Source organism: Ciconia boyciana, chromosome 7 (assembly GCF_034638445.1).
Source record: "Ciconia boyciana chromosome 7, ASM3463844v1, whole genome shotgun sequence".
NCBI classification, from domain to species: domain Eukaryota; kingdom Metazoa; phylum Chordata; class Aves; order Ciconiiformes; family Ciconiidae; genus Ciconia; species Ciconia boyciana.
Genome location: NC_132940.1, coordinates 47,461,219 through 47,749,576, shown reverse-complemented (window position 1 = coordinate 47,749,576; position 288,358 = coordinate 47,461,219). Strand labels below are relative to the sequence as shown.

At 41.3% G+C, this 288,358-nt stretch overlaps 3 protein-coding genes across 9 annotated transcripts; 2 read left to right on the top strand and 1 right to left on the bottom strand.

Moving 5' to 3' along the window:
- The first annotated feature begins 74,468 nt into the window (after nt 1-74,468).
- DOCK10 (dedicator of cytokinesis 10) lies at nt 74,469-239,478 on the top strand. Of its 7 annotated transcripts, none has more exons than XM_072866735.1 (56): nt 74,469-74,853; nt 136,727-136,846; nt 144,866-144,955; nt 153,813-153,895; nt 158,684-158,756; nt 159,080-159,214; nt 159,485-159,619; nt 164,418-164,601; nt 166,228-166,313; nt 168,491-168,574; nt 169,679-169,834; nt 171,299-171,520; nt 172,269-172,391; nt 173,012-173,094; nt 180,203-180,325; nt 181,634-181,713; nt 185,147-185,334; nt 185,969-186,034; nt 186,904-186,996; nt 188,910-189,033; nt 189,185-189,306; nt 189,989-190,075; nt 190,620-190,712; nt 192,821-192,939; nt 195,835-195,904; nt 199,223-199,336; nt 200,556-200,627; nt 201,267-201,413; nt 202,738-202,821; nt 205,648-205,744; nt 207,056-207,100; nt 207,594-207,769; nt 207,899-208,015; nt 209,007-209,118; nt 209,865-209,959; nt 210,045-210,159; nt 210,327-210,393; nt 211,155-211,202; nt 211,875-211,976; nt 214,246-214,370; nt 215,042-215,154; nt 215,891-216,028; nt 217,627-217,809; nt 218,390-218,500; nt 219,913-220,128; nt 220,843-220,900; nt 221,231-221,329; nt 223,058-223,164; nt 223,647-223,769; nt 224,720-224,833; nt 230,727-230,873; nt 231,387-231,597; nt 233,819-234,009; nt 234,685-234,785; nt 235,004-235,142; nt 238,814-239,478. In XM_072866735.1, exons 1-56 carry the CDS (start codon nt 74,542-74,544, stop codon nt 238,931-238,933), a joined length of 6,738 nt encoding a protein of 2,245 aa, XP_072722836.1. In that variant the 5' UTR covers nt 74,469-74,541; the 3' UTR covers nt 238,934-239,478. The 7 variants fall into 7 exon arrangements, with proteins under 7 accessions (XP_072722836.1, XP_072722834.1, XP_072722835.1 ...); XM_072866733.1 differs by having other exon boundaries at nt 74,470-74,853; nt 169,694-169,834; nt 209,838-209,959; XM_072866734.1 differs by having other exon boundaries at nt 74,470-74,853; nt 209,853-209,959.
- Nucleotides 239,479-256,988: 17,510 nt separating this feature from the next.
- Nucleotides 256,989-274,981, top strand: CCDC195 (coiled-coil domain containing 195). Its single transcript, XM_072868649.1, has 7 exons — nt 256,989-257,241; nt 258,643-258,904; nt 261,856-262,210; nt 265,600-266,068; nt 267,045-267,163; nt 273,726-273,838; nt 274,666-274,981. Exons 1-3 carry the CDS (start codon nt 256,989-256,991, stop codon nt 261,986-261,988), a joined length of 648 nt encoding a protein of 215 aa, XP_072724750.1. The 3' UTR covers nt 261,989-262,210; nt 265,600-266,068; nt 267,045-267,163; nt 273,726-273,838; nt 274,666-274,981.
- Nucleotides 266,441-286,064, bottom strand: LOC140654852 (guanylate cyclase soluble subunit beta-2-like). The gene is made up of 16 exons (XM_072868648.1): nt 285,996-286,064; nt 285,136-285,209; nt 284,190-284,284; nt 283,835-283,995; nt 283,339-283,438; nt 281,966-282,186; nt 281,773-281,878; nt 280,018-280,121; nt 278,192-278,408; nt 273,629-273,949; nt 272,721-272,869; nt 270,273-270,419; nt 269,832-269,986; nt 268,079-268,293; nt 267,868-267,990; nt 266,441-267,140 (listed from the first exon to the last, which is right to left on the bottom strand). Exons 1-16 carry the CDS (start codon nt 285,996-285,998, stop codon nt 266,989-266,991), a joined length of 2,343 nt encoding a protein of 780 aa, XP_072724749.1. The 5' UTR covers nt 285,999-286,064; the 3' UTR covers nt 266,441-266,988.
- Between the last annotated feature and the right edge of the window lie 2,294 nt (nt 286,065-288,358).

Below are 288,358 nucleotides of genomic sequence, written 5' to 3'. Positions count from 1 at the left end.
TTTGGATTAACAGTCCCCCACTACTCTGGGACAGAAATCAGACATGCAAGTCTCTTAATGTGGTGGTCGGAATTCTTTGTCTTAATAATGAGTAAATACAAACTATTTCTACATGCATATTCCACGTTTAACGTCCTTGTGATGGTCAGACTTAGCACATCTTCTTCTCAACTGCATCTTTTACTCAAGTGTCTCCTTCCTATAAAGTGTTGTTCCTGTGCCTATTAACTATAACTGAAGATTTCATGTCAGAGTTCTATTGCCCTTGTTTGGATTAGGCTGTTGAACATGCTTCCTACAGACACCTCTGTGGTCCTGGAGATCTCTAAATTTGTCCTTAGCAAGTGGTGGTGGGCTGTAAATTTCACTGGTGCTGTTTAACTTTTGCTACATCCTGAAAAACTGGGAGATCACTCAGATCTTTTGCTTTTAATACATAGATTATTTTCATGATCTGTGGTTAAATCAAATGGAAATTCTTTTCATGCTTTTATGCTGGCTTTCTGAATTTTTACATAAGCCATGATTAGTAGCATAATCTATTACTGGCAATGAGAACTTTTAAAGACCAAACTTTAAATTTATTTTCCCACAAATAATTCCTGTCACAAACTTAAGTATTACACACAGGATACAGTTCTGGAGCCATATGGCTCAGATGTTAACCTACCTAAATAAATAATTTATTTATTTTTAACTACGGAATCATTTAAAGTCATTTAAAAATAATAATGGTTAGATAAGCTCCCATGGCACATGTGAAAAGGATCACAGTCTGCTTTGGAAAAGGAATTAAATTCAGAAAATGAATGTTTCATCAGAAATATTTCTCTTCCATTTTTGGATAAGGTTGTGTAGATATATAGCTATATGATGTGTAAAATATGGTCAAATTATAATGACAGCTAAGAAAAACAGGATCCTAGAGGTTTTTGCTAGGTACTGAGCCACAAGTAGAATAAAATCATAGTGGATGAGCCTTCAAGTGAAAGCTGACATAGGAGGGAGGCAAGCACAGGAACTGCAGTAAGAAAACTGAATATTTCAATTCAGAAAATTTTCATTTGGAAATTTTTCAAATTTTCAAATATTTCAAATAGAGAATACTGCTGTCTGTGTAAGTTCCTGCAGCAGAGCCACAGGCCAGTAGCCAGAAAGATATGTATTATCTATAGAGAAATTTATTTAATAATTCTGCTAGTCAGACAACCTGACTTCTGTAGAGACTTCAGGAATCCTGGGTACAATTACCTTTCATTTTTAGTGGATGACACTCTTTCACGCTGGTCCTTGGAGCAGTCATTTCAGGCTGAGTCCTGCCAAACTTAACACACACAGTTGACCTTCCTGAAACAGAAGTGTACAGTCATGCATGTTTAAACTTCGCTGCTCAGAGCACCTTGCTGTGTGTGGTACAGGATGGGGGAAGGGCAATAAAGAACAGCAGACAATGGAGAAAACAGGCCTAAAAGTGCCTTTGACTACAGAAACTGCAGGAGAAAGGCTGGCATGTGAAAATACTTCCCCATTACTGCTTGCTGAAATAAATGAGAGCACTGGTGACAGAAACTGTATAGATTTGTGTTCTTTCCTCATTATCTGTTCCTATTTCTGACGAGAACATCCCCAAACTGCATAGTAGGCAAAACCCCTGTTGTGTGCCAGGCACTTGGAGCTGCTAATGAATGCTGATATAGGAGAAGTGCTCCAGTAATTTTTTCATGTAAATGGAATCAACAGTAGGTCAGAGACAAACATGAAAAGGAAGGCAGACATTTAAAGAGAATGATTTAGTGAGATAATTTGTGTGATATTTTATCTCTTTCATACACTAAAAGAAAAGCCTCTGAAAAATATAAACGAAAGAGGAGACTGCAACAGTCTGTGTCTGGGAAGCTACAAGATTCTGTATAGGAAGGTGACATTTGAATCAATTAGATAACCATCACATGAGATAGCTAGCCTTTCAGCTGAGTTTCAGTGGGCAAGAGCACTGCTTTTTCCCCCCCTTTCCTTCACCTGCCCTCCAATCTAATATATGAAAGAAAGAAAAATAAGGTTCAGGGCATGTCAGTCTCACTCAAGCCTGCCACAGTAAAGTGATATGAATTGCATACTATGAGCCCTGTCTTATGTCAATAACTAGTCAGATCCTCATCTGGTACAGATTACTTAACCCCACGGAGGTCATCATAACAGGACATCGACATGAATGGGCAGCTTTGTCCTGTATTATGTCCCCTGATGGGTAGAACAGATTTTTAACCTCTGATTTGTCATTCAGTAGATAGATGGTTTCTGAGATCACCTTCTGCACTGTAGCTATGTTCCCCAGTGTGCAGCAACTGCAGGTACTTGGTCTAAAGCAACCCAAAGGTGGACAACAGTACCAAAGGAAGGATGTAATTGGGTAAATCAGTTTAATGATTAAAGATATTTATAAAAGGCCACCTGAAAAGGGCTATGTTTAAAGCCAAGATTCTAATTTGCCTTCCTCTCTAATTAATACTATTTATGCTGAAAATGGGTGGCTCTTTATGAGAAATTGCTTCCTTAGCCTTATAGAGAAGGAAATGTCATTGCAATATTGCTTTAACATTTTACAAGATTTCCTGTTTGTATGTGTAATCAAACCATTTTTTCTAAACAAAACCTGTGCACTTTAAGCATTGTACCAAGCAGCTGAAGGTTAGTATTTCGTGCTTCAAAATATACAAGTCTCCTTGAAAATGGGAAGGTGACTAATTCTGTGATTATGTGTCTCTCTCATATGTGTAGCATAATACAAAATTCAGACTTATTCTGATTAGAATTTTTAATGATCAGAATAATTGCCTTTAGCTGCCTTATACTTAATGTCTATGTTCTGCATCAATATGCAGGTGAACTAAGTACATAACTCCCTCATGCTTTGAAATGATTGCAGCCCTTAATGTATAAGAGCCTGTTCCTGAGAGATACCAAGTGCCTTTGCTTTTGTTGCCTGCAGTGTGTGTTCAAAGAGCCTAGAGCTTCTCAAGAACTAACTCCGAATCTGACTGGATCAGGACCTGAAAACATTCAGAATAAGCCACAGAAGAAAGCCATCTTAGGACATGACCTGTGTGAGCCCTGCAGGGGTCAGTTTGTTACAGATTCTATTGAATGAAGTGCCTGCTTCAATGGACAGAAAGTTGAAATCAAATCAATCTGTGAACATTCGATTTCAAATTCCAGTGCCGCTAAGGAACACAGCATTTCCCTTAGGAGAAAGCTCTTTCCTCCCTTCTTCACAAACTTCCTATCTCAAAAAATGTTTCCTGATTTCAGTTCCTTTGTACCCTTATTCTGCCTCAGTTTCTAGGGAAACAGCTCTAAGGGACAGGTCAGTCCCTTGGGATCACAGAGACTGCACTCCAAACCTTTGTTCTGCTTGGTTTGCACTGACAGTTTGACCTTGGGTAGCCAGAGTCCAAGATGAGGGCTGTGTTCCCAAGGCTGTTTCAGCTCTCCTGTGGATGTCTTGTTGAGTTTCCTAGTGGGTACAAATGAGCATTCATTGAGGATAGAGCTCATCCTCAGTGTCCCATCTTCAACTGCATCTGGAGCTGTGCCCTCTCTTTCTCTGGGTTAATATTTATTTGTATAAAGTAGTAGAGTTCTGACAGAAGAGAGAAAAAAAAAACATGCAAGAGTAGTTAATAGGATGAGTGGATAATTACTGGGATATGCAAAACAGGTCTAGTTTCCCAGTCAGACCCAGCCAGAGCAATGTGGGTTAATTAGAAACTAGATGAAGCTCTAGTAGTCAGAGGTAATGGCTGTCCTGGACTTAATATCCCATCAGAGCTAAGGACCTATGTCCCCTAAAAATGTTATTAAAATCAATACTTCCATGAAATGTTTCCATTTCAACTCACCAGCTTTTTCTCATGCGAAAAAATGCTTTATCAGAATATTCACCATTAGTTCTGCTCAGCAAGCTGAATTTGTAAGCCTTGTTCAGGGTTTGGAGCTTGATGAAGGTGATGGCTAGGTTGCTTAGGTTTTCATGAGGCCAGCAGATCTTTTTCTCATACTGATGGCTCTGATGCTGAAACCATCAGGGTCCTGTAATAAATTAATGCTTTTTTTTCAGTCGGTACAACTCATGCTTCCTTTCGCCTTATCCAAATAAAAAACTTAGGTCTTTTTATAGATTCTGATATGTGACCAATTAAAGTGACATTCACAATGGAGTGTGAATCCCATTCTCTTCTCTTATGTGTATCAGTAAAAAACCTTCATTATGCTGGTATAAATGTGTGCAGACTGAATAGCTGCATTGCCCACAAAGCTGAAGGCTATGTCTGAGTCAGAAGGTCTGCTGAGTGTCAGAATGATTGAAAGTTGGGAGAACACTTCTGGTAAACATCCCATATATATTTGCTGTTTGTATCATGTTCACTTTTGGCCACTGCTAAAGAGAGGACTTTGACCTAGCTGAACTGATATGGGCAGTCTTATGTTCTTAGTCTGCAGGTGATCACATCAGTCAGTTCTTAGGAACAAAGTCAGGGAAGTTAGCTGTGGGATGGACATGTATTGAGATGCTGAAAACAGAAACTCATCACGTTTATGGAGACCTACCTATTGCAGACTCCCTTTGTAGCATGAGCAGAATTATCTAACCACATATTTCTTAGTTCCTCGGTGCATGTGCTGGAGAGGACCTAAAATCAGCTATCTTCATTACAGTATGTCACTTATCTTTTGAGCATCTTTAAAGACCCTGTGAGGCCAAAATGTCCCAGGTTATAAAAGGGCATGGCTTTGGCAATATCAAGAGATCTCTAGTGATTTATGTGAATTGCAGATCTGGTACTACCTTTAGAAAAAACTGTGGAAAAAAATTTCTCTATGGCAGGTAGCAGCTTGTTCTGTCCTCTAATGAATTACACAGGGTGCAAGACTGAGATGAATTGCCAACACTTAGATATTGTTGAAAAGACAATTGTTATAACTGATCAGGGTATGAGTACTAACAGAAGTCTAATCTTACCTAATCTTTTCAGAATCTTGGAGTGTAGATGAAGATATAAAGGAGAAGAAAAACAAAACTGAGACCACAAACATCTTTATATGTTTGCAGTTACCAAAAGTAACTTTTTCAAAGAGTATTAAAGTTCTTGAACACAAATCTAAAACTAATGTTCTTGAAATTGTTTTACAAAGATTTAGGTTTCAGGTTTTTTTAATAAGCTGAAGAGGCATGTGCAGAACTGAATAAGAAACTTCTCATAAATAACTGAGTTCTATCTGTTAATAATGAATGAGATCTGAAACTAGGCTGTATCTGTGTTATGCAGATGGGATGGTTTAGCCATTTTTATTAAAAGTCAAAATGTGTGAATTACAAAGATATGCAGAGCCAATCTTGCAAAGGATATTAAAAATCCTTGTGAATGTTTCTGGCATGAGAAAACTTTAAAAAAAAAAGCTTTAACCCTGAGCAATAATGACAGTTTAACTTTAAAGTAATGGATATCTGAGTGAATGATCTGGTATTGCATTCGGAGAAAGTGAATAGGAGAATAAGAGGTGAATAGGAGAGGGTGATTATTTACTATTTCTCACAGAAGTGAACAATGATATGATCAGGTATCAGATTTAACTACTAAAAGAAAGTGCTTTTTATGCACACCAGGTAATTAAATCTTGCAGCTCATCGCCATAGTAGAGGCAAGATATAATGAGTTAAAAAAAAAAAAAAAAATTAGCAGTTGGTAGCCTTCAGTCATCATGGTGCAGTGCAGAAATTTTCTTTCCAGTGGATGGCAGAACCTCCCTAGCAAGGGAAGGATCACACTTCGATTGCCCTGGTTCTTACACTCTTTCTGAAGTCTCCACAGCTGGCAGCTGTTGGAGGTAGGATGCTGAATTTGAAGGAGCTTCAGTCTTATAATCCATAAGCACTTGTTTACAGTATCCTGAGGACCTGGATATGACAGTAAATTTTTCAGTCTGTGTTTGAGAGTGGGACTCTATTTGCCTGTATGATGTGTATGGGGATACAGCATTCCCCTGAGTGAGTGCAGAGTCTGTAGAAAGGGAAAAAGGTATTTCAGTGCTTGCACCTCAACCTGTCACCGAGGGCACCTTGGCTGTGTCTCGACCTTGTGATGGGAGGAGAGCAAGTGGTATCGTGTTCTTCTGTGCGCCTGGATTTTCTTCTGCAGAAAACCTGGGTACGTGGGCAGAGAATTGGTGGTAGTGGTACCCTCATAGTTTACAGATAGGTTACTCAGAGGACAAGGATACCTTCTCTGCAGTCCGAGACACAGCTGGTTCACACATCCACGAACCAGGACTGTTAAGCTACTGTGAAGTGCTTCTTTTTTTAGTGTTGATTTAGTCTCACTATACATCAGTGGCAGCTTGGGCACTGTGGGAAGACAACAAAGACTGGCTCTGTGACTGCTACTGACTTGCTGAATGAATTCGAGCAACTCAGCTTGGCACTTCCATTTTTTTTGCCATGCTTTTCCTGCTTTGGCTATTCGGGGTAAGCAAGATTTGTCAATTCCCTGTCTAGAAGACACAAGCTTGCATTAAGAAGGCTTTTTTAACCTTCAACACAGTTCATTAGCTTAGGTTGGGTACAATGGCCAGTTTGAAGAGTGATGTGTGTTCACTAACATCCATCTTAAAAAGTACCACCAGTACATGCACTTACAGGAGGCTCTCTAGGACAGAGTCCCTTTTGCTCTACATTTTTGTACAGTGCCTCATACAATGGACCTTACCATGGTTGCAGCCTGCATGCATGACTACTTATATGTAGTAAATAATAAAAATTAAGAATAATTGATATTTTTTAAGAGAAAGCCATTGTCTCTTCATACTATCCATTTTTTTTATTTCCCAGCACAGGCAGCAGTTGAACTACAATACACTAGCTTCATTATCTTTTTTCTATTAGGCTTGTGAAAGCTTTACTAAATTTCCATTCCAAGAATTAGACTAAATGCAAATGTAGAGCTCTCCATGGAATTATAATATATTTAATCCTATAAGCTAATGCAAAAGATAGCAATGCCATTGATGCTATTTTTAGGGACACAGCCTAAAATTCTATAAATTTTTAGCGATGTTACCAAACTTCAGAGGAATTTTACAAGCGACACTAGCGAGTATGTTCATTTCCCAATATATTCGTGGGACTAATTCTGACAACTGCTCAAAGTATCTGGATTCAGCAGCCATTTAATTTTTCTCCTGTATCCCCCTGATTCTGTTGCTTTTGAGGATGGTTTCAGGGATTTCAGTCTCTCTGTATTATCTTTGCTAGTTCATAAACAGTGGGAGACTTCTCATTTTGCCTTCTCTACTGGTGCAAAATGCTTAGCTGAGATGTTTATGTCATGAGCTGGAGCCATGAGCAAAGCCCACTGCTCACTGTTGCTGTTGGCCATGTATTAAGGTTGTTGTGTGTAGGTGTACAGTAGAGGATCACCATCTTTCCTGACCCTGATTTCATGGCATAGTTTTAGAGTTATACATGTCCCTGATCTGTAGCAGAGCACAGTAGTCATGGATTTCTTTCCTTCTCCTCTTGCACATTTTTAGGGAATACAGCAATGACCTGCCCTACCTAGTGAATGTCTGCAGGTGAATTTAGACTCTGGTGATGCACTGTGGTGGCTCACAGATTAGGGAAGGAACCATGGTGCCTTGAGGGAGATTTTTTTTAACTAATTTTAGTGCTTAGTTGGTCTTTTGTGGGCCAGCAATAGTTCTGGCTTTTAAAATTGTGGAAGTTGAAGGTTTGGGGGGGTTTATTGTTGTTTGAACAGAACCCAGCTGCAAAACTGAATATGCAAATCACAGAATCACAGAATCGTATAGGTTGGAAAAGACCTTTAAGATTATCGAGTCCAACAGTAAACCTAACAAACACTACCAAGACCACCACTATACCATGTCCCTAAGCACCTCATCCAAATGTCTTTTAAATACCTCCAGGGATGGCGACTCAACCACTTCCCTGGGCACTCTGTTCCAATGCTTGATAACCCTCTCAGTGAAGTAAAATTTCCTAATATCCAGTCTAAACCTCCCCTGGCACAACTTGAGGCCATTTCCTCTCGTCCTATCACTTGTTACCTGGGAGAAGAGACCAACCCCCACCTCGCTACAACCTCCTTTCAGGTAGTTGTAGGGAGCAATAAGGTCTCCCCTCAGCCTCCTTTTCTCCAGGCTAAACAACCCCAGTTCCCTTAGCCGCTCCTCATCAGACTTGTGTTCCAGACCCTTCACCAGCTTCATTGTCCTTCTCTGGACACGCTCCAGCACCTCAATGTCTCTCTTGTAGTGAGGGGCCCAAAACTGAACACAGTATTCGAGGTGCGGCCTCACCAGTGCCGAGTACAGGGGCATGATCACTTCCCTACTCCTGCTGGCCACACTATTTCCGATACAAGCCAGGATGCCATTGACTTTCTTGGCCACCTGGGCACACTGCTGGCTCATATTCAGGCGGCTGTCAGCCAACACCCCCAGGTCCTTCTCTGCTGGGCAGCTTTCCAGCCACTCTTCCCCAAGCCTGTAGTATTGCATGGGGTTGCTGTGGCCCAAGTGCAGGACCTTGCACTTGGCCTTGTTAAACCTCATACAATTGACCTCGGCCCATCGATCCAGCCTGTCCAGGTGCCTCTGCAGAGCCTTCCTACCCTCAAGCAGATCAACACTCCCACACAACTTGGTGTCATCTGCAAATTTACTGAGGGTGCACTCGATCCCTTTGTCCAGATCATTGATAAAAATATTAAACAGAACTGGCCCCAACACAGAGCCCTGGGGAACACCGCTTGTGACCGGCCGCCAACTGCAGTAAACTCCATTCACCACCACTCTTTGGGCCCGGCCATCCAGCCAGTTCTTTACCCAGCGAAGAGTACACCCGTCCAAGCCATGAGCAGCCAGTTTCTCCAGGAGAATGCTGTGGGAAACCGTGTCAAAGGCTTTACTGAAGTCTAGATAGACAACATCCACAGCCTTTCCCTCATCCACTAGGCGGGTCACCTTGTCGTAGAAGGAGATCAGGTTGGTCAAGCAGGACCTTCCTTTCCTGAACCCATGCTGGCTGGGCTTGATCCCTTGGTTATCCTCTACATGCCGTGTGATGGCACTCAGGATGATCTGCTCCACCAGCTTTCCTGGTACTGAGGTCAGGCTGACAGGCCTATAGTTCCCTGGGTCCTCCTTCTGGCCCTTCTTGAAGATGGGTGTCACATTTGCTCATCTCCAGTCAGCAGGGACCTCCCCAGTTAGCCAGGACTGCTGGTAAATGATGGAAAGGGGCTTGGTGAGCACTTCTGCCAGTTCCTTCAGTACTCTCGGGTGGATCTCCTCAGGCCCCATAGACTTGTGAGTGTCTAAGTGGTGCAGCAGGTCACTAACCATTTCCCCCTGGATTATGGGGGCTCCATTCTGGTCCCCATCCCTATCTTCCAACTCTGGGGGCTGGGTACCCAGAAATGAAAACCTTGGATCTGCACAGCTTTGAAATTTTAATCTGAGGCTACAAATTTTCATTTTAGGTTGGTTTCTAATTTGCTGTTTCATTGGAGTGGCAGGATTTGTAGGGTTTTCCAAGGATTAGCAAGAAAAACATTTTTATGGTCTCTGCTTTGGTTTTGTAAGTGCAGTGATTTTCTTTAGAAGTAATGTCTTTACTGCATCTTAGCCATGCTCTGAGGGGGTCAGCCTGCAACCAGCAAGAGTATTTCATTCTCCTGACTAGTGCTGATCCCAGATTTATATATTTAAGATGCAAAAAGCTCTAGGCAACTTCAGAAATTACCCAAGTATTATTTTATGACGGGACAATGCCTGGATGTTTGTTTGGGTTAGAATGGGCTAACAGGAAGCAGCAACGAGATTTTTATTCTGAGTGTAAAAAGCAGATTTATAACTGAGATAAGTGATAAGCATCTTGAACACTGAGATAAGTGTTCAAAAAGGAGGTCAGAGAGAGATGTGAATGGAAACAGCAACAAAACCTTGTTGAAGACTCTGAGCCTAGATCTTGCATAGGACACACATTCTGGTACCACAGTGTTGCTGCTGCTGCTGGGCTGAAAGGCTTTTCCACTTGATCTTTGGTAAAGTCAGTAGAGTAGAGCCTAGAAAGGAAGGTCTATTGGCAGGAAATAAGGTGTTCCATGGAGTTATATGTTGCATGTCATTTATATTTTGGATCTCAATTATTCCCAGGTATGTGTACATCCATAAATGCTTCATACACATCCTAATTTGCGATAGGAAAGCTTGCATATTGCTAATACTTAGTGCTTATGGTAATTAAAGTTCTTATTGCCCAGTGTTAAAAGTATCCTATTAATCCTATATTCTTGGCTACATTTCAGTCTTGCCAATTACACTATCTATGCTTATGTAAAAAGTCCTATCTGGCATCACATCATCTGGTGTCTTACTCTCCTACTATTCCTGACAAACTACTCGTATAGTGTTAATATTAAGTACCTTGTAGGTAAATTGGTCATTTGCAGATGGTAGATAGCTACCCTGGAAGAGTTCACGATTATAAAGGAAGTGTGCACTCTGGAGGAAGAAGGGAGTTGCATAAAGAGTTGACTTCCTGAAGATTCTGAATTTAGATCAATGTTCAGATGTAAAGCTAAGCTTTTTATAAACCCTGCTATTACTGAGATCCATGTCTATTCTCATACAGGAAGTCAGATCTAGAATACCATTTCCATAAAAATCTAGATCATATTCTCAAAAATTACCTGCGCCTTTAAGGGTTTAATTTGCACAGAAGCAGTTTTGAAATTGTGTCCAGTGTTACCTTTAAAGCACTGAAACAATGTTCTTATCAATGCTATGCAAGCCAAGACCAAGATAGTTGTGGCTTGCATAGTGTGGTAACTTTGATAACAAAAATGGGTACAAAAATGAGCACTAACTTTCTCCAGGACAGAATTGGTTTTGATGCTTCTTCTGTATACAGATTTGTTATGATGGGCCATTAAGGATTAGAAAAAATGGGAGTGTCATTGTTACTGTTACGTTGTCATTGAAAACAATGAGGAGTATTGACGTCTTGCTTACTTTAATTTTTTTGATCTCAGTATCTTCAAATATAGTAACTTTTTCTTGTCTGAAAGTTGAATCTATAATTATCTTTACTAGTGAAATGTGACAAACTAACCAGAAGAGTTTATATTTTCAAAATGTGCAGCTGATATAGAATTTTCTTTGAAGAGCTGTTACATATACCACTAGGCTATGCATGGCTATGTATCTCTAAAACTGTTATCCTCTTTCCAGCTCCCTAAGACTAGGAAATTATTTTTGTGATGTGTAGTATTACATATGCTAATATTATGTCATGTTATCAGTGACTACGCATAGCTGCTGCCCACTGTCATTGCCAGTACAGTAAATTGGATCCACAGTGGACAATTTTGTATGCATGTATGAATGTGTATACACACATATATTCAGCTAGTTTGCATATGCGTGTGTATGTATACACACAGATAGAAACTGTGGTGTTTGTCAGGGTGGTTTGTCAGTGTGAAGCATTTTTTTACACATGAAAGCAAAGTGAAATTATTATTGCCATAAATCTGCAGTATCAATCTGTACTATTACTGTTTATTGCTATAAATTTGCATTGACTATGTTTTTATAATAAATTTTTTTGTGATTTTTTCCAAGTGTTTACATTGTGTATTTTAAGAGATAATAATATAATCTTCACACCATATTAAACTTTCCCTGGATATTTCTTCAGAAGAAGCTGTTATCAGGGACTTTTAAGTTTTTAATTCCTTTTCTGCTTCAAAAAAATCTGACACTTCAAAATAGCATTCAAGAACTTCAAACTACAATTCATGAGTCATGTTCAAATCCCATTAGTTCCCCTAATATGACTCTGATTTACCGATTGAAAATCACACTGTTTCTTGCATTCTCCATTTAATTGAGAATGGTATGAGATGCCAGAAATTTTTATTGTGAAGAAGCCAATAACTTCAAGCTACATTCGATGGAAAATATAGTCTACCCTGCTGCAAAATCCCATAGATCTGAATTCTGAATTTATCTCAGCTATGGCAAATGAAATGTGGGGAGTCTGTTTAGATAATTTTGAATATTAACAATTAGTAAATTTTGTAGAAATTGTTTTGAGGTGATAAGGATTTTCTTGAAGCCACTTTGGTAATAGTGAAAAGATAAAATTGAGATATTATTACAGAACATCTCTTCTGGACAGCTTAATACTTCTTTTTCTGTGTTGAATACTATAATGTCCTTCTACCCTTGTGTCATCATAATGAAACTTCTCTATTCTGAGGTGTCCTCTAGAGCGATAATACTGTAAGACTATAAAAGAAGTTCTCGCCCCATGCCCCAGTTTACTGCCATTTCACTGTCCTATTAGGGATCAGGACTTTAAGGTGGGTCACAGAATAAAAACAAAACAAGGAACACCTTCAAAAATGTTTGTTTAGCTTGTTTGTTGCAGGTTTGTGAGTGGGAATGAGCAGGTAGAAACAGGGAACTTCCCAAGGTGGCTTTTCAGCTCAGTAAAGACAATTTGGGACCACACCCATATGCCATTCTGATGGTCGCCAAACAAGTTGAGGTTGGTGCTGTAAACCCAGGGTTAACTTTCATGGCTACCTTCAAAGCGATGAGAAATACCTTTGTTGTGTTTTGCTTGAGAGTCTGATTTGACAAACTTTGGAGTCTGAACCTTTGTCCCTGGATCCATTTTTGTGCTTCTGAGCTGTTGTGGATCCATTTTTGTGCTTCTGAGCTGTTGTGGTTTAACGCCAGCCGGCAACTAAGCACCACACAGCCTCTTGCTCACTCCCTCCTGGCAGGACTGGGGAGAGAATGAGAAGAGTAAAAATGAAAACACTCGTGGATTGAGGTAAAGACAGTTTAATAAGTAAAGCAGAAGCCACCCACGCAAGCAAAGCAAAACAAGGAATCCATTTATTACTTCCCATCGTCAGGAAGGTGTTCAGCCATCTCCAGGAAAGTAGGGCTCCATCACGCGTAACTGTTACTTGGGAAGACAAACGCCATCACTCCGAACATCTCCCCCTTCCTCCTTCTTCCCCCAGCTTTATATGCTGAGCATGACGCCATATGGTACAGAATAGCCCTTTGGTCAGTTGGGGTCAGCTGTGTCTGGGGTTAAACCGGCTGTGTCCCCTCCCTGCTTCTTGTGCACCCCCAGCCTCCTCGCTGGTGGGGTGGGGTGAGGAGCAGAAAAGGCCTTGACTCTGTGCAAGCGCTGCTCAGCAGGAACTAAAACATCCCTGTGTTATCAACACTGTTTCCAGCACAAATCCAAAACATAGCCCCATACTAGCTACTGTGAAGAAAATCAACTCTATCCCAGCCAAAACCAGCACATTAGCAAAACGCAGTTTTGCACTAGAAAGCATTACTGATGTCAGTGGATTTGATCTCAGTTGTTTTAGCTACTGTATGGTAATAAAAATTCCTGCCATATGAGGTGACTGTAACATTATGTAAACTAGATATGTACAATGTCATAAATTTATGGTGACAACTCAAGGACACAAAACCCAAGGAATGGTGTGTACACTGTGTAAATGCAACACATGGAAAATGAAAATGCTAGTATTTTGAGAGTCATAATTGTTTTAGATCATCAGGATACCACCTCCATCCTTTTGGGCTTCAATATATTTGGACATACAGTGGTACATATTTTATGTTGCTGGATTTTGCACAGTCTTCCATTAGTATTTTTGCAACACTCCATCATTTTGATGAAATATGAACATGTGTGGATGTAACTTCATTCTATACTTTATTGTTTGCTGGTAGAAAATGTCAAATTGATTTATGATGTTTTAACAAAAAGAAATGTTATGGCTATTATGACTATCTTCTTTAAACTGCTGCATAATATATCTTGCCCCATTATCTAGCTTGTTATTGGTTTTGTAGGTGCAGCATGCCTTTTAGAAATACTTAAAGATCTCAAGTGATGGGAAATAACAGTGCATCCGTAGATAAGATATCCATAAGGTTAGCCTACCTCACTGTCATGCTTTGAAATGGCTTCTAATTTTTTTTGGCCTTGATAACTTTGTTAGGCCAGATGACAAACATGGCAGACTTTTTTTTTTTCCCGTTTTAAAACATCTTAAGTAAAACCAAGTTGGATTTAAAAAATTTCCAAATGTAAAGCAAGAAAAAATTAAAAGTAAAAAACTATTCAACAAGTGTTTGTTTAACCCTGGGAATTGTTTCAAATTACAGCAAAATGGAGAATTATTCTCCATGCTCAAATTTCCCATAATTTGTTTTCATTTCCTGATTCACTTGTATGGCAATATTCATGGTAGCTGTTAGTATCTAGTAACTCAGTAAAAATGAGATTTTCATGTTCCTCTGGTGACAACTGATTTGTGCTTGGGACCATAAAAATATCCCTTATGGGGTAGATAAGGGATCTTATCCATAGATAGATCAGGCATATGGCATTGGTAAAGAATGACAGCCAGGGTTGCAGATTGTTGTTTTTTTCCTATGTTACACAGAAAAAGCTACTTTCTTCAAACAATGGATGAAGAACCATATGAAATAAGGAAATGGGCAAATCTCTGTATTTTGTGTGTTCCTGCTTTGCAGCAGAGCTGCTGCCTAGAGTCTTTCCTAACCAATCTTAGCTTGCTCCCTGCTGCTGATTTACTAGAAGTTATATGCATTGTGTCTAAGATCCTGATCCCACTGAAGATGTTTCCATTTATTTAATGAAATTTTCATGGGTAGACCCAAAGAAGCTATCGTAATTAGTATTACAAAGTATATGCATGGCCAGAATCAGGGAATCTTAAGTCATGCTAGCTTACCAGAAGCAAACAATCATTCAATTCTGGTCAATGCAATTCATGCATGCATCGACTTTTTGTTCAAGCTCTGAATTGGTGCACTTGTGAGTCTGATGGCTGAATATAACTGTGGTTAAGCTCCTCAGTGGCGAAAGTCATCACCTCTAAAAGCTAGGGTCAGTTTTGCCAATCTATATCATCAAACAAGCATTTGGGGAAAGCAAAGAAAGCTATGGCTGCTTTGAAAAGTCTCAAAACAGAAAATGTCAAAACAGCATGGTTGAAGTGCACTTTAATGAATGCGAATAATACAAAACCCATTTCTGTAGACAGGCTTTTCAGCTGAATAGTCTCTTCAGTCTACTGCATTTCATTTTGTTAGCTTATCACTGACATTTTAACCAATCCTTCCCAGGGTCCATCTGGTGATCCATCTGTCTTCAGCATCTACAGTTCACTATGTGACAAATGACGTATAGACTATTAAAGAATAACAATTAGTTGCAACGTTAAACATAAAGGTTACATAAATCGCCTACTTCTGTTAACAAACAGTGTCACACTAAGGCAAGAAGAATTTGGCAAGTCAGACAGTAAAAGTGTATTTTTATATCATGGAGCAAAACATATTTAGGTCAGATGATTTACTGTGATTTTTTTTCTACCCCTCAGGTCTTTTGAATAGCAGATGTTGGCTGTACAGTGTTTTGGTTATGCAGAACCTTTTTAGTACAGTAGTGTTCATTGTAAAGCTCAGATTTACATGCAAAGGAAAATACTCAAATTATTCATCAACTAAATATTTGTCATTCACCATACATTACTTTAGGATAATCACCTTGAAGTAGGGAAATTATAGGACCCTTCTCATTTAAAACAGCATAGCATATTTCCTGTACAGCTGCAGTGTGAGCTTAACACTTGTTCCACCTCTTCTGGTTCAAAGTAATCTCTCCGCTGATATAGGGAGGTTGTGTATGGTCTGTGTCAAGTTGCCTGAGACCAAAAGAGGAAAGAGTTAACAACTGAACTTTTTTTGTTTGACTCCTGAATCTCTCCACAAAGTATAAGTGTATATCTATGCACAGGGAGAAGAAAACATGGAGGAAGGCCACAGCACTCCATGTATCAGACAAGTGGTGGAGAAATTGCCCAGGGTAGGCTATCAGCAAAAGGTAGTGCAAGAAGAATGGTGACATAAGGTTGAAAAAGATGAAAAAGAAAACCAGGGAAAGTGGTAGAAGGACAACCTTTTCATGGGACACTGTCTTTGCATCAGCATGGTTTAGGATCTCAGCAAGTCTCTTTCAGTTATTTCATGCAAAAAAAGTGGCATCCATCCAAATTCCTTGCATGCTATTGATACATTCTGCTAGGTGCAGCTTTCCCACCTGTTGGCTCCCTTTAAAAGAATAATGAATGCTTTATGAATACTTCTGACCTGGTAAAATATGACTGGACTTTGCAAGTACAGCCCCACTGTAATAGATCTTGGGAAGCAGATGGAGAGGACAAATCACATCCATACACTTGCAGACTTATTTTTTTTTCATATTTTTAAGAGCTCTTCTGGCACAGATTCTCTATTTTTTTTTAATTTTATCATTCAGGACCCCACAATGAATTGAAAAAGAGATGTTGTCTTGATAGATGAGACTGTCTTTTCTCTTCTGACTCTGTCATTCTGGACCCTTTCTCTTTTTGGAGAGACATAGGCTCAGCTAGTGCCCCGTTAATTTCTCTCTTCCCCTCTCCTGTAGCTCACCTCATCACCATCGTCTTTGTTAAACTTCCTCTTCTTGTTGCATGACCCGATGACATGTAGAGAGAAAGCATGGAGCTACTTATATTTAAGTACTCTGTTCTTAAAATTATTGTTCCTGATGGGAAAGAAGGGTGGTTACTGCCCTGAGTCCTAGGCAGAAAAAAGTTTTAACCTGAGCTTTCAGAGATTGAATTATTATTGTTATTATTGTTGTTGTTGTTAAGAAGAAATGTGTAAAAACCCTACTCTTCTCTGATTTATCCTGTGGGCAATAACAGGGACTTTTTCTGCTCTGCTAAATGCATGAAGTGAAAATAGTTGCAGAAACTAACTCATGTTTGTTAGTGGTCAGTGGGACTGACCACTGTACCAGTGTATCATAGAGGTTTTTGACCCTTTCAGGGCTTGGAAAACCACCCTGGAATATGTGGCTGTTGCTTAACCCAGACTGTTGTGGTGTATTAATATGCCCTAGGGGAAGCACAGATATGACTCTAAAGAGATATGGAGCACATACAAGGTCACAGTGATGTGTTGAGAAGCATAAAGGAGGAGTGACCTGAGAATACCAGGTCATATATATTAGGGGAAAGGCTACGAGGGACAGAACTAAGGAAGAATGTGGAGGAGGATTACAAGCAAATCACAAAATTGTCAAGTTCATTTCTCCTTTGGTGTCAGGAAGAAATGAAAAGCTGGGGAGAAGCCATATATGGTTTTTCTTTCTTATGAGGCAGGAGGGCATGAGATGGCCTGGAAGGCAGCAGAAGTAGTAGGCATAAGCACCTTCTTGGAATGGAGGTAGAGCCTCAGAGAGCAGGAGGCAGTGTGGCAGCTGCACCGGATGAAAGTCAGAGCTGTCTGGGTGACAGAGGAGAATGAGAGTTTCTGTCACACAGTTTTCACTGTTCTATTTTGAATTACTTCTGAGGGTTAACTCTCTCTCAGCCCCTAACAATGAGAACATCAGATTTGTAAGTAAGCTAGTAGCTCTCAGCACATGGAAGCAGCCCTCTAAAGGCCTCTGATTGTCCTGAAATAAATTTCCCTTACAATTTTTCATTATGATATATCACGCTAACACACTTGGTTCACCTGCAGCTAGGATGTTTCAGTTATCTGTTGGCTCTGTTTAAGACATTCACAGCATTGAGGATTATATGCCTCATCCTGTATTGTCAAAAAGGCTTGAAAATAGAAAGCAACATACTCCTTGCATGCTGATTGCTGAGGTCAGTTTTGGTGTAGAAGGACTTTACATTATGTCTATGTGCCTTGAATAACATAAGTATGTACTAGGCATGCTGCAAATATCACACTTCTAATTCAATCCTGAACTATTCTACTAAACCTTTGAGTTGTTGTAAGATGACAAAAGAGGAAAAGATTAATTTTGAAGGTGAAAACATGATTAAAAATTGCTTCCATAGCCACCCATGCAAACATTTAGGCCATGTCTGAGTGGTACCAGCCCCAGCTGTGTTGGAGGAAGTCAGCTTGGCTGTTGTTCATTTGTGGACCAGAGCTCTGGATAGGAGTCAAATAATGGAGGAGGCGAGAGGAGGAGGTCCTTGTCTCTGATGAGGAATAGCTGGTCAGCTTTCAAGAGTAGGAATTAGCTGCAGGGGTGAGCTATAATTTTCTGTGTGGAGTGACACTTGATGTTTTTATTGGTAATCAGGTAAAGAGGATGAGTGGAAAGGTGACAAAATTTTCTAATGATGCAAAATTAAGTTAATCCAGGGTAGGGACTGAGGGAATCTTAAAGAATGCCCATGGCTCTGGCAGAGTGATAGTGATTGAAAATCAGTACTGATGGACATGAAACTATGTGAATTATTGGCAAATTACACGCCCTTTTTCATGGTAGAAGTTTACCAAAACACCTTTCTATACTGCAAAACATCCAACAACAGTAATACCTGTTGTTCATGGGGTACAAGTGACAAGGAATATGTGCTCTGTAGTAAATGTTGATAAGACTTGCGCCAAGTGACAGATATCCCAGTAGTGAACTTCATTATGTTATAATTTTCCCATCCCCTTTCCTGTCCTGCAATATTGGAGGAAAGCAAAATTGACACTCTCCACTGTGGCCTCATCTCCAATGAGATGGCCTCATTCTACTGGTGTGTGAAATGATCTGTCTTAGTCCACTTTGTGCATTTGTAAAATGTGTAAGCGCTCTTGAATCCTTTAGGATGAAAGACATTCTTGAAAGGCAAGGTAAAGCAGTAATATAGTCTACCAGACTGTAGAAAAAATCATAATCATGCCTAAAAATTTTCAATAGTAATAATATTGCTGTCACTATTTTTAAATACCAAATGAAATATTAAAAGTGTGGATGTAGTTTTTAGGATTTACCAAGGCCACCTATTTCTATCCAAAACATGTAAAGTTGATTGCTGGTTCCAACAAAAACTATTGAAAGCCTTCATACTTTTAAGTACATAGTGAATTACATGGCTATGTAAGTACTGGTGAAATACTTTACTCATTTGTTCAGTTTCTACAGTCGATAGTTGACATAACATTTGTTTTCCCTTTGTTGATTTTTTTTTTTAACGACCTAATGCAGAGTGCCTAAATGTTGCACTTAATTTGTTTTTCTGCTTGAATGATGAATGCCAATTTGTCTTGAGGCAACAATTTCATTGTACTATCTGCTAGTATTCCTCTCTCAGCAACAAATGCAGAATATTTTTGAAAGCAAATATGCAGTAACATTAAGAAAAATTACCCCTCTTACAAGAAAAGTTTTAGAATAAAACTTGAGTGTCAAAATTGCTGTAATAGCTTCTATATCTATTTGAAAAAATGATGATCAGACCTTACGTTTTATGAATGAGATTTTTTTTTTAGATTATGTTCTTTGAGAATAGAGAGTGCACCCTCTAGCATTGTTCTCAGTCTTCAGTACTAAAGCAAAACAAATTAATACATAATATGTATACCCTGCAGTGATTCCTGTGCAGTCATGCTCAGTCTAGTTCAATTCAGTGGGGCTAGGTACCAGTGGCACTAAAGATCTGATTCCGGGAGGGGTTCAGGCAGTAAACTGTGCTGAGCAGGGTTGAATGTAATCTTCTCTTCTGCCCCTCGCAGACCTGTGCTTTGTACCCAGGATACCAGATTATCTCGTGTGCCCCCTCTGAAATGCACATTGCTGCCGCTGTGTTGCTGTTGGTAACGAAGCTAACTACTGCTTGCCTGCCTACACCCCCTGCAGTCATCCTGCTCAACTGCAGTACAGACATGGGTTAGCCTTGTTTGTTAGTCTAATGAACTTCTGTGTAGTTCAGCAAGTGCAAGAAACAAGCGTCACTGTGATTGGATGTCAACTCTATCAATTGCCAAACAAAATCCACATCAAGTCTGATTGCCTGTGTCTGTGCAAGGAATTCAAACGCTGTGTGGTTATGAAGACTGCACTGCATGATCTATGGACAGGGCTAGAGCAGAGCAGCTTCAGCCACCCCTGCCTAGCGCCACTGCTTTCAGGTACTGCTGGACTGTAAAAGGAGATGTTCATAATTTGCATCAGGATCTCCATAAGTCAAGCTCTAAGTTACCTGTGCCTGGTCCAAAAATAACCATTGCAGAGCTGCTAGACTTTTGTTCCACTTCATCAATGCCCTTGATAAGAAGGTTAGGCTGTATTGTTTTATTTTTTTTCTTTGTTGCCTGTAAAGGTGCCCAACTGATAGTCTTAGAGAATAAAATCCTCTTTGCAATCACAAAGCAGATAACTGCCTGTGAAATGGCAGTGTAGGTCTCAGTCTTGACCTGCAAAGAGATGAAGGAATACCAAAGACTATAATGTTTTCAGTTCATACTTACGCAGGCGAGACTGCCATCCGAGATACTAAGTGCATCTGGCAATGATGTCATATTACAGGCAACTTGCCCTCCCTGAGATAGACTCAAATTTCAACATATATTTTTGCAGCTGACAGAACATCTCTGGGATATTCTGAAAGTTTTAAATTTGCTCTTGTTTTTGATTCGAAACAAAAGGCTTTTTTTCCTATGGAAAGAATAAGAATGTTTGTTTCACAAAAATATGATTTTGGAGCAATGAAATACATTTCAAGTTATTAAAAAATATAGTATCTCTGTAAGGTTGAATGTTTCAAATTAATAATGTTAGAATATGAAATAGTAGAACTTTCAACAAAACTCTGTTTTCTGAGGAAGAAAATAGAAGCACTTCTTTTTGTTTGTGGGGGTTTTTTTGCCAGCACTGTTTACTTAGAAAACCCTTCAGCAGTTAGCAGTGTTCAGCAGGATCAGTATTTTGGCGGTGAGTAGAGAGAGAAGTCCGGACTGATATTAAAGCAGCAACTATTCCTGGCCATTGCTGATCTGAGGTAGATTCAAACTGACAAAATAAAGATGAAATGCTGTAGGCTGTCATATCACCTGGTATTGTCCACTGAATGACAGGCTGGGTAAGGGAGTACCAGTTTTCCCTGTGATTCCTAGTCACTCCTGTTCCAATGCTCTGCTCCGTCCTGATGACACCAGCTCCCCTAATTTAGGAAGACACTGATTTCCTTTAATGGTTTAAAACAGATTCTGTACTGGCTGGGTTAAACACAGTGTGCCCAGTATTTCCTTATATTGTACATGGCCTTATGGTTTGTATTTTTTAATAAACTCAAATGTTTGCTCCAGATTCAATACTCCATTTTCACAAAGCTTGTTGCCATAGAACCTCTTCTTTCAGGCAACTTTCATATGGTGTAATCAGGTAGAAATATTGACTGTCTCTGTGGTTGCAGCAAAGGCCTTGGGTAACATGCAGCAATGGAATATCAAATATAACTGATAATCCTATTTAAACAAAAACAGATCTCCCAGTGAAGGACTCTGTCTATAGTAGAGGTATTTGTACCAGTCTAGATACAAGTATTACTGTATAAAACAGTCCTGAAGACAGTTCATTTATTTTATTCCTAAATACTTCCAATCATTTGAAAGCTTTTTCCTTGATGTCAGTTGATCTTGCCACTTAGCCGATTTCAGGAGTGCTCGAGAGTTTTTTCCTGGATCAGCTTTGACAGCATGTCCAAGCAATTTTTTAAAGTAACAATACTAAATAAATGGCATAGGGTTTGATCATTCTTTCAGGCTCAGCCCTATCATCTGCATCTCCTTTCTAATCACATCAAAAGGCCTTCTAGGTGTCTTGCTTTATAACATTGCAAATAGTAAGCTTCAGATTCAAGAAGTGAATAGGAACCTCACACGAGGGATGTACACAGCATTGCATTTGGTAGAGCTGACTGACTGCAGTGCACAGTGATTCGTGAACAAAGCCGCCAGGTCACATTATTTGTTTCCTGTGAGTATTCAGCACTATCCTGATACTTGTGGAAGTGCTCAGAAATCCCTTACAACTCATAAGCAGGAGAGCCATCATCTTACTTCTTTGTCCTTGCTTTCTTTCTGTCTTTGACCTTACTACACAGTTGGTTTGCTCCTTTTCTTAGTAAAAACAGCTAGAGGATCTGACCTCAAATTCCCAGGATTCTGTGTTTGTCACAGGGAGCTACCATCAATATAAGAGGGAAAACCTGTTTCTCTGTTAGTTTGCTTCAAGCTCAGGAGTAAGGCTGCACTGCTACAAGGACCGGTCTTTTTGTTGTGTGTTTGTACACTGGGTAACAGTGGGGTCCCCATCAAGGGCTGGAGCTCTTAGATGTTATTGTAACAGAAATAATGTGAGAAATAATAGCCGTGCTGGCAGGGAACCAAACAGGAGCTCTGCAGGGAGTCTTTCCTCAGCCCAGGTCCCTTTTTAAAGTTGCGGGTAAGCTAGCTGTGCAAATTAGCTTGTCTAGCTTCTGGTACAGAGGGGACAAAATGGATTTATCTAGGTTTTGCCTACTGGTGTTAATCACCATGCGATGGGATGTTTCCTGTGTCCTCCACAAACACTGAGTAAGGTTGCTATGTGTGTGGTACAGTTGCATTTGGAAGTGAATTCAGAATAAAGTTACATTGCAAGGGCATTACAAATCTGTCCTGATGATATCAAGAGTGTTGCTGTATCAAGAATGCCCTTCTAGGTGAATTATTTGTTATTTTATGTAGAAAAGGTTGTGTAACTTAAAGGGGGGAAAAGGGATACTGCACATTTGAGAAAAAAGCAGGAGTGGAAAAATATTCTATTGAAAGACTAATACGCCAGCAGCGACCTCTGTTTAAAAGTAGGGCAAATAGATCCTGCAGACCTCATAGATGCTTTGAGATTTTCTGTCCTGGGTGCTTGAAGAACATGACTGTACTTACAGACTTCTCAACCAAATGGCCTGCTATTGCCTACTTTCTTGCTGAGTAGACAGCTAGAAGATCACCTTTTCATTTATGTGCTTATTTATATGGTGAAAGATCTTAAAGTGTTAAGATTTCCACATACAAAGAGAAAAACAAAACAAAATCTTTCTGCATTGGAGTGAAGCTTATTATTACTCAGTTTCCCAGAAACAAAAGTTCTCATCTAAGGGGAGCAGACTAGAAGTGTCTAAAAACAATTGATGGGCTTCACTTTGCAGCTCAGAGCTTTGGCCGTTTGCCTGGTGGGCTAATAAGAAGCTCAGAGTTCAAAAGATTTTGATGAGACTGATTCAGCCACAGCTTCTAAGGGCCTGGCACTTTTCAGCCTGTGAGAAGCTGAACTGGCAAGAAATCGAGGTTTGAAGAGTCAACAAAATTGACTCTGCGCCTCAAAACTTTTCTGTTTTGACAAACGTTCATTTTTGAAAAGAAAAATGTTCTGTCAGGAAATTCACAAGTATGCTTTGGGGAAGGGGCGGAGGGAGAAGAGGTTTACTTTTTTCCTTCTGCCTTCAAAAGCAACAGGCGGAAAGATGTTCTCGTTGTGGAAGCAAGGACTGAGTCATGGGAAATTGGATTAAGAAAATTATTTTAAAAGGGAGCAGTGAAGGTTGTCAGTGTGGTGTACTCTACAGATGTGATTTGTCTGTTACATGTTGGCTGCTTATTTCTGGGTTAAGATGGAAAGCTCTCTGGAGAAGAGGCTTCTTTTCTTCTGTGAATGTCCAGCCCCTAGTACAGAAGAGCCACGTGCTGATGGGAGGCTCTGGGCAGGCTCTGCTGGAGTGCACAGTACCCGCCTCGGTTCCTGGTGGCCAGGCTTTGCCAGCGCCCAGCGGAACCCCCACCGAAAGCCTGAAGGAGCCCTGTCCATAGGCCTAGTGGAAGTGGGTTTAGGACGCAAGCTCTGCCAGTCACAACCCTGGTAGTCGTCATAGCTTTATTTGCTGCATGCAAATTTGTGCATTACATCTGGGGCTAAGGATTTTTAAAAACTATTTAATTATATGGAAACAGTTTTCTTTAATGAATCGCCCGGTTAAGAGGCCCAGTGATTTAATAGTTACAATTATAACCCATACAAGGTAATACACAGGGCTCTAACTAAATTCAGCAAGTTACTGTTGCTGTTGACAAGTTGATACAAACAGAAGGGACCTGTTGACCATCATCTGGCCCACCTCCTGGATGAGAGCAGGCCAGTTCCAACCAAGTCAAAAAAAATCAGCAATTTCATAAAGCAACTTTCTAAATAAGGTACATATTCATAATTTTCAACACAAGGTGAGCCTCAAATTGAATGTGAAATTTTACCAAACTTTCATTTGTGTCCATAGAGTGAACATCCGTAATGCATACATTTAATTTTCCATAATATTAACCACAGAATTAAACACTTATAAATACAAAATTATCAATGAAATTGAAGCTAGTGATAAACAGTATGATGCTCAGGAAAATACTGCCACTACCAAATACTTACTTGAAGTGTTGGAAGCGGTTTGTGATACATAACACATGCTCTATCTCTTGCATGATTTTGCAAATCTCCCGGTTCAGTTTTCTTTTTTACTTTAGCTTAAATTTTCAGGAACTTTAGGTTGTTAAGCTGCATTGTAACAACGCAGATTATAAACTACGCACAGAATTAAACTTAATCTGTAAAAGCATATGGTTAATATGGGGTTCAGGCATAGTGGGTGTGAAAGAGAAATGAATTTCAGCCAGCATGTGTTTATCAAGCATTTTCATTGCCAGCTATTTGAAATTCATTTTTTGCCATTTGGAAATGTTAACATTGTAATTCTTATGTTTTTTTCCAACATGAAGAGCAAACAGATACTTTCAATGTGAATCAGATTTATTTGATTAAGAGAACAATAAACCAAACAAAAAAATGTCCCCTTGAAAGAATGCCCTGCTGTGGTTTTCTTCTGATAGTCTGCACAACGGTTTGCTCTGCTCCACAAATAAAGATTGTCTAGAAATGGGAAGGCACAGTGCGCGGGAAAATGAGTTTTCCCACTGCTGTTGCTGCCTGCCCCATCGTGCCCTGGAGACAACAGGCAAAACGCAGCGTGGGTGAATGTTGGTGGCAGTTTTCCCACTAGTTCAGCAGGGTAAGCCCAGGATGGGCTGCCTGCAGTCTGCCCGCCATGTGCAAATTCGTCCCCGGGAAGGGATTAGCAGGCAGGGAGAGCCACGGAGGGTGCCGTGGCGGTGGCACTGGGGGGTGACGTGCTGATCCGAGGGACTTGCAAACGCAGCCATGTTCGGGGAGCAGCAGAGCCGAGGCAGCGCTCCGAGAGGGCGCGGGGGCAAGCCTCGCAGCGGCGGGAGCCAGCAGGCCGAGCGCGGCCGGGCGGTGCCGGGGAGGCAGGTGTGTCTCGCACAGGCAACTGTATGCGCGTCTGGGAAACGTAAAGTGGGTTTTGTAGCATGTTGGCTTTGTAAGACAGACCCAGGTTTCTTTTACAAAAACAAAAGCTTTTAATATTATCTTCATATCTCATTTTTAAGATGACTTGCTGCAAAAAAAATACAAATGTGGTATAGCAGAAGTGGAGTTCTGCATATCTGCATAACAAAACGTCGTCAGTGTTCATATTTCAGCTGAAAAAATGTGATACATCTAATTTCCCATATCACACATCAAATTCATACTTTGTTTTTCTAAGTATTGTTTATATTGAAGCTTTCTCTGTAAAGAACATCATATCATTGTAATTATTATGCATAATTATTGACAAAAAATGCTGGAGTTTGTGCTTTGTTTTTAAATCCCAGTTCCCTAAACTTAAAAATGCAGCCACTAGGGTTCTTTTCTTTCTTGAAGATGAGTGATATGACGCGTTTCCCGGCGCCGGCGATATTTTCTGGGATATGGGTCAAAGCAAAGGTGGAGCCGAGTCAAACGGGAGAGGACAGCGGTGGGTGTCGCGGGGGGGCCGCCGTTGCCATGGGGACGGGAGCCCCTCGCAGGGCGCTCGGGGGAGGTGAACAAGTCTCGCATCTGATTAGGAAGGCGGATTTGAAGGAGCCACTCCTCAGACCGAGCCAGCTACGCTGGTATCATATATCTCTGGCCGAAAAATTAAGATCCGCTTACCTTCTTTTCCAACAAAAACGATGAAATTGTGCAGCGTCCGGCCGGCAATTTAGCCAAAAGCAGAAACACAAGGTGAATGGGAATGGCTGACCTCAGTGTGTCCTTTAGTGGGACTTGGAGTATTCCTCCTCCGTTTATCAAGTTTCCATTCACTTACACATGACTTTAAAAAAAAAAAAAAAGACTACTCAAAATAGAAATGGCACTGAAAGCAAAGAGGTCTATGGAAAAAGCTCCCTGACTTACGTCTGCTTGGATTTATTTTTAGATCTGTAAAGTATTTCTTGTCTTTCTGCCTTGTGTCAATGTCAGCAAACCTCCATGAGATGCCCCAGCTCTAGTTCCTGCTAGTTATTAGCATTGACATAGGAACATTAGGAAGAATTTGGGTTGTGATGGTGTGTTGTGCGATGCTGTCATTTGAGAAGTCTGAGGGAGTCAGAGATCCTGCAAATACATCTCCTATTAGTCTTACAAAGCTATTTTTATGTGCCAGGATGATTAATGCTAATACTTGTGCAATGAGAAAACTAAATCTCTGAGACCACACATTCAGCTTCTAAGGTGTCTGCAGGTTCTTATTACGTCTTAGCTTACTATGTCAACTCCAGTTGACACCTGGAGCATGCCCCCAGAATTGTCTTCGCACTAGACAGCACTATGTTGCTTATTGCATACATGTTCTATATTTACAGACATTTCCTAAGGTGGATTAGTAGTCACTGTGAGTAGATAGAAAAATATGGTAACTTCTCAGTTCTCACAAATATATGCCATGGGCTGACAGAATCTGCAACTCCTATACTATGGTGATAGGCTCTTTAGAAATCCAGAGAGACAGAGTGAGATCAAAGAGCATGCTTTGACTTAGCTCTAGTTCAAAAACCAAAATGGCACACCAAGCCTGCATCCTACAGCGGCAAAGTCTGTGATCTGATTAGCAGCCTCTACTTGACAAACGCATACCCTGAGAAACAAATCAAAGTCATGCTGTAGGCATAGGGGAAGACAGAAGGCAGAACCTCTTCCCCATGCTAGCAGAAGTGTGGGACATTGCCAGTGTAGCATGCAGGATGTCTTGGGTTTAAATAACGAATTGGTTTGAGTACCAAGGGCTTCACCAGGTCTGCACTGAAGTAATAAGAAAACTGGAGAAGATCCTGGAGGGGATGAAGTTCCACTCCCAGTCATTGCAAGGCTCCAGTCACTGCTTTCTAGGAACTCAGCAAGCTCTTAATACTGGAGAGTTTGGGTCTGCTGTGCCTATAGGGAGGCTGTTCCTCATAGAATGTCATTCCTCTGGTTAAAAACCTTCTGTTGACATCCACTTTTCTGTTTATTCAGGGAAAGCTCACACTGCTTTATTCTTGTTCCAGCATCTTCTATTTTCATGCAAAGAGATCTTTCCCCTTCCTGGCATTTATCCCTGTGATGTATTTATAGACACTAATAGGCTTCTATCCATTCTCAGCTTTCATTTGTTAGCAGAAGCAAGTCAAGCTTCACCAGCCCCTTCATTTGAGCAAAATTATAGGCAGTATTTTAGTCAAAGCTATTCAACGTCTTGTATTCTTCCCCCAAGCATTACCTGCATGCTTTTAACGAAGTAGACAATGATGTCTCTTTGTTACTTTCACAGGTGTCACTGTGGCAGCTTGTTGTCATCTTACATTCAGATTGTATACCCATATTCTTCTCAGTCACTTCTACCCTGATGAGCTCCTACTGTATATCCCGAGGTTGTTTTTTTTTTATTAGGCCATTATGACCTGATGTTTTATGGTACTGACTTTCATTCTGTTTCTGTTACTCTAATTCTTTCTGTCTAACCTTCCAATCTTCTTCTGTTGCTGATACAGCCTAAATTTGTGTCACTGGCAAATTTCATTAGTATGCTTTTTGTGGTAAGGTCATTGAAAATATTAAATAAAATTGGTCAGCATAGCTCAGTGTCATCTCCTATTTATCCGTTTCCCTTGCTCTCTTACAGTTCTTTTTTCAGCCCTCACCTTCTTCATCTCAGCTAATGAACTCCTGTGTGGTGCTCTACTGAACTCCAGATAGTCTAGATCTTTCTTTGGGTTAGAAAATCAGTTATCTTATCAAAGAAAGAAACCTACATGAAGCCAAACAAATCTGATATGGCCTGTCATTTCTTGTCTGATCCACTCAGAATTTGGGGCTGGAAATAACTCAATTCTGCCTGTTTCATTTTCTCAGTGTAATATGTTAATTTGAGTTTTATTTCCATACAACTCCTGGTCATTTCTATAGCCTAGTTCCTTAGCCAATCTGCTTTGACTCCTATATTCTTTTCCATTTGGGCCATGCTCTATTTTATTTTCTTTCTATACTGTGTGATATGTGTTTTTCGAATTAGCTAAATACCAAACTCTTCTTGTGGCAAATAGTTAGTGTGATAGAGTGTAGCTGACACATTGATTTATATAGTCCAGGATAATGGCTCTTCCTAGTCCTCATGGTGTGTGTTGTGGATAACAGCCAGAGCAGTATAAATTCCATGTCCCAGCCATATGTGAGCAGAAGACGATGATAGCAGGTCACCACAAAAGCAGTCATGCACCATCAAAGAGTACAGAGTTTTTAACTTTCAGATGAAGATTGGAGTCAAAGGTTCAGCCACAGTCAAATACCCTACTAGAAGGACGAAGACAATGCCATTTGCTGTGATTTATGGCACATAAGATGGCAGGCAGGGTAGCATCCAGCTGTCTTTCCCCCTTCAGCCTTGCTGACCATGGTCCTTTTACCTGTTATGGCTTTGGGTCCATAGTAGGAGGCTTCAGTTGCCAAACTCCTCAGCATAAACAGTGGACAGTCTCAGTGGACAGTCAGGGCAAGATTTGGAAGAAGAATAAAACCAGAAAAAAAAACCCCTGGAATTTCTTCCTCTTTCCCCTCAAAAAATAACAGTTGTAATAATAAAAAAGGTGGGGGGGATTATGGAAATGGCCCTAAATTTAGCTACTAACAGTGAGACTTCAGGGAGTTACAAAGGAGCTAGGACTTCAGCGTGTTAAAGGTAATAAACTAGTGGGTGCCTGCTCCCTTTTGAAAGTGTCTGCTAGAAGAGACGAACATCATCTCTAGTAGACCTGACTGATGAGCTCTGGAATGAGCCCTCAGTGCAGCAAGGAATACCCAGTCCTGGAGCACCTGTGCAATTCGGTTGTTTGCTACACCTTCCAGAATCATTCCTGAACGTGCCAACAGCTTTTTTGAGTCCATTTTCCTCACCTTTAATTTTTGCCTTTTTAGATGGAAGAAAGAGGGAAGGCACTCGGCACTGCAGTTGTGATGTGCGTCAAGACCCCCTGTAAAAAGCAGTGGAAAATAAAAAGAAAGGGATTTATATGGACTACATCACAGCCTTCAATTCATCATCATGTCCGGAGCAAGTTTTACAGCATTACTAAAGTAAGGAAGGATCTCACTGAGTCCCTCACAAACAGAAATTTGTATGGAATAACTTTATCACTACTGATTTTGGAGAAGTCTGTTTCATCTAGAATGAATTTTACCCAATGACTTTGAATCTGCAAAATATTAAATGCAAATTTCTCTCTATCTATTGAACTTTATCTAAAACATTTATTATAGACTGTCTTTGATACATTACTATTGGCTCAAAAAAGAATAGTTCAATAGTTGTTACAGAACAACCACTTATATTCTTACCCTAACAGCCATCACAGTTTTGGTTTAAAATTCCTGTTTTCATGGATTTATCATTCAGCTATAAAATGTTCCAGACTGAAGCTTGGCATAAGGACTTAGCTAGGGATTGCATTTATTCAATTACTCTGAGGATTTTTTTATTTCAGAACTGCTATATAATACAAAAAAACAAAAACAAAACAAAAAAAACCCCCAACAACTATTTTCAAGAAGCTTTTTTTGTCCCTAATATGAATTACTGCTACTGGATATTTAAAATGTCAGATCTATTTTCATTACTAACAGGTTTACTGCATGGTGCATTATTATATTTTCAGAACATATTACAGGCATTTCTGTCACAAAGCATGGTGTCGTGGTTAACCCCAGCCAGCAACTAAGCACCACCCAGCCTCTCGCTCACTACCCCCAGTGGGATGGGGGAGAGAATCAGAAGAGTAAAAGTGAGAAAACTCATGCATTGAGATAAAGGCAGTTTAATAGGGAAAGCAAAAGCCACGCATGCAAGCAAAGCAAAACAAGGAATTCATTCACCACTTCCCATGGGCAGGCAGGTGTTCAGCCATGTCCAGGAAAGCAGGGCTCCATCACGTGTAATGGTTACTTGGGAAGACAAACGCCATCACTCTGAACATCTCCCCCTTCCTCCTTCTTCCTCCAGCTTTACATGCTGAGCATGACGCCATATGGTACGGAATAGCCCTTTGGTCAGTTGGGGTCAGCTGTCCCAGCCATGTCCCCTCCCTGCTTCTTGTGCACCCCCAGCCTCCTCGCTGGTGGGGTGGGGTGAGGAGCAGAAAAGGCCTTGACTCTGTGCAAGCGCTGCTCAGCAGGAACTAAAACATCCCTGTGTTATCAACACTGTTTCCAGCACAAATCCAAAACATAGCCCCATACTAGCTACTGTGAAGAAAATCAACTCTATCCCAGTCAAAACCAGCACACATGGGACCAAAATATTCTGGGCCCACTTCTGTGTGACATTGAGGTAGCTTTGCTTGGTTTTTGTGATAAAAGCTGTTGTGAGGCTGACAGTCGTGGGAAGATGATTGTAGCTGCTCAGGAGTCTTCAGATGGCAGGGACATCAAGGAAGCTTGCACGCTAACTTCATAGCTTTAACGCTGTGGCTGGGATCAGGATTTGTGTTGCTAACCTCGCATTTCTGTAGGTATTTGCAGCCACAAGCCAGTGTCAGCCACTCAGTATAGCTGCTCCACTGCTGAGAACTGGCTTAAAACCTGTCAGTGTAACCTGTCAGGGTGCAAAAACAGATTAAAATTGTTCTTCATTTACCTTTTTTCTTCTTTTTTTCCCGTCTTCTCCAGGTTTCACTTCATGCTTTGTAACAGGAGCAGAAGACTGGAAACAATATCTGGAGTGCAGAAAATTGTTTGCAAATCCAAAGCACTGGGTCATAGACTTGTAAGTTTAGAAACAAAAAAAACCTTATTCCTGATGAAATAATTATTTCTTAGCACATACTTTATTCTAAGCATAATGTCAACAATGTATGCTTGTCATTGAAGGCCACAGTCAGGACCCCCAGCTCAGGGACTGACAGGATCTGCCGCAACAGTGTGTGCACAGGCTCTTGTCGCGTATGTGATGAGCAGCACTTGAGCCACTTAAGAACCGAACACAGCACAGGGACAGCAGCCTGTCTCCTTCGCTTTTTTGTCCTTGGGTTAGTGCAGTATTACAGGAAAGGAGATGTTGTTTTTGTCTGTATCTGTAGAGATAATGACAAATCTAAACGATATATGTTAATGTTTCACATATTTAAGTAGCTGTTTATGAATATGGATTAGCCCAGCCAGTGAATATTAACAATGACAAATATCTCATGTTTTTCAGCATCATTTATCAACAGGTATTCCAAAATTCATTGCAGTTTTAACCTTATGATTTATACAAACTCTGCGATGTGCACAGAAGTCACTCTGTAACAAATTGCAGGCAAAACAAAGCAGAAAATTAAGTGTAGCAATTAATGTATTCAAGCATAGTAACAAGGTCATCTGAAAGTAATAGACTTTAGGGAGAAGAGTTGCCCACATTAGAATTCAGCATCTCTGGACTTCTATCTTTTTGTAGCAAGTTAACAGTAATAATAATACTCCGAGGTTTTAATGGCTACAAACAGTCCGACAATGTTAGTTTCCAATCCCATAGAAGCATTGCTTTCCAACTACAGTAACATACACATGATGCTCAGGTATGAACTTGGCCTTGCCACTCTGCCAGATTTTGGTCCGCTTCGTATGGCTGGTGGTCTTTTGAGGATATGCCCTGTCTGCTGACCTGCATGACCAGATTTAACCTACTCAATGCAATTGAGGTGCAAGAGGTGTGCAACAGAGCATAGTGCATGCCTCTAAAAAGAGGGTCACCCATTGCTTTACCAGTATAATTTTCACTTGTACTTCTCTTAAAGGCCTGCCACTCAAGTACAGACCCACTTCTCTTATGAGATCTGACAAGATCACAGCTGGAGATAGTATGGCTGCAGGCATTATGCATTTTCATGCATTCTGACTACTGTTTCAGGATGAGAGAGACTGATTACAAATTTTGACATATTGAGGAAAAAATGAGGAAGTCAGATGGACTGCAATTTAAAAATACAGAATAATAAAAAATGAAGAAGTCACATGGACTGCAATTTAAAAATACAAAATCATAAAAAATAATAATAACAGTGAGATGTGAAATATTGTCTGGCCACCAAGACTTTGAGCCTTTGAAACTGTTTTATTAAATATAGTAATTTTGCTTCTGTGAGAAGTGTCACAATTATTCTGCATTTTTGCCAAGCTTCTTGATCTAAGAACTATCAAAAGTATCTTCTCAGATTGATTCATACATTCTAGAACAGGAGATACGTAGAGGTCAGGAGATAGACTGTGTTTGTTATAATAGTGATCAACTCTATCCTTAATATTTTTCATTAATACCTCACAAGTACAAATGCATGCTTACATGGAAATACAGGATATGTCAGGAGAAAGAAAAGCAAAGAGGTATAAAGCACAACAACAACAGAACAATTAAATGGAGCTGAAGAATGCATTACGTTGTTCCAGGGTCATGGTTGATTTGTATGGTTATGGGGTTGGCTAAGGGAGACCATGCTGACCGTGCTTGTGTTGATCTCAAAAACAGAAACAGAAGGAAACATGGGGCAAAGATATGTAAAGGGGCTGGATATAAGTCAGGCTGGGTTTGCATATCATTCATCATATTGCATAGACCTAATAAGGCATTCCAAGACATTCTGGACGGAAGTAAATAAATCCATTTGGCACTGGACTGCATAGATGCACTGGCTCTGGTCTCAGAATTTAGCTCTGGATTTTCTAAAGTACATTCTATTCCTTTAGTGTAGGCATGCCTTAAAATGATTTCTTGGCTAGCTCTTCCATCATCTGTGGGCAGCAAGGGATTGAAGGGAAGGAGACTTAGCCATGTTGTGTCACAGGGAGCATATAGTGGTTACTGTGGTATTACATGAAACATGGAGGTTTGGGAGGGTGAGGGTTACAACTAGGGAAGACCAAGTAGGTAATTTTGCTTTACATTCAGAACAAAGAAAAAAAATTCTTAAGGCATGTTGGTATTTTAAGGTTCAGATAGGAAGTGTGGTTACTGCACATTAAGTGTAATGTAATCTGTAGAGCTGGGACCAGGAGACTCTATAAAGTGGTATATTACAAGTCTCTGTGTAAGAACAAATGAGGTCATAAATTAGAAGCAACTGGCAGAATTCAGCTAATTAGAATTTATGATGGTATAGGAGATGCTTTGTGCTACTAAGAGGCATCAGACTACCTTGTATTAAATACAGACTGTGTATTTAATTGCAGTCCAGGATTTTGACCCAGTAGTTTCTCCTTGGTGCAGGGTTACAAGTCTGTGCTATTACAGATTTCTCTATATTCCTGTAACTTCAGCTGATGTTGTTCTTTTACTATCTCATGTTCTACTCAGTATGTTGATGGCTCAGTAATACTGTCACAGGGAGAGGCAAGCTTGCAAACATTTGCTCTCCAGTTCTGAGCACAACCTGTGATAATAACAGACAGACAGTCCATGCTTCTGTTTCTGGCAAATGTTTGTGTGGAGCTGCATAAAGGAGGAGATTCATTTCCTGAGAGATATTCAAAGCCTCTTGCCCTCTCTATTTCTTGTTAGGAAATACTGAAGGTGAAACTCATTCCTCCAGAGCAATGCTTTAAAAGATCCTACTATATAGGAAATGGAAGTTTGTGCCAAATTCCTAATGTTTCTGAACGCCTGTGTACTCCTGCCTCAGTCTGTTCCTTGGTGCCAGCTCCATGATTCAGTGCTGTTCTGAGCAATTCTTGCTCATTTTTTACGTTCCTTCCATCCAGATCATTTATGTTTGGGCTCCACTGGTTTTACAGGGAGATGCAGCCTTCTTTTCTGCAGTGTGGGGATTGTTGACCAGCATGCAAAGAATATAGCAATGGGGCTAGTGATTTTTTTTCAGAATTCTTGTTAATACTGTCACTACTGTCTCTATTTTGCCATTGCTCTGAGGATGACATAAAGAACCAGTGATGAAAACCCAAATACTGGAAAAACACTTGGAATGCTTTAGAGGAAAATCAAGGCCTTTCACCTGACATGAGAAATTTAGAAACTGTCTTCCAATTGTGGACATTAGAGAGCTGATGATAATTTTGTAAGAAGAGCCAAGTCAATATATCTGGAAAAGTAATCAGCTACAATAGTGTATGTGTCCTTTCCAGAAAAAACAAATGTATGCTAGTTGCAGCCAAGGACTGTAAGGTACCTTTGTGGAAAATTATTTTCTAAAGGCTTGGTTTTTTTCTCCCTTGTTACATCCCTGTAGCTCTCTATTGAAATTCTAGATAGAGCATGTGCTCTTGCAAGTGATTTTTCCTTGTATGTGTCCAAAGGCAAAAGAAAATCTTATCAGTGGTAGTCGAAATATTTGTATTATAAATGGAAGGTTACTTGTTACCTGTGACTCAGTAATGCCAGTAGGATCTTGTGCTCTGTATCTTGAGTAAAAGCTAAGTCAAATATTCACTGGCATGTTTGCAGGTCCAAGTCATTGCTAGTGCTTCTTCTTCCACTTGAATTTGTTTCTGATCCATTTGTGTGAGGTATATTGGTATGAATACTGGCTGGTCTTGTGTGAGCACTGTTCCTATACAGTCAGAACGTGCATCCACTACCAGTCCCCTGGTTGGTTAGTAACTGAATCAAGTCCGAACTGGCAGAAACACCAGCTTTGGTTTCATTTTGTCAAATTTTGTTGAGACTCCTCCAGATCCACTTTTTAAAATGTCTTTAAGGATTTCAATAATTGAGCCAACCTTGGTGAAAGAAATTTCCCCCAGAGTAATTCTCCTGTGAATGAATCTTGGAATTTTTGGTAAGGCAAGTGTTTTACCTGAGACCACTCTCATCAGCATAAACAAAGTATTGTCCGTCTGTCAAAGGTCACCAAAAATCTCAGATTGTGCAGGCTGAAGCCTTAGACTCTTTCTGAAAACTTTCCAGTGTCAAGCTTACTGGATTTGTGTGCTGAACTGGTAGAGGCACAAATTTTGATCCAGAAGTCACAACACTTCAGATCTGCCTCTTATCCAGCAAGGTTGGAGCATAAGCAAAGGAAGTTCAGGATTGTCTTTAAAGCCTGTGTGTATTATTTTGGAAAGGTTTTGGTACCAAAACTATGCTGAGTGGAAGCTGACTGGATCAGTTCCTTCTAAATGACTGAAGAAAAGATAGTGGATTTTTCAATTATTTTAAATATTAATTATTTTTTTATTTTTGGAAGGAAAGACTTTATTTTACCATTGCTGATACACACTGATACCTGAAGAGAAGGGGAAAGATGAGAAAAGGAAAACTGAGGTATGACTGAATTGGTGTTTGACCAGATAAAAACCCATCATGAATCTCAAAACTTACATTATATTTATCTTACCTCAGTCAAAGTTATTTTTTATTATTAAATTAAAAAAATTATTATCGCCATTACTGTCTTCCTAGAAATAAAGCACTGCAGTCTTTTGCTTTGGTGGTGGAAGCTAATTCTCCTGCAGTAAGTGAGTATAAAGAAACGGAAATCGTGAAATGTGGTTTTCAAGTAAACTGGATGCTTTCCAGGTTTCCTTAATACAGCTGAAGTGAAGACTGTGTAGGACACCACTGAGTCTCTCAACAAGAGAATTCTAATGGAGCCTGAGATTGTGAGCTTTCTGTTCAGGCAGAACAGAGCAACTTTTCAAAGGTTGTCAAGGATGAAACTCAGTTAGGTGCTGCAAGAGACCACGAAATAATCATTCAAACTGCCTGACATTTAACTCCTAGAAATATAAAGGTATTAAAGGTCAGATGTCATGCATATAATCATAGAGCACTAAGAAAACTTGTCTGAAGTCTAGACCAAGAAGAAAATCTAGATATCATAACATTTTCTGCCTATACGGTTCTAGAGATCTTGGATGTGAATGGCACTGCAGTAAGAGCCAGAAAAGTGAAACAAAAAAACTCAAATCCCCAAATGTCACAAGACAGCCAAAGACCATGTTGGGCACATGAAAACCAATGAGAACCTACTATGAGTTTTCAGAAAGCTAACATTTACACCATGGCAGTCAGCATCAGATAAACAAGTGAATAACATTGGTACTGCAAGAGGATTTAATGTACAGAAATATAGAACACTGCTACAATTTTTGCAGAAGCAGACAAGGTTTATCTCTTGTCATTATAAATATATGCAAGATTTTCCTACAAAGAAAAAAGAACTGAATGAAAAAAGCAAAAATACAGACCAATTTCCCAATATCGAATGGTGTTTTTCATCTGTGAAAAAATGCAACCACCAAATTCTTTTTCCTCACTTACTGCTCCAGCTGGTTTCCTCCCACACGTCATCAAATCCTTTTATAGATTTCATTAGCCCAGCGTCTCCTTCTTTAACAATGTCAGACTCCTTTTCTGTGCTAAATAAATACAAATGCATATTAATATAGTCTTCTTTTGTTTGACTCTTCTAACTTAGAGCTACGGCAGACGCAAATTTTGTTCACTGTGCTTGTAATCCCTTGGAAGGCAAGGGGCAACAGTTTTTTCATGGACTTTAATAACAGTAATTTAGAAACACAGATTAGGTAAGGTAGGTTTTTTGGTGTACATGTGGAACAGCTCTATGTCTGCAAGCAGAAGATGTTCCTAAACAAAAACTCTTTCCAAAATATGTACAAAATTGTGATTATTTTATACACCAAAAGTCAAATCTGCAATGAATCTTGTCGATACATGAGTGAATGGCATCCTAGTTCTTTTCCCATACAGGAAACGAAAAGAAAATCCTTAGATAACAGTATGTAATGCTATCCCTTAAGGTTTCCTTTTGTCATAGCAATATGCAAAATATTTCAATGCATCATAGGCATAATTTTGCCTTAGTTAAGGCAGAAAAAAATCCATCAAATAAAGGTCAATCACTCCCATCAAGAAAAGCATCTTACTCATTTATTTTCCATACAGTTTGATGCTGTGTTGTTCAGTAATTTTTGATTCATTTTATTTACAAGTGAAAGGACCTCCTTGTTCATCCGTGTAGCATTTTCGGTATCATATGATTTCAAACATGAAGACAGCTTATATTATTTGTCCTTTTGTAACAACAGAAGTGGAATAAAGTTGCTGTGCTCTGAGATATTTTTTTATCCAGCCTTCCCAGTGGATCTAAAGAACCTGAGTTAGTAAGTCACTTAAAGTGCTGAAGAGACAGGACACAGGAGAAAGGAGCATGTTGTAACTCAGTTGTGGAGAACAGGATTTGTTAAACTTGTGGCTCATTCTTTTTCATATTTTGATCAAAGGAGGAAAATACTGCTGGACTGAATTGCACTCTGCTTCTCCCCCCGGCCCCATCCTAGAGGACGTTTGCATGTTTTACTTCCATCTGGTTTGTGCCATGCCAGTTATCTGGTTTGTGCCATGCCAGTTTGGAGTCCTCTGCTTCTGCCCTGTCCTTTTCAGTTCTGCTAGAGAATCTTCTTTTCTGTCTAGCGTGACTAGATATTTCATTCGCATGCTTCAAACTTAATATGGCTGTTCACAATCTGATTTATTCTTAAAGCACCAGTTCATTCTTTAATGCTTGTCCACCCCAAAGTAATGTATCTGTAGAAAATTAACTCGATGGTGGGAAACTTCTGCCCACTGATGTAGAAAGCTTATGTTAGGATCAGTTCTCAATTATTAACAACGATGTAAATTTGGAAAGGTTATACTGGAGACTTTTCCACTTAGCGTGTTTTTAAGTATCACGTGGCATTTATCATAAATTTATGCCACAAGTTGGTAGTACACTTCATTTTGGTTTAAATGAATTTCATTTTGGTTAGGCTTAAATTAATTAGGGACAGCATTAAGCTGTAGATAGACATTAACTTAGTAAACAGCTCCAGCATTTCAAGATACTATTTCTTCTTATGTAGTGATGAACATTCAGTCCACAGCTCTACCAGCAGATCAGAACATGTGAGCACTTACTAATCCACTTCAGCATGAAGCGCAGAGGCTTAGCTCAGGATCTGCACAGGTCTACTACAGGTTCTTTTGGGGTTTTTTTTGTCTCGCATTACATATTTACTGAAGTTAGACTGAATGACAATTTATTCTGTCTTCACTAAGAATATGAAGATAGCTGAAAGAAGAATTTGATTCAATTCTTTTATTTGCTCTTGAATCCAGCCTGAAGGTCACACTACTGGCTCAAATTAAGAGCTTTTTTTAAAAAAAACCCACATTTATGGGCTCCACAGAGTGCATATTGAGTGGCATATTTGGCAGGTTTGAGATCAATCTTGTTCAGGAAAGCTGCATTATTTTACACTATTAGATTATTTTAAAAGCAATCCTGCCAGGAGAGTATATAGCAAGAAGATCATTCAGTTATCCTGATTAAAAACATTTGCAGATGTCATTTGAAACTTGTATACAAAAGCCATTTATTTTGTTACCATTTCTGTAGTTGGCATTTTCCTTCTCTTCTCCATATATGTGCATGTTCACAGAAAACTGAAGATCTACAACCACACCATGTTTTCGCAAGTGGGCTGGAGTCAGAGCAGAAACCTTGCTTCAGGTCAGCACCCTATTGTGGAGTGTAGGGTCAGATCAGCAGTCCGGGGGGTGTCTGATGGTGCCCCAGCAAGCTCAGTTACCCTTGGTCCTGAACCTGAATTGTTGAAGTTGCTGCTGCTGCCTGATCTCTCATGGGATGGATGTGACCACTAGCTTTTAGATGTCATGTCCCGTAACTTCCAGTGAAGTCAGAGCTGATTTCAAGAATATCTATGTGTAAATGATAGTAGCAGACCATCTGCTATAGCTGCTTCACCAAGAAAACCACAAGCAAACAAGCTATAAATATTTTTTGTTTAAAAGATGAAAATAACTCTTTCTACCAGGTAAAAAACCTGATACAATTCTTCATCCTTTCTAACAATACACATTAGGAATGGGATCACAGTGAAAACGAAGAACTAGGCCTACAGAACATGCTTTATTAAAAAAACTTGCCTTGAATCCAGGATACAGCAAACTGCACTCAAATATATAAGCCCTTCCTCTCCATTTAGAATGAGGTAGGCCCAGCCTTAGATATGGACCACGTATAACTTTTATTCTGCATTGATTTAGGATAACTAATGATTCCAGCACTCTATCTCTCATATTCTTCAATGCCTTTTCTTGTTTCTGCCCGCTCATTTGAAAGTGGCAAGTTCCACCATGAGAGGGTTAACAAAGATATATCACTGTGTTCCAGGGATGGATGAACTTTTCTCTCACATCATTTAAGATACAGTAAATCATTCATTTTGCTGAGAGAATTGATACTTGTTTCCTTTAGAGCTGGTTAAAGACCCAGATATGGGCAGAAATTTTAAGAACCCTAATGTAAATACTAATTAAGAATCTTGGTTATTCAGATATCAGGGTCTTGCCAGAGCTCTGGTTTGCAGCAGACAGGAATCCTGGTGTTAGAATTCACCTTCTAAAGATTTGAGAACGGTCAATGCTTCTCCAGCACACTTAACTTCTGGAAGTGTACAGCACTTTTAAATTCGTGAGCCTAAAATTAGCAACAGTAGATTTTAGTGAGATAGATAAATTACTGATACTGGGAGCTTTCCACCTGTTTCAAATTCTCTGAGTGTTCAAATATAGAATGAATAATCAACTTAGTCACCAGGTTTTGAAAACTTAAGTTGTGCTGTACATATTTTGTTATAATACTATTTTTTAATGCTTTGTACTTTTACTCCTTGGGGTTGTTAATTATACCATCAGGTTTAAAAAAAAAAAAATCTGCTTAGCATAAAGTAGCCATCTTTCTCCCTGAAATATCTCTGAGTGCACTTCTGTGGTGCATTTTAACTCTAAAATGAAATTGTTAAAAAGGGAAGAGAGCACTGGGTAGACACATTTCATTAAATGTCCAATTATAATCATTGCTAGAGCTGTAGTGATTCCTCCCTGACCTTTAATAGAGAAGTTGTTCTCCCAATAATTATAATTGCTTGTTAAACTAACCTAATAGTGCAGTACTAGCCTATAAAGAGCTGTTTAAACTCAAGATTCAGGTAGCTCTTTCTAATTCTAGGCACCTCTTTTGTTAAGGCTAATTGAATCATAGAGGTTATTCCACTGTCCTCTAAGAGTAAGCATTCTTGCTTTACCATTCACACAAAATCTTGCTAAACAGTTATGCAGCAACATCTCTAGCTGAACTGCCATTTTACTAATTTGTAACAAATTAACCACTAAATCTAAGGGCTGAAATCATGATAAATAACAGAAAACCCTTAAAATATGAGGCTTAGAATTGTTTAGGAATACTCCCTATTCTCTCTGTGAAAGTTTTTCAGACTATACTGTCATCCAGTTGCCTGAATGTGGAATACCTCATTTTCAGTGAGAGTGGGTTCAGATCATAAGGAAAAAGGAAGCAGTTCAATGGCAAGATTGCTACACTGGATAAAACAAGAGAGGAAAACTTAATGCCGGGGAGGAATGCAAACTAATATTAAGCTTGAAAATTTCAGAACAAAGTACTTCCTACTTTTTACTTAAACAACAGTAAAGAAGGCTGTGCAGAGCTGTCCTAAGTGATGAGCTTTCAGATGGCTGATTAAACTGGGAAAAAAAAATACGGATTAAATTAAAAAAAACCAAAACCAACCAAACAAAAACCCCTGAACTTTCAGTTGAATGTATTTGTTTGGGAAAGTGGGTTTTTTGGGTTTATGTATCATGTTGTTTCCTTTTGAAATGAAAACTCTCCCCATTTTATTTCCTAAATATTCTTAGTCCTCCCTCCCATGATTTTTTCAAAACAGCTCAACAAATTCAAATTTCCAATTACTTTCGCTGACCTGAATCTGTATCTTTCAGCAAATTCATCATTCTCTTAAAGAATTTCATCAACTCAAAGTGCAAGATGAAGCACTGATTCCTCTGTTGTAAGCTGAATGAAAACCTGCAGCCATACTTGTAACTAAACTGATAGTTAAGATTAAGTAAGTTCAAAAAGAACTTGTTCAAAAAAGGCTAAGAGGCTGCACTGAGTTAAATGAGGGGTAAACTTGGATAAGCTATTCAACAGTTCAAAGTTATTCAGCTGGAAAGCTCTACAAAGCCCTTGCTTCTGTGTATGACCACCTTGCATACCTGTAAAATAAAGGGAAAACAGGAATATGTTCAGAAGGTGGTGTTCCCACAGGGAGTGGTGAAATGAGCATCCTGTTTGAGGGAGGATGTGGTTTGCAGGTGGCAAAGAGGAACTGGAGATCTGCCAGTGTGAACACCAGTATGGCATTCAAGTTAACTCCATCAACCTCCCAGCCAACTCAGAGTAACACATGCTGCATGCTAATAAACATCATATGGCTTTTCAGTCTGTGGTGGGAAGGGCCAAAGCTGCAATTTTTCAGATAGATGAAGTACTGCTCTGGTATCAGAAGGATGATTTAATTAACAAGATTCATTGTAAAGACAGAGTATGGACAAAGGAAATTATTTCGGAATCACAGCAATGTCAGAAGTTAAAGTTTGAGGGGGGGAGAGGCAGAAGTGGCTGATAAGCTCTTGTCAAGAGGAGATTCAGTCTAATAGAAAGCTCAACAGAAGGACCCTGGAATGTCTAGATATGTCTTCTGCAATGTCTTCAGACAGTTGGCAACAGCGTAGTAGCAAAATGCAAGACAAAATATCTTGTCAGTAAGACACTGTCTGTATGAAAGCTTCTTGGTTGGGGTTATTTTATGTCATTTCTTATTTCAATACATAGCAGCCACCAGGCCACATGAAATTCATAAAATAAGATTATAAATTATGTAATTTTACTGTGCTATCATGTCTGTCAGCTTCACTTGGTGATGTCAGTAGAGGAGCCATAGAAGGAGATGCATGTCTGGAGGGTTTTGGTTCTGTTTGTCAATAAGTCTTTTCCTTTTTTGGATTTTAATGGTCTGATTATAATGGGTTGTCTAGTATAAATATTAGCTAGATACCTGGAAAGGTCTTAAATGTTTGCCAGAAGTGTTAACAGTGGGACCTAGTTATAGTAGAAAAGGTACAAAACAAGCATTCAAGATGTAATCATCACAAGTCTCCATTACCAATCTCTCTAATTACCAGGTTTTTAACCTCTATAACTGCAATTGCATATAATCCAGATGAATCAGGCAATGTATAGAAAATTAAAGTAGAATCTTATTGTTAGAGGGAATATGTCAATGTGGATTGTAAATGACAGATACAAAAACAAAGGGGACGGAACATATCAGTCCTTCTGCAGGACCTCATCTGATAGCTATTAATCAGAGAGGAAAACCTTGGGCTGGATTCTTAGGCAGCCTAAATTGAATTGTCTAGACTCGTGTGAACAGAAGGGATTTACACTAGCTGAGATCTTGTCCCACATGTTTGAAATTTCACGTTTCATTTTATAGCATGTCAGAAAGCCTTCATTCTTTTTTCTGAAATAAAGTTCTACTGGTTATATCTGCAGAAAATTAAGATTGTCTGAGGTCATCAGCTGCTTTTACTGCTTTTTAAAAAGAAAAGAGCTAACAGTTGACTGTATCTTTAGAGGTACACATTTAGGATGCGTTATGGTTATCTGGCATCCAGCCGTGGTCTGTAGCTGTGGAAATAATTAGCAGAATTCAAGAAAAAGGAGCATATGTGCTTTAGTTATATGAGGGAAATGTGAATCTTCCAGATCTGAAACCACAACGTGTATGGCACAGGAAGAGCACTCAAAATTCAGGCAAGTAGGACATAAGATGGTGATAGAAACTATAGGGTGATGTGATCATAAAGCAAGCTATGCTCAATACACAGCCAGATCATGGCTGCATCAGTCCAAGTTCGAACATCTTTGGGCAAGATGCTTAGGAATTATCCGCTATATATAATTGAATAAAACATACTTTCTTTCATGTAATAGCAATTCTTGTACCCAATTCTGTAGGCCTTTGTCTTCAATAATTATCCCAGAGGAAGAAGACTGTACAGAAGCTAGAGCTTTATACTGTTCCAGTTTGGAAGGGTTTAGTATTAAAGTCTTACAAACCTTATTTTCCACAGACTCTCCTAATGGCAGTAAAAGGAATCTAGCAGCTCCTGCAGAGTGGGACTGTTCCAGCACAAGTGCCTTATGTTTTTCTAGTAACTTTAATACACTGAGGCACATCGGTCCAGATAGAAAACTCAGCTTTCTGAAATAAGCTTATTTAGGTCAATGTGTCAAAGAAATTAAATTATTTTAAGTTGCAATTATTTTTGGTGAAGCCCTGTTAGCAGTGAAAAAACTTCAAATTGTTGGAGTTGAGTAGCATGTTTATTTGAATCTAAGGGTCTACTGTCATGGAATTTTTTTTTATTTAAAAAACAAAAACATGAATGCTGAAAAGTATTTTAATTCTACTCTTTGGTTGAGGATATAAATACAGCTGTATGGAAATTCAGTGTGGTAGTTCCCACAGCAACTGTAGTTCCACCATAGAACACACAACAATATTCTTGTATTTTCTTCTAAAACGGAAAATCTGCCATTGTCTGTAAAAAATCTGAGCGATTACACACGCATAGGGAGAGTTATATATTTTTGAAGGAACAGCATTATTGAATTTTGAGCTTCAAGAGTCTTTAATTTCTCATCTATAATTTCCCATTAACATAGGGGTTTGTACTACTGTATTTCTATAGAACATGATAATTCCTTTTACAGGCACTTATTTTTGTAGTATTTCAAATGTGAAGATCAAAGTGATTAATGGATTCCATTTCACTGCAGAAGTACTAAAGAGAATGCTTCCTTAGATGACTTCTGTAATCAGGTTTAATTAAAAGAATTTTTTGTACTTCACAAAATGAGATTCAGATATTTATTTGAATGTAACTATAGTCATTTAATTAAATCATTAGCAATCACAGAGATGCCATTATTAGTTCAAGCTCACTTAGCGTGTGTTTTAGCTTGAGGCAAAGCCGTGGGCTAAGTTCAAGACAGGCACCTAATTTTTTTCCATTGCATTAACATAAAATCTTGTGAATGTAGCGTATTATTATTGTAGTCTGAGTTATAGCAAGCTCTAGCGAATTTTATCCAAGACTGAAATCCAATGTGCTGGGCCTAAGAGCTGCTTGGAAGAGAGAGCTCCTGACAGGCACAATTTGCAGTTTAAGGAGGCAATACAAATAAAGAATATGAAGGAGAACAGGCAGATGCTGCTCCCAGACCTGCTGCTGGTCACAGCATGTCTCCAGATGAATAGGTAAGATGCAGTAGCCAATGTACCCTCCACCACCTCTACGGCAGTTGTGAACCCGACCTCTTAATTATAACAGCTTTATAGCCATTCATGGTTTCTCTGACTATATTTTGTTTAACTCAAAGATTTGTAATTACTACTAATGTGGAAAGCTCGAGAGTGAGCATCTGTTTGTGTAAATTTGTTGCTTTGTAATCTTCCTTTTATTCTGTGTCCTTATGCCACTGAAATGTTCATCTGATTCCCTTGTTATTTTTGGTGCAAAAGGACATAAAAATCTGGAGGTGAACTGGACACAAGTAGTACTTCTAATGAAGAGTAGAAACCTTATTTCCATTAGATAAGCATAAGAGGAAAGGAGAGAAAAATCTCTTAGTGAGAGACACTCTAGAGATACAGCTTAACAAAATTGTCTCCAGCATGGCTTTCCAGGACTGTATCATACCAGGAGTGTTGCCTCATGGTGTCTCAGTGCAGAGCCCCAACCCCAACAAAGGCTATGTGTTCCTGCTGTGCAGTCAAAATCTATGCATTTAAAACTGAACCAAACCAATGGTTATTAGGGTATAGAAGAGTTCCAAGAGGAGATGCAATTTTTGTATTGCCACAGTCCAGCCCTAATTAGTGTTATAAAATGTGTTGTCTTTGAGGTGGGCAAGCAGGCAAAGGCATTTGAGAGACGGGGATGGGAGCCAGAAGCCAAATTGCAAAGTATTAGTGTGCTAGTGTGGGAATGATAATAAGAGGGTTCTCCTAAAAGCTGGAAGGACCCACAGGGAGAAGTGGGATACTTGGCTGTGGAGGTCTTGGGCATGAGTGTAATATGCTGGCAGTTTATTCCAGTTCTCTCATTTACAATTTATGAATACATGAAAAGAGCAACTAAAACCAAAATAAAAGTGCAGTTGCCTTTTTCAGTCTTCATTAGCATTCTCCTCTTGAACAGATGGGGCTTCACTGGATATTCTTATGTTAAGTTTTGTTCTGTTCTGGGCAATATTATGTTATTAATTTTAATTCTTTAATAGACTTAAATTTGTAGACAGAGTATCTGAATTGTAATGAACAAAAAGCTCAGAGCTAGGAGAAAAACATCTTTTTCATGTCAACTTAAAATTCACCTGAAATTTACCTTGTTTCTGATCTTTCTTATCATCCTGAAATGAAGGCCATGTTTAGAAAAATATTCACTGTGGTTTACAGTGCACATCTGCTCTGAGACCATCACCCCTGTTAAGTTTTGTTACCTGTTTAAAATTCAGCTCATGTTTTTTAAAGTGGTTGCTGAGATTTACAGACGTAGAACGTGTCTGCAAACTCTGCACCAGCTTTACCGTCTTCAGGTGCATGTGCTGCCGCTCTTTATATTTTGCTGTTTGATTGATCTGTAGGCAGGAGGAAAACTCAAGGATTGAGATAGATCAGCAGTAAATTTTAACTCCTTTTTTCTTCCTGGTTTTTGTCTGGTCAGATTGCACTTATTTGCATTCACGTGGCATGATGTCACTGGGTGAAAAGTTGTTTGTGTTGTCATAACAGTTGTAACTTTTAAATAAATACTTATTCTCAAAAAAGCAGAAAAATTCTGGAAAACCAAAACTACATACATTTGTCAAATTTGGCAAATATTTTCTTTAAGAAAAGGAAGTGGGAATTCTAAAATGTTAGACTTAACGTTTCATTCTGGAGCTGACAAAACATTTGATTTTAACATTTGAGATGTCATTTGAATGTGTGATTTAAGTAATATCAGTAGGTTAATGAGGCTCTGAATTTATAAAGAAAATATATAATTTTGAGTCAAGTTAACTGTTTTAAATGTCTTCCTTTTATTGAGAGCATACGTTTAACGTTGAAACAAATTTCTTTCAGAGATATCTTTTTCTTTCAGCTATCAAACCAAAAAATCATTCTCTCTCAGAGAGCAGGTAGATGTGATAACCATAGACTCTTTGCTGTTGGGAAGGCAGAGTGAGAAAGAGGCAGAAAGAAAAATACATTTTCCTTCCTCATTTTTCGTGTTACGATTTGACCTTTGTGCTTGCTGCAGCACCGTTTTGTGGAGCAAATGTTCATCATCATGAGATCTGTTCTGTAAGTTACACCAAACATTGGCTTTCTTCAAAAAATCCTGATGTGACAGGCATCCATAATTCAAAATACATGATCAAAGAAAAAAAAAAACCTAGTACGATGCAAGAGGTTTACAAAGATACTTGACTGAAAGTTGCCAATGTAAATGAAGATGGTGTCCAGAAGGCAGGATTTGGGACAAGGTCATCATTAGTCACTGTTTTACTAATAGACATTTTCTGGAAAACATGAATCAGAATTTGGTTAGTCTCTAGAGGCAGAAGAGTAGGAAGGTAGTTTGGGAAGAATTAAAATTATTTCTGTCTTGGGGGAAGTGGTTAGAAGGCAAGTATCAGTCTCTTCAGACAGCACAGGGTCACTGATATGTGGAAACACATGCAGTGTAGATCTCAGTGTGCTCAGCAAACTACTCTTTCCATTGCCGATACCATTTTCTGATTTTAATTATAGAGGCTAGTTTTCTTGCTGTAATCAAGCAAGAACCTTCAAAGAGATGAGAAACATGTAAAGAATGTGTAGAGAAATGCTAGAGGTTAAAACATTTCAGACCTTGCTGGCTTCTGTGTGTCTTGGTCAAGGAGTGCAGGCAAAGCTGCCCGCCTCTAGGAACCTGGCTGTTGGAGGGCGAAAGGTGAGAGAGAAGAGCTGGCTCATCTCTTCTCTCATCTCCCTCTCTTCTTTTCATTCCTTCTGCTGCTTCTAAGTTAACTTCCCCCTGGTATTCCTTCAGCATCCTTTCCCCATATGACTCATTTCATCGTCTTACACTGTTGTTCACCTTTTTGAAACCAACCCAGCGTGGTCCCTCGCTCTGGTGCTCTCAAAGTATTTGCTTTTTTAAAATTTATGAGAATGGGAGAGGGAGGGAAGGTGAATAACCATAAAAACATAGAAGAAGACATCAAATGGGTAGTTAAAAACAAAAGTTGGAAAGTAGCAGACAGATCTTTAAGTCAGGAAAAGGCTTGGCTGAAATTAAGTACATGATCTTGCCAGTGTTTAGTAAAAATGAGCCCAAGAAAAGATACACGAGCCAAGTCCAAGTCTCACCTAGCCCAGAGTGCAGCTCAGGAGCTCCCTGAGGCAAAAGTGGTTTCTGTATCTTTAGTTAACCCTCAGTGGAGTTTTCTACTCTGAACTTGTACTGTCTCTCTTTAGATCCACACAGGCATTTAGCATCCATAGCATCCATTGCCTTTTGAACCAAATCAAGATCCTAATGCTTCTCTTTTGTTCCTCTTCCCTGCTCCACTCTTGATCTCTGCACTGTTTAAGGGCCTGTTTCCCAGCCAGTTGAGAGCCTGCAGCTCCTGCCAACTTCAATGGGAATTTGAGGAGCAGTCAGAAATCTCAGCAATTCAAAAGAAATTCTAATGAAAGAATAATTTGAGAGGTTAATAATTTCCTGTCTGCCATTGTGCACAGTTCTAGGATATTTTAAAAAAATGAAAAAAGCACAGCCCTTTCAAAAGCTTTTTGTAAAGAAACTTTGGGAAAACTCGTATCCTCTCTCTGCAAAGACTGAAATGAGAAGAGTCCCAGGTACTTGACATGGGGGCTGCCTCTGGATGATGGTTATTTTTATATATATATACATTTTTTAAAATATTGTTATATATATTATAACATATATATAATATCAACAAACTATCACAAGAGGTCACCATAAACAAAACAAACATAAGTTCTTTCAGCATCTTAGTTCGGAGACCTTAGGGCCCAAAACACACTTCTTATTTCATGCAGACTATTGCAAGGATAAAAAAGTGAAGCTAAAATTAACCCACTGGGCATAGAAGATCTTGTATAGGGTAGTCCCACCTCTACCCTCTCACAACTGCATTTTTGAGGACCAAAATAGGTAAGTTCTATTTCACCTAGGAGCACCTATAAAGATGCTCCCAAGAAGGGGAACCTATGATCCTAACATGTACGTGGGGTTGTTTTATTTCCTACAGAGTTTTGAAGTTGTTTTAATTTTGCTGCTGATTCTCCCATCTTCTTTATTCTGTCCTACTTCACCTTTTTACCATTAGCACTCTGGGTTGCAGGACCGATATCTGTCATAAGAATAGTGCAGACTGCTCTCTAAATGAGAAAGTAATATCTATGGATGTGATGCATTCCACTGCTGCATTTTTCAGTATGTTTTTTCCTTTCCCACTTTTCTCCTGGAATTTTCTTATTTTGAAATCCCTTTCTTTGTCAATCAGCCTGTCTACACACATTCCTGTAGCACACAGTGTAACAGCTCTCTAACAGTATGCACTTACCTCCCTACTGTTTTGAACAAGGTGTTGAAATGGAGTTAAACTCAGAGCGAATTTGGACCAATACGTTTCAAGTGTGACATATATTTTATCAATTATTTGAGCAAGATTTGTATGCCAGCTTCCAGTATATACCTAATATGCTTGTAACTATTAGAACAAGATCTGTGGCTTTCAGCTGCTACATGTCTAATTTTCTAGACTTACAACTGTAGATTGCAGATACTGCCTTATCTGGAACCTACAACAATCAGTAATAGGAAATATGACACCTTCTGTCTTATACAGTACCAAAGGGTTTAGTAATTTTCCTGCTGTTTCTGGAGAAATACATTTCTCCATAAAACTATTTTTTTGATGGAGGCTTTTTACTATGTATAGAACAGTATCTGACCTGTTAATTGTCCTAACAATAAACCTATGTATTGTTTATTTTGCATCTCTCTGAAGGTAGTCATTGCAGTGAGGACCTCCTTGGGAGAAACTTTGTACTAGTACATGGGTAAAAGCTATCTATGGCTGAAAGACTGTAGCATTTTCTTTTGGTTTGTTTTGCTTAGAGGCATTTGTGATTTATTTCAGTGTTCCACAGTCCAAAGAGTGTAATGTAATATTTAAATCCTTGTTCTGCTTCTCTTCAAGCTTGGTTTAAAGTATGTATTTGTATGGAGGCCTTAGGCTCACAAGTGGAAAAAACCAACAGGGAATCCAAGATGTCCTTTGGCCATCCAAGGACCAGTCTGTCGGATCTTTGAACCGTCTGGTTCTTGAGGGCGAACACCTTACCCCAGGGGAGCTCAGCACACAGTGGTTTAGATCACACTGATCCTGCATGGGGCAGGGAGTGGATTAGGTGCCAGACAAAGGAGCATCTGTCGACCTTTTTGAACCTGGAGATAGCCTCTTACGGTGCCTCTAGTTCAGTATTCTGTGATTGCACACAAAGGTGAATATAGATGCAGGGGGTGAAGCTTAACTCATTGCCAAATTTTTCTTCTTTCTGTACACGCAAAACAATTCCGCTCACAGAGCATGTAGGCAAAGGGAGGAGAGCCCTAGGTTCGTCTGGGAAAACTTGAACTCCAGCTGTAGTAACTTGCCCGATATGTAAGGCAAAGCATTTCTATGTCCCAGGCTGTACTTTCCCAGTTTTGAAAGTAACTACAGTGATATTAATGTGCACTGTAAAGCACTTGGCACATTTCAACAGTAGGTGTCCTAAGCTAGGTGTTGCTATTACTGGAAGCAAGCTGCCAGACTAAATGGAGTGAACTGCTATCACTCCAAATGATTACTGAAGCTAAGAGTAAAATGTGGTTCATTGGTTTTCATTCCCTTTTTTCTATCTGGTATTTTAATGGCAAATGTCTCGTTTATGTTTCTGAAGCCTCCTTTCTGACCTGCACTGTTCTGCATCTGACTCTCCTGTTTCATTTTCCAGTCTGCCAGCATGCAGGCTTTCTTCGTGAGCTACAGCTGTGTGTCTCTCCTGAGAGGCATGTGGCCAGCGTACGTCCCCAAACTTCCAAACTTCCATGTGGCCATCTTCCTTGTAACATTAGTTTAAAGTTATTAAACATCAATGAGCTCAAGTTTCTCAAGGGTCTGTGTGGGTACCAAGGAGTCTTTGAAGAATTACCATTGCCTCTATTGGCCACAAATATGTTCTCAGTATGAAGCTATGGGAGACTTGTTTTAATTCTGGATGGAAGGTCTTTTCTGCTGGAAATCTGGTATTGGCTGCCAACAAATAAGACAGAAATTAGGAATTCCCAGACTGTTCCTACCATATTACAAATCTGGCCTCTTCAGCTATATTCTTGGCATTCTTCCTTACCGTAAAAAGTGTGTGAACATCTTGTCATACTCACTAAACCAGGACTTTGAGAAACATACTGGAATATTCATCAAGGGAAACCATGTAACTTGAAAATATGCACATCTTGAATAAATCATTTATTTTTGAAAGAGATTGAATAAAGTTCTCCTTCATCTCTTGTCATTTTATTAATATTGTTATTTTTTGCCCTTCGTAATGAAAGGGAATGGTTTCTTAGCTTTACATTGTATTCAATTTACCCTGTAGATTGGGGACAATTTTATTCTTAGTTTGGAATGCAGTGTAGGGAACATTCACAATGAAATCATGTTAATAAGTAGAGCTTTATTAAAGTTGTGTATAAAATAAAAGTGAGGCTAACTGACCCTTCCCTGTCTACTTTAAATCCAGAAAAATAACACAGATACTGCTATGGTAACCAGAACTGAGTACTCTACCAAGAGTAAGTTCATACAGCTCCTCTTGTTTCTTTACCTTGTTTGTGGCTGTTGAATTTCAGGAATGTAAAGATTTCAGACGAGGGCCTTATGGCCAGGCTTACCTTTTGGTTTAAAAAAAGAAAAAAATAAATTTAAATGGTGTCATAAATTTGCACGGGAGTGAAACTTACTCCTTTAACATGTTTTTTTGAAAAGAGATTTCCTGCCTTGGTTTTCCTGTTCACCACTCTCTCTTTCTTTGTAGCCCTCTTTGGCTCAGTGAATATTTCATTATCTACCCAAAATGAAACAGTTCCAGAGGAGAGACAGACTCTATAAAGTCTACTGTTAATATTATAGCTTCCTTTTACAAAAATACATTGAACTTATAATTCTGGTATCAAAATGTGCTTGACCATGACTCACAAAGGTCTGATATTTCCTTCTTGAATGCCTGTTATCCATTTTCTGTCCCCTGCTAGTTTTCACCAGTTAAAATCCTTTTGCAGAAGAGAGTAGTTTTTACTCCTGTTTCTGTATGGAAATGGACCATTTAATCTGCCCTTGAACTTAATCACGTTATGCTGCTAAGTGCCATGTCACAGATATAAGTAAGAGACTCTATATGGTAAGGGAAATTGTGTCAATTCATGTTCAGAACACTGACCCAAACAGAAGGGGATCTGAACCTTCCTTTCCCATGTTCCTCTCCATCAGGCTATTACTTAAGGGGAAAATTCTAGTTTTGGAGAGCTTGCAAAACGTTCCATCAGAAACAGAAATTCCGTATTAGTTCTCTTAGCAGTTAGCATAGGAGGCCTAATAGAAGTATTTTCTGGGTTTAAAAGAGAGAGGGTAGATATTTCCCTCAAGATATATTTGCTTGGTAGGTTATCTACATGGGTGGAAGCTTTTCCTTACTGATGCTTTCCAGTCAACCACTGATCCAAGTCTCTTTGGACATGAGTATTCACCTTTTTGCTATAGAAGCTGATGAAACTTCCAGAGAAGTATGTTATTTTTTGGATTTTATATTCTCTACTCTGTCTGTCCAGGCTCTCTTCCAGCTCTTGTTATGCACAATTGGAATAACTCCAAGTGGAGGACAACAATACAACTCCTACCATCTAAATGTAGCTGCCTTATTTAAGGGGCTTGTTCCTCATGTTCCCCATGTTGCTTCAGCATTTAATAGGCCCAGAGTGTCTTGGTAGGCTCCTGGCCAGCATTGTCCTCTGCAAAATGCATTACTAACTAGCAAACAGAAGTGTATTAACTTAGGAATCCTAACTTCCTCACTCAAGAATCCAACTTCAGCAACTGAGGTTAGTCTGTGCAAATATCTCACAATTATGGCCCTCCTTGTTCCTCCACAAGACAGTCCACATTCAGCCCCAGAATGTACAGGAGGAAAATGCACTAGCCCCCTCACCATTTTGGTGGTCCTCCACAGAACTCACTTCATTTTATCAGTGTATTCAATTTGCTGTGACAGCACCCTAAACAACCAGGCAGCTGCAGATAACAAGTCTAGCTAACTGTGGTATGTCTACCCTCCATGCTACAATGTGAATGTGCCCTAATGTTGTCATATAGTCATTAGTAACAGATGTCTATCTCTGGCAGCTGCTCCCTCGAGTGGTTGCACGAAGGGCAGCCATGAGCTCTGCCTTCATTCCTTTAGTGTTCTAGACCAGACCTAGAGCTCTGGCCCCATGCTCTGTCAGGAACAGGCAATACTGGTAGTGGACAGGTATAATTCACCTGCTCCTTAGAGGAGCTTGTACCTTTCTGTGTTTGTCTTGCTTTCAGGCAGGTGTAACACTGCCTGAAAAGTGTAACACTGCTGTATAAGCTCTTGAATTAGCACGGTGCATGGCTGCTCTGGATACCATTTGTTTATTGGGACAGGGGATGTGCCAAGGTTCCTATAAAATGATGTTGGCCAGAGGCTCCATGTTTTGATAGTACAGAAGCATGAGCCACTAAGTCTTGACATTTTCCCTTGCGACTGGAATTTCTTCTGCCCACTGGCTTTATTGCTAGCACAGCAGCATGGAAATGGTGACTTTAGAGGAGGATATGATGCAGGCAGAGAAGAAATTGTGAAAAGGAAGATGCTGTTATCAGTACCAGCATGGTTACGTTTATTTTTTTTAGGTAGCCTGCTAGTTGGCTTAAACTAGAAAGACCAGTAAAACTTTTATCACCTGAAATTTCTTTGTATGGAGAAATATCTCCCTTTGACCAATTGCACGGGGTCATTTCTTCCAATGACATTGCTTTCAGTTTGCAAGAAATCTGTGCTCCCTGTTGAAGCATGATACTTTGGAAAGGGAGTAACTCGATACCTTTAGAGGAAGGGTAACATTCTCCTCAGCACTGAGTATTCCTGTTGTGGAATACAAATGAAGGTTTACAGCTGGTCATTCAGTAAAGCTTATTAGAGTGAGCTTCATTAGCTCTTTTGTATGATTTTGCTAAAGGCTAAGCAGTATTCTTTATGTCTTTGTTACTTTTTGCGCATGCTTGTATGCAATCTAAATATAGGAACCTATAGAGATGCAATTGGTTACAGAAGACACAGCTGTGGAGTTATTATTTACAATCAAATTAGAGAAAAAGAACAATCGAAGGGAACAGAGACCCCACTAATAACTGCTGGGAGCTTTGATTGAAATACTGTTTTTTCTTATATCTAAATGTATTATCAAGAGAGAAACAATTCTGTATGGTGGCTTTATTATTGGAGTACTAGATTATGTTGGTTTTTTCATTGCCAAAATTTACTTTTTATCTATGTTGTTCACCATTTTATACAACTACTGTCTCATATTAATCTATTGCTTTTATTTTTCTTATTTTCTTTCTTTCATAAATTGCTGCATTCCACTGTGGTACTCTAAGGAGAAAATCCAAACCCAGCATTCCCCTTCCTTAATCAAAACCAAACTGCAGAGCTGGTAGCACAGAAATGAAAGGAAACATCACTTTCCCAAATCAGTGATGTCATTCCATCATGTCACTGGCTGGCAAAGAGGCTCAAAGACTAACATTGGCATCCTAAGAAAAAACAAGCTCTGGGTATATGGTTATTTTAAGCCCACCTTCTTTTTGTTCAAGTCTGTGCAGTAAAATTCTCCCAGGTACCTCTATATCGCCATGTTGACTTCAAGCACGTTTTGTGACACCAGTATCCTGTGGTGCTCCTGTCCTTTAACACCCTCATTTCAGCTTGTATTTAACGCTCTGCTGCAACCTACTGATGCTCTGAGGAACTACATATTAGGCAACCCTTCATACTAAGCTTCTTTCCTCCTCAGCCCCACCCAAGTATAAGGTTTAAAATAATTTAAACACTCCATTTTCAGCACTTGTGGCATCATTGTTTGGAGGGGAATGCTCTTCTATTTTGGCATTTCTATATTTGAAAGTTTCCTATAATGCAAACTTAAAATGAGTTACAGGTTCTGAAAATGGCTGTCAAGTTTGATGGGCACAGCAGGATGAACAGATTGTAAAGTCACTAACATGACGAATTGTTTCCTTCACTGTTACATTCTTTTCAGAGCTTCAGTAAGTTGTCTGAATTTATGCAGAATGATTAATAAAATCAGCTTTGATAACAGTTAGTAAGCACTCACTGTTCAGGACCAACTTGCTCTATTAAGCTACTGAGAATGATAATGCGCGTAGAAGGTTGCAGAGTTTTTCTCTAATAAGATGCCTTAATACCAAGGTGCTGGGATTTTTACTTGTTCTAGCATGGCAATTGCTATGTGCCCCTGTTAGCAGTTTGTCTTCAAAAAGCTGCGCAAAGATAAACTGGAATTGTCAAAGGCACATAGCTACTAAGTCTTGTTAATTTTAGTAGAAATGGGGAACCCAATGCCGAGCTGGCCTGACAGACAAGAAGATAACTGTTATAGCTGAAATGATGGGTGCTTAAGAATATGACTGGTAAATGTGAGGATAAGACTAACAAGCACGATGTCTATAAAAGATCCACCGCAGACACCTGTACAAAGATGACAGGTAGATGGGGAAATATCCAAATTCAACTTTCAAAATTATACTATATGTGCTGATAGGTCCAGGTGATGATGGGAGCTTGAGTGTATGATTATAAGGAAAATGTGTAGAAGGATGACTAAATATGTGGAAAGGGAAACTATGGACTTGGCACTTTGGATCTATGCCCCCAGGTTGTACTTTATGGTGTGCTTTTGAATGACTAGACCAGCAGTCCCGTGAATCTTTCTTTACACACGCTGCACATGGCACCTGGCTGGAGTCCATCCCTGAATCAAGGCTCTCCCTAGTAGGGAGAGAAGCAGTTAATGAGAGACCAGACTCTGGAGAGGTTGTTGTTAGTTGGTCATGGGCTGTGGGTTATGGCCACACTTGGAAAGTCCTTGGGACCACGCTCACACAGCCCCGTGGGAGAGGCAGGGCCTGCGAGGAAGTAGTGACTCATGGCCAGTGTTTCTGCAAGTCTCATTAGATGCCAGCCTACAAGTCTCCAAGTTGGTCTTCATCTTCATTGCTAGTGGAGGGTAATCACACGTTCCCAGGATCTGACTAGAATGCCAGTTACTGTTCAAAATGAGATCAGTGTTAGTCAAAGGATCTGGGGAGGCTCACAGTCTCCCAGAAGCTGTCCTGGTGTACTTCTTCGGGATTTTTCTGCATTTAAAACAGTTCTCACATGACAGACTAAGAAACTGATTCCACAGGGTGTCATGCTTTCTAGTTCAGTATACTTGAGCAGGAGCTGAGGAAAAAACACTAGCGTAAAACACCTGGAAAGGTAAAGGAGTTGCTCTCACGTTAGTGTTCTGACTTTACCAGCCTACTGAGCCACCTCCAAGTTCAAGCCTCAAACCTCAAGAGGGAGCTCATAAGTACTCTACTGGCTTATTTATTATGTCCTTTACATTCAAAGTAAAAAAATTCCTCATTTTAGGGGCACACAGATCAGTAATTTGAACTGTAGGTCTTTGCCCCATGTCTAATTTTTACATGTTAAATCCACCATAGTGCTATTGAGTAACGCCTGCCTTTGTGTGAAGACCTTTGGAATAGCAGAGCCATATCTGGAGCTGATTTATGTTCCTACACACTCAGCATTAGTCAGAGAATGAGAACATGCTTCTGTATTTCTTATAACAGACATCAGAGAAGAAACACAGAAGAAGCAGGTTTTTGAGGTTTTTTGGTTTTTTTGAGGTTTAGCCTGAAAGGAGCATTCAGCAGTCTGCGTCCACACCAGAGACGGGACACAGGCACTTCCCTCCACTGATCCTCACCTGCACTAGGTTTCCCTGATCGTTGGGTCCATCGGAGATGAGGGTGCTCAGCATTTCACACAGGCCCAACTCACCATCTCAAGCCCTAGTGCTCACACGCTGTGACTCACCAGTCACCTCACACCGATCAGGCCTTGCTGCCAGTCTAGCAGTGATTTCCCAGTGACAGCCCGATGTGATAGGTTTACTATTAATTGGTGTTTGGCTCAGCCCACACGCTGACCCCACTCAAGGTACATCATATAACCTCACTCCTTTTCTGAAGACTGCTTTCAAGTAACTGAAGCCAGCAGCCTGTAGCTGTCTGAGAGGTTATATTAAGAAGTTTTCTGTCTGGCATTGTGTTAAGCGTGGCAAGCGGTAAGCTGCAAGGTAGTATAAAGGAAGTGGTTCAGGGGCTGTGTGCTCCAAGGGGAGACCTTGTGACTGTAGTTGCAGAATTGCTGTGGGTCTGGAAGGCAGCCAGGGGGTGGCAGGACATGCTTGAAGTGTCCTGTTCTTCTCACAGTACTTCCGTGCCCTACCTCCTGCTTCTGTGCCTGAGCCTGAGGTGTTGTCTGTTAGTTTTGGTACCAATAACCAAACCAGAGTAAACCAGTTATTTCCCTATTAGGACTTCTAAGAGTCTGTTCTGCACAGAATGGTCTAGAGGGTGAAAAGCTCCCAAAGGGGAATCATCTGGGAGAAGTTCATTAGGCTGTGGATGGCTTGGGTAAGGACAGCTAGGAGACAGGTATGAAATATTGTATTAGTCCTGGGGAGTGGGAATCTCTCCATGATATTCTCTAAAGGGAAGATGATGCTTTTATTTAACACTGGCAGTGGAAGATGGATTATCTGAATACTTGGAGGAAATTGTGTGAGGAGATGAGTTAAGAGCTATTAATCAACAAGGACTGCTAAATTGAAACAAATGCAATCCAACATACTTCAGACTGTCTTGGGCACCAGAACACTTACACGGATTGGGATCACAAGAAAATAATTTATGCTGGAGAAGTTTCAACCCAGAAGGAAATTATAAGCATATGTTTTGGGGCAGCTGTAACCTAGAGCATTGTGGAATATGAGTCTTACTAATTAATATTGCAAAAGCAAGGACACCAGCATCTGCAGTGCTACCTTTAGTATATTAGCAAATTACTCTTAGTAAGAGGAGTACTCCTAGATAACAGAGGACTTTGAGCCTGATGCTGGCAAATTAATTATTGGATCAGAGAGAGTGTCCTGCTGATTAGACAAAATGGCTGAACAGAAATAGGATAGACAATGTATTATATAGATGGAAAATATATTAGAAGAATGTAAAACATATGGAAAGCATTTTTAAGACTGTGAAGGGGGAGAATCACTGGATTAAACTTGTGGAATCTAAAGTAAGAAATGTACTCTGTGAAGCATGGAAGTTTTGAAGCTAAAGAGAGACCTTAAAATTCATGTTTTATGCCTTTGTTCTTTTCTTCCTTTCTTCATTTCCTTATAAAATAACTGTTCTTATGGGAACCCGCAGGTCACAACCAGGCACACAGCAGTGCCAGCCCACAGTTGCAGCAGTACCGAGTGTCATTCCCTTCCTACTTCTGAAGGCAGTAGGACTTCTCTTTCCCCCACTGTGGCAGCCCTGCACCCAGCCCAGCTTTCCCAACCAATGTGATCTGCGTATTTTGCTAGCAAAATTATATCTTACTTTGACTTCTACTGAAAAGCTGAGAGAAGGATAGAATTTGTTTGGAAATAGGTAGAAATTAAAGTCTGTGAAAGAAAAGAATACCTGCAAATGGTGCATGGGAGGCAAAGATGTCCTATAAATGCAAAGCTTGTGGGTAGACTGTTTGGTAATGGCTTACACATTCCTTAAGAATATGCAGCAAATCTGGTACAGAAGATGGATGATGTATGCATTTTTCTAGGCCACTGACTCTAGGTAAATATTCTAATCTTTGCCATTCTGAAAAAGCAGTTGTGATACTACAGACCATTGTTTCTTTCCCATCTTTTCTCTTGAAAACAGTGTGACAAATAGTTTAAAATCTCTGGCTGTTTGGGGGCTACTAAGAGTTAACAGGAGATGGCACCACTGTGGCTGTTAAAATCTAAGCCGGTGGGCTCTTTCCTGGAGGGGCCGCTAACCATGAGCTGTGTTTGAACACCGCCAGAATTTAAAGCTAGTTCCCAAAAAGGGATTTGCCACCCAGCATGCAACCAGGTGGAGCTCAAGTGATTTAAGTGCAAAGTTGTGATCCTGCAAACCCTGCCAAACTGCTGCCTAAGCGTCTAAGCCACACAGACAGCCCTGCTCAATTTGATAAAGCCCCATGTGCCTACCAGCATGCTTCTCAGAGCACGCATAGTGCATGTTGATAGGAGCAGGCTCAGTTGTGGCTAAGCGTTTGGTTTAAGACACGTTTCTTAAGCAAAAGGTGTGCAGGAATTCCTTGTCCTAAACTGTCCTCTTTAAACCACTTTGCCTTTTGGTATTTTGCATTTGGACTGATTGTGTGGAAAATAGTAGATTGGAACAGTTTTTCCCCTTCTTGAGAGATTTCAAACCCATGTTTCCCGTTCCTTTGGCTATCCTGTAAGCAGCAGGAACTCCTCTGTCTCAGTGAAGCCCTACCACTGTACAAAAATAATTCAGATCTCTGGAAACACAGAAAGAACACACACAAAAAAGAGTGAACATAACATTGTATTTTGGTATTCTGCAAGAATGCTGACGTATTCTATGTCAAGTAGTACAGCTATGTTTTTAACTGGATTTTTGATCTAGTCCAAATTCATTCACTAGAATTTCCAGTAAAAATCCATGCCAAGGCTGGAACCCCAAACCAAATTTCCTGCCTTCAAGTCTTCTCTTCATACCTGAAAGTATTGTATTCTGATATTGACCATTTGGGAAAGTAATTTCCTGCTTATATTTTCATATAAATCCATGTTAAGAGGAGATGCCCCACTGAAGAACAAGATGCACTTGTTTTTCACCTTGTTAATCTTCTTTTCTGACTTAAATATTGATGTTTCTGTTGCATGTGTGTGCATGTGGCATTTGTGTTTATGTGTATGTAGCTTCAGAACTTTAGAGAAAGTTTGAAAACATCCAAGGGAAAGCTGAGAAGGCAATTTGTTGTATCCATAGGGTGGACAACCAGTTTAAATACCACAATAAACAATATGGACGGTTAAATATAGACTAAAAGTAGTCAATTGTAATTGTAAGTAACCAAAGACTTGGAGGAAGTGGAGTACCATGACTAATATGTGGTATCTAGTATAAAACTAGACATGAAACATGTCACGTTCTCACCAGCAAGATGATATCAACAGGGCTAATTTACCCAATGATATGCTGAGTTTAATGTGAAATAAAGAATTGCAGAACATTCCAAATTCTAACCAGTCTGACTTTTTCCCTCTGATATTAAATGAAAGTGATGTAAAATTTTAAAGTGTATGACATTTCTATTTGAAAAGCTTTCACTAGGAAGAGCTCTTAAACTTTTATTTATTTCCAGCATATTGTATATTACTTTACTCTCTAGTGTTTGTGTTGCCTGCAGGACAACTCTTAAATGTTGCTGTCCTATATATACATAAAAACAATGTGTGTGGGAGGGGGGTATATTTTTTAGGCTCTGACTTAAAATCCTTGATCTTCCAAAAATCATGTACAGGAATAGCTAAATGTTACAGTACTGGAATATACTAGCTAAATGTTATAGTACTGTAACACATGTATAGACACTGATCTCTATCATGCCTCTACAAACTGGATGTAGTTCTCTGGCAGGGTAACTGTGCAGGTATACAAATCATATGGTGGAAAATCTTTGGGAAACCGACCACATTCTCTTGGTGGTGCAGTACAGGATCTCACCCCTGCATTTAAGCGTGCAAGAGTTCTGTATTTGGTATCTTTCCATCATAATTCTGAATTCTCCATTGTTAATAGAAGTTGGCTCACTCCAGTCCTTTTGTTGTCCTACTGCCCTCATCTCTCAACAGAACTCTTTTTTTTTATTATAGAAATCCTCAGTCGGCATATTAAATCCCACTGTTTTCCAGACACAGAAATATAGTGTCTGTAGGAACCTGAACGCCTGTTAACTTGAAGCATTGTTATGATCTATGCTTTAGCTCTTGGGTAGCTGGGCTGTACTAGATTCCTTTCAGCCCTTCTGTGCTTTTCCCACTCTTGGGCAAACCCAGTGCTAGATAGAAACTGTCTGGAAAAAAGAGTATGCAGTGGTCTTGATAGGACACATGCTCAATTTTCATTGTAAAATAGACAGACTTTGACCTTAACAAGAACATAACAAACTTGTATTGTTTGTTCCTTGATGCTATTCCTTAAAACAGTTCTACAGGAATTTTGTCTATTGTTGTATCTCCTTCATTAGCTACTTTGGATAGGTACAGCACTGATTAGATGTTTCTGCCCATTTTACTACTTTGAACCTGTGCCTAACTCTCTCCCCCCCTCCAGGCCTCTGCTTCCACTCTGAACCTTTACCCTGCATTGTGTTGGGAAGGATATGGATCTGACTGGCTTTTACTGTTATCTGAAATTCCTCACTCTGTTTCAAAATGCTGATTTATTGAAGTGTCTACTAAAAGCTGCTGTGTGCCCCTACCAAATGAGTCAAAGAAGGCACAGCATAAAAACCTCACTGACCAACTATGGGATTTAACACCATTTAAAGTTGAAGTACCTGGCTGCTACTTCCCTACAAAATTAAAATTCAGAAGACTTTGACTCTGCTAGCCTCCTGCTGCTGTCTAAACTTATACCGGTGCCCTAAGTCATCACATTTTGGCTTCTTGAGATGCCCCAGAGTATCTCATTCTAGGGAGTATTAAGTACCAGTGCACAAAAGCAATGCTTAAACCCTTTTAGGATCACAGATGCATCCTTCTGACTTACTCACCTGCAGAGCATGGTCTGATACTTTCCAAGTCTGCCTGACAGATTGGGACAGGGCTGTTGTGGAGAACATCCCTCAGCAGTGAAAGGAAATAGCACGCACACCTCATCCAGTAGCTCAGTGGTTAGGGCACTCATCTGAAATGCTGGAATTCTCAGATCAGCTTACTGTTTAGGTGAGTTCATCTGAATCCCTTTCTCCCAGGACATAGCCCTTAATCTCTGGCTATGGGGTTGAGGTACCCAGCCTACAGACTGGAGTGTCTGCAGCACACCAAGACATTGCAGCTAGTCTGTGGCACCCTTCCACTTTTCCTGAGGATTCTTCAGTCCCTTACTACTAATGTGACCATGTGTCTGTCACTTAGAAGCAGGGGGGTTCTGGAGCTGCACTTGGGCATGGGCAGTAAGGCTGGTCACAGGGCATGGGAAAGGCAGGAGCATATGACCTCAAGTCTCTCTATTTCACTGCTGCAATAGAAAGCTGGAATACTATTGCCTTTTTGGTGTGTGCAGCAATCAAATAAGGATAGAGACAGAGAGGGTATGAAAAACTAGAGGTACTAGCAATTACCCAGAAGATGAGAGGCATATAAATCTGTGGGGGGTTTTGCATCTTGTTTCTTCTCTGTGCACTGTCTAGCCCAGATTGCCTAAGCAATAGATTTGTCAAAACATTTGCATTCAGACAGTGAAATTTTCTTCTTTGACAGACCAACTGGCCTTCCAGAGCAGGGTTGTGCTATATCTGATATGAGTCATACTCATAACACATTCCCACATGACATTCTCATAAACAGACTAAGGCAGCATGGTCTAGATGAAACCATCATTAGCTGAGTACACAACCAGTTGAAAACTGTCCAAAGGTTTAGGTATCAATTGGTTTGCTAAAACAGGAGGAAATTTCAAGAGAGCGCTGTCCTCAGATTAACTGTGAGAGTAAGAACAGTGAACACTCTTTGAACTCAGTGAACACTAACTTTCTAAGAGTGGAACAAAGATTATCTATTAACATTTGTAGATGATGCTGTGCAGGGAAGGTTTGCAAGTGCTTTGATGCAGAAGATAACAATCTTCAGAAATGTAAGAAATGGTCTGAAATTCACCACTTGACATTCAGTCCAGGTCCAAAGTATTGCATTTTGGAGAAATCAGATGCACAAATATGAAATGGGAGAGTAACTAGCCAAGCAGCAGAAAGATGCAGGAGTGTCTGGCACCTAGATAGGAACACCAAGATGGTGATGTTACTGTAAAGGCAAATCTCTTAGTGATGAGAAAAACTAGAGTTTAGTCCAGGAAGAAAAGAAGGCAGAGGGTAGGTGGAGGGAAGGGACATAATACCAAGCCTTGGAGGTATCCTTGACCCTGCCTCTGCAAAGGAAGGTAAACTAGATGAACTCTTACGACCCCTATGACCATACATGTCTTTTCTACATAAAGACTTCCTTACCTAACCTGAGGCAAGCTGAGGAAAAAAGAGAGAATGTAAAATGGAATAAATAATGGCAAGTGAATTGGGTTTTTATTATTAATGGATTATTAATATACTTTCTGGTTTAATCATCTAATTGTAACTTAGCACTATAGGTGGGAAACCATTTACAGGGGCAGAGCTTATCTCCCACCTGTGACTAATCAGCTGGCAAGAACTCAAGTGTCACCACCCCAAGCGAAGTCTGGGTAGGGATAGAGCTTTAAAGAGGGACTTTACAGCGTGAGCCTATGGGGAAGGGAGAGACCAGTAATATCCATGCTTTTGTTTATGGCATGTGTTATGCCTGATTTGCATGCATCATTCCACTTCTGTGTAAGTGTAACTTGATGAGAAATTGGGCCTAGAAGTTTTAAGCTGTTGGGGTCCACATAAAAACAACATTTAAGGACACAGTCAGGGACTCCCTGCATGTTAAACTGGGAATTCAGAGAACTATAATTATTAATGTGCCATTAGTGATAAATAATTACATTCTAGTCATAAAAGTAATCTTGATGTTAGCCCCTGATGCTTTTGCTATTATCTCTCAAAGGAGCTATTAAGTGTCACAGATGCATCGTATGGCTGAGTAAGGAGAAAATGTCTTATTCCAAAGAAAAGTTGAAGAAATGGCCTTAAGGAAGACCAAGCAGCTCAGAAAACAGAGCAGCAGTCTAATTGTGATGAGCCCAGAGGCACAGCCAAAGCCACCTGAGCAGCTTACCATGTAGGCAGATGCTAGAGACTTTTTTTTAGAGTTTGGTATCTGGCTACTCAGCCCACTGATCTAGGAGAAATACAGACACGGTATATGCCTGTGTGCATGTGCAGTATCAAATCCCAGGTGGTACACTAATGCAGCCTGTAATACTTGTGTTTTCTGATATTTTTAGGGCTCTTGAAGTGTTACACATTTAAAGTTGCATCTTTTTTCAGCTTTCCAAATGTAGTTGTCTTTTAAGAACAATTGTTTATGAAAATGGCACCTTCTCAGCATCTAGGTCTGCTTTTTACACTTCTGTGAACTCCACCTGCTGCTCGCAGTGCCAAAGCGTTTTCAGTTTCCTAGTCCCATCAGCTCTCCAGATGTGGGTAGGAGGGAAGCGTGTCGTTTCTGATCCACTTGCGAGTTGTTGTCAGTTGATTGTTACCTTATAAACTGCTGAGAGACAGTGGAGCTGTAGTGGAACCTCATTTGGACCTGGATGCTACAGTGATTTGACCTGCTGGGAATATCTGTCACAGCTGATAATAAATGTTGCAGTAAGTAAATGTAAAAAAGCAGGTGGCTTGTTATCACGGGTGCTGAGGGCAAAAGCTGGACCAAAAACATTCTGCATGACTGTTTTCACTGCAGGAGGTAACAGTGAAGGCCATCTTTTAAACTTACTTTGTTTTCTGCACTTGGGGAAATGAGGGGCTCTATGTTCCACTGCACAAATGGTAAGGTAAAAGGTAGTATATTGGTAAAAGGAGGTGGTAATTATTATAAAAATCTTATCTTAAATGGTATGGCCGCATCTTTCCCCCCTGCCACATTAATTTAACTTCTGTGGAAGTTGAATGAGAATACATGTGTACATTTCAGGAGAGAGTTTGCCTCTCGTATTAAAAATGTCCTTCAGTGGTAAGTTAGAGTCTTTTTGCTTATGCAGGGGAGAATGCCAAAGCCCAGTGAAATTCATGGATTTAGTCCCATTAACTTTAATGAGATTTGATCAGTCTCAATAATGCAATGATGTATCGTTACTATTGACTAAAATCAAGAATCTGATAACAGCTTCAGAGTACAGTTGCAAGACAATTTTTTAACACTCTTCTCTAGTTACAATAAATATATAGAGTTACCCTAAGCAGAGTACTTCTTATTCCATCTTGTTGAATGTTTTTATTTATGAGTACAGGAAAAGGAGAGAGATGCTGGCACCTGCCATTGTTACAGTCAGTGGGACGGAATTATTTTACGTTGACTGATGTTGGCAAAAGTTCATGTTCAGATTTCCAGTTGGTCTCCTTGGGTAGCTGTCTCCATAAGAAGTTATGCAGCTATCATGCCCATATGTGCTTTCATTTTATAACAAATCACTTCCTAATATTATTAGTATTTTTGCACTCTGTTACTGTATTAGTACTTCTATTTATAGATGTTATCATATACTCCCAAAGATTCAAGAAATCCATCGGAAAGAAGACATTTGATTCTGCAGTGTGTAACATGCTCACACTGCCTGCTGCTTTCATTTACATCATATGAGTTACAATTTGAGCTTGACCTCAAATTGACCCTGTGGCTGGATAGGTGAAAAGGATTTTTGTTTAAAATACAATCAGTCAATTTATTATGTATATAAATTTAAAGTAAGCCTATTGCTGTTCTAGTGTTGCTGTTTGTAAATAGCAAGTTTGTATGCTCAAAGGCATACAAACTTAAAATATTTATATGATGGAAGCAAATTGGACAGAGGCAGCTTCTAAACTTACAGAAATTAGATTAAACTTACATAAATCGGTTATAATCAGCTGCTAGACAAAGAGTTTATACTTCAATGAGGACCTTTTCCCCTCTTTCTCCTGCCAATGCATCCTTGAGAGTTGTTGAGATTTTTTTTTATTTTTGACCTGTTTGTGACTGCATATGAGGGAGACAGGGAAGATAATTTGATTATTTCCCTTTTTGTTCCACAAGCTCCCCTGTAAGGGAAGAACAAGGCAGCAACCTTTGGCAAAATAAACCTCTAGGAAGTAAATTTCAGAATGCCTGTTTACATTTTTTTTCTGACACATGTTTATGGTGTAGCACTTCGTTCAATTTTTCTGACTCAGAAGTGAGGGTGGGCCCAGGAGTCTTCTAGCTTGGAAAATGCAGGTCTCTGCATGTCTTACAGAGTCCCAGATTCCATCAATTTGCTCTTCAAAACTATTCTGAGTGTTTTCCACAAATAAGTCATCTCTGGCAATGGTGTTTTTGCAGTGTCCAGATGAGATTCCAGAGGGGCTGTGGGAGGCACCTTAAATCTTTCTGCATTCTGGTGGCAAAGTGAGTAGGGAGACTTGGTTTCACAGCCGGTGTTTGTACATGTAGCGAAACCAAAAGTGATTTCAAACACTTTGTGTGAGAGGCAGGAGGAGAAACAGAGAACAAAACTTACCCCAAAACCACACGATGTGGCCATGTTTCCACTTCGAGGAGCGGGCTTTAAGAGCCAGCGTGTGTGTGTTTGTGGTAGGGACTAGACTGTGCACTGAAGGCAGAGATGCCTGCTGTGGCACAGCCCGACAGTCAGGAGGGCTTGGGCTGGTACGGTGGGTCCTAGTTGCTTTTCTAGCATGGCAGTAGAACAGCAGAGAGGGAGCAGAAGAAAGGCCTCTGCTTTTCCTGTGACATTTGAGGACAATTTCTCCACCTGTGCAGGCAGAATTTACCAATGGGAGACAGTGGGAGGAAGGTAAAGATAAGGGGAGAGGCTACTCACTGCAGTTCCTGGCTCTAGTTAGGGATGTGCAAGCTGGTGGGATGCATTCCCTGTTCACCCTCCTCCACAAGTGGAGTGCTCTGACTGCAAACTCCAGCAGACAGATTCGCATCCACTATTCCATTTTTTTGCTCAAATGGAGCAAAAAAGCAAAAAAAAAAATTCTTTCCTCCCCAAAGGAAGGTACTGAATCATGTCCCATAGATTTATCCTTTCACTCATGTTCTGCTGTGCAGAATTTGCAGTCTCCAGGGTAGCCGTTTCCCACCATTGCTCCTGTCCCTGGCAGCAGTACATCACTATAGGCATCTTTCTGCACCCCAACCAACCACCACATGAAGTGGGCAATGGTAGGCCCAGGCTTTACTTCCTACTGCTTTGAAGTAGACCTGTACTCTATTGAAACCTGCTTCCAGCTTTTTTAAAATGACTGAACTATATACTGGCCTTTCTGCCTTACTTGTATTGTCTGCTCATTATTTGATTATGGTTATTGTCTCCCTTTTCAAAGGAGTTGACTGCATTTGTGTATATGCAATGCCCAAGAGGTTTGGTAGAGGTAAAGAGAGGTTGGCTGATTTTGCTGTTTATTTTTATACCCTAGACCTTATAGTCTACGTGCTCTGCATTTTCATGAAGGAAAAGAGATTTGTGCAATATCTGCTTATAAAAAGGAAAATATGGCAAAGCATCCAGCTTTTGCCCAAGAAGATTACCCATTCAATTATGGTTGCATTCAGCACTCACCCCAGTTAATTTCCATTGGGAATTTGTACATGTGAGGTAGCAGGCTAAACGCATTTTAAAATAAAATTTAGAGATCATGAGACCCATCCTACTAATCATTTCAGGCAGTAGAAAAATCAAGCAGACTGTGTTTAGAAAAGAAAAAGAAGTCTCCTGGAATGCAATCCTCAATGCCAAGTACACTTTGTATAGAGTACCATGGAAAAACAGCATTTAAAAATGGAAAGGTCGGGATCTTGACCTGGTTGACTTCCACAAATGGTAAAATATGCTTACTGTGGAAGAAGAATATGTACCATGGAGGTACAGGACATGAAAGTGAGAATTAATAGCATGAAGACAAGTAATCTTGCCTTTAGTATCATCTGTAAGTACAGTGAAAAATGTGCAGGTGGAGCTCTTACTAGAAGTTTCAAGGTGCTCTGACTATTCCTAAATGAAGACTGTGATCACATGGAATTACCTTAAGCTTCTATTATTTTATATTTAACTTTTCTGCCTGTTTTTCAAACTAGAGAGATAGCTATAATGATGCACAGTTGTCAAGTAAGTGCTACATGGAACAGGTAGAATTTCTACTTTAAAAGGTAAAGCCTGCTTGACCTATAGTTTTATCTGTGTGATTATATGCAATTTCACTGATGCAAAATATGACGTGGATATGTGCTTGTCATGACAACTGACCTCAGTCTATTTACAAGTGGCTTGGTGTCGCAATTAAATAATGAACAAACTTGTATCAGTCATACCAAATGGAGTCTCTCAGCAATGTATATTTAACATAATTGATAATGGAGAAATATTCTGAAATTGAGAACACATCAGTCATCCAGTGATTAAGATAAACTTGAAATTGATTTGACATGATTTTCCTTGCAGCTTCCATGCTAGAATTTTATGAGAATTTCTAAAATGGACCTAATGACATGGCAGAGATAGGACGTGAGTCTTAGAAGGGCTGCACTGCTCCGGGCTGCCATGCCTGAGAATTCGTAACAGCTTTGCAGAGTGAAACATATAAACATCAAACTTGTTATTTTCTGCATGCTTAAGAAAGGCACTCTGTATTTAAAGATGCCTGTAGTCCTCTGGGTGCCAGAACACTTACAGGATAAGACAAGTGTCTTGTGAATCACTGAGTAATGCTTCTGCTCCATAAAGGTGCATAAATACATGTGTGAATCTTCTCCTAAGAGGCTAATACAGCTGTTGCAAATTCAAGGGTTTACTTTTGCACAGCTGAAGTGGAAAGAACTTTTTTTTATATTCTAGCTAGGTATTTATAATGCTGTTCTTAATGTAGTGTCTGAATGGCTCATAAGTAATATTGATCTTGCACATGTACCATATTGAAGGGGAAAGTATTGAAACCTTTTTACTGGGGAGAATGATTAATGGGAGTTATACAGCTGGCCAGAAAATGGTATACAGTATTTAGATGAAAATTTTTAGTGAAACTCCAGATCTGAATGAGACTGATAAACAGTTTAAAATAATTAACATTAATTAGTATTAAGTCCTTTTGTTCTCAAAAATATTTACTTACAGCCATATCTAGCCTTGTTACTCATTTGGACCTTGTGAACTAAACATTTGAACACCTTTAAACTACATCCATGGTGAGGTAGCAAAGTGCTATTTTTCCCATCTTTCAGAGGAAAGTCAAACAGAGTAAGAGAAATTGTGCAGAACAGGAATCAACCCAGGTGTTCACACTATTGCCTTAACCATTAGGTAGTGCCCCTTTTACATTTAACATTTTACAAGTTTAAGACCATGCAAATGCTGCCGCATAAAAACTGTCAGTAAATACTAAATCTTCAGTAGATGCAGCTCTAACATTATAGCTTCTGCTGGGGGAAGTTGGAGGCCATACAGCTGAATGTGCCTTCTGTCATTAAATAACTGCAAAGCAACCTCGCATTTTACATCTCTTACACCAAGTATAATTGTGAATAAAAATAATTTTCCTTTAATTTTTTTGCTTTCCTTGTTTGTCCCCCATAGTAAAAAGTTTTCTCTTTTAAAATAGCAGTTCCACCTGTCCCATGAGGCATTTGTAGATAGACTTAGGTCACTTGTCATGTTGTATCTGTAGCTTCAAGTAGCAGATGACTTTGCTTGCTGTGTTATTGCAAGAATATATGATCCTCAATGGAAAAAGAATAATTCCTTTTCTTTCCCAGGCAGATGCCTGCTCTTGATCCAATGAAGGGAGAAGGATTATTCTCCTGACTTCAATGGACAATTTATGCCTCATTCTATTCACAAGACAAGGCCAAGTTACCCAAAAGCAACTGGTTTGGATGAATAAATATTTCCTGTGGTATAAAACTGGGGGGGGGGGAAGGTGGATCTCTAGAGTTCAAAAGTATGGCTGAGGTCAGATCCACATGACATACTCATTTTTCCGGCCACTTATCTGATTGCATGCCCTGGTCAGAGATACCATTAAATATGTATACGTCTTTGTTTTCATTGAAGTTGTGTACTTGAATACTACGGTATCCTTTCAATATAGCAGATTTTTTCCTGCAGTGCTCTTTTCTCCTCAACTTCTTATTTTTAACACTTTAGAAAGACAAGAATTTTGACCCAGCAATGTAATTAGATATGAGGTCAGATGTGGTATTCTGTAATTAAGGAAAAATATTCTGACCTCCGTGCACCTGTAAAACAAGTACAAAGCCTGTCTTCTACAAGCAGTGTGATTACTAGTAATAAGTCTTTATAAAAAGGATACATGTTTGCCCAGTGTTTGAGGTTTACACTTAATTACCTACTTGATCCTGATTCATTAAAGACACACATATGTTAATTGATTAATATTAATAGTTGCACTCAGATCAGTCAGTTGTAGCTCTTCAATGATCAGCCTACATCCTTAAAAGTCTAGCAGAAATAGTTAAAGTTAAATAGAAACCATACAAAGAGTAGGCCATAGCAGGAATCTTGAAATATTTAGAGCCACCCTGTGACCCTCTTACCTGCCTTGTTAAAATAGCCATACTGATGCCAATGATGCTTCTAATCAAGCAGCTACACCCCACCTGGTTCCTGGTCCCTAACCTGAGAAAGGCTAGTGGAAGGGCTGGAAGCTTATTTCTCTTAATATCCTTTAAGCTAAAAGCCTGTTTTTACAGAGAATAACCTTTGCAGTAAAGTGGACCTATAAATGTAGATATTAGAGACATTTGCAAGAGTATTACTTTTGTAGTCTTTTAATTTGAGTGTTGAAGGAGATATTTTGTGTTTGCATGTTTTAGTTTCCTTCTATTATTATTTTCTGTTATGACATGACTGGCTCTGCATTAAAATTTCAGATAGATGTATCACCTTGAATTTGGTAAGTTCACCCACTGTCAAATGAAAATGCCAAGGAAGTCAAGTCTTGGAGAAGTAACTCAGACACGGTGCAGGTAGCGCCTCCAGAGGCAGAAAGCATTCCTCAGGCCTGTGAGGGTGCGTTCTGCCTTGCTAGACTGAACTGTATTCAAGATCAATCGTAATCATCCTGTAAAGGTAGGTGCCTGTGGGCTGGTTGTATGCCGTGTTCCGCAGGTAGCGGAATCATTAAAGCTTGTGCGGTGCTGCCATTTGTAACAAATCAGATGGAGTGGGAACTAGTTGGGAAGTGAATAGTGAGGTCTTACAAGTTTCTGAATTACTGGACCAATTTAAAAGGCACTTGCATTTAAAATCATGTTAAAAGAGTTAGCTTTCTTGTGCTATCAATAGTGACGGAGATTGCTAAATTCCACGTTTTGCAAATGGCTGCGTCAGCAGTTAGTGACAACTTAAAATTGTATTAGAAGCTATGGAAGGCCACATGGACAGGAGAATTCATTTCATTACACACAGGAAGAAATTCAAAGCCCAAGAGAAAATGAAGCTACATTATACAGTACGTTTACTTTTTTTGCAGCTCAGATAATAAAAAACCATAGCAGTTAGCTTCACTTCGCAGTTAGTGTGTGCTGATAATGGTACAGAACTAAGGCTGTGAACAGTGACAGAAGAGGCAGGGGGCTGGGGGAAGGCATTATGTCAATGAAAAAAATGTTTGCATTGAAATTTGTGTGCATCAGCTTAGAGATATAAGAAAACCAATTACTTTTTCACTAATCAAATTAGTGACCATTTCAAGGACAAAGAAAACTTAGGGAAAATATTTAAACACTCACACTCCTGAGTAGCCTTTTGGCATGATCTGGAATCCCCAGGTAACAAAGCTTGATCTCTGCATTAGAAAACAATAGACAATAGAAGACAATATACTGGATAAGCTTGCAAGTACAGCTATATAAAATGACAGATTCCTGTAATCTGCTTCAAAGGCCAGTACTAGAAATGTTAGGTTACCAAACCTGTTAAAGAAGCAAACCTGAGTTTTGCTGTATCTTTTGTTTTGCTATATGCCTGTGGGAAATGACTACTGGGGGAGTTGATTCTTTGTTGCATTTGTGAGAAGGTGGAACTATTGTCTATTTGAGCTAACACACAGCTGTGAATGAAAATAGTTTTCATGCTCTTGCTAAAAGGAGACAAAACTCATATGGTCTTGCTACTTAATGCAACTGCAAATTGAAGATTTTGCCTCTGATTAGCAGTGGTATTGAAACAAAATTGGTCCAAACATTCCTGAACTTTGAGAAAAGGTGTTCCAGATCCAAAGCTGGTTTTAAGTTGGAAACCCACTCCAAACACTTACTGCCAGCCATTATATGCAGTGCTAAAATTGCTCTCCATCAGTGATGCTACAATCATCCAACTCTTAGGGTCAGTCTTAAGTAGTTGTAGGAATAGACTTCAAAATCATGATTTAAGAATGACTTGTTTCTGTAACTCCAGATCTCCAGCCTAAGACTTACTGAATATCCAAAGTTACAACTCTGCTGTTACTGCTATTTTACTAATGCTAATAACATGTTTATCAAGCTAACAGTGTTTTAAGGGTGGAGAATTAGCAGGATATACCATATATACTATTTTTTTTAGCAGTCATGCTAGAACTACACTATGGGATACTCGAAATCAAATGGAAAGTCTCTTACAAAGTACAGTGGCCCTGTGTAACAACTGACTGAAACCTGAAAACTAAAAAACTTCTGAAATACAAAGGAACTCTGAGACAAAACAAAATAATTAATTTTGCATAATAATTATTTGGTAAACAACCATATGCATGTAAAATCCTGGACACTTGTGCTTTGCACTATGCATGACAATTTCAGAGGCAGCAGACTCGGCTCATCTTGGACAAAGCTCCTTGCCCAGACTACTGCTGAATGTTTACTTAAGAGGATGATAATAAAAAATATGTGTTATATTTAATCCAACTGCCTTTTTTGCTGATTATTTCAATATTTGTGGATATTTCTTGCTTTCCTGCAGGCTTGAAAATGTTTGTGGTGCAGAAGCAGCTAGCTCTTTTATTTCATGATGTCTACTAACAGATTTAAGCAGCCAACTGCTTGCTGACAAGTATCTGCATATTCACTCAACCCCTAGCTTGCCTGTGTATAGTTGTGGAGAGAGAAGTAATGTGGAACACAGGCTGTTATTTTCTGACAACAGAGCTGACCACATCTGAGCAGGACCAACAGTACTGTGCCCAAAGCCAGGGATGGCTGCAGGTTCCTGACCTGGATTATGGTGATTATTTTCTTAAAATCATTTTCCAGAATGTACATGCACATACTGAATGGAAGAAACCGTTAATTTCCATTATTCTTTCTCACAGATGCAATGTGTGTTTTCTTAGCTGTCTGTAACAAATTGCAGTCAAATTTATCATAAATTACATCTTTGTGTTGAGGCAGAATGCTTCCTTAGTGTCACTGAGGCTACTTACTCTTTTTTTTCTTTCTTTGCAACATCAGGCTGCAGTTTCCTCTAACGAGCCTTATCTGATTGTTTGCAAAGTGAATGGAGTCTCCTTTTTCCATCTCTCAGTGGCTTTTGTGTCAAATTTCTCAAGAGCCAGAAAACTTTTCCAATCCAGTAGTACTTTCTTACTGAGCTTTAGCTTCAAACAAGTATCATCTCCAAGATATTACAAGATAACACCTGTTGCACGGTAGAAATATCTAGACTAGTATCTTTAATTGTTTTAAACCAATTCTGGGACACTTAACACACTTCAGAGAATTCACCTTACTGGGTAATGTTTCCCTTGCAGAGGAATACTTAAACTCTGGGCTCTGATGTCCTGTAATCATTGCTGCCTTTAGTATGTTTAGTAAGTTTGGAGGAAAGAACTGGGAGCTGTGCAGAGGCTGCAGTGAATTCATAGCACACGGGTACCTACAGTGACTTACAGCCAACTACCTCAAAACAGACAGCGTGCTCCTCGGCGAGGATGTAAGCCAGGAGTTCTTGCAACATTTAATTCCCTAATACAACAGTCTAACTAAATGTTAACTGACTCTGTTGGGGTTTGTGCCTCAGCGCCTTTGCAGCTTCAAATGTTGCCCTCACGCTCGTGCAGCATCATTGCCTTGTCAGGGATTACAGCTGAAGTTCCTCAGGTTTTATTTCAATTTTGTTTTACAGGGATTGCCATTCGCTCAAATTTTCAAAGATCACTCATGGTTGCCTCCTTTCCCTCGCCTACCAGCGCACCTGAATTATGAAAATTCTGCATCACAGAGAAGAATTTAAGTATTCTTGTGCAAAGAAATTCAGACACGGCTCTCACAGCAATCCTGCATTCTCCCCGTTACAGCTTGGTGTTAAGGCGCAAAGCCGTATTCCTACTAACAGAAGACGGGATCATTCTGCTTGGGGGGGAGAGCCGTGACTATTGTGTAACTTCTGGGGGCTTAAATGTCTCAACTTAATTGCGTATTGGCGGAGTTTTCCATAGCGAAGAAGCAGGGATGCCACGCCAACTGGCAGAAGGACTGGAAGACATCCAGCCTCGCTCGGTGCAGGGGCCACGGCAGCCCTCGCTGCTTGGCAAAGGCTTCCCACCAGCTCCGAGGATGGTGGGGCTGATCAGAGAGTTGATTTCTCATGAAACCTGGCGGCCAGGCTCCGGGCTCGTCCGGTGAGCCGACGTTCCCACCCTGGCGAGCGGTTACCACCAAGAGTAGCGCTTCCTCCGTCGAAGCCAACCCAGCAGCCTTCCTGGAAGAGCATCCTTTGGTGACCACATGCACGCAAGGACGGCTGCCTGCGCCGGCCCGGCTCGGGCTCCCTCCTGCGCCCCGTCCCCCCGCCCCCTCCGGGGGCCCCCATCGCCCCCTCGGCGCGCAGCCGCCTCGGAGCCGCCGGGACGGGAGCGGGGCCGTCCCCGCGGCGCCGTCCCGGGGCCGGCGCTCGGCCGCGGTGCACATGGCCAGCGAGGGCGGCGGGGGCGCGACGCTCCCCCGGGGAGGGGCTGCGACCTTGCCGGCGGCGGGCGGCCCCCGCCCCGCACACCTCCCCCGCGCGGGGGGAGCGGGAGGGAAACCCCCAGTTCCGCTTCCTGACGGCGCCTCGGCCCGGGCGGGGAGCGGCGGCCGGAGCGCGGGGCTGCCGGCGCCCATGGCCGGCGAGCGGACGCGGCGCTTCACGCGGAGCCTGCTGCGGCCGGGGCAGGCGGCGGAGCTGCGGCACAGCGCGGCCACGGCCGCCGCCGCCGCCAGCGGGCGGCTCCAGCAGCGGGTGAGTGCGGCGGGGCAGCGCCGAGCGGACCGGCGCGGCCGCGGCGGGGAGCGGGCACCGGCCCAGGTGCGAGGCGCGCTGGGGAGCCGGGGAGGGGCGCGGCGCGGCGGGCAGCCCCGCCGGAGCAAGCCTGCGGGCGAGCGCTGGCCGGCCCGGGCGGCTCGCCGGTCGCCGCCGGTGCCGCCGCGCCTCCTGCCCGCGCCTCCCCGCTTCAGTGCTGCAGACGGCTGCGGATGTCCCTCTCTCTTCTCGGGAGTGAGCTGCCTGCCTTCCCCTCTTGGCTTCGCCGGTGTTCTGGTCTTTTGAATGAGCCTTGCACGGGCGGATGAGGCGAAACGCGACGCCCTCGCTATCGGTGCCGAAATCCGGCTGGTGCGCTCTGGGGGGACCGGCCCGCGCACTCCAGCTCTCCAAGGAGTTGCCAGTCATGTGATTTTTAGGTACTTCACAGCCCGTGTGCTCCTCTATAACCGTCAGTACTGAGATGCGTGTGCGCTCTTGGTGATTTCCACTGGAAGCCCCGTGGAAGGGAGCCTAAAAAGAAGGGAGCTGCAGAAACACAGACCCTGGTCTTCCTAGTAGCATTCGTTCCTAAAATGCGTTGCATGAGGCTTCAATCCCCATGTCTCTCCATCAGTGGAATAGCACAAAAGGTCTGTAAACTGTTACCACGCTACTTTAAGAGTATTTTCTCTTCCCTTTATGTGGGTGTATATAAGAACTTAGCTGATAGGTACGGGCAGCAAATTGTTAGGGTTCACAGAGAAATGTCCACTAGCCTTTTCGAATCACTAGCCAATTATGAGTCATCTATTAGCCGTTTTTATATTAAGATCCCTTTGGACTTAAAGCTATGTGTTACTTAAAGCCATGAGAGATAAATGACTCCTTCTTAGATGATTAAGCATATCATTTCTGTGACTCATGTAATTCAGATAAATATTTTCCTTTTCTAGTTTTTCAGTTCATGAAGCAGACTAAAAAGCTGAAAGAGGGAAAGTTGTAAAAGAGGGAAAGTTGTAAGTGACATGTCATCGCTCATCAAAGTTTACCCCACACCAGTGCCTAAATGCAATGCACTCGCTCTCTGCATAAAACGGGAAATAATTCTGCAACTATGTTCCCATAAAGTTAGTGGGCTGCTTCCATCTTCTGAGGGGCCTTGCCCACTGGAAATGGAGAGCAGCACTAAAACGGCTGCTCTGCTTGGAGGCAGTGGCCGGTTCATGCTTCCTAGCTATCTGTACACCAAATGCAAGTTGTTTTCTTTACCTCACTAGATTTGCAGTGCTCTTGCAGTCAGCTTTGAAGGTCTTCATAAAGCATTTCCAAGCTTCTGACATGTGAAAGCTTGGTAGAAACTTTCTTGTCTCTCCTGACTTCCCACAAGGGTTGTACATGCTATCAGCCCTTGCCAAGTCCTGAAGTGTCTCTACAACTGTACCTCGGGCAGATTTGCATGGTCCTGCCCTCTGGGCACATAGAGATCAGAATTCGGCCCATTATCAAACAGGATACGCTATGCTTGATGAATTTTTGGTATAAATGTTCTAGGAACCATCGCAGTTGGTTTGGGCTCTGCCTGGACATTGTGCTACGTAGTTGACGTCTAAATGTATTTAAGTCTGTGTACCAGCTAAACTATTGTGTTGTCTAATTGCGTCTTAAAGTATTATAAATGCAGTTCTATTAGAAGTATATTTTACTCTGCTGTGTGTCTGCTGCAAGAAGGCAAAAAAACCCAGAGAATGAGACTGATGAAGCAAATCTGAATTTGATGATGTGGTTCCCTTGAGGAGACTGTTTTTTTAAGGTGTTGCTAACAGATCTTATACTGCTAACTTAAGAATGTAGTATTTAATTACTGCTTGTGCATTTGGGTTATATTTTTTTCAGTCTGTCTTTAAAACATCAAGAGTTCAGCTGTGGGGCGGCAAAAAGTCATCTTCCACTTCTGTGAGTCTGACTTCCTGTTGACTGATGAAACGTACTGGTGCTGGATTTCATCAGGGCTTTTGATTTGATATCTGAGGCAAATACAGTCAGATTGCAAAGATGGTCTTTTAAAGATACTGAAGTTAAGATTTGAAGACGCCAGGCCAAATTCTGGTTTCAGTTATACTGCTCAGTGGGAGCACTTAGGGACTTCCAGATGTTACGTTTTATTCACCAGCAGGCACAATGGTTCTGAAGTCTGGGTTGCTTGCTGTGTTGAATATGTATGGCTCTGGGAAACTTAATGAAGTTACCATCTTTTTACCATACTTTTTTGGGTTGCCAGTAATGTTGCCTGTGAAAGGCAAATTTTTATAAAATACCTTATGCTGAGGACTCATGCCGGGGTACAAAGCTGTTATCTGCAGGTTAAATCTTTTCCAGCTGCATCAACTACGAATGAGCAGAATTAACCATTGTGTCTTGGCTAACAGGCGGAAGATCCCTTGGCAGCCGTAACCGGGGTTGCTGGTTGTCCGTAGCCAGGTTTGGGGCTGCCACGTGGAGCTGTGATGTTCTGCGCTGGGCAGCGATCATTGCCTCTGGATCTGTAACGCTGAGTGCCGGGGCCGGCGGGTCTGTTGAGGCGTGTTTGCCAGGGAAGCTCCTCTGGCCTGCGCGCCTTGCACACGGGGGACGCTGGGATGGCACAGCTGTTGCGGTAAGGCTGTTGTGTTGCTGTTGCAGAAAAGTCCCACAGGCCCTGAAATTTCTGGCTGAACTTGTACTCTTTTTTGTACCAGAAGTGAATATTCTTGCAGAAGAGAAAAATCTGGTGTATTCAGTGAGGCGCATTGGTTCTCATCGCATCTTACTCTGAATGTATCAGCACCTTATATTCCACTTACACTAGATCTGACTTGTGTTGGAGTGTCCTGAAAGTTGGCACAGTTGCTGTCAAGAGTCTGCAAATAACTGGCTGCTACAAAGTAGGGAAAGTGTAAAGGTGTAAAGAATTAAGCTTTCTGGTACTGCTTTTGTGTATGTCCTGTATGGAATTGCAGCTGGGCTTCTATCAGCAGGATTTGGAACAGCACCTGCAGTAGGGGTCGTTGGTGTCTTAGCAGTTTGCTAAGAGCCTAGGGATCAAATGCCTGTTTGACATTAACAGTCTTAGAGAAAAGGGGAGTGTTGTGTCTTTTAGCTCTTCACTGTCTTCAAATATATTGCTTTTTCTTTTGTGTGCTTTACCTTTCCTTTTGCTCATATTTATTCATTTAATATGGGAAAAGCAGTTGCTATTATTCAGCACAAAAATCTGTTTGTTGAAAGAAAAAAGTGTCAGTGTAATCAGGGGAAAGGGGATGGCAGAAGTAAGGGTGTTTATCATTTGGTCTTGTATAAGAGAGGAACTTCTGTAGCGCTCTGAAAGATAGAAAGTGGAAATGGAGGCTGAGGGTGGAATATATGTGTATATGTTGTTGGTAGGGGGTAGTAGGAGCAGTGTTTCGGCACAAGTAATGCATTCTATGTTAATTACCCAACTCTTCAGCAGGTGGAGGGAGTGGTACTATCAGGTGTTAGTGGTGTGTCGCAGTACTTCAGGTTGTTTCCACAAGTTCCTAGTTAAGTGTTCATGTAGAAAAGGCAAGTCACCAAACTAGTCAGTGAAATGGATCAGCATCATCTAGAAGGTAAATAATTTATTGTATTTTGAAACTTTGTTGTGAAATTCTTTGTCTCTTCTAATATAAAAGGCTTGTTTGAAAGTTGCTTTATGAACGCTTGCTGCCACTGCCCAGGAAAGCTGAATAGCTGTGCACAAAAAAGGGAAATTAATGTCTGTTGCTTCGATTGTGTCTGTAGCTGCAGCAATATTTCCCTGGAAGTTTTTAAAGAAGGAGTGGGCCAGTCAGTGCTCCTAGAAGTCAGCTTGCTAGCTGCTTAGCTAATACTAAACTTCATGTTATGCTATTATTTCCAGATCTCAGTTAATTTGGCTAAGTAGTGCTGGCTGCAGTACTCATCCTTTGCATAAAGTATTGTGACACTGTTTTATAAAAGAGCTGCAGGGGGTCTTGCTCCTCATCTCTCTTCCATACTTAAACTTAAGTTAACAGCAGTCTGGAATTGGGCTGTTGCTCCATGTGTCTTTTTTTTGGCAGAGGTTTCTTTCCATCACGCTGCAGCCAAGCACAGAGAGTTGTGGTGTCCAATGACCTCGTACTGGCTGTCTCTCTCGAGTGGAAGGCTGGATTACATGGCTTTCTCCTGCCCCCAAAATGGGTTTCTTTCCTTGTTATTTTACCTGGGGCTGCAGTAATTCCTCCCTGAAAGAACAGATTCCATTTGTTTCCAATGTGTGTTTTATGTGGTGTGTTCTTTAGGAATAATAAAGTCTCTATGTATACTGTAGTTGTATATTTCTAGTTTTGGGTGGGTAATGAACTGTTGGTGGGGTTTTTTTGTGACTCCAGTGGCGTTTTGTAGTCTCAGAAGAAGAGTAATGTATATTGTTTACAGCCTCGCAGAGAGCACCCACTGCCTCGGTACCCTGGAAAATAATAACAGAGCTTTGACTGTGCTTATACTGTAGGATCCTGTTGTATGGCCTTTTCTCATTACGTGGCCATGCTTGAATTGGACTTCCATGTTGAGAATCAGGCCAGTGAATGAAATGACACTGAAAACTTCATCTGTTGAGAAGTTACAGTGTTAACTGAGCTATTCCAAAGACAGAAACTGGACTGTGAAAGGCTCCTTTCTTCTGAGGATATTCTGATGTCTACTGTTTGTCCAGGGTGAACCAAAGTAAGGCACTTATACAGACAGTGAATATACCGTGGTGTTGTACACAAAATAGACTCTGTGCGGTTGTACATACATGTACATGGACAGTCTTCACAGGCCTGAAATCTACTAGATTTTCATCTGTTTCCCTGCAGACTTCTTAATGTATGGGCTCTTTCTTAATTTTGTTTTCTTTGGTTAAGGCCGAGGTGATAGCCTGGTGAAGTAATCTATGCACGTGCACAGAGTGAAAGCCTCATCCCATTTTGGTGGTTGAGGAGAGAGTGAGTTTATTCATGGCACAGGCATAAGGGAATATTACCTGTCATCTAGAGCAGGTGAAGGTTCTGCGTTTGCGGGCCTTTGCATTTGAGATGTTATGGCTTGCTCAGGGTGGACAACTTGTCAGGCATATTTAGGATGTTAGCAACCTTCTGTGAATGCAGTGCAATACAGAAGTATTAAACAACTTGTTTATATTTATATTTTACCTGTGAACCTTGTTCATGAATCTGTATTCCAAAATTTCTCTTTAGTATCCTGTGCAACATCCCTTACCTGTTCAAAGACAAGACCCGCGTTATTTGCAAGTAGTCTCCTTTCTCAGCAATTTTTTTTGTTTTGAAGTGTCTGATGAGTAATTTTGTGGCTGTTCTTCAGTTGGGGTATCCCAAGGACACTTGCAGTGGTGTGGCCCTGACAAGGATCTGATCGTTTTCAGCTGGCTGCTGGAGCCCATATGTAAGGGCAAATCAAGCAAAGGGCACAGGCAAGAATGCACCGCTTGCACATTCTCCAGCTGCTAGGCTCCCTCCTCTGCAGGCAGACAAAAGGGCCAAAGTCTTCTCCTGAGCAATTCTAGGAACTTCATTTGAGACTGGCACTGGGGATTAAATTGATGCAGAAATGAGGAAAAGGAGATAAGGGAAGAGAGCCTCGGAGAGGGTGGAGACAGAGAAGGGAAGAAAATGGTTTAGAAAGAAGTTAAAAGCATGGGAGAAAATGGGGGAAAAGAGAAAAGACTTTGTGGGGAAAGAGAGGCTGAAGAAGATGATAAAACGAAGGAGAGAAATGAGGAGACCTGCAAGAAAGATTCGTCAGGTTGGTGAATAACTCCTGCAAATAAGCCCTTAATATGCAACCCCAGGCAGTCATTTAGTAGGTAGGGAGACCTCCGGTTTAAATGCAGAGTATTTACTGTTACCTTGAATCTGTCACTTGACTAACGCTTTGTTTTAAATTCATGGGAAGTGAGTCAGCTTGAGTAACTCAAAGTGCTCTCAGTTTATAGAAGCCACATTAACTTTTTTCCCCTTGCTTACAAGGTTAAATAAGGGGTCTGGGGAGGGCAAGAATGAACAGTAGTAGAAAAGAGAAGGGGAATCTGGAAAATTAAGCCTTGTGTTGGCTTTGGAGGGGGACAGTTGCAGAGAGAGAAGGTTTACTATTGTTGTGGTTTATAACAGGCAGTTCTGCAGCGCGTATGTCACTTCCAGAAGTCAAAACATGTTTGTAACTTTTCTAGCACAAGGTCAAAAGGCTATGAAATAGTGACACAGATGTGATTATTCCACAAATAACAAAGCAGTGCGTGCAATGTTTCCAGTTTAGGATTGCCTATGTTTCACAGAACTCAACAATAATTTTCTGAAGCTAGATTATATTTGCTGTCTGGTTTATACCAACTGTGTATTCTTATATTAGCAAATGCCAACTTTGTCCCTGTTTTTGTTGATAAGAAAAACGAAACATCAGGAGCTAACTGCCCAAGATCGTGCAATAAATCTATAGTAAGAGCCTCAGAACGATTGTCTCAGAGTTCATCCTCAGCATGGGCTATCCTGCCCCATATGGCTGAATAATTTGCCTGGCTGTTAAGACTGTTTCATAGTCTGCCCCACTATTCTCATTGCTGACATGGGTGATTTTTTTCCCTCTCCTGTAAAATGTAAGAAAACTGAGAGCTGCCTGCCCTTTGTGTGCTTGCTTAGTGTAAATGACTTCTGCTCACGTTGTCCCTTTCTGGGCAGAACACGAACAGGCTCCAAATAGCAGTGTAATAAGAGGGCACCAAGCTGCATTAGTGCTAAATGGTAACGTCTGTCAGTGAAGCGTTCCGGAGCCGTTCTCTTCCAGGAGAAACTCAGGAGGTTTTTTCTTCTTTTTATTTCCCACCCGTCCCCTCTCCTTTGTTTTTTAGATTGGGCTTGCAGTAGTAGTCTGTTATTCACAATGTATATTAGTCACAATGTAGTCTATTATTTTTTCCCCCTCCATGTCAGTGATACATAATTACAACCTAAACACATTGCTTAAATATATTTTTAGTAGATTACTTGTCATCTCTGGTACCATTTTTTTCCCCATGCTAGACACAGGCAAGAGGTCGATTTTGCTTTTTTGTTCTTAAATTTTACACAGTGCTTTACAAATACAGGGAGAGAGTTCCCTCGAAGGACTGGGGACGGTGCTGCCCAGCCTCTCCTCCCCAACTTGTGCTCTGGGAGTTAACATCCAGCCTCTTTGCTTGGGTACTGTAATGTTACTTTTAATCTGGAACCCAAATACTACATGTTTTGGAACACAATGTAATGTTTTGAGATGACCTAATGTAGATGTGCTTTAAGCTTGTATAAAAATACATCAGATTAGGAAATCTGGATACATTTGTGATATGCGTGGGTTCATGCTGTGCAGACAGCAGTGCGAACTGTAGCTACCGTCGTTAGGATCCCAGATGAATACAGGGAAATGGAGATGGATGCCTTCCTCCAACAGGAGTCTTCTGCTGCCTCTGTGAAACAATGTTTTATCCCTGCAGACTCCAGAAAAAAAAAAGCTCAAAAATGGAAAAAACCCCACTGTATTACTTTTTAAATTACTAATTCATTCATTATTAATTAACAATTAGTTTACTACTAGATTTTCTTCACACTATTGCTGTCGTGCAGTTGGTATTATGTGCATTGTACAGAAATTTAGTAAGCTGTCAACATTGTAGTGAATTTCTTAATTCTGAGGGTAGTTCTCCACTTCTGAGTTCATGTTGTGTGGAGGAAGTACAAGGCGATTCTATCATTGAGTCTGAAGTGGGCTTTTCAGCTTTGACAGTAATGTTGGCTGACTTAAAGCAAACGTGATTCTAGGTTACTTTGACATGTTGACCTAAATTAAATGATGTAGATATAATGAAATTTAATGAATGCAATGGAAATGGATACGATAGAGGAAAAAAAGTTTCCTTTTTTAAGTGTTACTATTTATCAACAAGAGTAGTACAGAAATGTTCTCTCTGAAACTGGAATGACTAGATATGTTTAGCATAGCAAAAAGGAAGAATAGTATCTTTGGTTCTGGCTAACCATAGTGGATTTTAATTTTTAAACTGTCATCATTTAAATGGATTGTTTGGCCATGTATGTTTTCTGCTAGATGTGCCATCTTTTGCAACTGTAAGTAGGCTGATGTATGTCAGCTGATTTTGAGGAGTGTACTTCTAATTTATAGGCAAGAATGAAGTTCTGGACTCTCCAGTGTCTCATAACACATGCCTCTGCTTTTCTGAGGACTAAGTTAAAGGCTCGCCATGTGGGGAGCACAGTGGCTCTGCAGAGACAAGACGTAGAAATATCTTTTATCCAAAAGGTGTCAGGAACACTTTAACTATGGGTTAAATGTGTCTGTGTTTTGATGCAAGTTCCTCAGTGATCTTTGTTCTAGATCAGGTTTTTTTCTTGTTTTGGGGGGAGAGGTTGGCGTGGTTTGAATATACTTCTAAAGTGTGAGAAACTTCTCCTGTGATTTGAGTTTTTGCCAGGTTCTGGGACAATTTTGAGGGGTTTGTAAACCTTACTGGATTTCAAATCCTGCCCTCCACACTCAAATTCCTCTGACTGCCAGAGAATTATTAATGAAAATTCAAACCAGAGTTTTGTATGAGTTGGAGGAATCCTTTAAGAGCTGCAGGTGGTTACCGGCAGTTTTCCTGTGACACCTTTACCAATTTCTTTGTATTTCTTCTTGATATTAGGATTAATTCCTCTTGCCTTTCTCTCTCCTGGTCTATTTTCTACATTTGCTCTGTGACTAGAGTTAATGCAATATAGGACTAATACCAAGCTTATCACTTGAAAGCTCTGAAGTAGAGACTAGTTGGGATTAATGTGGGCCACTGTCCTTGTGTGCCTGTGATGCTGGGCACGAGCCCTGCTTTTCTCGCACCTCCCTGTTTCTTGCCCTGGCCCCCTCCCTCCTGCCCATCAGCTGTTTCCCTGCTGTTCCCTTTCTGCCCCAGACCCTCTCTCTGTTCTCTCTTACGTCTAGTTTATGTTGGATTTTTAGACAGATCCTCTCCACTGTGTGGATGGTTTGAAACTCTAAAAAAAGTTTCATGTCTCTATTTTAAATGCAACCTCCCTTACTTCCTCTTAGCTTTGATACAGACATGATGCCTGTCTGTTCCTGGGGCATTAAAGTTAGCATCCATGGGGGATAGTGGACTTATTTCATCATTGGCATCTATGATGGTATCGTTTGGTGTTAAATGTGTTCATAGAGTGTTTATACTGCTTTGATACTTGTGCAAGTATTTGCACAAGTATCAAAGGGGAGCGGGGTGGGGGAAGACATTTGGGACCTTCTACTCCTTTGCGGGGTGACTGAGCATGAGCAAGAGTCTTCATCCTGACCCTTGCAGTCCCCTGACTCCTCATTGCGGGTGTGTTTGGTGCTGCTGTAGCTGGGAGGTGGGGGAGATGAGCACATTAGGGTGCTCTGGTTGGCAGATGATGTGTCCCCTAAGGTGCGTGACAGAACAAGTATTCTGGGAGAAGGGACATCAGGAGAAGCAGGGGGAGGACTGCTATGGTATCTTCTGGCCACAGTGGTGTGTAACAGAGCCTCGGTGGCTTCTAATCCTGAAATGGCTTTTTCCATCCCTTTCTTCTGCTGTGAGACACTTGCTGCTGCTTCCTCCTTATCCTCTCTCCACCCCCTGCCTTCTTGCCCTTTTAGCCCTGTGCAAGCTCTGGCAGCCCCGGCAGAGAGTCCAAGCCAAAAAGTCAGTAGAACAGAGAAAGGAAAGGCTGCTTATGCCCAGATATTGCATAAAATGTATGTACAGTTTGAGGGAGGGAAGGATGCCAGTCTTCCATATCCCCCTTCTCTCCCCTTTGGAAGCAAACACAGCAGTCCTTTCCATGCTATGAGTAGGTGCAGGAGAAAGTATTCAGAGCTTGTTGAGTCTCTTAGAGTGAAAGTGATGGGCTGAAGTCAGCCTGGGGGCTATTGGTTGGACCATGCTGGTTTAGATAATAAATCATCTTTGGAGTCCGTCCCGTGAAAGAGCTTTCTCCATTGCTGTGCAAGTACCATGGCACATGCCAGGCTTGATGTCTTTTGTTAGGAATGCCTCCATTGCATTTCACAGGCCATAAATTAACTTGCGGTATTTCCAGCAATATCAGTCTCTCTTTGAAGACAGAAGTGTACAGACTTTTTCCTGGCTTCTTTTTTTTTTTTTTCTTTTCTTTTTTTGTTAGGGAGAAGAGCCTCAAAAGTGGTTCAGGGTCCAAAACTTGGCCATCCTTGGGATGGAAGTGTTTCATGGCTTTGAACTTTTAAGCTATGCTGAACAAAATACAAGGAAGTGCATGGTACAGAACAACAGTGCATTGGGGGGGAGAGACCTTGGGAAAACAAGTCCTGGGTCACACCTCTGATTCCGCGTGCAGAGAGAAAGGGAGTGATGAGTAAGTATTAAAAACAGTAATGAGCAGACTTTGATATTTATTCCAGAATATCATGTGGTCTGTATCTTTTGTATTCACATATTTGCAATGCATACTAAAATATGTGCTGAGCTGTCATGTCTCCATTGTCAGTATATAGGCACACTTTTTTTCCTTCCATTCATGTGTAGCAGGTGGACTTCCAGCAGTGGATAAAGAGCAATTACAGTAACAATGCAGAAGCAAAATATCATACACAGCTCATCTGAAAGCAAGTTACTAAAAAGCATCTGCCTGTTCCAAAGCTCACATCTCACTTTAAGCATCAATTGCCTTTTACATGAGTAACAGTTGTTTTTCCCTGAGCCGTGTGATTGTACAGTGCTTCTGTTCTGCTGACACCATTTCATTTAACAGCTAAAATTGCAAACACTGGTGGAAACTAAGTCATAGAACATTAAGTAGAATTGAATGATACTGGTCTCTTCAGTGCTGCATGAATTTATTCTCATAGCTTCCCCAGAATCAATGAGAACTGTTTTGGAGGTTAGTTAAGAGAACTTACCAAGTGGAAATTGGGGAGATACATGAGCAGAAATTTAGCTTATCCTCTTTTGTGGTCAAATAAGAACCTGTGGTTCCACAGCAACATTAGGAAATCCCTAATATACACAAAAAAAGTTGCAGTCTAGGTAGATGATAACTTTTCTTCATGTGTCTTTCAGAAACCTCCTGCTCCTTCTTTTTATATTTCAGATACATACTCAAGCGTTCACCTGTTTCTGTAGACTTTGGAAAAGAACTGGAGCTCATGAAACACAGCAAATCAAAGTGTTTTAAGTCTGCTCATTTTTGAAATGGAAGAAGATGGGATGATTTTTTACGTAGGAACGCTAGCTCCAGCTTGCTGCGGATGTTGGCAATAAAATACTTTTGGCCTTCTATGTATCCTTTCTCCAGAAAGGCTAAGGGGATAACTGTTTGCAGACTGGTTTCAGGTGGAAGTTACAAGTTACTTGCGTCGCAGTAAGCAGGATGACCAGTAGTACAGCAGGGCGCAACAACCGACGTGCCTTGGTGTGAGGTTTATCTCCTGTTTTTCTTTTTAAAGTTGTTCTTGGAATGAGAACCCTTCAGATTTACTAGGCATGGCCTGTATGTTGCACTTCAACATTATCTTACTCTCAATTCTTCATTCTCGTATCTACCCACTTCCTGCTTTGCTGCTCTCGCCCCTTCCAGTCCTCAGTCCTTGTTGCTCTTTGTGTCTTTCTCCCTCTCGTCTCTGAGCCTCCATTAATGCCCCTCTGTGTGCAGGGAACAGTATGTCCGTTGTCTGTCAGGCACCCTATCTTTGCTTGCCATCCATGCCATCTTAAAACCCACTTCTTCCAGGAATTCTCCTTGCCAGTTCTTCAAACTGATCATCTCTCTGCTCCTCTCTTCACTGAACAGCTATGCTGTGTTGTTCTGTCTAGCCATGCCTCTCAACCCCATACTGTCAATGGAAAGTCTTTGGGTTTGGTAGTAAGCCTCTCTCCTACCTTTAGTGTAAAGTTTTACATTAGACAAATGGTTTTGTATAAATAATTGCTATTTGAATGACTGTTCATTAGATAAAATATAATTCAAATAATAGGTAGTGACTCCTCTTGAAAGAAGAACCTCTCAGCTGTGTCTGTTTCCTTAAAGAATTTCTGTATCAGTGGCTCCCTGTTCAGTACAGTGTGGAAGACAGTAGAATATCCTGATGTGTGTATATACCAACAGATTTATATATTTTTTTAAATAGACTTAAGTAAACAGGTAGCTGTCAGGGCTAATATCTGTTTCCTTGGAATAGTGTGGCATGCATGATTTTTGGGGTTTTCAACACAGATACTTGGCATTTAAATTCCATGCTGATGGATATTGAGATGTGCTAGAACAAGCTATACGGGCCACTATACTTGGGTTTTGTGCCCCGACACTTCTGGGTTTCTGTTTCCTACCACTATTTCCCAGTGTGTTTTTCAGAAGAGCCCAACTCCTAATCCTAAAGGATCTGTCAGGGATTCAGATTTGAAAATGTGAGTTTATTTTGGGGAAGTCTTTGTGTGATAAAGAATGGGAGTCAGCAAATTACTCTTATATTGGAGTTTGAAAAGCTGTGGTATAAAACCTGTATGCTGCAGCAATGAGGGGTTGCTTCTTAATGTGATGGCTCACCCATGGCTCCAACCGATGTGGTAACTGAGAATGGCAAGTGCTTAGCACTGGGGAATATGTAGCCAGACGTCTTCCGTAGCCCAGTCTCCGCCGAGGAGCACACCAGTGACATTCAGACAGAGAGGCAGAAAGTGATGCTCAGGGGCATCACCCCTCGTGTGGTGGCAGTACAGCCAGGTACCACGCTGCCAGCTCTAGGCCAAGCATCGGATCCATCTCTAGTTTGCATTGCCCCTGGTAAGCCTCAGTTGTGTTACCGGTGCAGAGGTGGAGTTGAGCATGCTTTAAGAGTGGTGGTAAGAGGAAGATCGCTGTCAAGGAAAAGCACCAAAGTGCTTTTGTGTCCTGTTTTGCCTTTTGCTGTTTTGCACTGAAAAAAACAGCTGCAGTTTTACAAAAGGCCATGTATCAACTGACTGTTGACAGTTAAAAGGATGAAACTTTTAAAAACAAGTCCTTATATGTGTGGTTATTAATAGTTTAAAATAGGAGAATTACAGGAATTAAAACTAAAGAACTGAAAAGAAATCTGAATCTTCCCCCTCACGTGTTTCCTTCCCCTTTTTTCCTCTCCTCTCTCCCCCTCCTCCCTCCCTCTTTATTTGCATGGAAGCTTGCATCAGTGGAACTATATATATTTTCATGTAATGCCACAGTATTTAGGTAGATGATACTAAATGGGAATATTTAGTGACAAGAAGATTGTCTTTTTCCTTGTCTTTTAATTGTGGCTGTTAAGGGTGAGCCTTTGGATCACTAATGTCTGGAGCTGCCTGGAAATCTGCCTATTTGTGTTTCTTTTGCTGTTCTTTGGATGTGTGAGTGAGGGTGTGTGTGTGATGTTTTGGAGTGTGTGTCTCCTCCTAAGAGAGGAAAACATCCCAGGATTTGTCACAAAATTTTCCTTTGGTTGTTTTTTTGTTTGTTTGTTTCTGGTTTAAGTCCAGTTAAATGCTAGCCTTTGATTTCACAACTTGGTGTACTGGCACAACTGTGCCTCAAGGGGAACCATACTGAAGATGGGTGCCCTCAGTACCAAAAGCCTAGCACATTAGCACACCATTCTCCTCTAATTCTTGTTTATGAATTTTTTTTTTTTCCTTTCTTCAAGCAAAAAGTGTGGAAGTAACGGGCAGCTTACAATTTCCTTCCGTTAAATGCTGTTAGCATTTATAGAGCAAAAAAGATAAGGCAGAATGACAGTGGTCTGACTCTTTTTGCCTGTGTCAGAGCTCCAGGTGTTCCCCGTAACCAGTATGCCAAACAGGTCTTGCTATCATTAGCTAATAAGGACTTTTTAAAAATATTTTTCTGTCTTAAGGGTATGAAAATAAATGAAAATTGAACCATGACCAAGGAGTAATACTTTCTTGTTCCTATTATCATGGGCTCAGCTTAGGAGATTTTTTAGGGTTTTTTTGTGTCTGTCTGTAAGATAACAGTACTGAAAACTAGTGAAGTGCAAATGCTGATGGTATGACTGCTTTTAGACAGTTTGGCAGGAAACACTATTTCCTGTTCTGTTGACTTTCTCATAAATATTAACCCATCTGGGGCTTCAACATTTGTTGCTACACTGGGATGAATAATGTCAATAACAGTCAAATTTAAATATCTTTGTTGCTTTAAATAGATTGAGTAGATTCTGGTTAAAAAATAAAAAAAATTGCCATTAATTCTTTTTGTTGCAGTGGAACGTCTTCAGACCTGCATAGTCAAGCTGGAAAGCAGGATTAGATACACCTTTAAAGTATGGTCTCATACTGGTGTGGTTTGATCTTCTGGATCAGGTTAGAGCTTCTAGAAGTCATGTGTCATAGCCAGATACTGGGTTCCTCAGCACTCCTAAGTCAAATAATAATTGTAGTGCCATTTGATGATGTGCTTCCTAGATCACCAGATAAATCTACATGCGGAGTAGAATGATGGCTCCATCTTCTCCATTATTTTCTTGATATTAGTTGTTCCCTTGTTTCCTGAAACCCCAAGCAAGTGCTATCCACAGTCCAGGGGTAGCAGCAATACCAGGACAGAGGTGAACCTCCCTTAACCTTTCACCGTGCCTGTGTCTCTTGGCTGACAGTTTTGTGAACATTGCTTCAGCAGGATGTCTTTGCTTAGTTAGGGTAGTATCTCCTACCAGGGTGTAGCAGTCTTTTATGGCTGGCATTCAAGTTTGTGGTTTTTTTCAAATCAGATGCTGATATGTGAGATTTGAAAGCTAGAGGGTACGGCTTCACAGAGTGGTGAGATCTGCTGATAAGCTTGTGCTGGGTGGAGGACAGGTTTCCTAGCTGTCTCACTTAAAATGCTGTGGCTTCCGTTTCCCTGGTGCTTAGGTATGCCACCAACAATCTGCCCCGGCTCTCTCCTCAGTAAATTGCCAACCTGATCTTTTGTGAAGAGTAGTCATGTTGAATTTAGCATTACTACATCAAGAGTGAGACACTAATACTGAGAGTGAGTAATTGTAACCAACTCCACCCTTATGCCTGACAGTGTGTGTTTACTTGTGTGTATATACCTTTATTTAGATGTAACTGCTCCTAATTTGCTCAGCTGCTTGATAAAAGCGTAAATGACAGCAAGGTGAGAGCTCTTCTGTTGGCTGCAACTCTGTGTTACCATGAAATCATTGTAATATTACATATAAAGTGATAAATGATTGTTAACTTCTGGTTTGGATCTAATTAGAGCACTAATTATATGTTGGAGTAAATTTCAGCAGAAGTGAACAGTTGCTGTCTCTGTATCTTAATTTCTAACAGAATTTTAGGACAAAGTTGAGAATATTTTTCCTTGATATGAAAGAGGTGTGTTTAAAGGAAATCTGTATGTATCGTAATACATTCACTTGGATATCGTGTGTTCTAATGAAAGCTTTGGCAGCATAGACAACCAGAGTGTTTACTTCCTTAAAAAACAACAATAAAACAGTCTTTACAGTTAAAGTTCCAGTGTGTAGTCTGTAACATTGAAATTATTTACTTATGCATTTTCGCTTTTGCAGCTGGACTTACTTAAGAACATAAGCCTGTTGAATGCCCAGCTGCCAGCAGAAGAACAAGGGGGTGGTCCAGGAAGTTGGTCATCTATTTAAAAATCTGATTGCATGTTCAGCACAATTAGAGAACTGATTGCTTCCCTGAAATAAATCAATACATTTGTAAGCGTAAATAATTGCCATTTCTTGAAAAGTACTTTTTGGCTGCTTTGTTCTTTGTTTCCTACTTGCATGGAGAAGTCCTGGAAGTCTAAATAGAGAAGAGGTCAATGTTTGGGTACTACCTAAAATTATTAGGATCCCCTGGGAGTTCATTTGAGATGTGTCATAATAAAGTAGAGAATGACATCATTTCTGTTATATACTAGATCAAGTTTTTCTTACTAATGCTCTTGAAATGGTTCTACAAGAACAGGATTTTTAAATAAATATCAGTTAATTAAAAAAAATACCAACATGATTAAGACTTTAATAATAAACAAATGACTTGCAACCAGACATTTCAGTCAGTGAGAATGAAAACTCTTTGCACATATGTGTATTTAGATCCTAGTTTCTACCCATATTTTAATCTCTTTTGGAGTTCAGTATTAATCTTTCAAAACACACATGTTACTAATCAAGATGTTATTATAAAGATTTTTGCCTGAAATACCAACCAGAAGACATATGTTTTAGAGACTGTGTAACAGCTTAACAAATATAGACCAAAAAACTTATTGTTGGGCTGGTTTTGCTAATTCTGTATTTACTTGAATAAAGAGCCTTGTGGATGTGAATGTTAATTGATACCAGCAGTGCAGGTTTGTTAGTTTTGGGTTTTGTAGGATTTTATTCTCTTCTAGAGTTCAAGTAAAAGAAAGGGAGTGAAACCCTGACAAGAGACATGAAATGAAAAACACATGTTGCACAGAAAAGCTGTCCAGGGGATAGAACACCACAATGTCGCTCATTAGATGCTAAAATAGCTGTTACTCAGCTCGATATTGTGAGCACATTCTTGTGCTGTGGAAAAAGCAAAGCAAGATCACTTCTAAAAAGTGCAGGATGCATTTTATTTTTTCCTTTCCATGGTGATAATGGCAAAACTGTGGTTTTTCAGGCTTTTCCTTAGGTGGGGCATGAGAGGTAGCAGCGGAGCTGTGTGTGAGTTGCTCCAGGTGTAGCCCTTCTGAAAGGGCCATGGTATCCCACTGAGGACTGTTGGTCTGAGGGACCATGTATTTTTTGCATGCTATTCTATGCGGGGTCTCACTGCTGCAATATGCAGCTTGGACTTTCTGGCTACTGTGAAAAGAGCGGGGCTATCAGCCTCCCTTGAGTTCTAGGTCTGCTAACAACCCCCCATTGTAATAAAGAGGATAACTTCTGTTGTATGATAGTAGCTGGCACTACATACCCAGAGATCCCTTTTCTGTGAAATGACTTGTGGAGACGGATGTTTATGCCAGTAGGATTCTGTGTAGGTGGATTCCTGTGTAGAAATTCATTATTTGCCCCATGTGTTTTAGCCCTAGAAGCATCATGGTTAGGACATACATGACATGATCAAAAGGGAAAAGGCTGCTTGGTTTGCTCCCCCTGGAGCCATCAGTTTTGGGTTTGGGTTTTTTTTTTTTTGAGCAGCATTTGAAAAACAACAAACAAACAAAAAACCCAGGACCCTTCCTTAATATTTACAGCCTGAAAAACTTCTAGAGTCCCAATTCTTCTCTTTATTTTGGGAAAAACTGCTGTTGGATTCTTGGCACTGATAAGAAAAAAAGGATCCGAAGCCACATTATTATACTGCTAGTGGAAGTAATCCATATTCTTCTTGTGGGATCCTTCCTGTCAGATAAAAGGATACAGCTGCAGCTGCTCTGTTTTGGGGGAGTGGGGTGATGGGACATCAGCACCTGAGACAACACAGTTTTTGCTGGCCACTGTATGTACAAATTTTACTTTGCATTTCCTTTCTTACTTTATGCACATTTTGTGCCTCATTTTCCAGCTGTAGAAGCTTATGTGCAGAAGTTGAGTGAGATTGTTCCTTGCTCCTGGCTGAACTCTTTGCATATGGAGCCTGCCTCAAAGTGAAATTGCCTTGAAATAATAAGCAGGGATTATACAGCTGACTTTGAGTTGAAAGAAGCCTGATTGGGAGCCTCTTTTGCTCCTTTTTATGTTAGGTTCGAAACAGAGCCTTCTGCAAAGTAAAATTGTATGGCCTAAATGGTCAGTTTATAGCTTCTTGTTTGTGTCTTTGTGTTAGCCTTTGGCTTGAGTAGCTCTTCCGCTTCGGTTGTCCTTAGGGCTCTCCCAGGCAGGGCACAAATTCAAGCTCTGGTTTGCTAGGCTGAATAAGCTGTCTTCTTACACAGTCATGAAATAACTTAGTTTGGAAGGAACTTCTGGAGGTTGTTGAGTCCAGCTCCCCACTCAAAGCAGGTCCAACTAAATCAGATTGCTCAGGCCCTTGTCCGGTGAAGTGTTCAGACTCTCCAAGGATGGAGATCCCACAATCTCTAGGGTGCCCTGTTCCAGTGTTTGACCACTCTCATGGTGAAAAACCTTTTTTATTGTGATTAATTGGAATTTCCCTTGTTGCAACTTCTGTCTGTTGTGTCAGATCCCCTGCCAGTATATCTCCAAGAAGAGTCTAGGTCTGTCTTTTCTATACTCTACTGCTTGGTAATTGAAGATAGCAGCAAGATTTCCCATCGGCCTTCATTTCTTAAGGGTGGACAGACATATTTCTCTTAGCTTTTCCTCATATGTTGTGTCCTCCAGCCCCAGTCTGTCTTGGTGACCTTCCACAGGGCTCAATCCGGTGTGTCAGTTTTGTACTGGGTGTCTAAGAACCAGACACATCAACCCTGATGCTCTTCGACACGTTCATTCCCTGGTCATGTTAGCAGGCCTCTTCTGCAACTGGTTCATCCTTCAAGGTGGACAGACCTGTACATGTATTCTTGGTGATGTCTCACCAGGGTATTCGTGTCATTACTAGTAAATAGTAGTCTAAGTACTTCCTTTGGTAGAGATACCTTGCATTATGTCCAGAACTACATTGAACTCTCTTCATGCTGGTGCCAGATTGGTAGTTGATGATCATTCTGGCACTGGCCACTGCCTCTAGCTCTTCCCTCTTTCCTATCATTTTCAGCTGCTAAACTCCCAGCTTGCAGTAGAAATTGTTATCTTCAAGGCATTTGATGCTTTGAATTAAAAATTTATTAAATTAACCTGGAGTGCTTTAGGCAGCTCAACTCCTGGCTCCCAGGGACAGTCCATCTTTCTTGTGAGGGAGTTAGGAAAGGGGTTTCTTGCTTGAAAATCCAAAAGCCTCCTGTTGAATGGCCTGTGCAGAGCCAGGTGGGAATTGCTGCTGATTGCTATCACATGTGTAGTCTGACTCAGAGGCAGAAGGTGTTGATTACTACTTTTGTCCTATCAGTCTGGCTTCTGAGAGAGAGAGAAAGAAGGGGGAGAGGAAGGATACCAAAACTGGGAGGCAGGAGATGAGCCAGTTTAACCGCTCTGGCCTGACTTCATATGCAGGGAAAAAAGTGAGGATTTTCATTGTTAATGCAGATAAATACAAAATGCGCTTGGCTCACAGGTGCTTATTCTAAAGGCTGACATACTAAAGAATGGGAGACTGCGCTGGAAAGCTGTGACCTAGGTGGAGATGCCGTCAAAATTAACTGTCTCTGCATGACACACAGTGATGCACTGTGGAAAAAGTTACTGGAATCCCTGGTAGAGACTGAGACCGCAGGTCTGCAGAGCTGGTGAAATTCTGTGTGTGCGGACTTCAGGGTCCTAGTGAGAAGGAGACTAGAGCAAAGTCTTGTGCCCTCTCCATCTTGTTTGTGGCCATTCCTTAACACGTTCCATGCAAGCTGCCATTGATTGCCACACTCCAGTTCCCAAAATATTTTTACCCTGTGTTCGTTTGCATTTCAGAGTCCTGCTTTTCTAGCTTATCTGGTAGGGCCTGTGTTTGTACCTGTCTTGTGTAAGCAGTTAGGATTTATGTGTGAAGCCTGACTCATTCATTTAGTATCCAATTCCACTCTTTCTTGATGGTAAACAGCTAACGTTTTTCTTTGTTAAATAATATGAGAAACATTAAAAGAAATAATTCATTTATCTCATTTAAATTCCTACCTCAAATTTTGAGCCATGTATGTTTTTTCCTACTCGAGTTGTTTGAAAAGTAAAGCAGTGTATGAGTAGATAGGAGCATGCCAAGAGATACCTTCCCTTGCAAGCTCTCTCCTGAGCTGAAAGAGAGAGATCATCTTTTCAAAGAGCTAGAGGCTAAAAGTGTTATGGGTGTGGAGCAGTTCTACTTTTTGTTATCTGTTCTTAGCTGGCTTGTGAGTAGAAAGATGTCATTGGCTTGGACTGGAGGCAAATTGGAATAAGAATGCATTTTCTAACAAGCTATCACTGTGCTAAAATTCTGCTTTACTCCAGATTTGGGTGGCTGCTTTTTGAAAGTAACTCTAGTCTCTCTGTATTTGTTCTTGCTTTGTATGTCTAGCCTGTATTTGAACAGAAATGCTCATTTTGGATTGTGGCAAGCTGTGGCTGTTAGAGAAACGGAGACTAGGTTGGACATCCTGAAGGAGAGATATCAGCAGTACAGGTTTTTATGGCTCTTGTCCAAAGTTTGTTGATGTCAGAGAGAGTTTTCCCAGTGTTTTGGTAGGCTTTTGATCATATTTTAAAGGAGAAAGAGTAGTTCATTAAAGCACTGTGCTATTCAGCCCATATTCAGGCCATATAACATAGAGAACATTGGATGAGGTGCCATTTGTACAGCAAGCCCACATGTTATTCTTGAAACCTCATTAGCAGCTGATGACTTACTTCCCTTAGAGCCACGCAGTGTGCCATTGGGAGAATGGGCTGAGGGACGTTCCTCCTTGGTGTCCGGAGCTGCTAGTTTCTCTTCCCAGTATTTCTTTAAGCAGCAGGGCTGGTGCCAGGGCAGCAAATGGAGAATGCATTTGCTCTTGTGTGGGAGCAGTGGCTTTCCGTGTAGCTGGGTATGTTTCATTCTTAAAAATTAGTTTGTGAAACATCTAGACAAAAGTCTTCGGAGTTTTTGCATGTCATGGAAATCTTGAACCCTGGCAAGGTAACAGACCAGTTGTGGTCTGTTAGAGCTGCAAGATCTGTCACGAAAAATAATATGTTAGAGTGAAAACAAGCTAGTGTGGTATTTCTTTTTTTTCTCTATGCCAGTTTTAGTTTTCAGACTCTGTCCCATTGGGTTAGTGAAATGGAAGTCTTCTGGAAGCAGGACCAGCTGCTGATAATGCCCTTTGACGGATTGTGTGCAAGTTAAACATGGATCTTTCTGAAAGAGGGTAAAAATTTGCTACCAGTTCTTTTTGGGAACCAACAGGATAGTGCCTGTTTTTTCTGCTGTGGCTCATTTGTACTTCAAAAGTGTGAGCCCAGCCTTGGTTGTAACTTCTGGTGAAAATTCTTTCCAGAGTTTATCTTAATACATGTTTTTATTTAACGCTGTGCCAGAAAAAGGATGAATTTTGGTAGCTCCAACTAATTCTCCTCCAATCTTATGGGATAATAAAAGTTCTTTTAAAAAACAAACAAACATTTGCTTTATAAGTTAAATAGTTATTTTTCCTGGTATGAAGTTAAGTATTTATTTTTCCTGTTACATGTTTAAGGAAACCACAACAATGCTTTTAGCCACTCTTTAGAATATTTAGTGCTAGATCCAGAAGCCACTGAAGTGTATTGAAATAAAGAGGTTTTAATCACTGCCCATAGACTACAGTTCTCCCATTTTACTTCATCTAAGACCCGAGAATAATCCCAGTGGTCTCACAGAGGCTGCAATTGTGGAAAAGTACCTTTCAAAGTCAGAAATTACTTGAAAATCGGCAGGATGCTTCACCTGAGTTGGAAATAAGAATGTGGCAATTATTTGCATGCAAGTTATACATTTTTTTCACATTTTGTATAAAGATAACATTCTGAGAAATCCCTTTAGGGGTTGGACCTCCAGAGATGTGGGTTCTAGCCCACCTTCTGTCATTAGCCTGTTGGAAATGGTTACTTCAGTCTTTTTTATCGCTTTGTCCCTGTTTCCTTATCTGTTAAATGGTTGCAATGTGTTGATGTCATTAGTAAACTGCTGCGGGACCTAACAGGGCAAACCCTCTGTATTTTGGCTGTGTACAGTGTGGTAGTAATTAAGAGTACTCTACACAACTTCTGTATAATACTTTTCAGCAGACATCAACATGAAAGAGGTGAAAAAGCAATAATGAGAAGAGAAAGGCAGCATTAGCACATGCAGTCCGGATAGCCTTTTTCTGTGGTTATCAGACTTCCTCCGCCCGCCCTCCCCACGTCCGTACGCAATGGTTTCTGTTTTCAGCAGGTGAAGTCAAGAAACAGCAGAGTTGTAAGAATATGTTTTGCAGCGTGAGCTCCCATGAGCTTGCCCGTTGTCCAGCAGCCCCGCGTCTGCTGTTGCGCAGCCCTCGCTGGGCTCCCCATTCCGGGTACACGTGCCCATGGAGCAGCCCATGGTTCGGGTAGCATGCTGCCACGTAGTTTGCACAAGGGTGCTCTTAGGGCAGACACAAGTTCTCGTAGCCTGCTCCATCTTTCTGTGCCACATGTAGCACTGTGCTGCATAGGCAGCCTTCAGGAGGTCACTTTTTTTTTTTAAAGTGCAGCCCTTCCTTTGGGCTGGCTCCCTAGCTGTGGTGGAGTACACCTGACTCATTTTTAAAGGTTTTGGATAGTGCAGTTACTTTTTTTTTTTTTAAATGTAAAGATTTTATAAACACGGTCATTTAATCTATGTTACTTGTCATACCCAGCGACGAGAGCTGAGTCTGGTGGTGAATTTGTCTTTCATGTACTACTCCCTAGAGGGTGCCATACACTTAACTTTCTGCAGTCCCTTGCTCTGTAGCCAGGTGACATTGCAGCGGTTTTGTGGCAGCACTGGGAAGATATCTCCTGAATGTTGCACTAGTGTAAGCATTGCTTGCTGCTGTAAGGTACGATGATGAGAAATGAGCTGGTTGAATGATTTAAGCCCCTCTCGTATAGTTATAACCGTATACTACTAACTGGGGAGTTTGCACTGACTGTAACTTAGTACAGTTAAGAACTGTTTGTGTTTGTCAATGATAGCTTCATGAGAAGGAATACAGTTTCAAGACGAAAAAGCCATGTGTCATTCAGGAACTGTACTCACCAGTTACTGCAGTAAATGCCTGCTTTCCCAGGTCACTAAAGAGCAGCTGGTAGAAACTGAAGAAATACAAAGCCTGTGTACTTCTGAGTCTCTTAGTAACTTTTGGCAAGATCCTTGGGCCTGCTCTGCTGTTTGAGACCTCATTGTTTGTGATATTTAACTGTTCTGAAGCAACACTTTGAAAGACAGTGCGTGAATGTTTCTAAATGACTGTAAGAGGGTATGTTACGAGTGGAAGGCATGGACACTATTTATGGTTTTTGGCAACTGTTAGTGCATAAGCTTTCTTTGAAATAAATGCATGATCACTGTGTACACTTTAAAGTAGTTTTGGGTTTTTTTTTTTTGTTTGTTTGGGTTTTTTTCTCAAAACATAAGATAGCAGTGGTTCAGCCTAGCACTGAACAGGCCTTTGTAGGCCACTGGGTGGGATGTGAAAAGTTTGGGGTATACCTGTGTTGGAAGAAAAGACAGAGCAGCTCCTGAAGATGGATTCTCAGTCCCCCAGACCTCCACTAGCAACCTGGCAGCAGACAGAGAATGGGAGGTGGTGTTGGAAATGCTGCCTCTGTGGCAGTGAGAGATGCCACTATAACATGGTATCCACCATGTTGCTTTAAGGACACAGTCATTAGAAAAAGTGCGCTAAAAGATCTGAGTTTATACTGTTCCTCAGGCATGAAACATGGAAGGAAAGGAGGCACATTAATGGGGCTTTCTGTCGTCAAGCAGACTGCCATGAAGACTACCTCTTGGAGTACTTCACCCAACCGATCCGTGTCTCGATGCTGGTTCCTCGGGAGCTGGTTAGGATTCTACTGTTTGTTTTGAAGTAGCAGGCATGAAGAGAGACTTTCAAACTTGGGTACTTTTTTTTCCCCTCTGCTTTCCTTGCAAATGCTTTGAAGCCTTTATGAAAGCAAATATTGGAGACAAGGACCTTTGATATCTCTGAGGAAAATTCCCTTTGCTAGGAAGATAATATCTATCAGCTCTTCTTGTTTTGGAAGGGTGATATGAGTGAGTGATAAATCATAAGGTGCTGAGATGAGAGATGACACAGTAGCTCACCAAAATGTGAGTGATCCTCATCTGCATCAAGGCAGAGACTGTAATTTTGTTGTTGTATCTTGCTTCAGATGCTTGTCTCCTACTTGTATAGGCTAGACCTTTACAGAAGTTTTACTATAACTGTGGGTCTATCTGTGGAGCTGTGAGTGACAGCCACTGGCCACGTTGCTTATGTGGTGTTGGGAGCTGCTCATCATTTGTATCAGAATTATGTATGTGGAACAGTAACTCATGCAGGATAGCCTTGAAAGACTCGCTCAACTGAAAGACTCGCTCTACTCTTCCCAAGGGAACAATTTGTGCTTTAAAATGGTTGGGGCTTGCAGGGGAGACTGACTCCAGAAGTGCTGAGATGTGTTCAGCCCACTGCCGTGCGTGTCCGTGTGTACCAGTACATCACCTGGACTAGAACCATCCCCAGCTGTCTCTAACTGAGCTATGCGAGGTAAATAGCTCACCTGGCAAATTTTTGTGCTATCTCTGATGAAGGATTTTCAATGAATGGACATTGTTTTGCCAGTTTATTAACTGCTTTGAGTTTAGGTAAATGGTCCTGTGAGTCGGCTTCAGGGTGCCAACAAATTGCTGTCTGTGACAGTAGCTTTGTATAAACCCGCTTGACACCAGCGAGTACCTTGCTCAGCTGGATACTCAGGCATCCTTTGGTAAGTCGTAATGGTGGCATGAGCATTATCATCTGTAACAATGCTGGTTTTGTTATTTGTACTGTTGTGCTGTCTTTAGTTCCTGTTAATGGCTTGGGGCTTTTGTGGGCCAGGCTGAACAGACTGTCGTAAACAGTATCAGAGGCATTCTTGTTTTTGTAAATGGCTTCTGCAGTCACCTGTCATTGCTGCTTTAGGATCTTCACACTTCAAGAGCTTGTCCATAACTTCTCCATGCATGTCATGCAAACACATCTTGGGGAGGAAGGCTTGTTTTCTGGAGAATAAAAAAAAAAATTGTGCATGCCATCTTGACAGCTGAGCAGGTGTGGGCAAAGGGTTCGTCTAACCTGCAGCTGTCCTCCTTGCCTGAGGAGAATGCAGCCTCCTCTGGGGCTGGAGGGAAGGGTCAGTGTTTCATTTGGAAAGTCATCCTCTCACTAAAGAATCTCCTCTGAGACCTGCCTTTCTGTCTTCCTGTTTAAAGCCCTCAGCTGAAGACCAGCATACTGATAGGTTATATCCTGTTTATTCAGATGACATGAATTCAAATGACACAGAGAAAGGAAAATTAATGGAATGAAGAAAGCTTGTGGGAAGGAAACACGAACTTTTAATGTGGTATGCTAAAGAGGTATGAAATAGGAGTGTTAGAAAATGTTTGGTAGCATCTTTAGAAAGTCTTGCAGCCTGCAGACATAGAAATGCAGGGATGTTGCAGAAGAGGAATAACCCAGTGCTTGGATGATGAGGGGTTTACTCTCTGCTGCAGACCTCCTGCCAGAGACAGTTTACCTCTTCAGGCCCTGGCTGCCCATTTGCAGAGCTGGTATCTCTTTCATGTGGAAGCTGAGGCTGGATGACGGATAGCTGTTAGCTCGAGGATCCAGATGCCTTTGAACTCTGCTTTCTTATCACAGACTTTATATGACATGGCAAGTGTGACCCACTTCTGCTGGTGCACAGCTTTGCTGCTGCACAGACCCAGCCCTTAGAGTTGCCAAGGACTGGGTCACTGAAGTCATCTGGGTTAAAACAACTGTCTTGCCTCTCCCCCCCCCCTTTTTTTTTTTAATCTATTTTTCATTGGGGTACCTTTAGTGGTCTGCTTCCCAGTCTGGACCTGTAAACCATCACGCTGGTGTTACACGGCTACTTAGCATAGCTGAAATGAGTGGTGGTTAAATATGGAGTGAGAGTGGGCAGTGGATGGCTTCCAGTGTGGATATTCCTTAGCCCAGCGTTGTTGCCAAAGTCTTCTTAATGGGGAATTAAGGAATTGTTTGCACAAAGGAGTATTTTGCTTCCCAGGGGGTTTCACTGAATTCAGCTTCTGGATTAAAGTGCTAATTAACACAAAGTAGCGCTTGATGCTTCGCTGTAAGAGTAACTAACAGTGTTGATAGTTGGTATATAAGCATAATGTATGCTAATGAGACCCTACATTTGAAAAACAAAGCTGTTGATACTGTGTGTGTGTCCAGGCATTTTTAATGGGCTGGGAGATTTCCTTTCCAATGATAGCTCATGCTTCTGTGAGATTTCCTTAAAACAGAAGGGGTTTTTTAGCTCTTCAGTGGTTTCTTTTCCCCTGTACATTAGCCATTTTTTCAGTTCTTGAATTTTGATCAAGGCCTGGACGCTACTTTTAGGTGGCTTTGGCTTGTTAGTTTACTTGGGTTTGGACTAAGTGTCATTTTTCTCTCCTAAGAGATGAAATGCCAAGATTGTGTCATTCCTACTTGTATCTAATAATAGCTTAATCCACAAATAATTGTAACGAAGTCACTTGGGACACTGGCAGAGAATAGTTTGATCCAAAGACCACTGAAATGAATGGGATTCTTCACTGAGAGCGAAGCGAAGCTTTGGGTCAAGCCCTAGGGTGCCATTCCATGTACGTGTGCACACACACGCGCATGTGCGACAGTGTCGGGCTGTGCTATGGAAACCAAATTTCATAAAAATCCCTGCTAGCTCTCCCAGCTGAACACTGGTGAATAAAAGAAGATGCCGTACAGACAGACAGGAGATGCGTTAGCAGCCCCCAAGGTAGCAGAGCAGTTGCCATAACAGCCAGCCACAGACGTTATCCAGGCCCGTAGTGCTGCTGCTGGAATTAGAGTAGGAATGTAGGTCTTGCAGCTGCCAAGTGCATCTTTTGTGTGGCCAAGGTGTCAGTGGCAGTTCTGGAGCAGGCAGGGGACTGATGAAAACATAAACAACAGCAGTGACAGCAGGCAGGATTGCTGATTTGGTGCAGAAATTACCCAGCTGTGCCGCTGCGCTGTTGTAATCGCATTGGAAAAGTCAAACTAATAAGCATGATATGAGGGTAGGGTAAGCATGATATGAGGGTAGGGTACGCTGGTGGACAGGCAGGCACATCAGGTAAGCATGTGAAGTCTGTGCCCAGTGAGATCCAAGGGGGAAGATCCAAGGGGACTGGCAGAGCTGTGGGTGAGTTTGTGCAGTGCAGTGCTGCTAACTATTTTCCATATGCACTCAAAGCAGCTTACTCTAAAGAAACAAAGGCAAGAAACAATGGCAATGAATTTGTTGCTTTTAAAGGACAAATTTAAAGGATTTAGCTTTTCTGGCAAATGCTTTCATTAGAATGGTGATGTCTTTTGCCAGATCGCTGAGCAATTAAACCCTAATCAAGCCCAGAAGAAAGTAATTCCATGGAATGTTCTCAGTGCAATTCCTGGTTGAGATTGTGAGGAGGAGTATTATTTACAAAGATCTCATTAACATACATTATAAGGTTGCTTATGCCCCCGTGGGAGTTGATGACAAACTCTCATGGCCTTCATTAGAAAGCAAAGCCTTTCGATGCAAGATAAATACGGTTTTGGGTGCACATCTAACAGAGTTATACATATTAGCTTAAAAGCAGCTTCTCTGGAAAGGCTATTGGAAATTCTTAGCTTTCCTAATGTGTAAGAGAAATCCTTTTTCTGGAGATATTTTTAGGGCTAACTTCCTCTCAAGTGCTGTTATCTTACACTTTCTACCATTAGCACTTGCTGTGTTTCCAGGTTGGTCATGTGATTGCTAAGCATCCCTGCCTGCTTTTTGAATGACTTGCCAGGCAGGAGCCAGAAAGGCGAGTTGTTACTGCTGACTGCCGGCAGCTGCTTCTCCCTGCCTGGATCCTGATTGATAAAACACTAAAACGCTTTCCTCTTACCCTTCTTGGAAGGTCATCGGTGTCTGGTTCAGTGTCGGAGCCTGTCAGCAGAGACCCTTCTCAACACAAGCCTCCTAAGTAGATGGAAAAATGTATTACTCTGCAGAAGGCACGCATGTGTGGGAACACACAACAACTACACTATTGAAGGGCGTTTCAGAGCTGCACACTGCTGTTTCTCATTGAGCCACGGCTATTTTAGCATGAGCTGGATGAAGCAGTCCAGATTTCTGTGTTTTTTTTTACCATTTATTACATTTACAACTCAAATGAGCTTGCTGTGCTTCAGAAAATTGCAAGAAGTTAAAAGATTACAGCCCAAATCCCTCAGTGAGCTTAAATATGTCTCTCTTTTGTGTGGCAAAATACCCTAAGGCAAAGTATTTTAAAAACAGCAGTGCTGATAATGAGAGCTAATAACTTTCCAGATGTTTGCTATTTTGCTACATAAGACTTTTTTAAAAAGGTATTTAAACTGATCCTGCCAGTTGTTGTGGATGCCTGTGTGTGTGTTTAATGAACAGCTGGCTCTTTTGAACTAGGAATTTTAATACTTTCAGTTCTGTGAAACTGGAATCAGAGGAGGCGGCTGATTGTACAAGAGAGGGAGCACATTTTCTCATGTGAATTCAGAAGCAGAGAGGGAGGGAGAGAGAAAAAAGCATCGTAATATTGCGTGTGTTTCAGTTTCAGTGGATCAAATCTTTCCTCTATCTGCATCCAAGCTATTTGGTTGTGATCAGATGATCAGAGCTCAAGGAAGTGATTGGAGAGCGAGCTGGCTGCAGCTGCACTGTAGGCTGTTTTCAGGGACAAGGAGCCACTGTTTTTCAAACATAGCATAAACATAGAAGTTATTTTGTAGGCTTCAGGATGCAGATATGGGTTGTGCTGCCAGCATTGTTCTGCTCCAAGCCTTTCGTTCTGTGGTACAGAGGAACTGTCCACATATCTGCAGGCGACGACGACGAGAGGAGTTGTCACATGAAATTCTGCCGCTGGATAGCGATGATGAAATGAGCAGACCCAGGACTCTCATCATAATGGTACGGTATACTTTAATCAGCAGAGAGAGGTGGCAGAATTATTATTACAGATGTTGCATGATTATTTTTTTCCTTTAATGTGCATAGAGAAAGAGCATTGACAAGCTATTTGTCACTGTAGCTTAGTTTGCTGGTAGATTTGCTGTCTCTGCTGTCAAACAGCTGAAATGTTACTTTATAGGTGAAGCTGTGAGCTACGCATAACCTCTACATAAAATAAATGTTCTGTTATTTAATCGTTGATGGGGTTTGTTGCTATTTGCGAGACAGGCAGCGCTGGAGCCGATAGTGTGGTTATGTTTTACTTCAGACTTGGAATTCCAAACAGCAGACAGTTTAGGAAATGTTTACTAAGTCTGTTCATCATAAAAACAAAAACAAACGCAAAAGCCAAACAAAACAAAACCCCTTTACTTTCACCCAGGATGCAGCTGGAATTTATATCAAGTTATATGCAATAAACTCCCATATATCTTTGCTGCAAACTGTTTGCAGCAGTAGAATGTTTGCTGGATCACTGCTTTGCAGTTTAGTGAGTTGCTTCCGTTCTTTAATGAAGGGGGGCTTTAAAGGCTCTGGGTCTTCGAGATTCATTTTCTTTCTGAATTAAATTGGATTACTTATATTTTGTGATGGGAATGTAATAAGCACTGTAGGTTTATTAGGAATAAGTGACAGGGTTGTTCCTCATTGTAAGTCATTGTTTCAGAATGAGGAATACACTTACTGCTTACTTACTGCTCTTCCTTGCCAAATACACGTATGGTGAGCGTTGCCAGAACACTGGAGTGGTTTGGGTCTGAGGTGGCAATGATTTGGTACTGCGTGGCTCTTGCTTGATAAAAATATTACCAAGACACTGCAAATAGTATTTTTGCCAGTTTGTCAGGGCACTCATGTATATCATTTGAGTGGTAGAGATTTTTTTTTTTTATATAAAGTATGTTATGATGAAGTCCAAAGTGCATCTCACTGTATCACACAAGGCAGTAACTTAGTTGTGAGTGAGTGATGGTAACACTAGAGAATTTAATAGCTGTCATGAGATCTAGCAGTGGTTTGAATAGAGCATTGCTGCCCATAGAGAGGTGTGTGGTGCAGTCATGGCAACTATAGTAGCTAGGACCCAATCCAAGCGGTGCTTTATGTATTAGCTGAGGGTATTACCCAGTGCATGGGGGAGGCTAATGGCCATAAGGAGGAAGGGGATGGATTTCATCATCGTGAAACTGATGTTTAAGCTGCCCTTGCTTTAAAATCCAGTCTTTATAAATGAAACTCTTTTTTTTCCCTTTTTTTTCCACTTAATGGTTAAATAAATGACCTTAGCAGTATTGAAACAAGTAACTGTCTCTTTCCTGCTAGTAATTTCAAGCATAATGAAGTGAGAAGGGTCTGGAAGAAATTACGGCATGTCCGAGTATGGATCATCTGTGCAACTTGTTTCAGTCCTTGGAAGAAAAGTGTAGTCTTGGGTGTCGTGGCAGCAAACAACATACCAAGCTCCCCATACCCAGATGCAGTTATCAGCAGCTTGAGTTGCAGTTCTTTGTGTGGTAAATCCTGGGAGAGTGGGGCTCCAAGAGCTACGGCAAAGGTCCCTGGGCTCTCGGAGAAGTGAGGCTTTACCACAGCACAGAGGGAGCTGTGGAAGCTGTCCACCACCCTGCAGAGCTGCGGATACCCGAAGGAGAGGCATGCTGGTTGGACTGTCAGATGGTCTGTTACCTGCTGCTGGTTGTGGGCTTCCAGGGATCCTCTCCCGGTCTCAAACACATCCACCCATTGTAGTAATGGAGGCTTAATGTTTTCTACAGCAACAGTTAATGCACTGGTGTTTGTCCTGTCAAAAGGCTGCCCTTCCCCAGGGGATCTGTGGGATCATTTTCTCCCCCTCAGTCCCTTTGAGAAGAGGAGGATGAGCGGTTCAGCCCTGTCATGAAGCTGGTGTAGGTGCAGGCAGGCACGTTGGAGGAAAGCTGCTGGGCAGGGGATGACGCGGGAAAATGGTCTTCCCTTGCACGTCTGTCTTTCTCCTCTGGATGTGTATTATTACTGTGTCTTTTTGTTTAGAAGCAGTTAATTATGTGATTAAAATAATTTCCCACTGAGCTTTGCAGTTAGGCTTAGTAATGATATGGAGACCTGGTGAGTTGAGAAGAAAGCGCTGCTTCAGAGCACTTCTGCAGCAGAAATGGATGGTCCTGTTTCCACCAGAATTCATGTTACTTGAAAGAGCAGCATGATAAAGAGGGCTGGAGGCTACTGGACCTTAGTAAAGCATGTGTTATGGTCCTAACAGATCATGTTTTTTTCCCTTGGTCTGTTGTAGATCATTGAAGTTTATGTCTGGATAATACAGTGGAGACAACTATGTAGACAAGCAAAAGAGTGTTTAGTCCACACTGTCATTATGCACATTGTGCAGATGCCAGGAGCTAAACTGATCCGAAGGAGTTTACTGAGTTTTCATGTCTGAGGGCAGTGAGTGATTGGGGTGCCCAAAGAAGAGGGGCAAGGAAATCCCAAAATGCAGAATATATGAAATATACTGACATGCCTGGGTGCGATCGCCAGAGGATGTGGGCTCCTGGCAGCTGAAGATCTGGCATTTTATCTTTTCAGGCCTTCAGATGAAATGGTCCTCCTCTTTGTAGCTTGTGTGCCACTGGCTATATGCTCCCTACTGGGAATGCTAGTATTTGGTATTGATTTCAGGGGATAAACTATGCCGCCTTTTTGAATGGCTTTAAGTCCCCAGGCTCTGCTGCGTGTTCTTGCAAGTTTGCCTGTCCGGTGTGAAGCAAAAGTAAAATCTCAATGTTGCCTTGATATGGAAAAGCAGTCCTGGGGCAGAGAGAACAGCAGTCTACCCTGAAATACTTCCAGTAAGTATACAGTTCTATAGATGTGCCCCGTATTCCTTTGTTAACGCCTGAAGGGGAACATCCTTGTAGGATATTCTTCTAGGAATTGTGCCTTTGCCAGTGGCACTCCAAGCGGGAGATGCTGTGGGTGCACTCCAGAGAAAAGAAAGGGAGGAGGCCCGAGTACAGCCTCTGGCTATTGCTTAACGACTACCTACTAATCGCTGTATGAAACCTTTAGGCATCACAGCAGGTATTTCTAGCATTCTCGTCCTTGCAGAAAGTGAAGATTGATGTCTCTATTCACAGAATCCTTTTTTCCTCTTCAGTTTGTTCGTTTAGAAATCCGGTTTCATCCTTGGGCAAGACAGATTAATAATGAGTTTTAGATCCTGGCTGGGTGCACAGAGCAGGGAGATATGTCAGAAAGACGAAACTGGAAATGGTTTGTCAATGACTGTTGTGTGTCGTCATCTCTTGGACGCAATCCTGGGAGTTGCCAGAGACATGCAAAATAAGTATCCAAACAACCTCTAATTAGATGTACAAGTTGAATCAATGTGTTCAGTGACTCTTCATTTAATAGAGCGTCTTGTTGTTTTCTGTACCTTTAAGAGTATGTCTGTAAGAGCTGGTTTTTAAAATAAGTCCATGAGATGGTGAGGTTTGAGATACTAAAAACCTATGTAGAGTGAATGCAAATCACTGTACGTGCTGTTTCTGCAAGAAAAAGGAGAAGAGGAAGTTGCCTGAAGGAAGAAAATGTAGTACATGGGGTTATGTGGAACTGTTTGGTGTTTGGAGTGGGGGCAGTAACGTTTAGGATGATGCTTTGCATTTGGAACTTGTGACTTGAAAAGAAGTTGAGCTTTATCTAGTAGGTCATTCTTTGTTTTTTCATGTGATTTATTATGAACTGTGGCAGCTGAGATTTGTGTGGAAGATAGAGCAAAGCGTGATATTTGAGGATATGATCATCCTCTCCCCCCCCGGTAACCAGCTACAGAAAAATGCAGTACAGTGTTTTGCATTTTGAATAAAATACCGTAACTTGAACTGATGTGTTAGCTTGAACACAGCAACAGCAAGGTGACAATACTACTCTGTTTATTCAGTTTTTCATCTCTGAAAAGAGACAGCTTGCAGAGATTTTCTCTACTCTTTCCAGTTACAGAAGAAGCGAGAGAACCTCCCCTGTTGCACAGATGCAGGATGGCTGCTCTGCTCTGGCATATAAGTGGGGCTGGGGCGCTGCCCAAGCTGCTTCTCAGGTCACTTAGTTTGTAAACGGAATTTTAGTCTTCTAAAAGCAGTAGAAACAACAAAAGCATAGCTTTGAGAATTTTTCCTCATCTAATACTAAAGTTTACCTCCAGAATTGTGTTCCTTAAGTTTTGGTGCATGATCTGTGTTAATTTTATATTTCTAGTTGAAATAATTCAGTGCAATCATTTCCTCATTTGTATGCATTTACCTACTGAAATTTGTACCATATGCTTACTAAGTGCTATCAATAGATGGTAACTCTAAGAATTGCAAGATCTCCAACTCATGACTTACTGTTTTTGTAGGTGGGAATGTGTCTGCGTGTACCCAAATGGGGAGGTCTTGCAGCGGCTTTTGGAAGTCAGCTGCAAGTTGAGGCTCAACTCTGGGAAGAGAAGGGTGTTCTCTTCCTCCGATGTCTTGGAGGAGGGATTCTTTGGAAAGCTGGGTCTGTGAAGTTCAAAAGAAGTATTCAAAATATTCATAGCTTTTAGCTCAAGTCAGAAGCTTCAATGTGTAATACATTTTTAAGCAACAATAAACATGTGTAGCTTTATTTGACCTTAATCGACTTCCACTTCAGCACTTGACCTCAGCAGGAACAGAAACAGGCCTATGTTTGAATAGTTGAATAACATTAGAGTGTAAAGAGGAAAAGTAGTAAGTGACGCACAAAATGCAGTTCTACTTCAGACCCAATTTTGTTCATGTTACCTTTGTGAGTTCTTTGCCTTCTGTGCCTAATGCTCAACAGGCCTGCTGGTAACTGCAGAGTGATTGCCAGCCTCTGCCCTTCGGCGCGTCTGCTCCAGTGGGGTCAGCGGGGCTCGGCACCGTCATCAGCAGAGCAGCGTAGGAGGGACGGTGTCCTCCTCTCTTCTTCAGAGCAGTGTTTGTTCTTCTGTGCTGAAAGACTTCTGGTTTGTTTTTGGCTTTTACCAGTTCAGGCAGCAGCTATGGCTCTAGGTGTAGTTTCTTTAAATACAGAGGAGAGTGAGCCCAAGATGTGGATCTGTTTCATGCTTCAGAGTGTTGCAGTAACATTTAGAGTACACATATGGTTGAAAAAGAGACGGCATTAAAAACAGCCTTTTTCCACTGAGAAAATCTTCTCCATCTGACTTTAGTACTCTGAGCAACATTTTATATTGCTTTCACTTCTTATTAGTGTTGCAGCAACATGTGTAGTACGACACTATGTGGAATGAAATCATTATGAATCTGTTAACCAGATTCTTATGACAGCTTACGAAGAGTGTGGACACAAAACAATAAAGTGATGAAAACATCCTCCTACATAAAAGGAATTTTTTTTTTAAAGAGACGCAAGCTATTTATTTGTAAGCGATGCATACCTGAAAGAGTAGGGTATAAATTAAAGGGGCACAGAAAAATCTCTGTAAGTAGCAGTCCTTAGGAGTGCTTTGGGAAGGCTTTGTGATTTTATGCATTTGACAAAAATCACAATTTAAGATGCGTGTTCAAAATGCTTCTTGGGAGAGGAGAAAATTGACCTATAGAAAGGCAAAGTAACTTGATTAAAGCCAAGAAGGCAAAGAGAGAAACAAACACACACCAGGAAAAAAAAAAAAAAAAACAAACAAAAAAAACCCAAAAAAAACTTCAGGTTTTTCAGGCTTTGGCCATCTGCAGCCATACTGCTTTGCCTAATAAGCACATTTCTAAACAAATCTATGCACACACATGCTTGATTTGTCGCAGTTTTGTTTGCGATGCTCTGTCTGCAGTTCTGCTTGGCTCTAGCTCTGATGGGCTGTAGCAAATGCCAGCTTTCCATGTTTCCCTTAATAGTTTTGCTCTTTGGATCTTCCACCATGCTTTCTTTGTCCAAGTATTCCAATCCTACAGAGGGGAGGTAGGAGAGTTAAGAAAAAAATAGATATATCTATGTATTTGTGACCAGCAGCCTCTAGGTCTATTTTCAGAGACGTTCTCTGTTTTTATGCGCATCTTGGCCTGCACAAGTAGTTCCAGACTCATAACTTAGTTCAAATAATTTGGTCTTTTGCCTCCCACAGTGAGGTTTTGGTAATGGGATGTGTGACTGCTTCTGGCACGATACTGACCAAGCTGTATGGGTGGGTTAGGTTCACAGTTAATATCTACAGAAATGGACTGGAAGCGCCGATACTGCCTGCTACCGTATCTTGGCTGAGAAGCAGTGTCATCCCACGCTGCTCAAGCTCCATTACAGCAGCATGTCTCTGTTAGTGGTATCACTGTCCACAGCTCACAGGAGGCGGGTTGACGCAGCGCAGGCAGCGTGTATGAGCCAGAAGGATGCAGAAGTCCACCTGCAATGCTTCATGCACACCCCCAGCACAGCTCAGGTGTTTGCACTGCATTACCAGCGAGCGTGTGCCTGCGGGCATCCGCAGCTGGAGCACCGACCCGCACTGCACGCAGCAGCTGGAGAGCCTCAGGCCGGGAGGGTGAGCAGCAGTGTGGTGGCAGCAGCATCTTCATGTGTACGCACTATCCTTGGCCCAGGCTTTCTTCTGCCGAGTATGGTGAGCTGCAGCCGATTCAAGAAGCACACAAAGGACTAGTAAATTAAACTCATGCTTTCAGAAGACGGTATCAGTGCCAGTCCTCAGCCCTTGCCTCACTAGCATTAACTCACCGCTGGCTGCAGCACTGAGAGCCAGGCTGGGCTTTATTTTTTTGTGCCATTGTAGGTGCAGAATCCTCTGAGTAGGGCTGATCTGGATTTAAATGCATATAGCTGAGTCCAGAGTTTCAGAGCTTTGGCTACAAACATGGGGATATTGATTTAGCTTGGAAACAACTATGCCCTGTAAGAGAGATGCTGAGTGAGGAAGGGAGCTATAAAGAAACCGGGGCCCTCTGAGAACGCCTGCCAACTGAAAGTACTGCCAAAGTAAAAGCTGCTGGGAGAGGCAAAGGGGTGAAGGAGAGCTGTCGAGGGAAAGACAATGTGTAAGAGAGGAAGAGTTCAGTGATGAGAAAGAGAGAAGCCAAGTGGAAAAAGCCATTTCTTCTCATCTGAAATTAATTAGGCACACTGCTGTTAAACTTTGGTAAGGTTTGATTTTTGAGGGCAAGCCACCACTGCTCTATGTTGATATATCAAGATATTCTAATACTGCCTTTTCCTTCCTCCTTGTTCTTACCAAAAGCTTTGTTTTTGCTTCACAGTGAGTATACTTCTTCCTACTGATGTTAATCCGTCCTCCCTTGCCCTTCTTTCAGCCCTTCCTTCCCAAAGTGGAAAACCATGTTCTGCTTTGACTTCAGGATAAATGCAATACACTCGCCTCCTGGGTGGTCTGGAAATCCGAATGGAGTGTGGCAGAACTATTCCTGATATTTCTCACTTCCATGAAGTTTTTTTCTTTACAACAGTAATCTTAATACACTTGATCTAAACCTAGATTAAATAAATCAGAATTCCAGTTCAGCCCATTTCAGACAAAAGCCTGATGCAAAGTTTCATTGCTCATAAGAGACAAAGCGATACATCTCTGAGCCTTTATGTCCATGCTTCATACTGTTCCATCTGTCAGAATCATTTGGTTTTAATGCATGTGGAAAGTCTTTGTTGCTCCATAGCCTCTCCAGCAACCTCTGGCCAGCAAAGCAGGGTAACAACATGGCACAGTGCAACAGGAGTCGTTTCACTTAATAGCAGCTGCTGAACCCTTCCACCATCAGCTGCGGCAGAAAGATAAATCGAGGAGTAGATACTGTGAGTACATCTACAGCGTAAACTGAAGTGTCATTACTGTGTGCTGTAAAACCTAGTGTGGCTAGCATTGGTGATCTTCTATTTTTCTCTGCATCCCAGGGGGGTTGCCACCTGATTTCTAAAAACTCTCAAGAGATTCTGACTTCTAGATTACATTTCCTGAATCATACAAGGTTTTGATGAAAGGCGTCACCACGTCATGACTGTTAGGTGACTACTGCGAATGTATGGATGAATACAGACTAGTTCCAGATTGCGATACCTCCTGTAACTTAAGAGGAACTGGACAAACACAGGCAAATGGTTTTGATGTTTCCTTAACCAAAAAAAAAGTTTGTAAAGGCAAAACACAGGACTTCATTTCTAAGGCTAAGCAGCATTTCAGCATATTTGAGCCTGTCAGCTAGTACTAACTGGCAGCTCTGATTTTGTGAGTGAAACAAGAAATGAATTCTCTGCCAAAGTACTCGCGTTAACTGAACTCTTGTTCACTGCAGTACTGTTGTTTCAGGAATCCAGAAACAGGCACAGTGTCTTCAGAGCGTTTGGAGCTAAGGAAGATGGAGGAAGACGGAGTGTCTAGGAAATACAGGAACAGTTCCTGGTCTTTTAGCTTTTGGATCCCTTCCTTGAATAATTAAGGCTTCCAGCTTGAATTAGTGATTGGAGTGAGGAATACCGTGGTGGAGAAAGGATGAGGATTCTGCACCAAAAAGCATGTCACATGAATACTTCAGGATGTTTTGGGTGGCAAGGGTCTGACATCATCTCGGGGCGCTATTCCAAGTCTAGTCCAGCTGAAGCTGGCTCAGACCATGCACCATCATCTCCTATGCCGAGGTGTGGTAGCTGTACATATGTGCACACATTTCCAGTCAGAAAGAAACTGATTCCTTCATTGTTCTAGGGCTCAATTATTTCTGTTCTGCTAGGACTCTTATTTTAAACTCGGACAACTCTGTAAATAAATACATATTATACAAAATGTACTTTTTTCATCCTGTTAATTTGGTGCCTCTTCAGAACAAAATGTTATGCTCTGTCAAAACAGAAAGAATTTGTGTCCAATATCTTACTTCTGCAATTGCAGTCTGTTAATAATTATTGCCAATTTGTGGTTAGCGTAAAACATAATAGATTCTGTGTGTGTGGTTTTCAATGAAAAATAGCCATTGTAATGTTTGTCAGACTTCTTTCTGCCTCAGGGATCACTCTGAATACAGTGTATGGAACTAATTGAATTGAACACTTCATGCCTTTGGTGTTTGTTTTTCCTCACTTCTCATCTGTCAACTGCTGAGCTCATTTTCTTTTCGTTAGTATTGATACTTGCTTGAAGATGAGATGGCCAAATTCAGTTCTCAGTTATATGTGTGCAAATCCAGCAGAATAAGTTTTTCACTTAATGCAGTAAAACGGATCAGAAGTGTAATTCTGTGCTGCTTGCATGTTCTCTCCAAATAAGAAATCGTGAAGTTAGAGTGGAAAATGCGTGTGGCCTTGCTGGATCAGTCAGTGGTTAGCTATGAAACTAGGATGTTGGGAGTTGAACATCATGTCACCAATTACTCATAACTTTCTTTGGCGTTTCAGTAAGGGTTTGGTGTTACCTTGATGTTTTCCACAGGTTGTGATTTATGTGCTAAAATTAGCTCTTTCGGGGGTAAGCCTTAACAGTAAAAAGATTAATTAGTGAAATGTAGCATCCTGGAACCAGATGCTCCACTGTCCTTTTTGAGATGTTTCTTCCATTAGTAAATTATGTGCAAACATGCATTGCAGCTATTTCTATAGGAGATCTAATCTTAATGGGATTACAGAGGAGGACAAGTTCTTGGGGGAAACAGAGCTTGGAATTGGGCCTATTTTTTCTCACTTTTGGATACTTGTGGCTTGAAGGTAAAGAATAAATAGTGTTCACACAGCTCATCTGCACTTCTTTCTGTTCAGTGCCTTAGCTCTTTCCCTGTCTTTAACCCGTTCTTCCACGTGCTTGAGGGGCCTTTTCTCATCTCCCTAGAGCTCCCTAGAAAAAGCAACCAGGCACAGAGCATCCAGTTGCCTGTTTGGTCTCTTCACCTGCCAGCTGGCGCTTGTGCCTGAATTTGCTTATTCAGGCTGTGACTCTGTTTTGGCTTTTGCAGTGCTTGAGTTCCTCTGGCTATTGACCACCGTCAGCTCTTTGGTTTTAAGCAAGGGAACAGCCCTTTAGGAGGTGCAGTGATCTAAGTAGTTATCTAAAAACTTGTTTGTTGCCAGGAATGTCCGGTTTCTTTGGCCTTACAACCTTGCAGTTGGGTCTCCTTTTATCTTTTAACTGGCCTGTTATGAAAGAAGCCAAATCCCTTGTTGGCTGTCTGCTCCCAGGTGTTAGACATGTGCTCCATAACACATCCTTCAGAAGAATGTGAGCAGCAGATGTGTGCAAGAAACAGGGAAAGTAATCCTAACCTTGAATCTGGTACATCCAGTAGGAAACATTTACTGTTTCTGTGCAGACTTTTAACGAATAAGTTTTCCAATATTTAAGATATTCGATATGTTTTGTTGTTCATGATGCATCTGATTCTTTGTGATGGCCATTTGTCCCTTGTAGCACCTGATTTTGTTTCTGCTGACAATGTAGCAAAGACATCAGTTGGGGAAGGACTCGTGATTGGAGTGTTTGTGCATCCGTCACCTGCTTTTGTTCAGAAACCCTCCGACCAAGCAGCTCTGACAGATGGCATGCTCATTCCTCAAACACTTGTGTAAATACAAAATATTTTAGCAGAATGTGTGGAAGTGTACAGAAAACTCATGAACGCAGTTTGAACTGAAGAACTATTTGGAAATAATAGAAAAGTTTACTAACACGTGCTCAATTCTGTTTTTATATAAAAGATAAAAGTGAATCCAAGCCTGGAATTGTATCAGTATGTTCTTGCCTTACTTCTCTGAATCTAATTGAAACTATAAGTATCGGTTAATAAAATGTAATTCTAAAATGTTTTCAGTATATAACAAAGCCAGCTCTTGAAGAATGCACCAAAAAGGACCTGCCCAAATGAAATGCTTGAGAGATGAGTTGACATAAAAGTTTGTACCAGCTCCCACTGAGAAGTTTCTTTACACAGTATTTTTAAGCTGCCAAAAGCTTTTACACATACTGAGTGCTTGCCAATTTTCCTTTTTTAAATGAAATCAAAGGCAATTTTAAGTTACATGAGCCTGCAAAAAGAATGTGAATTGGCGGCTAAACATTGCTTTTTGTAAAATGCATTCAAAAGACAACGGTATTTCTTGGAAATATTTTCACAGAAGGACTTGCTCCTTGAGTCACACCGTGTCTGCAGTGTTTCAGGCAGAACAGGCAGCTGAGTGAGGAGGAACTGCAGCAAACTGCTTTATTTCCCATCCACATCCTTTTCTGGCACTTGTCTGTGCCTGGCTGTAGTGTGTATTTATAGGAAATCAGAAGTTAACCTCTTAGCTTCTGATTTCCTGACCAATTCTTTTGTATCTAGCTCAAGTGGTGCTTAATAGAAATAAGAGTCAGGATGTTCCAGGTATTTCTACGGTAAGAGGGAATTTTCAGGACTTTCCAGAATTTCCAAATTTAAAAAACCCCAGAATTTAAAAAATTACAACAAAACCCAAAAACCAAAAAAAACCAAACCCAAAAAACCCCTCTTGGTACAGAGTCAGATTGTCAATGACCAGTTTACGTTTGATGATAAGGCAAGAGGGAAGGTACAAGGGCTTGTCTTTGCATGTTGAATACAAAGAGCAAGATGTGGGAGTGGGGAGAAACTCAAACACTTATCCCATTGGAGAAAATCATCCGGAGAAGGCGAAGGAAGAATTACTATGAGTCCACTCTCTGCCTTGCAGAGGCTGGACCTGGAAGCTTAGAGCAGCTTTACTGTGTTAAGAATGACATAATTTTGGTCCTGCTTTCCAGGTCACTGAGAAATCATAAATAAATTTTGCTTTTTGATCTATCCTTGGATACCAGGGTTCCATAGCAGCTTCTTGGGAGGGCTTTAATACCTCTCACAATTCAAAACAGACCTACTAGAATTGGAAGATCACAGAGAAGGGTGAGGAGGATCAGCAAAGTTAGGCCATGACTACGTATGGACCTGGACTGGCCTGAAAAATGACTATAAGGGGATATGATGGAAGTCATAAAAATCAAGAACGGTCAGAGACATGTAGACTTTGCTTGCAGTTTCTTCTCTCAACAAGAGAAGCAGGGATCATAAAATGAAACTAATGGGGGGCAAGTTTGGAGGAAGAAGAATTCACGGAATGAATATTAAGACTGGATTTCCTTGCCGCAAAATGTTTAGCATCCATAGTGTCTGCATAGGTTTGAAGAATGATTGGAAAAATTCATGAGAGAAAAGTCTTTGAGAACTAGTAAATACGCAGGTGCCATCTCAGGCCGGGAACCTACATGAGTGGAAATTAGAAGAGTATTCAGGACAAATACTATTATACTGACTGTTTTCTGTACTTCTACCTAAACAACTGTAGATTCTCACAGGTGCAGAAATCTGGGTTAAATGAACTTAGATCCTACCAGGTATGACCGTGCTTACATAAACAGGAATTTAGCATAGTATCCAGGTGAACATTCAGTACTTCGCTTGCTACTGAAATAGGGTTGTACTTGACATTGTCTTGCCTCTTACACATGCAAGCATGTCAGCTTGATTGACTCTGCTCCCATGAATTGTTTTGCGTTTGTTGCAGGTTATGGTCCCTGTGCATGGGCCTGTATTGAGAGTTGGCTGGTGCGCGGTACCTTGCCTGTGCATCGGGACCCACAGCAGTCCACTGGATATTCCTTGCTGTGAGGTTGTAGAACTTGATGGATTATATTATATTTCTTTTTTTCCAGGGTTGGGGTTATATTTAGTTTTAATAACTTTACATAGGCTTTCACAAACTGTAGGGCTCATTCTGGGATCCTAACCACTGCCACTTCAGTTTTTCCTAGAGTTTTTGACCTTCTTATTTTGGTAATACTGAGGATTGCATATTTATTACAAGTCTCAATTAGGATTAGCAGTTTTTAGTTAAGAAATTAAAAACAAAGCCTGGAAAGGTGAAACAATTCTCTGGCTGTACGGAAAGTTATGTCGGAGTGAGAAATACCTTATCAGGTGTTGGTGCTATTAGACTACATTGTTTTGCTTTCTGTGTTCCAAGAGATCAGTAAGAGAAAGGGAATGTCAAAAGGATGCAGATTGTCTTTCTCTCTTTTCCACATACCAAACTTAACTAATGTAAATCTCCCTTGCAGGGTTTTATATTTCACTCCTTTTTTGCTAAAATAAGAAAATAATCTTGCTTATCTGCTTTTTAAATGTGTGCTTTTTCTTTCTTCCAAAATGCCATTATTTAGCTTTCAGTTATAAGATCCAGATGGTGAATTATTATATGCAGTTGCTTGCTTAATTGCTTAAGATACCCACAGGTGCTAGAAGAGAGCGTACAGGAATTTGTAACATTGAATATATGTTACAAGTATGTGATATCAAACACAATAATGGTCGTACAGTCAGCTTGCATACACATGGAGGGGAGTGTATTTTAGTACTTAGAAAAAACAATGAAGAGCATTCCAGGGTATTTTATGTCAATATTATGGCATTGTAGATGTTGATTGTGACCTTGAGTAAATAAGTGAGTTGCCTGACCTCCTTTTGCTTCAGTTATTCCAGCTGGAAAATTGGGTGAAAATGTGCATTCTCTTTATAAGCCAGATGTTGTCTGAGCTGAGCTTTTCTTAGTAAAGAAAAAGAAAAATCATTTCTGCAATGTAGCACAGACATGAATAGCAAGCATTAGAATTACAATCAGAAAAGCATGCAGCGGAAGCCAAAATCACAGCAACATCGACATGTCTGGAGATAGTAAATTTAGATTATTAAATTATTTAATTGCCTTTTATGGCCATTCATCACTATGTGTTTTGTTGTCAGGGGCTGATTCCAGTCCAAGTAGATGAAAACAAAAGGGTAATGTTTGTTTGAAATTTCCCAATGGATCAAACTAAAGAAGAAATTAAAGTAATTGTATATTTTGCTTTCGTACACATCAGCAGGACAACATTGCTAATGGAAAGTTTATTCTTCCAACCTGATTGCTGATGTAAGAAGCAGCATTTTGATGGCTAAAGAGAGTAAGTATAGCCCTATTTCTATCCAACCTGTGCAAAGATAACCGTAACAAAACCCCATGGATAACATGCTCAGTTGTGCTGTATGCAAGTCTGGGGCTCTGCTGTGCGACAGGGACTTTCACACTTGCAAAGAGGACCAGCTGGTAGCACCACGGCACAGTACCCCCTCTCTTCTTGCTCCCCCAGTGGCTGCTATCTCCATAGGGCTGAAAGGGTAGGTGAGGAACGGCTGCAAGCATGAGGGCCACGATACTGGTTTTCTGTGATACTGTGTGGCCGTAGCTGGAGGCCTTTGGGGTTGCATCAACAGGTCTCCAGTTAGTGGCAAGGGAATATATTATATTAATGCCAGGTGCGGGTGGGTTTCCAGCTGGGAAATCTGCTGAAATGATGCTGCTGTTTCGAGTATTTTCTTGGAGGGTTGGCTGATATAAATGTTACCGTGGCAAGGTGTGCGCACGTGGAGCGGTGTTCCCAGGCTGTGGGAGAGGGAGGGACTGCTGCTGGCTCAGCTGAGCCTGCTTCCCGAACAGCAAGACATTCTTTAGGAGCTGTAAAATCAGCAAAGGGGTAGTAAGCGGCTTTTGGACCATGGACGTTATCGGCAAGCTCTTGTGAGTGCTTACAAGACCATTTTGAGGTGATGAAATACATGTGCTGTTAAGGGCCCTTGAGCGCTGTGTGTGAGATCAGGCTGGGAGCTGCCAAACTGCCCTCCCGGAGGCCTTCTCCTCGCAGCCCTCCCGGAGGCCTTCTCCTCGCAGCCCTCCCGGAGGCCTTCTCCTCGCACCCCTCACGGAGGCCTTCTCCTTGCACCCCTCCCGGAGGTCTTCCTTCTCCTCACACTCCCAGGCCATGCTTTCAGCCACAGATGAATCTTACCCCCTCTGGCAACGCAGAAAGAGACTGGCAAGCGCAGCCTGTGGACGGCTCCTGACCGCCAGTTCAACTAGAGGGTGTGTTTTAGCCTTTCTCACAGGGCAAAGAAATACAGCAGCCTCTCACAAATTTGTTCTGTGTGAGTGCACTAATATCTGGGGCATGAAGTGAAGGTACAGAGGAAGGAATAGCTGAGATAGTGCGCTGTCGGGCTAGGAAGAAAAGAAATGGATTGAGATAGGTGGAGTCACTGGCATTGGGGAGTGTTGTCTGGAAAGATCTGGTAGCAGAGCTCTGACAAATATAAGGGGCTTCTTTTCCTGTATATTTATGCAGGGACACTGTCCCCCCGCCTTGGAGAGCTCACCTTGTGCGCTGATGTCGTTTCAACCATGATGGATTCCCGGCCCTTTGCCGGGTCCGAGCTAGCTGTATGGGTGTGTAGGCAGAATGCAAGCATCAGCTATTCAGAAGACTTTATGGAGTGTTTGTATGTGAAGGTTGATGTTTCAGCTTAAGTTGTTAGACCATAGGTGGAGTCATATTTCTCAAAAAACAATGTCATTCACTTCCAGTTGATTCAATACCAGAGTGACTTTGCAAAAGGTTGCTTCATATGTAGTTTTTCCTAACTAAATTGTTTTACCTTTCTGTTTAAATGTTTCTGTTTTATATTTTTTCCCTTTTTTCAATAAAAAGGACATTTTCAAAGCATGGATCAATACTGAGCATTTAATTCCAAAAGACAATCCTTCTTGGTTTGTTTTGTGGTTTGTTTTTTTTTGTGGTTTTTTTTGGGGGGGGGGGGGGAATATTCAGTCTTTGACAAAGGGATTGGGGTGGAGGTCTCTAGGGCCTTCCATCTTCTTTGGTAGGTTCTAGTAAAAAACACCCATCTGTTTCTGGTCCCAGTGTAGTAATCTGCTTTACCTGTCCAACATGAAGCTTTAGGAAGTGCAGTTTTTACATGCATTGACAAACCACTACAGAGCACGTGCTATGCCCAGTGCCTGGAAGATGCAGATAAGATGAACGTGTGGTGTCCAGTCATTGTCTCAGTTTTAGTCTCACAGTCCCGTTAGTAGATTTTTGGCAGTCATATCTGAAAACACGTGCAGTGTGTTGTGACTCACTACAATCAATTTCCTAGCAGGCACGCTGACCACAGAAAGTATGGCAAATTATATCTGATACAGCTTGCTTTGTCCAAATACATGACTGACTTCTAGCAGCGTTGCCCTGCTGCACTGTTTGGGGTGTGACAGACAGTGATGGTGCGCTTGCTGGGGGATTGAAATTGAAGACCAAGTGAGGAATATACGAAAAGCAGCATCAGTGTGTACTAATGTAGCTTATCTACTGGCACTGCCTGCATGTTGTGGGATATTAACTGTGTTAATCTCCTTGTCATTGGCCTCGGTAGTTGAGTATACCAGCAAGGTCTCAAAGTTTTGTGGCTTCTGTACCCCACATCCATAACGTGGGATACAGAAGGCTGCAAGGCTATGTGGAGTAATTTTTTTTTTTTAATTAAAAATAAAAATTAAAAATAAAAAGATAAGCAGCCCTTTGTGACCCTCTCCAGGGTACCACATTTTTTCTTCTTCTCACCAATGCCTGAGCTGATAGCTGCCTGCTGGCCACGTGCTAATGTCATGGTCACAAAGTACAGAATTGTTTCTGTTTCTACTCCAAGGGCTGGGTGTTGGGCATGGCTGGCATCCTTTGGTTTTTCTTCAGCGACTTTATTGCTGTGGTTCTACCAGGAACTGTGATGTTCTAGAAATGCCACAAGCCATTCAAGGGAGGCACGCAGGTACCTTATCTGTACTCTGCCAAGCTGTGAAGTGTTAAGTTTGTCAGCCAAATTTCTCGGTACTGGTCTACACTGCGGAGACTGCCTGAATGGTAGTGTCACTGTCATCGCAGTGGTCTTAGTTTCTCAATGAAGCAAGTTTTTTTGTGAGAGGTTTGTCTTTCATTTCAGAATTTAATTTCAGAATAGGCGTAATAGGCAGTTGATGCAGCTTGTTCCAGCAAAAGGAGTTTTCTTGTTAATTGAACTATCTTTCTCAAATCTGTTAAACAAAAGGCCTGAGTCAGGATTTGGTGTGTAATGACTATGGATGTGCAATTATTTATATATACATGGGCTTAAGTCAAGACTATGTTTTTGACTTGCACTGTGTTTGTACATGTTAGCATTGCTCCCAGACCAAAGTCCTGAGCTGAAGGGAAGCATTCATTCCCTGAAACTTGCTATGAATTTGATCTTTGCATGTAATTCCCCACCCACCCGCCCCCACCCCTAAATTTGAAGACGAAGAAGAAGAAAAAAAAAACAAAACACAGTGTATCTAACTGAAGCTTCATTTCTCAGTCCTTGTTGGTGGGAGATGGTACATTATATTGTTTTAGAAGGATGGTATGGTGAATTCAGTATTTGCTACACAGCAACTCAAATATTTACCTTGTTTTGGAGTGTCTGTTACATTAGTTGAAGATACATACTTTAGGGACTGAATTTTTGTATCTTAATATGGCTGCTAGCAAAGCACTAGTGAAATTCATTTTCCAATGATTGCATGACATACTGTAGCAGTGGATTAGTTTTGTCCAGCAGTACATTTTTACATATTGCTGTATATCATAAATTCAAACTGAAGTCAATGAAGCATGACAGGAAAGAGATTTAAGCAGGAAATAAATTCAGTTGGACAGAAGCTCTAGAAGTAATGTAGGAAAAGAGAATAAAAAAGTTATTAAACAACTCATGACCCCTATCAGAAAACTGAATGCTAGTGGCTCTGAAGCAAAGAGAATGCATAGCTATTCCTTAACAGGAGTAGAGATATCAAATGTTATTATTTTTCCTATATAGATATTAATAAGTATCTTCAAAATGCTGGGAACAGATTAAAATGTTCAGCAAAGACAGCAGAGCAGAGGGCAATTAAACACTGAATTAACTACCTTACATATTTTATCATTTTTTGAAGTGCTTCGACATCCTTATTTTGACTGTATGTATCAGATACAGCAGTTCACAAGCGTAAACCAAGACTTGTGGATTTCCTGTGACCAAATATCTCTTTTCTTGGGGTAACTTGAGGTATGGATAATATTTCTCACCTTATACATAATAGTTCTGAATTTAAAAGCAACGCAAGAGCTTTATTCATATTAACATAACCAATTTTACGATCATCTTAAAGTACCTGATATCTTTAATCGAAGAGATGGAGAAGTCTTTGAGGAAAAATTAGGAAATCTTTTACAGTCACACTGATGCTAATGAAGTTTGCTTTGTACTTCTGCTACAAGACAAAGCATTATTAGACATTTGACTGGTGATGTTATTCCCCATTACAGTGTAGAGGGATTTGCATTCAAAACAGACTAAGAAAGTGGAATCTTTATTTGCAGTTGTTGACTATTAGTTCTGTTTATATCTCTGTGTGAATGCTGTAGCTTATTTGTTATTTCATTGCTTCAACCTTTTTGTGCCTTGGTGTTGAGAAAATATAATGCTCAGTGCCTTTAGCATCGAGTCTGAAAACCTGGCTGTCAGAGATATGGAAATAAATGAGGTTTCATAATATTAGGAATGAAAAATCCTTTGGACAAAAGATATTCAGTGGAGTAAATTGGATAAGGACCAGCTGGAAACTTGAACCTAAGTTCATCTTTCGTATTATTTGGGAGTAACACAAGTTCATCAAAGTTTCAGGAAGCGGTGGTGACCCTTATCTCGGTGGAAAGGATGCCCTGGAAGGGCTCCTCAAATGCTGCCGGAGGCAGGAAACTGGGAGAGGGCCTTCCCGAGTAAAGGAAGGATGGAGCTCAGCTCGTTCTGTGTGACAGTTACAGAAAGGAGTTGATAGGCAAAGGAGCCTCTCAGAGTAATTGATACCTTAAAGTTAAAAAGATGCTTAAACTTTAAAGATGCTTAAAGTTAAGCCAGCAGAGCTGATGGATCCAGCATTAAATTTAAGTTCTGGCAAGGACCTCTTGTCTTGGCAGCTGCATTCACTATGTTATGTGAGAGGCACTTGGGCCCCAGTATAGATAGCGTGGTGGTTTGAGAGAAAACAAGGGTGGTTCCAACTTGGTTGATGTTGCGGTGCTATATTGGTAGCCACTTGAAATGTCTGCATACCTTGGCAAAGGGTTTCTGTTGTCTTTTCTGCTTTCTAGTGCCAGGCACAGATGCTTTTTACCGCTAAGTAGAGGTGCAGTGAAAATCTGTCTTAAGCAGTCACACAGCAGGCTGGTAACACTCAGTTTGAAGGAGTTGATCTTCTCAAAGGCAAAGCTAAATAACAAGGATAATAATGAGATGGGTTTTTAATTCATGAAGTTGCACCATGTTTTAACTGTGGAAGATGAAACCAAACTAATCAGACTGATGCATTGTTTTGTAGTGCTCAGGTCAGACACACTGGGCTCGGTGTGACTGCTCTCCTGGCATGGAAATCCAGCATGTGGAACAATCATGGAAATTCTGCAGAGGTTTGTTACTTTGGATCAAACGTTACTAATGCTGAAAAATGCCTGAAAGAGTTCACAGAACTCAAAATTGTTTGCTGGAAAGAAAAAGAAAAAAAAATGGCACCCAGGGTAAAGTTGCAGATCTCGGAGTACTTAACTGAAACGAGTTGTGAAAAAGATGCTTATCATCCAATTTGCAAAAAATCCAGAATGAAAATACAGAAAAACTATCAGTTTGTCTTGGTTATGCACACTGATAAAAAAACTAATGCACACCACATAAAGACTGTGTGCACAGGGGAATGCAGCTTTGCTGCTGCAGCAGGGTGAATCCTCAGCTGGAACAAAGGAGAAGAAAAGGGGCTCTGTGTGTGTATGCACATGTGTGGGCACTGAGGGGGTTTGTTCAGTTTTAAAAGACCTTTGTGCCCTGTCAGCCTTCAGACACCTGAGCACTGGGAGAGTCTCCTTACCTTAATTAAGAATAATTTGATTGCCCATGTCACTGCTCCCATTGCCTCTGCGGTTCTGAGGCACTGCTGCGAAGTGGGGGCCTCTTAACCTGTCAGGGTGCTGCTGTGATTGCCCTGCATGGGGTAGCGGGGTGGGGGAGCTGCCGCCATTGCGCCTGCGTGGGGCATCTGGGGAACTGGCTCTGTCTGGCAGCTTTACTCTCACCTGAGGTGGGAGCAGGGTTGAAGCAAGCAGTGATTTTTCTTAGTTGGCAGGTGACAAGCACTTCTAAAACCAGGTTTTTACAAGCCAAAAATTTATTTTGGATATTAGCATATAAATTTCTCTATTTTTCCCTATTTATAACTGTCTGCCGATTTAGGAGTGTGCAGGGTGCTTCCTCTTACTTATGTTTCATGCCACTTTGAAAGGGGAACTGTTACCTTGGTCCAAAAGCAGAGATGACTCTGGGCCCCAGCAGCACAAACCTGTTGCTGCGTGCTCTGTGATTGAAGTCTGCTACTGAGGGGCTCGGTGGGAGGTTGTTGTTCTGTGAATGCCTTTTTTTAGCTTGCAGACATACGTGCACATGAAGTAAGAGTGCAGCCGTTTTGGCTTTCAAATCGGGGAGGGTGTTGAGGAGAAAGGATGTAATGGGTTTTGAGACAAAGATAGATGTTCAGTTGCAAGCATTTTTTCTACAACTTCCTATTTTGATTTGCCTTAGAGGCGGGGGCTGGGTGTATTTATGGTTTAATGAGACACTCTCGCCTTAATAGCAGAATACTATTCACAGGAAGAAATGAGTTATTGCTGGTTTTCTTCTTCTTTCTGTTCAGTTACTGTGGATACAGCATATAAGTTTTAGACATACTTCCCCCTTGAAAAGCATACGCAGCTTCCAGTTGTTATGCTGAAGCTGCTGAAGGAAAGAGGTTAAAGGAGCACAGTTTTTAAAGAGATTTGTTTGCTGCTTGAATTCCTACGGATACAATGAGCTTTCGCGGCAGATTCAGAAGGGAGCCCAGTGAACTGAGGAGAAAGAGAAGGACCATTAGGCGAGTGAATCAAGGAGAAATTCACAGATTAAGCTGCGTGAGTATGCACCTCTTCTTCCATCTGTTCTACAAAATTGCTAAGAAATTACAGGTCAAACACTCTTCAGACTACACAGAGGAGAGAGTAGGATTTATTCCTTGGGGTGTACATAGGATTGACTGTGTCTCATCAGTCTGTGTGATGAGGTATTGAATATTGGCGAATGATTACTGAAGTCTGAGATTAAAGCACGGGGAGTTCAGGAGTTTACAGAACTCAAGTGCATTAGGGAAACTGTTGTATAGCATCACGTTGTCGATCAGACACGTACTGATAAACAGCATTGTGTGATAGTCTCTCTGGCACCTGGTATCATATTCTTGGTAGTTCCATTAAAATCCATAATGCTGGTTCTGGAGTAGAAAGTTACTCTGCTGTTTCATCTAGTATGGGTGATTTGTGCCTCTTGAGGCCAGGAGGAGGAGGAGAAAGCCACTGTCCTCCTGCAGTGCAGGGAGCAAATGGAGCACGCTCCAGAGCCCTTGGTGGAAAGCAGGAGTGAGGTTCTGACCCGCGAGGTAGACAGCAGCTTTGCCAGTGATGGCTTTGGGCCAGGACTGCACCCCCCGAAACTCTGCTGTGTAACACTGGGCAGCTCACATTAACTGCGTTGTGCCTAAGCTTTCCTGACTGAAATTGAAACTGCAGACAATTTTAAGTAAAATGCTTAGAGCCTGCTGTTGAGAAGCCTTAGGCAAGTACTGGTTTTCAGTCTATTCTCTGAACTTGAGAGATTACTTTAGATGTCAAACGTTTAATGGCTTCCCCAAGAAATGATTTGGAGACAATGGATCTTTTTCTTCGTGGCAAGAGGTGTTTGGTTTTCTTCTGTAGTTTTGTATATCCAATTACAAGCTGTGTTTGCATGTGCATGCTGAAGGCTCTTTTGAGGCTATTGTCCATGTCCAGTGTAACAAAGAATCAGTGATAATACACTGAAGAAGATTATTCTCATTAACTTTTTTAAATAGGAAGGAAAATAACTGCAGTTGTAACACTTGGTCACAGATTGATTAAGATGGTCTGTGGTTCATCTAGTAGAGTGTTTGGGTTTTGCTTGTGACTAGCTGCCATTTTGGATAGATACTTTATGTGGAAATGGAGCTTTTTGACAAGGCTGCTTTACAGTGTAGTTCCTGCTGCCCTGAGCTATGGACATACAGTGGAAGATACCAGGTTTAAGCGTCATGATCTTGGGTCCAAGAATGAATGCTGGTGGTGCTGCTGAAAGCATCTAACCCTGGCAGTTTACAAGGCTTTGGTAGGAGGTAGGCGCTACTGCTTGTCTTATCCTCTTAAATCCTGGTTAGGAGGGATTTTTGTCATTATTGTACAAATCCTGACTATATGTGAATAGTGCTCACCAGAAGTGGTTGAAGCCTTACAGGAAAGTACAGCTGGAAATAAAACAAAGCCCAAATAGTAACAATCAATCAGTAACCTGCCTGCAGATAAAGAGGAATATATTTGTTCATTATTGCCTGTAACCTCAGATAACAGAAGCTGAGAGGCTGTTCAATTTAGTGGTGCCAAGGAACCTTTAAATTGTTGTGATTTCTAAGAGTCAATAAAATGTATCATACTCTGATCTAAAACTTAGAGTACTTGTAACCGTGTGCCTGTTGCTTTTAATTGGAAATAGGTAACATGCCTTTTTCATCAGAGGCTTGTGGTTCACACTGCACTTCCCGTGAAGTGGCTGGCTGCTGTAATGTCAGGGACATAACTCGGGTTTTCAGGGGAATCTGTTCATTCTGATATCTGTTCTTTTCAGACATAAGATAGACTAAGATGGGGTCACTGTGTCATGTTATTCTGCGAGTGTATTTTTCCATAGTTTGTTTAGCCCTTAGGAAATGCGGGCACACTTGGCTTTACTTTTGTGGCTTGTGACCTGTGTCTTTCTACCCAATATTTCATAATTGGAGCATGTTAAATCTTTAGCCTATGGGCACTTTTTGCTATCATGCAGGAATCAACCTCTTCTCCATGCATCAGTCCCCTCACCTCTGGGTGCTGCAAATTTCAAAGCGGTGGTAGCTCCCACTGCAGGCTTTTGTAGATGGGGACCTTATTCAAAGAGTGCATTTCTTAATATACTACATTTAGACCTGTATTTTCAAGACGGACTTTTATTATTTGCTGGAAACTCCTTTTTTGTAAGGCTAATTCTGATCTGATTAGTTTTAATTGATTGTAGGTTGATGATTGAGCTCAGTGTGGTTGACCAGATTTTGCTCTCATTTACGTTCTGTTTGTGTGTAAATGACTTGATAGCTAGATAATTGATTGGGAGGGTAGTTGATGTCAAGGAAACGATTATAATTTTAACATCATTGTGAAAGTTTAGTTTATAATGGTCATGTATAGACGATACTGATTTTTACAGATAAAGCCTCTGTGGAAATACTTACAATTATTTACTCAGATATGTAGCATGAAAAATATGTATAACTCATGTAGTGTAGGTAGAAAAAGGGAGATTTCATTGAGTAAAATGAAGCGGAACAACATATATAAGGTTTGCCCTATGGGACAGCGACTTACTACTAAGTACTCTCTAGAAGTCAGATGGTATTTTTGAAAAGTTTATTTTGAGCTAATGCAAACATTTTTGTCAGTTGTTTTTGCTTCAGGGGCTTCTGAAGTGGTTGAGCCCTTTTCAAAAAAAGCTGTTTGCTCAGTCTACAGGTCTAGGACTTCATGCATCTAAATTTTAGTATTTAAGTGAAAACAGGCAATGTAGTTTACTTATGCACTGTGTTGCAACTTCATCATCAAACTTACAATAGTGATCAAAGCATCTTTAGCATCAGAGCATGATCTAATGAACAGACATTAGAGTTTTCCTTTCAGTCCTTAAAAAAGTCTCCTATGTACTCTAAAAACAGTCTACTAAAAAGAAACCTTTATTTTCAAAGTAAATAAAAATGTTTTTAAAGACAATTCTGTGCTCTGCATGGTGTTATGTACAATACGCCCTTGTTTTAGCAGCAGGTTTGTGATAGATGAGCCTGGTGGAGGAGTGGGTGAGCTAGGAACACCTGGCATATCCTCCCTCTGTCCTTCCCCTGAACCTGTACACAGCTGACTGTGGATAGATTGCTCCATCTCCCTTATTCATCCAGTTTGCACAAACAGAGGGGACTGGTTTGGTCTGATGTTGTTGCTATAACCAGTTCTATTATTGCTGTATAGATGCTGTAGGTGTCAGTGCTGGGTTTCTACCTTTGCCATGAGGGTCATCTGAGTGCCACTTAAGGGCAAAAATTGGGAGTATCTTTTTTTTTTTTTTAATGTAGATTTTCCTTAGGCTACAATGACTCTATATATGTGAAGTTATATATATATGTGTGTGTGTTTGTGTATACACAGAGTCAGAAGTGCTGTTTACATAAACTTTGTACTGGAAGCTTAAAAGCTTTGGTCAAGTCCACTACATGCAGGTTGCAGGATGGTTTTGTTAACGTTCCTGTTTGCGACCGTGAATCTGCCTGCCTGAGACCGTGCTAGAAAAAGCGAACATGAAGCGAACATGAAGCAAAGAGCGTTTACAGAATAGTTGCACTAGAGTCACTCCAGCATCCCCTCTGTGGTGCCCGGGGCAGGACAAGTCAATTCTCCTTCCCTGGGGTGAAGTAATCGCTAACGAGGCAAGTGGCCGGGTGGAGCGCTCCACCTCTGCGTCGGCAGGTCCTCTCCGCTCCCCCACAGCTCCCGTCCCTTCTTCCCAGTCCCCTTCCAGCGCATCCTACCTCTCTGTTCAGATGTCTGTATGAAGATGAGTGAATTGCATCTTTGGCTTTTGCTTGCTTTCTTTATGAATAGATTCAGTGTGGCAGCTTTAAAGAAAACCTTTTGTTGCTATAACTGCACTTTTTTTTTTCTGCCTAAGGTCAGGTAAGGGAAGTGGCTGAGTGTTGCCAGGTTAGAGGTCTGTGTAAATTAAACTTAAAAAACCCCCTTAAGATACTTTACAAGACTTTCTTGTTTTTCCCCTGAAGTGACCTATGGGCAAATATTTAGTCTAGGCTTCAGAAGTACTCACTATTTAGAAGCTGTCATTTTTGACATTTTGAAAAACCAATACATGAAATTTAATTTTAAAATCTTAGCAGTTTCTTTAGAGGTCTTGTTGTCAGTGGCATGATAATGCTGGTTTTACTAATTTTCTGATTAAATTAAATTTGTTTATCTCCTTCCTAAAAAGGGTTTGCAGCTACTACATAAATACAGAGGATAAGTAGGTTGTTTTCTTGTTATCCTGAATATTTTGCAGACTATATTGGTACTTTTATCTAGTGTCTAAAACGGCAAGTGCTAGTCATTGAAGATGCACACACATACATGCCCATGCATATACCTTCCAGATTCAGAAAGCACCACAGCAAGGCTGCAATGCCAGGTGTATAATCACGGTTGAGAAACAGAATTCAGGAAACCCATATGCCTAAGTCGAGCGTAGCATGAAGCATCTCCTCTCTCCCTCCAGCATGGATGCTTTGCTGAACCACCAGTCCTGTGTGGCTTGCACATTTTAACCATGAGTGAGATAGTTTTACGAGGCCTTGTGCTTTCAAAATTCATAATGAAAGCAACGATAAATTCTAACTTGAGAAATAAAAGGTAGTAGAGTAGGTCACTCCCAGTTGCATGAGAACAGGTCTCTGTGGTTTGAGTAGTCTTAACTGGTCGTTCGTCGGTTGGCTTGCTGGAGAAGTTACGTGTCTGTGTGCCACTGAAGTCTCCAATGGCTGCAGCTGGCCCATCAGTTAAAATAAAAGTGATCTGAGTTAGGTCATCCAGATGAGAGGTGTTTCCATTTTTCAAATATTTAACACACTGAATTCTCTCACAGTAACTTTTAAAGCTGGAAAATATGCAAAGTAGACCTTCATAGATTTTGGTCCACAAAACAATGGTAATTTCCAATGTAAGCAATTAGGATTCATCCCATCCCAGCTGTATTTGTACAGAGTAAGTCTCATTTAGTCAAGCAAATCCCTTATTGGTGTCAATCAGAATTTTCTTTGAATAAAGAGGCTTTAATGAAAGAAAATTACTTTTCACTTTCTTTATTCCCAGCAGGATCTTCCACAGGTTTCCCTCCTTTTGTGCTTCTTAAGCTGATAGGTACTATAGCGTTTTGGAAACTCATTTCTGAATCACTAGGAATTTTGGGGTTTGAATCTTTTTGTAATTCGTTGTAATTTTCTCTGTACCAGAATCTTGTGGGAACTGGCAATCCCCTTAATGAAATTTATTGGCATGTCGGCTTCACTGCTGACACTAAAGCGTATCAGTTGGGCTGTGCAGCCCTGAAAGACTGCCTGGATTCTTTCCAAGTGCAATTCTCCAAGGTTTACTGAAAGACATGACAAATTAAACATTTTGGACCTGACAAGTGAATGTGTTTTAGGGTGGAAGGGAGGGGGTGTCACAGAAAATTTTCTTTGTACCACTAATTTTAATAAATTTGTTGACTGTGGATCACATACTGAGCCAAATGTAGCCTTTGTAATGTGTCCAGAGAGTTTGTTGACTGTAAATAGATGCATACCAGGCCAAGCAATCGTAAAAATGGCAAGATCTAAAGTAAAAGGAGGGACCGTCTGCCTGCAGGTTCTGGCTGTGCTTCCCTGTCCTTTCCCCAAATACCTTTTGCAGACCCTGAATTTCCTCCCCTGTGCTTGAAATGCAAACCTTATTTTCCTTAAAGAAAATCCGTAACACTATGTGGAGTGTGTTGGGAGCAGAGAGAGGGCAGGCCTGTGGAGTGAGAGCATTTTGAGTTGATGAGACTTGTCACTCCCAGCTCAGCGGCTTGCGGGTGTTGGGGACACCATAATCCCTGCATGGCTGCACTGTCTCAGCTCACTGGGTACAAATGCTGCCATGGGACTCGCTGCCAGTAGTGCGTTGGGTCATCTGGCTGCTCACCCGTTATCTCAGCTGGTGGGGGAAAAAGGTGCGCCCAGTGCAGATATCCTTCCCATGGAAATCACCCCAAGCATCAAACTGCTGTACTGTCTAATGGTGAATAGAGACGTACGTTGGTCCTACAAAAAAGCGAAAGTTTTGGTGACTCCATAAAAAGTGAGTAGTTTTCTAGCCTCAGCTTCAGCTCCTTTAATATTTAGGCAGCTGTGGCTAGCACGCCTCAGAGCTGCTGGGCAGTCTGTATTGCTAGCACATCTGAAGACAGGGTTAAATTCAGCCTTTACGCTACACCTCCTCCAGAAGTCATGGAGTCCTGACTGTTCTTCAGCTTCAGTTTGGACAGGCTTGGCAAAGAAATATTTAATATAAATTGGCCCACCCTGGTGGAATAAAACTAACAACATATATTAACCATGTAAAAAAAATCTGAGGTAATGTAATATGCCAGAGACAGTATTTAACTGGGGAAAGGAAAGGAAAGGAAAGGAAAGGAAGAACAAGAAGTGTGAGAAGCACTTCACATTGATGTCATCCCAGAAAGTAATTTCATTTGCTGTTGTTAGTAGCATTGGGCTTGGTTAATAGTATCATTGAGAAGTCTGTGAAAAATGAAGGAAGGTGATGCTGTTATTTCAGAAAGTGGCCCTTTCTCTTGTAGGTCTGCCTATTTCAGTATTTCAAATGTATACTGGAATAAATTGTAATTTTAAACAAGCCATAGCTTGGATGAAATATAGAATCAGAGTCCTGCTTGATCTTGACCAATCTGGCCATCACAATTCTTTTGACTCTTTTTATGAACATGCAGTGGATCCTCCTGTCATGAAGATATTTTAGTCCTGGTAACTGAAGTCCATCAGCTTAAATTCTTTCTGTGTATCTGTTTCTTTAATTTTCTTCTTCCTGGCATGGAGAAGAGAATAAATTCATTTAAACATCTGTATTAAATTCAATAAATTTTAGATACTCAGGATTTGGTGTCTGGGAATAATACATCATTAAAGCATTAGAAAATCATAGCATTTGGTCTAGTTTATTTTAAGAATGGGGGAGTGCTTGGGATGACTATCCAGAGACTATTGCTCTCAGTTACATAATTTTCTCCTTTAGTGAGTGTTCACAGAAATACAACTTTAGGAGGATGATATATAAGTCATTTTATCCTGTAATTATGAAGAGAAGATGGGCAGTAGCATCAATGCACAATGACTGTGCAGCTGGAGGCAATCCAGGTACCATATCTGTTTCTGTAAAATAATTTATGTGAATATTTTTGGTCATTATTACTGGGAAAAATAATGCTTTTGTACCTAGACCAGAAGATGATGGCGATCAAGCTGTATGCCACTGGTAGAATCTGGGCTGTTTCACCCATGTGAATTCAAGTAGTAATTATCCCTCTGTGGTGTTGGCTCTGGTGCTCATTAAAGATCTCTTAACTCTTCAAAAAGAGTTTGGAAAAGTTGGCTCAACAACATACACAAGTACACTCCACAGCACTGTCGGGGTGTGAAGTAAATGGTACTGCTGTGATTGTTGTAGCAGGTGAGGAGTTGGCGAGTGCCTTTTTACTAGATGTATTCACAACCGTTTCAGTACAACTAAATGTAATTCATTACTCACTTGAGATAGAGAATATAAAAAGCATTATAAAAATCCAGGCCAGCATAATTTGATCTTGGCACAGATTGCTAGGTTGGTCTGTTTCCAAAAAGAACAGACAAGTTAAATTGAGAGAGGCAGCACTAAGGTTATTAAATTAGCTTTAAATCAGCCCTACTCATTTACAAATTTTTGCTAGTGCTCGCAGGGAGAGATTCGCTAATCCCACCATCGCTGCTTCTGTCTGCCTGTGACAAGAAAACCGAGCAGTCATTCCACGCCTTCTAGAGATAAACTGCTAACTAAACCAGCTGCCACTTCCCATCACAAATGCAATACTAAGCATTGCAGTGCTAAGCTTTGCCAAATATGAAGTACTAGCTCTGCAAAGGATGGAGTCAGTGTCCACATTGCATAGTCTTAAGGTTTGTAAGAACATGCAGAATTGATCAAGAGAGGCATCATGTTTGCTATACTGCCATGCTTGATGTTGGCAGGGAAAGGATTAGATTATCTCTGCAGTTGGTGTATTGATGAGGATGAGCTATTACTTGCATCTCTGATTTATGGGACTTGGCATAATACAGTATTGCATTTTATACAGGATTTTGCTGTAATGCCATAGAAGGAAGAATGGCATTTGTCATTGCATCAATAGAAAAACATCACCATAAATATTGAAGTGCTTCACTGAAAAATTTTGCAGTAATTTTGATAATGTCACATCTACTTACATTTAGTTACATTTCGGATATGTAAACTTTCTCATAAGACTTCTCTGTTAAGACCTGTTAAAATGTTTCCATCAGATTGTGCACTTGGCAGCACTGAGAGCAAGAGAATTAGTGCTATGGGAGCAGTGATGTTCATACGCTCGCTGTGTTTCTCTGCTTCAGGGTTTTCTTGAGTTGCATTCTTGTCTCCCGAAAATGACCTTGCAGCTGTCAAGGAGAAGTTTTCCCCTGGAGTGTTTCAGACAGCTATCAGGAGTGGCTTTCTGAGTGCTGCCAGTTTCTGAAGAGAAAAGAGAGGCCAATGTGACATAGCTTACCCTGCCTCCACCTGCAGCTGAACATCTGTGTGACGTTAATTTTGAAGGAGATGTAGCTGTGCTCACCCCAACCTCACAGGGATTTCCAGGGTGAAGAAGGAATACCTCTTCATTCTGCCAGCCCCAGTAAAAAGGGTAGTTTCCATTGGCATAGAGAACCTGTAAATGCCACACATTTTTATGGGATTCCCCCATATTTCAAGAGAAGTCCCAAGATTTGTGGGATTCCCCAGCTCTTTCTTAGTCCATGACTTCAATAGGAAGGTGGCTACCTATGTAATTTGCTTACTTTAGGTTTTTAAGAGATTTTTAAAGCTAACATTCATGACGTTTCCAAGGATCATCTGACCTAGATTAATATTGTGTTGACACATCTCTGGCTTTGAAGAGTGGACATTTATGGTTTCAATGGCATGTCTGACTTATTAAAAGTTGAGATTGTTGCGAAACCATTGTCCTAACAGTATCTGCTCTGGGAGGGGAGGGTTCTCAGTGTGGTCAATGTCACAAACTTTCTGCAGAAAAAGTACATGTTTTAGTGAAACCGCTATACAGGAAAAATGCCTACATGAAACACTTGTGCCTCATAAATGTCATGCACATATTTTTTCACTCTTACTTTGAGTTTTCTTGTAAGTGGTTGTCATAAGGTTTCCTATTGAAGGTAATAGTCACACTACTACAAGTTTGCTTTCTGCTAAACTTGGACTGAGTGAACTTTGTTCAGACCTGGGCATCATTCCCAAAACGAGTGGTATAGCAGAGATGGTACACTGGTGTTTTCTCTTAATGTTTTAACTCCTTGAAAATTATGTCTATATAGGAATATTTAATAAAGAGATACAATGGTAGATTTATTGAAGGAGAGTCTAAAACTTGTGGCTAAAGGATACTGTGGTGACTCAACATAACTTGAAAGGAAACGAGAGCGAGCTGTGCATGGTGAGATGGTTGGATGAGCCCATTACGTTCCTGTGGGGAACCGCTGTCGGTAAACGGTAGACTGAAACCTCACTAAAAAATACAGCTGCTACTCAGCCTGAGTGTTTCTTGAGCAGGACTGGATATTAATGTGTCAAGTGGTACTGGCCAGGGCCAAGTACCAGCTTGGGACAGTCTAAGGTAACATGGCTGGGTTAATATGAAGTCTCATGTTTCCTAGTAGGGTGCCTTGTCTTACCTGAACATCACACACTGGTATACAGTACTGTCACAGAATCTAAATTAAACTTTAAAGCTGTTTCTTCCCATTTGGGCCTTTTGTGTTTTACAGTGGTTTCTTCCCATTTGGGCCTTTTGTGTTTTACAGAAACTTAAGGATAAGTTTCTTTTTTCTGTTAAACAATTCCAAGTTCTATTTCTAATTCAATCTTCCTTTCAGAACTCTAAGGCAAGATGGACAACTGTCCTTGTACATCTCCAGATTTATCTAGGAAGGAATATAGCACAGTATCTGTGTGTCAGAATCCCTTTTTATTTTATTCATACAGACAGAACTTTTAGTGGTGTCCTGGGAGTTGGTAGTTAAAGATACACCATATTTAGGTAGGTCAAGTATTGTTTCTCTTTCCTCCCTCTTCCTCGCATCCCACAGCAACATTCATGAACCAGTTTCCATGGGAAAGGGCTTTCCAAAAAGTGCTATTTATTACTGTTATGTGTTGATCTTGTCTATCTTTTACAAGTCTTTAATGTCTCGGCATCAGTAGATAGTGGTTTTGGCCTGTGAATGCTAAATACTAATGATTTTTAGGAGTTTATTAACTCTTAAGCTGGCAAATGGGACTAAGAGAGTTAATAGACTGAGAAGAGAGTTAATAGACTGAAGTGTTGAAGGAACAGCTCCAACATTTTAAATTGTGTCTCCATCCTTGGAGGTTTTCAAGACTCGTCTGGACAAGTTCCCAAGCAGCCTGATCCAACTTGCCTTGCTTTGAGCAGAGTTGGAGTAGATGACGTGTGGCAGTCTTGAGTTATTCTGTGATTCTATCGTAAGCTGTTCAACAACTGAATAACTTTCTAGGAACGTGGGTATCCCAATGTTTTAATCTATTTTGTGTGGCTGTGTTAGTGATACTTAATTAAACTTTTCATAGATGCATTTGATACCAAAGGGAGTCTTGAACTTAATATAGAAGGGAAGCAGTGTTCACAGGGCCTGGAGAGAAATCTTGCGATAACTTTAATTACTGAAAAAACAGGAACTCACTAGGACGAAGTCAAAAGAGGGAGAGACTTGTATATTTGGACCATTATATGTATAATAGACCATATGTAAATGTTATAAATTTTATATTTATATATATATTTTTATATATATATATATATATATATATATGATCAGATATGATGGAGAATCATGAGATTGTCCGTTGGAGAAATTTGTTTTATGGAGATGTGAAAGCTTTCTTTTCCAATATACCATGGGTTTGGTTTAGGGAAGAGAGAGGGAGGGAGGGAAACTTTATGTTATTCTGGATAGCACAGTGCAAGAACAGTGGGTAAAATACAACTTCATGTCCACCATTGCATCAGACTGAAAAAGTGTTCTGCAGAAATGTTTCTGCATTTGCTTTCCACTAGTCTCCTTTTTCTCTCTCATCACCTGCTTTTCCATCCCTTCTAGCAGTTCTCTTGCCCTTTCTCATTTACTCTTTCTGATGCTTAAGTCTTTGAATTAAGCAAATATTGTCACTCTAATACGTGACTCTTCATTTGTTTAATGTATTCTAGCATGTCAGGTGGGCTTCTCTTTTTTTATTTTTGGGTTGTATTTCGAGACAGCGTAACTTTACTTTTGTTTGGCTGTTGCTATGGTGGTTTCTTATTTTACCACTGTTTCTGGCAATAATAGTACTATTACAATGATACTAATCCGTTTCTGACAAGAGAAACCATGGGGATGGGTGCCAGATAGTTTATTCCAGGAGAATAACCTTGGATTATTACCAAGTAAAACAATGTGGTGGCACTCACAAGTTACCAGCAGTTCAAGAGGTGGGACTGTGTAAGACAGTGGAAAAATTAGTAGGTTACTTATTCTAAAACATATTAGCTCCAAGTCATATCTATGTTCAGTTCAAATTGTGTCTGTCTGTCTATTTGCCTACATGTATTTACGGAGAAAGAGAGAGAGTGTTCCTGAGAATGACAGGTAAGTTAATGTGGTGGTTTTGGTCTCTGTAATGAGCTGACAGATTGCTCTTGAGTTAATCAGATGGAGAGTGACTGTTACAACTGGCCCAACTTCCTCACTTCCACTGTTCTCACGTGAGCTCAGCTGCAGCAAGCTGGGAAGAATGGAGGGGGAGGGAAGAAGTTAATTCATACTTTGGTGTAAAAAAAGAAAAATGCAGCAGATCTCATGATCTTATGAAGGGGGAGGAAGGCAAATTTGAGTGTAGAGAGATTACCTGATCTTTTCTTTATTTCCACAGCAGGAAAAACCCAAACTCTTGGAGCCTTTGGATTATGAAGCTGTTATCACAGAGATTGAAAAAAATATTGGGGATAACCAGTTTAAGGATCTGATATTATTCCCCGACGATGACTTTTCAGTAAGTATAAGGCAAATATGTGTTATTCTTTCTCTTAGGTTTGTCTGTTCATTTATTTATTTTATCTTCATTGCTAGAGGGAGAGCCAGAAGTTGCCCAAGGGCTCTCTAAGATTTTCTTAATTTATGCGTAATGCCTTACTTCCCTCCCACCAAATTCACTCTGTTATTTTCTCTGACATTTGTATATGAGTGAATTTACTGTTCAGGATTAGATAAAGCTCAAAGCCCTGGTTGTTCCCAAATACATTTCAGAAACTCAGAAAAACATATTATTCCATAACGTATACTTGTCTGCTTGCTCAGCACAGTGGTAGTTTGGCCAGTGCTGGAATCTCTCCCTACTATTATAATCTAATTTAATCACACTTCTTTGACTTACATCCGGTCTTTCTGATCCTATTCTGTTTAATGTATTTGGCCTCTAGAATCAGACAGCCCATGATTCCTGGCCTTCCGCTCAAAGTCAGACTTTTTAGAAGGTGGCTGTGACATATTTCCAAGCTGTCCCATTGCTGACGATAGATTGCAGAAGAAAGATAAATCCAAATGGACTTGATTTTTGTTTGGTTTTGGGGTTGTCTTAAATTATTCTCCAGTGGGGTTTGAGATCTGGCATCCTGAGTGATGGGGGGGTGCAGAGTCCCCAGTGCTGGGGCAGGCTCCCATGGTGGGATGCTGACATGCAGTGGATACTGGAGCCCGCAGCCATGGAGCTGACTGACCTCATCCCAGGTTCCGCATTGCTTGTCCTGGCAAGCTGAAAAGAAATTGAGAACCTGGAAGTCCAGGGCAGCCCTCACCGCAGTTGCCTGCCGGACAGCTGGGGAGGTGTGCTGCCAGGCAAGTAAGCTGGCAGATTGCCTGCATCTTATAGCAACTTCTTCCAAATCAACCAATCTCTGTAAAAGATTTAGATTTTGATGAATAGGCATTCTCCAATGGAAATACATTTCAATTTGTGACCAATTGTAACTGCTATGTGAGGGCCCTTCCCATCAGCTCATGGCACTGCTACTGTCCTGTGGGGCCAACTTAATCTAATCGACTGCTTTGTTTTAGTAAATGGCTCTATTTCCTTGGTGACATTAACTGAGTTAATGTGCTCATGGGATTGAGAGAAAACTAAACAGAATAGATTTCCTATCATCGTTAATTCCTTTATCCATTTTGCACATTTGTGAATTTATGAAATTGAAATTAAGCATTATAAAGGTGACTAGACATACTGTGTGCTGTCACAAGGCCCTTGAGCCCCTTGATTTAGAGTAACTGAGCTCAAGTCAGTGAAGCAAACCCTCTCAGCGAAAGAAGAATCATGTCCTACTGCTCAAGACCTCTGCCTGTCAAACCATATTTTCATATCCTTATTTTCATTTCCTTTTGAGCGGTTGCTGCCTGGCTTTTAGTAGCTACTTCTATTTTGTTTCCTCTCTGTTATGCTTTGCAACTATTCTGCATAATCTATTTAAATAAGAAAAGAAGAAGAAGAAAAAAAGATTAAGACAGATGAGAGAGGTACTTGCATAGTAGAGGTGGCCTATACTCACAGAAGAGCAGAGGCAGTGGAAGGTAGCGTCCCTATCCTTGCAATAAGCCTCTTTTCTTTGTTATCATCTGTTGAAGTCAGCTGCAGTAACAAGAGCCTTTGCCACCAGAGCAGGACTGCAGAGCTTTCATAGCAGACAGGTTTTTCAGCTGCAGAGTGTCTATTTATAGCCCTGCTCCTTCCTGCTGAAATATCACCTGTGCACAAAAGTCTGGGTCAGCCATTTGAGTAGAAAGAGATCCATGTCTGACTGAATTAGGAGGTGCTCAGGCTGGGTCTGAGTGTTATTTAATGTGATAATGCCCCAGGAAATGGTGGATGTTACTGTTTAACTCCTCATGATTACAATTGCTTCAGACTTTGTGGCTCAGTGTTGATGCAGCCCCAGTTTGGGCCTGTGTGTTAGCACATCCTATGGGCAAAAGTCTCTTCAGAGTGAAACCCAACCAGAAGAATTAGCTGAGGTACTGAGCGTAAGAGAAAATTCTGCTTTTAATAATGATTTCCCATTTCTGGATCTGTAGTATTCACCGCATGCATCAGATATGGGTCAATCATCATCATAATTGTTGTACTGTCTCTAGTCTTTTGTTTAATCTCAGAATTGCTTTCTCTCTTTGAATGCAATTCAAAGAGAATGCAGTTATTCTCACAAGACTTTTGTTGGTCATTTCCAACATCTTACAAGAAGTCTGTGACACAGCAAAGAATTCTTGGTATCAATCTGAACCTGATAGACTGTATTCCTCCATTTTCCTGCATTTCAACGGGAGAATACAAGATGTATACGTTACAAAGATGCATTCTCTGTTTTTACTCCAGCTGGGGAAAAGATGCTTCACTTCTTTGTAACTGTGCTTAATAATCCTTTAAAAAAAAAAATAAATCATTGATTCACATCAGTTCCACTTCTTGTTTTCCTAGCAATGCCTTGCTTGCTAACTCTCCTCCTGCCTGCCCAAAGTCCAATTTCCCTTTGAGGAAAAGCATGTCAGCTCAGCTTCATTTTTCACCTGCTCCTGGATCCCGTGAACAAATTACCCTTCTGTTGCTGTGCTGTGAAATAATGGCCAGTAGAAATTTCCGCAGCAATACAGCAACTGCAGAGCTTCACAGGAGCTCCCTGTCACATGAGTACAAGCTTGCACTGTACTTCTTGGTGGTAGTAAGTGGGAGTTGATGGGCTTCCTGTTGCGCTCAGAAAAATGCATGCTTGGTGGTGATGCTGGTAGGTTTGCATCCTCACTGTTGGGTAACCATCCTCCATTCACTTTCTGTTGCCCAGACCTGGCCACGATCTCCCTTGACAAGTGGAACCGCTGCTGTCTGGCATTCCTATTTCTCACTTTTCTCCTACATGTTTACTGGAAAGGAGACCATGAAAGAAGTGTGACAACTTCCTTCAGATTGGTCTCCCTCTCACCTTTAAACTTTCACATCTTAGTCTTGCATGGATTTGTTGTCATACATTTGTACTTATGCTCCTAAGCGCCTTCATGTATCCAAGCAAAATGCTTGCTGTATCCGTTCAGAAGTATTTTTTCATCCTTTCTTCATGTCACCATCCTTAGGAAATTCACTGAACCCCCAGCAGTCTCTTTTCAAACCTCTCCAGGATCTCAAGTCTGGAGTAGAATCATTGGTGCCCTCCCTTAGTGGCAACAGGCTCAGCACCCCTTTTCTAATACCTTTGCTTGTGCGGAGGTTTAGTAACTAAATATATGTTAACAATATGTGGATAAATATAAGTTGATTGTCATAAAAAGGTAGCTGAAAATATTTAATAGGTACTTCACTTTGATATGGTATAAAAGCGTGTTAAACTCTCTGGGTTGTGAAAGTTTGTTCCTCCTTCTCTCCCTGCATACTGTTTTATAAATCTCTGTTTGAAAAGTGGAACTCAGACTTTCTTAAACTAATGGTATAAATATGGCTGGCTGGCTGATTTGAACCTGCAATAGAAATAATAATTCATTGCCTAAATTTAGGACAGCTGTAGGATGGCAAAGCTTACCTGTGTAATGCAAAACCTATTGAAGTTCAGTCTGACATGCTCCTGGCTGTTCTGGGCTTTTGAAAGCCCACCCGGGTGCCCTCCAAGTATCATAGAGGCCTTACAAGAGGGGCTGAGTCGTGCAGTGCCAATACTCTCCATCACTGCAAGTGTGACTGTTTCCAGGCTTCTTTTTTTTTAGCTCCAAACAAGAGACAAAATCTCCCTATTTTTCAGATTGTGAAACCTCTGCCTATCTAGATGTTGTGCAGGGACAAAAGTTGTTTGTTTGGATACAGAATTTCACAACCAGATGCATTGTTAAGGGGAGAGGGTAAGAGTAGGCAACGACACTGCCTCTTCACATGAGACAGAGCACGTGTGCCATAGGGGCAGCTCTAAGTACAGGACGTAGAGCCTCCTTGGAAATAACCCTGTAAACCCGATGTTATTTCTAAGATCAGAAGAGTTACAGTGGTGAGATCATGGGTTATTTTCAATAGCACATGACTTCTCTCCTACTTTCTCATGTGATAGGCAGTATCTGCTCATCCTTAGAGGAGCAGAAATTGAGTCCGTTATTGTCGTGAGTAATGGGATATGGGTATCCTTGATGTGCAAGTTCGCATCGACTGGGAGGAGCAGGAAAGCAAGAGGTATCTAGACTTAGAGGGATGCACTCTAACTATTTAAATAGAGAGAGCTAATGCAATCAGCAAAGCAAACACTGTGTGGGCAAAGCATAGCCTATCACACTGAATGTGATTCGATGAGTGATGGGGCAAAATCTGTCCTTTAAATGTGCTCTGTGCTTGCTTTCCTTTTGCTTTGCCCCCGCGCATGTACCTCCTCGGTGAGGTCTGTGCTGGGACAGCAGACAGCACCCTGTCAGGACCCCCATATAGCAACAGCATTTCCACGGTGGTATTTGTACAACAAAGTTGCATCTTACCCTGCTTTTTAATTTGATGGACTAACTCGTTACAGTTTTTGGTAATGTTAAGTAAATCTGTTTACTTGGATGAAAATGGGGCTGAGCAGCTTTTCTTTAGCAAGATTGAATCTAAGCATTAACATACAGGAACATTTCTGCCTGTGTGCGGTTAGCTCTCTTAGAAGGGCTGCCTTTTCAGGAAGTAAATATAATCATTTTTGATGCATCCGTCTAAAGATTTAACCACTGGTAACATGCTTTCAGACTAAAAGCTGTTAGAATAGATTCAGAGTGAAAACGTTTGAAATAGCTAATGGAGTTTGAACTCCATTTTCAAATACCAAACTCACCGTGTCAGTGGGAAGTAGACACTGTCTGAAAACATTATTCCTAATCAATTGTTGATAAGGAGCAATATTAACTTGTGGCTTTCACTGTAGAAAGTGGATGTAGCAAGAGAGGGCACTTAATTAAATTGCACCTTATAACTAATCAAACACCTGGGGCCAACAGTTTATGCAAATGAGACAGCTTGGCTGAATGCCTGAAATAATTGTTGGATATAGGATATTTATATAAAATAGATTAAAAAAAAAATTCAGAAGAATTATGGAATTTAATGTTTTAGGCTGATACCTGCATTATTGGATTATCACAGTTGGCGTGCACAAATGAGAAGGTAGTTGGCCTCTGATTTGAACAGACAATTGCTATAATTGCCTAAACATTAGAAAATTAGGTTGCATTCAAAGCACATTTATAAATGCTGAATTCTGTAAATAAAATCCTCTATTTTTTTGATTACCCTTTCAGAAGCACTTAGTCTGATGTTGAAATTTAGTTGTTTTCTGAAGTAAAAAGGTTTTGGTGAATACATGCTATGCCTGATCAGCCTTTAAGATAATTTAATTTTGGAAGTAATCAGCTATGAACAGGAAGTGTTTTTTGTGGCAAGGCTTTTGCAGCTAAGTGGTTGAACATAACTAATTCTCAGAAGGGAAGTGCTTTGTAGTTTTTAAAAAAAGTTTAAATATAACAATACACAAGAATTTCCATGTCCGAATTCTGTATAAATAAACCTGTGATATTCTTTGGCAAAGTCTGCAGATGTGACAATCCCAATGTTACCCAGTTTCTCTGTTTTGCATGGCTATGTTTCTTTCTTTCAAGTGTAGTCTCGTTGAGAAGGGAAGTGGGGGAGCGTACCACAGGCAAAACAGTGGGCTTGAGTTACATGTCTTGTTCACCTACAGCCTTTTTAACGAGCTGTGGAAGGGAAGAGAGTCACAATGACCCCATTAAGGCAAATGTTAGCTGTCTTGGTCAGTGTGTTGATATCAGTTAACTAGAAGCGTTGTATTAGGTAAAAAATTTGACTTACTATATGCCTTAACTAAAAAAAAAAAAAATGCTGGAAACTATCTTCTGTGTAATACATGGGGCAGATAAGTTTTGTCATGGGCAAGCAGAAGAGGTTGTTGGTCTCTCTGCAGCTTAGTCACCATCCCGACAGGGTCAGTGCGAGGTACAGAGTGCATCACACATCTCTTCTCTCGTGGCCTCCCACTCTGCCTTAGTCTGGAAACAGCAGCTGATCTTCAGCAGTGGTGATATCATGGGAGCACAGTGTGCGTGCTTTGTGGCTGCTGCTGCTGCCAGCGGGGCCCCAGCCCTGGGAAGAACTCCGTATGATGGACCTCAGGGGCACCCATGGGTTTTCAGCTGCACTCAGGGATTGCGTCTTCTCGGGACCACTTAAAAAAAGGGACTTAAAATGTCACGTATGTGTGAAGTAAAAGTAATGAAGCGTGTTCCAGAGACTGTGGGTACTGCTGGGAAGTCCCTAAGCAACCAAGGATTCAGACATCTTCGCTATTACTAAATGTGGCCTGAAAATTCATACTTCTCCATTTGCTGTCTCTTTTATTCATAGACTGAATGTGTAATTCTCCAGTGCACGCAGGCTTTGGTAATACAGCTGGGTAGAGCCCAGGAACCTGCATTTAGGAAACTGCACTTAGTTTGTCAGAACAACAGGGGTTTTTTTCACTTTGTGGTGTCTATGAGGCACCATCATTATTTGTGGGAGCCAAAGTGTTTTAATCACATTGTATCCTGAGCTATCCAGATGAAACAGAAAAAGTTTGGGGAATCCCGTGATGCTTGCATCTGACTGAGTGATACATGCCTTTCTTTCATAATTACTCTCATGGAAAGTGATGGGGGGAATCAGTGTCGTCTGTGTAAGCTGTAAGGAAAAATACAGTCAATAATATCCAGGTAGTTGTCACGTAGAGTCTGGGTGCTTCCATTTGTAGAGGAAAAACATCACTTTTTAGTCTGAGACTGGGGACTGGGAGGAGATCCTCCAGGGGCACAGTAGATACTGCAGGCTGCTTCATGGTATTAGTAAGTGGTTCTTCATACTAAACCAGTCATATGCCATAGGCCGCCTTCTGGAAATCATGTGCCTTTCTGTAATGGAAGAGAAAAGTAGCTTGGGAGATCAGATGTGTCTTGGTTTCAGTCCTTCGTTGTCTTGAGTGGTGGAGTTACTCCATTGTAACTGAGAGCATAATCTGGTCTGCTGGGGTTTAGTTTTGTTTGTTTTTCCCTCTTATGGCAGAGAAAATTAGTGGGCCAGATCTGTGGATTAATTCAAAATACCCCAAAGCTTCCTCTCGTACGACTTTTGCAAAGTGGCTGCCTTGCCTGACCTCAGCATGGAGGCCCTGGGTCACACAGGGGAGCACTGCTGGTGGCCCTGGCCTCTCGTTGGCCTGGTGAGAACTAAGGGAAGCTTGGGTCCTTGTGGAGACCTTCTGGAGATCCACTTCTCTGTGTGGTTTCCTGCTGTGGGGCCTGACAAGCCAGCTCAGTCAGGAGCTGCTTTCAAAAAAATGCCTTAATTTGTGCAGCATCTGTTGAGTCTGAAAGGAGGTTGCAGGAAGCATCCGGAGGCCCATGTCAATCCTGCTCTGCTGTCTGCACCCGCCGATGGAAATGCCCCACTGAGAAGCTGTTGCCTGGTTCCACTTGCTTTCCAACCATCAAGCTGTCCTGTGGCAGTCCTTTTGCAGCTTATTGGGAGGACTCTCTGCCCCTCTCTTCTCCTTCCAAAAGAGTCAACGCTTTTAGTTCTGTTTCCACATTCCTTGCTGAAAAGGCGTGCGGTGCAGAAGGGAAGTGGAGGAAGCAAGTAATGCTGTTGGATTTGGCACATGTTTCTGGGAGAGGATGTAAGGAAGACTTGATTACTTTTTTTTATCAGAAACCTCAGAGACTGAAGCAAGTTTGCTTGGAACAACTTTGTTCCCAGAAATCTATTTGAACACTGCTCTTGTTTATAATTAATGCTTTAGCTGATAGTATTGAATAGCGTGTGTGGGCAGGAGCTGGGTTGTAGCTGTTGGTGTGCATGTGTATTGGCTGCATGACAAATTGAGAAATGCAAGCCATAATAATAAGGTTCTTAACCTCTTCATGAGACAAAACTGATGTTCTGTCACTCTGACTAATTTGCCCTTTTTTTTTTTATTGTCAGACAGACACAATTTCACTGGAAATCAGGACACTGTATCCTTCTGTACCTGAAGATGCAGAACGAAAAGCAGAAAATTTATTTGTTAAAGAGGTAAATATCTAGTGTGTGTATCCTTTAATTTTAAATAAAACTAAGGGTGTGGGCGAGGCTTGCTATGATTATAATTAACATTTGTTTTTCTTTTAATATTGTTTAGGCGATTTGAATCAGGTTTGAATTTTGGAGGCCAGAAAGAGGGGGAGGGTTAACAGCATATCTGCAGGTGCCTATTCCAAGATGTTTGTATCTAGAAAAATTGCAAATGCACCAAATCAGCCTCTCATTCTACTGTTTCCCAGCTGCATTCCCTGTCCACTGATATTGACGTTGGTATTTTTACGAGGGCTAATCATTGGTGATCTGAATGTGCTTTGCACTTTGAAAATATTGATATCTTTCCAAAAAAGATAAGTATTTGACACTGTTTTAGACCATTAGAGTTATTACAAGGTATGTATCTTATTTGGAGGTGTATATTATAGCTATATGAGGAGTAGTTGCACTGTGAAGGATGTGTAGGGGTTTATATTTAGTGTCAGTATTTAGGGTCTGTTCTACCTTCATAGTAGAAAGTCGAGCAAAGTTCTTCCGTGGCAGTTAGAGCCCCACCAGCAGTGATTAATTGCTCTACCTTTAAAAAAAACTATAGTTGTATTGTTTCCATACCTGATCTCAGATTGTAGGAGAAGATTGCTCTTCCTGCTACCTCAGGCATATTTCAGGTTGTCACTGGTTTTATCACTTTGAAGGACATTGGAGGTGCTGGCTGCACTGTTCAAGGGAATTTACTTCAGATGGCTCCCTGAGCCTTCCCTGTCTTTCACTAGAGATACAAAGTATAGCTCATCATTTGCATTAACAAAACAGATTTATGAAACCAAATTTTCAGCCAGCTTCTATGAGGGATTTAATTCCAAGCATTTATTATAATTAGACTGTGATGTGTGTGTTCTCTGCCTTTTTTTCAGATTGGGATTTTTCACACCTGGCTTCCTGGTTTGAATGAGTATGGGCTAATTCATATGCACTATAACTCCAAGATAATGTGTGGAGGAAAAGTCAGTTGCAGACAAACACAGGGATTAGAAAAAATAAAATCCAAGATTAGGCAGAAATGTAGCTGTTCAATTGTATGCAACATGACATTTTACAGGCTGGCCCTCTTTCTCTCCAGCAGGTCTAGAAAGAGCAATAACAACTTACCGCCAGCTCAAATTGCCTGAACTTTGCCATCTTTCTTAATCTGACAGTAGGGTTAAAAGATAACATAGCTTGTGGAATTATCTACCTTCCCAGAACCCTTGCTGCCCTTTCAGCACTTTGGGGTCTGCTTTTTATTTTAAGGTTCCACAAGTTGCAAGGCCAGCACTGTGCTCATGGCTTTACAGAGAAAGTGGTGGGTCTAAAAATGGAACATAGTACACAGTGTCTGGGAATCATTACAGCTGAGTGCTCCAAGGGGATGCTAATGACAACCTGGTAAAATACATATTGAGCACATCTATTAGCTTTCTCTGCAATACCAGTGAGCCAAGGGGGGGGGGAGAGGAGCAAAGCAGTGGAAAAAAACAGTACTATAGAACTAAGCCTGTGCATGGAATAGTAGCAGGATAAGACCCTCCTTTAAAGTAGTAATGCATATGTTCCACTTTGCCACAAAGCCAAAAGCTATATATAAAATCAATTAAGCTCCGGGAGGAGGATGGTTTCTAGTCCAAAATTAAGTAAAACTGAGCATGGGGTGCTGTGAAGATGTGTGATTGTAGTCCACTGCAGCAATTGCACAAATCTGTACTGGCCCAGCAGCAGTCTGTTGTGTTCCAGGTTGGTGTTCAGCACTTCTGGATAGATGTGCAGGAGCGGAGTTTGTGACCTACACTTCTTTTTTGGAGCTGTAAAAAAGTGAACACTTTACTCAGTGAAGGAGTCTTCTGTTTCTTCAAATATACTATGATATCATGAACAGTGAAGGCGTCCGTCTTGTACATACTTGAGTATCTGTTGGTCAGCTGTACTTGTTACAACCCAGGATCAAGTGTCTAATTCCTGACTGGACTGTTGGGGAAGCTATACAAAGGCAATGTACAGCTTCATCTCGCTGAAGCCATTTTGGTGTTCCCCATAGGTGGTAACAGCTATCTCTGACCATTAGTGTACATTACACCACCTCAGTAGTTTAGCAAGTTGCGACATGAGGGCATGGAGCAAGTCAGTTAACTACAGAAGGGTCTGCTGTTGAAGGTGAACCTAATTTTCTTCATATGGCGCAGGGTGAGGACATGGTACTGAAACTATTTCAAGAGCTCGGATCCATGATCTCCTGTCTCATCCTTCTGGACATTTGGTGGTGTTCAGATGGTCTTGTCTATAAGGTACTGCTAGGCCATTTGAAAGGGTTGTCAGAAGTCTGTGATAATGCCTTAAAACCCTGTCTGTCTCTTCCTGGGCATTTGTTTCCTACTGGTGATAGTAGGAAGGCTTTACTTCCACCTCTAGGTCTTTCATTGCTAGAGTCCTTCAAGGATCAGGTTTTTTTCCCCAGCCTGTACCAAAATCCATACATATGACAGCTTAGGGATTTGATCAGATTCCCTTTGCTCAAGTGATCATAAGCAGTACTTACAGGCACACCAGGATGACTTGATTGCCTGTGCAGTATTGGTTTATGGATGCAGAAGAGCTGACAAGCCAGATGAAGAAAGATGAGGCTGATATTGCTGAGGAAAGCTTTCAGTATGGATAGTATTTGATGCTGTCCACCTATAGTGGAAGGTTTGTGCCTCTAGTTGTCTAATTCAGTTCTCTTAATACTGCTTTTAGATTCCTCAGTAACTAGAAACTTTCACTGTTGGTGATGTTCAGATGTTATGATAATGGGTGAGGCAGAAGAACTTACTTTAAATAAGATGTCTAACCTTCTCCTTTCTGCTGAAACTGTAAAATGAAAATTTAAAAAAATAAAATTAAGGTGACTTGAATAAATAAATAGTCCTTTGATAACTAAATATTTTCTGTAGAATGCAAAGAGAATAAATATTTTACATTTTATGATTGATTTATATCTGAGTCCCTTTACTAATTTATATGTCATTGTTAGGTATATGCTAAAGGTAATACTTTGTGAATCGACCATTCCTGTACCTGTAGTTATCTTAGGATATTTTCCTTGTGGATTTTTCCACCTTAACTTTTCTTAGGCAGGAGGAGCTTGAGTAACTAAATTAGGTTCCAAGAAAATAAAAGTTTCCAGAAACTTTTAAAGCCAGAATAAAATTGTCTTCAGTGTTTATTTTTTCTAAGTATTCCTGACTTCCTTGAATTCTGTACTGTACCATGCTGTTTCTTCCCAAATTCTGAATTTTCCCACTCCTCACAGAGTCTACTGCATGTATTTATGCCAGTCAGCATTGTCCTCATGGTCCATAATTTTGGCAAATAAAAGCATTCACTCCACAGGAAACAAAATAAAATTCTTCCTTTTGGACAGTGAAAACATTCCCAATATCACCTTTCCCAACTCTGTATTCCTGAATATGCAGATCAGATGGCTCCTTGGGATTTTTCACAGATTTCATTTGGAAATATAAGGGGACAGTGCATTTTGCAATTCAGAGTTATATTTAGTTTGCAGAACTTAAGCTAATTGCAACATATTTAATCCCATATTGGTTTGCATCAAGTCAGTATTTTCAGAAAGCATGCATGTATATACGTACACATGCACACTACTGTGTGTATCTATATGAATGAAACTTTACGTATATATGAAAAAAAAATCCAGAAAGTAAATAAATATTAGCTGTCACCTGTCCTTTCTTAAATGAGTTTAAGCCAGATGATCCCTCCAAAAATGATAGGTGCTACTTGGATATGATTTTTGGGAAGCATGTTTGCAGAGGGGCTGGCCACATGAATGAGGAGGGGTGTGCCGGGAGCTGTGCAGGGGAGAAAGGAGGACAGAGCAGCTTGCTGCAGGAGCTTCCCTAGGTTATGCAGTGTCATTGTGGAAAATAAGCCCAGAGGGACCTTTGAGAAGTTGTCTCATCCCTCCCTCCCAGGTAGACCAGGTACCTCCTGACCCACTCTTTTTGCTTCAGGAGTCTGATCCAGCGGCGGTGGCTGCTACAGGAATGGCTCCTTTGGTGACTTGCTGGGCCTTGGATCAGCTTGCAAGTGCCATCACTGGTGGTCTCATCCACTTCTTACTGGTGACTAAGGTAGATTGCCTGCTATTGTGCAGATGGGCTGATTTGGGGCTTGTTAGTATTATCAAAGGGCCAACTTGCGTAGGTTCAAGTCAGGCCCGTCTCCTTCAGAAATCTGCTGGCACTCTTGAGCTGTGTTTGAGCATGCTTGTAGTTTTAGAAGTCATTGTAGAGCCAATTGCTTCTTTCAAATCACAGACATCTAGGCAGTCGTCATCTTAGCAACCCGTTGGAAAAAGCCTGGGAACAGAGGCCAGTTATTAATGGCATGCGTGACCTGATTGTGTCCTGCGTGCGACATCTGGAATCTGCCAGCACATCGAGTAAGGGAGTCTGAGGTAAACCCAGAATGGAGTATACTAACAGCACTCTGCAAATGCAGCATTACTTAAACCTGTTTAGTGACTCTATCTATATTTGATGTCAAATTGTGGTGTTTTAACTTATGGAAATGACTCTTAAAGATGAGGACAATGAAGAAAAGAGCTTGGTGGGGAGAGCTGTTGAGACTGAGCTTTCCTGCACCCCAATGTTGGCTCCTTTTCATTTGTGGGTGTAATTGTAGTCCTCACACTTCATCCTTGGAGCAGTAGGGACCATGCTGGCTGAAAAGCACTACATTAAAATGAAGTAACAGTGTAAGAGTATTGAAATTTCATTTGATGGATGATGTAGTTCATTTTGTCTGCTATAGTACAGTATTCACGTGGATGCCTCTTAACTTTCCTGTGTAGATTTTCTAGATACAAAAGTTGGAGTTGTCACTTGTAGTAAGTTTTTAGAGCCCTCGCCATTCATCTGGGGGATTTTTTTATTTGAGATTTTGCAGGTTGTGTCTACAGGATCTGTAAGTAATTATTAAACATGAGTCTTATTAATCATAATGTTAAAAGAGCGACAGCCTTCCATGTAACTACTGAAAGTGGTTGTGTGTCCATACACTTGATTTCTGAGGCTTTTTTATTTACAGGTTAATCTGCATTGCTCTTACATATTTCAAAGTTAAATTAAAATGGGAACTCCTGTTGATAAATGTCACAAATAAAGTTTTATTATTGCTCATCATAGTGTAGATTTCCCCAACTTCAAAATCTAAGTGCTTTCAGTACTTTAAAGAACTGTAGTGTCAGGACAATGACATACATTAGTAAAGGACTGTGGGTCTTTTGATAGCACCGGAGGTAAATACTTTTAAAAAATGTTTAATACTTCAAAATAGTAGTGTTTTTTAATGTTTTGGTTTGTTACACTGCTGTATCACTGGACTTTACGATACATGTCAACTGTGTTCATTTGGAAACAGCTTCAAGAGCCCCAAAATGAAGGTCTAGGTTGCTAGCAGCTAGTCGTGATGCTGCCATGCTTGTTGCAGGCGTAAGGGAGCAGGGGTAGGCCCAGGGTGGACGGCTGAATTTCAAGCCAGGGTGATCACACGGCCTTGCACCTTCTCAAATCCCCGCACGCTGCCTTTGGTTGGTGCAGCAGAGGTCACAGGAGGGAGAAGCGGTTGGGAAGGCTTTATAAGCGGTGCCATGCATGTCCCCAGTCATGGGGCAGAGCACAGAGCCATCTCTGCAGCTTCCCCTTTAGCACTGTGGCCACGTGCAGCTCTGGCAGGTCTTTGCTTTCTGTTTCCAAGCTCTTGCGTCGGCTTGTCCTTCCCTGTTCAACATCTCCTGCTTTCCACCTCAGAAATAGCTGCTCTTCAAGGGTGAATGAGGTGGCAGGATTGCTCCGTGCATGCAGTCTCTCTGCAAGAACCCCAGTTCCACAAATGACTTTTATCATATGTGCCATCTGTATTTCCGAAGACCACATACCTAGTGCTATCTTAGAGAGAATATAAGCTGGGGAGTTGCTTTCAAATGTTTCAAGGTGTTTGCCTCATTTGCACTTCTCTCACTTCCCATTCTCTTTTCTTTTTTTTTTTTTTTTCTTCTCCAAAAGGTTCATTTGCATTACAGGGTAAATCTTTTCTAAGTGCCTCTTTCACTGTGGTAGCCATCATGCTGTCATCGCCAGAACCAGAGCTAAGAAGTTACAGGTGGAAAAAGCTTGCAGGATTGTTTGTCTCTTTAAGGAAAAATTAGGCCAGCTGGGCAACAAGAAAAAAGAAAAGAAATTACCTGAATTTGATAGGGCCTTTGGGAATGGGCTGTGCAGCCTGCCTGGTCAACAATGCAGTAGGGAAGTTCATGCAAACGTGTGCCAACCCTCCCACATCCCAAAGCTTCCATTTCTCTATCTATATTTTTTCCTCCCCCGCAGTCCACTTGAGCTCAACAGCCCCTGCACTGGTGCCTCCGCTCTTTGCCAGGAACAGTAGGATCCAGCTCTGGCCTCTTGATGAAATCTCTGCCTCTAGAAAGGTTTTTCTTGCTCCTCAAATCAGGTTCGCTGGTATATTTCCTCATTGCTAAAATCAAAATTCCAATAATAATTTCCAATTAAAAAAAAAAATCATTAAAAGTCTAGCAGAAGTACAGCTAGCAGAAGTATTTGATTTTTAGTTGGGATATTCTGAAGCGAAAATACTGTAACTTTTTTTTAAAAAAAACTTGATCTACTTTACAATGGATAGCCGCAACAAGCTAGTTCAAGAACAGCGTTAGCTGTTGCACTGAATTGGCTTGCCTTTTGTGAATTTATTGAATGATACTTGAATGTGCTGCTTGTCCCCTTTGATTTTTACTTTGATTAGCTTTTTCTTGGAGGAGCACAATAAACCTTTATCATTATAAGCTAAAATACTGTGGCCTGCTCTATATGTTATTCACAACTGGTTTTTTGAACACATTAGCCTATAATGTTGGCAATAAAAGCCTGTGTTGAGAATTCTCTGTGGGCTTCCGTTGCATCTGTTAAGTAGAATACTTAGTAATGCAATTACCACAGGGAAAAAGTGGTCCTTTCTGTAGAAGGTTCAGTTGGTTTATGTTTGCCAAGTAGAAAGCAAGCGAAGTGTGAATCGGAGGGTCTGTGCTCATCTGCACAACATTAAATGAATGAGCTTTTCATTGGCTCGTGTAGAACAGAGTATATGTTGCTCTTGTAACAGTATTCTTATAGGCCAGGTGACTATCAAATAGTTTTAACTAAAACTTAGATCACACAAATACAAGAGTGACCAAGTCGTTTTATGACGATTCACAAAACGGAAAAGTTGTTCTTGGGTGGTGGGGTTTTTTTTCTATTCAAAGGCAAAGAGCAAACAATGTTGCAGTGGTGTAGGAACATGGTTGTCAGGGGTAGGCTTTAGACCTGACCCTGCAAGGTGCAGAGTTAGTCAGTTATAATGCTATAGTATTATGTTCATTCTCAGAGAATATGTGATTATTTTATATTGTCTAATGGTCACACTTTATTCTGTATCCTGTAAGATAATGAAGGTTTATGTCAGACCAGAAAGTAGACGCTAGATCCACATGGAATGTGTTTACTGCAGACTGGCTTTGGTTGTGCTGAACTACTCAGTTCAGTGTCAGGGTGGGAGAGAACTGCCTATAAATGCGCATCCGCTTCCTTGCTGCCTTTTCCATACTCTAAAACAAATAAAGCTGTCACAGAAGACTGTGACCACATCCAAGATGACTTCCTAAATTAATTTGTAGCAACATACTCTGCATGTTTTATACAAGATTTAAAAAGGAGATTTGTTAAGCCAGTGCTGAGTAATTTAGAAAGCACCACCTTTAAGTTTTCAGTCCATCTCAGTTTTTGCTCCAGGTGGAGTGTGGGGAGAAAATGATACAATACTGGGGTAGAATCTTCAGCATACTATATAAGTATCAGTTTGCATTTTGCACTCTGTAGCAAGAATCACTGGAAATTCTGACATTGTGTCATTTTTCTTGTTGTACACGTGAACCTTATCAATAACTGTACATATTTCATGCATCTTGTTGCCTTTAAAAATGTCATGTTGTGTTTAATTGCATTGATAAAAGTTCTGCATCGAGTAAATCGCACAGTTATTCTGGTCTATTTGACAGCATAGCAAAGCCCTTCATTATAGTCTTTGTTCAGGTCTGGTTCCCTTATTTAAGGGAGATTGATATATTAAAAACAATTTCAAAAGATGAAAGCAAAACCAGTAAGAAGTTTTTCAGAAAATAAAAACTACAAGGAGATGATGAGATGGCTGAGCAAATTCAGCGTGGAAGGGAAAATGAGACTCTGGTGAGAAATGATAGTCTATTAATATATTCCTGAATGTTGTTAAGAGGTTAAAGATCAATCCTTAAGGGCAGAACAAGAGGTAGAGGACTTGTGCTGCAACAAGGGGGAATAAAAAGAGTAGGGCAAATATATTTGCAATGGAAGGCTTAGCAAATGAAACAGCATGCAAACAAAAAATGTATAATGTCCATGGAGAAAGTCAGGCCTAAACTACGTAGTGTCTTTTGAGGCAGTAGCATTATAATTTAATGGTGCTTCCTACGGAGTAGATGAGAATCAGTAAAGCATGTTAAATTGCTATCAGCCCCCTCCTCCATCTTGTATGATTCAGTGCATTTGATTTAAAAGGGAAATTGTGCTTCAAAATGTGGAAACATAGGACTGACTTTCCTTTAAGAACTGTGCACCCAGCTATAAAAGAAAAGCACAAAGGACTCCCTCAGATCTTTCTTAGTTCTCTAGCCTTCTTGAGTCTAAATAGTTGTAGTAATTCTATTGTTGTTGTTTGTGTTTTTTCTCTTTAGGCTTGTAAATACTACAGTTCCCAGTGGCATGTTGTGAACTACAAATATGAACAGTATTCAGATGACTTTCGACACTTACCACAGTAAGATCTAGCATAAGTTCTTCTTTTTTAATTTTTCCTATTAGGTTTGTGTCATTTTGCTGAGCTTTGTCCATATTTGCACTTCCCTTTGTCTTACATGCTCTGCTTGTTTTAACGTATTTATAGTGCCTTGCATTTTTAAAAAGGGGAAGAAAAGGTCCTTTAGCAAAAGTTCAAGACTCTGCAGAATTCACTAGTATCAACAAACTCTATTAGTGCTGATTCAAATCCTTAGAAGTGTATTTGCGTATTCAAAGCACAGTTGATACAGGAAAGCTGGCTTTCTGTTTTCCTTAATAATGCATAAATGTCACTCACCTTTAACTGGGATTAATTCTCCTTTTAGTTACTCTGTGTAACAGAGGAGTAGGATTTCACTTAGTGCTTTATAGCTGCACTGTACAGAAGAACTGGGTGCAATGTGTACAGCACACGCTGGTGCAGCACTGGTGATACAAGGCTGCAGAAATGTGCAGGTGTCTGGGTAAGCAGGCATCTGTTCTGTGCTTGGAGGCAGTACATTAGAATCAATGTAAAGGTGCTGGGAGGAGAAGGAACAAGTTCCTTGACTTGAGTGGAAAGAAATTAAGAATTTTGTGCTCATTCCTTCATGCGTGAGTTTCTACCCTTACTCCTGTTTCTGGCAAGCTTGTATCCTGTGCCCTGAGGACTGTTTTAAGGAGTAGTTAATGAAATCACTGAATGCCCAAACAAGCTGTGTTACCGCCTCCTTTCCTGGAATTCAAGGCATTAAAATTATGATACTGGATGAAAAAGGTTATTACGTGCACATAACACAGGAATCGGTGCTCCAGGCTTGGGTTGGATGGAAACTAGTACTAACTAAACATATTGTTGCAGGAATCGATAAACTGATTCTTATGGTCCCTTTAGATGCTGTGTTCAGAGGGTTTTGTGCTGCAAGCCTTCCCTCAGATCTGCATTCTCTCTTGTATGTTGGTATTTTTATGAACAGTGGATATGGTAGTACAAAAAGCCATTAAGAGCAGTTTTCCTAATCAGAGATTATAAACATACCTTTTCTTAAGTACCCAGTGCACTGATTGTTTTAGAAAATTAATGCATTTAGTGCTCAAGAAAAATGTTTGCCGCACAGCAGTTTTCCATTTAACCTTAAGCATCTTCACTCTTATGAAATATGCATTTGACAGACGTGGTTGCATTACTCTGCACAAAAGTACATTTTAGCTGATTACATGTATCATCTTCTGTGAAGGTCATTTTAATACGGTGCTTAATATGATTCGCTTTCATGAGTTTCATGATTTGCTCCAGGGATGTTATGGTGTCTCACATCTTACTTTCTTCCCCCCTTGCGTAGAGGATTATAACAAAACAAGAGATCTTGTTTTGTCTTGTATCAGAACATAGCACTCAGGAATGGTTTGGATGTAGCACTGGTTGATGTTTCAGAAGCAAAGCTATAGCAGGAGTGTCTGTATTTTGTTTGCTGAAAGTTGCCATGGCTTTTGAGCTTAACATACCTTAAACAGAGCTGGTTTGGAGTCCATCTCATTTCATACCATTACCATCCTTTTCAACATCAATGGACCTTGATTGGACATGCATGTTATGAAGTTCAGTGTTTTAGACTAAATTGCCTCATTAAAAATAAAGTGGCTTGATATGTCCTTGTCGTAGTATTGTATCTGTCTCACTGTTGATAGCTCTGGATGCCCAGTTTCCACAGTTTTTTGTTTCATTTGTGCAAAACTGCTGTCATGCTATCAGAAATCTGAGCATATTGTTATATCAATTCCTTTATAGGAAATTGTTGTATTGGGGAAGATTGGATGAGTATTAAGCATTTAGCTTTGCATCATGAGAAAGGAACATCATTTACAATACCAGATCTAACTATGGCTAAAGTACTTTCGTTCACTGAGGGTGTGCTGAACCTTCCCATGGGCTTTCCTATTTAGAAACACACAAATTGGGATTCAGCAGCCTTCAGCAATGCTGAAGGACTTCATACTTGTTTGTATGTGAGGCCATGCTGTGCTGTTTCACACAGTCATACAACATGTCAAGTAATGGCTGCATGGTGTATCAGATTTTTATCAGATATCGAAGTTACTTTTTCTGAATACTGACCCTTTCTGATTGGGAAGCAGCTGCAATGTGATGCCAACCACCTGGGGCAGGCAATGAGGACTCAACGTGTCCATGGTGCAATTCCACAGAAGTAGTGCTGAGGCACCAGGGAAGAGCTCAATGACGTGCACAACATGACCAAAGTGTTTAGCAATTGCTTTAGTTTTTCTCTGAGTGTGTTCCTCCTTTGAGGTTTTTCTCAGGTCTTTCTACCCATTAAATTCCTCTCTGTGAGCTCTCACTACCTCTTTTTACACCATTTTTTATGCTTTGTGCTGGTGTGTGTTCTTGCTTCTTGAGCAAGTGGAAGGGTGGAGGAAGAATGGGTTGCTTAGTGTGTGCTGTGGTGACAGCGTGTCTGGGAACAGAAATAGTCATTAGCAAAGTTTTTGCTGTCATTTATAGGAAACCTGGAAAATTTGGTAGATATTTCAGGTCTGGTTCCTTGGAATTCTGCATCTTCATATGGGTCTGAAGAGGCAGCAGGCAGAGAAAAAGAGGGTACAGTATACCAAACAGGATCATGTCCTTACCACGCTTTATCCACCTGACCTAGAATGATGAGGAGCATGCCCAAAAGGATTCCCATCCAAGGAAGGGAAAAACTTCTTCTATGGAGAATGACACAGAGGTCTGAGTGGATGAGTGTTTCATGGGTGGTCAGTGAGATCTTGACACCTGAAGCAGTAGTGGTCTGTCCTTTTCTATCTCTTTTATAGCTCTGCTGAGAGGACAGAAGGATTTCCTTCTTTCTAATAAACTTACCCATGTACCCAGGCTTGTGGAGGGGCTGTGGTTTAATGGGACAGGCTCACACTCTGACCATGGAGCAGCAGAGCGGGCCAGAGTTGCTGTGTCATATGGTGAGGGGTTGGCACCCTGCTAATCCAGCAGATTTCTGACTCCTCCTTCTTCTCCCCACTAGCATCAAGGGCATTAGGGTTGGGGCTTTGTTTTGGTTTTTTTTTCAGTAGCTGACTAACTCTTCCTGTTACTGGTACAGATCCTCAATCAAATGTGTGCAGTGATGTTATCTGTCCACGTGTGGCCAGAGGGCATCGGTCAGTCTGCCTACACATCACCCCAAGAGCACTGCGGTGCACTTTTAGCTCTGAATAATGAATAAGCCTATAGGGTTTTTGTCTAAAAATGTGAAGGCTTGAATGGTGTTTTTTATAAAAGGTGGGATTTGGCTTGAGATTTTTGCTTTGGGGTTCTTTTGGGTGGGAGGGAGTATTTGGGTAAGAATTTTTAACAGCTGCCCTTGGTTGCATTGGAAAACCTGCAATGGATTTCCATCACAAATATTCTGAATATTAACACTTTTACAGATGTCAAAGATGTCAATAGATTGCAAATGTTCCTTTTATTCAAAATATTGATCAGTTGTTTACATTAAATAAACACCAAACCAGAACAAACTAAAACAGAGAATAAAACACTCCTGTGTTATGTGTGCACTCGGTTCTCCTGGCTCTGCTGAAATGCTGATTTAGGTTGCGGTGGGGTAGTTACATCATGAGAACACTGACTTGGAAATAGGGAAAGTGAAGAGGAGCTAGGTATTGCTCATTACTCTAATCTTCCTAATCTGTAACTTGTGTATGAATTAATAGAAAATGAAAAGGGTCAAAGTTACCACTTTTTTTTTTTTTTTTTTTTTTTTAATTAGTGACATTTAACATTATGTGCTAGTGTGGGCTAAAGCTCACTAAGTCGAGAGAGGAAACTAGCTGAGGAGTCTGTGGTTTCTCAACTTCTGTTTGGATTTGCTTCCTTGGATGGTAGAGAGTAGTGTTGCTCTGTTCCCATTCTCATGCTGGGTAGATGAAAGTAAGTTCTGGAAAAGTTGGTCTTCCTGATGAATGATGGCTTTTAGCATGACAGCTTTTGTAGGTTTTCACATGATAACTGAAGGTTTCCAAAATTAGATTTGAAGTCTTCAGGAATTTGAAAACAATGTTGATATTTCTCAGGCCACAGAAAAATCTATTTTTTTCTCCATTTAAAAATATCTTTGAACTTTTATCATGTGTATTTGGCTGTTACTTAAGGTTTAATTCTGCAACTTGCGAAGTACTCTGGGCCTAAGTACAATTACTTATGTGCTTAAAATGAAGCAAGTGCTTAAGTGCTTTGTTTTTTCATATTCAATTTTGGTTTTAAGTCCACAATATGAAAATCTTAAATGGCACCTCATCAAAAAGACATCTGTGTATTTTAAAAATTACTTTAAGGCTCATCATATTGACTAGTAAAAAATATCTTGAAATACTGAAGAAATGTAGAAGCTTTAAGCTGAATGTTCTTAATTGAACACTTTAATAGCTTTTTCTAATTTCATTCATTTGACAGCCTTAAACGGGATATCTCTTTGGAAACTGTTTGGGTTATGTTGCCTGTTGTGGTGAAAGAACAGTGAAGAGAACAAGAAGTGGTATTTCATCATTTGTATAGAACTGTTTCCACTTCATAGTGTTGAAAAAAAACATATATGGGGCTTAAGAAAAAAGCTGCATTTTGAAACTGTTGTGAATTTTAAAGGAGGTAATAGCAATAGGTATACTGAAGATGTCATGGGGGCTCGGGACAGTTGCCTCCCTGAAAGAGCAGGTACATGATTATTTTAAAAAAAAGAAAAAAACATTGAAGACATTTTTCCTTCCCTCCCAGAAATGAATGTAGACCAGAGAAACTGCCATCACATTCCTTTGAAATCGATCATGAAGATGTGGATAAGGATGAAGTATGTATTCTGATTTTTGGGGTTGGTTTTTTTTTTCCCCGTGGGTAAGAGTTATTTATTGCTTTAATATCAGATAAAGAATGATAATGGAGGCTCGTTGTCTCCTATAAAATATTTCATATTTTAAATAACTCTGAAATTAGTGGAACAGCTTTGTCTCTTACGTCATCATGTGCACAGCAGGCATATTAATAACATCTTATTTTAAAAGGAATGAAAGGATGATTATTTGTTGTCAAGCAGTTATTCACAAGTTACAGTTTTCTTTTGTCCTAGAATTCAAAAAGCAAGTCCATGCAATATTAATCATGTCTTTCATACAGGATACAACATCCCACTCATCTTCAAAAGGTGGTGGTGGTGGTGGAGGAGGAGGATTAGCAGCAGGAGTTTACAAGTCTGGATGGCTTTATAAAGGGAATTTCAACAGCACTGTAAACAATAGCATTACCGTTCGGGTAAGGGAACAGCATTATTCTTTCTTTATTCCATTTAGATTTATATCCCCCGCAGAGGCACACTTGTTTGCCATTGTCATTTAGCTCCTTATATCTCAGGTTTGATTACATTGCTTTAAATGATAGTAAAGTAATATTGCAATTGTCTGCAAAACAGTGCGATTGAAGTGCAGTTAGGGGTTGCCTGTTATCTAAACCCTGTGAATAAAGTATCAGTGAAAATAATTTGTGGTACAACAATTGTCATTCTTTTTCCCCTCCACACTTCAGTCATTCAAAAAGCGCTACTTCCAGCTGACACAGTTGTCGGATAACTCATATATTATGAATTTTTATAAAGATGAAAAAATATCAAAGGAGCCAAAGGGATGCATTTTCTTGGATTCTTGTACAGGAGTCGTACAGGTAAGTTTCAGTTTCTTTAATTGTATTGCTTGGGTGTCAGATACATTTTAAAAGGCAAGTAGAAGAATGCATACATTAATGGAATACTGGTCTCATCAGCAGTTTCATTAAATGAAGACACCATTAGTTTTGCTCTTTAAAAAGGTACAAGTGCTCAGACTGACAGGTTACAAAAAACACAGTTGAATTATACTAGCAGATCATGCATATGCTCTTTGCACATGGCACACATGAGAAAAAAATATCATAAAATGTTTCTTTTCACTGAAATTATTTTCCTAGCTGCCAGATTTTACCTCATGCTTACTAAGAGCATGCTTGCTTGTTGTGGGTTAAAGAGACTCAGGTTATAAAGCATTGGCTGTTGGGCAAATGGTAAATTAATCCTGTATCCTGAGCCTCCTTGAAGATCATCACTTTTGGAGGTGATAGAGAGTCTTAAGGGCAGCAGGTAGGACAGACCCTTATTGTTTATTGTGGCTTGGAAAAATAAATAGCCAGAAATGTCTCATACCACCTTTTATTTTTGTTCCCCCTAAGATTGAGTTCTGAGATTTTTTTCCCCTTCTTGCTCTGCCTTTCCTCTAATTCTATTAATGTATTTCTCTTTGTTTTCCTTTTTTCCATTCTAAACAAGATGTTATCTTGAATAGTATGTTAGTGTGATTGATCTACCCCCCTGTGTCACTAAATAAGGAAATTCCTTTTTTTTAGCTATACTTCATTCTTTACTACTTAACCATTAAAGATTCGTAACAGTGCTAGCGCAGACTGATTTGAGAGTTGCTTTGAAAGAAACCTTTTAGGTAATGCAAGGGAAGACCCCCGATAAACACAAGCTTTTGTTGGTTGGGAAGTCTCTCCTTTACCCCTAAACAGGCCTTTTGGAGCAAGAAAAATAATCAGTGAGTAATTCGCTTTGGGAACAAATATTTGCTGACAGCCCCCTGCAGAACCTCGTTCCTGCACCCAGGAAAGTACCCAGCTCTGTAGGGAATGACTGTTTCCCCTGTGTAGTTCAAAAGGGTGTTTCTTTTTTCAAACAGGTGTAGGACAGGATGGAGATAAATACGTAGAAGGACAATTATGTTTGCCTGTGTCAGTCCATTGGCTTGAAAGACCCTAACAGGTAGCTTGGAAGTGTTGCAGAAGCCATAGAGGAGATTCTTACACGGAAATCCTGGTTAGAAATTACTGCTTGCTCCTGCTTGCTGGCAGTGTGTGCTTTTAAGACGGGTCTCGGCCAGAGCTCTAGTTAAGCCCTGGACATCCCTGTAGCGTGGTTTTAGGTACAGATTTAATGCTATCCCAGAGGGTGACTGTTCTGCTGTGTTGTTTCTGATGACACGCCATGATAGCATAAATGTGTTGACTGCAAGATTTCTGGCCTTTTTGACTAACCTGTGATAAAAAAGCTCAAGAAACCTTTGAAATCCTCCTCCTGAACTTCGACAGCTGCCTTCTAAATCTACAGCGTTCCTGCAAATTGTCCCAAACTGTTTGAACTGTATGTTCTCCTCTCGCCTACCCCCAGACACTAGTTTTAGTGATTGTTCTTTGACTGACATTTAGAATGGGATGCACAAATTTATGAGCTATCTTCACTAGCAAGAAGTGAGTCTTAGCCAAGGGGGTAGTAGGGCAAGTATCATCAGCTATCAAAGTCTGCGATGAACTTAGAATCATAGGGCTGAAAAACAAAACCTGGCTTAGAGTTGCCATAAACAGGGAGACCATAGAATGTGGAGAAAGAGTTGAGTAAAACTGAAGATTTAGAGGAAAACTGCGATGTGAAAGTTCTGATTTAATGAGTTTTAATACCACTGTAGATCATTTAACTCTCTATGAATGGCTTTGAGTTCCTGTTTGATAGAGGTTGAATATCTAAATTGTAGTAAACATCCTGGAGAAGTCATCTCCAGATAAAATACAGAATACTTCCAGAACAATTCTGTTATTTTGGAAGAATGACCCTGCAGGCATTAGACTTAGCTTGATGTTTCATTTATAGCTCATCCATAGTTTCTTTTTGAATCTTGTATTATTTCCTTCTGGAAGAAATTTTAAACTTGAAATTAAGTGTTGAAGATCACAAGTCAACCTCAAGGTCCACATACCATATGGAAGGACTTACAGAGAAGCAAACTTAGAAATGGTAGGGGTTTTTTTTTCCTGTTAACTGATCAGGAAGAAAATAGTTGGCTTTAGATTTGAAACAAAGGCTTTGCTGTAGATCTCATCTGCTTGCCAGAAGTCTGAAGTGCAGATGGAAAAGTGGATATTGAAGTTTTCCTGCCCTAATGTTCTTAAGATGCAGCATGCGAGAGATATTGCTCTATTAGATAATGTCTAATAGTGTTACAGTACCTGATTTAAAGATCTTGGCCATGTCTGTAAGGGGAAGTACATAATATAGACAAGAAATGCATTCATTTTAATGCTGTTTGTACTTTCTGAAGATAAATTGAAACGTAGCCTTTTTCTTTATAGATTGTGCATAAATTGGTATACATAATCCACTTATAAACATAATCTAGCTTTAAAAGTTTTGAACGGCCACTACCTAAGATTCTTGGCATAGTTTTCTTCAACTTCTAGCTCTTGGTCAAGCCCTCATGTTATATCAGTAAAAACAGGTTTCAGTGAAATTTTAGTACTTGTTTTACATTAATTTGAATGTATGCAGTGATTGGAGGATTAGAGTGATTTCAGGATCAAGAAAAATATTGGACACCCGAGAACCAATTGCTACAAAACCCAACCCTATCCTTACCCTATGTTGGGTGAACTAAAATTTATATCCCTGAAAGAATATACACCTCAATAAAGTACTTGAGAGGAAAACTGTTTCCTACCAAGACCATTTCCAGTAGCAGAACTAAAAAATAACACACACGCATGCACATACACACACACAATCCCAAGTCAGTTTGAAAAGCCAAGATTTGATGGACTCTGTTGACCTGAGTAGCTCCGGAAGAAGTTGTTCAGTCTTAACTGATTCCTGAGCTGGGTCATGACATGTAATATAAGGACTGGAGCAAGTGATTAACAACAGATTGGGTAGGAATATTCTAAATCGTCTCTGCTGCTGGAAAAAAAATGTTCGTGGAACTTCATTGGCAGTGTCTTGGGTTCTTGGTCTCCTCCTCTGCTAATCACTATCAGATTTTGCCTCTGTTCCTCTTAAATAAAAATATCGCTATCATCTCACCATCTGGCTTAGAAGCTATTCTTAGTTAACTTGTTGATATAGGACTGTACTGAGAAGTAGTTATAGTATGTAGAAGTACAGGATACCATTGTCATGTTATTTGAGACTGTTAATGAAGAAAAATAAAATTGAGTGAAATGGCCAGTTATGGGATGGATTAAGTGTTTTTCATTTGTCAGCATCACTCCAAGGTTAATGTGTCAACAAAGTGATGGCAATTTTCTGCAATATTGAAAACAAAACGGTCTTCCATAGTCAGTGGTTGTAAAAGTTTGATGAAGTAATAGGGGGTAGGATGCGTCAGTGTTCTTTCAGATTTAAGCAAGGAGGAGAGACAATCAATGCAACTGCTTCCACAAGACTAAGAGATAAAAGCCTCACTAATTTGATAAATTTGAGGAATGAAGCACATTGTATTAGATCACATCATTTTGTTTAATTTTATTGAGCTGTTTCAGTAACTAAGCACCTGTTAATTCTTATGACAGAAATTGATGGATTAACCATCTACTGCAGGTAAAACCTGGTGATACAGAACAGATCTCAGAACTCAATCTGTTGCCAGTATACTGGGTATTGGTTCTTATTTGATACTTGAAAAGCATAGCATTGCAATGACTGAACAGCACTATACCTCACCTTTTGCCTCCTGCAAAGAATTGTTGAAATCTCCTTAGTGGTTTTTAAAATCCTTCTAACACAAGGGCGGCAGTGGGAAGTACCCACTGTAATCTTTTCATGTGGAGGAATTTGTGCTATTGCAATCTTCTGGAGAGATTTACTGGTTAATCTCTATTCGAAGTTTAGACTCATATCATCCAGAAGCTGTTTCAGAAAAATATAAAAAGAACAAAATTATGTAGAAATGTTGTCATCCTAACCACAATGTTTCTAACTTCATTAGATGCTTAGAAATTGTTAGTTTTATGTAGCTTGTTAGCAGCATCTGTCAATATCTCAAACCAGAAGATTTTGTAAATTGTTCACAATTAGCTTTGACCTATTGAGGTCCAACCTCAGCAGTCAGGGATGGAATAGTCTTTGACCATGTGCTGACTTTGCTTGCTTGCTAGTTTGAATTTGGTGAACTCAGTCCTGTTCCCACGGAGCAAGTATTCGTATGGCTTAGCACTACTTAGTATCTTTTTGAATGTCTGGTGTGCTGGTAAGCCCAAGGTAAAGACTTGGGCTTTAGAGGTGTTCTCTCCAGACAACTACGACTCATGTGGCAATGCTGTACTTCGCCATCAGAGGTCTTTCATTATTCTCCTTGGGAGGCATTCCCTACGGTAGTTTGAAGTGCCCTATGGACAATTTGTTATTGTCCATAGTCTTAGATTTCTATGGCTAAATAGAAGATGTATATTTGGCCATAGAAGATCTTAGATGCACAAAGACCCAACAATAAATTGACATAAATTTGCATTAATATCACAGTACTTGGATTGTCTTTAAAGCCACTGAATTTTGCTTGATGTTATTTTTAAGGAGTCGCCATATGCAAGTCCATCTTATGGATGCCTTTTTCAGTACCTTTTTATAATTAGTTCTAGTGTTTATTTTCTTTTCCTTTTGTTCCAACAGAATAACAGGCTTAGGAAACATGCCTTTGAGTTGAAAATGAATGACCTCACATACTTTGTGCTGGCAGCTGAAAATGAGCAGGATATGGATGACTGGATTTTCACTCTCAACAAAATCCTGCAAATAAATCCGGAGGGAACCATTCAGGAGAGGAAAAGTACAGATCTCACTGATCTGAAACTTGGTAAGAGTGAATAGTCTCTTGCATTGTTTTTTTTTAATCAAATGCAAAAAATTGAACCTTCAGATATCATTATTGAATCACTTTAACTGCCTGAGTCTGTAATGGATTCTGCATCTATTGATTCCTGACGAAGCAGCATCAGTCTTTTGGCAGTCGCTGAACAATGTCAGCTAACTCCCCACAGATCATTTTCAAAAGGCTGCTCCCCACGAAGTCAGCAGTAGCAACGTGGCTCTGCTTTGCATATGCAGCTCTTTTTCAAGTATAGTCCTCTCTGTCAATGATCTTGCTAGTACTTTGTGTTTTACTGTCTTGGGAGTCTGAAGGTTTTAAAGAGTTTTGTGCTGGAGAGAGGTTAGATCAGTTCTTTTTCCAGCGTTTTTTCTTCTTTAAAAATCTGGAGCTAATAATTAAAAATCCCAGCTGTGGTATATTGCTCCTTCCCTGGAAGCTTATTGACTTTTAATTTCTTGCTTTTGTGAGTTTGTGTATTAATATGCTTTCATTGTGGAAGAAAGAATTGGATGCTCTGTTATACTGCACTCTTCATGTGGCAGTAACTCATTCTTCCACATCATAAATCCACGTTCAGTTTGGATGAACCCCAGCTGAAATTCTAAGACTGAAAACACTTGAAACCTTAATACAGATATGAACTGCTTGTGCTCTGAGCTGAATGAAAGCTTTGAATCCACATGCATCTGAATCTTGGGGAAGTTCAGAGCTAACTGAAGGCTTTAGCCTGGTGTTTATAATAAATTGTGATTTTGGAGGGACAGGATACTCCTTATATTGCCAAAGATGGTTTTATAATTTAGAGGCATAAGAGACTTGTGCTTCAGAATCAGAGAAGTACTTTTGGAAATCCTACCCATAAGGGATATTAATGAAACAGGAAGAAATCTGTGCATAAAAGGTCAAAGACATAAGGCTAACAGAAAACAGAAGTCTCTACTGGTAAAAACCCTGATAACAAGCAACAGGAATGTGCTGTGGAGTTAACTTGTCAAAAGGCACGATGCTTTCTTGGCAGAAGAGCCCTAAATGGCTGTAATGACTTATTTCACATTGGGCTGAATTACCTAGTGAAAGCAGAACAGTCCCTGGTGAGCTAAGGAAAGCAAAGGCATTGCTGTATAGTGCTGTTCTCTGGATCCATAGATTTGCAGCTCATGGAGTCCAGTCTGCATCCCTCCCCTTCCCAAAGATTGGGTAAGGTCCTGCCTGCCTCACTGAAGACTCACTTTACTGGGAGTCCAAAATCTTTCAGTTGACATAAACCCTCGGTGTTGCCTCAGATGGGACCAAGAGAGCAAAGGAAGGTGTTTTTGTTGTGGTCATGAATATTTGTCATGGATGAATGTGTCAGACATTTCACTGAGTAGAGTCAGGCCTCTTGTTTGAAAGCTTAAATATCAACTAAGTTACAGTAAGCACCAGCGGGAGATGAGGTTGAGGAGGACAGAGGTTTACATTAGTATCTCTTCCACTTGTTAGCCTGATGATACTAAAGGGAATAAAAAGAAATAGCATGGGGATAGATTTTCTTTCTTTTTTTTTTTTTTTAACCCAATGATAATAGCAAGTATAATAAAACTGTTTGCATATTTTTTTCTTCTTTTCAAGACCCTGCAGAAGTTTCGGTGAATTATGATTGCTCTCAAGAAGAGACTGATTCTTCAGAGAACACCTTGCACCCAGACTTCGCAAAAGTAATGGATGTTATACTTATCTTTACAAGCTTAGTGGAAAGTGCTACCTAGGTGAAAAATGCATGCCAACAGATGATCACTAACATTGTGAAAGGTTTGAAAATATAGCACAGCCCATTGTGATTGTTAGAGCCATGACGAATGACAGGAATAATTTTATTTCTGAACAGCTGATGGCTTTCTTTAAATGAGAAAAGCTCCACTGGATGTAAAGAAAGTAAGTGCTCCCTGGAGTGCTTTGATTTAGACCTGTGAAGTCAGTAAGGGTCTGGACCCTGCAGTTATCTGTGAAATATTTACTCTTTAACTGCATTTCAGAGGATCTTGGCCCTTGGAGAGCCAAGATTTCCTGTGTGCCTTGCAAGGAATCAAGCTGTGAACTGCTCATCACCTTCTGTAATTTCAATGAAAGATGCGTGTAGTATCAGGGGAGGCGTTTTGTCCTTTGGATCTCATAAACTGCTTCATATGGATGAGATAATTGTCGATGGTGCTAAGAAGCTTTTTGATTAAAAGCTAGATTGGAAATATTTCACTGCCTTTTCTTAAAGGAATGTATGATCTGTTTGCAATCTTCTGTCAGTGAGCTACTACAGATACTATCTATCTACACAGCCAAGTGCTGTTTGAGGATGTTACTCCCATAGATTTGAACTGAAAGCTGTATATGCAAATGAGGACAGAATTTGGTCTACATTTTACTGTAGGTTGTATTCATATATATGGTCACCTAGAATTTAAAAAAAAAAAAAGCAACAAATGCAAAATAAAAACAAAACAACCAACCAACCAGGTGAAATATAACTTGAGTTTATTTGTTAAGGACAACAGTAGTATCTGATCATCTTGTCTGTGGATAGATACTTTCTAATGGTTTAGTTAATGCAGATATCTCAAAGGTATCTGAAAGATACCTCGAAGAGTACTGGTGACCTGCAAGGCTAAAATAGATGGTCTGCATGTAGTACAATGCTTGATTGCCCTTTATGTGGTTAATTCCTGTTTCCCCCGCCTTGCTCTATAGGCCTGGCTGCAGCAGTGATCTGTGGCCTGTCCCTAGTCCATGGCATGTAAATCTCCTGATCCCATCTCTACCTAAACCAGTACACCAGGGACACATCAGGACCTGCTTCTGCAAGTCAGCCTATGGGTGGGGCATATTAGGAAGTGAACACAGAGCTCTTGGTCTTGCTGTGCTGCTTCTGCTTGTTGCTTAATGTGTGTCAGCAATGTCATGCTATTGTGAAAAACGCAAAATGTTGAGTGGGACCTGAACGAGAGCATAGCCTGTACCGTGTCAGCTAAGGTTTGTACTTCGTCTTGGGCAACCAGGAACGTTGTGGACTCTGTTAATAGTTCAGAGATTGAAAAATAAAGAAAAATTAGGGAAGACAAAGTGCAAAGAAAGACTGAAGGAATTGAGCATGTTTAGACTGAGAAAAAGGGTTTCAAAGATATCATGAGGGATCTGTAAGGGGAAGAGAATGGGTAGGGTGTACTTCATATGTTGGATGAATGGGATTAAATAGTGGGGAAAAAATTCTCAAAGTTAGATATAAGGATAAACTTTTAAAAGGCAGTGTAGGAAAGCACCAGGTGGCTTCAGGAAGTTGTTGAGTTGGTTTTATCGGAGAGCTTTTTATTAACTTAGGCATGTGTCCATCAGAAATAAAATGAGTTTGACTGATCCTGCCTTGTGGCAGAAGGATGGATGGGGAGAGGACTCCCAGCCTTACCTTTGGGCGACACAATACAGTCTGTGTGTCTGCCCACCTGTAAGGCTGAGCTGCACTTTTGTGCTCCCCTTTCTGCCCTCCCCCTGACACAAGTGATTTTCTGTGGGGTTGGTTTTTTGGGGTTTTTTTCCTTCGACTTGGGAATCCCTAAAGTGATTTTAGTTCAGTGATCCACCGTTCTGACGTCTCACACAATGGATATATGAACTTGAATTACTTAATTAATCTGTTTTGGAGTTCCTTAGAAGTATGTCATGGCCTGAAAATCCCTGCTTCACAAGCATATAACCTTCAAAGAGTGCTTGAAGGTGCTTTGGGATTACTACTGCAGAAATGAGAAGTGTTGTTACAAGTGAAACATTGATCATTCATTTAGAAGTCTAACAACTCTATGGATTTCTGTTCTTGTGCAGAAAACTAATTTATTATCTGTCACCACAGTACATCACAGAAACAGAAGAAACAGTGAAGGCCTCTCGGAATACAGAGCGACTAAATCTGTTCTCTTTGGATCCTGATATAGTGGTGAGTGAATTTTTTTTTTTTCAAGTTCTTAAAAGTTTTAAAATACATGTGGTCTGAGCTAACTGGGTTAGCTAAGCCACCAGAGTGGATTGGAGTTCAGCAAACAACTGGGTATACGCAAGACTTCACCTTTGAAGGGCGAGGGGAGCTATCTCTAGTCCACAGAGATTTCTGTATAGATTCTACCCATATCTGATCACAGAATGGGTGAGGATGGAAGTGACATCTGGAGGTCATCTAGTCCAGTCTAGCTAAGCTTTGAATCGTTAAAGCAAACTGAAAATATTGCAGGAGCAGAACCTTCTCTTGGACTGGGAATGTTACAAGAACAGTGTTTTTATTGTTATTCATTACACTGAATTTGACTACAAAAACATGAATGGATATAAAAAGCAGTGGGAAGGTACCGCTGGAGGTAGCAAAGGCTATCTATGTGAAAAAAAGTTTAGCTGGAAATGTAGGAAGTGCAGGTTGCTTTTCTTTGTGTCTTCAGCTTGCGTATCATTTAGTGTCAGAGTTCATGATTCAAAGAATGTTATTCCTTGCACTGAATGTACATTCGTTGGTGATTTAACTGGAAACTTTATTTTGGTTAAAAAGAAGACTTAAGTAAAATCAGGATCAGTATATATTCAAACTTGAACCTGTTGTCAATCAACTGTAACGCCATTATTAAAAATATTAAGCAAATTGAAGTAATGGTGTGGTGTATAAGTAAGGGAAAAGGTCTGAAATGTAATCCTAAAATGTGGTTTTATAGTCTGAAAATATGAGGCTGTTTAATCTATATGAGGAAATTAAAAGCTAAAGTTTCAGAAGCAGTAAGTAAACAAGAACAAAATCTGTTCTAAAACTGTAGGAAACCTAACTTGGAACTATAATTCTGCCTCTGACATTATATATGTCCTCAGGCAATCTTTTTGTTTTGCTTCCTAATCTATAAATTAGGAATAATACTTATTTACTATGGTAATGTGAAGATATCAGCAGTGACTTTTTGAGGTTTTCAGATGCTTCAGTGATTGTAAAGACCTTTAAAAAGCTTACTTAGTTTTGGAATGCCATGCTTTTCCCATGTATAACAAATCGCCCAACTTATTTCAGTCATTGAATCCTCAGAAAAAGGAGTTTCCAGGGACAAACTCGGTGATCAAGCCATTTGAAGAAAAGCCTGCAAAGAGGATCCTGGTAACATGCAAATCCCTCAGTTTGAATCTCCAGGCCTGTGTTACTGAAAATGAAAATGATCCTTCAACCAATGTAAGCTTTACTTATTTCCCTGCGATTTTCTCTCTCCCTCCCTGTGCACTTGTTACTTTGGAAAGAGAACGTAAAGGAAAGCTGTATCATGCACACATACTGCATTCACTCCTCCTTCTCTGCCTATGCCTTTGGATTGAATAATAAAACTGATGAACCTTTCAATAAACATTTTGAAGCTGATTTAGATTGCAGACTTCTAGCTACAGTTCAATGGGGAATTCAAAATGTTAAAATCCTTGAGGACTCTTAATTGCTATAAGAAGAACAAGTTTAAACTGCCGAGACCTATGTAGGGAGGCAACTGAATATGAGTTGCTGGTGAACTGTTCTTTTGTTTTTCAGAGAGAGACCAGGAACGAAGCAGATTAAATTACAGAAGAGAAGGCAAAATAGAAAGGGCTGTATGGTTCATCTAGTGCAAGAGCCCAGCTAAAAACAGGACAAACCCGATAATTTTGCTTATTCTTACTTTAAGAAAAAAGGGCAGGGAAAAGCGAGATGTAGCATACATAGCTTTTAGTTAGTTCTCCTCTGCAGCAGGAAAGTTTTGAGAAATTAGCGTCCTGGCAACTCAACTTTCATACATTACATATGAGGCATTGATTTTTTTTTTTTTTTTTTTTTTGTAATCAATACTGGTTTTGGCAGACTGCAATAACTGTTTAAATGAAGTCATGATAACTGTACCAAGGGCATGCAGTAATTCACTAGGGAGGCTGAGAAAGCGTAGAATATTGTACCTGCCATGCATTGGTCCTTATCTCCAAAGTTTTAAGATTCTGATTTCTGGACAGCTCAGAAGGTGTTTTCTTATTCTGAGACTGATTTATTTCATGAGAATTATGGAGGCTCTTTGGAGGTTACTTACAGTCATAGGACTTAATTCCCTGGTACTATGCGATAGAATAAGTGGGTACTGTCAGAGCGGTTTGAATGCTCTTGGATTCCTAGCAAAATAGAACATGTGTTTCCCACAGAATAATACACCCACACATTCGTGTTTGCACCAGTAAACATTTTTCATGTACTTACATTTGTCATCTTTGTGCTGCATTTCTGACGATCCCTGGAAAGCCCACCCTCACTCTTCTTTCTTTTATAATGACTCTGAATCTATATTTTAAAAATCTTGTAACATGTTTCTCTGGGGCTCTATTCATTTACTGTAATAATTATCTGTGACAGATACATTTGGTTTTTATTCTGCAAGTTTCTAAGTTAGCTGTCAATTACTGTTCTGGCACATTGTTAACAAACTACCTTTAAAAGCCCCTGAAATCACATGGTTGGAAACTAACTTTGGCAGAGGTGTGTGTAAGCGTGTGTTTTTAATGAATCTCATAATTTGTAAATAATATTTGTTTGCTTTCTTTTTTTCTACCTGCAGGAACCTATTAAAAGATAGAGTTTACTCCATTGCTCTCAGTTACCTCTATATTATGTTTCTGGTGTTTTCTCCAGGTAGAGCCTTTCTTTGTGAGTGTGGCGCTGTATGATGTCAGGGATGGCAGGAAGATCTCTGCTGATTTTCATGTGGATTTGAACCACACACTTGTTAGACAGATGATTTCAGGTTCCTCATTTTCATTAGAAAATGGCACTGTTGAAAATATAGAGTCGAATGAAATGGAAGAACCACAGGTCAAGGGGTTCCCAGAAGAATGGCTGAAATACCCAAAACAGGTATTCTATGTGTGACTTTCATGACTTAGTGACTCGTGTGACTTATTTTAGTTCAGCAGTAGTATTCATTTTCATCAGAGAATTTATCTGCACTACTAGTGGTTCTTGTTTTCAAGAATACTCTTTTTTTGTGTATCAGTTGTACTTGTATACAGATGCTTGATTTTTGAGCTCCCTGTGTAGACTTTAAAACTATTCACAATCAAAACTTTGAAAAAAGTTAGTGTCTGTTATTTAGAGAAACCACCCATCTTTCCTGTACTCTTTTGGGTTCATTTGCTGACCGCTCCCAAACCAGCCAAACAAAATCACAACTTAAAGTGACACCTAGATGCTGCATTAAACTCACGGTACTTCCACATTCTTGCTGTTGCTGTAAGCCTTACACTGAAACCCCATCCATTACCTTTTCTTCTCACTGTCATTCCTCTGAGGTGTGACTGATTTAGGCCAGCATTTAAGTACTGTCCAAGAGGAACAGTTAGGTTAGGTGATGCTAACGTGGTCATACTGCTTCTTGACTTGAGTCAGTCTGTTTGCAAGGTGCTGCATGTGCATAAGCTTACTTCAGCACTAGCACAAAGATTTTATTTTCCATATGGCTGTATTGAATATGTAGAGATAGCAATCCTCAATAATCTTTTCTGAACTTGGTTTGTTACTGTTTCCATCAACAGAGAACACTGGCAGTATTTCATTTCTCCAGTATTGCTATATACTTTTTAACTGTTCTGTCTTTTATCCACAGGCTCTTTTCTCCATAAGTAATCCTCATTCTGAGATCGTATTAGTGGCAAAAATAGAAAAGGTGCTTACGGGAAACATTGCCAGCAGTGCTGAACCTTACATTAAGAATCCTGATTCTTTTAAGGTAATGTAACAGGAACATCAGTTCCTTCTTTGTCAGCTTCAGCCTATTGGAAGCTGAGGACATTGCAAATTGTGCTCACAAATCTCACCAGTGTGTGGTTGCTGAACAGGACAAGCTCACAGGAGGCCCACACCTAAGAAAGGAAATGTCCAAGCTCCATTGACTGAATGAATGAAGTACCATTTTGTCTGCAACATACGAATCCATTCGTGGTGCATTCCTATGCTAGTTGTGTTGTAGCAGAGTGAAATTCTCATTCAGCAATCTTTTATGAATTATGTGCACTTCGTGTACGAGCAAAGTTGGGGTAGGCACCTGTTTCTCTCTGAGTGCAGACAGTGCATCTGCATTGGGTATATTACAGAAAACAGGAATAATAACTGTAACTAACACAGTTCTGACTGAAGGGATGGTGAAGGGGTTTAATTCGTCAGCAGCATCATATCCATCTGTGATGTCTTTGCTGTCCACCCAGAACCTTCTGTTACGGGCAGTATCAGGCTAAATTATTTTAGGGACACAATAGCCTCTTCAGCAGAGGAGTACTTGGATGTACTCTGTGCTGCATTTCAGATATTATAATGATATTGATGAAATAATTCATGTTTTCTTTTTTGTAGTGTGCACAGAAAGTGTTAAAATCCAATAAGCAGTTCTGCAGCAAGCTGGGGAAATACCGTATGCCATTTGCTTGGTCAGTGAGGTATGTATTAATTTTTTTATAATTTTGTAAGCATCTTATAGCTTATTCTGCTCTTGAACTTGTATCCTTTTATTCTTTTCCACTTTTTCTGCCTGAAGCTAAGCAAAGCATGGTCCAGGACCCCAGAAGATCCTGCAGCTTTATTATTTCATTGCCCTATTTTTCACACAGCTGAATGTTGGTTACTTTCTCATTAAATGTTACTGTGGTAGGATCTTTTCTTCAGGCATGTAGTGAAGTTGCCAGGGAGTAGCAAAGGTGGCTGACAGAATATCAATTTATCATGAGCTCCACCAGTGATTTGGTGCTAAGAATTACCAAAGAGATTTCAAAGTCACAGTTCTCACAAGAATTTCCTACAAAGATAATTATGGTCTGAAATAGATTTGCAATGGCCACCTAAAATATAGGTGCACAAGTTTGAAGTTCTGTTCTTGTTATGATGCCTGTCAGTTTTTAGGAAAAAATCTAACCAAGGATTTGGAGGTTATGGTGACCTTTAAACAGTGCCTTGGGGGTGATATTGAGGGATTATGCTTCAGGTACTCTTGCATTTTTAGTGGTTAGTAGGTGCCGGAGAGCTGTTATTTTCTTGTTTGGCAGGTCAGTTGGGTTTTATTGCAGGTCAGTGCAGTGGCAGTAATGGATTTTTGTTCTTCCTCTCTCTCCTCCTGGATAATTTCTTGCTGGTCTCACCCTCAAGATTGAGGCACCCCTGTGCATCTTGATCCCCTTCTACCAAATTAATTCACAAAACCAGATACGGCTTTCTTCTTTTTGTTCTCCCTTCAAGTTTCCATGTAGTTCTTTTCTCTGTCCTCTCTGTTTTTTCCTTCTCAGTCTTCTGTAATTTCCTCAGCTTACTGCTGCCCTGGGATGAGAGAGCTCCCTGACTGAGACCCTCCTGTGTGTCCCTGTGACAGCTCTCCCTTCTTTCTGCCATGCATAGAGCAGGGAATATAAAATTTTAATGTTCCCTGTAAGAAGGAAAGCTGTCGATTGATGAGTGAAAGCATTCCTTCTCCTCTGTGGCTTCTTTTCTGACTGTGGCAGGCCAGGTGGAGAGCTGCCTGAAGCTGTAGGGAGGAAGGAGTGAGTGAGTCCTAGGTGCAAGTGTCACGTTGTGGCATTGCCCATGACCATGAGGGATAGCTGTGTGGCTGTGTGCTTCTGGCATGGAGGTACGGAGCACCAGAAGTACACAGTTTTTTCCCGTGCCGCGTGTAAGGGAAGGCTTATGATTTTCAAATATGGTGCTTAGATGGCAGAGAAAACACAGTAAGGTATGGCCGCTTGAAGAGTTCATTTATTTTTTATTGACATACATTTTTGTCAATATCCAGTAGGAAAAGGAGAAGTACGTGCGTGCTCAAGAGAAAGGCAGATAATGTGTTCTGATCTGTCATCGCAAGCTCAAGGATACTGATTAATATTTACTACTTCTGTGTAGCCAAAGGACCATTCATCAAAATTATATTGATCATTGTCTCTTGGGTTGACAGAGCTACTTTTAGCGTGTAATGGGCCGTACAATGGCAAGAGGTGCAGGCTTGGCATTAGACTAACTTGAGGCTTTTTATTAACTCTATCCTGTCTGCCTGTGGTCTGTGGCGGTACCATTAGTGCTATGTTCTGCAACTCAGTCATTGCTGTAGCTATCTTTAGGTGGCATTATGATTTTAAGTAGTTCAGGGTCTGGCTAGTTGCTCATGCATGCGGAGAAGGCTAAAACATTCTTCTGCATCTTCAGCAAATCTTATCTCAGAGTGTTTCTTGCCAAAAAAAACAAACCTGAAAGATTTTCTTCTTATTTTGAAGGAAGTGCATTTCCCTTTCATAGGATTCTCCAAGTGGCAACCCCTAGTTGCCTCTCAGTGAGAGGGAGTAGGCAGAAGCAGGGTTCGGGCTGTGCCGTACTATACTGGTATGCAGATGCTGGGCTGTGTATGTGCCGCAGCTGTACTACTCAAGCGCATTACATGGTACTGTGACTCGGCCCAGAATTACAGGTGCACGTCTGTGCTTGCTCTGCCTGAGGGAAGTCTAACAGACATGAATGAAGTTTTACTTCTATTCCTGTAAGGCAGATAGCACCTTAAATGCCTGTCGAGCTAGGGTGTACTGGGAAAATGGTGCTTTTCAGAAGATTCTCCTCTCCTTTCAGTTCTGTGTTATTTCAGATATTTTGTCATTAAAATACCAGTTGGCACCTCCTTGGTCATCTCAGACATAGTATTATAACTGCATAAATTTATTTTGTAATAACGGGCCACATTGATTTGGAGTCCAAATAAAATCTTGATGAGATCAAGCTTGTCTAATAAATAGTGTTCCACCAGATTTAAACCTGCATGTGAGTTTTTTGAGTTCTAGTAACATGGTATATGATAGCAGCAGCTTCTGGTCACCGCAGCCATGTGAGCAGAAGTGTTTTCTATAGATGGATTGCTCTGCTTAACTACTACTCATCTAAGTATGTATTGGGTAAATGAACAGAGATTTTCTTTTTGGAATTCCATGCAGAATGGTTAATTGGCACAGGCTGGAACATGGCAAAGGACATAAGGCAGGACGAGAGCAATAGAGCTAAGAGGAGTTTGCTTGTGTGATGCTCAGTATAGTGGATATGGAAATACCTGGGAGTCTGAGCCTTCCTCAGTCTGTTTCCTTGAGACTTTTTGTCAATGGAAACCCTTGGCTCTAGTCCCATAGTTTTTCAGCTTCAGAGATGGCAATGACTTGTTTCACTGGGTATTCTCTCTGAAATTACAGGCTCCTTTTTCAATGTGCAGTCCACAGTCTTAGAAAATAAGATGGAAAAGACCTCCGCATCATACTATATTTTTGCTTTCCCTAGGACAGGATCAAATCAGTCCTAAATATGTTTGTCTAGCCAATATTTCTGGCAGTGATTTCCCAAATATAAATGGGAATATATGCTTGTGGTGTTGGCAAATGCACAGCGAGTTCAACATTTTGCAGACTTACTGTGTGTGTATTACACAGATGGCCTGCACGTGGGCAGAGGACATAGCTGGGGTTTGTGGACATCCCTCAGTTCCAGCAGGCAGTATTTTTGGCTGGCATCCTAATTCAGTGCTTCACTGCCCATACCATTAAAAAGCTTTCCTTCTATCTCTAGAATTAATTACAGAAAAGATACTTGGGTGCATTTATCAGCTCTTAAAATTCTTCATTATAAATCACATTATGAGATAACATAGTTTAAAAATCATTGACCACATACACCACGTGTATGAACTTGTTGGTATCAGTGATGTTGCACAAGGAATTTATTGAGTTTGTTGGGTCAAATTCTGCACTCGTTTACATATGTTTATGTATTAACATTACTCAGGACTCTCTTTGGTAAAAGCAATGTGTAATTTGGCCCTATAAAATCTATTTCTATTTTCACAGCTTGAAAATAGAAGTTTCCACAGGAGGCTGTCGCGCTACGGGGGAAAAAACGGTTTGGCTATGATAAATAGCAAAACCCTGGGTTTGGAAATGTGTTTTCCAGTTATTTCATTCTGGCATTAACCGCACTCCTGGTTTTGTGTGGAAATTTTCCCCCCTTAAAGCAGTTGCAGATGGCCACAGTGTGATTTTTACGTATACATTCAGTGAGCCAAAAATCTTGACAGTTGAGTATTGTGCATGTGACTGAAACTCTTCATTAGCTTATGTGATATCCAGTTTGTTAGCATCATTCAAAAGCATGACTCAGGGTTCCTCCCTGATTTCTTACTGGCGTTGGTGGGATCTGGTGTCTGTATGCTCTCACAGGTATAATTACGGTATGTGTTAGAATTACAGTGTGTCAAATCCATCTTCCATTCTTGTATTCCTGCCAGAACTGCCAAAGTTTGCAAATATGTACCTGAGCTGCATATTGTAGATGTGGGGAAACTTCACTCACAGAGATCAGTTTTTACGCTCTGCTATTCCTTCAAACCTTCTCCACCCTCATAAACTTCACGTTGTAGAGCCTAATATTTGAATCCTTCAACAGCTTGTGCAGCTGCTGGTTTGGTTCTCAGCTGGTGTAGGTTGATGTGGCTGAAGGTAGTGAGGCTGCGCTGATTTACCGTAGCTGCAGATCTCACACTGAATCTCTAGCCCTGGAGGTGAGCAATTTTCCCACAAATTGTAAGCCACTACTTAAAAAGTAGCTTTTTCAATGTTAAATTATGAACATTATGTAGGTTTTCCATGCTTCAAGAATTTTTATGATTGTGGACTATCAGCTAACAATGTCAGAACAGTAGAATCATAGAAACACTTTAAATACTGAGATGATGTTTCAGTTTCTTTAACAAAATCTGTTGATTTGTTTTCCCCTAAATTAACACCTTTAGAATCTCTTCAGGATTTTAGCTGTGAAATTTTTCTTATTAAAATCTCTCTGGTAAGTAAGTAACCGGCAGTAAGGAATTGTTAATATATTAGACAAATATTGGACTCCTGGATTGTAGAAGTGTTTTATTACATTTCCTTTTCTTTGATGTGACAGTTGTCATTCTCAAAAGCCTTCAGTATGTTCGGTGTGACAAGGACCACTCTTGCTCCACCTGCACCCAGCAGACTGAAAGGATCTAGCAAAACATGGGATTGCAGTTACTTAACTGCAGACATAATACACCTAATACTTGCTGCTCTCACAATTCTTCAGCTTTAATGAGCCAGGGGAATGGAGACACCAGTGCAGTTTGACCAGCAGAAAGCTATCTAAATCTTCCCTGAGTGCATAAAACATACCTGTTTTTAAGAAGGGTTGTCTTGTTTTCGGTGGACTTCTAAATTGCTCTTGTAGTGGCAAGAGCTTTACATATATGGAGTATTGTGTGTAAGTTGGAGGGATAAAAATACTTACCTGTTTTGTACTGCAGATGCCTGGTTTTATGCCTTTAATTTTGTCCTGGGTGTATTATTTAGGTTGGGATATGCTGCTGAACTGATGAGGAGCAGTACTAGAGGTAGTGCATATGATACCTAGGGAGCACTGATGCTGGGGAGAGTGGTGGTAGGCAGGAGGACCCTGTAAAGCCCTTCTGACTCCAAACCAGAGTGGCAGGACAGGAAGAGGTGACGATGATGATGATGACGTGTCCCTGAGCCTCCCGGGAGACAGTGCTCAGTGCTTAGTGCTCAGCACCACTGACCCAGAGTGAGCTACTTCCAGCACAGACCTGGTTCTTTGTCATTTTACACTATGAACATCCCCAACCCTGCCTTGGTAAGTGCCCCTGCACCCTGCTGTGCTGAGCAGTGGTTTACTCGGTGTCAGAGCCTGCACTGGAATTAGTTAATAAGCTCCAGCAGAGCCTGAGTTTGCTCAGCATCACATTGCAGAGCCCAGTGGCACAGCAGAAATCACTCACTGAATGTTTTAGTCCTCTTTGTTAGTCTAGAGAAGGAAGCAGTGCTGAGTCCAAGAAATATCATAGTGTCACCAATACTGTAATAATTATTAAATCTTATCTTTTTTTCTTTCTTTTTTTTTTTCTAACAGCAGTTTAATAGGATTTATAAAGTAAGTGGTGGCTGCCAGAAATTAGGTCTGGTTTCTCCCTAATAACTTAAGATTTTTGACATGGCGTGTTGGTGTGGACCTTACTCCCTCTAACTGCTGGAGGCAAAAATCTGATAGAAGAGAGTTGGTTATTCTCTACAGTTACAAAGAAAAGAAATAGTGATGCTTCTCTCAGTTAATTAAGTTAAGACGCAGTGCATTTATACTTATCCTTGGGATCCTCTTCCAAAGGTTTACTCCATTATTTTGCATCTGGCAACAATTTGTGCTGGCATCAATTCTTCTTCTCACTGGCAGTGGAACAGAGAAGTAAATTAAGGAAGGAAGATTGGCCAAATGATTCACAGAACAGCACTTAGTGTCAAGAACATTTTACTTTTGTTAAGCAATGTTTTTGCATACTACAGTTGAATCCAAGGTTCATTAATTTGGATAGCTGTTACATTATCCAGTCCAGCCAGTGTGTGCGACCCTTGGGGGTATACAGAGGGCACTGGAATGTCTTAATTAAATTCTGCAAGTGTCAATGAGCAGGAATGAAAATATCTGGGAATGTTTTCCTCTGTGCACAACAGCTGATACTTATTGTTCCCAGTTATAGACGGATATCCTTTTTTTCCATTTCATTTGGCACTTTGTAGCTGATTGACCAAAAATTTAGTCAGTGCTCCACAAACTTGTTTTGTGAAGGGAAGCTAAGCCCCAGTGAGTTGCTGTCATGCTCCTGGAGGACACACAACAGATTTAATGCTTAGGAAGATTCAGGAGAGGTCTCTAACCTGGTTCTGCAAAAGCATATGTTTCTTTATGTGGTGAGATGTAGTGGTTGGGATTTGACATCTTGCTATGATTTCTGTTATTTAAAATTATCATGATTTTCATTGGATAACAACTTCTTGGACAAAACTACGTATTGATGTAATGAATTCTTCAAAATGCTTCCTTGAAATAAGGAGTCAGTCTCTTTGTTGAAGTGAGGAGTCATGTGCTTGATGTGTGAGCAAGATGGTAAAGTCCCATCAGGCTCAGGGGTAGCGGCTCTCAGCCCAGCATGGCCTCTGTGGGGCTGCCCCAAGAGCTTGCCGAGAGGCTGGAAGAGGCAGCCTTGCAGCCAGGGCAGTGGAGGGCGGGTGGGAGTGGAGAGCTGGCTCTGGTGAGGTGCTGTACACTTCCAGCTTTCTCAAGTGAGACTTATCTACAGAAGAGGGGGAAAAAATGGTAGATGCTGAACTAGGTGGTGATCTGTTCTAGCGTTAAACCCCAGCAACTCCAAACTGTGAGCAGTCACACTTGCGCCTGAGGTCAGTGGGGACTGTCTGCATCATGTAAGATTAAACAAGGTCTTAAGTCTTTGCAGGACTGAGACTGCACATGCAAGTAAATTGAAGTTGCCTATGCTCCTGCAAATGTGCAACTTGGAAGAGCTTTCTTGTGTGAAGCTCTGCAGGGAGCCCTTGAATTTGTGTAAGAATTCATGTCATAACCTTGTTAAAAGATTACATGACAATTTCAAATGTTCAAATATATATATGGGTGAGTGTTTATAAACATGTCATTTTTCTTTCTTTATAGACCAGTGTTTAAAGATAATCAGGGAAATGTTGACAGAGACTCCCGATTCTCACCTTTATTCAGGCAAGAAAGTAATAAGATTTCCATGGAAGATTTGATTAAACTAATAGCAGAATACAGAAGGTAAGGAACAATTTTTAATTTGGTTTGAGAAGGAATAAAAGCTTTATAAAGCTGTGCAGAATAATTTTCACAGCTTTTTTTCTTCATTTAACACAGTGTGCCAAAGTGGCCATATTAAATTAGTGTTTTTCACATTAGCCTATTACCTGCCAAAGAGTGCTTTAGGTTGGACTTTCCAGGAAAACTGAAATGTCATTTGGCATATGAATAAATGTTATTATAACCTAAAGATAGTGATTCCTTAAATTATCTTCCATCAGGGGAGATGCAGGTGAAGTAACCAACAAGAGAACATTATCTCAGGGGGAAAAAAAAAGAGAGAGAGAAATATGAAAAAGCATTCTTTAATGGCTTCCCCACTCCTTGCTTTTGTTTGTTTGAGTCTCCATGACAAACTGCAGAGTGGACATTGGAAGGAAAAAACTTCTCCAAATGTTTGACAGTGTGTAAATTAGTGAGTAGCGGTTTGGCTGGATAGTCTTCCACACAGGTGTAAATCAGGTTAATTCCAGAGCAGAGTCTTTGTTTATACTGGATAAGTGACAGGAGAATTGAACCATTAATTTCTTCCTGTCCCTCCTACTCTAAATGTGCCTAGAAATGAATTAATCTAATTAACTTCTCCTGTTCCACTTACATAAAATCAGATCATAGAAAGACTGACTGTCAACTACAGGGATTGGAACAGGCCCTTAATCTCTTGTGCCATCTTGTGTTACTGGTCAGGAAACTTTACTGAAATTCTCACTACTCTTACTAGAGTCGCCACTGCTGGGTTTGTCTGTTTAAAGCATCTCCTCGATAAAAGGAATTTAGCATCACAGTTTTGGCACTTCTCAAATTGCTTGGGCATGAGGAATATGTCTTGGTCCCTTTTCAGTATGGCACTTGCAGAAGCCATGATGCTGTGAACTCCTCTCGTCTCAGTGGTCATTGAATTCCTTTTAGAGAACATTTGATTCAGATTTTAGAAAGACAAAGTTGAGTAAGTTAATTCTCATAAGGTTTGGTTCATCAGTTTCTTCCTCTTCTGCGAAATATGCTATAATATTGCTTGCAAAGAGAAGGCAGGAATGAGGCCAAGAAAAAAAAAAAAAAAAAAAACCAACAAAACAAAAACACCACCACGTTTCTTTCCTGCTGTTGCATTTGATTTGAGTTTAATAGCCAATAGGTGTATGTTAAATGTGTTTAATATATATTTCTCTCTTAAATCAGGGCCTGTTTTTCATTTTAGATTAATTCCTATGATGGGTCTCGTCTCCCTTGTTCTAATTTTCTAAAATGTTTTCATTTCTGTCATTGCAGAGCAGAGAAGATTAGCAAAATACAGACTATACCTGGCTGTTTGGAGATTGCAGTTGATTGTGTTCCTTTGGAACATCCAAGTATGATTCCAGTTTATAATTAATTATTATAATTAAATAGGACATTTGTCATAGGCTTTCCAGCCATAATTGCTGCCTTGAGACAGTTCTGGTAGAAGTGTCCGTTGTTGTGTAGAAAAATGTATGCAGGGGAGTGTTCTTGATTTGTTTTAATTTAATTACACCATTCTTTGTTTCATCCTGTACCTGGCCAGATATACCCCAGCAATACAGAACACAACGTGTTGAACCCACAAGTGATGAAAGTCCAAGGACCGCTTTTTGGTCTCTAAGGGATTAGGCCAAAGAGCTGAGTGGACTTCTGTAGCTTGAGGTTAATAGCCTTGCACTGTTGATGGGCTGTGATGCTCATATCCTCTGTGGATTAGCACGTATGGGACATGCGGCAGGTTTCAAGAATGCGGACTAGATGGAGGACTTCATTCAGAGGCCACTCTGGCATCAGTGCAGCAGCTGCTAAGATAGATGCTTCTAACTGGATCCTTTTATCTCTTTTTAAAAATTCTGTCTCAAGGGCCACATTTCTGTCACCCACTGTTGCAAAAAGCTCAGGCCATTGAATTCCTCTGAAGTCTGTCATCACACATCTTTATACCATCTTCATATGGTATTAGGTAAAAAATAGTTTCACTAACATTTCAAAAGCAATTTTTATTTTTGAAATTAAAAGAAACTGATAGCTTGGAGTAGGTAAAATGGTCCAAAGCAGCTTGGGCCTTGTACAGTCACCTGACTCACTGTGCACTGTGGCCAACTGAAAGTCTGGCTTTAACAGGTATGTGCTAGTAAAGTGCCCAGTTCCTGTGGAAAGTCAATGAAAATTCCTTCACTCTAAAGAGTAACGGCTTAAACATTTCTTTGGTATGGGGAAAATTTGTCTTGCTCTGAGTAAGGCTGTAAAATAATTTAAAAACTGTACCAAAAAACTTCCATGCTGTAGGATTCATTAAAATCACCATGAAAACTCTTCTTGACTTCAGCCAGCTCTGAAGGAAGCCTTGTAATAGCAGTAACCACTTCTCTTATAACACCTCCTTCCCACCCAAAATAAGTTGTGCTAGGCTAGTGCTAAAATCCTTTATTGCCAAGAAAAGCCACTGAAAAGGAAGTTGGCCAAGGATCTTGTCAAGAATTTGCTGGTATGATTGTGTCTCTAGGGACTGGCACTACCCTGCTTCACATTAGCATCAATTTGCATTAGACGACAGAAGTAGATCTTTGTTTTTGTAAGACTCTGTTTACCATAGCTACAACAACAGCTGGAGCCAGTGGTGTATCAGGGCATGTTGTCTGACAGTGTTTAACCTGATACAAAACTTGTGCCTTTTCTTCTGCATGGGAGGAAGCCAAACTCACATAGCTCTAGCAAAGGGGAAGAGAAAAAAAGCTTCCTGAAGCTCCCACCTGTGCTGCATGGTCCCCGCTTGTCCTTTGCGCTGGAAGGTTGGGACCCCAAAGCTGGCAATAGGGCAGCAGGTACTGTTGCTGCTACATCCCCTGCTATCCCCCCTGAAATACCCACTAAAACCCTGAACTGTGAGGTTCCATTCTTGTGGAGGGCAATCATGGAGAGTAGCTTGTAGCCAAGAGCCATGCGGCTGGCAGCAAACTGGGCTGTTGCCTCCGTGTGGACGTCTGTGCAGTGGAAGTGAGGCACAGAGACACCAGACCTTCACAACTGGCTGCAGGAGCCTTCATTTTCCAACTGGCTTCTTCCTGTTATTACTGCCTCTTCTCACACTCTACAGGCTATTGCTGCTCTTCTATCTGAGCTATTGGTATCTAAAAACTTCATTTATTACTTACTCCCCTTTTTGTGTTCAGTTCAACGCTATTTCTATTTCCCTGTGGATTTTCTACGGGCTACTGGAAGTGCAGTGTACAGAGGGCACAGAAAGACTTCTGCAGAGAGGCCTCAGCACTGCATTCTAATCCTTGAGTTGGTCCCCAGATTTCTCTAATGAAAAACAAGGTTAACAATGTTCAACAGTGGACACAATCAGAATGCTTATAAATCAAGTGTGAGGGGCAGCTGGCCAAATTACAAGACATAATGCATCCTCATATTTTAAGATGGGTTGCCTGAAATTTGCCGAAAGAGAAAGCTGCCCATCTTAGCTTTGTAGGCCAAGAGCAGTGAGCAGAGTCTCCTAAGTACTGGGAATGTTAGTAGCAGAACAGCAAACCTTCAAAAGTTTCTATGTGACCCTGCATATCTTCACTGACCAACAGAGGAGTTTGCGTGATCGTCTACAGGGAACTATTGCTGGCACTAGGGAGAGTAAACCTTCTCAAGGCTTCTCTACAGCAGGCAGTGGCTGCTTGTGGCTGACAAATGCAAATGATTTAATTTAGCTGTTGCTTTTTAATGCTGCTAATTTTGATTGGGAAAGACAAAAGTTTTCATGTATGGATCTTTCCAGCTTAAATCAGGAGCTATGTCTGTTGGCTGGGCGTACAAGTCAATCAGACACATTCATATTTTGCTGGGCAGCAGGCTGGGAAGAAAGTTTTCCGTGTCTATTTGAAAGAAAGCAAAGAGAAACCACCCTGCTATAGCTGGCATAGAGCCACTTCTCCCCCACCTGCCTGGGCTGCAGGGGACCTGCACTATCCTGAAACTGGCAATTTCCTCTTGTGCTAGTTCAGAAGGAAGTAAAATTGGGCATAGTGTATACGAGGGTTCACCAGCTTCCACAAATTGGTAGGCTTTTCCTGTGGGTTATTCTAGGGTTTGAGGAATGAATTTGTAGGCAGGACCTTCAGATTGCTTTTCCTAGAAGTAGCTCAGGACGTCCCTAAGTTGGTGACCCTTCTCAGCTGCTTTTGTGCAAACAGCCCTTGAGTTCTCCATGCTAAAATTAAATGCCTCACTGATTTAATGGCACAGGCAGACGGAGTATACTCTATCTGTTTTTAATCTCTCCCTTGTCCGGGTGACAGAGTACTTATTTTCATCTTCTGTTTCTTGATCTGATTTCAGTTATCCCAATTGCATCATATATTTAATCTAGTTCTGCACTACTTGTTTCTTCATTTCGTTTGCTATGTTATTAGATAATAGAAAAACTTAAATGAGATATTGAGCTGTAAAATTAATTAGAAACACCATCACTTCAGTATATTCTGTTGAAACTGTCCATATACCAATGGTGCTGTTATGCCATCAAATGCCATCAAATACTCTGTGTGTCAAAAGAGGTTTTCAGTGCTGTTAAGTGAGATAAACCATTTAAGGATGATATATTATAATTGTTCTGAGGTAACGGATGCAATTTAAGGCAGGATTTGACCTGTTGCATCTCAGCATTACTTTTTCTTTGCAAGTTAAGGCAGGATTTTACTTGTTCCATCTCAATATTACTTGGTCTTAGTAGTAAGACTGTAAAAACAGACATAATATGTGATGGCTTTCTTTTCTGTTCTTTTGAAGACTGTGTAACTTCGTCTTTTATTCCAATCAAGCCATTTAATGACATAAAGGAGCATCAACCTACAGTGGAAGTTGAAGAGTTTGTACAGGAATCAACAAAATATTCTCGACCTTACAGAGTATACAAGAACCAAATATACATTTATCCGAAACACCTCAAGTATGATAGCCAAAAATACTTCAACAAGGTACAGTATGTGACCAGTTCAGGCCAACATTGGGTAGTAGCGTACTGCATGAGCTCTCATTGAAATGAAGGAGTACTCATCATAAAGGAGGGGAAAATGGTGATATGAGTCACTGACTTGGCTTCTGATCTTTTTCAATTTTTGCAATCATAAAACATGGGTACAATTTTAATGAAATGAATCTATGGATTAATTTTAAGTTGTCTCAGTGATTCAAAGAGAGATAATGTGGAAATAGCTTTTTCACAATTTTCAGAAGGGCTGTGTTTTAATGAAATTATATGTGCAGATAAAATTAATCTGGATGTTTGTAGTTCTTAAATGAAACGAGTATTACTTGCGTATTCATGGTGATTGAAAATTAATTAAGGATAAGACACAGGTGAGTGATGGTCACTTTATAATCTGCTTCTACACAGTCAATTTGAGGCCTGGCTTGCATTTTGCCAGCTCTTCTTGGAAATATTATTTCTAGTGATATCACTGTGACTTAAAGGCATTTTAAATGTTGATACACCATCTGCATGTTTCTCCTAGATTTTGAAAAGAGCTTATTTCAGCCCTTATAGTTTGCCTGTGTTTTTATGGGTACCCCATTTCTGATCTAAGCTTTAATACGTTCCTGTCTTTTCAGGCACGGAATATAACAGTGTGCATTGAATTTAAAAGCTCTGATGAAGAAGGAGCAAAGCCATTGAAGGTAAGCCATAACAAGAGTATATTCAGAGAACAATGTTTCTGAGGACATTATTTATAAAACCCAGGAATCAGGGCTATACTAACCCAGAACAATTAAAGCGTGAATGTTGTCATGCATCCTTCTACATTTGCACTGTGGTTCTGTTTGAACCCAGCTGGTCATGATGATTCCAGTTCACACTGCCATTTTGCAATGCTGGCTTTCTGACTGGTGGAGGGGAAAGAAGACAGTATTAGAAAACGGAACCATTTTTTACGGTGCAACTTGCTTATTCTAAAATTTACCATTTACCCTACATTTCTCACTGAGCTCAGGACACTTGATTGAAAAGAGTGAGGCACAAAATTAGAAAAACCTTAGACTTAATTCTTAACTTTGCTATTGACCAAGGGCTATTGCATAGTATTTTTGTACTGTAGTTTCCCCACCAATAAAGTTGCCATCACTCAATATCAAGAGCCTTCAGACTGGACTCTGCCAGCGAGGAGACTGTTAACTAGTTTAGCTTTTGTAACGCTGAAAAGTCAGTAAAGGTATTGTATTGTGTATTGAAGTGCATAAAAGCGAAATAGCTTTTGTAAAGCTTTTTGCAGAAAACTCTGAAATTGATAACAGCAAGGAAGAATTCTAAGGAGTCTGCATTGCTTAGTAGAGTGGAGGTTAATTTTCACAGAATCAATGGACTTTTACTGGAAGTGTGCATAAAAAATTGCAGGTTTGAGCACTTAAAATATTTATTTTAATATTTGATCAAAGTAATTATCAATCTTTCATGATACTGTTTTCAATGTAGATGCATATTAGATATACCAAGACTAGTATCATCAGCAGAATTTCACAATGTAATTAAAGCATGTTACTTTTATCAGTGCATTTATGGGAAGCCAGGTGGACCATTATTTACAACGGCAGCCTACACCGCTGTGCTACATCATTCCCAGAATCCTGATTTCTCTGATGAGGTCAGTCTGCTTTTTCTTTCATTAAATGTCTGCCAGCCCCAGATGTTTGCCAGTGAGACAGAAGAATATGTGTAAAGAATACTTCTGTTACAATTGCTTGTCTATCTAGATGGGCCTGTGATTTACATACTGTCTCACATTTTGGGGTTTTTTTTCCTTTGTGAAAAAAGGAAAAGTTAAAGGTAAATTCAAAAGTGAATCCTTCCTTTTGTAAGATGTTCTGAGTACAGTTAAGATGCTGTAGAATTAATTAGGAACAGTCCAGCTCTCTAAAATGCACGTCTGGATTACATTAAGGGTCCAGCTGCATCTCTGAATTTAATGGGAACAGTAAACATGATGATGAAGGGTGGAACCAAATGTCAGAACAAATCTGTGTCTGAGATATAAGATCTGCATTGGGGCACTTCCGTTGATCTGAACAGTGGTCTGAACAGAATGTACAGTGACGTGTAGTGGCTGCAGCAAGTCATTTAGCTGGTGCTTTTGAGGATGCACCTATAGAATAGAGTTCATACATTGGCCTTTGCCAAATGTTAGTCACACATGCATCTTTACGTTTCACCAACACCAAGTATTGATTCCCCAGGCTTTCTGCAGGTGAACTTAATTTCACCCTTTCAGTGACTAGTGTGTTTGATGGTCTGTGAATGTCATGTGTCTGTTCTTGATTTTCCACTACTGCTTTATGTGTAGTGATAAGGCTGGCAAATAGCGTTAGTATATAGCCAGCGTTTCCCGAACTGTTAGCTTGATCTTGGAAAAACTTCCTTTTTCGTTAAAATTTACTTTGATAAAACGGCAGGGGCAAGACCAGCAGATAATGTACAACTACATGTGAAGTATCAATTTTAAGATTTGTTTTTAGGAACTGAGGTGGAACTTAAAGCATTACATCTTCAGAGATCTTGAACCCCACGCTACTCCTTTGCAAGCAGTGTTTTGGGTTTTAACACATCTGAAAATGTCCTTCATGTGATGCTAGTGAGCCATCTGGTTTGGGCAGATTACTTTCAACTTCAACAAAGAGCTGAATTCAGATCTTAATAGCTGATTTGGCTGGAAGAGGTGTGCACCTGTCCTAAATGTTGCTAGTACAGCAAGTACAGTCTTTAAAAGATTGTGGTATGTTATAAAGAAAGTTGTCCTAATCTCCATATCTGAATGCCCATTTCATGTCTATGTTTATGGTATTAGATTCTTACCCATGAGCTGATTTGACACTGGAAGCATTTATCAACAATTTCTAAACCTTACTTTAAGCATTGGATTAGCTTGGATAAACTTTATCATAGCTTACAAGGGCAAGGGGTCTTTTTTATTAGTTCCTATGGTAACATGTTTTGATTACTTTGTATTTTTATTCCAATAGGTTAATAATACCTCAAACCCAGTCTGTAGGGATTCATGGATGACATGATATGGGATTTAAGACTGAGCAGAAATCGTAAATAAAAGTTTATTTTTGTGTCAGCCTTTATTACTTGGTCTTTGCCGTGAAATGATGATGAAGCAGTAGCAGAGATGTCATTTTAGTTTTTGGTTTGGTCATCCTGAAAATATGAGAATGGTGATGGCTATTTATGGCTGCTAGAGTGCAGGTGATCACTTCTAAGCAGGGTCCATCACTCTAGTTCTGTCCTCTTTCATCTTACGCTCTTTCATCATAAATGCAAATATTCATCCATAAGACAGAGAGGAAAAAAAGTGTTTTAAGTAAAAGTGATGGATGTTCATCCTAAACAATTTCCTTAAGAGAGCATCTATTACCTATGCAGACAAACATTAGCCAGTAAAGGCAGGCTGTACTAAAGACCTCTGTGTAGAGAGAGATGTCACTCATTTAGACCATCTCTGATGCCTGGTTTAATCGATTTTTAAACTAAAGTGAGGTGTAACATTTTACATTTCAGGTGAAAATTGAACTTCCCACTCAACTCCATAAGAAACACCACATTCTGTTTTCATTTTATCATGTCACCTGTGACATAAATGCAAAAGCTAATGCCAAAAAGAAAGAGGCTCTGGAAACACCAGGTACCTGTAGTAGAATTACTTTCAATTATAAATATAAATTATGTACGTTCAAATAAGGATTGCAGAATTTCTGGCTGGATATTATTGTCTTCCTTTGAACTTGAGAAGCTCGTTTTTCCAAAGAGTCATATTGATTTGTTCTTGTGCACAGTGGGATATGCATGGCTTCCTTTGTTGAAAGATGCCCAGTTAGCTTCCCAAGAACACAATGTGCCAGTGGCAAGCAGTCTGCCTCCCAATTACCTGAGCCTTCAAGAACCAACTAGTGGAAAGGTATTAATTCATACTTGCGTATTATTCAAATGGCCCAGAGCATTTATTTGCAGATGTTTTACATGAGATCAGATTTGCATTTGCACTTACCTGGAAGTGTAAACGATAGAGTATCTGTTTTAGAATATACACATACATATCATTGAGTATATAAAGTAATATATGTACCACTGAACTGAGAGTTGATGTTGCTGATTCACAGGTGTATATGGAAAAAGTGTATTTTATAACTGTGTATTCTACAATATTATACCTAACTTCTCCAAAACGTGAGTCAGAGTGTTCAAAAAGAACTCTTTTCACAAACTCAGGCCATATGACATTCATTCTCCAGCTGATGTGATCCACGATCATGGTTCATTCTCCAGTTTTGTGGTGTGATATCATATTTTCCCACAGATCCTGTCCAGTTTGGATTATTTCTTCCTCCTTCTGTTTGTTTTACTATTGTCCTGAGGACAGGGTGTGGCAGTGAGCTGGTCCCTTGAATGATAATGTTCATGGGCTTGTGCTAAAAAGTGGGTTGGTATTGCAATAATTCTGTGGTTGTGAAAGCACAGTAGCAAGCACAGTTCATGCAAGTGCATCTGCAAAGCTATGCAGTGAAAATTTGATGCAGACTCGAATAAGTAGGAAGTAAGTGGGGAAATGTATGTTTGTTTGTTTGTTTTTGTTTTAATAGCAGATCGGCTGTGATGTAAAATGGGTAGATAGTGGGAAACCACTTTTCAAAGTCTCTACTTTTGTTGTATCGACAGTAAATACTCAGGTAAGACAAATTTCCTCTTAGCTCTGTTACCTGCTTACAAACAAAAAGTGTCAAGGAATGCCTGAAAGGTGTTTTAAAATCTTGTATGAATTTGTTTCTCTAACATTTAAAGGTTATTTGAATGTAGAAGGGCAAGATGGCAGTGACGGAATACACACTTTAAGGAAAAAAATAAATTATTTAAGATTATACCAACAGAAAAGTAATGGAATACCAGTTTAAACAGCAAGAAAATAAATTGTGAGCACCGGGAAGAAAATAAAATCTGGCCATTGAAATCCCTTAGATTGTGAGGAAAAAATTAATTGCTCACAACACTGAAAAAAGAGTGGTCAAAGCACCTAGAAATAAGTTGTTTATAGCAAGCTGTGCCTGGCCAGTGGGTTGGGCTAAATTAGTTGATCTGTCTTTCTGTGTCTTATGTCTAAGGCAGAAGGGACCAAGTGTGTTCTTTGATATCACAGGTGATTGCTGTAACCAGTTTATGGAGCTGAATTCTAATCCTTTCTATAACATACATTAATGTGAATGTTTATAATTTTAGGATCTATACCTGAATAACTTTTTCCATCAGTGCCAAGAAAGGGAAAAGGATCTATCCCAGCCTCCTACCTCAAACTTTATCAATTCTTGTAAGGTAAAGTAACCTGCAGCACAAACTGTGCTATAAAATTGTATTTAGGGCTTTCTCTCAACTGATCCATCACTGCACAATTCTAAGCATGACATAGTCTTACCAGGAGGCAATGGGTCCTTGACAACTCCAGTTAGACTTACTTGATATGACAGAAGCATTACTGGTCGCAGAGCTGTCTCCCATCCCTTCTCGTTTAGGACATGGCTGTGTCTGCCCCATCAACTTTTGTAATCCATCCTATGACAAGCCTCAAATCCTGTTAAAGGATGGTGTAATGTTGCTCTAGGAATGTCTGGGAAAAGGAGCTGTAGCCTGTAGAGCTGCAATATTCCTGCTAGTCCTCTCTTGTCTTAGATACATTGTATGCTTACCTCCTACTTGGCTCTTCCTACTTTCACTCTAAAAACCTGGATACTATCCAAAGGGCTGTTCAGGGTATTTTGCATGTATAAATCAAGGGTGCTTGTTGCCTGTCAAGTTCTGAAATCAGAAAGAACATACCCTTTCTGCAGAGGTGAAACAGATAAGCAAGAACTGCATTAAATATTACTGTATTCAGTAGAGGTCAAAAGCTGTGAGAAAGGAGGAGTATAACAAGCAAATTAGAAGAGGAGCAGGTAAATGTAGAGCCATGATTCTTTACCTGTTCGTGAATGGTGAAATTTAGAGTTCTCACTTTGCAATCTGCTTACTGAACTTTAACAGGAAGATAAGCAAGAAGACTGAAAGGTAGCTGTGAATGCTGTTCCACAGTGCTAGCTCTAAAACTTTGGACATATGACTTTTATTTATTATTTTTCCTTCTAGCAGTCTGTAAAATCTCATAGGTGTTTTGGGGTTTAGATGTTACCATCATGTAGGTGCTTTCCCCTTTTCCTTCGTTGTTAATGTTTTCCTGTTTGAGTGTACCTTAATCAGATTTTATAAAGCTGCTTGGGAAGAGATTTTTGCTTTAATAAGTAAACAAGAAGTTCCAATAAATCATGGCAGTTCTCTGGGCAAGTCCCTAAAGGTGGCTACTACTTCTGTTGATAGATGCAGGTACACCTGAAAGGGGTTGCTTTGTTTTTAAATACTGTCTTGAGTTAAAGACATTATTAAGTATATGTATATTAAGTATATAATATGTATATTAAGTATATGTATATTAAGTATTAAGTATATGTATAAAAATCAAAGCATCACTGTTACTTAGAGGTTATACCTCTACAGAATGAAGTCCTTAAATATTAATTTTTGGGAAGCTATTGAGCATATTGGACAAAGTTTAGGAATCCATAAAAGCTTCACAACCTTCTAGACAGTAAGTCAGTTACCTAAACTACCAGAATTGCACTGTTCTTTATTTGCTATTTGTAGTTTACCTTTTAAAAATATTTCGGTAATTTTATTAGAAAACAGAGACAATGTTGTATGCGACAAGGGATCAACTATGCAATATAACCAGGTAATAAGTAATTTTCCCCAGAGTATTTTGCTTTTATTTATAAATCACTAATACCTTTGAAGAAATTCTGGAATGATTTGGAAATTACGGAAATAGAAAAACTAGGAGGAATTCAAAGGAGTGGTTTTTTTAATTAAAAGCTCAATATCCTCCTTGATCAGAGAAGATAAAATAATGTCAGTCCAGTCAGGTTAGAGTGTTAATACTACTTTTTACCAGTGTGCTTTTAACATAAGTATTTTAGCTACAACAAGTTCAGTTTATCAGATCCTGCATAAAAAGAATGAGTTTTCCTAAAAATGTTAGGAAATGCATGTCTTGAAAATAGTAATTAAATTCTTTTATTGCTCTTACCTACATATCCTTAGTGAAATATGAAAATTGGTTTTGGTTTCTCCCCCCCCCGCCCAAGCCAGGATAGAGCAAAATATTGGAATTCTGAAATTTGGACAATACCTACAGTTGTGTTGATGGTCGTATTTAAAACAAACTCCATGCAGAACCGGTCCTCTACTTAGTTGTCCTGTTGTCCTGTTTTCTTTCCTACTGCTATTACACCAGTGCCTGCACTGCATTTTATCTGCTGAAGCAGGAAAGCAAGTAATCAGCTTTCATTGCTCATATTGGAAATCTCTCATTTTCTTTCTTACATCCGTTACAGAATTTGCTGAGGATCGAGAAGATCCATGTAATTATGAATTTTCTTCCTGTAGTCCTGAATCAACTCTTCTGGGTTTTGGTGCAAAACAGTGATGATGAAGTTACAACAGCTGTGACCAGGTATCTGAATATTTTCTGTATGAGGAAAAGAATTCACTCCAGACTGCAAATGTAGATGTTAGTCCAATTATAGCTGCTCTTACAAAGGCTGACTATGGCATTTAGATTTTAGTAGGTGAGAATGCCTGCTTCCCCCTTAACACAAGGCTCTGCAAATAATGCATGGAAGACTGTGGTATCATGTGGCTGACTGATACCAACCAGGAAACCATTGACCATGGTGGATGTGTCTCTGTACCCTGAGGCAATCATAGGTAAAGGTCTCATTCTTAAGGAGCTAAGTGCTTCCTAACAAAGCTGAGTATCAGTTTTGGTTTATGTTTGGATCTGAGGATATGGAGTTCAGCATAGGAAAAGCTTAGCATCTTGCAGCATCCAATGCAGTCAAACAACCAGGTCACACTGTTCTGGGGTATTTTTTAATTAGGGTATATCAGCAATAACTGAAGAGCAATGGAAGCATTTTCCAGTGAGCAGGCAAACAGCTGGAATGATTTGCTGAGTCTCTCACCGCTCACATAATGAAATTGTCTTTATTGATGCTGTTAATCAGGGCAGCAGGAAAAAAAATACTGGAGAGATTATTATTGGTCTCTGCAGGAGGGCAGAAAGTTGCATTGCATTTTCTTTTGGCGATAGTGTTGTTTTTGTTGTACTTCTGCCAGTAGCTAAACATGGGGACTACAATACAACTAAGTAGGAAAAAATTACAACTGTCCTCAGCAACCCTGTTAGACTAATCTGCTGTCAGTATATTTACTTTCTTTCCACAGATTGTTCTTCAGAATTAGTTCCTGAAGAAAGGTTAATTAGGAAAACTTAAAGGAACAAGGAAGCAGAATTCCTCATCTTAGCCTTGGAAAGCTAGAGTTTCAACATCCTTTATCAAAAAGGATCATGGCACCTTGCAGGGCAAAGTCCAGTGTTACCACACCTAGGCACTAGCATTTGAAGAACCTTTCCTTGTAAACATGTGTGATTTCATCACTGCATACTGTTTTCAAAGGGAGAGAAACAGTTGGACCTTTGTTCAGGACCCCTTTATGACCAACAAATCAACTGATGTTAAGGCTGGATAGAGAGAATGAAGAATTTTGTCTCAGGCTAGAATTTCAGTACCGGTTAACTGGCTGGAAAATAAATGCTATAGAAGAAGCAGCTGTTTAAAAAATAGTTTTAATGATTAGATGGAAAAGTGGAAGTATGTTAATTTTTTCATGCTTCAGATTTTGACTATACACCCACCTGGCCAAAAAAAGAAAAGAAGTATTGCCAGTGTTCTTCATGTATGCGTGGTAGCTTTTGTGCTGGTAGAGTTGATGTCAACGAGAATATGCATGTCTGCTGTGCACATTCATTGATGTGTCCTATATATACACACATTGTATTTTGTTCTGAATAGCTTGAAGCAGCTTGTGTTGAACATATTAAAAGCAACAACAACAGAATGAGAGCATAGATTGGCTTATGTACTGGGGAGAAAACATTATTGCTTTTATACTCTCATGGTTATTTACTTGTCTGGGGGCCCAGTCATGTCATCATTTCTCTGCCTCATCTTTGCCAGAACTCATTTCAGTTTCAAATCAGAATAAAGGCTGAAGGATCAGAATGGGCACAACTAATTTTGTCATAGCCTTTGTGTTTTGCTACAAGTTTTACTTCTCCTACTAAAAGCAAGAAATGAGATAGATGAAAAATACTGACTTAAAAGAATTACAGAGCTTTTGAATCCAATAATAAGAATTGGCAGAAAACACTCAAATCACCAAGCTTGTCAAAATGACTACGTATAGGTGGACCACAGTCAGGCATATTAATAATCCATTTTAGTCATACTGTTATTATGCATACCCCTGAATTTGAGATACAGTTCACTAATTTTTGACATTTGAGAATCATGAACTGTTTCCTCCCCATTCTTTTAACATAAAAATACGATTATAAAATTGCACAGTCTTTTCCATATTAAGTATCCTGAAAAAATGAGATTCCAATAATCAAGAGGAAATCTCATGGTTAAGTTGAAGACGACTTCTTGCTCAGACTTGTGTTTTCCAAAACAGAGTGACCTCAAACAAAGGTGGCCCAGGTACAAATTGAAGACAAAACTTCGCTGAAACACTTGGTCTCAAGTAGTGCCATCTCTGCTGTTAGTAGAAGCTCAGGTTGTGAGAGTGGGTGCCAGCATGACCCAGGCAATTTTCTTCCATGTTGCTGATCGCCAAGCTGATCTGCAGAAGCTCGAAGCATCTATGGTTGCACCAAGTGTCCAGCCTCTCCCTGCTGTGCAGTAACGAGAGGGTTCTGTGCTGGGCCTTTTGTTCCTAAGTGCTTGGGCGCTGAGGCTGGGGCTGAGTCCAAGGTTATGGGCAAACAGTGCAGGAGAGGGGCATGCTCGGGCTTGAGCCTAGGCTTGTGTTTGTCTTTGATTAACAGTGCTGCCATAAGCAAAGTATCAGAGCTTTACAGAATTACCAAGATCTAAGAGAACCTGACAAGTAGCATTCCCAGAGAAAGAGGCTCTTGCCTCTCTGTTTCATTAACATACTCTCATTTTTCTTACTCTTAATCATCCAAGGTCTGTATAAGCTTTATTTAGTTAATAGTTTTCTTTTGTTGTAATGTCAGTACAGTTATAACCGTTAAAACTGGATGCATTTTGTTAGATGAATGCATATGTAACAGCACAATCCAGGCAAGTGGAGGGCCCAAGGAGTGACGTGTTTTTTCCCAGTGGGACAGTTTCTGCACACGCTATTCATCATTTGGATCACATCCCTCATGGACTGTTTTAAATGAGGTTACAATAACAGAACAATGTGATGTATCAGATAGACTTTCTCTGCCTTATGACACAAACCAGCTCTTTTTTTTTCTGTTTTTATCTTGCAGGGTTCTTACTAACATTGTTGCTAAGTGCCATGAAGAACAACTAGACAACTGCATCAATTCTTATGTGACGGTATGATTTCTGTTATTCTGTTAACTATTTTCTGGGGCGGGGGGGGGTGATTTTGGTTTTTGTGGGGTGTTTTTCCTGTTTACTCTTAGTTGTACTTGTTTGTAGCTTTCTCTGCATTTGCATCATAGCTTTCTGCCACTAGTAGGCTGGGTGACTGGTTAGGAAACTAACATAAGATTTGGAAGAGGCTGAGTCAATTCTCCTCCTCTACTATAAGTTTCTTTGTCACCTTGAATAAATTACGCTGCCTCTCTGTGCTTAAAGGGCATCCTGTAGAGCAGGGACACTCCATGGAGTGTCCTTCTCCACCAAACTCAGCTGCATCCTGGCTCGCAACCTTGCTCCATTGAGGAGGACAAAGGGCTGCTCATGTTTCCTCTGCACGGTGCAGCTTGCTTTCCATAGGACACCAAGTTGAGCAAGTACAGGAGGAGGAAGCTGCGGTGAACTCTTAAAGGATACTGGGATGTGGGAGGGACAATTCCCCATAGTCGGCTGATGACCAGAGCTTACATTTTAGAAGCAAGACCAACTGCAAATGCGCTTCCACTGAGCTTCTAGGAGCTTAGGCTTAGCGTCAGTCTTTGTGAAACAGTGTTAAACTGAGAATTCCCCACCTTTGCAGGATTTGAGAGGAGGGAAGAGGGGGATAAATACATGAAAGATCATGAAACTTCAGCTAGATAGATACCAGTGAGGGACATTTAATGTAGTTTGCTCGCAGTTTGAAGCATTCCTCTTGACTGTGATGAGATTTATCACTTCAAAATATCTGGCCATCTGTATTATACATGTACAGGGTTGCCCTCATTGTAGTTGAAAAGGATCCACAAGTGGTAATTTTTATGGAAGAGGTACTTCTGGGTGCTCTTCATGGTTGCAAGATGGCTGCATGTTTCTTAGGAAGCAATAGCTTTTTAACTAAGCTTTTGATTATTTTCTTAAGTCATTACTTTAGTTTCAAGATCCTGTGTCTCTGCCTGTGCTATTGTACAGAAATTCTTTTATCATCTGTGGAGTTCAGATTCTTGTAGCTGTTCCCTGTTTACTCAGCTTTTTTCATCCATTATTGTTTTGAAGAAGAGGATATATAGAGAATATATACGAATATGTTCTGTGTGTGGAGTTTGGTTTCAGGCAAGCTGTAGTATTACTTAAAAAGCCAAAGGAGTGGCCTCTTTAAAGATGATCTCCTTGTTTTCTGTATCAGTTGAATATCCATTAAATGAGTATGAATAATGCTATTGGCCAGCAAGTATCCCATCAGTAGTGTATTTGGGTAACAGCTTTATAAGCTGAGAATTTTATGAAGAAGCCTGTTTGTAAGTAGAAGAATACATTAACTGCTGTTACTGGCATGGACAGAAAAATCAGTAGATAAATTAACATCATTTAAGGGTGTTACACTTTTTTTTTCCTCTTCATTTGCCTTTATTTTTTTCTCTCCCTTTTAATTGTGGGGGAGAGGGCTGGAAAATGTTGTTCTAGCCTTACTAGATGAATCAGTAATGAGTAAGTTGCAATATCTTTGAGTGTTATATTTATTAACTTATTTTTGCATTTCAAATAGCAGCATAGAGGAGAATTGCAGGTTGTTAGAAGAATTGAAGTAGATATTGCCATCACTTTGTCTCTTGGCCTGCTCTGGTTCAGTGGTGACAGAACTAATAGAGGTCATGATAGCAATGAGAGATCCCCCACAGTCATGGAAAGAAGTTATGAGTGACAAATGTCTGTATGGGCTTCTGGCTGTAATGATACTCTGATTCACAACGTGCAACAAATAGTTTTCATAACATACATTTCATTTATGGATTATGAGTAATATATGCAACAAGTTTTGGGGTTTTTTGGGTTTTTTTTTTAAATTAACTTTAGGAATAAAGAGAAAGCAAATACATTCCTGATGAACTCTGAAACTTTAGCATGTCCATGGGTAGAATAATGAAAATATGGTAGGAGTTAGGTTACTAAATGGGAAAACTGTTTTAATTTCAGTGTTAACAACTGTTGGTTGATATTTCCGTGGTATGGATTTACTTTCATACTTCATGAAAGTATGTGTTTACAGGTGATACATCTCAGCATCTTAGGAGTCAAATTTTAGTCTCAAGTACTCTGATTTAAGCACAGAGGATTTCTGCTGAGGTCCAGCAGAAATCTTCAGCCTCCAAAATAAATAACCTATGTAACATTTAAATGTAGTTAATTAAATGGGTAGTAACACTTCTTCTACTTAATAACTTTTCAAAATTGCAATAGACACCTATTGCGGCTAAATATCTCTGAAATAACGGGTGATTATTAGGCCACACCAAAAGTCCATTTAGCCTGTTTTTCCCATTTCCAGCAGCAGTCAAAAGCCAGTAACTGTTAATCTCTTTTATCCATCTGTAAGGAAACGAATACCTACTTTAGAAATGCCATTTGGGAAATAAGTAAGCTGAGAATTGTGAGTCACTCAGATGCAATAATAATGCAAAATTACACTGACTTAAATAACTGGACCCAGAAGTGTCAAACTGTGTAGGGAGAAGCTTATGGCATCTGCTCTGGAAACAAGGTTGAATATTAATAAGATATTTTCAAGTGAAGATATTTTACCTACCTGGTTGAACTAAAAAGGTATTTCATCCCAACTGATGCACTGGCAGAGCTCTTGCTTCAGGGAAGGAGTAATGGATCCCAGTACCAAATTATTAGATTAAAACGTTGAATAAAACTCATACTACATTTATGAGTTCTGAGCAACTTGGTAGATAAATTCCTCTCTTGAGGGCTTGATTTCTAGAAGGGGTATAGTTTTCCCCTTCTGTCAGCTCCAGCGGGTGCTCTACACCTTTCAGGATGAAGAGTTGTTACCAGCTCTGACTAGCTGTTGCCACTAGAAGAAAGGAGCAAGTGAAAGGTGGCCCTGACTAGGTGGGTGAAAAACCCTCCGTACTTCCTCTGCTTGCTTATTCTTTTTTTCCCCTGGTGAAATGGCTTGAAAGGCAGTTTAGAGGTGTCAGGATCCTGTGCCCTATTGAAAAAATAAATCATAGCACTGATTTTAAGGAGAAATTCTTCTTGGTTCACATTAAGCTGAAATCAACAGGAAGCTGTGTTTAAAACTGTGATTTTGTAGGGGAGCAGTGTTGTGCCGTTACTGCTAGGGGAATTAAACTTTATGTGAATGTATTGTTCAGTCAAGATATTTTGGTGGCAAAGATTGTCAGCTGTTAGTGGGGTATAAATAATTTATCATCTTCTGCTGAGGTTTTTTGTATTTGTTTTAATGTACATTTTGACAATTTTTCTTTTTCTTTTCTTCTTCAGTATGTATTCAGGACCAAATCATTTGAAGAAAGGACTGTTCATGAGGAGCTGGCCAAGAATGTGATTGGTCTTCTGAAGTTAAATGACCAAGTAACGGTGAAACAGGTTTTAAAGGTGAATGATAGCTTGAATTAGCACATTTGTAGTTTCACTACTGATTTTCTGCCTGAAATTCACTTGTCACATCTCTTTCTCCCCTCCTCTTTTCCTGTATGAGCTTTGCACAAATTACATCCTGCAGTGATTCAACGGAACAGACTTACCAGACTTGCTACAGTTTCTCAGCATAACACGTTTCTCAGAATGCCGTGGTTTGCATAATAAAATTCCTCCTTTCTGATACAGCTCAGTCTGAGTCGGAAATCTAATTCTTACACAATATGATGTGAGCAATTACTTTTAGGATACTTTGTTTTAATTTTTATTTCGGAAGATGCAGGGATAATATTTGCCCGTAAGTAGGACGTTTATATCTGATTTCAGCTGCTGCCTTTGATTAACAGTGACCAAAATGAGAATCATTGAGGTTTCCTGAAGTTTCTCATATCAAACCGGGTCTAAGAAATTCATACATGTGCAAGCCCTATCACTGACCCTGTCAGTTATAGTGTAAGAGCTAGCCAGTCCAGCTCAGGAGTTCCCAGTGGCAAAAGAGTGAACCAGTTCCTATTTCCTGTGCTGAGCCACTGGAATAGCAAAAATAGGATTAAAAAAGCAGAAAAGCTGGCCTGCTGGGAACCTGGGCCATGCAAAAGTACTTGTGGTTGGGTGTGTTGTGGGGGGTTTTTTTGCATTTGTAAGCTTTTTGAGTGTATTTGTTTCACATATCTCCTGAGATATGTGACGATACAGATATTAATCTGTATCCTTTCTGTTCACTAATACAAACAGTATTTGAAGAACTACTCTGTTTATCTTCTAAACAAGTACCATCTTATTCTGGGCCAAATTACCAATCTGCTGGAACTAACAAAGCAGTTTATTCTCAGCTTTTGTTCTCTGAGGTTCTCTGCGTCATGCATTTCTGCCAGTTACCTGCAAACAAACAATGAAGACAGTGCTCAGCAGGAATGGAAGGATTGTAGGAGTGGCGTTTGCGGGCTCCTTATTGCACAGAGCCACGGTGACAAAGTGCCTGAGATGGCTTCAGCTCCTTTAAGGACATAATCCAATGTTACTCAAATACATGGCACTTAGGCTCTGTAATTTGTTTGTCATATAGAGTTTATCATTGTGCATTACTGAGAATCCATCTATAAGGAATGGTAATGCAATGTAAAGTATTTATGAGATAATAATTTTTCCTAATCTCTTTTTTCCTTCTTTTGAACAGCATTCCTGGTTCTTCTTTGCGGTTATCTTAAAATCAATGGCACAGCACTTAGTTGATACAAACAAAATAAAGGTAAGTATATACATGATCTAAATTAAGTAGGCAATCAGTCTCTTAGGGAAGATATAAAATACGGAATCCTGGGAAATACACATACTTGGACTTTTCTTCTTGACTGGTCAAAAAAACCCCACTGTTATACTTTGTAAAATATTGTTTTTACTCACAAAAGCATTATATTAGTTGCTAGGCTCAAACTTATTCTTGCTTGTACAGAACTGGTGGGCCAAAAATACAATTGCATCAGCTTTGTAACGGTGGGTTAGAATGGAATGAGAATTCTCTAATTTCTGCTGGTTACCCAACAGGTGATTATGCCAGACAGCAAATAAATGATCTGGAAACTCTGCTTGGCTTTGAGCAAACCTTACATAGCTGGAGAGCAGTGCTTTGACCTCTTTTCTGCCTGATTATCAAAGATGCTCTTAGTATACTTGTGCTGGAATCTGAGGATAAGATTTCCCACTTTCCTATGGACCAGATTCTTCCTTTTGGGGTTTATAGTGAGAATAGATCCATGGAACTCTAGGAATATTTTTATTCTATGTTCAGTGACCTGTGGTTTATTGTCTTTATTCTTGGCCTGAATGTATTTTCAGGTTTAATGTGCAACATCATACACTCGCAAGTGATGATCTATTCCCTGCTTAGGTTTCTCGAACTCAGAGGTTTCCAGAATCATTTCAAACTGAGCTGGATGCACTTGTGATGGTCTTAGCAGACCATGTTGTTTGGAAGTACAAAGATGCTCTTGAAGAAACCAGGAATGCAAACTACAGCACTGCCAAATTTCTCAAGGTGAGATGTTCTGTCATTACAGCATATGCACTAATTTCCCCATACTTAATGCAAACTTGAGACTATTCTAGTCTAGTCAAAGGGAATAAAACAATTCTGAGTGAATGATGGCTCAATTTCCAAGTTTAGTGTTGACATATAGTTGAGTTTTTCTGTGCCCTTGGGTCTTTGAGAATGCAAAACCTTTACCTAAGTCTGCTTTAAAGCAAGTCTGATTCATTTATATCTATTCTCTAAAAGAGCCCAAGTTTTCAAATTTTGCAGATTCTTACATTAGATTCAAATGAGTAAAAAGTTTGGTAAGGAATGAAACTGTAGTTACAGTTGAGCTGGTATTTTGCTTTAAATACTACTGCTCTGAATGACTGTGAGTGGATTAATATTTCCTAATCCCAACCAGAGCGGGCAGCTTTTAGAAACCAGAATAAGCAAATTGCAAGTATTACGTGAAATACTGCATCCTACCTTTTTAACTCTGTAATGCCCTTTCATTTACCAAATATAAGAAAATACATGCGTGCTTTGGAAAAGTCACTAAAAGGGGTTGCATTTTATGGTTTTGTCCTAATATTTCTCAATCATTTTTATTTTCCCACCGTTGAATTAGCTGTGGAGCATGGGAAAATTGCTATTCAATAAGTTGTGTGGCCAGATACTTAATGCTGTGTGGCAGAAGGCTCGGGGCTTCGCTAGTTTTGCAGAGTTCAGGAACACCAGATAAGGGGGGAATTCAAGACTGCATTCCCTATCTGGTAGGCTGACTCTGCAAGGAAAAAATGTAACTGTAGCACCAAGGGTCTCAAAAACTTTTACACCTTCTAGCTATTTAGCCCCGTCAGTCAGCAAGAGCAGTGTTCTCATCGTAAAGTAATGTAGTGGCATATGTGCTCCCAGAGAGATAATGCAGCTCATAGACAGTGAGTATTGTGGCTGAATTGATTCCCCAACAGTCATTGCTGTCACTGAAGGAGATATTCAGGTCAGCTCCCATCATGTACCACCTCTAGTGATTGAGTGTTGCAGTACATGAATGGCTTTCATTAGGTAAGCTTTCTCCTAGTGCGCTGTACACTGTGATAGTTGTTTTAGACTGTAGACACAGTGAAAATGAAAAGTTTGATCAGTTTATTACTACTGAAAATAAATTTAAAAATCGAGCCAGATTCACTAGTTCCCTGGTTTTCCTTACCCTTCTATAAGACTAACTTCACCTGTGCAAATGATTCAAGTTTATAGGTGACGCAAGGCAAACAACCAGGTAAGTGAGGCCATGTACTGCTTTTTTTGGCTATAAAATAATAATTCTTTTTTCCCCCTTTCTTAGCGCTGTTTTACATTTATGGATCGTGGATTTGTGTTCAAGATGGTCAACAATTATATAAGTATGTTTGGAACAGGAGATAGCAAGGTATGGCTTGGGTTTTTTTGTTTGTTTGCTTGCTTTTGTTTTTTCCTAAGTGACTCGCTAGCAGAATATTTTTATATTGAAACTACTTATGATCTATTCCATGGCTTCACCATGCTCAGAATTCAAGTCAGTGAAAACATCTACTGTAAATATGTGTTAAAACCTCTTGGTTTTGAGTCATCTACCCCCTTTTCTGGGAGTAAATAGCCATGTCCAAACAACTACTCACTGAGTCCTGTGAGAGCAGACTCTGCAAAGACTGCTCAGACCATAGCGTGCAAAAGGCTGACCAGTCAGAAATTCTTTGAATTCGAGCTTTGATTCTTTGGAGAATACACTTGTGGTTTGGTCTATAAATATCAGCAGCAATTGGCAGTAATTTTCCTTGAGGAGATTAAAAGTAAGAGCATATGAACGAGTAACCATTGTGTAAACTCAAGTGAGAATGTAACATCTCAGTTACTTTGAATGAAAGGTATGCTCTTACCTCATTGATGATGCAAGAAAGCCAGTCTGCTCCAAATTAGTTTGTGCTTGCTATGAGGAAAATTCCCTGCAGCCTGAATTTCTTCTGTAGTACCTATAATAGTCAGTGATACAGTTTGAACAATACATTTCAAACTGCAAGAGGTCCCCAAATTATTCAGCTTTACTCCTTTACTCTTCATCTATCAGGATGAGTCACAGGCTTTTTCTCTCCCATGACTGGGTTTCTGAGCTATCACACTGGAGCATATAAGATGATAAGATAACAGAATGTGTTCAAGATACACACTTTGAATGACTCATCTTTCCCAAAAAAGCTTACAAAACTTTTGTCCATTAACTTTTTATAGTTCTTTAGTGGTGATCTGGGCATTTGTAGGTAATGAGTGAGATTACTCCAAGTCTGTTCTGCTTTTTACTGAAACCAACTTCATGCTGCAGTCCGGTCTTTCACCTAATCTCTGGAACAGATGTGGAATGGAGTCTCTCGATATTAATATCATAACCTGAAGTCTGTAATTCTGTAAATAATATTATGCAATCTGAAAATTGTTTCCACGTTTCAAACGTCCCTAAATACATTCAACCACAGAAACAGATGTTTAATTAAAAAAGCCAATTAATGGCCAGTGGAAAACCCTGAGATTAGTCAGTGTGCAGAGCAGAACTTAGCACCTCCTTGGCAGTAAGGGTGTGCACATTGCCAGCCACCCAGCATCCCTCCAGAGCCATCTGCCAGGATGTGTGGAAGCAAAATCACTGCAGAGCTGAGACAGATGTATCACTGGAACAGGCTTTGCAGTGCTTGAAAACCATAGCCACAAAATAAAATCAGATTTCTGACCTCTAGGAGAGAGAGGCCTTGCATTATTTTCATTTTCAGTCAGACACCTAAGCAAGAGTCGGTCGTTTAAACGTGCTGCGGGATTTCTTTCTGTGTGTCTTTTGCTTCTTTAACTGGATTGTTTATGTATCAAAAAGATGATACTGCAATCTGACCTCTGTCTTCAGAAAATTTAACAGTTCATATTGCTGCTTGAATAAATAGTTTGTGGGTATATCAGTCTATAACATTGCAGTTTGAATTTATTGTAATTGCGAATGAAGCACCATAATTTCTGTTCCACAGAAATATCCCTCAAAGTATTCTATATTTTGACATTTAAACATTGCTTTCAGAAATATTTATTCAAAAGTTGAAATACCTCATTAGAATTCAGTTCATTGTTGTGTTCCCTCAAAATGTCACAGTTCCTCTTGGGAAACACATTTCAGATGCTTCATTTCTTTATTTGCCATTAGACCCTCAATTGCATGTCCAGCTGTATTCCTGATGAGGTACTACACTGCAATAAAACATTTCAGGGAAAAATTCCCCACCATCCACTACTCTGTAGACTCTGAAAAGTGCATGTTCCAGGTATCCTAGCCTGACAGTGGCAGCAGAAATGCTACAAGTTAATTTTAGCGACTGACAGACTTAAACATAGGGCAAATAAAAGACTTTTACAAGTCCTTTCTAATGCTAGGGCATGCGTTTGACCTAGGTTGACGCAGTGTCATATTGGTAGTCCTGAATGACTGCTTTCTGCCACTAAGAACAGTGAGCTGAGAAGATGGAAAAAAAAATGTATTACTGGATGTCATGTATTATCTTTATATCTCAGTGGCACATCATTATAGTGGCAATGATAAATTCTTGAGGCAGTTGCAAGGCTCCACGAAAGGTCGTTGAAGGCTTCTTGAGAGGGAGTTATTAAGGAAATAATACCAAAATTATATAATATCCAAATCCCTCGGAGCTGGAACTCAGTGGCATCGATAGAGGAAGTTTTCACCACTATCAATAAGTTTTGGATCTGGCCTCTGTGGCTGAAACTTTGTATTTGGTTGACCAAAAAAAGAAGAAGGAAAAAAAAAGGGGGGGGGGGGAAACAGAGAAGAAAGGCATAATAATTACAACGGTCCCAAATTTATGTGAACTGGAGAAGATACTTTGCTATGATTATATGCTATAATATATACCATTAAAAGACCCAGTGTAGCTTTAAATAGACCTTAAATATTTAGCTTGGATCAAGCTTATATTTATCAGCACATCTTCAATGAAAAATCATAATTGAGGAATCCAAAAAGCTTGTTTGACTGTGACAAGTTCGTTTGATAACAGAGATGAAAACCAAATGTTTATTATTTGTACAGCTTGGCATAACAAGTCGTAAGGTTTCATTGTTGGGTGTGAGTATGAATTTTGAGATAGAGGTAAATAGCAGTGCAGCTCTGTCATAGCATTTTCCCTGTTTTAATGTGAACTGAGCCATTGCCTGTTGTGATTTTCAGACTTTACATCAGTTCAAATTTGACTTTCTCCAAGAAGTCTGTCACCATGAGCACTTTATCCCTCTGTGCCTGCCCATACGGTCTTCAAACATTCCTGGTAAGGCATCACCCCGAAAGGGATTCTGTACAACGGCGAATTATCGGGAGGTTCAAAGTACAGATAATAATTAACTCTCTGAAGTATCATGTCTGCACATCAGGCACAGAAGCCCAAAATGGCTTTTCAGGTGTGGCAGTGTGATAAAAATAACATCATTTCAGTATGCCTGTAAATAAATGCAATCCCTGACAGCCCAGTTAGGCGGTGGGAGGTGACTGGAAGGGAGGGAGCTGGAAGTTCTGAGGTGAATGAACTGGACTATTTGTGAGGACTAATTACTAAAGCTGCAGTAGCCTTGGGAGGTGGTGAGCAAGGGAAGGGCTTGAACAGGTACAGCAGGAAGGGGAAGAAGCTGAGGCAGTGATCAGGGCATTGTGAAACTCAACTATTTGGGAACAGGCTTTCCTGCTGCTGTTGGGAGTATGACTTGTCCATGTGACAGCCCCTCCTTTGTGGGGAAGATCTGAACTGGACATGCAGCAGGATTTTGGAAACATCCACCTCTCAGATAATAGGCCATTGATACTTTTGCCTTCAGAGTATCTCTAGGACTGGCAGGCAGGTCCCATGCAATAGCCCTTTTCTCCCAAGTGCATTTACTTTCTTGGCCTCTGGCAAGCCTGAACTTTACGTGGTCACCACATGCTGCAGTGTTTTACCTGGAGCAGTGAGGCAAGAGAGGCCCATTTCAGAATCTGTTAGTAATACCTCCTAAGCTGCTTCTCAAGGCAGGGGATACAGTGTGTAACCCATGTTTTGCAGAGAAGCATGAACAGGTTTTGCCTATGCTCTACCACAGGAGTGAATCCACCCTGCCCATGCCCCAAAAAGCCAGCAGCCACCGTGCATTCCATCTCATGCTCTGAAATCTGTTATTTCGAACCTAACTTTGTGGCCAATGCCCAGTATGGGTGCTTTTCCTCTTGGTTTCAAAGGCGCTGGGATTTCAGCCCTGGGCACAATTCCCAGTTCTGACAGTTTTCCGTGGACTCTGGGGAGTTCACTTGGGATGTGGTCTTTTAAGTTGCTGAGAGTGGAAGGTACATTCCAGTGGAAGGCAGAATCATCTCTCTACGCAGCATTTCTCAAACTATGGGCCCTTGTCTCCTTTTTGCTTCAGTTTTCAGCACCAAAAAGTGAGTTCAGTTCTGACACTCATAACTTGCTTTAACAGTAGAAGCGGTTTCATTCAAATTTGAGTCAAATTAAAAAAAAAGATACAAAGCAAATATTTTTTTTTACACTTAATAAATTAAAAAATATGCATGAGTTTTGCCTATTTTTGTTTTATATTTATGAAAAATGAAGACCCCGTGACACCTTCAGAATCAACACAGGAATATCGAACATCAGGTATGAACAAAATGACTGCATAAGAAGTAAGCAGAATTGTGCATCAAGAGCTTTAAGATTTACTTTGACTGCTGCCACTGAACTGTGGCAAATTTAGGCAAATATTATTTACCATTTTCAAAAGTGGAATTAGTCTGGATCTCTGCGTTCTAGAACTCTTCTAGCTAGAATATGGGAACAACAATTTGGACTCTGTGCCTCAAAGAAGTCAATAGTGTTGTTATGTGCAAAACATTTGAGATTCTTATATGGGAATGTGTATATAAATTGTTTTTTATTATTAAATTTTAAAACCTGCATGATTTCGAGAAATAATAATATTAGATTAATTCATTCTAGCAAGTGAGGTAGCAGAATGGGGCAGTCAGATCAGGAAATCAAGGTTTAACAGTGGATTAAATCAATAGAAGTTATTGAAAATTTGGAAAATGGAGGGGGGGTGTTTATGTAACCTATATATTAATTTAAGCATTCTTGTCCATTCTGTTCCAAGATATTCCAGAGTACACATTGACCAATGAATTTTGCCGTAAACATTTCCTAATTGGAGTCCTGCTGCGGGAGGTTGGTTTTGCCTTGCAAGAAGACCAGGATATTAGGCACTTAGCTTTATCTGTGCTTAAAAACTTAATGGCAAAGCATTCATTTGATGATCGATACGCAGAGCCGGTAAAGAAACTGTTTATTCTTTTTCATTTGCTTGTTCATACAGTAGCTAAGCATGTATGAAACTTCCTTAGCCACTAGTATACGTTAACTAATTTCTTCAGGATTATGTTGTATCTTTTATTTTTTTAGGCAAAACAGGCACAAATAGCAAACTTGTATATGCCACTCTATGGAATGCTTTTGGACAATATGCCAAGGATTTACATGAAGGATATGTTCCTTTTCAATATCAATACTTCCAATCAGGTAATTAATGTGATTTTTCAGAACACTGAAATGATCAAACTGAGGTCTGGCCCAGTCAATTGGGTGGGAAGAGGTCGAAGTTTATGCTGGTCACAAATTAGCTAACGAAATGCAGTTCTGAAAATGCTGATTTGTTTGCACCCGCAATGTTTAATTTGGAAGGTTTCGATTTGCAGAGCATCTGCAGGGCCCCAGGATTCTGTACTGGCAGGTTATAGACTGTGGGTCTGGAACAGACCCAGGACACTGGCAGTCCCAGCCAGTCAGTCCGATATGTCTGCCCTGGTGCCGCAGGCCAGGGGCTGAGGACCCTGTCCTCAGGCAGGTCCCTTGGCAGGCGGCTGGGAGACACTGCTGTAAAGAACAACTCCCATCACCCACAGATTCTCTGCAGGGTTACATCATGAACCTACAAGCAGTTTCACTGGTACTACAGAGGGACCATGAACTGTACCAGGAGGCAGAGGGAATGCATACAAGTAGCTGAAGGTGGGAAGGGGTACAGAAACATCATAAAACAGCTTTACCACCACAGAAAACGTCTGTATAAACTGCGCATGTGGAGGAGCACATTTGTTTATTTCTTAAAAGATTACATGTGTTTCAATAATAGCCCTGCTTTAAAAACTAGAAACAGATTTCTGCAGGGATATTGTGTCTTTCAGTCCTTCCAGCAAACAAACCCGTTTCATCTGGTCATTGCTAACAGCAGTTAATGCTCCTTTCCCAATGCTGTGCTAGTGTTTAAGAAGCAAACAGAGTTAGACTTGATTTGTCCTTTTACAACTTCAGTTATGAGAGGGTTTCGTATTGCAGGTAGCTATTCAGCGTATTATGGCAAGCCTTGATCTTTTAAGGCTGCAATGTGTAAACAACTGAAAGTAGGTTTTCAAGCTCAGTGTCTAAGAAAAGCTTATCGGGTGTGCTGTCATTATGAAAGTTATGAGTGATATCATTTACTGGAGTTTGTTCTGTTTCTTTCAAAATACAGGGATCTAGGGATGACTTGAGCACAGCTGGAGGATTTCAGAGCCAGACAGCAATGAAACATGCAAACTCTGTGGACACGTCCTTTTCCAAAGATGTTCTGAACTCCATAGCAGGTATAAATGACAAATTGAACACGCACACAGGTAGATTTCTGTGTATCTCAATCCATTGTGCTTTCTGCTTAGTATTCATGGAGGATATCATTAACCCATTTTATACGATATTCAGGGAAACATGGTATGCAATGTTTCTCTTCCCTTTGGGTGTTTTTGGATTGATTTTTATTTCTCTTGTGAAGCCGCTCTTCTTCCACTGCTTCACTTACTCTCCTGATTTGGAACGATGCCAGCATTCAGGCTCTCACAAATCCCTGTGCCTGAGTTCATTCTTGTAGTCTCTGCCTGACTTAAGAATAGTTCCAAGGTTTCTCCTGAAAACTCCTGAAGTCTCTTGGAGGCAAGTATTCTTAGTTTTTCCAGACTTAATGGAAGGTAGAAACACAACTTACTTTGTTCACTTCCTCCAAACCCCATTTCAAAATTCAGGGAAGTGCATCGGCATCTTTCCACTGATTTCTGTGGCTTTAGGTCAGGCCTTACAGAATGCATCAGGCCATTTTAATGCCATCAATAACGGCAAACAGAATCATTTCACTTCAACTTGTTGCATGTTTTCAGTACTAAACATACCCATCAATAGCAAAGCTATTGGAAGTTCAAAGCACTGGTGTCAATCCAGCATGTGACACATTTTAAGTTTTCCATTTTTCTTGTTAGTTTTTGTATCCATAAATGTTTTAGTTTAGCATGTTTGCTATGACTTTCATTTACAGCCTTTTCATCAATAGCTATCTCTGCAGCAAACCATGCTGACTCCAGAGCTTCCTTAGCAAGTCTTGAATCTAACCCAAGTACCAATGAAAAAAACAGTGAGAGAACTGACACGTGTGAAAAGGTACATGTGCAAATGTTGAAAACGGTTACTAGAGGTGGAAAGCTATCACTATAATTAACGAGGCCCTTTGCTGTCAACTCAACAGATCATGAGACCTTTGTCTTTGATTGGATCAACGCTTCGTTTTGACAAGTTGGATCAAGCTGAAACTAGAAGTCTTCTTATGTGTTTCCTTCACATTATGAAAACCATTTCAGAAGGTAAGAAAATGTGCACTCACTACCTAATTTACGTTGTTGTAAAATATTGTGAATGCTGAATCCAAACAAACATTAAATTAGAATAATTATCAGTGTATTTTACAGGCTTTGGGTCAAGTTTAATTCCCTGTAACAGATACATAATATGTTTCAATATCTCCCTTTAGACGCACTGATTTCCTACTGGTTGCGAGCACCATTCTCAGAAATAACAGACTTTTTCAGCATTTTAGAGTAAGTTCGCTTTGTGGTTGGTTGATTTTATGTTAAATAGTGATGTTCTAAAGTGACTGCTGCAAATAATTTCTCTCTGGGTTTGTCCACCTAGTGGAATAGGCTGAGATAGCTCTTGTATCTTAGATTATTTTGCCATAATCTTCTGAAGCCATAATGAGATATTACTAATAAAATCCATATCCTCCAATATGTTGGTCATTTCCATGAACAACGGGCATAATGCTTTGGGTGTTCCTCCTAAAAGAGATTTTCGTAGTAGTTTCCCCATTTGGGGTTGAGATTCTGTTCTTCCCTTGAGAAAACTACTTAGCTCCCCAAAACTTCCAAACCATAAGAAAAGCCATGTAATGTAGGGTTATCTGCTTTTCACATTTCCAAAGTGGTTTGCTCAATCCAGTCTATGCATGTCTGCAAAATCCATGCAGGTAGCTGCTTTCAGAATTTCCTCACCGTCTCATAACTGAAATGCGAATTATTTAACTTCAGCTGGTGAAGAAGCAATGCTTTTGCAGCCAAGTCCTTGCCTTAGGCTTTGCCTTCTCACCAAGCAAGAATCTTCAACCATGGAGAAAGGGAACAAGGGTGTGGAAAGTGGTGCCACATCTTGTGCATCCCTAGGCTGGGAACTGCTGCATTCTATTCTGTTTGCTTGCTAGGAGGTGCATATGCCACAGGTCTCTTTGAGGCACTAAGATTCAACATTTTTTCATAATTAGGAAGCCATCAATAGACATAAAATGTGTTGTTTTATCTTTCAGGGTTTGTCTGCAAAATTTCAGATATCTAGGAAAACGCAATATTGTAAGGTAATTCTCCAGTTATAGACTGTATGTTAGAGTATTTAAATATTACTGCATTACATTAGGCTTAAATGAGGTTAACAGTGTATCTATCAGTTTTCTCCTGAAAGCATCAGTCTGACATACTGAAGCCAATGTAAGCTTCATTTTTTCTTTTATGCTAACAAAGTTATCATGATGTTCTGGACATCTGAGTACATACCTGGTGTAAAAGATGAATTGCATGTGATGATACGATAACCACTATTGCATTTATAACCCAAAATACTGGGCCATTCTCAAGCATATATCTGTGCATATGCCAAACAAAGGAACTTGAACACTGTATTTTCCATCCATATAATGGAAAGAATAGTTTTAATGGGCATAGATAAATGTTCCATGGCAATAAAAGAAAAAAAAACCTTCTGTCTCTACCCACTCTCTGAAAAAGCATGAGATTGTGTTCCAGCTGTGAAATGTGAAATGCACACTTTGTCTCAGTTGATGTTTCATTTTTAATTTAATGTTACCATTGTGAACTTGTCTATATGTCACACTGTGGAAAAACAAAAGGTGACCAGATGAACCAGTTCATGCTCCATGGCAGGTTTTGTCAGGCCTGTTTTTATTCTTCAGAGGCATGGCAAAATCGATGTCACATTCCATAACAGATTAACAGTTATTTTCTCTTAACAGGAAAATTGCTGCTGCTTTTAAGTTTGTTCAGGCCACCCAGAATAATGGAACCCTTAAAGGTTCGAACTCCTCTGGACAGGCATCAGGTCTGCTCTCGCAATGGTAATAACACGTTGTATTATGAACTCCTATAAAACCACAATCTTTGTTGTAATCTTCCAGCCCTCGTACACTGTCACAGTGTTGACTGAAAAGAGGTTGACACAACATGTAACACATTTCAGAGCACCCCAAAGCCATAAACTGTAAAAGAATTGAGTCCATTTAACTTCAACTTGACTTATAAACTGTTGTTTAAAATGTTATGTTCAGAAGAATCCTTAGTTACTGTCAATATTGTTTAGTATTGCAGAAACAGCAGCTGCTGTTTTCAGCTCAGATCCCTGTCTGAAAGATAATCCACAGTTTTCCCCAACCTGAAGGAATTCATAGGCCTGCAACCTTATGCTTTCATGGAATCTTACTACTTTAGGGGTAAATATCTATGGAGGCACTTACAGTGTCAGGGGATTCGTTTCTCCCCAATAACCCGGGGTTGCAGAGGGGGAAGTATCTAGCAACACAACGTCAAACTTAAGAGTAGGTTTGCTTGACACCCATCTTTTTACTTCCATGCTGCTAAGTGTAGCATAGGCCTATACTGTTATGTCCATGTTGCCAGTTAGAGAATCTTTCTTTCCTGGTCTTTTTTTCCCCTCCATCTTCCTAGTCTAAACATTGCAAGATTTGATCATTTTCATGGACTGCGTGGTAATAAGCTGCAGGTGCAGCACATCTTTAATAATCTTTTTGATCCTTTTAGGGGGAAAGTGGGATCCTTTTCATGTTAATAATGTAAAACTCTAGGGAGAAAGCAAACTTTTGACCCTGTGCAGCTTGTGGTTGTATCTAAGAGCGTGGTGAGAAAGTCCCCCTTCCTCATGAACCTGGATCATTGACTTTTCTCATTTACATATAGCTAGAATATGCTCACCATTATAAGGATGTATCTTGGAATGGAACAAAGGGGAAAAAAGATGCTTTCTCTGCCATACTTCTTTCTTTGTTCCTCTACTGTGCAGTTTTCAAGAAGCAGCACTGATTTCATTACCCCAGCTGCAACTGGCAAGCAGCCTTTAGGAGACTGTTGTTTTGTTGCACGTTTGCAGATGAACCAACATGGTGGCAATCCAGAAAATAAAGTCACATTTCTGCCGTCTCCAAGGCCTTCACCCTTTACCCCCTCACAAATCAGCATTTGTTGTCCAAATGGCTATTTTTTTGGCCTGTTGTAATACAGAGCATTTTTGGATGATGACTTGAGAGTTGAAGTATTGCTGGTGATCAGCTCTAACTTGCACTTACATTAATGTATTTCAGTTTGCTGAAATGTTCATATGAAACCAGACTTTCCACCTCCTGCCCCCCCCCCCAAAAAAAAAACCAACCAACAAACCACAAAAAAAAACCCTTGAGATCAAATTTCCACATGTTCCAAATCCATTAGTTTGCCAGGATGTCCACCCAAATCCTTCCACTGTGACCATTAATGGAAGACTTTATCACATTGATTGGCAAAAGTCTGACCATCAATTCCGTACCTGTGTTGGGAACTTTTTTCTTTTTTTTAAATCTAAAATCTTACTTTTCTAAATTATTTTTGCAAAAATAGCCAACGTAAAAGAGGGGTTAGGTAGGTGCAGGAAGTAATTCTGTCCTAGAATATTTTTAAATTATGCAAATTTAGGAAGCTACATTTTTTAAAGAAATTAAATAAAAGTGTATTTTAATAAGTGACTTGAATTTTGAGATATGTTAAATCTTGCTGAATTCTATAGTGGTTAAAAATTCAAAATCCTTTCAAAAATTATGATAAGCATTGGTATTTTATTTCGAAGCTTCTCATTATAAATTCATGATGAGTTTATCAGCATCAAAGAGGATTAAAAGAACACACACATATGCACACACATATTTTTACTGTCATTGTTAGTTTGTCATAATTTTTTTCCCCTCATAGAAGCTGTGTTAGTTCTTTCATGAGCAGGATACATTTTTCTTGTATTCTGAGTTAACAGAACTCATCTCAGTTTCTCTTCACCCAAAGGCAGTTTTCTAAATGTCAGCCAGCTATTTAAGCTGATGCTTTTTTTCAGTGCTCAATGAGTGTTTTGTCTCCTGTGATCTGAAGAAATCACAGCACATCTGTTTGTTTTGTCCACCTCACTGACTTTCTTCTTCATTTTTGTTTCTCTGAAAAAAATTGCATTAGTTTGTTTAACTTAGCCATTGAGAAGTACTGCAGAAAATTCTAACTGACATGGAAAAATTCTGTATAGGCATGATAGTTTATTCTTTGTTTCTGTTTTTTAATGGTACCTTTCAATTTCAGGATGCATTCTACATCTAGTCACGACGGCCACAAGCATCACAGATCTCAAACATTACCCATAATCCGTGGCAAAAATGCACTTTCTAACCCCAAACTCTTGCAGATGATAGAGAGCAGCACTGCAAGTAAGTACAAAAACTTCCCTGTGGAATTCTATGGGTTTTGGATCAGGCTCTGTACAATTAAATCTGTTTTTATGAGTGCCAGTGAAAGACAGCCTGAAGAGAAGAGCCTAAACATAAATAGAGCTGCTGAGTCTGCCTTTTTTCAGACTAAGAAATCTGAGCTTAAATTTGGGCAAAGTTCATTTAGAAACAAAATTAATTACAATAACCTGACATATTTAAATAGCCTTAATGACAAGTTATTCCCCGCTTCCCAGCATCTCTTGCATCTATGGTTATGTACCTCGCTGTACAAGCAGATGCACACTGGCTGAAATATTACATTTATTAGATCTAGCAATAAAAGTGACCTTTTCATGACAGAAGGTTCTTTAAATTATGAGATCGAAGTCATCTATCCCACTTTCCAATTAGGTTTCTCTCCTCCTTTGAGGACGAACAGAAACAATGAAAGAATATGCTCACATCACTGGTGCAGCTGGTAAAAGTTGACTCAAATTCCCTCCCCTTTCATCTCCTGTGAGCAGTTTTCTTCAAAATACCCCTTCAGTTAAATGTACAGTTAGGACCCCATCTCTACTGTGCTGAGACTTATGACGAGATTGCAGAATTACATCATCTTTAACTACACTCAGAAGATTGTTTGTCGTCTTGCTTTTTATATGTTGCAGGCAGCTCCAATGAAACAGACATTGTACAGTATGTAGACACAGAGGCAAACATTGCTACAGAAGTTTCCCTCACAATCCTTGACCTGTTGTGTCTTTACACTCTGAATCACCAGGTATGTTTTGCTGTTTCCTTTTCTACTTGAACTGGTGGCATGTGGGATATGTGGTGGAAGGAGGGCCTGGGGGGAGCACGCACACAGAAAACTTGAAATGCCTGAGACAGCAGGATAGGGAAATAACTTGTGCCAGTGTTCGATGAAGGCATTTTATGAAGGAATTGAGTCGTAGTACCCAAACTGAATAGAAAGATGTGGAAGAAGAGCATCCTACGTATCCAGGGCTATGTACAGCCCTGCTCTGCATGAAAGTGTCGTGCATCTACTAATGCATCACCTTATCTGAATCGTGCTTATGCCACTAGCTTTCAGGGATTTTATACAAAAGGTTTCCAAACCGCTAATAATCTATGTCTCTTCAAGTCAGCAGGCAGATCTTCTGCCTCTTTAAAAATTGCACTACAAATATTGGCCCAGATGACTTGCTGAAGGTCTCACAGCTACAATACAGCAGGCAGCTCCTTTTAGATTTAGTGTCTCCTTTCTGCCACCCTAGCCCTTAAATCTAGTGTATACCATCCAGAAGTAGGAGTACAGGCATAGGAAAGTGCTGTCCTTGGGAAAACTGCAAGTAAAAAGAGTCTGCAGCAAGCTGGGAATGCCTCATCCGCAGAGATTTTACATTGAAAAAAGCATCTCCCTAGGAACACTCCAATGTAAAGTCCAGCAGATCCTTCTTCTGTTTATTCACTTTAATAACCAGAATGTGCTGTCTCATCTGTGAACTTTTCAGAGGCAGCTCCAGCAATCTGATTGCCAGAATGCATTGATGAAGAAAGTCTTTGACACACACATGCTCTTTTTGCAAATCAACCAGTCAGCAGCAGCTCTCAAGCACGTCTTTGCTGCCCTACGGCTGTTTGTAGGCAAGGTAACTATGGTTTTATTTTGTTAATCTGACCTGTTAAATGTTACAGCAAGTGCAGCTTGAGGACAGTTGGGTACTGTGAAAGAGTTCTGAACTTCACTGTATTAACACTCATTCCTGACAAAGATCTTCTGATTTATTGCTGATTAAAAGTGAGAGGTTCACAATATCTGAAAAATTAGTTCTGTTTTGGAAAATGAAAAATTTACTAAGAAAGTTAAACTTGTAAAGCAAATAGATAAGTAATGTCCAGGTCTGTGGTATCTGGCTATGTCATTGGCTTTCATGCTTTTATCACCCGTGGACGAAAGCTTGAAACCCTAGGGGTCCGTGGTCTTCATGGCAGATACCTGGGTTACAGAATCCAGCGGTGAATGATTACAGCTGTCCCCAGAGGAGCCAGCAGGAGAGTATTCCATACACTTCACCAAAAGTTCATCCAAACTAATACAGTTTTACAAATACCTTGTTTTCAACATAGAAGAGTTTTTGGACAAAAACATGCTTATGTGTCAAACTGTTTATTTGCTTGCATTGCACATATGTAAATGATCGTGGGCAATTAGACACTTGGTGCCAACTGCAAAGGCTTCACAATTTCCAAGTCATAGACTTAGATGAGATCCTCTTAAAACTAACCAGAATGTAGCACACAGATAGCAATTGCTATGGGGAAGTGAGAATAAGCAAGGCTGGCCTGATCTCCCAGATGTTTCTATGAAATGCAACAGTGGAGATAATTTTAAACCATGTGGCCTCCTTCTGGTTGTTATCTTGGGGGAAAGGAGGAGGAAATCATGCTTCTCCCAGTAATGTAGCTTGAGGACATGGGGGAAATACAAAGTAAACCATCCACAGACAGCTTTAAATTACATACCAGACAGTCAGGAACGGAAGAACTCTGTGTGATGGGGAGGATGAATAAATATCCAGGATCGCCCTTTTCATTCATCCTGTAGCTCTCGGGATTGATTTCTCTCTTTGTAGTTCTGTGGGAACAGGGATCAGTCGTGGTTCCTGCAGCAGAACCTCTCAGGTGGTACTTGAGATCTGTAGCCAATATCTACGTCTTCCATCTCTGCTCGGTCTGTCTTCTGTTATATTCACCCTGCTGATAAATAGTAGGTATGGTTTGGAGAGCCATCCTTCACTCTTTTTTGTCTCCTGCTGTTGAAACCCTCGACCGCTGGAAGTTCGCTGACTTTGCTACTCAGAGTATTTTCTCTCTCCTGAACAGCTTTTATAGTAGTGCAGAACCCCACACACACTTTTCCTGGTTAGCTATTCTGCATTCCTTGCAGACAGGCTGCTCTGCTTTTGTGCTTGCTGTGTGCCAGCTGCTGTCTGGACTTCCTGGAGGCCAGTTTGATTGTTGCATTGCATACGATGTTTGTATGAAAACCTGTGTGCAGTTTTTACTTAATTTGCCCATGGGATGATGTTTAGCCAGTGACTAGTTTTTTTGCTAAGCCCTGGTGTGAATGAATATGGGAGAGAGAGTTGTTTTTACTGAAAGCTTAACAGAAAAAAGTGTTCACTCATAATAACTGTACCAAGGCCTGAGAGTAGTGCTAAACATATTCACACATTTTTTTCAATAGTTCCCATCAGCATTTTTCCAAGGACAAGCAGATCTCTGCGGTTCACTCTGCTATGAAATCCTGAAGTGTTGTAACCATAGGTCACGTTCAACTCAGACAGAGGCATCTGCTCTTCTTTATTTTTTCATGAGAAAGAACTTTGAATTTAACAAGCAGAAATCAATAGTCAGATCCCATCTACAGGTAAGTGAAGCATGAGATCATCAGTATTTAGCTGATGTGCATTGGTTTTTATCATTATTATTTTTATGCGTTGTAGCAAAGCAATTCTTTGGGAGTCCTTAGACAGGCAGTTCTCTGTGGCAGCTAGATTTTCCTGCCAAGTCTGAAGACATTGGGCTGGATTCTCTGCTGGTTTTGGGCTGCTCGGCTCTGTTCCAGGGAGATACAACAGCTGTGAATGTAGCTGCATAGCCAATAAATAGCCAGATAAATAGCTATTCTTGATTCACGTGCATTGCTTACAGCAGTCAGAACATAGCTGATGAAGGAACTAAACTATCAGATTCTATCTGATAGTATATTAACAGAAATGTAACGTCCAGTAACAATGCGCTTACACTGCAAAATGTGAGCAATTACAAACATTGGAAAGATTACTCACAGTCCTTGCATTTGTATATGTTATCTTCTTATGACAGGTATAAAAGTGCATCTCTGCTAGCCTGGTACATCAAGTCATACTAAAATAGGGATTAAAAGCTATTCAGAAACTTTTATTTTCTTTGCTAATTGCTCCCTGTGTTTGCTTCCCCCTGTACAGCTCATCAAAGCAGTGAGCCAGCTAATAGCAGATGCAGGGATTGGCGGATCTCGTTTTCAACATTCACTTGCGATTATAAATAATTTTGCTAATGGAGACAAACAGATGAAAGTAAGAAACATTTTTTGTCAATCACTACCTGTTGCAAAGGGTCAACAATTTCAGAGGAGCAAGTGTTTCAGTGAATAAAATTGCTGGCTTTTATTAGACAGTGATTTATGCATTCATAGTGTGCCTTTTCCAGGCAGCCTGAAATTCATTTAAAAGTTTGTGACTCAGAAGCTTAATGATTGAAAATAGTTTTTAAAACAAAAAAGAGATATTTTTATTTGAAAATTGTAGTATTTGTTATTCACTGCTTATTTTGTTCATTTGCCTGGTGTCAGAGAAGATATAATGCATTGTGACTAATGAAACACAATTGCAGTTGACAAACAATTTTTAGCCTACAAACTGTCCCTTTAGTCTGTTCAGTAAATGTGTAGCAAAAAATGCACAACAGTTGGGTTTTGTAACAGCTTCCTAACCCCTTGAAAAAGGTACTTAGCTCTTAGATTAGTTACCATGGCTATTATGTTCATTGTCTGTACTAAAGGTATTGGAAAAGGATTCCAATTTTTAATTTTTACAATTCCTGTCCAAATATTTGTCAACATGCATTTTGAATTTTGTGCTTCGGAGGTGTTTTTCTTTCTCTGAAGGTGACTTCAGGGTATCTCCACTGAGGTTAATAATAAAGTTAGTGTGTGCAAATTGGTAGATAATTAGCAGAAGTAATTTAATGTTTTATTTAATAAAATGCAGTTACAATTGCATTTGTTTCCAAAATCCAGCTTTGATTTCCCAGCACTGCAGTCAGTCACACTGCTTCTGTAACATGCTCATCTCTGTGTGACGTAGAGGAGGGAGCATTTAATTTCATTTAATTTTTCTGGATGTTTTTACTTTTAAACAAAGGCAACGAGGGGAAAAAAGTCTGAAAATAGAAATGTATTTCATTGTCCATCTGAAAAAGAGAAACTGCAAAGCTGAGTTAAATATGTTGAGAAGAGCTGATATGAGCAATACAAGGACTCTGTTTTAATCTTGAGCAGTGTGAGAAGGCCAGGAGCCAGACTGTTCTGCTTCATTCACTGCAGTGAAACATGCTGTGAGTGTAGTTAAGCAGGACTATCTATAGCACACGGTTCTGTTCGTCAGCTGAAAGTGTACGAGAATCCAGTTCTGGATCCAGTAAGCAACTGAGGAACAAATGTTTCAGTTTGCTGACTTCAGTGGAATTGCTCCATACAGACAGTGGTACAGCTGACTGACTGAAATATCTAGTAGGTGCTATGACACATCAGTAAAAAAAGTCAAGGATTTGTGTACAATGTGTACATACTGTGGTACTCTGCTTCAAAGCCTACTGAATTAGAGAAGGGGAAGAAGGTTCTTCTGTAAGCAGGACTTTAGCTCATTCAGGGGTGCTACATGTGGCTCTTTGGATGGTTTTAGTGATGTATTGCTTATCTTTCCCAAAGAACGTTAATTTCCCAGCAGAGGTGAAGGATCTGACCAAACGCATCAGAACGGTTTTAATGGCCACAGCTCAGATGAAGGAGCATGAGAAAGACCCTGAGATGCTTGTGGATCTGCAGTACAGCCTAGCGAATTCATATGCCAGCACTCCTGAATTACGTAGGACGTGGCTTGAAAGCATGGCCAAGATTCACGCAAGAAATGGAGATTTATCAGAGGTAATGTAAATAGATGAATAGGAAATCCATTTGTCTTTAGGCTGAGATGTTCTGATGAAAAGGGTTCTGAAATACAGACAACAGTAGTGATTTAAGAGAATCATGCAGTGTGTCTCATATACTTGAAATTAGAGGAAGACAGGTTTGAAAAACACCTAGAGATGTGATGTGCTCATTATCCCAGTTTGCCTAATCACGACTACCTCATACATGCTTGAGCAAGACTTGAAAATGTCTGATGGGGAAGCTGTGGTGAGTATCATGTTAGCATCTCTGCTGCTTAACCCTAACAGGCCCAGTAGGTGTAGTGTAGATGAGGTTATGAGCAGTGCATAACTTACATAAAGGATTTTCTTCTTCCCCACTACGGCATAGGAGAGGAGCTTTGTTTATAACATGTTGTCCTTCTCATCAAAAACTAAATGGGTGATGCAAAACTCCAGTGCATAACCCAGGAATATCTTTCTTACTAAGTAATCTTAATGGTTTTCTTGAACAAATCTATGCTTTTACCTAAGACACCTAGTGAAATTAACACTCAAGAAGGATTTCATCATTTAATCCTTTATTTTCTTAAATGGCTATATTAATTTTGTCTTCCCTTTTCTGCAGCATGACTTGTCAGTGATGAAAGTATGTGCTCCTTATCACATGTATGCTGTAAGTCATACAGTGTACTTTAATGTATACACGTATCGTGGTCTCTCGTTACAGGCTGCTATGTGCTATATTCATATCGCTGCTCTCATTGCGGAGTACCTGAAAAGAAAGGGTAAGATCAACATATTCAAAAACGACTATGTATCTATAAACATTATTGTTGAAAATAATTTTTGGCTGTCCTGCTTTCCTTCCTTATATAGAAAGTATTCTTAAAGCTGCTTGAATTCTTCCCAAATATTGTATTTTTAAAATATATCTTAAATCCTAGTCTTAGCATTGGAACAGTGAAAGTGTGTGTTTTGTGTAAAGAGGGTTAATTAAATGTTTAGTAAGCTAGTGCTAAAAGAGAATGCTTCACTTGTTAGTCTGTTTTTATTAAATATGCATGTATTAACACATACCAGTAGCAGTGTACTAATACCATCTTACACTATCATAGGTTACTGGAAAATGGAAAAGATTTGTACCTCACGTATGCTCCTGGAAGATGGTCAAGTCTCTGATAGTAATGTGTTACTAACAACTCACAATGGAGGAAGTGAGTGCTCTAACCATGCCTGTTTATGGGTCAAATAACATAATTAGGGAATCAAATTGATTTGGAAAAATATCTACCAAAGCGAAAATATTTATAGTGCATGTTGATGGCTGTAATAGCAAGCAAGTAATGTTGGAAACATTATATGTTACTTTTCTGATGCTCTTTGGCTGGTTTGATGAATTGCTCAGAATGTCTCTGGTTAAGGGCTTTCTCAGCAAGAGAGCAGTATGCTCTTCATCGGCAACAGAAATCCCTCTCAGGTCAGTTGGTGTTTAGCACTTAAATCCATGTCCAATTCCTTGACTAGCCAAAGCTGGGAGGGAACAAGGGCAGAATTAATATCTGGTTATCCTTATGTAACTTAGTACAGATAAAGACTTTTTAAAATCTGTGATGCTTATTAGAGAAATAAAGTGCAGGCTTATATTATTAAATGCTTCTATGCCAGCAGTTATTTAGTTTATGAAATGTGTATTTCAAAGTAATTCTCAGCATGAGATATTTTAGCAGTTTTCACAAAGAGCAATTTCTGGGGGCAAAGGCCAATATCTGGGGAAGAGAAAACTTAGTTTTGGAAAGACCATGGTTCTCCAATACACTTGGAAGTGTCTGTAGGTGGGATGAAAAAATGCATCCTTTTAGAAGGAAGCTTTCTGTAAAGAGCAATATTTCAGAGATGGTTCACTAGTGGTAAAATACTTTGTATGAATAACAGTAGGTGGAATGAAGAACTTGTGGATCATTTTAAACCTATGTTTAAATTATTTTCAAAACTTGACAGAGGGGAAGGAGCCCCCTCTGTCTCAGTGTGTAAAGGTTAGCTTTTAAATTGTGCCTTACTAGCATTTTCCTACTTTTAAATTGAACACGAACCATGTCAGGAGTTCATCGCCTCCAGTGGCAGGTTTCAAGAGTGGTAGTAAAATCTTTGTGGGTCAGACTCTGCCTGATCTGTAATGTGCAATGCCTGTATAAGTTGTACCTTCTGCAACCATTGCACTAGGGCCCCATGCTTAGCAAATATTAAATGTAAGCTCGGTTTTAATCCTTGTGAGCCTTCCCATCAGCAGCTTCTGCCACCAGCCTGAGCTTTCTACAAGAGAGTTCCTCGGTTAGGGCTGTGGTCACCCTGCTGACCCTGGGCCCGGTAAAGAGAGCAGCTGCCAGGGTGTCCTTGAGCCCAGTAAAGGCGCACTGTGCTCCAGAGCAGCCGTCTCTGCAGTCGGCTGCAGTGAGCTTGGGGCAAGTGTGCCCCTCTCACTTAGGAAACTTGATGGGTGGGATGAGAGCAGGTCCCAGCATGTAACGTTAAGTGTCTGTAGGTCAGGCCGGGAGTCACAGCACTGGTTTCACGAGTATGGTTTCACTGGTTTCAGCCTGCGATGGTAATTCCTGTATAGATGAGTGTTGCATGTACAGAGAGTTTTACAAGGACTGCCAGCACTGTACAGCTAAGGAACTGAAATGCCAAAGAGAGCAATAAGATTGCGTCAGGAAAATGTTATAGTTACCCTTTGCCTGGACAAGTGGATTTATATCATAGAGAAAATGTGTAATAGTCGCATAAATTCAGTCAGTTCCATTTGTGCTTCTCGTCACTTGGGCTGTGAAAAAAGTAACTAATCCAGTCAAATAAAATATCTCTGTTTTAATGGCATCCAATAACTTTTTGAATTATCTGGTTATTCAGTCATTAATTGACATTGTTATGACTTGCACTTCAAGGCTTATTTTCCATGGGATGGCCTGCTTTTCTGAGCATTACGCCCAACATTAAAGAAGAAGGTGCTATGAAGGAAGACTCCGGGATGCAAGATACTCCCTATAATGAGGTCAGCAGCATTAACATTTATATACTTGTTCTATATTAACAGATGGTGTTATTTCTAATGGATGCCTGTGTATGTTACCACAAATTATAGTGAGAGCGTACTTCATGCAGTATAAAAGGCGCACAGCTTTTTGAGTGAAATGTCATAGCTGTTGTACTAAATAGCAAGGATAGGTGTTTAGCTAACCAGAACATTAAGTACCAGAGCTGGAAGTTAGGGCAGGGGGGAACACAAAGCAAACCCGTTCTGAATGAGATGTCAAGTATTCAAGTATTTTCATATTACTGTTATTTCAGTTTTTTTTTTATCTAAAGAAGAGCTAGGTCACCAATACCTGATTAAACATTGTGTCATTGAAATAAACCTTAATATAGAAGATACGGAACAAAAATTAAATAGTGGGTATGTCCTTTTGCTGCATTGCTATTAATTAAATGCCACCAGCTGTCAAGTCACTAAACTTTGTATTTGTGAAATTGCAGAATGTTCTTGTGGAGCAGCTGGAGTTGTGTGTTGAATACCTGTGGAAGTCTGAGAGATATGAGCTTATTGCTGAGGTTAACAAGCCTATCATTGCTGTTTTTGAGAAGCAGAGGGACTTTAAAGTAAGTTGGTTTTGTTTTTTTTTTTTTTTTTTTTAATCTTAAGACAACAGTAAAGATAAAAATTTTTAGGGGGAAACAAAAGTCCTTTCTTTAAAAGGAATGTTTTTTTCTTTCTGTCTGTAATTTCTCCTTTTAATGCTTTGTGCTGTGAGTAAATGAAAAACTCTGGTACCTTACCTTCCTCTTCTCAGCATCAATACAACAGTATATAAACAAAAAATTTCAAACAAACCTCTTCTATTAGCCAGTGGATGTGAATTTTTACATGTGTTTTTAAACCAAGAGCACATTTGCATTATATTTAAGTTTAGAAACTGCTGATAAATTGTGTGATCTCTTCACAATTCCAGAGTTTCTTCATTTCTTATTTACTTGGCAATTTCAATACATAATGAATAACCAGAGGATAATCTCATTTACTGATTTTTCTGGTTTAAAATTAAAAAAAAGCAAAGAGGTAGGTAGCTATAAGCTGTACGCTGAGGAAGCAGGTCCTCAGATTTAAACTTAGTTGAAATTTTGGTTCACTGTCCCGAGAAAGTGCTTTTTAGTGGTAATTGTGAATAGCATATTTTTGCCTGGGGTTGGGAGCTGATTGGAGTTATTGGCACCCTGCTCTCACCTGCAGACGCTTGGTTCAAGGACACTTGGGTTCTCTGACCTCTTAGTAGGTCCCTACCACTGCCCAATGGTGGGATGCTTGCCTTCCTGTGTGACCCTGTACACGAAGGCACCCACTGCCACAAAACTGTGTGCTCAGAAGATGACAGAAACCTTGAAATGAATCTTTAGTGACTGCTGACAAGGTTAAACCTTAGCATGTGCAGCCATCTTTGCAAAGGTTTGGTAATCCAGTTAAGACAAGCCACGCTTGCGTAGAGCCTTTGTGTCGTTTCCCAAAGTACTCATGCTCTCTCACTTCCCCTCGCTCTCGTTGTTTCTTAATGTAGAGACTGTCTGATTTGTACTACGACATCCACCGCTCATACCTGAAGGTTGCAGAAGTAGTGAACTCTGAGAAACGTCTCTTTGGGCGATATTACCGTGTTGCATTTTATGGGCAGGTAAGTCAACTTGTGTTCTTTTGTCTCCACAGATTCCCAGATTTCAGTCACATTCTTCCAATCCTGATGTATTTCAGGGAAGCTAAAACAGGGAAACACTTGGCAGTGGATCATGGGGTAGAAAGTGCCTCATGGGTCATACTCCAAGGAGGGTTTTACTAAGAAGAGAGAGCACTCAGTTGCATCTGTGTAAACTGCTGCTATGGATTTAGTGGTGTAATGGAGAACAGACCTGTACATCAGCTTTAGTTCTTGACTTCATCAAGCAAAACTGAGACTGAGGCAGGGCGGGTTTTTTTCAGAGTAAAACTTAAATAAAACCAAATAAGACATCTTTGATATATGGCCCTCTCTTCAAATAGAGCTTAAAGCAGAGCAGTATGCAGTAGATGTTTTGTTGTGTTTCTCGCTGACTCTGACTTCTGCTTTCAGGATACCTCTGGTTCTGTGTAATATTCTGTAGAGTAGTTTTATTCCCTCTGCTGTGCTTCAGCATCCTCAAAGCATTATTTTGTGCTTTCTTCCACTACAAACCAGTGTAGCAATCCAGCATGTTCTTTTAAGACCTGGTTTTGGCAAGCACACAATCTCCTTTACTCTAAAATAGTAAGGTGTGTAAACAACAGATTGATGTGAATCATTCTGTTTGCTAATTAGATTTTAATGCAGAAATTTGCTCTTTTCTCCTTTTGATCTTATTCAAGGCTGTGGTAAGTCTAGTTCTTTTGCATGTTTTGTTTAATTCTCCTCACACGTCCTCCATCCTTCCCTGTACTGTTACTTAACATTAACTTCCCTGTGCTCTCGATTCTTTGGTTCGTGGCAGATGAAATAACGTCGTTTCATTCACTGTTGCATCCTGCAAACTAATTTTTGTTTGTTCAGTTACCTGAATTACCAAGCTGTATCTGTCGTCATGTTGTGTGTGCACCGTGGGGCCCAATGCTGCATCATCTCATCTCAGTGAAAGTTTTTCTCTCAGCTTCACTGGGAGTGGGATTGGACCCCTTCTTCCTCTGTTGAAAAACTCGGTGTAGCATTAATGCTGTTTGAATGCAAGCCTGCTTTCCTGGCCTGTGCAGTCTACGATATATGGCAGTGGTAACTGGAGCGCTCTGGGCAGGGTGCAGCCACCTGCCTGATAGTCCCTTATAGGACCAAGCAAACTGGGAGTCAGAGGGCAATGGCAAGTCCTTCCTCAAAACGGGGGCAGCAGAGGGGGAAACGGGACTCTCCTACTTGCAACTTCTTGCTAGGGCTTTTCCAGAAGCAGCTACTTGTAAGTGGGTAATTTAGCTGCAGCAGTTCTGCTGAACTGGGTTAAAATCTCTATTACAGTGCAATGACTTTTCAGCTGCCAGTGCCACAAGGACAACTTCATTTAAACAGCTTTAGTGCTCTAAAGCATATGACTTTTTCATAGCTGCGTACTGCTCCCTGGTGCCCCTGGACACTGAGCTCTAAATGCAAACAAGCACAGCTTCCTCCTTTCCTTTTGCAGAAGAGATGTTATGTCATAGAAAGTGGGACTGCTCTGTATTGCTCCTTGCAGAGGCATAGTGACAACAATATATGGCACAGTGCAAATAATTAAAGGCAGATCATTCCCATCAGCATTACTTGTGCCTCATTTACCAAGGAAAATAGGAGTGGGTGTGCAGAACTGCTTAAGGAGGGCTTACCAGTACACAAAGCATCATGGCAGGTGTGGGAGCTACAGATGAAGCTTGACCTGGAAGGAGAGACGGTATCTGTTCCCATATACTGGTTGTGCCTGCATATTTTTCCCTTTGGAAGGTTTCCTTTCTGTATTTCTGTCAGTCCCTTTTACCCATGGCCACTTGTTTCCATTTTGGCTGTGCAAGTGGAAAGGTATGGGGCCTTTTTGTCATTCTGTTGCCAAGAGTATTGCAGGCCTCCATGCTGAAAGCAGTCTCAGTGCCCAATTCATTGAAAACATTAAAAGCAATTCCCTTTTTTTGTGCTTCTGGCAGACTTTGCACACTTCCTCGCAAAAGCTAATGGTTGCAGGTTTTACTAGTATTACACAGTTAAACCAGTGTAAACCAGTATGAATTGCTCTGCTTGGGCCACTACAAAGGAAATGCCCCAGAAGGAAACTCGATATGCAGGTACAGGATTCTCAGTATGCAGGTATGGGATTCCTTTTCAGTTTTACACGTACGTTGGTCTATAAAATACCTGTGGGCAGATACATATGTAAGCACACACGTATAAAAAAATGTATTATTACACATATGCATTTATTCATTAAACATTTTTATCAATTGTATCAATAATAAATTATACATAGGTATGTTTTGTAAAAATGGAACACTGCTGATTCTTACTGAAAAAAAGACTGCAGAGAAGGCAGATTAAAGGACAAAAGAATACTGCAAATACTGTTTGCAGGGAGAATTTTGGGGGTTCCTAGTGGAAAAAGAGAATCTGCAGCTGCACCTGAAAACTGTTCTTCTTCATGCAAAGGCGGAGACGGTATTTGGTTACTGCATTGCTGCAGGGACCCTCTGGAAGGATGGTTTGAATGAATGTAGTCCTTAGGGAGGATGTTGTTGGTTGTTTTCACCAGAAAGCTTTATTTGCCAGCTCAGAGAGCTGGATCTCGTGGCAGCTGCTGTTTTAGACTGCAAACTCTGTTAGAGGGCCTTTGGTGACAACATCTCATTGCACCACCAAGCGGCCGCACTAGCCAGTGCTTATGATTTTATTTACAGATGAATGTTTTGAGAAGTCGAGATCTTTCTGGAATTAAAAAAAAAAAAAAAAAAAAGCTGTTAAATATGTTGAATAGCTGAAAACTCATATTTTGCTGATAAGCAAAGACATTCAAGACTTGTTTTCAGAGCAGTGTTAGGTAAAGGTAGAGCTGAGGTTTTGTTCTCCTATCCATGCAAGAAGCTGTAGAAGTTGGAGGGCAGGTTTTTATAGTGGTAAGCTGACTGGAGTTTTACGTCTGAAGATCAGAAGATGTGTCCCATTTTCCAAATGTGATAAAACAGCTGTAGCTTCCTTACTAAAAAGTGCAATGTGCTCACTTACCATAGGAGGTGATGCTCACTTGATACAAACAGGGAAGGATCCATTAAGTGCTAATTCTTGGCAGGTAGAGCAGAAGGCTTTACCTTGGCACATCAGCTGCAGGGATGGTGTGTATTCTTCTAGCAAAGGGCAGAGAAGAGTCAGATTTACTGTAAGCTCCAAGGGCTGTGACTGAGGGCATACAGGGAGGAAGAAGGGCCTTTTCAGCGCTCCCATGGTGATAATCCTGGGTCACAATTTGACTCTCAGCACATTAGAGCTCAGTGGAAACCAATAACCTACTGTCTGGGAGGTCGTCTCCCTTCCATTACATTCGGCTGCTCCGAAATAATTTTCATCTGTAAGGCTGCATTGTTCTTGCAGGGCAAAACCAACCAGTATGAAAATAATCTAGGAATATGCATTGATAATGTGACCTCGGCTGCTTAATATTTTAAAATCCTGATATGGGAGGATATTTGGCTCCTTAAAAGTATTTAATCTTACTTTCAGTAGTCTTTGCCAGACATATAGCATATGGCAGACACGATTATTTATAGCTCACAATTAACTTCTGCTTGTCACTTGTCAGCTGAAATATTGTAGGGAATATGTACTTAAATGATATCTCTTGCATTAGAGACAAGACTAAATCTGTTAGTTGTTTGTTTTCAGGTATGTTTTTTTTAAGCAAAACCATTAATACAGGTATCATCTTAGAGTGCCATGCAGCATCAGCACGGAGTTTTGGCACTTACATATAAACACTGTGTTCCAGCATGCAAACATACACAGAATCAGTGTTAGACTGATAAACTATAAACTATATTCTAGTTTGCTTATGTGATTAATTTGGAAAACATGAGGGGTTTTGTTGAAAACATTGAAGAGTAACAGAAAACAGATGGTTTTTGACAGAAGCAATCCTGAGTAGCGTGTTTGAATATGGTTGCATAAGACTAATGAGGTTTTCCCACATAAAGCAGTTTTGCTTCAGTGGAAACAAGATCAGAAACCAGGTTATGATCCTGCAGATTTTTTCTCAGTGAAATCAATAGAAAGTCAATTGCTTGCCCAGCTCAGTAAATGTTTATAGGGTGTCAGCTTTTGAGCTCTGGATTTGTTCTCTAATTACCTGTGAAGTTCCTCATATGCCTGTGGAGTTTAATTGATAATATTGTTAAAAATTGTGCAATGTTAGAAGGTCACTGTGAGACTGATTAAGATACTGTCAGACAAGCTGCTGTTGCTGCTATTAGTCATTGGTTTCCAGTACTGCCCATGTTGCTGTTGGCACTTGCCAAATTAAAAGACAGTTTTATTGCCTCTTGTTCTCACTGAAGGAGAATGCAGAGATGCACATATTTCTTAATCCCTACTGAAATAAAGCTTAGGGGGTTTTTCCTAAACAAACATTGAAATTTACAGCTAATTTATTTTAATTCTAGGGGGGGGGTTGTGAAGATTTTCCTAGCCTATAATTTTAGTGGCCAAAGTTGAAAGACGCGTCAACATGAAAAGGCTGGATTTTGCATGAGTACCTTCCAAAGAGATTTTGGAGGTATCTCTTGACTTCATTCATTTGTGCTTCTCTCTTTTTCAACAGATGGCAGTTTGTCTAGGCATCTTGTAGAATTAGCTGTCCAAGCCACATCGTGTTAAGTTTAAAGGGCCTTGGGTCTGACATCATTAATGCTGTCTTCCTTTCCCCTTTATCCCTGCAGCTTCAGGTATTTTCCTCTGGGTCACTTTGTGTTAAGGTGAAAGGAGGAGACTTTGGGTACAGTTGCAGTGGTTAACACTGCCAGATTTCATCAGTAGCATATGAAATCCTAGGAGGAGGGCTGGTGCTGCTCGTGGTGTTGGGATAAATCCAGCCCTTGTTAATGGGGTACCTGCTGCTTTCTGCTCAGCTGGGAGAGCTTCTCCCGGAGTGTTGATGTACATGTTCATCGCGTAGCAGCACCTGCACGTGATGCAATGCTGTGTTAATTTTCTGCAGTCGGCATTTCTTCTGAAGCCTGACAGGTTCTTGTTCAGCTCTTCAATGGAGCCTTTTATTAAAGCTCTGCCAAGTCCATCCAGTGTAATAAGTAAATGACCTTAATAAGACAGCTTTTTTGCAAAGGAGCACAGTCTGTGTGTCTTTTTTTTTTTTTTCCTTTCAAATGTAAATAATTTACTAATTGTCCCTGAAAATGCTGCAATTCCATATGGCCTTTCAAGATGCCACCAGAGTTCCTCTTCAGCTGCCCTGAACAGATGCAGACTGGTTCACAGGTCCTCCCCACGCAATGGCCCCGCACATCGCTGTGGGCAGCAGCGCCCTACGCAGTGCCCAGCCTTTGCCTGCACACGTAGCTCCCAGATAGGATGTGCTGCAGGTGGCATGCTGCACGCACCCCAGCTGGGCTGGGCATCCAGCAAACAGCTGTTACACTCACGTTCTGTTAGTCTAGTGCTTCTGAAATAGTTAATTTAGCCAAATGATTAACATTTAAAGAATTTTCAATGTCCAATTTTTAATTCATTAGGGTTTTTTCATCATACACACATCAGCGTTCTCAAGAAAGCACTTCAACTCTTTAAACAGCTAGGTCTCTTACATGAATAAATGTGTATGAGTTATTTCCTGGGTAACTTTGGAGATACCAGAGCAGTATAAATGCAGACCTCTAGGTATGTGTCTGCTAGGAGTAGAGACAGGTAAGCTTTTAACTTAGGTGCTGGAAATGGCATACTGGAGGCTCTGGTGGGTATACAGGCAACCTTGATTCCTGATGTAAGCACCTTGTTTAGGCTTCGCCCTGCCTGTTGTGTTCACTGTATCCTTCCATTTCCTTCCAAACAGGGTTTTTTTGAAGAAGAGGAAGGTAAAGAGTATATCTATAAAGAACCCAAATTAACCGGCTTGTCTGAGATCTCTCAAAGGCTCATGAAACTTTATGCAGACAAGTTTGGAATAGATAACGTGAAGATCATCCAGGATTCCAACAAGGTATGAAAGACGTGCAGTTCTTGCACAAGGGGGAGAAGTGAGTGCATGGTTCATGTTTTGAGAGCTGTGTTTTGAATGAATGTGAACTAAGTGTATGTGTAAACTACTATGACCTAGTTTTACAACCAAAAAAAGATGCTCACCTTATAGTGTGACAGGTGCTGTATGGAAATGACAATGTCATAGCAGGGCATCACAGTCAGTGGGAAAAGAGCATATTCCAGCATATGTCTGCATAGAGCATGCAGATGTTTACTGCAATGCAGAAGCTGATTGTTTTCTCTCATTTAGCTTTCATCCACTTTTGCCAATGGCTATATTCAAAAGTCCCACTGTTCTTAGGGGCCTCTTGGTTAAATATCTTTGTATTAATCTGTGGTCTGAATATTACATTTGGAAGTATCAGTTTTAATCGGTATTGCTATGATAGATAAAAGCATTGGAAATATAATGGATACCTTGGAAGCTCATCACACTTAACAGAATTTTATTATGTTTGCCACTGCTACACAGGTCAACCCTAAAGACCTGGATCCAAAATATGCATATATCCAGGTGACGTATGTCACACCTTTCTTTGAAGAGAAAGAAGCCGAAGATAGAAAGACCGACTTCGAAATGCATCACAACATCAACCGTTTTGTATTTGAAACACCTTTCACACTCTCAGGAAAAAAGCATGGAGGTGTAGAAGAGCAGTGCAAGAGGCGCACAATCCTGACAAGTACGTTTGCTCAGGCTGCTTCCCCCCTCCCATCTGACCTTTGCCAGTTAAGCCCAGCAGTGCGTTTCATGTGCCAGGTTTTCTGCAGTCAGTGGAAGTAATCTTTTCAGTGCGTCCATTGGCAAAGTACGTGCTTTCTTACGATCCTGCTGACCATCGTGGGGAAAGTTATTTTCATTTGTGGAGTCATCAGCTGTCTTGTTTTTCCTTATTATTGACATCTTAACTGTTCTTGCAATGATGTAATTTGGGAGTGGTTCTGCTGGAGGCAGCTTAGCACTCAGAACCACTGTTCTTTTAATAATAAACAAGTCAAAGAAGAAGCAAAGTAGGGTGCCTATTCTGCTAAGAAGAGTAAAACTTAGCAGATACAAATTTTTGTTCAAAATGGGAGTAAGATACGTGTTATAGAATTTTTTAAAGTGAGAATTAAGATTTCATTTCACTGGGCACAATCACTGTTTTAAGACAGGAATGTTAAGAGCACTAGATACGTCTATTCTTACTGAGTCATATTAAACAGAAAATGTTTAGTTCCTTATCATGATTGAAATCTCTCTTTTAAAGAGGCATCCTTCATGAAACTACTACTGAAACTTGACCTATCTGAATTTTGGCTGGGAGTATGAGAAACTGTCTGAGATGGAGGTGGTGTTCTCATGGGCAGCCGTGAGCAGAGAGACTGATGTTCACAGCAAAGGCTCCCGAGTGACACAAAATCCAGTTCCCCACCGACTTCAGTGCATCTCCTTCCCCCAAAGGGCAAAGTGAAGAAAGCTGCTTACAGTACAGGCGTAGTCACCTAAAAGTTTTGTTCTGGCAAATCAGGAAAGAGGCACTGATGTCTGGGGGCATCTTGATACATGATACAGCTTTCCTTGTAAGAAGAAGAAAGCAGTAGCAGCTTGTGTGTGGGTTTTTTAAGTGCTTAGGCAGCAGTAGGTGTTTTGAGATCTGTATTGAAGCAGGTAGTTTCACTGACTTGAAAGTGCAGCTGTTATGGTATGTCTGGCAAAAACAGAGAGGGTGGTTCTTCCAGCAGAACATTTTCCCTAGGTTATTACATGCTGTCATCAGCTCCCACCGCTCTCAGCCTGGCTCCATCTTTGGTGTTAGGTGGGAATTTTATGACCTTCTCTTCTCCCCTGCTTTTCCCTCTGGCACCTGCCTCACCTCAGTGCTTTTCTCTAAAGGAAACATCTTTCTTTTCCCCCCGTAAAAAGAAGTTTGAGAAGAAAGCAAGGCTCACCGGTATGACTGGAGGAGCAGTGGAAGTTAATTGTGCTTGGGCAGAGGTACTGGGTGGCTGGAATGGTACCCGCTCAGCATCTCTGCTCCAGAGCCTGCTGCCTGCGTTGTGCAGAGGACAAGTGCAGTCTGGCTGCTGTCTGTGGATCGCTGGCTCTCTGCCGTGCCTGGGTGTGACTCATGCTTCCCAGACTGGAAGCCCTGGGTTTCCTGCTCTCCAAGGAGACAGCCACCCTGTAAGCTGGAGTTCATTTAGGTCTGCGCTGATGCACAGCAGATGCTCACTAGAGGAGGGCATACACAGGGTGTGGGAGGCCTTCCAAAGTGTGTAGGGCACACGGGAAAAGATTCTTAGCTTAGATCAGACTTAATGCGCCGTAACTGTACCTTTGCCAGACTCCTGAGATCCGTGAAAAGGCCTTGACTGGAAGGAAGGGGTTTTAACAATGAATAGTTCCTCTGTCAGCTCCCATAGCAGCATTTAGGTTGAATACTAAAAGTAACTCCTTACTTCTTTAAGCATGATGTTTTAATAGTAGTTCATTTGTGGGTGAGCAGTACCCAATTCAGCTGAACTAGAGGCTCCCACCTCTAACTTGAACCATGTTTGATGGGATGTTTTGAGCGGTTTGAAGTTCGGTACAGGCTTATCAGTTGGTGCTTTAACTCAGAAGAAGAATTTTGTGGTTTCTAAAGTCTGAGTGGTGAGAGCTTTTTGCCACGTGGATGTGACAGAGCTCAGTAGCAAACAGTGGTGAATTCAAAAGGGAATGCTCTCCCAGTGCCAGGTACATCAAAATTCAATTTGGACCTGCTGTGTCACCTTCATTCATTGGTGATTAAAACTTAATTTGTATAGATTGATAAAGAGATTGGCAAAGTCAAGAGTTCATACTTTGATGTAATTGTTTTTCTTTCTTAAATGCTCCCTTCTTGGGTGAGTTTCTCTGATACATTTCTTGCTTTTGAGTAGCCAGTCACTTGTTTCCCTATGTGAAGAAGCGTATTCAAGTCATAAGCCAAACCAGCACAGAGCTGAACCCTATCGAAGTAGCAATTGATGAGATGTCCAAAAAAGTCTCAGAGCTCAATCAGCTTTGCACAATGGAAGAAGTGGACATGATCCGACTGCAGCTCAAACTCCAAGGAAGTGTCAGTGTCAAGGTAATGACAATTTGCCTTTTTTTCTTTTTTCTTTTTTTTCCAATGCATCTACCTAAATTTTTATTCTGATTTTCATCATTCCAGACACATTTTGTCTATTTTATATTTCTGATCATATCTTGTATTCCAGTGCTATTGGAGCCCCCTCTAAAAATGTAAAGGAATGGAAAGTTTTCCACTGATGTTGATGACTGCTGGATTTATGTGCAAATATAACTATTTCAGTCAAATCTTCTCTAAATAAATGTTAAGACCTTTCTAACAAGACCATCACGTGTCACTTCAGAATGCAGCCCATCACATAGCCAAGCATGCAGATACGTTAAAGGGAGTTTTGTTAGGAGTAGTTTTGTCATTTCCTGTTGAGGAAAGTTGGGATTGGTGAGAGGCACATGTATTTCTGGTGCCCTCATTAAAATGTCTTCAGACGTATAGCTTTCTAGATGGTTAACTAGCCAAAGACTTTCAAAGGCCAGCAGAGATCTGTAGTTTGTATGAGGCTGACCAGCTCCCTGTTCCTCAGTAAAACTCTTCAGGTTTAATTCAGTGACAAGAGGAGTGATGCTCTTCACACAGGCTTGGTTGCCTGAGGCCAGTCCCCAAGCCTTGGAACACAAGAGAAAATGACAATAAACTACTTGTTCTCTGCACGTAAGCTGTGTATTTTTCCTCCAGGTAAATGCTGGACCAATGGCCTATGCTCGAGCTTTTCTTGAAGAGACAAATGCTAAGAGATATCCTGATAATCAAGTTAAGCTTCTGAAGGAGATCTTCAGGTAAACATTAAGTTTAGACTTTCCACCCTCTGCATAGTATGAATAGCATGAGTAGGTGTGACGTGAAATCAGGCGGAATTGGACTAGGCTGATTTACATCTGCATTTACCCTATCTTACAACTAATTCCCAAGAATGTAGTGTGTGTATATGTATAGATAGATATTTTTTATTACTGCAAAATTTGTATGGTTGCTCTTTGTGGTTTTGTGCTTGTAGGCAATTTGCAGAAGCATGTGGACATGCCCTTGATGTCAACGAACGCCTTATTAAGGAGGACCAATTTGAATATCAGGGAGAGATGAAGTCTCATTATAAGGATATGCTCAGCGAGCTGTCTGCAGTTATGAATGAACAGGTTAGATCATCTATTTTGCTGATTGGGCTGAATGAGAGTGGCTAATTGTGTCTTCTAATGACAAATGAAGCTGTAGGGCAAAATAGTAGAAGTAAAACCTGGCAGTGCAACAGTCACTGAGAAAACATAGTTTACTCTTTTTTCTTTTTTTTTTTTTTTTAATCCAGCTGTATTATATATAATGAATCTGATTGATCAACAAAGATTTGTCTTCTTACCTGTCTTGCTACATATTGAAAAGTTGAATGTTCATGAGGCTAAATGCAGACTGAGGTCTAGAGGCGTAGAAAGATAATCAGTTAAACTAGTGTTTTATGCTTTGCTTGTTTTATGCTGCAGCTGTGATGTATTTAATTAAAACAGTAAATTGCTTTTAAGACCTAGCTTATAACTGGAAGAGATCTCTTTATAGTTTCTATTTTTATTCAGCTTTCAGAGCAAGAGTTATTTCTTTTTTATTTTTTTATATGTAAGTACACTGTCAAAATACATGCCATGTTAAAACTCTTATTTCAGCTGTTAGCAGCTTCAGAAGGATAAGCGTGCATGGCTACATTATATGAAATGCATCCCAAAATACTGAACTGGACTTCAGTGCACACTTGCAGCTATTCTATCGCTGTGTCTATGCAGATATTTTTTATTATGTTTTCTGTTTTAATTTAAATATTGAATGATTCTGTATACTAAAGTGCAAATTAAATCATGCTCAATTATTTCTCTGCATGCTTGTGTGTAAGCCACCTTAGCTTGCACCTGAGAAATACTTATCCTCTAGAGTTGAACTGCATTTCCAGGTGCCTATAGCACACATAAGCACTGTTTGTGTACAGACCTACTTTGTTTAACCATTGGTATCAGTGATGGCATCTCACAGAAGTGTCTAATTGGCATCCCATTAGACGATGCTCTGTTATTCATCTTCACATGTGAAGAGAATAAGGAGTTATCGGAATTGTTGGCCCATTGTTATTCTTATTGGGGAATCGAGCTAGTTTTTCACAGGGTGTAAAGCTGTGTAATTGCTTTGAAGGCTTGGTGTATGCCAGGTGGGGGGACGAGCTCACTGGTGGTTGCTGTTCTGTTCTCCCTTCCTGTTTAGGTGTATAAAGATTTGTGAACCTCAAGCATTCCAGTAATTTTATCATAACTAATATTTATTACTGTTTGTTATATTAAGTATGTAAGTATTAAGGGTATCATTTGTTATTCAATGTTCATGCCTCTCGCGTGGAAGTTATTTTGGCCATCCAGTCTATGTGCGTAGGCAGTACTACGTGTCTTCTGTGAACTACTGTTCCCCACAAGAATGTAAAATGTATGGTCAACTTAAATGAAGCATCAGCAGCCCATGAGTTTCAGCATTCATAAAATATTTAGTGAGTTCCATTAAATACTCACACCTGTATTTATATCAGTGAGCTCTGGGTTTTCTTCATGTAAATGAAAAGACTAAGTAATACAAAATTACTTGTACATAACAATGTTAATATGTAAAGTTAAGAGTTCATCCAGCCAAAGTCAAAATCGCCATCTGTTTAACCAAAATCATCGGAATTTGAAAGTCCACACTGAAAACCAGTCTCCCACTTGCAGCCCTGTGGGGCAGCCTTATAAGTGATAGCCCAGTTTTCCAGGCAGTGTGGCTTTTTGGGAAAACTCTGCTCCTCTTGCAATGAATGCATGAACTCCCTACTTTTGAGCAGAGTGTTGCCTCAGAGAAATCACATGCTGTAAATTGTGGCTGAAACATTTATCTCGCAGTTGGAAAGCTTGAGGCTCTGTTGTAACTGTGCTGTGTGCTTTACACCAGCAAGATTTGCCATCTTTCCCATTGTCGTGTTCAAGAGGGTTTTGTTTGCGCACCCACTGACAGTGACTCTTTCATCACCATATGTTTTTCTCTTTGTTTTGTTTTGTTTTTCTTTTCTGACAGCTCTGTCATGGTCCTTGCTTATACAGCTTCTCCTCTTCCCTGTCTAACATTTCCCTCAATACTATAGCCAAAAGTGGTATGTTCATTTTTCTTACATCTATTTTTTCTTTTAATGTCATGTGCTTTCCTCACTTGCTGGTTTTTCTACTTGGTATGTTTGTTTAGTTTCATGTCTAATGACTCCCTTGCTCAGGGAGTTAAAAAAAAAAAAAAGGTATAGGTGTGATGTTTTGTTGTCCATGAGGAGTGTGGAGATGCATGTTCTTTAGGGTCCTAGTCGTGAACTTGGGGAGGTCAGTGGGGCAGCTCGACAAGAGCCTCCTAATGCAAAGGCATGTGCTAGCAGTAGCAAAAGTGGCCGGATGGAAGGGCTAGGGACAAATGGCATAGAAAGGTGCCGTTTAGCCAAGCCCCCCTTGTCCCATGAGCGTGGTCCCCTTCTCACAGCCCTGCCCACCACACTGCTCGTGACCGTACACTGGGACGCAGGCTGAGGCCACGCTGGGGTGCAGTGGAGAGCGCGCAAGCCCTGATGCGCGCGGTTCAGAAGGACTGGTACAGCCCAGTGCAAAGGCAGCTGCCCCAAGCTCTCTGCTTCTGACGCCCCTGGGGAGAGCGTTGGATTTGAGTCACGGCTGGGTGAAGTCAGCAGTCTGGGCAGACAGTGTGTGCCGCAGCCTGCCCATGCTCCACCGTGCTGCCCAGCTCTCCCTGCAGCTTCCCTGGCTTTGCTGGGCGCTGCCAGGGAGTGCCTGAGTCCTGGTGCTCTTCCTCCAGGCCGCGACATGGGAGCAGCTCCTTCCCAGAGCTGCCCGAGTTGCTGGCTCAGGCACTAAAGCTGAACGTGGAGGCAGTGTGGTCATGTCTTGCCCAAGTAATAACTGTGGTGTGGTTAATAACTGTGGTGGGATAACTGGGGGTTGATGGCATAAGATTATGCCTGGAGCTTTGTGAAGGGGAGAGGTTTCTCTTCTACCGCTGACAGCTGCATGGTCAGTGGGGATGGCCCCTGTCTCTGCTGTGGATACTTCAACATAGTGCTCCATGGAAGAAGGCAGGTTTTCAGTCTGTATTTATAGAAGCAAGTAGGAAAAATAGCTGTTACCAAGGCTAAAAAGAACTTCTTCAGAAAAAAAAAATCTTCCTTCTTGATAAAGCCTATATGTAGGACAGGGCAGAGCAAGATTTTGCCACTGCTCCTCCCCAAGAGTGCAGCTCTGCCTATAGCCTCAGCCCGGCAACTGGTCCAAACCCTGCCTAATGGCCATATTTTTTCAGCCACCATGTGTGTGAAGCTCGGAAGGGATGCTGCGTGCCCCAAATGACTGTGTGGGCAGAGCTGGGGCCGGTCTGTACCACAGTCAGTAGGTGCTAGTGCAAGTGTCTGCCTGCTGAGTTTATAAAACGTAGGTGATTCTCAGTTGTGTTTTTATGAGAGTTGTTAGAGAAACATAGTTCAGGGAACCCCATGAAGCACCGCTTGGCAGAAGCCAGTGACCCCAGCCCAGCCCCATTTATGCCCCCAGCTCAGAGGACATCCTCCCTCTCGCTGCAGCCTCTGGTCACTTCTGGGTCGCCGAGCCAGTGTCCTTTTCCTCTGTCAGATCTTTAGCATCGTTGTGTAATAAATAAAAAATGGGAAATCCTTGGTTAGACAATGAATGCTCCAGACACCAAACTGTTCAGATCTCTCTCATTGTTGCATACTTTTTTTTCTTTTCTTTTTTATGAGAAGATTGCATACAAGGAGGACTCGGCAAAACAGCAAGGAATGGAGCGCACTTATTCACGAGTCATCAATAGAGCCAGCTCGTCTGTGCCAGCAGCAACCACCCCGGCAAACCCTGATGCTTGACTGTGGCGTGGGGAACACGAGGCCTTGGGAAGACCCGGGGTGTCTGGGGGGGGGCCTTGTTGTTTGTTTTTTTTTTTTCCTTTTAGATTAATAGTACTGAAAATTAGTTTGATCACGGACAATGCCAGGAAAAGGATTTGTGGGTTATGAAGTTATGATTTTAATTTATTGGAAGTTTTCACAGTGTTATTTTTTAAAACTGCAAGCTTGATTTTTTTTTTTTTGCCTGCCCCAATATTTGCACATTCCCTATCTTTTTTTGTTCTCAATTTTTGGTTTTGAGCAGCCTTTATTAAGCCAGGCTGATTATGAAATTCCCATTGAACAGATAGGTACACAGCAAACCCTAAATTTGCTATAAATTATAATATATCTAATACTAAGTCCTAGTATACATATATTTTAATGGTCAGAGTGGATGTTTTATAACATTTAAGTATATTGCAATTGTAAATAGAAGATGTGTAAAATACATCATTTTTACAAAATTTAAAAAATATCTTTTTAGTTAATTATGACTGTAGTAAGAATATGGATAACAATTCAGTTACCATTATATTAAAATATTTGTGTATGTGTATAAAAGCGTCCATAAAATTTTCTCTTTGAAGGTCTGTGCATTGGTTCATTCCCATGTCAGCACTTTCCAGAGCAGTGGAGATCAGGATGTTCCCTGCATCCCGGCTATCCATTGTGTTGCGGTTGCTGATAGGGAAATCTATGACCATCTGCAGAACATGGCTTCAGGTTCTCTCCATGGCCCCAGACTGAGACCACCCTGGGAAACAGGGGCTCGGTGTAGTCGTCCTGCTTGAGGCCAAGGAAGTTCTGTTCTTCCTTTGAAGTTTGTAGTCCCAGATTTTGCCCGAGGCCTGGTGGGAAACCATGTGCCTCTCGTGAGATGTTTGTTTAGGCTTCTGCATCATGTTGGGATGAGGTGGAGCGGTTCTGCCAGCTCTTACTGTCAGTAAGAGCTGCCAGTTCCTTTTAAACTTTCTGCCAGTTCCCTTTAACCTCGACGCTCCCACACTCCTTCATGTTCATTCCTTTGCCCGTAGAAAATCCCTGCTTTCAGGGGTCCCTGCTCATTGTGCGTGTGTGTTAGGATCCCTCTCTTCTATGCATGCAGTCCCCACGATTCTGTTATGCTGTGGCTCATTTTCCCTGGAGAAACCCTGGTGGTTCCCCTGAGGCCTCTACAGGTTCATGAGTTCAGGTCAGAGGCCAGTGCTATGTCTTGCTACGTGGGGATGCCAGGGGGGTTTTCCAGGGTGTTGCTTCATTCTGCCCTACCGTCTCCTTTCCCTGTATCTCTTCCCATGACACCCCCAGTTCACAACTGGTGAATCTCAACTGAAGTTGTAGCCTGGCCCTGCAGGCAAGAGCCAAGGGTGGCCTCTGAATTCACCCCATGTATATGTGCAAGGTAAACGTGCCGTTATCCAGTCTCTGCCTGCTTGCCGCTGCTGCACGTGCTGCCAGTGCTTGCTGCTGTGTCTCACTATCAGCAGATGTGGGATTTTTCAGAAGAAATCTTTGCTAAGGGTTGAAACCCACACGGTGCTCTTTCCTGGTGGGGGAAGGAGAGGAGCGGTTGGGATGGGCACCCCGTGGGTTGGGATGGGCCCCGCTCCAGCGTTAGTGCAGCAGCAGTATAAGCCTGCACCTGCGACGTGGTAATAGCCCCAGCTCTCGCCAATGTGCTGCACGCCAGCATCGACCGTGCGGCTGGATGGGGAGCCAGGCGCCTTCCTCGTCCTCGCCTTGAAAAGCCCAGCTCTGCTTTTTGGACACTGCACTGTTCGAAACCAATAGTCTGCTGAAAGGAATGATTTCTGGCACGAATTTTAACCTGCTTTATACTGTATAGGTAGTGGTAGATGAAGTTACCTGCTCGTTTGTATATATGGGGGGAACCAGTCATCAGTGGCAACAGCAGGAATCCGCAGTACAGAGGAGGTAAGTCTGAGCATCGAGCCCTCTTGTCCCTTGGTTTGTTGGTCTCACTGGACTCATTTTGCGTTTACTGTGATTTGTGTTTATGGATGAGTACTTCAGAAGCCATCAAGGTGATTTGGAGACAGACTGTTTCTAATTAACATTCACAAGAATTGAGCAACTAAATCTGTTGGGCATCTTTGGGAATAACTAGATTGCAAAAGCGTGGTTTGCACCGAGGGAATGTTGCAAGCTGACACCAGGCTGGTCTGAAGCCAAGCTATGGTCTGTAAAGCAGAGGTAAGGAGATCCCTGGATTGTTTTCTTAATAGCTTGCACACAAAATGAGTTCACGTGTAAGTCTAAGGGTTGTGGGGTTTCGTTTCTTTCAAGCCACCAGCTCTGCAGCCTTCCCTGGGGGTTTGAAAATCCAGCCCATATTCTGGCTGTTACCTTATCATGTTAGAGATGCTCAGGCTTGAGTGTAGCTGGGTCCCTGCTCCAGATGGCTCTTCCTCTCCTGCTGTGTTCAAGCACTTTCAACATAGTTGTATGAAAGCAATTAGCAAACATCAGCTTTGAACCAGGGCCGTAACAAGGAGAGAAAACAAACCATTAAACCATGGATTGTCCCAGCATTTGAGGGGAGAGGATGAGAGGAATGCAGAAGGCACATGAGGCTGTAGGATTATTACAAAGATGGGGTTTGGCCCTTCACCGCCATAAAATTCAGCGACCAAAACTGCAGAGGATAGATGTGTCAGCACTGAATCCTGCATCCACCCCCATCCCTGGGCTATGAAGCCCTCACAGAACTGAACAGTGTTGTAAGTGCTCGTGCCTGATGGGCATTGCGTGCCACAGGGCAGGCGCTGTAAGAAAGGGCGCTCTTCATACAATCGCTGCTTTTCAAACTGTTAGGATTATGTGAGGTCTACACCAATTTTTTTCTGCCACAAGCTCCGCTCTGAGACTCCTTTTATCTAAGGCAACCCCAAGAACATGGTCGGCTGTTCTCAGCGCTGAGGTTTTCTCCAGTAAATTATTTCACGGTGTATTCTTACAGCTGGGTTTATTTTTCAATCACTTCTGAAAGTGATTCTCTGGACTTGCTTTATTTCAAATATTAGGGCAATTTTAACCACACAACAAACTTTCGTCACTTGTTTTTTTATGAACAACTAATCAGCTCAAGGCAAGTAAAATGCACAGAGAAGAGCAGTTCAGGGAGAGAGGCAAGTACAACAGCAGATGCACTTTCCCACTGCTGTCATTCATAGGTTTTATTTTTACTGCAGGACGGGCAGGGCCTCGGTGGCCTGAGCACAGGTGTCCCAGGGGACTGGGCAAGGTGGCGGTGAGAAATGCTGCAGTCAAAATTTTGTTAATTTGTGCTGCTTGAAGAAAAGAAATAAAAATGGACAGGGAAAACAACTGCCGGTACTTTAAGTCTTTGTCTAAGTTCTTGATAACATGTGGAATTACACAGGTGTTTACCTTTACAGATGAAACTTTGACAAGGACTGATTTTTAGGCTATGAGCGCGATTATTAATAATAGGCAAAAAATTTATGCATATATGCAAGTGTTTTACTTAGGACTGTTGTTGGGTCCTTGCTGATGCTCAGCATGTTCAGCGCTTTCCCATTCAGATTACTTGCGTAAGAGGAAAATCTACATTTTTCTCCATTATACCTTCATGGCAAATAGTTCTGCATAAGAAGACTTTAAAGTGCAGGCTGAGAAGCTGTAACACAGAAGAGGAATATTGCAAGGCAGCCAGACCCGGAGGAGAGGCAGGTGGCAGAGGGGGAGGTTTGGGGCAGCACAAAGCCCTGCAAGGGAATGGGATACAAGGGGCAGAAAGGCAAAAGGCGAAGCTGAGCTCAAGGAGGCTCTCGTCCCCCCACTGCTGTAGGCGAAGCTGGTAAAAGATTCCCTTACATCTGAGGAAGGAGATCTTCCTGCACCAGCCTCAAATCAAGCTACTTTAAAAACTTCTTAGAGTGCAAAACAAATTATTTATATTTGTTGCTTCGCAGAAGCTATCCCAACACCCCGAAAGGAGTTAAGCATTATACATATTTTATGTTTAATCACATCTTTAGTGACACCCCACCAAAACCAAAGGCTTAAATTTCAATTAGAGGGAGATGTATTAAATTTTTAATAGGAATCATTCCTTACAGGGTAATTATATCTTAACATTCACTGGAGAGATGGCACGTTGGCAATGTAATGTTGATCCGAACAGGGATGATGATGGGGGGGGAGGGGAGACACGACACGGCAGGGGGATAATATCCAAATGAGAAACAGGAGGATGATCTGTGCCATTCGTACTCCAGACACGCTGCCCCTGTGCTGCCCAGCCACGGGCCTGGATCTGGGAAAAAGTGAAATTACATTCATGCATGGCTTTGAACATGGATTTTTGGATCTCAGTGTGAAAAAAGTTGTCCCCCATGTGCTGAGAAGCATCAGGCTGCATGTACCTTTTACTTCCCTTTCGAACATTTTTAAAACTGGTAACTCACTACTCGGTATTTCAGCTGTAACTAATATGGGAGGGTGAATCTTTAAGACAGATGATCTATCAAGGATGTCTTAAAAGTATCTGCTATGGATTTGAATGCATTTACCAATTTTTAAGAAGTTTGGTATGCATGCAAAAGATTTTTCTTATAATATTTAGATTATCACAAAAACAATTAGTATTATGCATTCACAACAAGCAAATTAAAGCCATTAAGTGAATTTTTAACCAAGGCAGTTAAAATCAAAGGATGTTAAAATCAAATATTGAATGAGAACAGAGTAATGGGATTTTGAGAAAAGCATCCAAAGCTATAGAAAAAGAAAGAAAAAAGAAAAAAAAAACCCTAGAATGCATTTCTCATTTAAGAGAATTGCATTGAGATAAAATTAATCCAAAAGACAAAGAATAGCCAAGCCCATACAGAGCTATGATCATGACCAGGAAGGACCTTCCTGGGGAAGCTGCACCATCGCCGTATCCCCGCTGCTTTAGCACGAGCTGCTCGAGCAGGAACCACTCGGCACAGACCCATCGGCTCCACACAGGTTTCCTGCTCCTCCTGTCCTTGCTTTGCTTTCCGGAGGCTGCGGTGCGGAGCAGGCAGAGTTTCTCCTCCAGCTCCCCTCCTTGCAGTGAGGGGTTGCCAAAGGACCCGACGCGGCCGCACCCGGGCCGTCCCGGAGGGCAGATGAGCTGCTGCCTCGCCTGGGGTGGCTTCTGCGCGCGCGGGGTGTGCAGGGGGCAGTTAACTGGGGGCCGTTGGTTACTGGATGTCAGTCATGCTTGGGGCATCGCGGAGGAAGCACAAAGGGCTGCTGGGCCGTGTTGCACTGCCTGCAGCTGTAGGGATTGGTGGTGGTGTCTGTTTGGGGGTAGGTCTGGTGGTGGGTGTCTGTTTCTACACGTTATTTCCTCAGACCCATTCTGATGCGGGAGCTGGAAATGCTGCTGACAATAACAGTGAAACAAAGCTCTTGTCGTGGCAGCGGAAACTGAGGAGCAAACAGAAGGCATGAAAGCACCAGGAGCTATTGAAGCTCGGGGCTCTCGGGGCTGCCTGCAGAGCTGAGTGGGCAGCGGCTGGAGCCGCGCTCTCCCGGCTAACCCTGTAGTAAAAGCCTGGAGCTTTGCTGATGAAACATCGCTGCCATGAAACAGAAAGGGACAGCCAGAGCCAGCAAGCTGTACCGACACCTAAGAGCCAACTGAGACAAAACAGAGTAATCAGAAACCTGATGTTCTTGGCTATTATTTTCTTTTTGTTATTTTGTTTGGGTTTTTTTTTTGCTTTGGTGGCGGCCCCAAGTACATACAACCTGACAAGAAAGGGCAGGGCTCCCACTCCAGCAAGCACACGCTGTGCAACAGCAGAGAGAAAATCTGCTTGCGAGTCTTTCAGGCTCCAAAATTGCTGTGCGTCAGCTCCTCTGCAGGAGAGCACCCGCTTGGCTTCTGCTCCCAGGTGAGCTCTCTGATGGGAGCAGCAGGTCTGCCTGCACAGGACAGAACACGGCTCCTGAGAGAGATCAGAGCTTGAATGCAGCCGCTCTTCATCAGACTTCTGCTCTAGACCCTTCACCAGCTTCGTTGCCCTTCTCTGGACACGCTCCAGCACCTCAATGTCTCTGTTGTAGTGAGGGGCCCAAAACTGAACACAGTATTCGAGGTGTGGCCTCATCAGTGCCGAGTATTCGAGGTGCGGCCTCACCAGTGCCGAGTACAGGGGCACGATCACTTCCCTAGTCCTGCTGGCCACACTATTTCTGGTACAAGCCAGGAGGCTATTGGCCTTCTTGGCCACCTGGGCACACTGCTGGCTCATATTCAGGCGGCTGTCAACCAACACCCCCAGGTCCTTCTCTGCTGGGCAGCTTTCCAGCCACTCTTCCCCAAGCCTGTAGTGTTGCATGGGGTTGCTGTCACCCAAGTGCAGGACCTTGCACTTGGCCTTGTTGACCCTCATACAACTGTCCCCAGCCCATCGATCCAGCCTGTCCAGGTCCCTCTGCAGAGCCTTCCTACCCTCAAGCAGATCAACACTCCCGCACAACTTGGTGTCATCTGCAAACTTACTGAGGGTGCACTCAATCCCTTCATCCAGAACATTGATAAAGATATTAAACAGGACTGGCCCCAACACAGAGCCCTGGGGGACACCACTTGTGACCAGCCGCCAACTGGAGTCAACTCCATTCACCACCACTCTTTGGGCCCGGCCATCCAGCCAGTTCTTTACCCAGCAAAGAGTACACCCGTCCAAGCCATGAGCAGCCAGCTTCTCCAGGAGAATGCTGTGGGAAACCATGTCAAAGGCTTTACTGAAGTCTAGATAGACAACATCTACAGCCTTTCCCTCATCCATTAGACAGGTCACCTTGTCGTAGAAGGAGATCAGGTTGGTCAAGCAGGACCTGCCTTTCCTGAACCCATGCTGGCTGGGCTTGATCCCTTGGTTATCCTCTACATGCCGTGTGATGGCACTCAGGCTGATCTGCTCCATCAGCGTTCCCAGTACCGAGGTCAGGCTGACAGGCCTGTAGTTCCCCAGGTCCTCCTTCTGGCCCTTCTTGTAGATGGGTGTCACATTTGCTCATCTCCAGTCAGCAGGGACCTCCCCAGTTAGCCAGGACTGCTGGTAAATGATGGAAAGGGGCTTGGTGAGCACTTCTGCCAGTTCCTTCAGTACTCTCGGGTGGATCTCCTCAGGCCCCATAGACTTGTGAGTGTCTAAGTGGTGCAGCAGGTCACTAACCATTTCCCCCTGGATTAGGGGGGCTCCATTCTGGTCCCCGTCCCTATCTTCCAACTCAGGGGGCTGGGTACCCAGAGAACAATTGGCCCTGCTATTAAAGACTGAGGCAAAGAAGGCATCAAGTACCTCAGCCTTTTCCTCATCCTTGGTCACTGTGTTCCCTCCCCCATCTACTAAGGGCTCGAGATTCTCCTTAGCTCTCCTTTTGCTGCTAATGTATTTGAAGAAGTCTTTTTTGTTGTCTTTTATGGCAGTAGCCAGATTGAGCTCTAGCTCGGCTTTGGCCCTTCTAATTTTCTCCCTGCACAACCTCGCTACACCTTTGTAGCCCTCCTGAGTTGCCTGCCCCTTCTTCCAGAGGCTGTAGACTCTCCTTTTTTTCCTGAGTTCTAGCCAAAGCTCTCTATTCAGCCAGGCCAGTCTTCTTCCCTGCCAGCTCGTCTTTTGACACCTGGGGACAGCCTGCTCTTGTGCCTTTAGGACTTCCTCCTTAAAGAATGTCCAGCCTTCCTGGACTCCTTTGCCCTTTAGGGCTGCCTCCCAGGGGACTCTGTCAACCAGTCTCCTGAATAGGCCGAAGTCTGCCCTCCGGAAGTCTAAGGTGGCAGTCCTGCTGACCCCCCTCCTCACTTCTCCAAGAACCAAAACCTCTATCATTTCATGATCACTCTGCCCAAGATGGTCTCCAACCATCACATGGCTCACAAGTCCTTCTCTGTTCGTGACCAAGAGGTCCAGCAGGGCACCTTCCCTAGTTGGCTCACTCACCAGCTGTGTCAGGAAGTTATCTGCCACACACTCCAGGAACCTCCTAGACTGTTTCCTCTCTGCTGTATTGTATTTCCAGCAGACATCCGGTAGGTTGAAGTCCCCCACAAGAACAAGGGCTAGCGATCGTGAGGCTTCTCCCAGCTGCTTATAGAATAGTTCGTCTGCCTCATCATCCTGGTTGGGTGGTCTGTAACAGACTCCCACCACAATATCTGCCTTGTTGGCCTTCCCCCTGATTCTTACCCATAGACACTCAACCCTATCGTCGCCATCATTAAGCTCTAAACTATCCAGACACTCCCTGATGTACAGGGCTACCCCACCACCTCTCCTGCCTCACCTATCCCTCCTGAAGAGTTTATAGCCATCCATCGCCGCAATCCAGTTGTGCGAGTCATCCCACCATGTTTCCGTGATGGCACCCATATCATAGTTTTCCTGATGTACAATGGCTTCCAGTTCCTCCTGCTTGTTGCCCATGCTGCGTGCATTGGTGTAGAGGCACTTCAGCTGGGCTGTTATCCATGTCTCCTTCATAGAGGAACACCCCTTGTGTGCTTTGAGGTGTTTCACTGGCGTTTCCCTCTTGGCTCCTATTGCCTCAGTATCCCCTAGCTCAACTCTGTTCAACTTCAACTGTGCCCCAGTGTACCCCGCACATCTCAGAGGCACTTACTGGGAATCCTGGAATCCTTTTTACTGGAAAACACAACTGAAATTATTTGCTAATCCAAACTGAACAGAATAAATAATTTTAGTTGGGAAAAGCAGGGAAAACTTTGGGAAAGACCAAATTGATGCTTTCCTTTTGAAATTACTAAAATCAGTGATGTGCTAGAGTTTGCTCCGAATGAGGCTGGTCCCTCTGGCCGCTCCCCCCCTGGGCAGGCCAGCACCGGCCAGGGGTGCGGCAGCCCCTGATGGTGATGCTCACGCCAGCCAGGAGTGCTGCAAAACCCAACCCTCTTCTTCCCGGTGCATGCAGCAGTATGTACATCAGAAGGAAAACAGACACGCGAAACCATTACTGGAGCAGGGGCTGCGGCAGGACGGGGTCACCCCTGCGTGGATGGGGTGGTGATCCAGGCAGCTGCCGTGGCAGGGTGAGCTTGTGGCCGGCAGCAGAGCACGCAGACCCCAGCCCGGGCGCCCACCGCTCTCCCCCGCACAGGGACCTTCCGCCACTCTTTTGTTTGGTCTGCAGAGAGCGGCTCACGGAGGAAATGAGAATATTATTATTCTTTTCCAGAGAAGTCCGGCACAGTTCCTTGGTGAAATATTAGCTATGGAAAATATCACGTAACTTTCCTACCTCCCAGGCATGTGTTGGAATATTTGGAGATGGGAAAAAGTAAAAAGTACAGTGAAACCAGCAGGGTTAGGGGAAGGTTGTCGCAGTGTCTAGATTAACAGGCCAAAAGAGTATGAGTGGTTTTAAGGCAGAATGGTAAAAAGCTTATTTGCGAGAGCCTCCTAGTTAGTGGGCCATATGTCTCTCTTACACATATAGCCTCAAGATTCAAAAACATTGGCAGCCGGGCAGTTCTGGCTCGCGGCACTGCAGGAGGAGGTGCTGCTGCCCCTGCAGGAGAGCTGTGCCCAGCAGAAGTTTGGGATCAGTCCTGGGCAGCCACCTGTGTCCTGTGCCCTCCGGAGCATCCCAGAGGCCCAGTGAGGTGGGAGTCAGAGTAATGAGTATCCTTCACGCCAGGAGTTGTAGTCCGCATGGGATACGCGTGTGGTTGCTTGTAACGCTTCGTTAAGTTGACAATGTACAGGTATTTTTGGAAAATTCTCAGTAATGCAAAACTGCAATCATAATTACTGACTTTTCTGTCCAGGTTGTTGAAGTTCTTCATGCAGTTGTTAATTACTCACTAAAGCAAGTATCCTGAAGTTCTCTGTATGCACAGCAAAGAAATGCACGTTTCCGTTTCTTCTGATTAATTACCCCCCAGCTTTATAGAAGATTCATTTCCTGTGTGCTTTTTAAGCTGTGCTCCCCATATGCTGTTTCAGTCAGCTATAATCTTTCATTTTTGCCAGAGAACAGCTGTGAGGGTGTTACTTGCCCTGCAGTATGTTTTCGTGACCTGCAAATGCCACGTGGTGTTCCCTATAGTTCTGAGTCACGCTTTAGATGTATTTGCACACATTGCATATGGTGTGATATCTTATAGCTACATTATCTAAGCAAATATCCTCACATATATTTTATATGGTATGTTTTGTTTGAGAAAAGAAAACTGAGTAAGAAATAATTATTATTTTGAATTTTAGGACGGATTTTCTGCTTGGAGCCGCTCTGTAATAATGAGGCTATCTCCCATGAGCGATGGCTTGTTTTAATTTGAAAGCTATCGCAAGCTCTGTGCAGGTAACTATGGGCCCAGTTGCACGCTCCTAGTTGCCAGGTGAGCATATAGATTTTCTTGCATGAGGCATGGTTTTGTACTCTGTAGCATATGTTGTGCTTGCAGGGAGCTGGCATAAAACAGATTAATTCTGATTATTCCAGATTAACTTGAAGATCCACTTAAAGGGAGAGAGACCCAGAGGCTTGGAAATGCAACATGGAGGCCTGGAGGGCTCTCTGAAAAGTTTGAAACATTTCTATAGCCTTGCTTCCCTGCCAGCCCAGTCCAAAAGCATAGCCAAGGTTTTTGGATGTGACTCACGTATCTTGGAGTTTCTATTTCCCATGTTCAGGTTAAGCCTGGTTTTTTGAAAGTATTGAGCATCCCCTGCTGGAAATCAGACCCCTTTCAGAAACCTCGAATACTCAAAATCAAAGCAACACTAGTAAGATTGTTGGGCTGTGTACGCCAAGCTGGAGGTTCAGCATGTTGCACGGGAACATGGTTCCCTGCAGCCACTGAAAGGAGCAGGGTGCTCAGGGGGGTTTCTTTCAACAAGGCTTGTGTGGGATTTTCTGTGCACATGTGGGGGTGAAGGCCCAGTCAGGCAAATGGTCCTTGCAAAAGAAAAAGGGTGCTTAATGGGCATTAACAATTTAAACACTTACCTGTTAAACAGACTAATCAAATAACTTTCTTTGTGCCATCGTTATCTAATTAGATTATGAAGCCTGAGACTGCTTTAAACATTAATTGATTTTTGCCATCCTATTTTCTTTCTGGGAGGTTGTGCAGCTCGCTCCCCACAACTGCCTCGCTGCACCCAGCGTGAGCAGAAGTCACTGCTCAGATGTGGTTAAAAGGGAGCGTTTAATTAGTCATGAGTGTAAGGCAAGATTTCATTCAAGCATAAAAAGCAGCCAGCGTTATACTCTCTCACGCCCAGCTACACGTGAGGCCAGTGCATGTTTCCACGGGGTCTGCCCTCGCCGCTCCCCACTTCCTTTCCAAACACTGCTGGTTGTGTCCGTGCCCCGAAGGCAGCCCCGTGCCCCGTGTCCGCCTGCCACTTGGTTTGCTGCCGCGCTTTTTCTCCCCACTTCAATGTCAAGGGGAACGCGCTGATGCAGACTTGCAATCACCTTCTTGGGCTCGTCCTGCCAATCCACTGGGTAATTGTCACGCTGCTGGGAATTTGCTGCCCAAGCGTGCTCAGAAAAACAGCTTTGTACAGAAGTGACATGTGTCAGTCGCTGTTCACAGTCTGGCGAGACGTAGGCAGCCGGGAAGGCGGCTCCCACGCAGGGTGGTGGGCTGGCGGCAGCCCAGGCACAGATGTGCCGGTAGGCGCAGGAGCATCTCGCCCTTGGCTGGGGCGGCTTTATGGGTGCTGCTGCTGTGCCCCGCAGAGCTGTGCGGCCCTTTTGCACAGATGAAAAAGGGGAAAAGGGGTTTCCTTCACAGCGCGGGTGGGTGCTGGTTCTGGGGCACATCCCGAAGCAGGGAGGGCAGCCACCTGCCATTCACACGGGTGCCCCAGCACTGGCATACCTTGCCCTTGTCCTTCGGAAGGGGCTTAGGAATAGCAGATTTCAGTTGTGCAATAGCTTGGAGCCAAAACTCACACTTTTCAGAATAAGTATGGAAATTTTTCAAACATTTGTTGTTGTGGGAATGTACCAAAATGGGCCTCTGGGTTCCTCTAGGTTCAGCTGCAGAGCAATGCCGGCTCAGAGCAGGGGGAGGTATTCCCACGGCTAAAACTGGGGGCACTCCAAACAAGCCCTGCAATGAATTTAGCCAGTGACTAATTAGCCGATTGCTACAGTGAAGGCCTGAGGCACTGCTGTAGAAATTGGTACGAGCTCCTGCACCTGCCTTCGCCGTGGAAGCTCAGCTCTGGCGAGGAGCCCAGGCTGGCCCGAGGAAGAAGTGGTGGCCCTACGGGGATGTGGCTCCCTGGTAGGGGCATGCAGGCTGGGAAGATGGGGCTGAGAGCAGCACTTTCCCCGGGGAGTGCAGAGCCAGGGCACGTTAGGAAATTGTATTAAACACAGACATGATCAGCAGACTTTAGAGGCTGAGCTGTTTTGTCCAATTATTAGAACATTTTCAATTTGTGCTGCAAAATCTTCTGTGTCAAATCCTTCCATTACAAGAAGGATGCATTTCTTTGCATAGATGAACATTTGCAAATGAAATTCATCCAAAGCAAGATGCAACCTGGCCTGGTAGAGCAGTGCCTGCAGGACACTGATGCCAGCTTCGGCAGCTGCCGGCACGCCGGGCTCGGGTGAGGAAGGGCCTTGTAGACCATGTCACATGTTCCACCACATTCAAACTGTTATTCAAGTGCTTGCAAGAAAAAGCATTCGAGTAGAGCATCAATCTCAAATCTTCTGCTGAGCCTCAAGCAATAAGATTGGCCAAGTAAAGCATAGGGATAATTTAGATGTCTAAAGGTCTAAATGTCTAAACTTTGAGAATAGTGAAAATGGAGAAATAAAAATGGAAAACAGGGAAAAATATAAATTTACCTCTTGATTAAAATGAGGCAGCCACTGAGAATTAAACAAGGAGAAGGCCAATATGGGATCAAATTTTGACATTAAGCCTATTCAGTCCCTTCAGATGTACAGGAGCAAAACTATCAAAAGTGTGTGTCAGTGTCCTGGTTTCGGCTGGGATAGAGTTAATTTTCTTCCTAGTAGCTGGTATAGTGCAGTGCTTTGGATTTTAGTATGAGAATGATATTGATAACACGCTGATGTTTTGGCTGTCGCTAAGCGGTATTTACATTGGTCAAGGACCTTTTTTTTTGTTTTTTTTCCCCAGCTTCTCATGCTCTGCCAGGCGCCCAAGAAATGGGAGGGGGCACATCCAGGATAGTTGATCCAAACTGACCAAAGGGCTATTCCATACCATATGATGTCATGCCCAGTATATAAACTGGGGGAGTTGGCCGGGGGGTTGCGATCGCCGCTCGGGGACTGGCTGGGCGTCGGTCGGCGGGTGGTGAGCGGTTGTATAATTTTATTTTATTTTATTATTTTTTTTTCCCTTTCCCTTTTGTTTCCCTCCCTTGGGTTTTGTTCATCTTTCTCTCTCATTGTATTCCTTCTCAGTATAATTCATTATTATTATTATTATTATTATTATTATTATTATTATTATTATTATTATTTTGTTCCAATTATTAAACTGTTCTTGTCTCAACCCACGAGTTTTCTTACTTTTGCTCTTCCGATTCTCTCCCCCATCCCACTGGGGGGGGAGTGAGAGAGCGGCTGTGTGGTGCTTAGTTGCCAGCTGGGGCTAAACCACGACAGTCAGCAAAACAGAATCAACACACTAAAAAACATTTCTTTTTTATTCATTTTTAAATCCACTGAAATACTTTTTTTTTACCTCAGGTTGTACAGACAGATTCAGAAGAGGATTAGGCTGTTTTGCACCATAATGAAGCATAAAACATAAGTCAAAGTCAGAAATCAAGCAAGGACTCGGGCCACAACGATGTTCTTGCACAGTGCCAATAGGAAGAATTTGGCATCGACCCTGACTAGTGCTGCTGTTACGCTTTTGCTTGGTCATTTTTTATAGGATGAATAAATCCAGTGTTGCTGACATTTGTGGCTGCTAATAGCAAACCTTCCCTGGAGACTCCCACCCTGATGGAGATCTGGGCTTCAGGCTTGGTGCAGGGAGGATGGAGCTGTAAGCCACTGTCTTCCCCAGGTTTTCCTGTGAGTTACACATTGGGGCAGGCAGGTTGCTGTTTTTCTCCTCCAGCCTGTCCCAGCGAGGCTGGAGATGCGATGCAGCATTGCTGGTCCTCAGCCAACGTGCCAGAGCACCGGTATGGTGGGGTGCCTCGTGGCAGGCAGGGGCGAAGGTGCGGCAGCTAGTACGTGCATCAGAGGGGGAGCAGAACGTCGTAGGGATGGAAGTCTATGGGTTTGGAGGAGTGTGATGCCAGGCAAAAAGGAAGGGTGTTTGTTTAGTGCTAAATAGCAATAGAAAGAGACTTTCCACCTGCAGCCACATTCAGTCTTGTCCTCTGCCTCCATCTCCTCCTCCTAAAAGCTGAAACTTGTGGCAGCCCAGCCACGCTCTGACCAGCACGTGTGGTGGGAAGGAGAAGCCTCAGCTCGGGGCAGCAGTCCCTGCCATGCTAGTGCAGGGTGCGGATGTTATAGTGCGGCTTTTGTGCTCCTTTTCGGGAAGCTGAAGCCCAGTACTTGTGCTCTGCCAGTTGGGTTTAGTCCCAGAGAGGGGAGACTCCGTCTTTTTGCACAGGGGCTCCTGTGCCACTGGGAGGCACGACACACCTCCAGCTGCAGCGTGTCGTAGGAGATATCCACACACTTACTGCTGATGGATTTTTCAAGGACAAAATGTCGTGATTTGCCGAAAAAAATAATCATTTATTTTTACTGAAGTAGCAATGAGTCCTCCTTGTTTTTTTCCTCTAACTTTCAGGGGAGTGAGAGAGCAGATTTGGCAAGCGAGACAGCTAGAAAAACTGTTCAGCAACAGCGGTAACTGTGCAGGTGCCATTTTCTGCTGATGGCAGGTTTCACAACATACCTTCTCTGCTCGCAGCATAGCCCCTTCCCCAGGGAACCCCTGCAGCAGCCGTGTACATGCACAAGTATCTCACGTCTGGGCAGGGGCAGGGAGCCGCAGAATAACAAGTAGTGGCAGAATAAAGAGCCGAGCTCCTCCCGGTTTTGGACGAAGCTGCTCCGCAAGGCTTCTGTTTTGTTCACACGTTTTCTGTTGCAACACTACTTGGTATGCAGTTTGTACAGTCCACTGAAACACAGCACATGCTCCGGCAGTCGCATACGGGTATTGCTGTGGGGCTGCTTGAGCCCAGCAGCTGCCAGAAACTCCACCTCTGTGTTTGGTTATTCTTCCTGGGGGAGAGGTTTGCATATGACTGAAGGTGAATACTATTTTACCCAGGTCCATGGCCTATCAAACGCAACGTGCCAAAGCAGCTCAGGTGTGAGAAACTCTTTTTGTTAAATGACTTTAAGTTGAAGTGTTTCATAGCGAAAACCACACAGCTGTAGGTGTTTGTAGTAGGTGGAGGAAGGTACACTGAACATATGGCCAGCCAAAATCTGCAGCCTATGAGTGTGCCACAGCTAAGAGGCACCGGGCGTGTTTCCTACCCATGGCATGCGGAGTGGCAGGACCCGGGAGCTGCCCAGCCCTGCCGTGGGCTGGTGGCCCCACCGGTCCGGCAGCGCAGGCACACATCCTGGGCCCCAGCAAATTTACAAATACAAGGTTGTGTGCATGGAGTGTGTGCATGGAGCTCGCTCTGTTTACGGGGAGCATGCTGACCAGCTCAGTGGCAAATTTAGCTTTGCCAGGTTTTCATTGTCCAAAACTCCTGACTCGTCTGCCCCCCTGCCCATCAATCCCTGGGAGGGAATTGCAGCAGGAGCAGCAGTATGAGGTTGTAAGACAAATGTCGTGTCCTCAGAAGTCTCTGGTACAACAAAAGGTCCATGCCTGCTCCAGTCTGGTTCCAGTGGAGCAGCAGACATGGGATCACAGGAGCAGATGTCTTCAGTTGCAGCCAGGGTAAGCTAATTGCTGAGCTGGCAAGCATCCCCTGCCCATCCAAACCTGGCAGCTGCAGGATCAGCAGCGATATTATAATTACACTTGAGTGCTGTCACTGCTCCAGTACCTGATCCACTTGCTGGAGAAACAGAAACATAAATTTGAAACCAACACTGGAGGTTTGCTGCTATGTTTTAAGTCCTTGGATGACTCCAAAACGGTATTTTGGTTCCAGCAGTTTTGCTCACCACACATTGTCCCCAGCACGGTGGCACCTGCACTGTTATTTAAGCCTAGGTCCAAGCCCATTTCTGAGCCCAGCTTTGCCCACTGCTTCCCATTTGTATGTTATTATGCCTTCAGCAACATGCACCTCTCTGGAGGAGAGGAAAAAACTCAGCATAAGCTGATGCTTCTTGTTGATGCAATCTGGGTGGGGTGGAGAGGGGACAGCCATGACCCGCCAGGAGCTTTGCCAAGATTAACGGCAGCATGTCAAGCCCAGACTGCCACCAGCCCCGCAGCGGGCAGGGGAAACACAGCAAGGCCTGACGTGCTCTTCCCCTGGTGCTGTGATTTCATGAGAGATCAGGGATGCTGTGGGCTTTGTTTGCAGCCTGAAAACTCAAATGCATTTCACCTCTCTGCAGGCAGCCCGAACTGTGCAGAGGCCTCTGGAGGTGACAGCAGGGCTGCCTGTGACTCCCACGGCTCCCGGTCCCCAGCCTTGTGCCTGCGTCCCTGGAAAAATCAGCATAGCTGCGTATTCCTGCAGGTCTTCCAGCAAGTCCTGCCTGCCCTTGCTAGGCACGGCATCTTGCTTCGGTCAGAGGGGAGAGCGAGCACAGCGTGAACTACAGGAGCCGCTTCGTCCTTACAAAGCACTTTTTGAGGATGCTGCTCCCCGGAGGGCAGCACCACCCACACGGGAACATGCCCGAGGGCAAAGCTCCTTGCCTCCATCCCCGTTTTTCTCTCAATTCCAGCAGTTCCTGCCCAACTTCTTGGTAGCTTCTGGGCGGCAACGCCTCCTCGCAGACCCGATGGCTTCCTCACAATAGCCCTCCTCTGACACCCTCTGGAAAAAATAAAACTGAGTCATTTCTTGTTTCGAGCATCTCACACCACCTTTCCTTTCTTCCCCCAGCCTCCGGCAGCGAAGCGGTGAAGTGCACTGAGTCCTGAGTCACTGTTGAGCTACTGGAAACTGAACGGTCTCAAAGCAAAAGGTTTGTTAAATTATTTTCCTGCAGGCTTTCTGACATTCCCGGTTTTGTATTTCGAAGTAAGCTGGGGGTGTGGGAAGGACGTTCCACAGGTTTTTGCATTTTACTGCCCACAGAAAGATCGCGTTAGGGACTAGGTGATGAGAGCAGCACAGAGGATCGTGTTTCCCTTCCGAATGCAAGATTCATGCCCGGTCTGTCTCTCCTTACGCTCCCGGGCTGCTGGTGCAGGCGCTCCATGCCAGCCAGCCTCCCCAGGCACCAGGAAGGGGCAGCGGGCTCTGCTGCAGCCTTTCAGGAGGGCTTTAGTTCACCTGCTCGTCCATCACAGCTGTTGCGTACTTCCTTCATAGCAGGGGTCTTGCACCGCATCAGCTTTCGTTTGGAAATTTAATTTTCCTTTGAGAAATTGCTAATTCTTTTCCAGACAGAGCGAAAATGAGTAATGCACCCAGTGTTAAGGGAGAGATGAATCGCTGCCCGGCAAAGGGCGACCCCTCCCTCTGTGCCACGGAGGTGATCGCTAGCCTTTTCGGGTAAACCGAAGGAAATGGGCTCTGTCCTCCTTGGTCCTTTTGAAGAAAACCAAAGCCTGAGGCAAGCGAGGGGGCAGGAGGGCTTTCCGATGATGCAGCAATATTGTGTTGACAGTGATTTGTGCAGTGTGTAAGAGGCCAGCTCTGCTCTGAAAAACGAGACCCTGAATGAATAAATCATGGGCCCTCTCTTAGTAACTTGACAACTCAGTCCAGCCCTCCTGTGGTGGCAGCTGGCCCGAGGTGTGGGGAGGGACTCCTGTTGTCCAGAGGCTTTTAGGGGCTTAGGAGCTTCTCCGCAGGGCAGGTGCTTTGGTGGGGGAGCAGGGAGCCTTGCTGCGTGGCGTGGGACCATGGACGGAAACGCGCACCTCCTCCAGGTCATCCGCAAGATGCGTTCCCAAATCAACAAGCTGGAGAGGGAAAACAGGGCCCTGAGGGGAGAGCTGCAGGTCTGCGGGCGGAGAGCAGTGCCACTGGAGAGAGGAGGTGGGAATAGCAACGTGAGGAGCCTCGCCAATGATGGGGAAGGACCAGCTGGCTCTTCAGCATCCCTGCCTGGAAGCGTCGTGGTCAGTCCTGCTCCGGCACCAAAGGAGCAGACAGGTACCGAAGAGCCAGGGCCGTCCACGGCACCTGCGTGTGCTGCCTGTGCAGGATCTCCCAGCCTGGCTGTTACCTATCTGCAGGGAATGGGAGATGAGCCACTAGCTGTCTGTTTAGTTAACTTGATGGAAGTGCTCAGGCTCCTTCAGTGCCCACACCCAAAACCACCCTAATGGGGTGTCTCGTTCTGTGACTTTTAGGGGGGGTACCTGCATCCCCCAAGCTGAGCTTAGCGGAGTATTTTGCTGCTGCTCAAGCAAGGAGTTAACATCAAAGAGTTCAGTTTATCTTTGTTTAAGCAGAATTTGTCTTACTGCTTTGAGTTTTCGTGGGCATGGACTATCTTGCCTGTGCCTGTCCCCTGTCTGTTGCAGACAGAAAAGGACCAAGAGTTGTAATCGTGCCGTAACCTCTCTTGCCTTAGTAAAAGATGAGAAAAACTCTACAAATAGTAACAAATAGTGATGGGTTGCATACATCACGCAAGATGTGCGGTTTCTTTTTGCAGATAATGTAGTTAGTTTTGGCTGAGGGAGAGAGGGGCCAATATATAGCAATACACTTCATAATTTTATCAGAGGGGAAAAATGGAAATATTCCTCAGTTACAGAAGTCTGGTTGGGATTTCTAGAGGATTTAATGAAGCAGGAATTAGAGCAAAATGTTGTTTGGTGAGAAGTAGTTCTCTAGAATTGGGTGTGGTTATTGGCAGGGTCGGCTGTTAGGTGTCGTACATGCGAGAGGTCTGCCGCCTCCTTGTCTGGTGTCTGTCACGTCCCGTCCGCTGGGAAACGGCTTCGCTAACGCAACTTCTTGGCATCAGCATGGGGTGTGTTATGAGTTGCAGCTGCCGTTACAGTCCACGTACGCCACAGGCCTGGTGGCTGACCTAGCCTCAGCTCTGAACCAGCCTCCTGGAGAGGTCCAGGCCGCAGAGAAAGGCCTCCACAAGTTCTGACAGAGACAAGTCTATGAAAATGAACGAGATGAGGGACTGAACAGCACTAGTGGATTTACATGAAGCTAGATGAGTGCTGCAATCGAATCACACCTACTGCCAAGCCCACTGAGCCCAGTGGTCAGGTTACAAACCTGAGGGCCTCTTAAACTGGGGCTGCTAGTGGCTATGGATGTCCTCAGCTTGGGAATAGCTGACTGGTCTTTCTGCGAGCGTGAAAGATGTGCAAAGTGCTTTCCAACCTTGTGGCTTTTCCTCTCCAGCTGCCTTCTAGGGGAAAGGGTGGGATCCAAAGGGGCTGTTTGGCCTCCTCTGCCTTTTGGCCTCCCTACATACAGAACTTTTTTGAGCCAGAAGAAAGGGATTAAAAATACATCAAGGATATCTGAATTCTCATTATTAATATTATTGTTCCTAGCTCTGCTTTTGTCTCTGCTACTCAGACACCACCATGACCGTGCGGCGCTACTCCACCGCTTCACCAGTGCCCGCTCCTTCCAGCGCGAGGACTCACCGCGCCGGCAAGGGGCCCCCGAGCAATGGGCTCCCGGACGCGCCGGGCAGTGCCCAGCCACCAGCCCCTCCTGCCGCAGCACAGCTCGCCGGTGGAGAGGAGGAAGGGCTTGAAAAAACACCGGCCAACTGTCTCTCCTACAGTCATTCCAGCAAAATGAAGCTGTTTCAGGAGCATGTTTATAAGTGCAGGTAAGTTCAGTTTGCCTGCACAGCATCGCCTGCCTTGGGCTGGTTGCAGGTTTCACCTAATAACATATATGGACATTGCCTGGGGGTTTACCTCGTTGTCAGCAAAATCTTTGTTTGAATGTATATGGGCATTGAGCAGACGGGAGACCTCTTTTGGGTAAGTTGTCCTCCTCCTCCTTGCAATACATGAAGATTGCCAGTGTTAGCAGTTTAGATTTCCTATAGAAAGGAGAGGCTGAGGGGAGAGGGAAGAGGGTGGAAATCTTCTCTCCGTTAAAGCCAGGCAGAGTTTTGCAGATTGACGTGTTGTTCTGACAAGCTAAACTTGAAAGGGATTTTTAAACTTTGAACAAAAAGCGTGGAGATATCAAGGAACTCTGAACTATGCTTTTGAAAGCGTGATTAATATGGCTCATGGATTTACATGTACTGTATCATATTTCCCCTGTAATTGAAGCATTACAAGCTAATGCTTTCAGCCTTGAGAAAAATATTCTCAGGACGGCTTCTAAATTAAGTGAAATGACTGCTGGACAAGCCCTGAGTGTCTCTGCTCATTGATGAGAAGCTTTCCAACACAGGGCAACAATCAAAGGTAGAAGCACCAATAATGAGACTGTGATACACGATAGCCCCGGTCACCTCCTGGTTCTGATATATACACCCTGGGAATCCATGTAGATTGCTGGTTTTAGTGCTGATCATGCCGTGCTCAAAAGAAGAAAGTCCAAATGGCCTCAAAGCGTGTGCGTTTGAACAGGGAGAAGTCCATGGGTCTGCCCACCCATGCACGTCCCGGGGCAGGACTCCAGCAGCCTCTGCTCGGGGGCTGCACGGCTGTAGTGGGTGGTGTCGCCTGCGTTGACGTACCCGTCCGCATGGCACGTCACGTCAGCTTTTATTCTGTGCCACCCTCACACAGCAACGCATCCTCAGAGCAGGCCAGTGCACAGCCCCTCGCACTCCCCGTGCAAACCCAGTTCGGAGCCCAGCTCCTCGCTGGGAGGCTGGAGGGGACAACGAGGTCAAGTTTTCATAGGCACCTAGGTTTTCTTGTAAGGACATTTGAGGGTCAGATGTTTTACAGCATTTAAACACCTAAATTTAGTCCCTGGCAGGGAACTTGTATCGTCTTCAAAAGCACCCTGACCCTGTAACTCTGGATTTCAGCATATGCTCCGCTGCGTTCAGGGAAACTTAGGACTCTCAGTGCACATAATCGCTTCTGAGAGGTTTGCCCCGAAGCCAGCTCACGTGGAAAGCGTGCGTGTTAGGAAATACAGGGTCAGCGTGCAGGAGCAGGAAAGGCAATGGCAAATGCTGCTGCTTTCTCATGAGGGGAAAGACAGCTTTCAAAGCAATCAAAATAGCAACGTAGATCTATTACAACTAGTGCCTTGGGACCTACAGGTTTAAAAGCACGGGTTACCCAGTGGCCAAAGGAACGGTGCTGATCATTTTATCGCTATCTTTAGAGCTGCCTTGTCAGCTCTGAACAGCAGTGAGTGCGGCACCGTGACTCACGTCCACTCAGCGTTGTCTGCTTTAGGAGAAGAAATGGCTATGGAAAGAGCATTTTACCTAACCCCCTCAGTAGACTGGGTGATATCCTGAAGCATGAAGCTTTGTGTTTCTTATACAAAAAAAAGTTTAATATGTTTTCTGGTCATAATGTTGGATGTTTCCATTATATACACAAAGGTCTAACACAGGCAACAATCTTAATAAGCTTTTAACTAATAGGGTAACTTGTGGCAATAAGTTCAGCAAGCTAATTAAGCTTAATTTTTTACAGTGATGACATTTTTTGCTTCCCAGCATGCTGGTCCATGTCAGGTTTTCCTATTCTTTGTTTATTGTAGTTTTCTCACATTCTGCTCCAAAGCTGTAATCCTATATGTGATGCTGAATATTTTTGCTTTAAAATTAACTCTGTAGAAGTATCACCTTGGATTTATCTAGAGTGCAGTTGCATCCAGGTAATAAAAAAATAGGACGGCTAACAAATCATCACTAATTTACATGTCTACAACATTTTCATTCATATATGGTAAAGCACTATTTATACCACATGATTCCCACTTTTTCTGGTAAATAAAAAAAGACTAAATACTTGAATACATTAGGCAGGATAAGAGAGGCTGAGAACTGTTTTCAGGGCTACTACAGTAAAATTACGAAAGGTACAAGGCCTGTTTGGTACAAATGTCACCACTGGGGTGTTCAGGCTTGATGGTTTCACCTTCCAGTGGGACAGGTCTAATTGGCAGGTAAGAAGGGGCAAAGAAATTGCAGAGGTCCTCTGCTCTGCAGGACACCCGCCAGTAACCATCAATAAATACTTTCATGGTTTCATGATTTTCCTTTCTTGTGCTCCTCAAGGGCCTGAGTGAACTGACAGCAATCACAGAGGACAGTCAGAATGAAAACCAAAGCTCTGCAAAATCCAGTCCATCTACTTGCCAAACCAACCAGTTTTGGGGCACGCAAAGGAGCGTGTTTCTCCCTCTGCTTTCACAGCTGGTGTAATTTATCATGTGCACACTCACTGCTTGGAAACCCCTGTTCTCACACCCGCTTGCAGTAGCTGGGTACTGATGCATATAAACATAACGCCACTGAAGGACCCCCTGGGTCCACATGGGTGCATATGCACCCTAAGGGTTCTGTACGTGCACAGCTTTGTAGATACGCATCGGGCGCCGATAGAGAGATGTGAGGCTCAGTTGAAAAAGGCAGATGCTTCCAGCAGACAGACAGACAGACAACACTATGCTGGTCCCTTGGGAAGACCGTGTGAACCCCATCCCAGCGGGGCATGAAATCCTGCCTCCATGCAGTGTGCAAGTGCTGAAAGCATTTGTCTTTTGCTGGCAGGTTTTTTTTTTTTTGCTTTCTTTGCAGGTTTTATAAATTTGTAAACCTCATAATGCTTTCTCATTTTTCTCCAGGGGTAAAGTAAAGGCCGTTAGTTTCCTCTTACCAATGGATATGTCATCATATGCTGAAAAGCAAGGTTCCCTCAAAAGCCCACAAAATCAGAGCACAAAACAGTTAACCACCGTCGCTGAAAAGGATATGTGAGCTGGTGAATTTTTAAAGGCCCATTGATTCTCAAGATAAATTGGCCTTAAATGATAGCTGTGTGTCAGGTTCCTTTCCTGCAAAATGCTTTGGCAGGATGCCTGCAGAGAATCACCCAGCCTGTGTTTCGGGTCACTGGCCCGATGTTTAGCATGGAAATGGAAGCCACGACAAAGCCGGCTGGAAGTCCATACACCGTGATGAAGCCACGCGATAGCAAAGGTACCTCCACTAAGTAGCTTCTGCGCAACATGTCTCAAGGATCCCTTACCTTAGGACTGCTGTAAACAGGATGTTGAAGCTGGTTTTGATGTGTTCATCACAAAAAGTGGAAAGCATGTCACCACTTGTGTTTGCTGATTCCCTTGCCAGAAAGGTATTTGATGCAAATGACAAAATAAGAGCTATTAAAGAGCCTGTGAGGTTTTCTCTGCATGTAAAACTTTAGAACTTCACAGTACTAATACCGCAAAGTTAAGAAGGTGTTACAGAGCTGGTTAACATTACTCTGAATTTCTGCAAAGTTTGGCAATGACTGTTTATGTCCATTTGGGGTTCACCTCTAAGGGAGTGCAGGGGAGATCAAGTGCAGGGGAGATCAAGTACTAATCAGTATGAAAATGTGACTACAAATCTGTTTCTGACTTGGTGTGTTCAGCCAGCCAGAGACTAAAGGCTGCACACCAAGTCAAAATAGGAAGAATTGTGAATATCAGAATTTTTCAGGAAAGGCTTCTCAGCATGGCTCGGATCAAAAATCATTAGCAGAAATTCAGAAAACAGGTGCAAAATAAATGTGAAAGAACTACAAACAACTTGTAAAAAATTAGGAGTGCTTGTTAGTCCTCATCATATGAGTAAAGATAGTGTCCCACATGTTTATTTTGATTACAATTATTTATGGAACCAAAATACTGCAGATTGCTATTTCTTTATGTACAGGCAGCACTGATGATTGAATATTGTACAGAGAATGCATGAACAGTAGATGTTTGTACCGATAACTTTAAGGAAGATTTTCATCTCATTGTCTACTTTTAAACTGTTGAGCTTTCAAAAGTGAAAGCAGAGATCTGGTGGAAAAAAATCCCTTCTGGAAAAGCAGAGATCTGGTGGAAAAAAATCCCTTCTGGATTTTCTGTAATGTTGTATACTTGTATAAAAATCTGTGTTCCTTTTTTCATTTTGAAATTCACCATGTTTTGTATATTCAAGTACATTTTTAATATATTCTCACCAATGAAGTAATAATTTCAATTTCACTGCTATTTTATTTGTGGATTTTTATGTTCACCTTGGGCCCGTCCAGAGCTGCATTGTAATGTCAGAAGTAATGAATCGATGACTTCCAGCAAATGAGGTTACAGTTTGGAAAGTTTACTGAACAGCTCATTTTAGAAGGCATTTACAGGGAAATGCTTTTTAAATGTTTTAAAGAAAGCTTCATTGTCAGAAACTAGACACTGCATATGTGTTCAGTTAAGTACCTAAATCCAGTTGATTTCACTTAGTAAAGTAACAACATACGTCTTTGAAAATCTGGCCCCTAGACCTTTAAGGTACCCAAGCTTTTGACAATTCACGTTTGAACACCAGATTTAAAGGGATTTGGGAATCCATATGCTTTAGGCAGCTTTCAAAAGTCTCAACTTTTAAGTTTTCTAAGCCTCAGCTTCCATGAAGCAGCAGTGGGAATTCTCTTCTCCCACCCTTTTTGTGTCAATTCAATGTAGATAGGTCACTGACACTAAGACTGCATATTAGTAAGCATATGACAATGTCAATTGTAGTGGGCTGCTGATTCTGCTGTCACACAAATACGTATAACTTTGTGTATGGCCAAGAAATTAAACTCAATGGACATTTATTAGAGGTATAATGGTCTTAAACTTTTGCACACTTACAGGGAAAAAGAACAGAAAAGGTGGAAGGGAAAAGAAAGAAAGGAATCAAAGCAGTCATTGACAAACGGCAGTCAGTGTATTAATGGAAAGATTTATTTTTGAAAGATGTTTTTGCAGTCTTTAGCAGTGCCAACAGATTTAAGAATACATTATGTTGCACAGGCATATTAATTTTTAAAAGCAGTTATGCAGATTTGACCTAGCTCTGCATCTCCAGGAGAACCAGATTGTAGCAGAGGCCACAGCAAAACCACTGAGCACATCAGTTTCACCACAGTACAGCATGAAGTAACTTACCATGGAGCACTTACTGGCAATTAAAACATTCCAATATTAAACATTCATAGATTGTTCAGTGAAAAAAGGGAAGGTATAAGCAAAGCAAGTGTTAAAATGTGGACAGAGAGATGGTGGCAGCAATTAAGCCATGGTCCTTTTCTTTCTTTTTCCCAAGAGGATCCATACAAGTTCAGAGGAGCTCTGGGCTTCTACCTAAAACCCCTCTGGAATATATCTATATTAAACCCTGGAATATGTACTAAACCTTCTTCACTGATGGCCAGGCTTGTTGGACAATTTCCCATGGGAAATTCTTCCTTTCAGAGAGGTGGTCAGTGGTATTCAGCCACGCAGGTAGGGGACTGCAAGAGCAGCTGTGACAGCAAGAGGTTCCCTCCTGCATTAGCGCTGGCCACTGAGAGGTGTACACTCCTGTGTCACACTTCTGCTTGGGGCTAAGTGGCTTTATATCTCCATAGCAAATGCCAATAAAGACAGAATCCACCACTGCCATTTGTTAAATGACATGTTCTCCGTTCCATCACTAGTCGAGAGCAGTGAAGTGCATCTCCAGGTTGGAGACAAAAAAGTCTTGTCAGAGTTGATTCTCAACTTAAATCAGTGGGATAGTGCCAATTTAACTGTTACTTCACATTTACATCATGGTAAGTGAGAGAAGGTGGGTATTATCTTTCTTTAGGAAAGTCTTTTTAAAGCTATGGTCATAATACAGAAGTGCAAAGCCATGAGCACTGGACTGGTGGGGAGGAGTTACTAAGGATGAAGGTGAAATTTAGATGTTGTGTGTCTGAGGGTAGCACACAGTCAAATGTTTAAAATCTTGATACCCAACTTAATAATAATAATAATCTTTAGATGCATCTTCAACCTACAGTAGATCTCGCCCTCACCAAAATAATGAACAGTACCTAAACAGCAAAATCCTTGTAAATAAATAAATAAATAACTTCTGTCATTCATAAAACTGCACTCTCCCAGGATGGTGCTGCTCAGCTGTACCGTGGAAAGAGCTAATGTTAAAGGGTGCGTCTACATCAGCATTTCAGTCAGAGTCAGGAGTACCCTCCTGAGTGAATTTCCTGGTCAAACCCACTTACCGTACTTTGTTTCGCACTGTAGCGTGGTCTCAAAGCACACAAGTGGATCTCTTCTGGATGAAACTAAGTCAGAGGATGTGCTTCTAAGGTGCTCCAAAAGCTAACAGGTATTCAGTGCGTGGGACCACACTAGCAAGCCCTCTGAAATACCTATAGTGTGGACAATAGCACTGACGGTTTCGCTCTACACCTCCTCCTCGACTGGTCTGCATTACTTGCTAATGTAGACAGAGCAGACGAGGGAGCTACTGTCTCAGGGATTTAAAAAGAAAAATCTAACCAGGTGAAATTTCATCTTGTTATACTATAGAGAGGAGGAGATGTCTTTCATCAGTCTTACCGCTCTCTCTGGTGTTTAAAGAGCCTTACTCTTGCCGCAGACACAGAGGTGGAAATGTCATGCTCCAGACTGTAACAGAGGAGTAACATTATCGTCTTCTCCAGTGAGTTCTTGCTCAAAGTTCAAATGGGTCTCATGCTTGCATCCTTAGACAACAAATGCAAGCCCAAAGGTAACAAATTAGCGTGCGGGGCTCATCTCCTGTTAAAGTCACCCAGTACAAGCACATTCCACCTACTCCAAGCTCTGTTTATAGGAGTGAGAGCACAATTTATGATGCGACGAATTGTCCACAACCTTTACATCCATTGTATTTTTTGCTCCTACATCTTAAATCCCTGACAGCTGAACTTCAGTTTTTCTCTGCCATTTCTGACCAGGCATAACCTAAGAATATATCAGCATGGAAGTAATTCATCTGAGGAGCCTCTGCCACCAGGTAAGTGATACTGATCTTTAATGCTGTTATTTTCAATGATATTAACAACATTAATGCCAGCGCTGACAGGCTCCCTCTGTACTCCTGAAACTTTATTTTTGTTTAGCTGGGGTGAGAAAGTGAGAAATGAACTTGCAACTCATTTGAAGGTCTCAAATAGTTCATAGGCCTTGAACAGTCCTTCAGTGTTGTGATGAATTAGATGCTACGTAACTCCACTATGCGCATGTCCTACGATCACCTAAGCACAGCATGGACAGCTGGTTCAAAGGTCACAGATGTTTTATTTACTGTTGGGTGCTATGAAGTACACAATATTTTCTCTTCAGGATGGAAAAATACAGGTTGTGTTAGATCTATTCTGCACTTCTACTGCATAATGCCTTTACCCAGCAAAAGACCCGTTAAGAGATTAAACTGTCATCGCAGCTAAAATGTAGATCAAACTCTGCTAACCTCACACGGGGAACTTGTTGGCTGTGCTGAAGTCAAGACAGATGGTCACTTCAGGGAATGTTTCTTTCATGGGAAGTGCTCATTTGAGTAGGAATATTTCTAGCTGGATGAGTCACCTCTTTCTCAATTGCTGCATGAAATACCAAAAAGTGATTTTTACATAGGGATATTCAAAGACATGGCAGAGGCTGAAAAATACGTCTTCAAAGCATCTTGCGGTGGTTTCCTTCTCCATGGGAGTATTATATGGCATGTGTAGACTGGTTAAAAAAAAATATGCTCCATTGTTTTCTTTTTGCTGAAAACTGTGATGAAATGTCTTTTTTCTTTTTCTTTCTTGGGAGTTTGGTTTTGGTTTTTTTTACAAAATCAGGTGGTACTTGATATACAAAAATCAGTCCCACAACAGCAAAATGCTCTAAATCATAATAAAATTGCTCTGTTTAATGTAAAAAGTAAGAAACTTAGACTAAAGTGCAAAAATTAGAGCGAACATTTCTAATCTGTGGCTCTTCAGTAGCAGGTTTGACTCTTCCCTGGTTTAGAGGACAAGGACCATCGTCTGCATGCTGGTTGCCATGGAGACTCCCATCGCTTTTGGAATCACCAGTTTTGCCTGAAAGGGAACACTCCTTCAGCGTGAGTTTTTAATGATCATAGAGGTTTCTGTTTGTCAGCACACCATATACAAGATTAAGTACCATGTCTAAGCAGGTGGGAGGGAAGGGAGTAAAATATTTTCTAGTAATCAGTGACAACATATTTAGGCTGTATAAAATCCACAAAACACGTAAACAGAATTACAAGACTTGCTGCATTAGGTTAAACTGTTATGGCATCAAATCTGCTCTCTCTCTTTCAGTATCAGCTCCTTCAAAGGAGAATGAACTTTGGTTGCAGAACATAAGCGTGGCAATAAATCCTTCTGACTTCTGCAGGAGACTGGCTTGAGGACTGCCAGGCTGCATAGCCAGTGAGGTCTCTCTTTCTCAGGCTTAAGTCGATAAAGGCTTCCCCATAACTACAAATAACGACAGCTTTTCTAGGAAGAGATGTGCACATGAACAACTGGGTCTGTCCATGTGAAGAGCTGCCTAACATTTATCCATTCTGTTTGCACTTGACAGCTATGCCAGCTTCTTTCTCCCTAGTGCACAATTAACACCTGGGATCACTCTGAAGGTGCAGAATGGTTAGTTTCACCAACATGGATATGTTGGCATGAATTTCTGGCTTGAGTAAAACAATGGTTATTCAGAAGAGAAATATAACAAAGCTGCAAGATTAAGCCTCAGTTACTTCCTAGTTCTGTTGTCTTTGCTAGACGGTAATTAAATAACTACCTGTTAAATCGGCAATTTTTGCTTGATTTCTTCTTTTGAGGCTGTTTTGTGCATCTGTGGGGCCATCAGTATACCTCATTGCAATGGCTGGGGTCTGATCCTTCTCTGGCTGAGTCTGAGTCACTGAAAGAAGAACAGAAAAGGATATTTAATTGAGTTGTATTAACGTTCATTTGTTCAAGGAGGTAAAGAAATGTCGAGTTGACTCTACCTGGCTGATGACAACTTGGTATTGTTTCAGTCCTGCCTCCTTGAAAGGACTGAACAGATTCATGGACAGAATCTAAGTCTTTCATTGGCCTTCCCATAATCTCATTCTCAGTTGCAGTTTTATTTCTAATGAGAAAGTACGTGTGCATTTTCCCTTTGCCTTTTACTTCTATTTCTCCTCTTTCAGTCATCTCAAAATTCTTGTATTTTAGGCATCTAAAAAATCAGAAGCAAAATGACGCATGAAAATTCAACATTAGCAAAAATGACACTGATATTTTAGAAGAGCTATTGTAATCTAAGTAATCAAATCACAACAGTCCAGGAAAAACAGTATTGATCCATGAACAACTGAGGGTTTGTTTCAACTGTTTATTCAAGCCTGCTGTGCTTTTATAGCTTTACACGTACGGCCTGATCAAAAATCAATGGATCACATAGTCAAATTCTTCAGTATGGTGGAGGGTTCTTATTGACCAGTAAATAGAAATTAAGAACTGAGGCAGCCAGTATCAGTTAGACCTTAACTATCTCCAGTCATTTCATCAGAGAAGGCAATCAGGTTTGTCAAGCATGATTTACTCCTGGTAAATCCAGACCAGCTATTCCCAATTGCAGCCTTCATGTTTCCAAAAATGGCTTCCAAGAGGACTTGATTTTCACCGGCACTGACATGAGGCTGACCAGCCTATAGTTCTTCAGCTTGTCCTCCTCGCCGTTTTTCAATATAGGTGTAACATCTGGCTTTCTTCAGTTGCTACGGTGCTCATCTTCATGACCTTCCAAAGATGACAGTCAGCAGCACTGTAATGCCATCACCCAGTTCTCTCATTACCTTTGGGGGCATCCCATCTGCTCCCATACACTTCTATAGATTGAGATTTCTCAAAAGACCCCTGATCTGATCCTCTTCCAATACTGGTACTTCACCTACTCCTTGAACCCTGATTCTAGGTGCAGGGACCTTGAAGACCTCGTCAGTGAAGACTGAGGCAAGAGAGGCCTTGAGTAACAGCCTTTATTCAGGACACTGTCACTAAATCACCTGCCACAGCAGGTCCACGTTTCCATTTATACTTTTCTGCTAACACAGCAGAAGCTCCTCTTCCTGCCTTTGAACCCTCCTTGCTCATTTCAATGCTAGCTGAGCTCTGGCTTTCCTAATATCATTCCTATGTGCCCAGACAATGTATTTGTACTCCTCCTTTGTAGCTTGTCTTCACTTCCACCTCTTGCACACATATTTTATGCATACATAAAATTCTTGAAAATGTAGTATTTAATTTTTAGTGACATGAGTTTTAGGAAAGTAAATTACTCACTGCATGAATAGGATAGTGGTTTATGCAGTTAATCCTTAGTAAGTGCAAATAAAACTGTTTTGCCACAAATTGTTGTGCTCAGTCAGAGACATTTTAAAGCTTTTGTTATGCAGGATGTCAAATTAAATGTTCTGACCATCATTCTAGCATCTACATCACCCTATCGGTACTTCCAAATAAGCTGTCACAGTTATTTTTTTCCCAAATTTTGCTCTCTAGGATCAAGACTCTCAAACCTCTGCCTCCATATACAACTGCATTTGAAATAATCAGAACAAATAAAACTCTTTGCAAGCAGTGATTTGTCTTTATAATTAAGCTGCATAAATCAGTGACTAAAGACAGCATCATCTACATTGAAAGCTGCAGCTGTCAAGGCAGTGTTTTTTAGCACAGCTTTTAACAGGCAAAGTTTCCATCATAGTTACTCACTGATAGGCACTGGAGCTTAGATGAATTTTACTTGGGACACCATGACTCTCCATCCGAGAAGCTATATTCACCGTGTCTCCAAACAAGCAATAACGAGGCATCTTTTCTCCAACAACTCCAGCCAAGACAGGACCTGTATGGATCCCAACTCTAATCTTTACAAAGACATAAAACACCCCCCAAAAATGTCACTTGTTATTTAACATCTTTCTTAATGCTATCCAGCCACCTAAAAGTTCATCCTAACACAACACTGGACACCAGTAAAATATCAAATATCCACAGGGAGAGGCTCTTCATGAAAAATGTACCCATGTGGTCCTTGCCCAAAGTCACAGAGGAGTCAGAAGAAGCTCTTTGATGTCCTGCTGCAATACATTAACCAGAAGCCCAACCCAAGAAGCAGACAGACACACATGCATCTTTGTGTTAACAACTTACTTGGATAGGATTTCCAGAAACTGGGTTCTGTACTCCTTTAGCTGCTATTATCATTCCCAAGGCAAAGTTAGCAACTCGCTCAGCATGAGTAGGTACAGGCACAGGGACCCCACCTACTACCATATAGGCATCTCCGATTGTTTCCACCTTTAATTGAGAGGGACAAGCATATGAGCATGCCATATATATCTTGCTCAGGTTAGTGCTTTGCTGTTTGGGGCTCTTCTGCACCAACTCCCCCTTTCTTCTAGAAGATGTTTCCAATCACTAAAAAGCTCTAGCACGTATGAGTTTCCTTGAGATGGGACCCTTTCCTTGGCTCCACACTCAAAATTTCAACACATTCTGTCCCTGCTTACTTGACCTATTTTAGGTATCAGTGTGAGACACCCTAAGGAGTAAGGGATGCTGTGAAAGTGTCAGACTTTTTGCCTTCCTTTACCCAGGGCAGACCTATATGCAAAGAGCTATCCCCAGGTACAGGCTCCTGAGCCAGGAGGTTATCCAATAGCTGAATGCTATTAATTAGCTCTAATTCACAATTGGTGTTAAAAGCGTCTTTCTTTTTTAAAAGAGATTTCTTTTTTAAAAAGTCACAATAAAGCAAGGGAGTCTATTCACTGGTGATTATTATTATTAAAGGGTTCACATGAAATTAAGAAACCTGCAATCTCCAGGATGTCAGAGAATGCAAAGTATGAACTAAGCAGCCCGGGAGCATCCTTCCTTACAGCCAGCTGCTTTCCCACAACATGCTGCAGCCTGTGAGACAAATGCTGGAGGATTCGTCCTCCTTCAGGCATCCAGGCTCCTTGAAGTGCATGATAAGGCACCTGAGAAATACTTAGGAGTTTGTCCCTGCACCAGAGATTTTGCTGGGAATAGAATAGGCCTGTTTGAAACAGAGAATTCTCAAATGTTTAAAATTCACTGTAAAAGACTGTTACACGGTAAGGAAATTTTCTAAACTGCTCTTATGAGACTTCATTGTTACATTTACCATGAGTAAATAAGAGATCAGTTTAAATTAGATTAACTGGATTTCTTAAAAATAAACACCAATAGGAGAGCGGGAAGATAATTTCATCTTTGGGTTTGTTCATTAACATAATGACTTAAAACTGTTCAGCACATTAGTCTCAAAAAAATGTGTTTCTGTACATGCCTTCTATCAGATAGCCAACCCCATAGTAATGCCAGTAATTTTCTGTAACAAATTAAAAACAACTGTAAAAAGCTACTAATGCAAATAGATACCCTAATTATTTTTTGGCTGTGGTAGGAGATTTAATTTAACAAGATTTATTCATAACTTCAGATGTTTATAAGCTTGGGCCAAGTTTCTTTGATCAATGTCAGTATTTCATTTCTTTCTCAATTCCCTGAAATAGGCATCTCGTCCTCCCTCTCCATACCCTAGTAATCTCCTTCAATATTAACAGGAGTTATATACAGGCATCAAAAGGAGATTATTATAGTGACAGACAATTTACTCATGATGAATGATTTAGATAGATAGAATATGATGCTAATTTATCCTAAAATCTGTGGGGCATATCCTGGATGCTTAAATTATTGAATACAGTTTCCTTGCCAAGGCAGAAATGCTTCTGATTTCCCAGTACCATTTATTGCGGGATGAACTGCATGCCTTGCCTGAGGAAGGAATGAATGAGATTCGGATTTCACCCTTTACTTTTTCTGCCTTCCTAAATATTTAATGTGCTGGGGACAGACAGAAACTTAGGACTTGCTCTTCAGCTCCTCAAATCTGGGTAGCTCTGGAGACATTAATAACGCTATTATTATATGTCAACCAGGGCTCTGATCCTTCCAGCATGGGTTGGAAACAGCACGTACATTACAATCTAGATCTAATCAATGTTCTTTGGGGTCAGCAGGAGATCTACACCATTGCCTAAGATCTCCATGAAGCAAAAAAAAGACTAGGTATTATCTGGTATTTTTTATAACGTTATTTCCCACTTCATGATATAGTGACCTATTTACAACACATTGGAATAAAAGAACTAGCAAAATGAATCGAATTGGTCCATAAACTAGGATATCCTGTCATGTTGGGTAGGAATTTGAGAGAGGAGAGAGAGAGAGACGTATGAAAGAACAGCCATTCTGGTGTTAGCGTTGTGGAAAGACTATAGCCCATGATAGAAGTTACATTCCTGTCTGAAAATTTTAAACATATTTAATCACACCGCTGCCTGTTTTTTAGTTTCTCTGTGTGGCCACTACAAATATGCAATATTTTATGGTTTAGCAAAAATCATGCTGGGAGGAAGAGGATTTAAGTGCATTTAAAAACAAAAAACCAAACCACCACCAAACCAAACCATCACCAAACCAACCACCACAAAAAACCAAACCACCACCAAACCAACAAAATCCTTTTCCAGACTACTTCTACAGCCTTTATCGATCAGTACATACCTTGTACACGTCATGCACTGTGGTCAGTCTGTCAAATTGCAGGTACATTGAATTTAACATGAGAACTATCTGAATAGGCTCACATTGGGCACAAATGTTGGTAAAGGTCACAACATCGCTGAATAATATGGTGCACTCCTTGAACTCTCCTGTGAGCAGAAAGACCAGTAGTAAGTACTTGTAATAGCTGGACAATCACGACATCTCTTTGAGATTTGTTTGCAAAGATTTCTTTCTTGTCATTCTTTTAGGCCATATGACCTATCAGTTGTAATACTCATATACGGGTGCTGATATGAGAGAGAGATGTTGATATAGGAGTATATCAAATATAAGAATCATCACACATCTCGAACAATCCAGACATCTGAATACATCCCTTTGTCCACCCATATTCAGTATATACTTAGCTCTTTACCCCTAACCTCATATATGTGCTTACTAAAGGAAATTTAAGCATATCCTTACTTACTATCCTTAAGAAAAATGGGAACCATGATGACTCTAGGTTTATAGATGGCATAGAGGATCTAGGAGAATTTTCTAGGAAAGACCAATTTCTTCATTCTTTTCATTTTTGAGCCCTCATCTCCCTGTATACTCATGTTAAAAACAAAATCTGTTTGCTGTTTAAACACTGAATTTTGTTCCCTGAACTGGCAGCTGCTACCACCTTTCACCTCCTAGGGAACAATTTTGGCAAACAGCTTTCAAAGCTTTGTTTGAAAGAATAGTCTAAGCTTTGTTATCAGTGAGATGAAGGGTCTGTGGTCCTCCTCCCATGAATGTCACCAAGTAGAGAATGTACTCCACAGTAGTGGCAATGGGGCTGTGCCGGCACCCCAGTCTCTCTATCATCATCACCAGGTGCATGCATCATGCATCACAAATGGATCCTGTTCATTCACCTGCCTCAACTCGCTTCCCCTCTTTCAGCTGGTTGGCCACATGCTGAGGAAGCATGGCATAGAGCAGAGTTTCAGTCTTTTTCTTCTCTTCCTCCAGGTGCTTCGACAGTATCCGCAGTTCTTCCTTCTTCCTCTCCAGCTGGTTAGAGAGCTCCATCTCTGCCAGTCGCTGCTGATTGAGAAGAATCAAATCCCTGGTCACGTCATGAGGTGCAATGTCTGCAATGTGCATCTGTCGCTCCTCCAGTTCATGCAAAGTGCGAAGCAAAGGAGAGCAGAGATAGAGCATGCACTGCAGGGACTCCATCCAGATCATCTGGCCTGTTTGAAACAAGCGTCAGTAAGAGTTTTCAGCAGCTTGGACTTTCACGTGATGCTCAGTATTACTGATGTTAGTTTTAGGGGATGAGTTCTAAGGACAGTGGGTTTTTGTAGGGTTTGGGTCATCACAGGAATTACTCTGTTTCCTGGAATTAGAGGTGGACTTGTTTGGAGGAGGTGCACTAGGCAAATAAAAAAATTTCAGGACCCAAGAAGCAGCCACTCACTCATTACAACTGCTAGGCAGAGCCCAACCATGCTTCAGGTCCCTTCTCTTCACGAGGAACACCAATGTGCGCACAATCTCTCCTCTCCTCTGCTCTGCTCTGCTCCTAGTTCTTGAGCTGTTCCTGAAGCCAGTCAGTCAGCATCATGCACAGGGGAACTGAGACTCACAATGATTAAGTGAAACATTTGAAGTTTAATTTCACCGTGGGTAAAATGTGGCCCCAGTAAAGTCAACAGAGCTTTCCTTCCTGGAAGCTGGAGCTCTCAGTCACTATGATCATCTAAATAAGCAGGTACAAAAATGCCTGAAAAGTAGAAGGGATTCTTGGTGGGGGATTGAGTTTTTGTTTTCTTTGTTGAGATTTGGTTATGGGTTTGATTTTTTTTAATTTTTATTATTATTATTATTTGCTTCACAAGTATTCTTGGTTTCTGAACAGCAATCCAGGAATTCCTATTTCTTTCTTTCTCTCTCACCCCATCCCCAGGGCAACTGGATGAACAGCTTGAAAAGTAACAGGATCGGAACATCAGAGATACCATGTGAATTAACCCTGACAGCATAAGAGGAAGTAAAATTGTACCTGTAACTCGTTAAAGTTCCTTGTTTTGGTAACATCGTTTTTTTCAAGGTCTCCCTAAACTCTTAATTTTTTCTCAATCTCAGGAATACCAGATTTGACACTCATTATGTAAAGGTGAAAGGAGAGAAGGGAAAATTAGGTCATATTATATAGTTCAGAGAAGCAAAATTGAGGTCACAGAACACTTAAACCAAATGTCATTATAGTTACACGAGGCGGAGAATCATTCCATACTCATTCCTTCCAGTAAAAATAAAACAAATAAAATATCTTTTTTGCTAAAATAATTTTAACTGGTAAACTCTTATGTAACATTGGGGAGGTGAAGACAGAAATCAGAATCTGAAAATGCGACTACAAAAAATAAAAGCACAGCTAACTAATCTATTTTTATCCACATTTGAAACCCAGCCAGTAGCAAATAACTCCCCTCAAAGGCATAAATTAAGAGTGAATCATGTATTCACATTTTAGGAATCAAAATGCATGGAGGCGCAGGGCAAGCCATTTCTTTCCTCCAGCTGTACCAATGTTATCAGGACTTTGTCTCTAAGCACTTCCCTCGTCCCCTGCCTCTTCCCACCCCTTGCCCGGCAGATGGGAAGCGCACGCTGGCGGGGGTGATGCTTGCAGTGTATTATTGTGGGAACGCTCACCCCACGTTTCATTATTGTCTGTATTTGCCAAAGATGCAATCCAAGATCTGTGAACTGGCATTGCCTGTGCTGGGTGGCTGCGTTTAAAATGTTGTTCCGCGTACAAAGCAGTAATTTCTTTGGCAAAGAAAATTCTTAGCAGTGCAAAGCGATTCTGTGTTGGGTGCACAGGCTGATGCGTAGAGCTATGGGGAGGTGAGACACGGACAGTTACTTTTACACAGCTCAGTGCACCTCCATGCTGAGCCCTCCACAAGCAGAAGCACGTTCTGAGGGCTGCCATTGTGTCCCTTCCACAGGTCCCCAGTGAAGCAGAAGGCCATAGCTGAGGGCTGGGGAGATTCACAGGGCAACTGGCATTGAATCCTAACCAAAACCAAGAGTGACGACACAACCATGTTGCAGGCATCGCCCCAGAGTAATGCCTTACATTACATATTTGGTTCTAACCTCTGCAAAGAAAAACACGCAGGACAGTATTATGGGGAAAACTCTCATACCCTTACTCGAAAATGGGCATGACCGGGCACCTCTCTGAGGTGCCTGTACACAAATGTGCACAGCATGGGGAAAACCCAGGATGAACTAGGGGTCTGTGTGCAGTTTCAGGGCTACCATGTCACTGGGACCATAGAGGCTTGATGGGGTAGTTCACACACCTGGAGTACTGCAAAGGATGCACACAGACCCTTTAGAAAGGACAGGGAGGCAAGGACAAGGAGCTGCCTTTTATGTGAGAGAGCAAGGGAAATGCATGGAGGTCTGCCGAGGGCTGGATGATGAGCCAGCTGAGAGCTTCTAGATAAAGATTAGAGGGCAGACCGATGTGGGTGATATTGTGATGGGTGTCTGCTACAGATGCCCTGCTCAGGAAGAAAAAGTAGAGACCTTCTTAAGACAAGTGGAGGAAGCCTCATGGTGGACTTCAGCTACTTTGGTATCTGCTGGACAGGCAACACAGCAGGACACAAGCAATTCAGGAGATTTCTAGAGTGCACTGAGGCACTGACACAGGTGAGCTTCCTGACACAAGTGACCGATGAACCGATGAGGGGAGGTGTCCTGCTAGACCTGATACTTACAAACAGTGAAGAACTACGGATGGGAAAGCTGGGCGCAGCCTTGGCTGCAATGACTGTGCAATGGTGGAGTGCAGGAACCTGAGAGGAGTGAACAAGGCAAAAAAGCAAGATTGCAACCCTGGACTTCGGGAGACTGGACTTTGTCCCATTCAGGGATCTGCTTGGAAGAATCCCATGGGATACAGTCTTGGAAAGAAGAAGGGTCCAGAAGACCTGGTTGATGTCCAAGGATCTCCTCTTCCAAGTTCAGGAATGGTCTATCCCGATGTGCAGAAAGTCAAGCAAACGTGGCAGGGGCCTGCATGGATGAACAAGGAGCTCCTGACTAAACTAAAACATAAAAAAGAAAGAATACAAGAGGTGAAAGCTGGGTCAGGTCACCCCAGAGGAAGAGACAGGGTTGAAAAAGCCAAAACCCACCTGGAGTTGCATCTGTTGAGGAACAAGAAGGGCTTCTACAGGTATATGAGCAGCAAAAGGAAGACTAGTGAAAATGCAGGCCTGTTGCTGAATGGGGCAAGGGATCTGCTGAGAAAGGATATGGAAAAGTCCAAGGTACTCAGTGCCCTTCTTTGCTTCAGTCTTTGCTGGTAAGAATCGCCCTTCAGGAATCTCAGGGCCCTGAGACCAGTGGGAAAGGCTGGAGCGATGAAGACCTACTGGCAGCACAGGAGGTTCAGGTTAGTAAACTTTTAAACAAATTGGTTATACAGAAGTCCACGAGACCTGATACGATGCATCCAGGAGTGCTGAGGGAGCTGGTCAGTGTCATTGTAAGGCAACTCTCAATTAGTTTTGAAAGGTCATGGTGACTGGGGGAGGTTCCTGAGGACTGGAAGAAAGTAAATGTCACTCCTATTTTCAAGAAGTAAAGGATGGAGGACCTGGGAAGGCTTGGGGCATCTGTCATATAAGGAGAAGAGAAGAAAGAGATCTGGGGTTGTTGAACCTAGAGATGACAAGCCTCAGGGGGACATTACCAATACGTATAAATGCCTGATAGGAGGGAGTAAAAAATACTTTTCTCAGTGGTATCCAATAAAAGGACAAGAGACAATGGGCACTAATTGAAATGCAGGGATTCCATTTAAACATAAGAAAAAAACTTTTTACTGTAAGGCTGGTTAAACACTAGAATGGGTTGCCCGGGGAGTTTGTGGAGTCTCCATCCTTGAACATATTCAAAACCCAAGTAGACGTCGTCCTGAGTAACCTGCTCTAGTTGACCCTGCTTTGAGGGAGGATGGACTAGACAATCTCCAGAGGTCCCTTCCAAACTCAACTGGAGATGAGTCAATTCTGCAACTCTGTGAATAACTGAGACTAGACATGGTTCAGAAAACAATCTAATCCTCTCTTGGCCTTGCCCCTGTTACTCAGGAAACCTGCAAAGATGTAGGGTTTGCAGCATTAGAAAAACACTGTCTTTCCAAGCCTTTCAAATGGGAGTGCAGTTGTTATTTCTGACTGAAAGCCTTCAAAATCTGGTGAGGTAATAGCAGAATTTGTCTACAAACATCTTAAAGTACTGTTTCTCTAAACAGAACCGTCTAATCCTCTCCTCACTGCACAAAGACAAGGCCATTTATAGGACTTACGTGAAGCCAGGAGTCTACAGAAAGACATTAGTTCAACTCCAGCATAATTCCTGATTTAATATGAAGACTTATGCTATTGAAAACAGTGAAGTACCTCTCAGCTCTAGCATTGGCCGTTGTTTCCATGACTCTGGCATCATCTCTCTTCTAGTCTGGAAAACAAATTGGCTGTTGATGAATTTCTGAATGCTAGAGATGGTGAAGGGTACTTCTGGGTGAACGATACTGAAATAGTGATCCAAGCAGATGCCCATGGTCTGAAGGCCAGGTACAATCTTCTGAATGCTCACCCCAGCTTGCTTCACTCTGAGCTTAAAAAGAAAATATGGACAATGTGTTATAATTCATATCCTGTTTGTGTTCAGGCCAAGCTACAGCTGATCACTGTTTATACATGTACACACACTTAGCCTTGCTATACTACATGGCTTATTTCTGAGCAAAGTTTCTATCTTATTAGCGTATTACCTCAAAGCTCTGAATGAGTGTCCTTCATAGCAAGACAAAGCCCCCAGAAAGGAATGTTATTATCCAAATGCTCTCCCTATCAATTGTTAAAAACAAAACAAAACAAAACAACCTGCTATTATCCTTGCTTGCATTTGTGTAGGCCTAACAAACAGCCTTACAGGTAGCTGCAAGAGAAAATTAGAGATACCAGAGCATGTCCTGCATTCCAAAAAGAAAATAGCTGTGGCACAAAATGTCTTGGCAAATATTAATTTTCTAATGGATGCCATGGGTTACCTTCTTTTAACCATTGCTGTGTAAAGGTTTAGTCTTTCTCTTTTAGCCTAATGACCACATATGAGCTCTTAACTCCTGCAGAAATGTCCACTGTGCCTTCGCTGCTTATCATCAGTCATTGAAGCTCTGACCTAGCTACCAATAATGGGTGCAGGACTTGCCCTTTTTCCACACTAGTAATTTTATCAAATTATGCAGACTGGATGTCTTGAAAAGTTTAAAACTCTGAACTTTCGCTAATGGGGACAGTGGCACAAAGCAGACTATGTGCTCTGGAATCTCTATCAGTGTGATGCCAAAACACATTCCCTGAGTGGCTGTATTCAGCTTTCTTCTGCTGTCCCATTCTCAGCTTCTCCTTTCTTTGCTCCCATCTTATATTAAGCTAATATTAATATAAGCTAATATAAGAGATATAATAATATAATTAATATAAGCTAATATTCTCTGCACAGAATTGGGAGCAAGAAGAACTGTAGCTTGGTGGGAACCCAGGCTAGTTGGAAACCAGCCACAGAGCAGTCCCTGCGAAGGGATAAGGCAATGCCATTGCTGCAGAGTATGTGTGCACAGGAGAGGAGACTCAATCCTCCCCTGGAAGATAAAGAGATTTTTGGGTCCAGTTTCTACTAGATGGGGTTGCATGCTACCCGATTTAGTAGGTAGCTGGGTCTTCCCAGCAGAAGCGTGTAGGAGTAGACTCAGGAAGCATGTAGATCCTCAGTTGCCAGCAAAGCCTTACAAAAGCCTTTGGCTAGATTGGTAAATGGGAGGAGAGGGTGACTAGCTATCAGTACAAAGCCAGTTTAAAGGATGGGTCGTATCTCTGGCACATCCAAGGACAGGCAGATGGCCAGAAACCTCAGAAAATTCTGTTCCGTGTTTGGTAATGGATAGACTGCTGCAATAAACCTTATTGGCATATCTGCAGCTGTTTCAAACATGGTAATCTCAATAAATTCAAAGGAAATACCTATCTGAAATGATCCAGATCCAGTTGTTATGAGTGACTTTTATTGCACGTCTCTGTACAGACCACTTCTGCAAATCCTACAAATGAGTGTGCACTGTATAGGGAGCACACGCAGCAGTGAAGTGTAGGACAGTCAAAACAGAAGAAAATTACTGTATGGTTTATGCAAACTGAATGCCCTTACCACATGCTTGTCCTACCTCTTTGTCAAAAACCATATGAAAAGGAAGTCCATTGCAAAGTGTTTTTGTGTCAATCCAGAGGCTCTTGGGATAAACAGGATCAAATCCCCTCAGGAGCTTACCTGTGGCAAAATAAATATGTAGTTTTTTAATCGGTTTACACCTCATAAGAGCAGTCAGCATTACTTTTTAGCACTCAGTGAGACAGGACCCTATATCATAATGAGTGAAGACAAAGTAAACAGTGTGTGGGTCCAGAAATGTGCATACATCCGTGCTAAATGCTCCACAGTTTAATACACAGCTGATTAGCAACTAGTCTGAGTTGGCTGAGAGTTTAAAACTTAACCACACAAAAAGCACAGAGCATTAGATGCATGAAATTATGTGGAAACAATAAGAATAGATCAACAACTGTAGATGTTGCTGCTCTATGAATTTGCAGATGTCGTAGCTATATAACACAGCTATATCCCACAAAAATGTACACAGAAGCGGATTTAATATACTTTGCCAGCTACTAAGGAACACTTATGGAGAAAATACCCAGCATGATCTGGGTTTCAGTCTCCTATACAAAGAACTCTAGTCCATAGCACAAAGACCACATTACTGTTTGGTTTCTATTTCACTTACCCTAAGTTTTTTTCAAAATGGTCACAAATCTACAGAGCAGGTTGTGCTTGCTAGCGAACAGATATTTTTGTGAAATGAATAAAATGGGTAAAATAGTCAAAAGGGCTCATCTGACTGAAGCACCCAAAGCCTTTGATCTTCACAGTATAAACTTGGATTCTCCAGTAACCCACAATAATCGAAAGGATGATTATTTCAAGTGATCTCTTTCCCCCAGAAGGTGGCTATGACAGTTACTCCAGTAAATCCTGCTTGATAACAAATGCTCAAGTCACTTAGGAGACTGGTGAAAAAGATCGCAAATTTAGGACCCAACTTCTAGACTTCTTACTGCTTCAGGGGAAGTCAATGTGGGTTTTTCATTTTTCAAAGTCTGGCTCTTGATAACTCTTGCATTTATTGTTAAAGGATTTTATTTTTTTAAACTAATAACACTACTCTAAAATTTTATTTTGAATATATACTAATTTCTTACTCAGTATATCTGCTCTTGTAATGTATGTGGCATTGCACCAGATGGTATCAGGTTCAATTTTTCACTCCTCCCAGAATCCAGACAACTTGGCAATACTGAGCTGGATTCTCATTCCTCTTGGGGAATCAAAAGATCCTAACTGAAAAAATCATTCCGTTTTATAAACATACGATATATAAAGGTATAAACAGAGATTACTAGACTAGCAGTAGATTTTTGGTAGTGGAGAGTGTAATTTGGCTTTCAGAATTTACTACAGTTGACAACTTTGGAAATGAGTAGCAACTACCAAGTTAAAAAACACTCTTTTAAATCCATCATCTTAGACCAAGTGACATGAGAAGGAAGTATCAAATGTACCACACAATGACATTTTATAGAAGAATACTTTTCAGAAGAAAACCCTGTTTAAGAGACAAAAGTGACAGGTCATATTCCATTTAAGTATCTGTCATTACTAAGCATGCTTATTACCTGCAATTTTTCTTTGATTACCAATGTCTAACCGAAAGAAACTTAACCAGAAACATTTTGAAAAGATGCAGAGGAAATATGAATGGTAACTTCAAAATGGATGGGTGGGTGGACATAGCGAGGCTTACTGACTTGCTTACTGAAAAGGCTCGGAAATGATGACAAGCTCCCTCTGAATGATCTCTCACCTTTTCCTAATGTGATTATTCCTCTTATTGTTTTCCAGTGACTTTTCTTGACAGGACAAACAGAGCTTCCTCTGTCTCTAATTGTATTCTTGGCTTTTTCAAGGTCCTGTTGAAATAAATCCAAAGGGAAATTCAAGGGTGTTTTTATTTTAATCATATTTTAATAATACAGTGATAATGAACATTAAAATACCTCTTTATTCAGTTGGTTCTCAATTTGTTTTTCAGAGTCAGCAAGATATTGACGTGAGGAAGAAAATTCATTTCTTTCCTTGTATGAAAATACAGGGTTTTGAGTGACAAGAAAAACAATATGTTCTTTTTTCCCAGTTCTTTCTTCTTCTTCTGTTTGATTGACTATTTCCATTGAAATCTCAATGTTAAAAAAGTCCAGGGCTGCTGCACCAATGATTCCTGAAGGGGAAACAAAAGACACAGTATTGCCAAGAACAAACCCTTTCCATTTTCCATTTTAGAGGGCCCACAGTGGAATTTCACTGTTTCAGAATCACCTTTCGCAAGGACTCGGGAAGAAGAAAGCAACCTATGTCGTTCCTACTACCGTTGCCATGATAAGAATATGTGCATAGGAGATAAGCTTTAAAGTTACTGTTTCTTTTGCCTTGTCTGATCACAAATGCTTATTTTCACTAGAAGCAGCTCAGCAGGGTATCTGAAGAATGTGTCCAAATAGTCATACATAGCAATAATATGAATTCCCATTAACCCAAAAAGTGCAGGGTGTCTAAAGAGATTCTGCTATAACAATCTATTTCAGTCATTGCAGAATATGTTCTTTTGAAAGGAAGGAAATATCTTTCATGAAGATACATAATCAGTCCTCTCATTTCTGCTATTAGGCGAAATACTGGACAATGACATGAAAAGCTCTGTCTGAAATTCCAAATAGTTCTGTGCTTCAGTAGGAATATGAAATGAGTTTTGACAAAGGGGGAAGTTTTGATAAACTTCTAAATTCAGCAGCATCTATGAGAGAAAGGAATATGATCATCTCTTACAGACTTACAGCTGTTTAACCCTTGCATAAGTATAACTGTGGAGATTCCTATAAATGCCGGTAAAAGATTCAGTTTTGAGCAGGGTTCAATAGTAGGTTTACAGATTGCATGCACTGCAGGAGTATTTATTACAGGATGGATGGATGGATGTCTTCAAATCACGTATAATTTCTACTTCACTGTAATTTAAGGAGCATGAGTCACTGAGAACTAATCACAGCTAGACACGATACAGACCATGAACTTTAATTTTTCTTCCAGGAAGGGAATTCTATAGGAGTTCTATAGCAGGAATGGACAATTATGGCCTGGGTTGTCATATTGTAAATCTTGATGGAAGCTGCTGGGAGCTAGGAGTGATCAGGCAGTAGGGAAAAACCAAGGTCAGATGTCTGGTGACTAGACTCTACCAGGCTTCAATTCCATGGCCAGTCCTCATTTGAAAAAAGATTCTGAAATCTGAGCAAAGTATAACTGCAAATATATGATTAGTCTGTACATATATTGCATTACCAGCTGATCTGTACTCTGTATTCTATCCGATTACCTGGCACAATATGGCACAGACCTCTTCTGTCTGAATAGTAATGTAAATGCATTGACCCATCTTCATTCTTTTCTACTCTAAAAGATGGTGCATTCATCTCCTGAGGAAAAACAAACAAAACCAAAACCTCAATACCTTTTTCTGATAAAGAATACCAGTGAATTCCACTTGACAAAAGCATCCCATGTCTTAATAAAATAAGCAGTAATATGAATAAGCTGAAAAACAGAAAATTAAATATGCTCACCTGTGAAGGAAAATCTACCATGCATTAGAGACAATGTACTAAATAATACCTAATGCTGAGGACTACTCAGAAAAAAATATTTTAAAAAATTGTCCTAACATTTTGGAGTAATCCATTTCAGAACATAGGAGAACCTGGTCACAGCATCTTTTTTCATTATCCGTTCACACCTATGAGATGCTGTTCCTTGTGTTGCGAACTCTGGCAGAGTCCACCCGTACCTGCTCAGTAATTACTACTCGAACTTGCCTGGTAAGAAAGGGCCAGGTAGCTGTGCAATGCATCCAGGTTCTCTATGAACTCGTAGAGATTTCCACCCAGTGTCCTCAGCATGTGGTCATAGCCTGAGCGTTTACAGAATTCAAAGAAATACTCTCCAAACTCTCTCAGAACCATGTCAGCAGGAACACCTGGCAAAATAAAGATACCTTAACAAATAAGAAAGGCTTGGCAGTTCTTGAAATGCTGTCGGGTGGATTAAGAGTGAATGCAGAAAATTTGCAACATAGGGAGGGCATTCCAAACAGCACAGGAGACTAAAACCTGGGCTGCAGTCTCAGGCTTGACCCAGGACGGTTCATTTTTGAGGCACGGTGACACATACCTAATATTTTACAGGCTTTGTCGATGAGCTGCATTGTGATCTCATCTTTGTAAACCTCGAAAGTCAAGAAAGAATCCTGGGCTCCAGCCTGCAGTCTGCAATAGAGAAGACAATATTCTTGTCTCAGCATGCTGTAAATATAACGTGCTTGGGTGACCCAACTGGCATGCATTAAGCACTGTTTGCTTTTAACCCACTCCTTAACCTCCTTCAAGCGTTATATTGGAACACGCTACTTCCCCTAATGGTTTAAGAGTGTTGCTTTAACATGGCTGAATGGTGGTGTCCACCTCTCCATTTCTGCTATTTCATGTTATGGTATTCTGGTAAACTCTTTCAAGGATTAGGGCATCATACTGTGGGGTGCTAGAGCAAGTGGAGTCTTAGTTTGTCTTATGGTCTACTGGCTTGTCGTCCAATGTGGCCACAATATCAAGCTCTTGGGTCTCCACAGACTTGACCAAAAACTTGCCAATTTTTTATATTGGCTTCAACAGCTATTATATGTATGCATCTAAGTATCATTTATGTATCTTGGAAAATACCATATGGCTCATAAAGTAAAGACAAAACTGGAGAAGATGATATATTTAGCTGCTTTTCTGAAAGTACTGGAATTAAACTGACTTCATACCAAGGATGACATCTTTTCAGTGTAATTACTTTTCAATATTGTCATGGTGAGCCAGCGAGGCTATTGCATAGTTGTCTGTAAGACTAAATGTCATCCTTAATTATCTGATGTAACAAATTAACTGGGACAAATTAGTATCAGAGTATGAAGTGTTACAAAGTAAGAAACTCTTGCTTTTGCCCTGCTAGTTACTTCTAATAATTACTTGAGATACACATCAGCTGCTATTTACCAGTGAGAAATTATAATCCTCTGCTGCTAAATTCCTGAGCATTTTCTTGCAATACACTACATTCATTGGGAACACATTACCTTAATTTTTCCCATGTTTCTTCACCATACCTTTCAACCACCAAAGACTTCAGGCATGTATTTATAAATCCATACTGCAAAAGCAAATACATGAACATGGACAAGACATACCGATTTTCAAAATGCAGCCCAAACATGCCACCTTTTTGTCTGTTAAGATTCCACTGCTAATTTCAGATTGCGAAAGAGAAAGCAATACTGTTTAACAGCCGTTATGTCTTTCAGTAAACAGCACAGCCTTATCTGAGCATTTCACAAGCATTCGGCAAAACAGAGCAAACACATTCAATCCTGTTTTGCAAATAAGGACCCAGAGACACCAGGTCAGGGATCTGTTGTGCCATGCATGCAGCCGAGAGCACGTCCCCCGCGGCGGCAGAACAGCAGCCATGCAAGGCTGCAGCATCAGGAGGAAAGCGTGGCTTTGCCGTGACTGTTATTTTTTGCGTTAGTCCCGACAAACCGTACACTGGAGATGGGGGGAAAAACGTTACAAGAATAACCCTAAGTAGCACTTTCAGAGCAGCAACGGCCTGAGGATGCTGCGGTCCAAATCCCCCAAAGGAATGCGGGTTGGAGAGCCCGGCACGGCAGGCAGCAGGCTCTCAGCCGGCTGGTCTCTCGGGCCAGGGGTGAACGGCGGGAGCCGGCCGTCTGTCCCCGACAGCAGCCGTCCGTCTGTCCCCGACCGGAGCCGTCCGTCCCGCCCCGCCCCGCTCCCTTCCCGCAGGCAGCCTGGCACCGCCCGGGGCTGGCGGAGGGTCCCGAGTGCCTGCCTGACCCTGCGGGTCCCCGCTGCCCGGCCTCGGCGAGCCCCCGGGCCCGCCCGCTGCCTGCCCGCCGCCCCGCGGGCCGCTCACCATCCTGCCGCCGCCGCCCCTCCGCCGCCGGCCGCGGGCTCCGGCCGCCGCCCCCGGCGCCGCCGCCGGCTCCCGCCGCGCCCGCCCCGCTGCCTGCCCGGGGGCGGCGGCTCGGCCAGGCCCGGCCCCGCCGCTCTCGCCCGCGGCTGCCGGCGCGGCGACAGCCGGTGGGCGCAGGCAGAGGCGGGCTGCCGGGGCACACGGAGCTGCCCAGAAAGGCGCAGTTCAAGGGCTCCTTCGCCCGCCCGCCTGGCCTGTCCGGTTTTCAGCAGAAAACGCGCGTTTTCTGCAGTTGCCGGTGTTGCAGGAATTCCGAGTGATGCCGAAGAGCATCTCGGTGAAATGGCAGCGCTGACACGATTGCAGGTCACGGCAGTTTCCCCATCCTGGTTCCCCGCTGCGGGAGCCTGCGGCGTGGCCAGGCGGGCGGAGGGACCCGGCTGGACGCTGCGCAGGGCAGCCCGGCTCACCGGGTCCCAGCCTCCCGAGGCCTCGCTGGGGCGAGCAGCCAGGAGGGTGACAAGGGAGGAGGGTGTCTGTTTCCAAGGCTTTCTTAAAACTGCTCTTAGCGGAGCGGGAACAGTAATGGTGGAGTCAATAACCACACTTGCCCAAGGACAGGAGGTTTGTAGGGAGAAGCAACATCTTTCGTTCAGCTGGTGGATGCTGCCGAGTGGTGCGTTGCTGCCGTAGGCCTGACAAGAAGCAGGAGATAAAGCCACTTGTACACCACTGCCCATCGTCCAGGTGGTGTTTGCAGCCGACCAGCCTGTCTGAGGGGAAAGGACAGCAATAGCTGTCCTTAGCAGGAATACGGTGATCGGTTTTAGATGCAATGAGTTCATGAGTTTCAGTGCCTGGCAGAGTTATCTTATTTCCTAGGTTTATTTTCGGAAGAACTATTTGTAGGTCACTTTTGAGAGTGAATCCTGAGAGGCAACTATGGAGAACTGTTTGGGGAAAAACACTCTCCCGTGATAAAGACAAGCTTCTGTTCTGTCAGACAAACACACACGTGCAGCCTGGTGAAAGCCCTGTTTCCCCTGTGTTGCTGTTGCTGTTTGGTGCAGGGGCCCACATACTGAGCCAGCGCTCTGTGCCGGCCTGGCAGGGAGGGTTTTGCTCGTGCAGTGGCGATTCCGAGATGTACGCGTTGCTCTGTCTCCGATCTCTCAGTCCTCTTCACAGGTGCCATACATGTTCAGCGGGCTCCTCCAGCCCTGGTGGCAGCCCTGCACTGGGCACGGGTGCTGCTTTTTTAACGATCACAGCCCTCCCGCCAGCCCCATCACCTCCCATGTACTCGCCTCACCCTTTCCATCCTGCAGACGCTAGTGATTCTCACGAGATCTCACCGATCAAGAAACCATGTCTTTTTCCCAAAAGCTGTCTTCTCAGCCAAATGCTGGCGGGAGCCAGGCTCGGGAGAAGAGAAATAATGAAAGCCCGTACACCCGCTGTATTCCCGCAGCTGCGTGTAGAGGGCTAGCATAGACATATGCATGCAAACCCCTCTGTATTTCCTGGACAGTATCAAATATTTATTTAAACATGCACCTGTCGGAGATAACCTTCGCCAGCGCGACAGGTGACCTAGCTCTTGGCTTGCTGTCCGTACCGCCGTTGTGAGGAGCATCCGCGCCCGCTGCCGGCAGCTCTGTCAGAGGCGGCGCCGGCCCCGCCGCCCCGGCCTGCCCGCCCCAGCCCCACCGCCCCGCCCCGCCCGCCCCAGCCCCGCCGCCCCCGGCCCCGCCGCCCCGCCCGCCCCAGCCCCGCCGCCCCCGGCCCCGCCCGCCCCAGCCCCGCCGGCCCCAGCGCCGCCGCCCGCCCGGCGGCCCCTAGGGGGGGGCCTCTCCCCGCCGGAGCCGGAGCCGGAGCCGGAGCCGGGGCCCGGGCCCGGCCGCGCAGCCCGCGCCCCGCTCCGGCACGGCCGCCCGCGGCAGAGCTGCTTTCCGTGCAGGTGTACGGCTCTCCCCCGAGAGGGTGAAGACACCCGGATTTTTGTTACCTTAAAAGTCGCGCGTCAGTCGCACGGCCGGGCTCGCTGCTTTACCGCAGCCTGCAGAGTAACTAACAATAATCGGATTAGCAGTTCACGACTGTCAGTGCCGTCAATACAAATGTAACTCGCTGTGAGGTTACTGAATTTTTTGCGTGCAAACCTTACCCACGTAGGTCTGCTGTTGATATGAATGCAAATAATTTGACACTAGAAATGACAAATCAGGAAGATAAAGCTAAAGGGAATGGAAGAGGGATAAACACCACATCAGCTAAGAATTGTATGGGTTTGCTTATTGCCTTCAATTTATAAATTAATTTCTACTATACATAAATAAAACTAATTTTCAGGTTGATAAAAC

Excerpts from the sequence above, each read along its gene's own strand:
- LOC140654852 (XM_072868648.1), bottom strand. Across the intron at positions 280,122-281,772 it reads AATAATCACATTAGGAAAAG|GTAAGCTCCTGAGGGGATTT; the intron begins GTGAGAGATCAT and ends ATTTTGCCACAG. Across the intron at positions 273,950-278,191 it reads GCCAATGCTAGAGCTGAGAG|GCCAGATGATCTGGATGGAG; the intron begins GTACTTCACTGT and ends TGTTTCAAACAG.
- DOCK10 (XM_072866732.1), top strand. The coding sequence starts at position 74,542 with ATGGCCAGCGAGGGCGGCGGGGGCGCGACGCTCCCCCGGGGAGGGGCT. Across the intron at positions 195,905-199,222 it reads GCATCAATTCTTATGTGACG|TATGTATTCAGGACCAAATC; the intron begins GTATGATTTCTG and ends TTTCTTCTTCAG. Across the intron at positions 208,016-209,006 it reads ATATCAATACTTCCAATCAG|GGATCTAGGGATGACTTGAG; the intron begins GTAATTAATGTG and ends TTCAAAATACAG.
- CCDC195 (XM_072868649.1), top strand. The coding sequence starts at position 256,989 with ATGGACGGAAACGCGCACCTCCTCCAGGTCATCCGCAAGATGCGTTCC. Across the intron at positions 257,242-258,642 it reads GGCACCAAAGGAGCAGACAG|ACACCACCATGACCGTGCGG; the intron begins GTACCGAAGAGC and ends TCTGCTACTCAG. Across the intron at positions 258,905-261,855 it reads GAGCATGTTTATAAGTGCAG|GGGTAAAGTAAAGGCCGTTA; the intron begins GTAAGTTCAGTT and ends ATTTTTCTCCAG.